At 49.2% G+C, this 234913-nt stretch overlaps 2 protein-coding genes and 1 long non-coding RNA gene across 7 annotated transcripts in view; 1 reads left to right on the forward strand and 2 right to left on the reverse strand.

The window, feature by feature from the left end:
- Col4a1 (Collagen type IV alpha 1) overlaps positions 1-4485 on the reverse strand; it is a 70555-nt gene extending 66070 nt beyond the window's left edge. The window contains exons 1-2 of the mRNA XM_077678284.1: positions 4157-4485; positions 3743-3803 (exon numbers count right to left, since the gene is read on the reverse strand). Of these exons, the coding sequence (XP_077534410.1) occupies positions 3743-3803; positions 4157-4182 (87 nt within the window). The 5' untranslated portion in view covers positions 4183-4485. The remainder of the gene's footprint in view (positions 1-3742; positions 3804-4156) is intronic.
- Positions 4486-74039: 69554 nt separating this feature from the next.
- LOC144146333 (uncharacterized) lies at positions 74040-176466 on the forward strand. Of its 2 annotated transcripts, XM_077678290.1 has the most exons (41): positions 74040-74390; positions 110720-110776; positions 112117-112251; positions 114330-114374; positions 115988-116050; positions 118451-118531; positions 119114-119191; positions 119336-119398; positions 119755-119832; positions 120428-120538; positions 120643-120696; positions 127179-127241; positions 127670-127768; positions 127920-127973; positions 129046-129142; positions 129231-129353; positions 130003-130179; positions 130727-130936; positions 131214-131311; positions 131942-132151; positions 132982-133150; positions 133620-133724; positions 134036-134238; positions 140100-140253; positions 142742-142855; positions 144249-144419; positions 145582-145671; positions 147300-147461; positions 148043-148228; positions 150268-150401; positions 151542-151668; positions 151992-152171; positions 161031-161081; positions 162017-162205; positions 163253-163383; positions 165545-165689; positions 166568-166795; positions 172940-173152; positions 173440-173645; positions 175204-175290; positions 175561-176466. In XM_077678290.1, exons 1-41 carry the CDS (start codon positions 74289-74291, stop codon positions 175822-175824), a joined length of 5307 nt encoding a protein of 1768 aa, XP_077534416.1. In that variant the 5' UTR covers positions 74040-74288; the 3' UTR covers positions 175825-176466. The 2 variants fall into 2 exon arrangements, with proteins under 2 accessions (XP_077534416.1, XP_077534423.1); XM_077678297.1 differs by lacking the exons at positions 142742-142855; positions 144249-144419; positions 145582-145671; ... (2 more) ...; positions 150268-150401; positions 151542-151668 and having other exon boundaries at positions 140100-140199.
- A 31760-nt stretch (positions 176467-208226) lies between these two features.
- On the reverse strand, positions 208227-210574 carry LOC144169715 (uncharacterized). 4 transcript variants are annotated; one of them, XR_013322505.1, is made up of 5 exons: positions 210086-210574; positions 209270-209333; positions 209035-209169; positions 208809-208904; positions 208318-208393 (listed from the first exon to the last, which is right to left on the reverse strand). It is a non-coding gene; the product is annotated as an uncharacterized LOC144169715 (long non-coding RNA). The 4 variants fall into 4 exon arrangements; XR_013322508.1 differs by lacking the exon at positions 209270-209333 and having other exon boundaries at positions 208319-208393; positions 210086-210571; XR_013322503.1 differs by lacking the exon at positions 210086-210574 and having other exon boundaries at positions 208227-208393; positions 209035-209751.
- Positions 210575-234913: the final 24339 nt, after the last annotated feature.

The raw sequence follows: 234913 nt of genomic DNA on the forward strand, positions 1-234913 counted from the left end.
GGTATTTTCAGCGACGAACTTATTGCGTACTCATTTATTCTTACTGATAAAGAAAACCCGCGAAATATGAAAAATACCACGTGACGGCGCTTCCGCGCGGATTGTGAAGCAGCGTCCCCAAATAAGTTGATTGAAAGCAACTGCTTCGCCTGTCACCGCGTGAAGAGACAGCGCATCACCTTGATAATGGCATGCATGGAAGGAGCAACAGCAGCAAGATTCGCGGGGCGCGTGTGCAGATAAGGCACAAACTCCGTCGCGATTTATTCTTTCTTTCTTTTGATTATTTCATTCTGGCTAACTCAGGGGCAGCCTGTTTGAGGGCATTGTTTTACGATGCGCGTTTTTGCGCGCGGAGGCGCCGTCACGTGATATTTTTCGGATTTTCCACGCCGAAGGCGTGGAAAAAACTCCACACGCTTCCTACTAAATGGGTTGCATGTTGGGAAGAGAATTATACAGAATATGGCTAGTTGACTATGGCTCCTGATAGGGGTGGGGGGGAGTAGGGATTCGATTAAATTGACACTCTGCGTTGACAAAACTGACACTCTGTACAGGGTGACGCATATTCCTTAGGTTTTAAAAGCAAGCTGAGATAGTAACACAGCTGCCGTTTTTGCAGATGGTCCGTACCTTGCCTATGGTTGTTTGCCAAAAGTAATAAATTAATTAGGCAACCTTTTTGATCACTGGCTTAGAGTGATGTTTATATCTTGTAAATTGGATGCAGGTAGTAAATAACACTGGCCCATATGAATTAATCCCCAATATGAGTTGCGGTTACAGATTACCGTCTCCAAAGTTGACTTCTAAGCACATTGGTGCTCCCCGTCATACTTCGCAACTGACGGTAGGCGCCAGACGTGACTTGGAACGCTAAGGTATTTCAGGCAGGGCAAATGTTTTGGCACTTATTGTTAACCACAAGTCTGGTTCGAATATTTTTAAGGCGGCAGTTTTGGTTTCTAATTACCTCCATCCATTTTGGTAATATCATGGGCCTGAAAATCAGCAATACAAAAGTTAATGAATGTTACGTTAGTTTTGCAAATAATGTCTACTTTGCCACGTAGCCTCCTGCAAGAACAGCATCTATGTTATTGTCGTCGTTTTCTTTGACAACGAAGTCCCGGTTAAATGAATCCGCCTTATCCTCTCTCTCTCGCTGTATATATATATATATATATATATATATATATATATATATATATATATATATATATATATATATATATATATATATAATGATTATTTATTATTATTATTATTATTACCTCGTCATCCGCACTATCAAGGAATACATCCACAAATGGCAACTTCGACTCCCTGCACAATGATTTTGCATGAATACCAAATATATTTCGGTCGAATAGTTCACTTGGGCTTCGTCAGTACGTAGTTGCAGACTTTACTAAAATGGGATGCGGCTATGATCAGAGGGGTATTATAACCGTCGTCAAGCGAAAATGGAGTTCCCAGCGTCCTCGGGTTGTTCTGGCTTACACACGTGGGTATGAATGCGGAAAGACGGACTGAGCGGGAGGGGCTAATAATGATCTGATTGTAGGGTTTAACGCGCCGACGCAACGCAGGCGATGAGGCGCGCCGTAGTGGAGGGCTCCGGATTAATTTTGACCAACTCGGGATCTTTAACGTGCGCCGAAATCTCGAACACACGGGCTTTTTTGCTTTTCGCCTCCATCAGAAAAGCGGCCGCCGCGGCCGGGAATCGAACCCGCGACCTCGTGCACAGCATCAGAACGCCTTAGCCACTGAGCCACCGCGGCGCGTGGGAGGGGCTAATAAACATCACTGAAAAAGAAATTCTGTAAGCTGTTGAGTACTCGAAACAACTCTCTTTGTGGCCACCAGGGTGCAGGACAACGCAGATAAGAACACTTTATATCGCCTGGATTACTAGTAGAGTGGGCGAAAAGCTATCTCAAAAGCGTCAGCCATCGAATCTAATCTCATTTAAAAGCTCCTATGGTTCTGCTTCGCCAGAAGACACCAGAATAACCTACTTGCGTGGCAATACAGCAAATATGGTGGATGACGGGGTGTAAGATACGATGCGACTTACATACATTAACACTGTCACTACGCATGCAAGAATTGGGGTTTTCCATCGCGGGGCGTCGCAGCGCCTATCATATTATTTAGATTGTGGGATATGCATTGTCGCTTAGTGCCTCTGTTCCACGGGCCGCAGTGATTGTTCGAATTGTGGTGAAGCATACGCTAATGAAGTTTTCGAGAGTAAAGCACTGCCATGTTCGCATTTCAGATCACATAGTTTTATCCTTATGAATGCGGAATTACGGTAATTCTTAGAAGGCAATGCTGAAATAACTTTTCACAAGTTTGTCACTATTAACTTACAACACTTACAGACGTAAACAAAGGATGGTCTCACTACCTGGTGGCATACGACTCTTTCGATACGTATTCCAATAGAATCGCCTGCGGCAACTGCAAAAATATCCAGCTTGACTCACTACGCAAGAGCTACTTGCCACGGTTCTAACTTCCTTTTCGCGCAAATCATATATGATGCAGTTTAAACCCGGCGCAGTGGAAACTCTAAAAAAAATACACAAAATAATAAACACACACCTCAATTCTTAAACAGGCACCTCTTCGTGAAATCATCCAGGGCCTAGTTATCTACCCCCGCCGGAGAAAATAGAGACAGAGAAAGATATCTCGGCGACGTAACATGATTGCGTGCTGTCATAAGCGCCCAAAACTTGCAACGCTGACCGCAAATAGCCACTAATCAACGACGCCGGAAAACAGGTCGGACCACGGCCGGTTAGGGGTGGGGGAGGGCGCAGTTGAAGCCCATTTCACTCCTCAGCTGGAGAAACGGTGCTTTGCTTGTTAGTTGCATGTTATTTACAGGGTAAATGCCCCTTCCCACTTCTTCCCTCGTTGCCCTGAGTTGGAATTCACCACTGTGCCAACCCTTGGCCTCGGAGAGGAACACGGAAGAGGCTAATCTGATGCCGGCTCGAGGGCATGGCTGGTTGGAGAGAGAGAGAGAGAGAGCTCTTTATTAGATGAAAGCAGAGAGGTTTGCCGGCATTTTCCCGCCTACATGCTACTCTGGGGGGATGGGGAGATGGGTGTAAAGGCCTTAAAAGAAGTAGGGCAGAAGAAAGCGGAAAAGGAAGAGATTAAAAGAAAAAGTAAACGCGAAGCTTTGCGTGGTGACGTAAAGGTGCACACGATCTCACAGGTAAAGTTCTGAGTAACCTAAATTGACACCGGTTTCTGCCAAATTAGAGAGTCAATTAACAGCAGCACAACCAAGCGGCGAGAAATGTCAAGTTTAGGAAGTCCGACAGAAGCGAAACGATAGGGAGCAGCGAAAGCCCCTCACCGACGCCCAAGGCGCGATGAGAGAGGGCAAAACTCGGCCGGTTTACCCTCTCCGCGCGCCTGGGCTCGGCGCCTCCCGGCGGGACTGCTCGATCAGCAGCGACCGGAAGTGGCCGGCGAACGCGGCAGGTAGCAGACGGCACACGTGCGCGAAACAGTACATTTGCGTAAACGAGAATGACACCTCCCTTCGCTTTGTCCCGACTCTTCTGGCTTTCATTTCCATAACATACAGCGTTTGCCGCACCTACTGCCTTATTTCCGTTTCACTTTCCTGACGGACGCGAACGGCACGACGAAGGCACAGGCGCGCCAATACAATGCGTAGTACCGGCGCGCGCCAAAGACAACTTACCGGATAATTAGTAGACAGTGCACTATAGAAGCACAGTGCGAACGATGCTAGCAGGAGCCATCTGGCAGAAAGGAAAAGAACAATAAATGATTTGAGTGAAGAAATTCGTACAAAAGAAACTAGAAACTAATTCGGTGTGTACAAACTAGAAAACACCGCAGACTTTTTGCGCAACATTTAGAGCTTGATTAAATACCATAATATTGTTAATCAAGTTGACGGCACTATATTGTAAACAAAATCTGTAAGATACGTGCTCCCCGACAGTAAGACATTCGTATATTCTTCAATAACCACTCAGCGACGCTCCAGGGGCAAAACGAAACTGGTGGCGGCCAAAAAGAAACGGGACAGCGTGAAGAAGCAAGGGAGAAGAAACTGCTCCCTTGCCGTGTGCCACAGGCGAGGACTTACCGTTTGGCCAGGCCCGGGGCCTCCATCTCTGCGGACCCAGGCGACGGTCGAGTTGACTGATGCTGGTCAGCAGCGCGGGGCTGACATGGTCAGCGGGGCGCAGACGAGACGCTCCTCTGGCTCGGGCCGCTCGGAAACGGTGCTTCTGCTCGCGGCTGCTGGTCGTGTCTGGCTTTTGTGTACTTTGGTGCGTGTGGCCGAAGCCGCGCCGTCCGCCCGAGCGCGCCCAAGAGAAGTGTGTGCAGCGGGGGCGAGCCGTGGAGTTTGGCTGCTGTGAGTGGCGCGCCTGGCCCTTCGCTGGCGGTCGGCGAAGCCTCACTAGTCCCGCTGGGGCCCCGAGCCAAGAGCTCGCCTTGGCCTCGGAGGAGGAGGAGCGAGCATCTTCTTCCGGGGCGGGATGGGGGGCGCCCCACGTGACCCGCGCGGGGCGGAGGAATAAAGTAGTCCGGCACAGGGTCCCCTCTCTCTTGCAAGGGGGACGCACTCCCTTGCCCGCGCGCAGGCTCGGACCCGCCATGAACGGATCGCGGGGTTGCGGTGCCAATAAAGCTACTTTTTGCCCTCTCTAACGGAGCCAAGAAGCAGGTGTAAGACATGTTCCGCCTCAGGCACCGTACCAGACATCGTACAAAAATTATTTGAAGGCTTATGGAAGGCGTGTCTGCACGTAGCAAAAAACCGTTGGTTTCATTCAAGAAAAGTATAACGTATGCTGAACTAAGTTTACACAAAACCAGGCTCGGGAGCTCATTTATTGGCTGTAAGAATGCCGAAAGAAGCAGACTGGGCTCACAAAAGTTTGTCAGGGCTGGTGGGCGGAATGAGGGCACGTGCCGGATTGCCCAGAACACCCTGCTTCACAGCCCTTATCCCCCGGGTCGAACAAGGAACGTTGTGTGCTCCTCGTCCAAGAGCGCAAAGCACGCGTGCCTCGACGTATCTAGTACGGTCCTAGTTGGCAGCTCAGGGGATACCCCTTTAGATACCGAATTTACGCATTTCCTTATCCTTGAACGACGAAGGTGTGCTAGTCATCTAAAATTTCAACCCTGGGACCTGTCGCAAAGAATGATGTTACCATAAAGTCATAATACAGGAAAAGAACTCTGTCAACGGCTTTTGTATCTGTCACTCAAACTAAATAATGCAGTACTGAGTTGAAAGCAAGATTTTAATTAAACTGCTTTTAATTTCTTGTGAATGGTAAGAGTGTGTGTTCTCGAATAGAAGTGTACTAAATGTTTACTTGTTTGGAGCCAATGATAAGACAAATAAATTGTCATAAAGGCATGCAAGAATTTAACACTTTGGCAGTATTCACCGTAGCACATTCATTTCTTTCCCCTGATTAGAATTGCTCAACTCCGACCCAGCGGATCAAGACTGGGCCATACAACCGGCCGAAGACGCTGCCAGAGCCCAAAGGCTCTTGGCTGACGTCTAGGATACGTGTCTGTCAAGCAATAAAGTTATTTCTCTCGTTCTCCCAATGAGAAGGGGGCTACTTTTACATTAACGCTTCTTCAAGACTCTAAAGCAGGAGTCTCAAACACGCGGCCCGGCCAGTGGAACAAATCATCATCATCAGCAGCAGCAGCAGCAGCAGCAGCAGCATCCTGTCTATGCCTACTGCAGGGCAAAGCCTCTCCCATAGATCTACAATTAGCCCGGTCCTGTGCTAACTGCGACCAATTTATCCCGCAAACTTCTTTATCTCATTTGCCCACCTAACTTTCTGCCGCCCCCTGACACGCTTGCGTCTCTAGGGGTCTACTCCGTTACCCTTAATGACCAACGGTTAGCATTACATAGGGACATTCTCGAACATTCTCAACACCTGGTGACCTTAGCCCAGTTTGGCGTTGCCAGTGGCCTGGCGAGCGTGATTTAGTGGGCGTCTACCTCCTTCCCTATTCCCCCTCTTCTCCCTCCAGCGACCTTCGGTCCTCCCCTTCCTAATAAAAGAATAAATCATCATCATCTTGCCTTCGCATTACATGCCCTGCACACGCCCATTTCTTTTTCACAATTTCTACTAATATGTCATTAACACGCGTTCATTCCCTGACTCACTCCGCGCTCTTCTTGTCCCACCTATTATCTTCCCTTCCATTGCTCGCTGAGTCGTTCTCAATTTAAGTTGAACCCTTTTAGTGAGCCTCCAAGTCTCTGCCCCGTAGGTGAGTACCGGTAAGATGCAGCTGTCATACACTTTCTTCTTCAGGGACAATGGTGGGCTGCCATTCATTATCTGAGAATGCCTGCCAAATGCACTCCACCCCATTCTTATCCTTCTGATTATCTCTGCCTCATGGTTGGGATCTGGGGTCACAACTTGGCCTAAGTAGATATATTCGCTTACCACTTCCACTGCCTCACCACATATCTCAAACCGATGTGCTCTCCCGAGGCTATTGTGCATTACTTTAATTTTCTGCAAATAAATTTTCAGGCCGCGGATTCTGTTCTGCTTGTCCAGTGCGGTAATCATGTTATGCGATTCGTTCCCCGAGTTACTTAGCAAGGCAACGTCAGCAGCAAATCTGAGGTTACTGAGGTATTCTCCATTAACCCTTACGCCCACCTGTTTCCTATTCAATGTTCTGAATACCTCTTGTAAACGGCTGTGAATAACATTGGAGAGATTGTGTCTCCTTGTCTGACGTCCTCCCTTATAGGTATTTTACTGCTCTCCTTATGGAGGACTATGGTAGCTTTGGACCCACCGTAGATATCCTCTAGTATATTCTTACGTAATGCTCGTTCACAGCCCTATTCCACAATCCTGCATGATTGCTGAGGTTTCGACCGAGTCAAATGCTTTCTCATAATCTATGGAGGCTATATATAGGGGTAACAATTCACTGTGTAACAAATATTGTATATTTCAGAATCAGCGTCCAGATTTTAGTCATCCTGGAGATAGGTATCTATGATCCTCGAATGCTGACGCCAAATTTCATTCAGACACAACCCGGCATATTTAAAAGATCTGGGAAAGGACCTGTTTCTTTCAAATGTTACCCCCCCACCCCCTCCTTCGTTTCGACCTTCTTCCCGGCCCCTGCGGGACCAAATTTCGTGACTGAGGCCCGCTCACTGATGTAAGTTTGAATACCTGCTCTAGAGACTACTTCGGGTGTCTGTGAAGGCCATGCGTGCAATAGCGAAGAAGATAAGTCACGAAGAGGTGGACTGCAATTCGCCGAGAATGGATTTATCCTCGCGCGATAGGCAAGACCAGAAAAGTAACAATCTGTATGGCGCCAGCGCGCAGTTATCTGACAGATGTACTTATTTCGTTTCATTTTATTACCTTAAAGATCGCTTACAAGAGCTATTGCAAAAGGGGTGGAATGCATAAACATAAGGTTAATGTGGACATGGGTGGTTATTTTGATGGGTGCATGTAACGAAAGAAGACCAGCGTCTGGCTTCCGATGTGGTGATCGAGTCGATAAGCGAGGCAGTGCCCCCCCCTGATCCTCCTCTTCCTCTTCTCCGACTACTGTCGCCCCCTGCCTGCGTTTCTTTATTTCTCAACACACTCCCGCCGCCGCCAAGCGCGTTAGGAGCTAGCTGGCAGCGGCACGGGCAACGAGCGCTTGCTGGGTTGTTGGGTCAAAGTGACACATCTAAAAGTGAAGACTACGAATGTTCGTATGTCACCCGGGATAACAAGCTGTGCTCACGGTTTTCGGCCAGAAGGCAGCCGCCAGGATCGAAAGGAAACAGATGATGCGGGCAACCAAGTGCCCAGAGAACATACAGCGAATGCAGTATCACTGTCGCTTTGCTCATATCCTGTCCGGCCTCCACGAATCGATCGATGCGCTGAAGTAACAATGCTGTTTCATCGGCGGACAAGGAGACTTTACTTTGGTCGGGCGCGTAAGCGTAGCAGAAAGGCGCGTCCAGCATGGAATCGTGCTCGCCAAAGAAGGGGTCGCCACCACCGAAGCAACCGTTCTGTGTCGCCGCGTGGATTCGTCACCAACGGGATAGTATGAGAGCGGCCGCTGCTCGCCTCTGGAGTCGAACCTCGCTCACGGAGCGCCGGAGAATCATCCGCTTCGTTATCCCCTGAAGCGGGTCTACCTTCCCCACGAATCGCGTGTTCGTTGCCGGACCCAACGAAACAGTCGGCGAACCGTAGCAGGGCTGCTGAAATGTTGCAGAAACGTGAGCTGCGTCCCCAACGAAACGATCGCAACAGGGTCGCAGGGACGCCTCCAAAGCGGGAGTTGCATCGGCGATTCCAAGGTCATGGCAAGGCCGGTGAGAGGTCTCCGGACCGGAAGTCGAGTCGTCGATGCGAGGGTTGTGGGAGAGCTGTATTGACGTCTCCGAAGTGAGAATTGCGTCTGTGACACCAGCGTCATTCTGGGGCCACTTCGACATCTCCAAAGCAGAAGTCTCGGTGGCTAGGCAAGATGCACGGAAGGGCTGCTGAGCCGTCTCAGAAACGATAGCCGCGTCAGCGACGCCGAGGTCCCGGGAGTGTCCTTGAGACTTCCCCGATACTGCAGTCACGGAAGCAGCGGGACTGCGCAGTTGCTGGAGCCTCTCTCCCTGGCTGAGCACCTCGGTGTCCTGCTTGGCGTTCTGAAAGGCCGAAGCGCCTCCGTCGCCGTTGTCCTGTTCTTCTACCCGCGTGCCAGTCATTTCCCGGACGGGCGGCACGTCACCCGGGACCATTGGCCGCCGGGCCTCCTTGGGGAACGAGCAAATAGTTGAGGCTGCGATGCGGGTGGTGAACAAGGACGCCTGAGGTTGAAGGACGGGGCTTGCGGTAGAGTCTTGGCTTGCACAGAAGCGTACACGCGTTCTCAGGGCGCAAATACGCTCGTCGTAATCGATGGCTTCCAGAACGTCAGCATCAAATTCTTCATCCTTCAGGTTCTCCTGAACTTGCGCGTCGAGTTGGTGAAGGCTCACCTGGTCACGCAAAATAAGGTCGAGGACATTTTGTCTGTCAAGGGCCGTTGCTGCCTGGCTCCGCAGCAAGGCGTCGAGGACGGTCATGGTGCCGGAGATGGTCGCTCGCAGGACATCTCGGCGAATACGAAGAGCGTCCATGGCACCAGTCGATGAAGCAAGACGCTGGGGTTGTGAATACCGAGGGGACAAGGACTGGCTTGGGCACGAGCCGAAAGGGGCGGCGGCCGAGGGCAAGGCTTTCAGGATAAAGCAGTACGAAGGTATCCAAGCCTCGCGTGCCTCGGAGCCGCTGCGCCGTCGAACGTAGATTCGCTCGTGTGCCGGTTCCCGGGTTTCACGGCACCAGAAAATGTGTAACGAAAGAAGACCAGCGTCTGGCTTCCGATGTGGTGATCGAGTCGATAAGCGAGGCAGTGCCCCCCCCCCCCCCTGATCCTCCTCTTCCTCTTCTCCCACTACTGTCGCCCCCTGCCTGCGCTTCTTTATTTCTCAACAGTGCAGTGTTACATTTTCCTCAAAAGGTTGATGGGAACGTGATGCGTGGGATGCGGTCGCATCAATTCTACGCCGTAGGAGAACAAGGCAGTGCACAGAACAATAGACGGACGACGGGAAATAGGTGGCCAGTGCGGAGAGGTATGAGGCTAACACGTGGTGCAATGTGGCGAGCGTTACCAAGGTGGCTCTAAACAACACAAAACAGGTGAAATAATGCAAGGCTATCAATCTGACTAGGGCAAGCAAGAGTGAAAATGCCAGATTCCGCTTTGAGGGACGACACACTGATATTGCACGAGTAGGGAGAATAAATGAATTTTATACCACGAACGAGCGCCAGGGCTATGGCCACTTCCTCCGCTGTCGTGGGCTCCTTAGTCTTTACCGCCGCGCTGTTGATGAGTCGTTCTGCATCGGTGACCACCACCGCTGCGCGAATGCTTCCTTTCACAAGAGAGGCGTCTACGTAGAGCACTCCATTTTCTTGTTGTAGTTGCTGGGACACTGCTTTGGCTCGAGCCTGCCTCCTACCGTCGTCCTTGCCCGGGGCCATGTTCCGGGGTAGGGCTTGGTCTTTAAGGTCCTCGTCCATTCTGTTGGTATGGTGGTCTTGATTGTTGCCTGTTCTTTGCGCCATCCTATCTTGTCCAGCACCGCGCGGCCGGGAATTGTCTGGCTGAGGCGGAGACGCAGGCTGGATAGGTGGGCCTCGATGAGCTCGTCAATCGTGTTATGTACGCCCATGGCTTGTAAGCGCTTGGTTGACGAGTATATCGGTAAGCCGAGGGCCTGCTTAGTGGCCTTTCGGGTGATGGTGTCGAGTGTAGTCTTCTGGGTCTTGTTGAGATTGAGATACGGTGCCGAATATGTAAGTCTTGATATTATGAACGCTTGTACTAGCCTGAGGGCGTCGTCCTCCTTCAGGCCTCTGTTCCGGGTGGTGACTCTTCGCAGCATCGCAAGGATCTTCTCAGCACTGTTCTTAATTTTATCGACGGCGGCGTGTGCCTTTCCGTTATCTTGTAGGGTAAGCCCGAGGATTCGGCATTTGTCCGTCGGCGTGATCTTGATGCCTTCGATTTGGATAGCGATGTCAGGCGGGAGCTGTTGGCGGGGTTTGCCGGGTTGGACCACGAGGAGCTCCGATTTCTGTGGCGCGCAGCTGAGTCCGCAGGTCCTCGCGTACTCGTGCACGGTCAGTGCCGCCGCTTGGAGGGTCTCCTCTATCCAACCATCGGAACCCGCTTGTTTCGTCCATATTGTAATATCGTCAGTGTAGAGCGCGTGACCGATCCCTTCAATTTGATCCAACAGGCGTGGGAGGGGTAGCAGAGCCAGGTTGAAAAGGAGTGGTGACAGGACTGCTCCCTGAGGGGTGCCTCGTTCCCTAAGTTCGATGGGTTCCGAACGCTCGTTGCCCACCGAGATTTGCGCCGTACGGGAGGATAGGAAATTCTTGATATATCCGAAAGTGCGTGTGCCGCATCTCGTACCGTTGAGGTTCGTTAGAATGCTTGCGTGTGTAACGTTGTCGAAAGCCCCCTTTAGGTCTAGGGCCAGAATTGCCCTGGGGCTGTTTCTGGGAGCTTGCTTGATGACTAACTCGTGAAGTTGGAGCATCACATCTTGGGTGGATAGTTGTTTCCTAAATCCAAACATTGTCTTTGGCAGTTGATCGGTGTTGTCAAGGTGCGCTTGGAGTCGACGGAGCACCATCCTCTCCATCACCTTGCCCACGCATGAGGTTAGCGAGATTGGCCTCATGTTCTCTATGGCTGGGGCTTTTCCGGGTTTAGGAATGAATCGCACTTCGGCTTCTGTCCATTCTGGTGGGAGCTGCGAGCTCTCCCAAGCCTTATTTATATGTTCGAGGAGGGACTGCGCTGCCCTGCTGCTCATGTTTGTAAGTAGTCTGTATGTAATAGCATCTTGATCTCCTCAGAGGCAGCCACAATACTATCGAAAAAGAGGGCACCGGGCGAGCCATAGAGCTCACATGGGTGCCTGCCCATACAAAGGTAGCCGGCAACGTCATCGCTGACTACCACGCCCGAGCAAAGACCCTCCGGGCAGAACACGACACGGACACCCCAACTCCGGCACTCACATATAAAGAAATTACGAACGAATACAAAGACGAGCGGCGTACCCTCCCGGAGCCACACCGCACCCTGACCAGGGAGCAACAGACGCATCAGGCGCATGCAGGCGGGGTCACTAGCCCACCCCGTCCTGTTGCATACATTTCACCCTGAACACGAGGGGGACCGCTGCCCATTCTGTAAAACAAACAGCGGCACGCTCGCACACATACTGGCGGAGTGCACTGAACTCAAGGCCCCTATACCCCCCACCCTCCCTCCACCCCCCCTACCCCACTCCACGAGCGATGGGAGACCTTGCGGTCCAGCCCCGCCCTGCCGACCCAGCTCGCGCTGACGGCCAGGGGCCAGGAGCTGCTGGCCCAATACGGTTCCCGCGACCTGGGAACCGCTCCGTCTGGCGTCTGAAAACGCCTCGAGCTCAAATAAAGTTACTACTACTACTACTACTACTACTACTATACCACGATTCTGAACTGTTTCTAGTGCACTGACCAGGAGAGCTTGATGGGGATTTATAGATTGCAGATGCCTATTGAAACTCGGTTCCGATGAGTGAAGTATAAGGACCAAATTTCACTTGACGAAGGGCATTACGCCGACGACGCACACAAAAAAGAACTAAGCAAGGAGTAGAGGTCATCATGAGAGACTGATGGGCCTGCTGCTTCCAAGTGGGGCAAGGGTAGGGGGACGAAGAGAGAAAGGTACGAATATAGAGCGCATGAGAAGTGACAGTGAAATCGACAAATGAACTATGTACGCTAAGGCACATCTAACATGCAACGGGTTGCAGAAACAGGCTATCACAGTCCAATTTACATCACATAATTATCGTCCATATAAAGAAAAACGCAAAATATGAGAAATTATTCCGCAGTCTGCGAAATTTCGCAACCTAGAGCCGAGAATCAGAGCGGATTCGCTAAGGTATACAAACAGCGCTTTGACGGCACGAGTTTGCTTCCTGGTATCAGTCCACGTGCCCAAAATTCTTTGTTCGGACAGTGGTTGAGTGTCCAAGCGTATATACAGGGTGTTTCAGCGAACACTTTCAAAAATTCTTAAAAATAGGCTCTTCGAGAAAAAAAGAAACCCTCTTCAGAAGGAGATTGCTAGCTACGGCGGACGCCAGATAGTATCAAGGGTGTGCACATTAGTTAGGTGGGTAATTAAACTCTACTAATGAACTTCTTAATTAGCGGAGTTTGGTGGTTGTTGTCAATGGTGATTTTGTAGCCCCGGAGAAGACGATCTCATATCAGTTTTTAAAACAACGAAAAAGTCGGTGTTTAAAGCCCTGTAGCACGAGGAAACCTGCCGTTGTTTTCCGCTCAAAAACGAAACTCGGCGCGGAAGGAGCGCTGGAAGTCTTGAGCGAACGCAACGTCGGCTGGTGACATGTTTCAATGAATGTGGTGGCCAATTCGAAATGTAAGTGCAATTTTCCCTAGCTAGGAAGCCACAGCAAGCAGCCACAGCCGCGAAAGCCCTCCTCGCCCAGCAAACAAACCTTTCCTTTGTCTGATGCGCTTTCTAACACGCAGCGATTATAAACTAACAGCAAATAAACCTAAAGAAAAAAAAAAGGAACGGATGGTGACGTTTCACATCTTGCACGTCTGGTAGCCACGTCAGATGTGGTCGAGAGAATATAAAAAAAGAAAAGCAAAACTGTCGCCAACGCCCACTAAGGCTCCCGAAACGGGCGACCGTGTTGTGGGCAATGGCTAGCCTCTTTCTTGCGCCTACCAACGAAACAAAAGATAACGCTAGCCGTGGTATAAGGTGAGCATTGATCATTGAAAAAATACAGGAGGCGATGGAGTTGATATCAGCTGATTCCCTAGCGTGGGGAATCACCAGAGCCTTCTTGAATTGGGCGACACAGTCACTGCAACACGTCATCAGCGGATGTTGCGTTTGCACTAGACTTCTGGCGCACCATGTGCGCTGCGTTTCGGTTTCATGGGGGAAAAATACTTGATTTTTGCGGGCTGCAGGGCTCTACAGAGTGCATTTTTCTTTGCTTTAAAAACTGGTCCGTCATCGTCGTCTCCGTGGCTACAAACTCACCATTGGCAATAACCGCCAAACTTCGCTAATTAAAAAGTTCATTAGAGAGTTTTAGTTAATTAACTATGTAATTCTCGTGTTTCTTATAACTGCTGACATCCGCTGAACCTGATAGCTTGTTCCTTAAGAGAATTCCTATTTTTCTTGAAAAGCCTACCTTCAGGAAGTTTTGAAAATGTTCACTGAAACACCCTGTTTAATGCTGCCTCAAGGTCCTTTCGCTCACAAGTATACCTAGAGCAAACACTAAGCACACGGTAAATAGCCTCTGGACAACTACACAGAAGGCAGTTTGGGCTGTCCTTGCGTCCAATTGTGTGCAGATGCTTTCGGGTCCAAGCCGCAGCCTGTCAACCATATACAGGCACGTACAGCGAGCCACAAAGCCATGTACAGTCTTTGTCAAGAATTTATAGGCCACGCCAAAAAGCATAGCTCACAAAAAATTCACGGTATGAGCTTACCTCTCGAGGAAGGCGGAAACGTTTAATGCCTGAAAGCTGGAGAAAACGCCTTTCTTTCTTACTGTGATTAAAGAATTTGGTCTCATTTAAACGTTTTAAAGCCGGAAAAATAGCAAAGGTCGTTATGATATCCAAACCAGGCAAGAAACTAAAGCTCGAAAATGTCAGACCAATTTTGCACATGTCTTGCGTTAATGGAGCTCTATACTCAACAGGATTAACAGCTCCATGGAGGACAACGGTCTCTTTCCGCACACGATAATCGGCTTTCGACCAAACCTCTCTGCGCAAGATGTGGTGCTTCGACTCAAATACGACGTCATGGATGGGGCGCACTGCTCCTCACTCGACACCAGAGCCATTTTGGGTCTCGACCTCACAAAGGCCTTTGCAACGTCAAACACTCGGGTATCCTCGCGAACCTGAGAGAACTCGGTATCGGGAAAAGAGTGCACGACTACATCAGCAACTTTCTCTCAGACCGCACAGCTACCCTCGCTGTAGGGGGAATCGAATCAGATGCGATAAAGCTAGGGAAAACGGGTACGCCGCAAGGCTCGGTCCTATCCCCTTTTCTCTTCAACACAGCCATGATTGGTCTTCCCAAAATTTTAAACCGAATTGAAGGCCTTTAACACAGTCTTTATGTAGACGATGTTACGCTCTGGGTCCGCAGAGTCAGTGACGGTCACATTCAGGACACGCTACAACCGGCAATCGAAGCACTCAAAGATTACGTAGACCCTCGCGGTCCCAGCTGCTCTCTGCAAAAATCGGAGCTTTTACTATATCGGCCAACTAGTCGATGGCGGCGCACAGATGGGACCCCTCCCGAAGACCAACTCTTCGCTGGTGGTGGAACACAACGCATTCCCTTATTAAACGTTTATTTCTCTCTCTCCCTTAGTGACAAGCATCCAGGTCATTGGCCTTCGCATACAGGCAAACGGACACAATCCCGAAACCGACCTCGCTATCAAAAAAAGGTATATCAAATCACCCGACTCATATCGCGTATAGCAAACCGCCATAACGGCATGAAGGAACATGATCTCGTAAGATCAGTTCAAGTTTTTGTCCTGAACACGATAACGTTTGTCACTCCGTTCTTACTCATTGAAAAGGACGAATAACACAAAATCGACGCCCGTATTAGGCGAGCTCGCAAACAAGCTATCGGGATCCCGCTTACCGCATCGCACCGAACGCTCAGAGGCACTTGAGTTACACAATACCCTACAGCGAACTCATAGAAGCTCAACGCTTAGCGCAACGAAAACGATTAACCTTCAGCTCAACTGACAGGCACATCATCGACCCTCTTGGCATGACCTATCTGAGTACCGCCCCAACCAAAGTCCCACTACCTCCAGACATAAGAGAAAGCATACACATGGCACCTATCCCAAAAAACGTGCATCCCGCCCACAATAGAGCGAAGACAGGCGTGGGCTAGAGCCATACACAAGCAGTACGAAAAATCAGAGGACGTGGCATACGAGGGCCGCGACGCCATGGCGTTCGGGGAAGTCGATCGACAGGGAAATTCCATCGCTTCCGGCTCGATTTGCACGAAGGAACCGCAAGTGGGTGAAGAGGCGGCCGCAGCACTGGCAATGACGGCCTCCGCACAAATCAAATACGTTGTCAGTGATTCCAAATCTGCTATTATTAATATCTCACCCGACGCGTATGCAATCATTAAATCTGGCTTCCGTCACGATGCGCGGACCGGGCAGAATCTACCTGATATTGGCAGCTGCCCACTCCAGCCTGAGCGGGTACGAGTGCGCGCACGATGCTGCTCGAGGATTCACCGTCCGAGCAGACATCGACCCTAACACCACGTACGCTCATTCGCCCCGATGGTCCGGCAGGGGTCTGCTCGTGTCCAACAAAGACGTTACAAATCACTACCGTCTGGAACGGGCCCGCTCGCCCGTCACTCAATTAGAGGCGAACCGTCGTAGGACGTCTTCTTCAGGCGAATTCGTATCCAAACCCCGTTACGTACAGCTACTGCTACCCAGTACAACATTCTGACAAATGCCGCAAATGTAAGGACAGGACAGACCTAGCACATATGATCGTAGGAGATTGTAGCTACAATTAAAATCATCATTTAAGAGGGAAACAGAGATAACAACGAACGTTCACAGCATTGCAATGCAATAAGCCGAGAGCGGACTAAGGTGCGATAGAAGAAGGCTGGGGACACGGGGTATGCTACGGTGAACTTTGCTGTGCAGATGAGCAAAATAGACGAAAAATCTTCGTAATAGGTAGACGACGAGAGGGGGTGTCGATCGCCTGCAGGAGGAAGTCGCACTGAAGGAAAGACGGACAGAAAATGGTTAGATAACGTTCACGGCCGCCATCCCCATCACAAACGAAGAGGGAGGAAGAGAACGCAGTTGTGGCCATGGTGGTGGTGACGGTTTTGTTGCTTTGTGTCGGTGTGCGCGCGATGGGAACATTGCATAATTTCAAACTGTCATGCGACTCTCGGGACTTTGAAGTGCCGTGCTTGCTTTTTTGGTTAACTGGTGTGTTAGGTCTTCTCACGTGTTCGTGGTCTCCTCGTAAGCCCTTTAAGAGATGTTCGGTGTGTGACTTGGGTTCCTGACATGCTTTTGCGTTTCTTGTATTTCGTTAAGCCTGAGTTTTTCCATGCTTTTATGTTTTTGCGGTGAAGCTTGCATTTCTTTCATGAAGGAAGGAGGTATGTAAAGAGTATCGGGGTTTTCTCGATATGACTGTTTTGACTACAGGACACCAGGGGGCGACGGCCCGCTGTGAAATGAACAACCCCGGGCATCGTCAACTCAGCGTGCGCATCCCTCTAATTGTCGCGCCCTTCGGGGCCGTCCAGTCGCGTTATTATACAGACCGCACCGTTGCTCTGTGGAATATTTGCGTGGCATCCACACGACTTCAAATTCGCACTTTACAGGGGATGGTTGGACCACTTCTGGAGGGCATACAGGCATGCCAGGTCGATTTGATTGATTGATTGTAGGGTTTAACGCGCCGACGCAACGCAGGCGATGAGGCGCGCCGTAGTGGAGGGCTCCGGGTTAATTTTGACCACCTGGGGATCTTTAACGTGCGCCGAAATCTCGTACACACGGGCGTTTTTGCTTTTCGCCTCCATCAGAAAAGCGGCCGCCGCGGCCGGGAATCGAACCCGCGACCTCGTGCTCAGCAGCGCAACGCCTTAGCCACTGAGCCACCGCGGCGGGTGTATGCCAGGTCCACCAGTTAAGTCTAGGTGTGGCTTAGCGCTTGCTTCGTGAGCGCTCCGGTGGGAAGAGACACCTCAGAAGCGGGTGGGGTCGGGGTATGGCGGAACGTCCAGTACACCCTGTCATGTGGACAGACGGTGGCTCCGTGAAGTTTAGCGACGGGTGCGAGCAATTGTGTTGTTACCCGTACACGGTGTAAAGTGTGCGGAGGGCCTTAGAGTAGTGCCGTGTGGTGGTGATTTCTTTCGGTTCTATCAGGTCTTCTTTCAAGTGTCAGAGGTGAAGGTGGTTTGGATAGCAGCGCCGAGGACCCGGGGATCGATCGGCTTGTCGAATACAAGGGCAAGCTGGAAGACAAGGTTTAGCTAAGGCGTCAGTGGCCGCAATAGCCCTGGAAATTCTGGCTCGAAGGCAGCTGCGGCGTCGGTGGAGGTGCTTCATGGTGGGTAGCGGCGCAGACAAACGATGAGACAAGTTTTGGGTGCTGGAATCTGTTAATCAAATCAGAAACGAGAGACCCGGGTGTCCTACAGTAGGGTGGCCATGCATAGAACTGTTCGAACAGGAGCGTATACTCGTGGCACCCGAACTTCCACTCTTAACAAAAGCGGAGAGGTCAAATACTTCTGGACGCTTCTTTCCTGCATAGTGCATTACTTGAATGCATAGCCTGCCCTAAGGGAAATGCATTGAATTGTAATTAAAAGGGGTTCGTTGCCTGTCAACGTAAACGTTCATCAAGTAGGGCTTGCAGCCCTACGTTTTGTATCTGTGCCAGTGTAGTGCCTTAGATACCCCAAATAAAAAAAAATATTAATTTATACTTCGAAGGTAGTAGTAAGAACAGTGAGTACGATGACAGAACATGGTGTATTAATTCAGAAGTAAACGCACACACTTCCAGGGGATATGTATATATCGATTGTAATGAACCTTTCAAGCTAAATGAATCATATCGACCAGCCTCTCAGTCTGTACGTGTTAAACACAAGTTTCTGCAGCAGTCCCTGCTTGTCATTGGTAATGTGGCACTCGTACAGACACTTTCGGCAAAACACAGACACCTTTTGCTGCATGCTCAGCTGGTTCCCCATGCAGGGCACTGTCTTTACGTAGCGCTTGATGTCCGTGTACATGTCACCGACACGGAGACGAGCAGAGCCGAGTATCATCTTCTCGTACATATCTGGGTCAGACTTAATCCAGTCGCTACACACGTACTTCAGCACGTCTTGGCAGCACAGGAAGTCGTGGCTGGCGCCGTAACTGATGGCGGGATCGACGGCGCCGCACTTGTGCAGGTTGCACATGTGCAGCTCTCGGATGGAGAGTATGAGCGTTGGGCTCGTCTCGAGTGACGTGGTCGCTGTCGAGGGCCGTTGCGCTACGAAAATGTGCGTGGCGATGTTAGGCCAGACTATAAAGAACACAAAGTCGAATATATGGCCAAGCAGCAGCAGGCACGGGATCGACTTGAAGTCACGGGTGAGCCGCTTGAAGTACTCATCGCTGAAGGATCTCGCCCGGGTTAAGTGTACGTCCAAGTCACCGTAGCGGTCGCTGGACTTGCAGCCGATTGGGCGTATAAGCGGTGGGCTTGCCTTGTACGGTGTGGTCGCTGCCGAGGGCCGCTGCACCACAAAAATGTGCTTGGCGATATTCGACGGCATCACAAGGAGCACAAAGCCGAAGATATTGTACAGCAGCAGTAGCAGCAGACACGGTATCGGATTGAGGTCACGGGCGACCCGTTTGAAGTACTCATCCCTGAAAGACCTCTGTTGTGTTAAGTCGTCGCCCGAGTCACCGTAGGTGTCGATGGACTCGCAGCGGATCGAGCGTCTGAGCTGTTGGCTCGTCTTGTTCGGTGTGGTCGGTGTCGAGGGCCGCTGCGCCACAGAAATGTTCTTGACGATGATAGGCCAGATGATAAGGGACCAGAAGGCGAAGATATTGCCTAGCAGCAGCGGCAGCAGGCACGGGATCGACTTGAGGTCCTGGGCGACTCGCTTGAAGTACTCATCCCCAAAGGATCTCTTCCGGGTTAGGTCTACGTGCAAGTCGCCGTAGTGGTCGATGGACTCGAAGCGGATGAAGCGTGTGAGCGGTGGGCTCGTCTCAGGTCGCGCGGTCGCTGTCGAGGGCCGCTGCGCCAAGAAAATGGGCTTGGTGATATACCAGATTATAAGAAACACAAAGGCGAAGATATCGCCAAGCACTAGCAGCAGCACCCACGAGAAGGACTTGAGGTCACGGACGACCCGCTTGAGATACTCATCGCTGAAAGATCCCTTCCGGGTTATGTCCACGTGCGAGCCACTGCAGCCGTCGTTAGATGTGAGCGGTGGGCTCGTCTCGGGTGGCGTGGTCGCTGTCGAGGGCCGCTGCGCCACGAATATGTGCTCGGCGTTGTTAGGCCAGTTGATAATGGTCACAAAGGCGAAAATATTGCCAAGGAACAGTGACAGCAGGCACGGGATCGACTTGAGGTCACGGATGACCCGCTTGAAGTGCTCATCGCTGAAGGATCTCTTCTGGGTTAAGTCTACGCCAGAGCCGCCGTAGAGGTCGATGGACTTGCCACGGATCAAGCGTCTAAGCGGTGGGCTCATCCCGGCTGGCGTCTTTGCTGTCGAGCGCCGCTGCTCGACGAAAATGTTCTTGGCGATATTACACAAGGTTGTAAGGAATACAAAGGTGAAGACATTGCCAACAAGCAGCAGCAACAGCAGGAACAGCAGCAGCAGCAGGCACGGGATCGACTTGAGGTCACGGGCGACCCGCTTTAAGTGCCCATTGCTGAATGATCTCTTTCGGGTTAGGTCTACGTCCGAGCCGCCGTAGGGGTCGATGGACTTGCAGCGAGAGGTCACATTCTGGCGGGGCACGGCACCAGACATCACGCAGGCGGGTTGATATTCCATCCTGTAGGCTCCGCTAGACCTATGGCCCTCGGCTCCCTCACGCAAAATCAAACGGCGTCGTGCTCAGGCGGTGCTGGTTGGCAGCGGCTTTGTCGTCGGGAGCGACTGTAACAAAGGAGGAGGATTCGAGCTGAAGTGTTCAAGCGGAGCAATGATACCCAACCAGTAACTTATTCTTCCTCTTCTCCTAAGGAGGTCCTCCACCTGGCGGTCAACTAAACAAGTGCGGCTGCTCCTGTAAACGTTTATTCCTCCTCCTTGTTCTCCTCCTCCTTCTTCACCTTCAAGTTGTGGCTCATACCCGCACAAGAGGAACGGTCAGGGCTGGAGATGGAGATGGAGATGGAGGAATGCATGGATAAGCATAGAAGTGGAAAGCATACAAAAATAACCACATTCAGTTCGTATATGGCCGGGGGATTAAATAGTGGAAAGATCCTTAATTAACCCCACAAAGCCCAAACCTATTTCCAGGAAAATAGAAATTCCAGAAACGTGTGTACTTTTATTAAGCGCTAATGTGAATTTGTTCATACAAAAACAAAAATAAAATTTCAAAACAATTGAAAATTAATAAATGTATTATATATGATACGGTGGGCTCTTCTGCTGCCTCCTTGCCAGATGCAGTCTCTTGTTTTGTGGAATTCGAAGAAGCAGTTGCGTTGCTTGCTTAGGAAGAGAGTTACATTGTATTAAGTGCGAATGCACTTCTTAAGCGACCCTGAATCACGCGTCCACCGCCGTCCGTCCATCCGCACCACATACCCACTTAGGGCGATTGGCCAAGAAGAGTTCCTAATTTCTTTAGCACATACCCACTTAGGGCGATTGGCCAAGAAGAATTCTTTCGCATCACTAGTGCATTCCCACTTCCCCATCGACGACTGCTGCTTCGCCAGGAGCGGAAGTCGGGGCGAGTACTGCGGCGTCTACCTCGTCGGTCACGTCTACGCGAACCTCGTGTCGCACGCCGTGTCCACCTCGCCGGTCAGGGACGAGTCGCCGTACAGTGCCGTCTACACCGACGCGTACTCGGGCGACGGAATCGTGGTCGTCACCCTCTACCTCGCGCCAAACATCTCGCGCGACGACGTCGTCGAATACGTGGACGCGGCGATGGAGAGTGTGGCCAGGCGCGTAAAGCCCTCGGACCCGGTCGTGGTTGTTGGGGACTTTAACGTGGACGTGCGAAAGGGCGGCGAGTGGTTGATGGAATACATGCTCGCCAACCACTCCATGACGTGCCTACCGCTAGAGGCTCCCACCACCATCAACGGCAGCTACATCGACCTGGCCTTTGCGAGGAACTGTCTGATACGCGCGGTCTTGCAACAACTCTTCACCGTACATTTCAGTGACCACAAGGCGGTCATAATGACCGTCAACTACAACGACAACACCAACAAGTGCTGAATAAAGAATACTGTCGTTTCACTTTACTTGCGTGTGTGTGTGATCTCCTCGAACATACACTTTAATTCACCAAGATTTCCAGAGAACGACTAACGGGGTGTGTGAATCCCCACTTGATCACGCGGGGGTGTTAAATGCAACTAACGGGCGAATGCCAACACAGTTCAACATAACTCCCCCTCATAGCATCAGCCGTGCATTCGCACTTCCCCATGCTCCCCTTCGGGGAAATGCGGGTGAATTTTTTCGCTCACATAATTGTGCCGCTCATGCTTGCCCTTGGTACACAGCTCCTGCATCGAAGTCGCTTGTCGTCATAAGGGGAAGATGCCGAACCCCGTCTCTCCGAACGTCATCTTGGGGACTGACTCGGCGTGATCTACAGAAGGCGAAGGGGGACTGATCGGCCGTCCTCTTGGGGGTTTTCCTGCAGAGATCAGGCTTTACAAGAGGCTCGCAATGAAGGCCCTAAGCTTGAGTGGTCATTCCTTCAACTGATGTCTCTGGCGCCTGTGCACATCCCACGCATTTGCGACACAGATGAAGGTGATTTATAGCAAATACATGTAACAGAGCCTTGAACGAATGGTGTACTTGCACAGCGACACACAATAGCTATGCTGGTCATTCCCCCCATAAAACTGTTTTACACACCAACAATTGCAGTGCTGGGGACGTCAACGTGGATTTCGGGCTTGCGAACATACCGTTTCACCTCTTAAATGGGCTTTTTGCATGACTGTTTTTTAGCAATTTCTTTCGGCATTTGTTGTCTGCATGGTCATCATCGCTTGACTCGGAGGGATGCGCGACGGCTAGGGGAATGTGCTCTTCATCGTCACTTTCTGACAAGTCATTAAAATCGCGGACATCTTCACCGGCGACGAGGCGGTCCAGCATGTTCCTATAACTTCAGGCCCTAAACAGAAAAACAAAATAATAGCAAGCAAATAAAATGTGTACGGTTGAAAGCTCTAATGGGAAGCGTGCCACAAACGATACGAAAATTGTGCCATCAAAGGAGGCCCACTGTATCAAATGTGATGCACAGAAATCTGAATCATCGTTAAACAGTGGGCGGTCCTCAAGCACGACACCAAAGAGATTATTTTGGTCGCGCAAGATTTCCTGAAGAAGAAAATGGCCAAATGTAGGACGAAAGAAGGAAATACTCTGTTTATTTTTTTTGAGTAAAACGATGGCGATTGGATGCCACCGCGCGAGCTCTCGGGTGTGACCATTGTTCTCGAGCTACCAGCACACCCCTGGCAGCTCCTTTTTTAACTACTCACATGAGGAAAGTCCGTCAGTGCATCAAAAACGATCCTCTAGGCTTTAGTCCTAGATAAATGCGATTTATTGCCACTTTTTGGCTTCCCAAACACGGCGTATAAAATTTGATACGCTGGGCGTTGTGGGGCCTTCCCGGTGGCTGAAATAATAAGGAGAAGCTGGGAATAATTTTTTTGTGTGTGCCCAGGTTGCCAGAGCAGATGGAAAAGTGAAATAGTCTTTAGCTCGAGGCGGCATTCAAATGTCACCGAGATAGATTTTTATGTGTTCAATGACTCTCCCTTGGTTTTTAACATTGCACCCCTTCAACTCCCCGCTTAGTTATCCGTTATACCGAGCATCTAGCACACCATGTACCCCAACGATCTGACTATATAAAACAACACCGGCTCACCAGGTCACTACAGGACGGGCTCCAAACAGCCATTGACCGTGTGCAAGAAAACCTCAAGCAAAGAGGCCTCACCTTCGCCCCCACAAATTAGCCCTTGTACTCCGAGCCCTCGCCCGTGGTCGACCCCCACAACCAAGTAACTATCGACTCCACTCGTATACCTCAAGTGACTACACCCAGGATACTTGGGGCCCCGTTTTAATCCGACGGCGCAGGGACCGCAGTAGTCCCTCGTCTACATCTCACAGTCACCAGCTAACGCATCTCATCCGCCAAATCGGCACTCAGCGCTGCTGAATCAAAGAACCAGACACTTTCCGTCTCGTCCACGCCGTTCTGTTTAGTCGCGTAAGATGTGGTGCCCACTACGTTCAGCTAAAGCCCAAAGAACATTCCAAACTGGATGCTCTCACCCGGAAATCTTTGAAAATCGTCCTTAACCTGGCTGTCTTTACTGCCACGTCCACATTACTTAATCTCGGCCTTCAAAATACGCTCGCAGAACTACTCGAAGCACAGCAAGTCTGTCAGCTATTCCGTCTCTCTCTCACCCCTACGGGTCAGTCAGTCCTTGCACAGTTAGGCCGTCCCGTCCCTACATCCGTAAGCGTCGCACAACGCATCCCCCCACATATTCATCCATACATCTGGGTCTCTCTTGTTCCCCGGCGTATGCACCCGGGGTATAATGGGGACAGAAGACAAGCCAGAGTACGCCCCATGCAAAATAAATACTCCAGCAAAGCAGATTCCGGGTACACGGCTGCCGTCCCCTACCCCAACTTACCAGCTCACTCACTCGCCGTCTTCGACTCCCATGGATCATTCTGAATCTGAACATCCGCCACCATCGCTCATGCCACTAACACCCCTGCTGAAGATGCCGTCATGGCGGGGGCAGTCTCCAAAGCCCAGGCCGGCTACATCACGGTTATAACAGATAGTCAGCAAGCAGCCGCAATTACCTCACCGGTCACATATCGTCCAGCTCAATTCAAGGTCCTTCAAACAGTTTCAGCGCTCCCCTACATCCGAATAATATGGACTCTAAGACACGCCTCCTTCCCAGGGAAGCAGGCGGCTCATGCCGCTGCCGCCACATCCTTTTCTTGGTATTCTCGTCGAGGGTGGACTCGGTCGTATTACCCCTCGCTTGCTACACTCAAAATTCTCTACCTCTACATACGCAGCTGCTTCCACTATCCTCCACCTCACTCACGACGCCCGGCTTGGGCGCAGACTCCACGCCCAAACATACTTTAACACCACCCATTCTATACCGCATGTTGCGGCGCGTGTCCACCGCGCCGAGGCGACGACGACGACGAAGGCGGAACCACGAGGCGCACGCTCACGTGCGCTCGTGCTGGAGGAATAAAAATCAGTTCGAGCCCAAACGCTGTCGTGGCTGGTTGTCTCTGCGCCGGTCGCGACATGATTTGGTGACCCGGACCGAACTCGCCTCTTCTGACCGCGCCATGTCGTACCCTTCGGCTTCGCCGGATTCTGCGGGCCAACTACAACCCGGCGCAGCTACGCCCGCCCACGAAGCAGCTCCGCCTGCTTACGCTACAACCGCGGCTGTGCACAGCGCTACTCTACCCCCGTTTTGGACTCGGAACCCGCGGACATGGTTCACGCAAGTCGAAGCGCGCTTCCGTCTGCATCGCATCACCAGCCAGGAGACGAAATATAACAGCGTCGTGACCTGCTTGCCAGGCAGCATCGCGGACGAGCTAGCCGACATCCTCGACGCCCCACATCCTGAAGCGCCGTACGACCACCTAAAGGCAGCGATCATCCAACGCAAGTCGGAGTCGGAGCGCAGCAGGCAGCAGCAGCTTCTGAACACCGAGGAGCTCGGTGACAGGCGACCCTCGCAGTTGCTACATCGCATGCGGCAGCTATTGGGCGATCATGGCCAGGACCTCAATAATCCACTTCTTCGGGAGCTCTTCCTTCAACGCCTCCCCCAGAACATGGTATTGGTACTTGCGGCAGCCGCTGACATGCCACTCGACCAACTCGCGGAACTGGCTGACCGCATCGCGGACTATTCCCGGTCCCCAAGCATCGCCGCAGTCGTCGATACGCCCTCCACCTCAAGGGACGACTCCAGGCTTGGTCGACTTGAGAGCCGCATTGATGAACTGAGCCATCAGCTGTCATCCCTCGCACCCCTCTTGCACCGACGCCGACGTGCATCCCGCGACCGACGGTACTCCCCATCCCCGTCCCGTTCTCAACATGGCTCCTCCGCAACACGCGGTGAGCCTGGCCCTTCGGGCGTCTGTTGGTATCATCGTACCTTCGGCACTGCCGCCCGCAAGTGCAGCCAGCCTTGCTCATGGACGGGAAACTAGGAGACCGGACACTGGCGGCGGCAAGTGAACCCGGTCATGCAGTCAGCCGCCTCTTCTACGTCACCGACAAGGTTGCCGGCCACCGCTTCTTGGTCGATACGGGAGCAGAGGTCAGCGTCATACCGGCCTCTTCGCTAGACCGACGACACCGAGAAATGACCTCCCCGTTAATCGCCGTCAACAACTCGCCGATCAACACCTACGGCCAGCGGTCGCTCACAGTCAATTTTGGCCTACGTCGCACCTTCCGGTGGCTTTTCACAATTGCTGACATCAAGCAGCCCATTCTCGGTGCTGATTTCCTGGCTTTCTACAACCTGGCCGTGGACGTGCACTCTCGACGCCTCGTGGACATGACGACGAGCCTTTCGGTTCATGGCGTTCTCTCCTCTGCCACGGCGACCGGACTTCGAGCCTTTGTGCCATCTTCCGCGTACGAGAAGATACTTGCCGACTTTCCTGCGATCACAAGACCCCACACGGGAGAGTCCCCGGTGAAGCACACCATCACCCACCACATCGTCACGAAGGGACCCCCTGTCTTCGCTCGAGCACGTCGTCTCGCGGGATCGCGTTATGCCATTGCTCGTCGAGAGTTCGAGCACATGCTGGAACTGGGAATTGTCCGTCCATCCTCGAGCAACTACGCGTCAGCCCTGCATATGGTACCCAAAAAAGACCCCGGTGACTGGAGGCCATGCGGTGATTACCGTGCCCTCAATGCGATCACCGTGCCGGACCGGTACCCGCTCCCGCATTTGCAGGACTTCACCGCGAATCTGGCAGGCTGCAAGATATTCAGCAAGGTGGACTTGGTCAAAGCATATCACCAGATACCTGTGGAGCCAGCAGACATACCGCCGGTCGCGACACGCATATCTCCCACCTAATACCCCTACAACAGCCTTTCTTTCCCTGCACCACGTACAACCTTGTGTTGGAATACCCCTACCAGCCAACGCCCCTTCCTTCTTCGTCCCCGGAGCAGTAGGAGTGCGAACTGACCAGATCGTGGCCGATAGTTGAAGAACATTTTGATCTTACAGGCCCGAGCAGCAGCGAAAGCTCGCGTCGTTCTTGACTGAGAAAATTCCACCCACCTTTCTGGTTTTTTCTTTCATTTATTTTTACTCGGCTCTAACTTTTTACTCTCTCACTCTGCTCATTGCGAGCTCAGCTCCTTCACAGAGAAATTTGTACCGGTCCACGACCGAATTACATGACAGAATCTTCGTAACCTACCACCCCAAGGGCAAGAGGTGTCCTTCATTCGCGTCGACCAATCCTGGGGCACTGGACAACTTACTGATCACATCAAAACGACCATTATCCATCCCATGCCCAAACCGGGCAAAGAATCCCGCCAACCTGGAAATCTAGGACCTATTGCATCGATACTTGTATTATGAAAATAATGCCGCGAGCCGCGACTAATAAATAACAGGCCTCAACACATCCTCCAACATACAGAATGGTTTTACCAGGCCAGGAACTTTGGCTTCTACCGTAATTTAGGAACGTATATATCTCTCGCTTCTTCGAGTACTGAACCGAGCATCTCCCAAGAGTTTTCCCGGCTATCGTCAATCTCGACATTCAAACGGTTTCGATAACGTCAGCTAAGATGGCATATCCCGAGAACTGGTTTCGGCCTTATCCAGTAAGAAGGACCAGAAACGGGTTCTTTCTAGAGCACCGTACCATTCGTTTCAACTCGGGTGACGCAATGCCTACCACCTACTACCTCGAAAGAGGAATTTCTCAAGGCTGGATTCTCGGCCCCATGCTATTCAACCTGGTCATGAACCGTGTTGTTCGCACACTCGAAATGTCATCTGCTGCCCGTTTCACCTTATGTACGGATGACAGTTGTGTGAACCGGGGATGCTGACTGTGACTCCCAAGAATGTATACAAATTGACCTCCAAGCTGCTCTCTACAGCTTCGAGTGGGCACTCTGTACCTTCAGTCTGCAATTATCCTCTAAAAGGCTAAATTCCTCAGTCTGGACGGTAAGCGTGCGACCAACCTGGACCAAACCATCCAAGTTGCCAATATGTTTTTTACCTATAAAATGGTACCATTTAGCTTCTGGGGCTGCAGTCAGCAGCTGTGATAGTCCCAATGCATGTATTCGCCATTTCGAAACTGCGTGGCGCTCCACCTTACACTTGGTAACTATACTCCGTTTCATACATCAGGTGCAACGCTGTCAAAGCTAGCGCTCTTGTTTGCGCTGTGTGCTTCCGCGACCAAAAGTAGTGGGTTGCTTGCGGTGCGCCAGATACAATAAATGCTTCGCCGGCAACCTTAAAGCATAAATATTTATCATTAGCTTGACAAAAAACGCCCGTGTTGCCGGACAAACGATCGAAATATGCGAGTTTGTATTTTATGTTTGTCGCTTTCGTATCAGGTTTTCACTCTCCGCACAACCTTGAACGCCGTTTTTTGTTTACTCTTTGAGGCAGCGTTGAAAAAATGGCGTCCAGCTCTCGGGCTTCGACCACGTCTCCTGTACGTATTTTTTCGAGGGTTTGCGCATCAAAGTTGTCAAATAACGCCAAGCAAGTAATTGCAAATGTGTGCGCCCGTACCAGGGTGCGTTTCCCGGTGAAATCTGTGCAGGAAGTACTGAGTGTTGTGAGCGAGGACACCGGAGTATCTCACCGTACCGTGGCAAAATTGAAGGCGGAGTGTCTGCGTGGGAATTTGGTGTCTCCAAAGAGAAGACCTCGCGACGTGACGATATCAAGCACGCGGACCGTCAAGCATGACAGCTTCACAGTCCATGCCATCCGTCTGAATGTGAAAAGCATGTACGCCAAGAGGGAGATCCCGACACTGGACAGTGTGCGAAAGGCCGTCCACGAAGACGACGACTTGCCGAACTTCACGAAAACCACCTTGTGGAGGTTAATGAAGGACATGGGCTTCACCTATGATAGGAGAATACGGAATCTTGGCATCATTGTCTGGCGCCGCAGGTACCTGCGGGCGATCAAGGAATTCGAAGGCAGGGCAGGGGGGAATCGTTGATGAACTTCCCAGCAATGTGTGTCCTGTCAGTAGTGGCGGCTTTGTTCACGAGGGTCAACTGGTAGAGCTGGAGCGTGGACACCTTTCTATCCAGCCTGCTCGCGCTTCTTCATGCTGCGCCGATTCCCCGAAAAGGCTTTATTACCGCGACAAAGCAAACTGTGTGTCTTCGTCGTGTGGTTTTGTTTGTGGAGTTTAACGTCACCGAGTGACCCGTGCTATGAAAGACACTACATTGTAGTGCTGTCCTGTTCGGTCGTGAAGTGTATACAGCTGGAGCAGTCATATAACCTCTGCAAAAACGGGGTGGGAGAAAGGAAGGAAAGTAAGAAGTCGGAACCCACCAGGAAATCAACCAGAGGCGCTCTTCTATAAATAAAGTTTGTTTTTTAAACCGCGAAAGTCAGCCTCCTCTTGGAATATTTGGGTATGACACACAATCCGCATTGCCCCTGTATGCATTTATGTATGGCAACAAATCTCCAACTCATGAGCTAGTACTGTTGTTTGTCACAGCATTAACCTATACCATAGACATTTCCTTGACACAGAAAAACGGGCCATATCAGTGTTCCGTATGTAAAAACAATTGACCTATCCATGATTGTCTTGCGAATAAGTGCCTATAGCTTAAACAGCTCTTTCTCCAATCACAAAAGAAAATATATAACTCTTGCTTCCGGGGTGAAATATTGCAGTGAAGACATAAATAAATCACGCACAAGAATTCATAAAAATGTTGCATATATTCGGACTGGAAAGGGGCGAATAACAAATTTAAAATATATATTATGCGTTTCTGTGCCAGAAATCAGTATTCTAAGGTACAGAAATCTGCTTTCTGTCCTTTCCCATGAAGAACAAATGATACGTTATTCGCACCAAGAGCTTCGGGCTACTCCAGAGTGCAGTGCCAAAGTCGGTTCCAAATGTTTAGGTAAAAACTGAACCCGTTGCTCTGCTGGCGGCCCGGTATAATCAATAGCATGCTGAGTGTTTTAAGAGAGGCCCATAAAGAGTGGATCGTCAGGGCAACGGCAAAAACGAAAGCTGAAAGTGAACACCTGTTGGTAGAACACCTGTTGGTAATTCACCCTGGTTAGAGCAGCTGTGCTAAATAATTAATGAATTAACGTGTTTTTCTTACACAAAGTTCTCGCTAGGATCAACTGGGTAGCTGACAATGGTATAGAATCGCGACAAAATAGCAATTGCTGGTCAAACATCGGTATGCATCCAGAACCCATACGTGCAGTTCATTTCCGCATGCGCGTAGTGTTTAAGTTACTGGGGACGAAATAAGATTTAGAATTGAACTCGCAGAAGATGTGATAAAAAAAAACGTCGGAACGCGGTTTCGAACCCATGTAGTTCCAAATTCAGCGTCTTTTCTCCAGAGCGACGCGTTAGACCACTCGGCTACAAAACAGCGCGGAGCGATACACCTCCTTTCTTTGCGGACTACTTGTGTAGCCTTCACAGCGTTGCACTTGATGTATGAAACGGAGTATTGGCGGTGAGCGCGAACACAGGCGGCGCTGCGAAGCGCGCCTCCGTGACGTCAGCTTAGGGATTCTCGCATTTGTCGTCTGCTTCACTCAGGATCGCTCTCCCTGCTGTTTCTTTGCGCTCGGTCAACGTCGGATGCTTGTCCGCACCAGAATTGGCGTGTGGGTAACTTTTTATCATAATAATAGGCTTAAAATCGCATACACTAGCTCATGGTGTCAATTAAAGTATAGTTTTGGATACCGCTACGGGAGAAACATTGCCGGCGCCAACCCATTCAGTGCGAAGCCGGTCCTGTGCGGAGCGCGAAGAGTCCGAGCTAGGCGTCAGCTTCTCGTGTAAGCATTCGAACAAAAGGAACAGTCAGCTGCTAATAACCGACAACAGCGAAAATGGAAGACCAAAACAAATTCTAGGCCTTCGGGGCTGTCGGCTTTGGCAGAAGGCATCACGATTCCCGGTAATCATATGTAAGGTAAAACAGTTTTTGCGACCTTGCCGAACGCTCGAACGCGTTTTGTCAAATCACTTTACGTTGTCAAGGCATGAAAGTTTGCCGACATGCACTATACACTGCAAAAACTGTAGGTTGAGTTCCAAATAACCCAGTGTGTATATACGCGCGTGCTGATTCTATACCAGGCATCTAACCAGTATGGAGGTTCATTGTGCAAAACAAGTCACGTCTTCGTTAAATTTATAGTAACACATATATGTTTGTTAAGACCTGGACGGATATTTCAGAACATTTTGCACAGCCGTATCTTCCCGATATTCGGATATTCGTTATAGGAAAATTGCACTCAAGAAGAGGAGGAGGAGCAAGGGGAGGAGGAGAAAACTTTAACAATTAAATCGATCTGGTTAGTCGGCCGGGTCCTCAGTCCAGGACAAGAGAGTAAAAGTAATTTCCTTCAAATCATAGAACGCCATCCCCAGTAGAATAGGATTTGTTCTTCGCGCCTGGAAGGGTTGAAAAGCAATAAAGAGCTACTTGGAATTCTTCTTCGGTTTCGAGTCTTGTAATATATGCAGGTATACTATTTATTACGTTAGTTAGCGAGTATATCATGCCTTCAACACCGTAATCATGTCATCTTTGTACGAGTTGAGAGTCAGTTCGTTATGATAACGATATAATTGCGATAGAAATTCGGAGCACAAAAGCCGCCTTCGAGTACTGTGGACCACGTTGTTTAGGGCGCGATCGCGGTGGAGTAGCACAAACCTTCTCATTGTATGTGCATATGAATAAACAAAGCATGCTGTGGATATGCACCTTCTTGCACGCAGCGGTTTAATGAAAGCCAATTTGTGAAGAAGGGAATGTATGCCATACAAAATGATGGAAATATCCACACGACCTTTGTGAGGCTCCCAAACATCCCAAAACCCCCTAATAAGAAGTTGGTGACGGCGCAGAAAAATTAATGCGTTGGGCAGAAAAAAAAACAAGAAATATTAATCCGACACAAGGCAACAACGAAAGAAGCAGAAGAAAGCCGCTTTATTTCCTGCTGTGCGATGAGCGTGTAGAGGCCGCTGCTTGGTACGTAGTATTAGACTGTTGAGTCTTCATAGGAGCACCTCAAACATACTGCACGGAAGCCTACGTATTTTGAATACTTAACGTGAAGCTCTGATCGCTGATCCTCGCGAATAAGCAAGAAAGGACGAGTTACACACGATCTTCTGACCGATACTCTGAAGAAAGTTGTTCTCTATCTCTTCGTGTGTTGCAAACTTGTGGGGGATACAGCTTCAAATTATTCAGATGCGTCAGAAGCTGGCAAAATAACTGAGTCGCTAGAAATACGCTTTTTAACGCATTGCAGCAACGAAGCGGGCGATTTCTAGCCCAGGCACTGTTGCCCCTCACAAGCGGAGTGTAGCAGACGACAGCGGCGCGAATCCCTAAGCCGACGTCAGAGCCAGGGGGCGCCACTCAAAGATCTCACCGCCAATAGCACCTGTCGTAAATACGGCGAATCACGCCAGAACGCCCCCGCCATGTCGTCTGTGCCATTGCGCACGGACGGCTGGCTTATGGCTTCCCAGTTTGCGAATGGCGTCCCCGTCATCTTAATGGAACCATGTGTTCGCACTCTGCCCGACGACAAGGCTTCTAATTGACATCGTCATCCACGGAGCAATGAACGGCACAACAGCAGCGATTGCCCAATACCACTGCTACACGGGCGTTTTAAAGGACATTAGAATGAAATGGCCTTCGAAATTTAAAATGTAAATTGAACTGGAAGAACATGTCGGTCTACCCTAAAATTCTTGAATGCAGTAGAAAGCTTCCGCGTTGACCCACCACGTTTTGGTTTGGCCACTGCTGCACAGTTTTGTTCTCGTCACTTGACAAAAAGTTAATTTGTAAGTTAAACTGGGCCGAAAATATCATTGTGAGGGATAAAATTCCTAATAACCTGCAAACACACAAAGCATGAACAAAATAGATTGGCCGATATAGCTTCTGTAGGCCGTTTATTTCTCTCCCAGGTAGCCTACCTAATCAAGCGAGTGACGAGAAAAAAACACAGGCTGAAAGGAGAGGACACACTCAGAATGATACAGATTCTGGTGATTAGCAGAGTCCCCTACGGCACCCCTTACGTAGGGCTAAAAACACTGTAATAAATAAACTCTACATTTTATTCGGCAAAGCTGCAAAGGTAGTACTGGGACTACTAGCCAAGACCTCAACAGAACAGCTTCTTCAGTTAGGTGTGCACAACACGTGGCAGGAGCTCACCGAGGCGCGAAAAGTCAGCCAAATCAACTGAATCAAGCTTACCGAGACTGGCCGTGCTACCCGGAACTACCTTGGTTACGAGTCGGGCGTGGGAGCCCAAAACCAAAAACGGCGCACCTGTATGCCTTGAGGGAATACATCATGGTTGCAAACGTCACACGCAACATGCACCCAGTTTACCACAAGGGGCGGAGGGAAGTCAGGGTCAAGCCCTTGAGAAAAGCCTACAGCAATATATGTCAACGGTGGGAATTACAGGGTGTTAAATCGATAAATAGAACTCTAAAATGTTCTCCTGAGCGAACCGGTGCTCCGTTCGCACTCAAACTTCACACGAAGGTCGCATTTTGTGGTCTATTTTGTTGGACATTGGGAACAACTGCGGTACGTAAACCTGTTCATTCTGAAAATAAATAAAAACGATTTTCGCCTATGGGAAAATAGCGGCCAATTTGGACGTGCAAGCTGATCTTTAGGGTGCCTCGATGCGTGCCGGCTTCGCGGAGAGGGCGCGCATCGAGGCGCTCTACTGATCGTGGAATGACGGCGCCACCTGGGATAGGCAAAACGAAACGCGCGAAGGCGATTCACGGTAGGGAGGAGCCAAATGAGGCAGCAGATGATCAGAAAACCTCTTTTGTCGATAGTTTATGATGGCCACAAATAGTTACATAAGAGCTCATACGAATCATATAGCGCCCTCTATAAAGACGCACCGGGATTGCTGGTGCAGCAGATTAAGAGGCAGACGAAAAGGCAGCAGTGAATGATCTCATGACGTCATGTCACAAGCGCAGACACGCACGCACAGAATGATAAAAGTAAAACGTGAACAAAGCAACAAACGGAACGAAGAATCGTAAGCTTTTTTTCGGGAAGCGGGGTAACCAGGCCCAGCAGACGACAGACGATCTGAAACCAGATGACTGGTACTTTTTTTTATTCAAATACCCTAAAGGCCCTTGGAGGCATTACATAGGGGGGGTTACAAAACAGTTCAAACAAAACATTGCAACACAGTTACTCAAAATGAACAGAAAGCGTAATTTTGAACATGGAGTAGGGGTTAGCAAACACTAACAAAAGGAACGCAAGAATGAAAAATCACACGATACAAAACGCATAGTGTATCTTGTCAAAAGCACAACAATCCTACATTCCTAAACAAGCACCTTCAAGCTACCCTTCAGATGGTTCGCAAACGAGTCGTAACATGGGGTGGACTTTTAACGGATGATAGAGTCGGAAATATAGTAATCCCTAGTTATAACGAAGCCAGCGGGGCGGCAAAAAATTTTGTTATAAGGAGTGTTTCGATATAAGCAAAAACTCGAGAAAAGCTAAAGCATTTGAGCTTTAATGGCTCCACAGCTGTGAAGAATGAAAACACAATGTGTCCAATGGACCAAAACTTTATTCAGGTGCAAAAAAGGTAGTGAGCTTTGGCTGTTTCAAGTTCCTGCTGCGCGCGAGCAACCCCCTAGGCCTGCTCCAATTTGGCTAAGCCTTGCATGACGCTGCGGTCGCCGCAGATAAAAGTGGCAGTGGCAGTGGTCACTTTTAGAGGGGGCGTGCGGGCTTCACAAAATGCTACGAGAGTTTCGCATTGGAAACCGCCGCAAACGCAGTGGCTCGAGTGGGAGGTTGTTGTGTATGTTGAGCTAAAAAACGGTTAACCGCTCATTGTGGGTACTCAGCGCAATCATGAATATCGGCGGGTTTTGCACTAGGGGCTTTGTATTATCACTAGGCTATTTTTTCTCGAGCTGTGCAGTCAGTCATTAAGTTTGCGACACCAGAGTTTTTTTTTTTTTTTTTTTTTTTTATTGTGCCCACTCGTGAACGACACTGCTGATTCTATGGAACGGGTGTCGGCGTTCGCGCACCGTCGCGTCCACACCCTTTACGAATGTCTGGGAACAAAATTCAATGACCCTACTACGCATTTGGACCGTTTTTCTAAAGTCGGATGGGGCGAATCGAGCATGGCCGGCTCGAGAAAACCACCGGGGAAAGACCAGCTTGCGTTGACCCGCCATGTTTATAGCCTGTCTCACCGTTGAGTCGCCGTTGAGTCGCCGCCGATTGGCGACGCCTCCGCTCGCCACTTTGCTCTAAGCAGGTCTAGCTCTTCGTGCGCTTCGAGTAATGCAACCTAAAATGCATGTGTTTGGGTTGGGACAAAAATGAATTTCGAATAAAGCGATATTTCGAGTAAAGCGATTTCGTTATAACGAGGGATTACTGTATGTCGTTTACTTGAACCGGCACTTATTTATCCCGGCGGGGGATGTTTCTACGGGCATGATGTAAACGTCAATTCGGGACAGCATTGAGATCACGAACAAAAGCTGAGAGTGACGAAGCCGAAGCCAAAAAGATGTCAAGAACGCGAGGGGTTGCTGCAAGAATATGGCCTGTGCGCCTCAAGTTGTCGATTTTATCATCCTCAGGTACGTTGGCCCTCACAGCTGTTGAAACCTCGTCTAGTGGTAGAGCTTGTGCCTCGAGGTAGAATACCGTGTCAGCAACAAACTTGGGCAACCCAAGGAGTAAGCGCCTCAGTACGACAAGGACCGCAGCTTAGAAGCAGCGGGGTTTGAGAAGAATGCCCGGCCTAATTTTAGTACGGGATGAACGTACGCCTCGTACAAGATCGCCAGTTTCTCTCGGCATACTCCTGATATATGGTATTTCACCGGTATGGATATATGCCTTACGTGGTTGCAATGCGCTGACATGTGAGTATGTCCTGCTTTCTTTAATGTGCTTCTCTGCTTTCTCAGCCTCGTGTTGACACACCGGCTTCCTCAAAACTGTGTTGCATAAACCCGCCCCCCCCCCGCCCCTATTTTCTTTTTGATGCGTCACGTAGACCGGCGCAAGAGTAGGGTCGGTGACGGTGAACTAACACCACATCACAACCGAGCCAAGGGTTCCTTGCTCTGGCTTTTCAGACACCCTAGGCAACATGGCTAGCGTGGCAAGGGATCCGTCTTATAGGTCGATGAGCGAGTGGTGATCCCGTTTCAAACAGCTGAAGGGTATTGACCAGGGACGGAATTATAAGTCTGTCCGTTTCCAAAATGTCCATTTCGCGTTTCAATCGTGACGTAGGTGCCCTTGCGAGGCTTCTGACCAATGGCGTGCGCAGAAGCCGACACCCAGCCTTGCGTGTGCTGCGTGTGAAAGACGATAGAGGGGGGAAGCGTGTCGAGTTCATAATGTTGGGCCTCACCGCTTGGAGCGGAACTTCTAGCCATCTTTCATACATTCGACTGTATCACCACCATAATCATCATCACCACTGCCATCATCGCCACAATAATCATCATCATCATCACCAGCAATCTACGCCCACTGCTGGTTCAAGCTGGTTCAATGCAGAACTGTGTATAGGCTAGATCTAAGAAGAGGAAAAATGAAACTTGTAAAAAGAATTGAAATGAAACCTGCGATCAGTAGATAGGATGCAAACACTAGAGAACAAATTCACAGCCCCACCGAAGAGGAGAAAGGAAGACACCATCATCATCATCATCATCGGCCTATCTAATCCCACTGCAGGGCAAGTGCCTCTCCCATAGATCCCAAATTATCTCGTTCCTGTGCTAACTGCGACCAATTTATCTCCGCAAACTTCTTGATCCGATCTGCCCACCTAACTTTCTACTTTCTGCCAGCCCCTGCCACGCTTGCCTTTTCTTTTCTAAGCCATGCTTGCCTTTTCTGTCACGCTTAAAGACCAATGGTTATCTTGCCTTCGCATTACATGCCCTGCCCACGCCCATTTCTTCTTCTTAATTTCTACTAAGATGTCCTTAACACGCGTTTGTTCCCTGACCCACTCCGCTCTCTTCGCGTCCCTTAATGTTACAGCTATCATCTTCCGTTTCATAGCTCGCTAAGTCGTTCTCAATTTAAGTTGAACCCTCTTAGTGAGCCTCGAAGTTTCTGCCCCGTAGTTGAGTACCGGTAATATGCAGCTGTCATACACTTTCTTCTTAAAGTGCAGTGGTGGCGTAGAGGTAGCGCATCCGCCTCACGTGCAGAAGGACCGTGGCTCAAATCCCGGTGCCGGACAATTCCCACCGGATTAAAAAAAAATCCGCGTGTTGATGGAATTGCAGAATGAGGCTTGGGGTGCGGCCTGACCTCGGCGACCATTGCCGGCAACGCGCTCCTTCACCAGAGCAGGATTGGCCACCTTGGTGTAGTAATGGCCACAACCTCCCATGAATACACCAATTAATCTGATCTGATTGTGGGGTTTAACACGCCGACGCAACGCAGGCGATGAGGCGCGCCGTAGTGGAGTGCTCCGGATTAATTTTGACCACCTGGGGATCTTTATCGTGCGCCGAAATCTCGTACACACGGGCTTTTTTGCTTTTCGCCTCCATCAGAAAAGCGGCCACCGCGGCCGGGAATCGAACCCGCGACCTCGTGCTCAGCAGCGCGACGCCTTAGCGACTGAGCCACCGCGGCGGGTAATACGCCAATTAACGCGACTGTATCACGTATGACCTTTTATCTCGAATCCCAACCAAGGCACAGGTTGTGACAGACTCCTTCTAAACAATCCAAGAAGTGCAAAGAACTACTCATCCATAAATTCATGAAAGCAAACGCTCTACTATACCCAGACAAACGCTCTACTATACCAATGGAAAATAGGCCCCCACAGGCTGCACTCCTGGGCTTGGGTCAGGGAGTCAGGCAACCCACACGGTTGCGTCGGAGGCTAGCGAATGTTCACACTCCGCTGCTTCACGCCCGATGCTTCACCCCGTCTTGGAGCGCTCCTCTTCAAGACCTCACTTCCCCTAGCCACCCACTTTCGCAGATACAAGGAGGCCAAGAAGCCTCGACCTCCACAACACTTACTGACCATATTGCACCCCTTGCACGTCTCAGCCGATGGGAGGAAATCCTTATGAACAAATTATTTGAGCAAAGTTGCATACCTCTACCCCCAAATGGCCTCCTCGCCGTGGGCAAAAACGATCTCCGTTGGAATAAAACGCCAATGTGCGAAGGTCTAAGACGCCGAGCACGAGCGTCAGGCCAATCAGGCATACAGCCTAGAGCTCAGGATTCGTTTAAGGAAACCACAAAACAAGCCTGGAAACCGTATTATGGATGATAAGGCGCCTGTGAAGAATGGGAGCACCCCCTCCCACCACCATGTGTTCCTGGTAAAGATTATGTTTGCAGATTATCCTCGAAGACTAGGCAAAACTAGGATCACCAAATAGAGCAGTTCTTGCCCAATACGCCGAGCACACGCGTCAGGCTAGGCAGGACTCAGCATCTTCCACCAGAGAAGATGAGCGTAGTGTCAGTAGATGAGGCATTAGAGCACCGCCACTGAGGCACAGAAGTCAGCAACAGTGGTCATATTGTCGTTCATCATTGTTGCGAGATTTTCGCATCTACGGCCTCGCCGTTAACTACGACCAGCTCGTTTGTTAACAACACTACCGTAGATGCAGTAAAACGGCATCATCGGACACACCTCTGCTGCTGAAATGCTGTTACACGCGTTATCTTTGATTCGCATTCGGAACGACGTCAGTCACGCCAGCCGCATGCAGAGCAGGGGGTACAAGCTAAGCCTACCAGAGCTGACCGACTAAAACGCATAAACAACAAAATGGCGGTGCCCATGAACCGTCGCAGTATAAACAAATGTCAAGTAATGCGAACTGACCAATATGATCATGGCGGCGGCACGGAACAATAGGAGAAAAGAGTGCCGATACCCTGTACCCTTATCTAGTGACACTTGAGGAGCGCAAGCGAGAAGCCCGCCGAGACGACGAGAAACATTTCATATCCTAGGCGTTGGACTGGGCTAGTTGGTACCAGTTTGAATGAATGAAAAACCTGCGGTAAACACAAAACACAGAAGAAAACGACGGGACAAGCTTCCCCCAGTACCACTGGTAGTGGTTTACAACAGCTTTGCTGGACATCCCCTTTCGCAGGGTGGGATGGCGGCCAATTTTCGGTGATGCCTCATAAACACTTGGCAACTATTCACCTCAGAATCCCGCACCTCACATGGTGTTGCACTAAATTCACGCGATATAGAAACTTCCGGCCCCCCCACCCTAGCCTGGCTTTGCTGACGGCATTGATCTCTTCCATGACGTTCAAGGAACCACCATTTGTGCTACTCGGGTACTCCTCCCTGCCGCTGCCCCCTCTTCCCGTATTTGGGTCGCAAGGCCTGCCCTTTGAAATAAAGGATTACAACAACCTGCCCCACACCTCAAAAATCAACACCCTACCCACACGCTCTCCACAACTGCACTCTACTCGGTATGGCTGAATTTGCATTAAAAAGTGGTCTCACACGTGCAACGTAGCTCTATTATAGCCTACTGAGCTTCCGAACCGTACACTTTATCTATAGATCAGCGAAGGTCTATAATAAACACTCTTCGAGGAGGATGTGCGCGAAAAGGGCGACAATGTATCCAAATGGGTATGTGCTAGGGCCGAGTCTCGGCAGTCTCATCGAGACATCTATGTGTGAGACCCGCCCCGGGACCTCAGCGCTTGCTTCGATCCCAGACCGAGGGCCTCCCTTCGGGACATCCTTTAAGTAGCCCTGCCAATAAACCTCGGTATAGTTGGTGTTCTGCCCGGTCTGGTAAACAAAATATAACATGTCCGGACACCATTGAGGTTGCACTAGATAGGTAAAACCATTCCAGTAAGGCTCCCAGGAACACAGATATCACTCCCTGACCTGAGCAGGAACTGGCCAACTTGGTGTGGTTTTCCTCCGTAACCTTCCTACGAAGAGACAACTGCAGCTGTAGTCCACATCAGCTGTAGTCCACAGCAGCTGTAAATCGCCTGACCAAGGCGGCGGCCAAGAGAGCGATACAGCAGAGGATGCTAACAATCTCAGGGTCCGGACAGGCCGCCTCTGGATATTAAACCTGGCAACGCTTTATGCTGGTACTCTGTCGAACGAGAGTAATTTAACTGGGCTAATGGAAGACTCCATGGCGTTAAGTGAGATATCATGGGACTAAGGAAGGTCAGAAAAACAGGGGAAAGCTTTAAGGTGTGGAATAATGGGCGTATTCTGTGCTACCCAGAGCACTAAGAAAGGAAGGCGATCGGGGCAGGTTCCTTAATTCACTTAAGGATGGCAAGTAATGCCGAAGAATTCTAGAGCATTAACCACGGGGTATCGCCGTTGTGATTAAGCCAAGTGGGAGGTACAAGAGTAGTAGGAGTGCAACCCTGTGCACCGATATCTAGCAAGGAAGATGTGGCGCTTGATTTGCGGAAGGAAGTAATCTGAGGGCAATGAATACATTCCTCTGCAAAAGTATGAGCAGGAAGTGAACGTGGAAAAGCCCGAACGGGGAAACTAAAAATGAAACACTTTATTCTAAGCGATAATTCAAATATTGTGAAAGATGTTGAGGTGCTAGGTAAGGTCAAAAGCTGTGATCACAAACTGGTTGAATGCAGAACTGTATATAGGCTAGATCTAAGAAGAGGAAAAACGAAACTCGTAAAAGAATTGAAATCAAACCTGCGATCAGTAGATAGGATGCAAACACTAGAGAACAAATTCACGGCCCCACCGAAGAGGAGAAAGGAAGACGCCATCACCATCATCATCATCAACCTATCTAAGCCCATCTAAGCCCACTGCAGGGCAAGTGACTCTCCCACTAACCTCCAATTATTCCGATCCTGTGCTAACTGCGACCAACTTATCCCCGCAAACTTCTTGATCTCATCTGCCCATCTAAGTTATCGCCGCTCCCTGCCACACTTGCCTTCTCTACGGATGCACTCTGTTACGCTTAATGACCAACGGTTATCTTGCTTTCGCATTACACGCCCTGCCCACATCCATTCCTTCTTAATAATTTCTCGAAATATGACCTTAACACGCGTTTGTTCCCTGACCCACTCCGCTCTCTTCTTGTCCCTTAATGTTACACCTATCATCTTCCGTTCCATTGTTCGCTGAGTCGTCCTCAATTTAAATTGAACCCTTTTAGTGAGCCTCCAAGTTTCTGCCCCGTAGGGGAGTACTGGTAAGATGCAGCTGTCATACACTGTCTTCTTCAGGGACAATGGTAGGCTGCCATTCATTATCTGAGAATGCCTGCCGAATGCACTCCACCCCATCCTGATCCTTCTAATTATCTCTGCCTAACGGTTGGGATCTGGGATCACTATTTGGTCTAAGTAGATATATTCACGTACCACTTCCAACGCCTCGCCAACTATCTCAAAGGAAGACACGCTTAATGTTGCAAACCTATCCAGGATAATGACAGATTCAGCAGTAGCCCGAGGAGGGCTATGGACCTGGACAACAAGCCGGCAAACTATCTAAAAAAAGGAACGAAGGAGTTGACTGAAAAAAAAAATTGCAACGCTTTCCCACCCTGGAAAGTTGAATGCCCTGCGGAGCTGTAAAGTCATCGTCCCTTGGCAACGACGGTCACATTCTTAGAAAATGTCAAATCAATGCACGTACGCCGCTGGGTGGTCGTTCGGACCAGATCGGTGTGACATCGCGGGTCACGGAAACTCGTAACGCCCTCTCTTTTCGGTCTCGACACATCCATGGTAAAATCGCTGACTGTGATAACAGGGGTATCATCGGAACTAACCCAAGGCCACAGGATCCCCAAACACTTCTCGAGGGTTGTGAACGGGAAAGCATTTATGTCTTATTGAACGCCTGGGGCACTTTGCTCTCTCGATTGGCTTTGTCCCTTCGCCGGTCGAGACGAGTTACTTCGCGAGCCGCTTCCGCTTTGCGCTTTCGAATGGCTTCGATTTTTCTCCTACGCCCTGTGTTGCGCCGCTGCTCGTCCTTGCCGCCATGTATTGGCAGAGTTAAAAACCATGGTAGAGTTCACTGCCTGCCTGTTCGCTCGTTTGGCTGCGTTTTCCCGCTCACTCGTACTGGCGTGGACGGCCACCTGTCACTTCAGCCGAGTCGAAGCGCGTTCTATGGAACGTATCGCGCAATGAAATGCTTCGAGTGTTAAAGACGCGTGGAGCTCCGGTATTTTTTGTGAGCGTAGAAGCCTCGCTTCAAGAGTGCGAGAATAGACAGCAAAAGCGACAGGTTCACTTTACGCACTATAGCTGTTACTCGCCGCTTGCCTGACTTAGCAAAGAACAGCTGGGAAAGGCCGCCTCCCCGCCTAAGCTGTCAGGCCTGCTGTTTTCAGTTGTCCACCGTACCCTGCGATGTTATACTGCTAAAATCATACCTCACACATCAAGGGAACGATATGCAGTAAATCCAAATTGTCGAATTCTCCAAATGGTCGCTGAAGGTGGTTAATATCTTTGATAACCCAGCACTCCTTTCATGATCAGATAAAGGAGTCTCAGCCCCTCGAAAATCCGCGACAGAACGAAATAGTAGCACCGTACCGGCGTGCATATAACAAAATGGCTATTGTGAGTAAGGAGGGTTTAACCTTATACAAGGTGATTCCCTCGCCCTTCCCTCGAACTGTGAGAGCGAGAGTAGTGGGAGGCGGTAAGTAACATGAGCGTATTGTGCCCGTTACTCCTTCATCGTAGGAAAGTTACTATCCTAAAACACAATTTACGCTAGCCATTCATGTCAGGGTGCCAGATACCCTTCGAAGAAGCGTCCGTCAGGCCTGTAACGTGAGTTGCCTAGTCTCCTTCCTCCAAAGAGCAGCGGCACTCTTACTTCGAATTCGACATCAATCGTGGCCGTATACTCAACGTGTGTCGGGCTCGCGATGGACCGCATCGTCACGAGAGTGCTTGGGTTAATTGACAGCTACATTGCTTTATTGTGTGTAGGTCGAGACATTTCTTACGCAAAGTATTACAGAAGGAGGTCTCATAAAAAATCCGACAGGGGGGCCTCCTGTTCAATAGGGCATACGCCTACACACGGCATCCCCGAAATGTCCCACGCGTACCTACTTACGTATAGGGACATAACTCAACATTACCGCCTCTTCCGCAGGGACCTACCTCCCCCGCACCCTTCACTTACTCCGCCGGCAGCGCACATGTGGCGGCTCTTACAAACCCACACTTTCCCACACCGCACTCTCCTTGTGCACACTCACCCACACCAATTCACCTCCCCTCACTGCCCCTCATGTGGCGCGCTGGAAACTCTCTTCCACTCGCTCTGTGAGTGTCCGGGCGACCGCTTCCCCCCTTTCCTCTCCTCTTCTCACTGGGAGCAGGCTCTGGGGAGCTCTGACCTCGCAACGCAAGAAGCCGTCACGGACAGAGCCCTGGACGTCGCGGGGGCCCTTTGGGCCTTCGCCACCCCCCTACCCTGAACCCAGTGTAAAATAAAGTGGCACTACTACTACTACAAGATGTTTCATTTAAAAGTCAGTTAAGCATAGCCAGGGGAAACTAAATACAAAGAAAACAAATAATAAAAACAGTTATACATTGATGGCAAGTGCCGAACAAGTATGGGGAATGTGTGGAGTAAGTGCTTCAAAACATATCGCGGGTTTTGTTTTTCTGAAGCAAGTCTGTTTCATTTCTATGGCTGATAGAACGACCTCCCTCTTGTAAATGGCGGCGATATGTGGCTCTCCAAAGAAGAATGTAATGTCGGGAGTCGCGGGAGTGTAGCACATATTTTTTGTTTGTGGTGCATATCAACTCCAGTGAGAGCCGTAGCTATCACGCTGTTTTTGTACGCCGATTATTTTATTATCAAGACGGTCACTTTCAAACAGATCAACCACCTCCTCGTGCACATGTCCTTTACTTCAGAACCCAACTCTTAAAAAAAAGTGTTTTTTAACTCACAGTTTAAAACACTGCTAAGGACAAGTGGCTAGGGCGCAATACCCCCTAACTTGAACATAGACTGGTAAATTCGATTTCCTGTCGTCTTCATATATTATCGCCTCTCCGTCTGCACAATCTGGCAAGCCCCGAGGAGCGTTGACGGAAGACAGCTTCCCTAATTTATTTTTTTATCTCTCTTTGCTATACTGCAGTGTTCTACAGGTTCGGGGCTCAAAGAGGACGATGTGTACTTCTTGCGCATCTCGGCCTGCCTCCGCAATTTCTTCCGCGCTCGTTATTCACAGAGGACCCGTGCCTTCGGGATGCACTGCCGGCTACTGGGCGTCGACAGCCTGGCGTTGCCGAAATTGGCGCTCCCTCCCCGAGGCAAGCTTGCTTCCCCAACGTTGCGGGGAGCCCGAGTATGTTTAGAGCGCCCAACAGCTCACTATAGTCGGCCCCAGACTAAACAGTTTGGATGGGAACGGAAGTATATATACGACAATGACGTGGGAAAATTTCCGTCTCATTTCTATAAAGGGAAAACGACGCGTATGGCTCTATTGATGCAGTGTGAGGCGCTGTGGTTCGTCTAATTGTTATTCCCCCCCCCCCCCCCCCCCCCCACACACACTGACAGCCTTGTTTTTATTCACCATAATGTAGGACCGTTACCTGGTATGCGTAAGCACAATATTATCGCTTATCTTTTCTTGTATTTTTACAAGAGCGTAGGAATGTTTTTTCACGTCAAGGGCTTTGAAAATAAATATGTGTTAGGCAACTGCGCCAAGAGAGTCCCAAGGTGGTGGACGTAGCACAGGGAAGATTATTTTAGAGTATATTTGAAATAAATTTCAGGATATTTCGCACATATTTTATTTCCCCCAAATGTGAATGGGAATGAAGTCTTTGCGTCGCCTTGTAAAGATGAAAACATTGTTTGAATACCGGTACAGAAAGCCATAAAGTACATGCGAAATGTCATGATCGCGCTCTCGTATTTTATTATAAGCTTGGCTTGAAAGCAATCCGTCTCGAAACCGTGTAATTTCTACCACGCAATTTAAAGAGCACCGGGGGCACGAAAGCCGAGTGAAAATATTTTTTTTCTTTTTTATTTTGCAGCTAGTGCGGAACAAAGTTGCCTTCTAACATCTAACAAAGCCAAAATCCCCCAAAGTTGGTGCACAAAGCTCTCTTCAAACTCTCTGGAATGCGCGAAGAAAATTGCTGTTCGTATTGTCGTAACTGCAGCGTTCGAATTGGAGCTCCTTTCAGGAGCCGCGTCCAGTTGCAACTTTTAACACCGAAGACGAAGAAGAAAATAGCTTTATTTTCACAAGGATCCCCTAGTCCGGAGCTCCCGGGATAGCCGACAGGGCCTTCTCTGCGCTTTCAATGAGTGTCGTTTGCACTGCCGCGAAGCTGTTGAGGAAATCGTTGGTGTATGGTGTCCGGAGTTAAAAATACAAAGAAAAGGTCGAGCGCTCGGGCACGCATGCCTCGAGCGCACCTTCGTCAAGCTAAGCAAACCCATTTAGGGAAATTGAACAACACTGGCCAAAAAAAAAAAAAATGGCTCCAATCCACTTTGTGAAGGTGGTTGGAAAGCAAAGCTTTCAACGACACCCTCAACAATTGCCCATGCGACGTCACTTGAATTCACACACGTGACCCTACAAAAAGCGACACCAGAGATTCGGCCAGAGATTCGGCCAGAGATTCGGAATTCGCGGGGGCGGCATCCAGAACGCAGCAGCGTCGGCCACGGCCGGGCTAGAGCGGCGGACGCCGTCGCTATAGCCCAGCCGTGGGTCGGCAGAAAGAAAACGGAGAGGAGCGTCTTTTGAAGGGTGAGACAGCACCGGGCGACACAAGCGCAGACACCGAAATAATTCGGCATGTGAGCTTAGTGATTCCCATTTATACCGATTTAACAAGTTTAGCAAGTTTGAGAATTGCGAGAAAGCTTAAGGAACTCTTATAATCGCTTTTTATCAGAACCAGTTGCTCCTTTCGCCTTTTGCAATACCTCTTAAAGCCCAAGCGAATTGGTATTCACCAATTTAGAAAACGGAGTCCCATTCTTGGCAAGCGGTGCGCAAAAGCTAGCGTCTCTCTAGCGGCCACATGTCTGTATGTGGTCTCTACATATTGTTTTCCCGCCCTGCAAATCAATCCTTCACGTATCTCTGCCGTACGACCACTTAATTCCGTCGGTTCCGGGTTACCCAGTGGGGGCTGTCGAACAAGTTAATCAAGCCCTGCGAAGGAAGCACGCAATAGACACGAAGCTGCGCCAAAACAGGCCCCAAACAACCGTCGCTTAAGCAGACGACAAAGCTGACGGAATGGTTTCCGCCGTCGCGCCCACCAGCGCGTAGGGAACGCTGGGTAATAGCGCGCGTTCGCTGCGCCATCTACACTGTGCTCCGTGAGTGAAAACCGCCCTCCCCCTCTTCATCCGCGTTAGGAGTTTTTGTCTCGCACGCCGCGAAGGAACCGTTAGTTGGTAGAGGTAGAAAGCTTTGCTTTAAAATTCCAGCGTTAGCCGTATCCTGGAAACACTTGCCCGGAACGAGAGAGACACGTCATAGCGTACGGCCCTCGTTCATTCGTCCTCGTGTCGTGCATGCGCATGTACCGTAAAAAAGCCGCGACTTGAATGTCGAAGCTGGTGTAGGTGTTCATTGACTCCACAACGCCCGGCCGCTGATAGGTCGCACGGCCGAGGAAGAGGCCGCGCTTCGAGAGGGTCGGCGTGCAAAGCATCTGCTAGAGACGGTAAATCGCGCTTGCAGAGTGGCGTACGAAAACGTCGACCAAAACGACGAGCTCACTCTGGCCTTGCTCAACATAAGTTCATTGAAATACCATGCCGCCGACGTCAACCACGACACCACAAACGATACTAAAACTGAACTTTGTGTCCGTCAATGACTACCGGCAACAGCTTCCCTATTCAAGTCTTGCACGTGAGTGCAAGCTTCCCTGAATTTTTTCAGGAATGTTTACTTCCGCTCTTACGAGCGAAATACCAGGGCATAGCTTAAATAGATGGCTGTGGAAGCTAGGGAAACGCATGTTTCCCTTAAGTGCACCAATAAGAAGTGTGGAGCACTTAAGAATCGAAGTATATAGTGGTGCGCATAAGATATGAGGTATACCGTCAATGGAGTTACTTGCAGCCGTCTTTTCGTTCTTATTGATAGCGTTGACAGCAGTAATGGGAACACCTACTTCTCTGGTATCGAAAAATCTTTAGGTGATAAAATTTCCCCTTCTGCACAATGTGTCAGCGCCTGATGTAAGTTGGTTGGCAATGAACGAGAATGAACTTTCTGCCCGCCGTGGCGGCTAAGTGACTAAGGTGTTGTGCTACTGATCTTAAGGACACTGGTTCAATCTTTGGCGTGGTGGACGTTATCTCCGAGCAGGAGGCGATGCTCCGAGCCACCGGCCATTTTTGTACCGTCGCTCGATAACGCCGGCAACGGACGCCGGATTTCAACGTAAATCCCTAACCACAGGACGCGAAATCACGCGTCGCGCGAGCGTCGGCGTCGTAAAGCGGCAACGCGCGCACCCGCAGGCGAGCGCGAGTAACCGCATTAGACCAGCGAAGTCGCGCCAGTCGCTGCGTCGGCGCGCGTTGCTGGACACGTATGCCATCCTGTTGAAGTCGTTTATGAGCAGTTATTGCCGATTCTTGAACTGCAATTATCAAGACCCTAGATTTAGCCAAAAAGAAAAATTCACACGGCGTCTTTATTGATTGCTAAGTATGTTGGCGGTCAAATATTGAAGTGTTGCGAAATGTATCTCGAGTCAGCACGATCAAATCTGAACAAAATAAGATCGGATGATAAACGAAGACGCACTTCGCACAACTGCTTTACTTGCTACTTGATTTAACCTTCATGTTATGTACAGACTGCACGTTCATGAATTCAAAGTGTAAGCAAAACAAATTTCAGCGCTGCCTTGATACTGAAGTTACCGTCGAACGTCATTTGTAGCTTAAAAGGCAAGGTACTCTCGCACCCTGTTTGTACCCCGTAAAAAAACAAACAAACTGATCAAACGCTCACCACAAAAAAAAAAGAAAAAAAAAAGACCCACCGAACTTTGCCAGGATTAGAAGCACGGACTTTCAAAACACAAGTCCGGCACTTAACCGCTCGACCACGCCAGGAGACGAAGCGGCTTCGAAGATTTCGGTATACTAACTGAAGCTGTCCACGAATAGTGTGGGGTGTGCTTTGTTTTGGTCGTATTTGAGAGATTTGAGCAGTGCTAACGTTTGTTTCTTGCGCACCGATCTTGAAGCCGAGGACAATAGTGCTAGTGCTACAAGCGATGTAAACACAGCTCCCTTATTTCAGTCAAGAAAAGCTATCGCACATCCCCGGTCTCCCCTGCGCAAGCCACGGTAGCCACGAATGGAATGGAATGCGCCGCTAGAATTCTGGCGTTGATAACGCTTGCTCGTCACGCGCCGATCTTATAGACAAGCCACATTATGCTAATACTGGAAGCGATGTAGCCAGACCTCCCTTATTTAACTCACACAAAGCTATCGCAGATCCCCGATCTCCCCGATAAAGCCGAACAAGCCACAAACGGATGAGCGCTTGCGAACAGAAATAGCTTGCAATTTGTCTCAAGGCAAAGTTAAAAAACAATTGATTGTTTTCTGCTGAAAGGAATGACCCCGAACCACGAGAAGGACAGGAAACCCGGACGCTGCCGCCCGCTTTCCGATGCTCTCTCGCGCTGCGTCGACGCCGATATCTGGCGAGCGTAGACATCGGCGTCGCTCGGGCGTCAGCTCGCGTCGCCATGCATTTTTGGCGAGGCGCGCTGACGCGCGTCCACGCGAGAAAACGCCGAAAGTACGCTGCATGTGGTTGGGCCTTGAGAGGACATTTCATGGTTTTGCATTAAAATAAAGGCGTTTGACGTTCCGGAGAAAAGGAGTTTACTAAAGGATTTACAGTGTGGAAGAGGATGATTGGTCTTTGTGCAGATGTATTTATTTCCACGAGAAAGGCTGAGCACTTGTTCGTTTAGTAAACGAAGAAAAAGTCGACAAACATTTATACCGAGTCAGGTACAACATTTTTATATACGTCGTTAAATTCCTGGAATGATCACAGGCCGAGGAGGAGCGGTGGCGTTGGTGCAGCGCTTGCCCGCAAGAATAAAACAAATACTTAGCGCTGGAGTGGAAGGGATTCTTGCAATATTAGGATAAAAACGAATTCTTTTATTCTATTGTCCGTGACAGATACAATACGAAGGATAAATGTACAGTAGGGATCAATTTGAAGGTGACCGCGGGAGCATCGATCCGCGGGCTGTTCAAGCTACACAGCGGCCGTTTTCAGATCTTTAAAGATAAAGGTAGCCGTACCTTCTTCCACTCGTTATCTCTTGCATGATACAAACCTTGATGCAACCAGTAAAATGGCGCTGATACTTGTTTCTTTGATACCTGAGCGATCAGCTTCAAATTGATCCCGAACTGTACTGGCTATTACGCTTGTGGCGAGATATTTATGAGCAAAATTATTTTTTACAGATGAAAAGAAGCTTTGCTAACTCAACAATCCCCGCATGCGCTCGTCGATGTAGTGCTTTGGGATTATGTTTTTTTTTACTTTTGAAGAAAACAAAAATGCTGCTTCTACATAGTTGATCTTAAAAGACGCGATACCTCCGTAACAAAATCGAACCAAAGTAAAAGTCGGTTGTCAATAGCCGCAGCTGCCATTGGGCTATCAGGGGCATTTAAGGGGATAGTAAAAGTCTAATTTAGGCCGCTTTGCAAATTCCTCGCGTGCGCTAAAATTATGCGAACACGAATTTAAGCTTCCCGGAGTACGGCAATGAGCCGGGTCCGTTGCCGGAGAAGCGCGAGATCCACAGGACGAATTCGTCTTCTCAGCCACTATATAAGCTTATTTAGTGGTTCCATCTCCGTCACTGGCCCACCCGGAACTTCTTTCACCGACGGTCCGCCATGGGCAACGTTATCGGCTACAGAGATACTTTAAACGATTGCAGTTAGTGTTTTATCTGGGTACTAGGCTTAGAAAGTTTACCGTGGTTTACTAATCATTTCAGTCAGATTTCGGCAAAGAAAAATTTGGTGGAGACGGACTTCTCTGCCACGCGTTAGACGCGGAACCTTTAGTACCGGTTCGTTAAGAAAACCGACACGCTCGTGATAGGCCAGTCGGAAGCGCACTGGCTTTGGAAGCAGGTGGCCTCCGAAATGAAACCTGACAGTGGGTAGAAATTTGTTTCGCAAAGGCAACGGTCTATCCAGGCCGCACCAGACGCCCATGAGCTGACTGCTAAGGCTCGACCCCGTAAAGAATGAGCGTGTAATACTGCCCTGTGTGTAGGCAGGTTCATCTTATATTATTCTATATGTGTTTGTGAAAAATAAAGAACGAAAGTGCACAACTGTAGAAGGCTACCAAAGGACGTGATACTCAGTGAACTCATGCATTGGCGAAATGATGAGGCGTAACATAGGTGCATAATAAGCACACTTCATGACCCACGTGAAGTTGAATGTGCTTGGCTCAACAGGTATGCCATTTGAAACCGCCGAGACTGCTGTTGGTGCTCCCCCCATGCAGCAGCCCCAACCCGAGGTTTTCTCGAAGTATATATATTTTTTTCTCGTATCTCACATCGAGGAGATTCGGCGTGCCAGCTAGCTAGAAGTGTCATCACTCCATGGCCAGATCAGCAAAGATGCAACGAGTCTCAGATGAGGTCGAATGACTGAGCGCGACTCCTCGCCATCAGAAACCAAACCTGCGGCGCTATCACGCTATGCGGGGTAATTTGAGAGCCCCTTCAATGTTAGTGTGTGTCACTTATCGTGGCAGAATTTGATAAATAAGCTAGCGCTACGTGAGGCCCGAATAGTGGCAAGCTCTCGGCCGGCGCACGATAGCGTCCCTGGCATAATCAACGCTGGCTGTGTGGGCGTCGCTCGAGGTCGCTAGCCAAGACGCGCGCGCGGCGTGTCAGAAAGAGCGCCGGATGCGACAGCGCTGCTGCCTCGGCGCTGTCCGCACAGAAACGCGGCGGCTCCGCGCCTTCGAGACGTTCTCTTTCGGGACCTTAATTTCAGCGACGCGAACTTCCGTAGGGACTTTCCGGGAAGCGGCTAGGACGTAAAGTGCCAGATTAACTTTGACTCCGTAACGGGACGTCACCAGGCGTTTAACAAACTCAAACTGCAGTCTCTCTGGGCGCCGCCAGTCATGGTTTGCCCCACATGTGCGCATCAAAACAAAACAAAAAAAAGCTATTCAATGTGACACGTTGTTTCGACACGTGACGCTCTCTGTCTTCGAGACACAAGAAAAGCAGTTTGCAAACGCAGCGTACTAACAATTTTCAGGAACGCCCGGGGTTGCTACAGCCTGGCACAACTGGCGCAGCCTACATACACCGCGCAGGTGACGCAGACGATATAAGCCAATGCGGCTATGGCCGGCTACCATGGCCAGAAGCTGGCCGCGGACATTTCGAACTCAATACGCACTCTCGCGAAAATATCCGTACTGGCACAATGGACGTTATCCAGCCTGCACTCACCGCACCGATTCCCACCTTTGCTGGCATCGCTATGATTGTAACAAGCCTCGTACTCAATCCGGATTTAAGCTGCTGCGATTTGTACAAACCTCCATACCCAGCCCAGCCCAAGAGAGACCCTGAAGCCTCAAGACATACCCTGAAATTCCGTCTCTTTCACTGCCCGCATAAAGCCGTAAAATATTGAAAATAATACTGCGGAAACCGCACCGTACTTACCTAGTCTTATTTTATTTTAAGTAGTTGAAAGCATAACTATTCTTCGTTGATATCCTTGTCAAGGTTGGACGGCATATGCTAAATTCAGGCTGAGAATGATTTCGAACTGCGAGCGCTCTAAGCAATACCGAAAGTTGGGCTAATTGGTATATCGTGGAAGCCTAGAATATTTTTTAGACTCGCTCCTTTTCTGCAAAAAAAAAAAAAAAAAACCGCTGAAAATTAAAATGGCGAAGGGGTAGCGAAATATTAATTACGGACCAGAAGATATAATTGGACACAAATACTTAGTGCATTCAATCTAATCAGTTTTCATTTGCGACATATACACGGCCGCAGTAGTGAGTTATCGGTGCTTTAAATAAAATAGGATTGTTGGCGTCATCTACGCGAGCTAATTCGCGGACGCTGGTTCGATTTCCTCCTTCCTGTGCTTACACAAAAAGGACCGTGCTTTCCTTTTTGCGTAAGTACAATGCTCAGATTTCTCTGGTATAGTATACCGAGAGCATCTAAGTTCTAACATTCGTTTTTACAATACACTCATTAGGTTCACCTTCAGTCATCTGGAAGCATCGTATCGGGATGTGGTGGTCCGGGCAACCAAGAAGAAAAAAAGGATGGGGTGGTAGAGGGGTTCTGGGTTCAACTCGAAATTTCGCCCGGGGGAGAAAATTACCCAGTTGTTTTTGAACTCAATCAGTCACTTTGTAGGAGCTTCTCCGAGAAATGAGGCGCCGTTTGGAACGCGTGTTGGCCTGTGTTTTTTTTTTTTTTTTTTTGTAATCCTTGGAGTAGTCGGCCTTTTTGTGGACCATCCGGCACCCATATTTCGTGTCTCACAGATGCAAGATTTTCGACCAACATTGTTAATTAATTCTTCCGCATTGGAATTGAGTAGAATTGAAAAACCTTTATTTCTCGCCTCAGCGAGAGGAGACTGGGACTAAAGGCACAGATGGCCTGACAGAGGCCCTCAGCTCCCTACACACTGTGTAAGTGTACATTACGTACATACATGTCTGTATATTTAGGCCGCGCATGCGCACGTAAAAAATGCTAACGCAACCACCAGATAGGGGCACTTCGACGTCGCAGCATGTCCATGTATGCCGCTTTAATTTTCGCGCACATCACGCGGTGTAGTTCTAGCATAACCTGTTACGTTCCTACTATCCTTGCCAAATATTGATGAGATAGCAGAATGGTATTCCTACCTGAGCTTACGGCTGCCAATTATGTGAGCTCAGTCGATATACATACCTGCCCGAAAGCAGACATATAAACTGCTTTGTTGCTGTAGGCATTCTACTGCCGATACTAAAAACTGTCAGTAGTTAATAACGCCAATGAAAGCATAAGGGTAGTGGTTCGACATTTTTTCTTGTTGAAACTGAGACATTTTTTTGAAATGTTTTAAAAAAGAAAACGTGGAGAAAAACACGCTTCCCTGGTGGAACCAGAATCCATTACCTTTGAAAAACCGGGTCCGATGCTAAATCAACTAAGCTACCGGGGAGACTTTGCTCCACTCTATGTTCTTGGGTATTTATGTGAATGAATTTGTGTGATACGCTTAAGAAATGGAAACAAAGCTAGGACCCCAAACTCCCAACGCTCGCCAGAAGATGATTGCATGAACTAACAAAATACAATCAATGGAATAACCGCAGAGAAACTTTTTTCACGAAATAACCCAGTGTGTCGAACCCCCCCCCCTCCCCCCCCCCCCCCCCCAAAAAAAAAAAAAAAATGCCGGTTCGGTTTCTCTTCGGGTTCGGAAGAATTTATTTCGTTCTGGCGCAGTTTCGATTCGACTCAATCACAACCCGAACCGGTTCGCGAACCAGTTCGCAAGCTTGAAGCGGTTCGCGAACCGGTTAGGTGAGTTACTTATTATCGAAGTGGGAAAAATGTTTTGTAGCTTAAAGCGACCATAAAAACTAAGTACAATTCTGGTGAATTCAAAATACTGCTTTATCGCAATAAAAGTTGTGCACTTTGAAAGACAACAGTAAGTAATTAGACTATATGGAAAACAGATGAAGCAGTGACAATTTTTTCCTCCCAGCCCTTATGTTGTCCCAGAAACTTCTTGACATATTTTCTCCCGCTTCCTTTTTCTTGTTGAAATAGCAAATCGCAATCATCTCTCTTGAATCGCCTATCACCCTCCACGTTAAACCCCTAAAGTTAGGCGAGTCACCTCCGTACATTATCCGAGGATGTGTTTAAATACCAGCTGTAGTTTTCTTTTTCAGTTGTAGCAGCAGCCACGTGAATACTACTCAGGAATTAGATTGTTGGGCCACCTAAGATAATTTGTTAGCAGCCACCTTCTTGAGGGTGTGAGCCAAAATTTGGTTAGAGGTGAGCTTAACTTGGCGCTAATTAACTCATTGTTGCTCTGATCACTGGAATTCATTTTCAGATAGCTATTACAGTGTGCGTCACCATGAACACGTCTCTGTTCCGCCTGACCCCCGCCCTCGTTCTGTCCGCTGCGTAGCTTGTTCTTATAACAGATTATGCAATTACAAACTTAAAGGGTGATTCGACGTGTGAAGCCCGAGCAGGAACTCTTTCGTAAAGACTCTCTTTAATGTGTAGACATCACAACTCCCTCTCTACAACCAGCAGCAGTAGCAAGTAGCGAGTTAGACTAGCTATTGAGTCAGTGAAGGGAACCCCCGAAAACAAAAAGGAGCCCTGAAAGAGAAAAAAACAGCACAACAAGCGCAAAGTACGAGCGCTGGGCAAATGGGATAGTGCGGGACCGGCCTGCCTTTCTGCATGTGTCATCTGTTTCTTTAGTGCCGCTTTTTATCCACGACGAAATATACGCCTGACCTGCAAGTTCGAGGAACGCATTTTTGAGCAAAATGAGAAAGTGAGTGTCATATGCTAGCACTTGTCTCTGATATTTTTATTATCATTATATGGACTTGTTAAAAAACGCGAAGTTGTCCGTTCTACGCGCCCTGAAATAAATAAAAATCCAGGGCCATCTCCGCTGACGTGAAACCCGGGGAAGGGCGAAGCATGCAGTGTATAAGTGTATTCTTGGCGCCTTGGTGCTTTTGTCCACGTAGTTGAAACCGTCGGGGGATTAAGGTATACAGCTTTGCTGTAAAAGTCACGTGTCCTTGAAGCACGAAGCGTTCTAGTGCGAGGGAGTTGGAAAACGAGTGTCCCGGTGTTTTAGTACCGTGACTACATGAAACAACGACGACGACAGGAGACGCGGACAGCCCGAGCCCCTAAGGGGCTTCACCCCTAAAGCTGACTATTACACCAGGCACCACGGCTCTCGCTGCCTTCGACGTAATGACACGTTGGGGATATGTTAAATAAAGGTTTCACAGAGGGAGGAGTGTCTATATGATCCAGAGTTGCCAGGTCCTCAGGAAAAGTCGCCGGAAAATTGCCTGAAGTAGCTACAAAATTCGCCAGCTTAAAGTGGATGTTTGAAAAGGAGCGAGAAAAGTCGCCATTTTCAGCAAGGCGGTGGTAATAAGTACTGGTTGATTACGGTCGCGGAAAAAATGCGAAAATTCCGAAAAGTAGAAAACAGTATAATAAATTTTATTCGTTTGCTGTAGTGCGCGACAGCGACAGCTGTTGACTACAAAAAAGCTAAAATATGCAGGTTTAGGTAAAGCATTGAAAGAACAGGAATGACTTAAAACGGGCGTTCGCTGCCCGTCATGTTTTACGACTTTTGCAGCCTCTTTACATTCCCGCGCCTATTATCCGTCGTCATACACACCTCCCACCCATCTGCATCAAATCTCAAGCTCCTGTAAACTCCTGAAGCATTACACTTTAAACCGACGGCGTTGCTTGAAGTCTTATCGTCCGATATCAGGTGCCGGATATTAAAAAGAGCAAGGCAAATTTCGATTTGTATCGTTAAGTAGGGTTGTATGGTGATAAGTTTATTTGAGTGACGGGTTTGTTGTATACCTATACTAGACTTTGCCCGATCACCGTCATATGCTTAAAATTTTATTCTGTTCGGTTTGTTCACTTTGTCTCTACGGCCGGAATGCACTAAAAAGGTCATATAAGACCGTTTTTGTGGATGGTTGGGCGTCAGAAGGGCCTGAAAATGTATAAAATCGCTAATGGTCAAAGAAGCCAGAAAGCGGCCAGGTCTCCACACTGAAATTTCCGTCGCCACGAGTCTCAAAAAGTCGCCAGTTTGGTGACAAATCGCCAGACCTGGCAACCCTGTCTATATCTACCTTTTGACGTTTTGCTTCTTCGCTGCTGAAGACCGAAAAAACAAAGGCTAAATCATTTTTGTAGGAACTCGGTGCGGAATAATTTAAAACCACGTGGTAGGACTATTTTTTTCGCCGTGGAAACGCACTTCTGAAAAAATATTGGCGCGTTTGATGCCCCGAAACTACTCCTGTGCTATGAAACACACCTTGTATTGCGGTGAAGACAGAGTAATTATCTGGGAATCTTTAACGAGCGTCGAAATCTCGACTCATAGAAGTTTTGTTTTTTATTTGCATCAGAACAACGGCCCCCATGTGGGGTAATCGAAGCCGCATACTTGTGGTCAGCAGCCAACGGCCCAGCCACGGAGCAGCTTCACACTTGTCAAGTATCTACACTTTCCAGGTGTACGGCTTTTTTAAAGCAAATGATGAAATGCGACAAGTATGCACATTTTGGACGTGGTCCTTCGCCGTTAGGCAATGCCGCAATATTGCGGCCCGATTGTCTTTACACAGTCGCAGCGAAGGAAGGGCAAAGGTAAAGTTTCATATAGCCGGCAGGCTGCTAGAGTGGGTCATTTCGTTTGCTCAGTCCTGCACTCTGCTCGCGCTACCAGCAGCAGCATTGCAACATTGGTGCGCATACCTTACTTCTTGTAACGACCAAGAGAGAGTGACTGATCTGAAGGGGAAAGTGAGTGAGAAGTTATGAAGTTGATGGTACGTGAAAGAGAAAAGCCCTGAATGGCGTTGACCGCGCATTACCAAAAGTGGATGGTCGAACCGTTTCGTCATGAACCGGTAACCGTTATTTTTTTTTTCGCTTCAGTCCCGGTTCGGGTTCAGTGCGCTCAAAAAATAACGGTTTGGGTTCGGGTTCAGTTCCGGCAAAAATACCGGTTTGGTTCCGGTTTTCCGTTCGGTTTGATTCCGGCTCGACACAGTGAAATAAGCAGTGAATAAAAAAAGCAATGTGATGTGATAGGTGAACGGAATATGTCTGCGTCCGACCCATCTACAGTCTAATTGATTTCGATCAGTGTTCTAAATAAGCAGGTAGTTTTGTAGACAGCTGCTGACTGTTTTTTTTTTTTTTTTTACCGCAGCGCGACAGACTGGTCCAAAGCGAAAGCAAAAGAAATGGCAGCCCTTTCCCAGGCCCCCGAGGAAGCCCTTAATACGCCCGCCGTCCCGTCGTCTTCCTTTTCTACATCTTCCCGTAGGCCCAAGATCAGGCGGCTGATTCAAGAGGTACATGTTTTGCGCTGGATGATTTATTACGTGACCTATTGCTAGCCGCCCCGCGCAAGCTCTAGCGACGCCATCAGCGCCATTTTACAATGATGTCACGCGTCCCAGTTTCCACTGCATTTGCGGAGCGTTGTTGGCAATCGCTATCACGATGTTGCCCACCTTCAGCTGCGGTAGAAGAGCCGGGGGATGGCTGTGAGCTGAACGAAGCAACTGCAAGTGCGCTTTTCTCCACATTTGCCGCAACTCTGCCGCCAGCCTTTGATGGTAGCATGCTCGCCGTTGTAGATCGGCTGCGGTTGAAGACGTCTCGGTCAGCGTTAACTCTTGCGGCATGGAAGGCGCATGCTTGCCTGTCAGGAAAAGGGAAGGCGTAAGCGGCCTTCCTTCGTGGGGGTTGACTTCAATGTGTTCGTTATTCTTGCTTCGCTGCTTGAACCAGTCGACTCTGCTTCACTTTGGTTACTCTGGTGACCCGGAGTCCTTGTGTTTCGCTTCCCAGGCGGCCGAACGGTGGTGCTGTTATCTCTGGGATCATTACGGAAGCTTGTTCTCCCTCTTAGTGACATGGAAGCCACGTGGGCAGGATGTCCTGCCATCGGTAGGTCAGCAGAGAGGCACTGGTTTCGAGAAGCTTTCGACGAGGCTTGAGATGCGCTAGCACCGGTATGGTTGTGGTGGTGGTGGTAAACATTAATGCTTTGCGTTCTTTGCCGAGTACCCCCACAGCCAGGACCGTGTAACGCCGTGTATTTCCACAAAAAATGCAGATACCGTGCAAGTTTCACCTGTAATCGTATAACAGCGTAATTTGAGATAACTGATAGCACGAAATTTTGAAAAACTAGAAAATATCAAAAATGTAAAAAAACGGGAAAGGGCGAAACGTGTAACGCCCTTCATTTCCACGATAATGCAGGTTTTGCGAAAGTTCTACTCGTAATTTTTATAATAGCGTAAATGGCGAAAATTGGACTAACAAAATTTTGAAAAAAAAAAACAACTGAAGAATAAGAAAAATATCAAAACATTATGGGAAATGGCAAATGGTATAAAACATGGCATCTCCACAATAATGTAGATTTCACAAGAGTTTCACCTGTAACCGTTATGATAAAGTAAATGGGGATGACTGATCGAACGGAACTTTGAAAAACTAAAAAAAGAATAAGAAAAATACGAATAAATTACAGAAAATGGCGAACCCTGTAACACCCTACATTTCCAAAATAATGCAGATTTCGCGAAAGTTCCACCTGTATTCGTTATAATAGCGTAAATGGAGATAATTGGTCGCACGGGATTTCGAAAAACCAAAAGAAAAAATGGCTGTAAAGAATTCACACTCAAGACAGGCGGCATAAGAAATCTACGAATTAGTAGACAATTCTCTGAATTTCTGCGGAATTTTTCAAAAGACCGGAAAGCTGGTTACGATAAAAGAAGTCCTCTGCCGAGTTCGCTTTGCAGCGTAACTCTTCTTTGGCGAGTGTGACCCGCTCAATGCGACCAACGTTATCTGCGCGCTTTGCACGAACCTATGCACGCGGCGCGAAAGATGCAAGATCTCTGGATTCATCCACGGAATCTGGGTGTTCTTTTTCTTAGTTTTCAGAGGGATCAAACGTCCGATGCAGCTTTCAATTGGCGTTTCAAAATGGCTCACGGCAGTATGAGCATCAGAGACGGCGCTAAGCATTTGGAATTCGTCAAAACGCTTCGCCAGTAAATATGTTATGGAGACGTCATGGCCTGCTGAAAATCGTGGAAAGTAGTAAACACCACATTTGCCTACGCGAATGGGAAAATTCACGCTAGCTAGCACCATCCTGTGGAGCGAAATAGCATCGATTACTCCGCATTGGAATCCAGCATCTGCGATGTGGTAACTAACGAAAGCCAGATCTAAGAGAGCGTTCTTTCTATGGGGGGAATTCACGATTTGAACGAAGTCAAAGGAAAGTGAAAAATTAAGTATCTCTTTGTTAATTAGATTGTCTCTGCCAGATGAGGATAACAACGCCAGTGAATTCCTGGTGTGTTAATATCCCCATACAAACAAGATCGGTAGCATTAAGCTTCTGTTTGCTTACCTACTGGCTATGACGCGATTAGGGATCCCTAATCGCATCCCGTTAGCCAGTAGGCTAATTTTTTTCATCGCGTCGACGTGATGAAAAAAATTAGCAGTGGCTTAGCTCGGCTATGCCAGGATATACGTAGCGTGAGCTAAGATTCAGCTGGTTATTCTTAGCTTTCCTGGTTGTCTAGGATTAGCTTGATTATCATGCTTACTGCTGCTTCAATGACACACACACGGTATACGCATTATGTGACCAATGTATATTTATCAAGCGGCTCCGGCGCAGCGTCACCAATCGCCCTAGAGCTAAGCTGGTTCCACAGGCGCACGCCGGTGTTGCTGCGACGCACGAGCCATCGGTTCCACACCCGGCCACCCTCGCGTGATCATCAAGTGGACCGGGCCGCCACGTGCGGAACGGAGGTCGGCGAAGACGCTGGACGCATGGGGTGGGATTCCACAGGCGCACGCCGGTGTTGCTGCGACGCACGAGCCATCGGTTCCACACCCGGCCACCCCTAAGATGATCAAGTGGACCGGGCCACCACGTGCGGAACGGAGGTCGGTGAAGACGCTGGGCGCGTGGGGTGCGTGAGAGACGCCGGGCAGCGAGCAACGCTCTCTGCGCCGTGTGACATCACTGCTCCTCGCGCATGTGCAGCACGGCTCTCCAGGAGCCTCGCAAAGCTGCTCAACCTCGGCAACTGCTAACCGGAAGCTGCTAACCGCAACCTCGGCAACTGCTAACCGGAAGCTCTTATTTGATTCCAGCCCCTACATTAGTCTCCTGGCAACACGGCGCGGTCGTAATTTACATGCTCTTGCCTTAACTCCATATTTCGCCAAAACTAATCTTTTCAAATTTTCGTTTTTTCCACGCACGATCAGTGAGTGGAACAAGCTACCGCTTGCCGCCCTTCTTTCGACAGATTCTATTGACGCGCATGTCTTCCTGGTGACGTGAAAATGATTTGCTGTTGTCTTATCCACTGTTTCATTGTGTTGTTGCATTGCTTTACTTCAGTGCCATGTTTCTCTTCCCCCCCCCTTTTTTTTTGCAAAATGTAAGTCATGTAATCCCGCTTAATTGGTTGTTGTATGTATGTGATGTTAGGCTTGATGACTTTTCATATTCTTTTTTTCCTGTTTATTGCCTGTACCACTCCTGCTTGGGCTTCATGGCTGCAGTATCTTGTAAATAAATAAATAAAATAAATAAAGTGTAGCTCACACTACAAAACACCAACTGCCTCATTCTTCTGGAGGTGTAGCTTGCACCAGTCAGACCCTGTATTCAATAGGAAAGAAAGAAAATGAAAGTTCAGGTCAGAAAGAAAAAAAATTACACCCTCTTCAGGGGAACCCTGAGTAGTATGCGAAGCAGCCATGGGGTCGACTGAAGTTCCCATTAGTTTTCAGTTCGTCGTTTCCGTTGACGTTCAGCTTCGCGTGCCTTCGTTATATTATTGACGTAGTTTGAATGAGTGAAGGACATAAGGCGCGTTCGTAGCACATGCTCCCGTCTCGGTTTGTAGCGCAGTGGGAAGAGCGCCACGTACCTTCCGTTGCGGCCAGAGAGTCGTGGGATCGAAACCGGGCGCCGCCTAACTATTTATTTTTATAGTGGACTGCGCTGACATCAGCCCAAACGCTGACGGGGCTGAAGAGACGCGCATGCGCAGTAGAGTGCGGACGGCGGACAACGACAACGAGGGAGGGAGGGACACAGCCACGAGCATGAGATGCTTCGCATCTAAAAGAATCGAAACGCCACCACCTTTATCGTGCTGTCTGTCTCCCGAACCACTACATAGCCAGGGGAAGTAAATTCCGAGTCATAAATTCCATCGCGCCACCATGTTTCAGTGACACCGATAACGTGTGATGAATATGAAGAAACTATCGAAAGGAGGCTTGGGAGTTTGTTAGACCTGAAGTTTTTGGTAAGAGCTATCTCGCAGTCAATTGGAAGATCCAGAATGAGTAGCGGTGTCGGCCGCAACGGAATTAGTGGTGTTCACGGTGTTCTTAAAGATCTGATCATGATTTTTCTGTATTGTTAAGGGATCTTAATAATTTATTTTGTCGACCTTCATTTAGATTATTCTTTGCTAGCTCTTCCTGACTTCGATGTGGTTCCACAACTATGCTTCTCCGCATCAAGCATCAGCATATTATTCCGCACTATTTAAGCACTCCTTCGTCGTTTCACTTATAATTATGGAACAACGCCTGAACTTTTCTCAAAGCTGCTCTGAAGATCCCAAACCCATTTTAAAAGCGTTTTACGAGAAAGGAGGAATCGACATGCAACCCAAGTGTGTCCTAAGGTCGGCTGAAGCCCGATTAACCTTTCATTTACACAATGCAGCTACAATTGTATGGCACGTGGTGGCAACGTTACGCGACAGCAAAGAACGAAATCCTTCTCAGTGCGCCATAAAATGTGTAAGGCATATATCAGAAGCTTCCGGAAAGTTTTAGTTTCTTTTTCTCAAAGCATGCGGCCGCGGGGCGGTGAGCTATAGGTGAGGGGGCTGTCCCTTTCGGATGCGCATGCGTTCCGGGGTCGTGCGATGCGCCTGTGTAGTGACGCGGGGCACCTTCAAGTACTCGCACCTGCAGGTACCGCTTCTGATGCATCCGTGCGGCAGACGGGACACCTGCTGTTGCTCTCCAGCCACTTGTCCACACATGCTGCGTGGAATTCGTGGCTGCAGGGGAGAATCCGCACGAGCTCCCGGGCCCTAAAGTGGCACAGGCAAACCACGCACACCATCTCGCCCGAGTCCTTCGCCCGCGGGTTGAAGCGGTGGGCCGGTAGCTCCGCAATCTCGGAGCGCGGCATGCCCAACGATATATCCGTCGCCCGAGCAAAAGCAGCAAAAACGCGGCGAAGCTCGGTCTGTACTAAGCTGAATTTCCGCGAGGGACGCCTTGTTGTGCCTGTTGTGCGACGTGCTCGTGGAGCCTGTGATGTGCCCGAGCTACGCCCTTCAGCTGCGCCCCGGGCCGGACCTTGGTGCGCACTCGATGGTCCCGCTCGCGCTTTCCTGTCGGGCTGGTTGCGCTGAAATGATGCCGGGGAATCCTGGTGGCTGTATACGAGCAGCCCGCAATCGGGGCCATGGGGGAGCTGCTGCTGGCAATGCCGGCGTTGCTGCTGCACGCCCCAAAATGGTCAGACGGGGCACCCACAGACACAGCGCTTGGAGTCGATGGAGGGGCTTCCACGACACTTGCAGAACATAGCATGCCCGTATCCAGGGCCGCATGATCGCCGCTGGCGCCTCGTGTACCGCTAGCTCCACTGCACCCGGGGAAACCACATTCGTTATAGCACTCGTCGAGTTGGGGGTGCACAAGGCATCGGTCGGCGGGGTTCTTTTGCCGCTGCGGGGGCGAAAGATTACTCCCTCAGGGTCAGCCTTCGTCCACAGTGCTCGGTGCAGCAATGTGGGAGTTCGGTGGCTCTGGTTCCGGCTCTGTCGTCCCGGGAGGCGACCTCGGCCTCTTTCTACGGGGCTTCCCGCTGTCCTCCGGATCAGAGTCCTCACTCGAGGAATCCGGCTGTGACCGAGTGACCGACCGAGAATGCTTCGGGTCGGGACCGCCAGCTGCCGGCACCTGATGCATGGTCGGCACGGAGTTGTCTCCAGCGGCCGATGCTGAGGCGGAATTATTCTCCAACTCGCATCCCTCTTGGGGTAGAAGTCCGCAGATCTAACAGTTGAGCGTCGCCCGCCGCTGGTTACCCCTGTGTGGGGGAGGGGGGTGGGTGGGGGGGGGGAGGAGGGTAAGCCGGGTTTCAGGGCGATGCCAACACCATGTGAAACACGTCATAAAACGTGCACGCACAGTGGGGTTACCACCTTTCGTGAAATAACTTGCCACTACCTAACCCTGCATGTACGCTTTGCACCCCACGTTAAAGTTCTTTTCAAGGCGGAGGAGCGCTGGATTTTCCGTCTCTACACTAGCAGAGTGTTAGTAGTGTGCCCGGCAATACTGCAATTCTTCAACCCGGGGCGCTGAGAGAAAAAAAAAATATTTTATGCCTTAGAAAAAGGAAATATAGAGGAAGCGCTAAGTTTAAATTAAGGGTTAAAAAACTCACGGCTTTGAATACCAGTAAGAAACCACCGTAAAATAAAAAAGAAATTTGCGTTTGGCAGGTGTCCAAGTTGCTCCAAGTGGGACAGGTAGAGCTTTTGGAAAATAGTTTTAAAAATCTATTCATGCAAATTTGGGGGGAAAAAGTTGCTATTCACACTCAGCACTTCATCCTTCATCAACAGCAAACACTTCCTTCGCTGCCCAATTTCGAATGCAATGAGTTGTGCAAAAAATGTCGGCTCTTCTCTGCCCTCGACTTTTACTGGAGCTGCAAACCCAGGTTAAGGCCACCATCCAAGACGCTGCGGTGGACCAGCTGCGCTGACAGCGAGGTTTTCTTCGCGGAGCCATTACCAGGCTCCTGAAGTCAGTGACCGAGCTCTTACAAGCCTCCGCACCGCCTCCGTTCGACTTGCAAGAGGCCACTGACGAGCTCGTTCGAAAGGACGCCGTCTAACGATCTAGATGAGAAAAAACGCAAACTACTCGAAGGCGGCGAATTTTAACTTGATTATTTAGACTGCTTGGCAGTACAACTGAACATCGCATCTGCAGGTGCTTGCAATGAAGCCCATCCGGACAACCCCATTCACGTCGGCTCGCGCGTATAGGCCTTGCTTGTCACCCACTTTTTCAGTTTAGTACAGTGAGTGGCCGGGTGTTCAAGAGTATTTCGAGGCTACGATTCACGGCCATGTTTGCAAGGCTCAAAAATACACGGACAAAAATACGGAGAAATACACAAACAGGGCGGCACTCACAACTGAAATTTAATTCAACAAGAAGAAACACATATACAGTCTCAGCGCATGTCACACGTTGATTCTACGCATTGCGTCCCATGTTTTTATCTAAATACGCTACTTCTTTCTCTGATAGTGCGAGGAGCGGTTGTCTAACGCATTTGTCACCTCGTTTTCTGTTTGTGGTGTATATATGTCCCAAGTTGTCGAATTACATTTCAGTTGGGAGTGGCGCCCTGTTTGTGTATTTTCTTCGTACTTTCGCCCGTGTCTTTTTGCGCCTTGTAAACACGAACTTAAACCAACTCGTCCAGCTTCCTGTTTTGATTCACAACCACCCGGACCTGACAAACAACGAGACGTTTTTAAAAATGTGACTTGCCAGTGATACGAAGCAGGACGTCGAGTGTATCTGCCTTACTTACCATAAGGTCACAATCAGAGTGCTCGTCGACCGGTTTTGACGTACTGAGGTGCACATACGATTACGTTGACAGGTCTGCTCACTATCGCTCCAATTGTCTCCAGGACCAGCTGGCTGTCTTGAAAGCCTCGGAGTTCCAGGATCAAAGTACGTGGTGGTTTTGCACCGTGGCCGCATGCCCCCCCCCCTTCCCCCTTTTTCCAGAAGTAATGGGAGTCCCAGGCTTCTAGAAGATCGAAGCAAGACCGTTATGGCAGTCTCGAAGGTTTAGGCAAAAAGCACGGAGGAGAAAAAAAATTCACTGAACTCGAAGACGTCGTCGTCAAGAGTACAACCGCCAATAGTCCCTCACCTCTGCTGCCGTCCTCCTTGGCTTCATCAGCTGGGTATGGGCCCAGTGCCGCGGACGTGTCGTCGCGAGGACAACCGAAGTGCCAGCCGTGCGATGATCAGCTGCGGAAAACGCAGGATTTCCGACGGGTCTTATCAGCAGATAGAAAGTGACGGCACCTTTCAGGGAACCACTGTTATCTCAGATGCTCTGGGTGAGGACCCGCTGCTCACTATTGCCGCATTAGCACTTCGCTCTAGGTGCCGCCTATTCGGGACGGCGCGTCGCCGGCTTTTGCGACATTTGGAAGCAAATAGCGACGAACTGCCCGCCTGCTTCTCGCTTTGACGGAGTGCCGATCGTCAACTTGTGCAACGGGATCGCAACATAATGACGAGTCCTTCCTGTAACCCGCCGCTGTGGCTCAGTGGCTGAGGCATTGTGAGCCCAAACACACGGGTTCGATCCCGGCCGCGGTGGTCGCTTTTCAGATGGAGGCCAAAAGCGAGAAAACCAATGTGTTGGGATTTCGGCACAAATTAAAATCCCCAGGCGTTCAAAATTAATCCGGAGCCCTCCACTACGACGCGCCTCATAGCCCAGGTGTAGCTTCGGCACATTAAATATCATAATCATCATCAGCTATTCGCAGTGGAACTTCCTCCTCGTCGGTGCTGCTCCAAAGGGCTATAATGTGGGCACATGGACAGGGTGATTGTGTGTCGGTTTGCCTACTAATCGGCACTGGCAGCCAATGGACTCTCGTAGGCAGTACCTAGGAAAGTTTACTCATCGTTGGATCACGTTCATGCCATTAAGTCGGTAATAAATAAATTCGCGAAGTGCAATAAACCCCTCTACGTGAAATTTATATTTACGAAAAAAGGCGTTTGATTCAATCGATACTGCCACCGCAACGAAAGCAGTGGGAGACCACACAGTAGAGGTGATTTACATAAAGCTCACAGAAGACAAAAATAAGGAATGTGTGAACACAATAATACTTTATAAAGCTATTCCCTATTAGGACGGACGTAAGCCAAGCAGACGCTGTCTCTCCGAAATTATTTGCAGCCTATCTAGAGGGGCTATTTCGAAGCTTGAGAGGGAAGAGTCAGAGGTACGCTTAAACGGAGAATATTTGAGCCGTTTGAAATTTGCAAACCACCTAGTAGTGTTCAGTGAGCCGGGAGATTACCTGTAAAATGCTGCATGAACTTTGCGCGGGAAGCTCAGCAGTAGGGATAGAAATAAACATGAGGAAATCAAACAAAATGTTAGACATACAAGCAGAAAATCTCTCGCTCCGCTTAGGTAATAAAAAAATAGAAGTGTATTAGTATAATTGTCTTGGACAAACTATCCGTGCTGATCGAAACCACGATAAAAAAATCAGGAGCATAATTTGTATCAGCTGGGGAGGATTTAGCAAGACACGAACAGTTCGCACGAAAGGAACAAATTTAAGGAAATAAACAGTACAGGTAAAGCAGGGAGGTTAGCTAGGAAACTGTCAGGTTGGACCCTAAACAGGGGGATGGGAATAGGGAAGTTGGAATGGAAAGAAATGACCTATAAAACCGTGAAAATTCGGAAGAAATAATAATAAAACAATTACTGAAGCAGTAGCTACTTCTGCAATGAAAAAATGCGTACTCACAGTGCGTCCTCCCGGTGATGACGTACGGGACAGAAACTTTGGGATTTACTATCACCTGGGAATAAAACATGAGTCGGGCTAACGAGCCACGGAATGAAGAGTTACAGGAGTAATGCTTAGAGATAGGAAACGAGTGCCTCGGACAGGGAACAAACTCAGTTGACGATATCATAGCTCAAATTAAGAAACGGGATATTGGACCACACATTTAATGTGGAGAAGTGTCAGCCTATCAGGGTAACAGAACGACTACCGAAAGATGATACTGGAAATGGGGAATACTGATAACTCGAAGGAGGGATGAGATAAGTAAAAAAAATTGGGGAGAGGAATGTGTTCAAACAACCTAAGATATGAGTGGTTGGCTGCCGTGGGAGAGGCCTTTGTCCTGTAGCGGCCATAACTAGGCCTATGATGATGGCGTTGATCCGCAGCAGGACACTTGCCATAGAGCTTGATTGTGTCTACGCCTGTACGTGGCGCCCTTGCGCATGGAGCACAATGAGAAGCGGGACGTTGAACCTGCTCGTCGTAACGCTATACCGTACCCAAGAAAGCCGCTACACGGGTACCATTCACCTGTAGAAGCGGACGCCTTGGCAGCAGCAGCAGCTCTCCAGGAGTAAGAGTGGACGCGCGCGAGCAGAACATGTCTGATTTCATCAGGGCCAACATGGACTGGGCGCTCAGGAAGGCCAGCTCACCCAGTCATGAGCAGCAACTTGAACGCCAATGTCATACACTCTGAAGAGCTGGGGAAGCCACGCTAGCATCGCGAGGTCGGCGAAGTTCCTCGCCCGAGTGTGGCAGCGCTATGCTCTGGTCGGGAGGTTTAGGTCTAGGGAGCGTAGACAATCCAGTGGAGCTGCACGAAGAGTAACCCTGCAGTGGGATACGGCTCACAGATTCAGGCAGCTGTAAATACTGCTCCCTAGTTTCACGGGCGCTTCTGGCATTTATGGTATGGCCCTGGTAGAAGGGCTGCAACATGTAAGGGACATGTAAAGTTCTGGGCAAAGATTTGCAAAGCTTTTTAAATACAAATTATTGTAGGAGCCGTACGTGAGTGCTTGAAGCCAGTGCGTGGCTTATTGTACTATAAAAACGGGAGGATAGCCCAGGCACTGGTCAATTACAAAAACACGCTTACATCATGCGTACGAACATCTTTGTAAATCTTGACCATGGTTTATGCTTGCCGGAACGCATCCCTCAGCTGAAAGAATAGGGATCTAGAAATGGGCGCTGTATACAGAGGTCTTTATGGCGGGGTCGTTACACAGGTGGGTAAACCCAAACCAAACTTTAATTGCGGAAATTAGGATAAAGCCAAAGTGTCCTGCAGAAATGAGAGTACTTTAACTCTTCAAAGAACAGGCCGAATAGCAGCCGCTGTTACCATAATGAGTACTCAGCCCTTGTCGCTACGGAGCAAGCCCCTGAACAATGTGAAATTTCAATCAGCTCAAGACTCGGATATTGCAAAGCCGTGGAACTTTCATGCATGTGCGTCCGCTGGGCAGGAACTGCGGGTACGTTGACTTGCGAACGGAATTTGCTTACATTTAATTACTAAGACGAACCTCCAATGCATATATTTTACTTATCTTGCAAGCTATCGCCCGTTCAGTGCTTTCAAGACCAGCGAGAAAGTATTTTCATTTATTTCTTCATGTGCGCGAATACGCTCACTGTTCCTTTTAATAAAAACAAATTGTCCTCTGTGCGCGGAGTTCTCAGTGTCAGCACCATCATCAAACTCGTCTTGACTGTACCAGAACATTTAGACAACGTGAACTGATCGAATGCGTAGCAACTTTCGGGCATCAACAAAATGTGCCATTGACAGAAGGATGCGTTGGGTCTGTACAGTGTTGGCGCAGTTTCATTGCTTCCCTGTGGTCTTCCCTACATCGCTTTGTACGTGCATCCATCCACGCTTGTCATAAAATGCTGGCAAGCTTGAATGGTAGAAGTGTATAGCAGCCTGCAACTCCGCCACGAACTACGCTGCTCGCAAAAGAATGCTTGGATCTTGTTGGTTTAGTTGGTTCAGTTACATTGCTGTGTGCCGTTGACTTATTTGAATTTGCCGCGTCGAACTGTTTCGACTTTTCCCGGAATCGCGGACACCTCTATACTGGGTAGGAAGTGCAGGAGTCTACAAGTCACCTGTGCAACCCTCTGCAAGTGTAACAACGGCAGTGTCTACGCTCATTTGCTCGATTTCATCGGCGCCATTCGGCCCTCTTTTCTTCACCCTCCCCTTGCAACTGCCCATGATAAATCGCAAGAATGTGGGGGAGCTTGACTGGGCAGAACAGTTAGCAGACTGCAGGTACCTACGCAATTTTCTGTCAGAAGGATGGCGTAGCTCCGGTGTCACTGGTTCAATGGCAGTGCTTGTGGTCCTGTTTTTTCTTCACTTTCTCTGTCCAAACATTCACGATAATTCCAGAAAAGTGGGGCAGCGTGAAATGACGGAAAGTATAGCAGCCTGCACGTCATTTATACAACTGATTGTTTCCAGGTGATTTCTTTGTGCACACGTTCGTTCAGTTATTCTGATGTTCGGACCTCCTTGATTAGCATACTTTACTGATCGATTCCCGATTCTCTTATAATAGCATAACAGCTTGAATGGGTATAAAGGGTAACAACTCGCAGGGTTTTCTGAAATGCAGCGTTGTCAGAAGTGTGGCTTCTGTCAGTACACTTCTTAGTTTGATTGCATTCCTTTCTTTAGTCGTTTTTTTTTTTTTTTTTTGTCAAGGTCTCCAATTAATATTCAGGCTTGCCCCAAAATGTTGGGATGCAGAGTGCAGCATCCTTCAGGCAATGGGCTGTTGACTCTTGAAATGGGTGATGGGCTCTCGAAATGAGTTGTTGACAGATGATGACTCGCATCACGACTCTTTGGTTCATCGCATCTCGGACTTGAGTCACTAAAATAAAATTTATTTTCTCTCTCTCTCTCTCTCTGGTTCCATTGCAATGCTATGAGCGTTCCTTTTCTCTTCGTTGACCGTTTCCAACCGTTCAGTCTGCTGGTGCAGTATGAATGGGTAGAAATGGTATTAGCGTGCACGTCATCTATGAAATGTGCTGCCAGAAGAATGGTTTTGGTCTGTACTCGTGGGTCAGTTGCTAGGTGTGTCTTATTTTATTCGCTTTTCCCATGCAACTATTCACAATTATTCAAGAATATTTGGGCACCTCGAATGAGTAGCAAGTAATAACAGCCCTCGTGTCACGAAATGGACTGTTAAGAGAAAAAATGACTTGGATCTGTACCCGCTGCCTAGGTTGCATTGCTTCGCATCACTACGTGTGGTCCCTTGTTAAAGGGACACTGAAGGGATTTGTAAACATGGCGGAATTACTAGCGCAAATTGTAGTCTGGAGTGTCTAGGCCTTGTTTCGACCTCTTTCGCTGCGTTACGCGACTTTACTCAGTAGAAAAATCAATTCGAAAATGCTGGCCTCCTTTCTGCATCCTCCTTGCCGTTTTTCTATGACGTTTCGTATGACGTCAAAACAAGATGGCTTGGCTTGACTGCGCTACTGCACGGCTCGCCGACCCTCCGACAGAATCAGTCGGCCCAGCGTTTAGTCGGCCGCCCGCCGGCAGGTCGTCGCAGTTCGTTCGCTAAGTTGAAACTAAGCCACGACACGTTTGTGCCTGGAAGAATGTGTGTTTAGTTTGTTAGTTTGTATACTGCATCAAGCTCTAAGTCCAAGTCGCTCCACACAAGCGCACATGCGACGATTCGCTGACTGGTACGCTACTAGAAAAAGCTAAGGCCAATTGCAGGCGGGAGAAGAGTCACCGAATTTAATATAGGTACTAAGAAATTAAAATCAACCGAAACTTTTATCGTACCGCGTAAAACCAAGGTACGGGAAGCACTTTTTGCCCAGGGTGAACTAGCACAGCTGTCAGCAGCCCGACCACACTCCTGCGAACGCTTTTGAGCCTCAGGAATGGAGCCGCTAGAGGTAAGATGTTTGTGGAAATTTGGGGGACGCTTACTGCACGAGCGCTCTTCAAGAAATAGTCATGTAAGCTGCTTGGAATGCTAAAACTAAATAAAAATGTAAACTGGCTATGCATTATATAATTTATATTTCCGGCCCTGTCAGCGCTGGCTTATGGCCGAGTGGTCTGGACCGCTTTGTTTCGAAATTCGCAAGTTCAAATCTTCAATAGCGCCTGTCTTTTTTTTTTTTTTTGACGTTGATTTATTTGTTTTGGGGCAATGCTTTCTATACTGAGTTCACCATTTTTGCGCTGTAACGTTCATTGCTCCACGAGCGAGTTCGCAGGACGCGTGCACACTGACACTGACGCGCTGGTGAGCTCTCGTTGGCGTGGTGTTTCCATAAGCACGGACTGCTTGCGGGCAGTGGGCACAGTCCCGAATCAGCCGACCCTCGGCCTAGTGCGAACACGCCTCTTACTATACAAGCCCGAGCCAGACAAGCTCTAAAGGTGGGGAAATCCGCATCGCATTTGAGCGTCTCCGGTGACTCGGAGGGCGTTTATCCACTCCGTACGCCTCGGCTAGTGATTGTTACTATTCCAAGCCGTGCTGGTATTGGCTTATCTGACGCATTTTACAGCCGATAACATGTCAGAAGCGCGGTATGCCGATTACTGAGATATCGAATGCCCAGCCAGCGATAACATCGGGTGCCAAGCATGTTATTTCACAGAACCGAAACCGAAACTGGTTTGAATTCTAATCTTGGACATCGTCCAGTTACGTAGCACCTTGTATGGACGTCACTGCTTTAGCTGGTGCGGCCGCCGCATACCGTGCATGGTAGTTTTCCTTCTTTCGGGCTTTATAAAAGAAATAACGCCTTATAGACCGGATAAATGATTAAAAGTGGGTTTATTTGAGCCAGTATACGTAGTGCAAGCAAAAACAGGAGCTTGACAAATTCACCTCAGTGTCCCTTTAAGTTTGTGACCGAATCATTGGGCAGCTTGAATAAAAAATCCCGGGCCATCTTCATAACGTGATTCCTGGGGAGGGGCGAAGCGTGCTGTGTGTGAGTATATTCTTGGCTACTTGGCGTTTTTGACAACGTAGATGAAACCGTTGGGGGGTAGAGGTATACAGCTTTGCTGTAAGTCTCGTGTCTTTGAAGCACGAAGCGTTCTAGCGCGAGGCGTAAACGAGTGTACCGGTGTTTTTTTTTTTTTTTTTTTAGTACGCGTTACGAAGTGTTCCAGCCGCGGTGTTTTATCAGTACGTGTTACGTTATAGCGCGAGGCGTAAACGAGGGTACCGGTGTTTTAGTACGGTGACTAGATGAGACGACAGTTACGACGACGACATGAGACGCCGAAAGCCCGAGCACCTAAGGGCCTTCGCCCCTAATAAACGGTGTAGCAGCCTGCGGGTATTCAATCGAAGGAACTGTTGACGATAACATGAATTAGATCTACATTCGTATGTTCATTTGCATTCTATTTGCAGTGCTCTTTTTTTTCTACTCACTCCAACTATCTACGCTTGTCACACAGTATTGGGACAGGTAGAGTGGGTATAAAGTATTGTGCCACACATCATCTGCGCAATGCGCTGTTACCATAACGGTGGCTTTGGTCTTTACTCGTACGTTCAGTACAATTATTATGTGCGGTCCGGTTTCATACGCAAAATTATAGTCGGTAAAGCAGTTCCCGATTGTAGCATTATAGGGGGACCGCTAATGGGTTAAAAGTGTAACAGTTCGTCTACTGAAGGATGGCTTGCGTCTGTGCTGCTTCGTTCATTTGCATGGGTGAACGGTCTCATTTTATTCCCCGTCTTCATGCAACCAAGGGGAATGCATTGCGGCGAAGCTGAATCACGGAATTGCCTTAGAGTGTAAATACATCCCAGGCAAGAACATGGTTCATCTTCACCACACGATACTTAAGCGACCAATGCATGCCGCCAACAAAGCAAGCTCGCCGAATGACAATAAAGTTCATGCCGTTCGACTCCAGAATTTGATTTGCGCTGTGCCGATGCGCAATGCCGGACGCCATGCTTGCATTGCGTGATACCACAGCGCAGACCAAACTTTTGAGTAAAATCGCACGCCAGACATCGCCATTCGCCGAAACAACCTTTTTCGCTGCATGAATTGTCAAACAAGTGCATTGCGGTGAAGTTCAAGCGCAGCATTATCTGACAGTGTGCATGTCGCTGCGCCTCTTCGCGGAAGGCAAGGATCCTCGGTGAGAGCGATTGTTCCACGGAAAGCGTAGTGCCGGATTTACAGGGAAATCTCATGGCGGCGAGAAATCGAAAACAGGCACAGAAAGAGCGGATCTTGAGAACACTGTGGGGAGGAGAAACTACCTTCCATGCAGGCGAAATGGTTATCTTTGACCCATTGGATGGTATAATGAATGGAATCAGTGGCAGGAGAGGGACTAACGCGATTACGCGGGAAGGGATCGTAGCGGCTGGGATCTCTACGGAGCAACGTTGATGGACGTATTTGTATAATTTTCTGCTCGTGCTCCGCCCACGTATCCAGCGCTTAACTTGTGTGACCTTAATGCCAGTTTAAACAAACTTCTTCACAACTTTCGTACGTAATGCGTCAGACATTACAGTCTATCCATCGGAGCAGCTGTTGAATGCCGAATGTTTATTGGCGCATCATGTAGCGAAAGGCGAGGTGTAGACAATGTTAAGACACACCCCGCGTTACTGTCCTTGAACTGGCTTTCGTCGTAATCGGACGAAAAAAGGCAACGTTACTGGAGTTATTTTTCTTCGCCTCCATTAAGCTGTTCAAGCCTTGACTCCAAGGACGAATTACTGCTGGCTAACGGTTTCTAGGTTCAATCTAAACTAGCCGGATCTGCCGCGCCCCGAGACCGCGCGACCGCATCGTGTCACAGGATAGCCGGAGACAAAAAAGTGATGACGCTCTCCTTTAATCTGGTCAGAGCCTTGGACGCGGCGAGTACGCAAGCGGCCTCTTGCTTCCCACACACCGTAATTCAAGGCCAGTGCGGATGCGGATAAGGAACCGTTTCTCAATGGAACTACTCGGCCTGCTAAGCGTTAGCGGCACTCCCGACCGTGGGCCCTTTGAAAGGCTACACTGGCCGCCGCCACACAAGACGGCGAGGGGGAGCCATGAAGCGAAGCCAAGCAAAAGTGGAGCAAACTAAGAAGCCAGGCGAGGGAGAGCGAAAGAAGAAGGGGGCCTCCGAAACCGAAGACGCCACCGGACGTTACGCTCATGCGGGCCAGCTGTTGGGCTTGCCCGCCCCCGAAAAAATAGTCCCCGCGGCCGGAAGGCCTCGTCGCGGCTGCGGCGGAAGGCGCGCGGCAGCCGTCTCGGGGCGGATACCTCGGGCAGCCCACGTGCTTGGGGAACTCTCTCGCCGCCGGAGCATGGTGGCCCTTTGCTGACTGGCAGCAGCGAGAGGTCTGTCCGGGGCTCTCGGCGCGAGCGCTGCTCATGAGGGCTCCGCCGCCAGGCTGTTGCTGCTGAGACACGTTGCTCGCGACGCCGCGCGGTTCTTGCTCCGAGAAAAAAACACAGGGCCAGCGCGCATAGGGAGGCGAGACGCGAGGGAGTCCACCATGCGGAGGCTCCCCGGCTGGGACAAAGGCGCGCCGCCGCTGACCGCTGCTCTCCTGGGGCTCGTCCTCCTGCTCCACCTGTCCGCAGACGCCGACGCAGCGGTGAGTCCCTCCTTGGCAAAACTATCAAAGAAAAAAGCGGTGCAATCACCGCATTTTTCTTTCGGCTTATTGCGGCGACACGGCGCCGCCGTGCCTTCGGCGTTCGTGCTAGTCCAGCGCAGTGGCAAAGTGTGAGTAGCTCGTGTAGGGCTAAATCATCCGGCATTCCATGTTCCGCTGCTCAAGTTCACTAGCGGCGCTAACCTGGCTTCGAGGTGTCGCGACTTCTTCGCCAAGCGTTGCTTCTCGCGTGCCATGCAAATGAAGCGCGTCTTGAAGCCTTGCTCCACTGAGACGCCGCCGAAAGTTGCGCGCGCAGCTGCGCTCCTCGGCGGCGAGCGCCGCGGGGAAGGGCCCGCGGGAGAGGCGTCCAGGCGAACACAGGGGATCAGCGAGAAAAAGTTCCGGGCGCGGCATCGGCCATCTTGGAAGAGGCAGGGGGACCGGATACTTCCGGTTGGAGGCCGCGCTGAAACGAAAAGAGACGAAAGCTGCTCTGCCCTAGAGAGGGCTGCGAGCGCTGGGCACCCACCGAGAAGATTTATGAGGCCTGTTTTGAATCCTTAGGCCGAAACAGCGTAACTTTTATCAAATATTGCTGGGCATCCGCCTGTCTATTTTAACTTTTATTTCTCGCTCCGGCGCAACTAGCATGCTGGTTTCTGATTGAAATTTCTTTTTGCAATTGCCACCAATACGGCTAAGCTGTTTTTCTCTCGCCATATAGAGGTTGCTTGGTGCAGCCTATTGCCGTACGTTTACGAAATGCCCACAGAATGCAGCTCTTTTTATCTATGCGTGTATTGTCAGACGACGGGTACGTTTGCCGCTGTGTACCCGGAATTTCTCCTGCAGGCGTCTGACGAATGTTCCTTACAATTAATTTGATGTTTGGAGCCAGCTTCGAGGTACAAAAAATCTGCGTAGCTTAAAACAGTTCAACACTTTTAGCACTAAGACGCCAGGACCAGTGTGATGGTGCATTCGACCGTACGGCCTTGAGGTCACTCTTTACGCCGCTTAATCTTTAAGGCACGCTGGTATTTGCTCAGGTATTGGGCACTAAAAGAGGGCTTATATTTGTCCTTGATCTTGTGTTAGTGCAGATTCAGTTAGCTTAGTGTGACAAGAGAGTGACAGCACTTTAATGAAAACTGGAGAGGCCAGCCCTCCCAATGGCAAGGCTTGCTACGCCAGATAGGCATGATAAAGTGACATGGGGTGGCGGCTGCGAGATGAAAACTTAGAAGGCAAAAATAAAATAAAAGGAAATGTTTAAATGTACTGATGAAGCAAAGTACTACAATAAAAAAAACGTAAAGAGAACGGTCAATTGAAAGAGGGAAAAGTCACAAGGGTGTCGTAAACTCCGAAAGGATGTTTTCAGTGTGAGCGGACTCCAAAAACAATTACTGCTCTCTATTGTCATGAAAGCTTGACCGCAATCGCATCAAATCATATTGCGTGTCTAACTAGTGGAATGAACACATACAGTAATTTCTTTAGCTCTTATTTTCTTAAGGTTCAATCGGCTCGCAATCATGGCTAATTTGACATCACCATATGTTCGTTTATTTTGTCCCGGAGAAGAGCGAAACACCTGGCAAATAAAGCCAGTATGCACGAGGAGCAGACGAAGTTTCATGACATAGGCCGATGTCCGAGCGAAATATGTTGTTGACAGAGAAAAATATGCGGCGTGCATTTCATCTTTATTTCCCGAAAGCGTCGACAGATGGACGGAACCGGACGCGGGGGCCTGCCTCCGCCTCCCTTCCGTGCGATTGCGTAAAATTGGGAACGCCTAACTACATCTCACAGGAGGCGTTAGCGCGGCGCTACGCTTGCACCCCCGTTGGAAGAGCGGGCAGAAGCGAAAGCGAGACGCGCTGTCTGGCCTCCCACGTGCGACCTTGAGTAGCGCGAGGCGAGGAGTCGCTGCAACGCGCCGCAAAAACAAAACGAATTCAATAGGGCCTACACTGTCCCAAAAGCAAAGACCTTTCCGGCGACCAACCCGGAAGGGAGATTATATATGGTCTGGCCCACGCCTACATTGCGAAGACAGGCCTACGCTCTCCTACTCTCACTTTATATTGCGACGTGCCAGGCGCTCCCGTCGGTTGTTGCTCTTTTCATTTCGAGTTGCTTTTCATCCTTTTCTGAGCTGCATAAGGCACCACTGGCTAGCTTGTAGTGGTGTCCATGCACAAGGCGACGACGCGGGAGGTGCGGCCACGCCCTACAGACAGTTGGTGCTTCTCGCTGGGGCCCTTCGTAAAGGCAGCTGGCTGGATAACGGAAGCCCCAAGCATCGCACTTAACTGTTAGCCAGCATTTGCTCGCGCTTTCCCGCAAGCTTGCTTCCCCGCGAAACAACGACGCACATCCACGCTTCCGGAAGGCGAATTCTGTTAAGTGTGTACAACGGCGGCCGTCGTTTTGCATAAGACGTTTCGAATTTTACGTAAAACCAAGTAATCGGTTTTCCTTGGCTCGGGAGTCCTGTAAGCATGCGAGAACCGAAAGAAATTATGGTAGGCGCACTTTGGCCGTGCGTCGTGGCAGAGTGGTGCGGCGCTAAAAACGGCGCACTTTCGTTTCAAAGCAAAGCCCCCCTTCTCTCTTTTTTCTATAGAGCACTGACAGCCTGATAGCACTTTCAACTGTTGTAAGCAAGTGTTCCAGGCCTGGAGAGATAACGGCCAACGTGGGGTACTGTTACGTCTATTAAAATTGATGAGAGAGCTGCAGCATCGCAAATATTGCGCTCTTTTCCGTTTTGTCCTCGCCGACCGACACGCTAAAGCTTTTTCATCCGTGTTGCCTTTTCCATTCGCTTTTTTTCCATCCGCATAAAGCTTTTCCATCCGTGTTGAAGGCATTATAGAACAAGATCTGTACACCTGCACCGTCACACGCGGTTACTAAGCTCGAGCTGCTACGGTTTCTTGCGTAGGAATTTCATTCTTCTAGTTAGTACTTAGTGGTGCAGAAGACACTAGGAAATATCCCCGTTTCACGACGTTTTATTTCGTACAGTACCCTTCTGACTAGTTTCTCACTAAGTGTCGGTGATTATGTGAACAACCCTGCGAAACTGGCAGAAAAGTTTTTCTTGCTGCACACTTTTGTTCAGCATTTTGTTCAGCATGTAAATACATGCTGCCGTACTCCGTTGGGCTCGGGAACACTGTCAAGCTCGCTGGAGCTTTATTTCCGAGCCCACTGCTCCTTGGAGTGGAAATGAACAAATTGCAATTCAACTCCTAAAATCTAGGTTTACATCCTGGCGCATTTTCTGCCACGAAATCAGCTTTCCATTCCTACAAATTGGTAATAGCAGGGCCTGAATATGGCTTTCAGTACGTCTAATTTGTGTGCTTTCGCATTGAGAGTGCGGGCAAGAAGCTTTTAGAATCACGTAAGAGTCGAACGGTTAATACTGCATTTTGGTTAAGAAACTCTTCACCTGAAAGTGCAACATTGCACCGCACTGGATGGTTTATAACGCGATAGTGTTTAAAAAGAGCTTTCCACAGAGTTGCGCCGCACTTTAATACTGATTGGAAAGATGGCTGCACTATAGGCTGGACGCGAGCCAATGCGTTGCTCTTTGAAGCCCGGGCGAGGTGCCTAGGAACACCACTGAACTACAGGCAACAAGGTCAGACCTGTGTATGCTGTGGCAGTCATAGGGAAACTATAGGGCATATTGTGATGGACTGAAGAGATGGACTGCATCCTTCGGAGGAAGATGAGGGCACTCCGTTAGCTGAGGCTCTGGGGTTTGGGGTGAGGGGGTGCCTGAACTTCAGCGTCATTAAGGTGGCGAAGAGGTGGCCGTTGTGGTGCTGGGAAAAAAAAAAAAAAAAAACAGGGAAGAGATGAGGACGCAGGAGGGATAAGCAAAGGAAATTTAGAACCGCCAGGGCAGGGGGAAGGGAAAATGTCAAGGTCGATGAAATTGGCTAGGGATGGATGAAAATCTGAGCCGCTGAGGGAGGGAGACGAAGGGAAAAAGAATACCCAAGCAAGTAAAATTTGTTAGGAATGGCACAAATAGGTTGAATAAAACAGGCATAGCGGTTGTTCACTACCTACGGCTCGATACGAAGGGGAAGCTGTTAGTCACCATCATCATTATCGGTGTGGCCACACATGCATGCACACGCCTGCGCGCGTTGTTCTCTCCTGAGCTGAAAGAGATTTTCTCCACACGCGCATCAACTTCTCTTTTCTTTTTTACTTGCGAAGATTTTGTTGTTGCGTTATTTTTCCCGTTTAGATTTTTTGCTGAAGAATGTCAGCTGTGCAGAAAAACAGAAACAAAAATTTTACCGGCCTTTTTTTTTCGGGCTAACCTGCACGATTTTGACGATGTTTTTTGTGTTTCAGAACCTCAAGACATCGCAGCCGTTTTTGACATGTCTTAAACTTTTCGTTTGGTTACATGTGCTACCGCAACGAGTTTTGTGCATGGACATGCAAAACCAAACGAAAAAAAAAATCAAAATACCGCATAAGCGCCCATTAAAGGGACGCTAAAGTTTGGAAACAAGTTGTTAAAGAGCACTGACCTACCAGCAACATCAGTGTACCATTCCTGGCAACATCAGTCGCTTATAAACGTAGAAAATGCCAACAGCGTGAAAACAGGTATCGCCGACCCATACTTCTTCGTGCACTACGAATTGTGACGTTGCACATCGTCAATGGTGAAACGGGATTGGTGGGGCATGTCTAAGCAGTTTCCTGAAAGGAACATGAAAGAAGCTACGTCTGAATGTTTAATAAATGTATGTAAAAGGTGCTGGTCTGAGCTCCTAAACATTACAAAGTAGGACAATTTATTACTATTTCTGTCAAGATTTGTTTCAGTTTATATCTCGGTCGACATTTCGCATGGTCGTAAGTACCGTAAGTAGACGTTTGCCAGTGAATGCGAGAGATATTTCCCCTGTTTACTGTCCCTATCTATTTCGATGCGACAGCAAAACTCCAAGATTACTGACGCAATAAATGAAACGGCTTCTCCCGTCGTCAGCCGCCGTGTCGGGAAATCGCGCGGGTAGTTTCTGCCGCCTCTCAGAGGTGGCAGCACCTTTCTTTCGGGAAGTGCCCGTAATGGCTGTAGGCGGTACCGCTTCACGATGTGTGACATGGTATTTTGCGTCACGTAAAAATGGAAGGAAAAAAAAAGGAGGTAAACGGAAGGTTTAATTATTTATTCCTAAGCAAACAAAGCGTCATTTGGCATAGAACAAAAGCCGAAGCATCTTTGAATAGCACGATCTTCCAGTAAAAAGGTCTCAAACAAAAAGTTATCCAACCTTTAGCGTCCCTTCAAAGATGCAGCGGTGCCTCGTCGAAGCAGCGGGCACGCGGAAACAGGGGTGGCTGCATTGGCGGATCCAGAGGGGGGGTCCGGATGTCCTGACCCCTCCCTTAATTTTTGAATTTAAACCTCCAAGAAGATGACCACTCAGGTCGCAGAAAAAGGTGAATTGATGACTTGTTGTATTCCTTGTGTTTTTGCTTTCCCGAAATTTCAGTGAATAAATAAGGCTCCTCCTCCTCCTCCTCCTCCTCCTGCTCATCATCATCATCACTGATAGGAGCTGACCCCCCTCTCAGAAAAAGCCTGGATCCGCCCCTGGGTGGCTGTAGTGGCTACGCCGGGGACTATAAAAAAAGCTTGAACGTATTACATCCCAAAAGTTATGTGACATTAATGTGTCGCCATGTAGGTAGAAAAAAGATTGAAGGAAAAATGCAATTCAGAAACTTGATCCGACCGTACATCTCGTAACTGGCAACAACGTAGCACACGGGCTTTATCGCGTCAAAACAAGGCCGCGTGCTACACCCGATGACTACTCGGATCCTGAAACCGAAACCATGCGAGGAACGAAAGCGACGCCGTGTTGGAGGACTGACGAGGGAGCAGCACTAGTTCTCCCTTTTATTTTTATCCTTTTCTGTTGCGTATGAAAGCAACGGGACCAAGGCGCGTGTGGAGCGGGGAGCAAAAGAAAAATGAAGGCCTATCGCCGCCTTGTCGCCAGCCCTATTGCATCATGAAATGGAGAAACTGCGCAAGAAAATACGAAGAGAGCGAACTGACGACGCCTTGAGAAGGGCAGAAAGATACGCTAGTCGGCTGGAGCCCAAAAGATAGGCGGGGCGTGGAAGTGACGACGTGAGGAATTGGCGCGGGTGTCTTCGCTCCGGAAAGGTCACATTCACCGCTCGCAGGAGGCGGCCCGTGCTTCGTCTGGAACTCGTTGCAGATAACGAGAGCGCTGAGCGTCGGAAAACTTGTGCAACCAGGACTAAGATTGTGCCGGCGCAGGCTAAAGCAATACGCTGAGTTGGCTGTCCCGTTCGCGGCAACTCGAGCCTCGAGTCGGGCACCGCGAAAGGGTTGCCGCGACCATGCCATCAGCTGGCGGCGTCCTGTTTACCCTATGGCTGACCCGCGGATGCTGCGCTTTCGGGCTACGCTTAGAGGACTCTTTCGCCTGCGGTCACAAGGCCGCGGCCAGGAAGAGTTACTTGCTGCTCGGCATGTCGCTCAACCACATCGCAGCCACCCGCACGCTCGTCAATCGCCATGGACGAGAGCCGCGGAGGAGGGATGCTGCTCCGCAGTGCGCGCAGTCGTGCAGAGAAGCAGCATTCTAAGAGAATGAAGGCTGCTGAAAAGCCAATCGAATCGATTGTAGGGTTTAACGCGCCGACGCAACGCAGGCGATGAGGCGCGCCGTAGTGGAGGTCTCCGGATTAATTTTGACCGCCTGGGGATCTTTAACGTGCGCCGAAATCTCGAGCACACGGGCGTTTTTGCTTTTCGCCTCCATCAGAAAAGCGGCCGCTGCAGCCGGGAATCGAACACGTGACCTCGTGCTCAGCAGCGCAACGCCTTAGCCACTGAGCCACCGCGGCGGGTCTGCTGAAAAGCCAGGGATCGCGCAATAGTCCGGAGCGTGACATCAGCTACGTGGCACGCTGAGACCTTATTTACACATTTCTTCGGCTTAAATATTGCCTGTTATGACAAAATTTGATCTAGTGAGACAGCGAGCGAGCGAGCGAGTGAGCGAGAGAGAGAGAGAGAGAGAGAGAGAGAGAGAGAGAGAGAGAGAGAGAGAGAGAGAGAGAGAGAGAGAGAGAGAGAGAGAGAGAGAGAGAGAGGGGGGGGGGGGGTCTTGAATAAAACTGGCGAGGTTAGCCTGGCAAAGGCGCCTAGCTTGCTATACGCCAGACGTTTGAAAAGCAAATAAACAACGATAAATTTGATTAAAATAATGATGATGATGATGATGATGACGATAGTTTCAATGATGCGCAAGCTTGCGTAGACTTAATTACAGGCGCTGATGAAACTCTGTACTTCGCAGTAAAGTCAAAAGAGTGCTTAGAGGGAAGCAAATAAGCAAGCGCCGTACACACAGCAAGTTTTCCTCCTTTATCATATTTGCCTCACTCCCGTTTCTTCTACCATACGTGCTGAATGTCATATTTTCTTTACGGTCCATTCTTCGCTAAAGGCCGACCTAAATTCCCAGTTTCATCTGTGGCACAAGTGTCTCATTGCTTCAAGAAATTCTGTATGCTTTGGGTATGGTTGTCTGGACTGTGTAGAATGGACATGGTTGTCGTTTACATCTCAGGAAATCCTACACACTGTCCCAAACAATCATCAGCATAATTACATTGCAGATATCCATAAAGCAATGTGTTTCCCTAAAATCTGCGCTGATGCCGCGCATCTGATTTAAAACAATTGGGCAGGGCGCGTATTAAGTTGTGTGGTATGAAAATTAGTCTGCGTGTTAGGCTGGGTGGTATGAGACAGCCTCTCTGTAACGGATGAGCACAGCACAATGTATATGCCGTAGAATACCTGGCGCACAAATTAAATGCTGCCAGCTGATATGACCTGAGCTCCGAATTAACTTAGATAAGGCCTGTATGGGAGAAGCCATTGCTCTCTACTAGCAAGCATTAGCCGCAGAATCCGCAAGTGCGAAGGATTGCGTAATTTCTGCCTTATATAACGAATCGTGGTTACGTGGTTACATACATACATACATACTTATATAACGAATCGTGGTTACATGGGGGGTTGAGGTCGGGCTACCTCCGTGCGCCCACTTGCCGAATGGTTCAACGTTTGTATTCTTTCATCGTACGCAGCCCAAGAGACTCTGACAGATACCATTCCCTTTTCCCGGACCTACTTAATAAAAGGAAAGAAACTCGCATGCCTGTCTTTCGATGCAACATGAAGTTGGACTGCGCGCACAATTCGCTCGTAACAGCCGTAGAAGGAAACACGATATTAGCGCAGAAGACCCTGGACGAGGGGGGGTGTGATAACGGCGGCCTTGTTGGTTGTCCGCGCCCCAGTTCACCCAGAGCGCGCTCCCATTTCAAAGTTGGAATAGAATTTCCTGACTTTCCCCTTAGTGTCTTCCGGAAAAAGAAAAAGCAATACCGGGAGAAGCTTTCGCTGCAGCTTTGGCGCGAAGGGTGTTGCATATCCAGTTGACCTCGGGAGGCTGCAAGGAAGATATACGCGATTGAAAAACGCAGACTCGGCAGGCCCGGCGGCACTGGGTGAAAGCTGAAGCGCGTACTAGCCGCTCATAAGTGTGCTCGCTCTGCGGAATGACGTAACGAGCGACTTCATTGAAAAAGATCCCAGAGGAGGAGCATGAAGTACTGGGAAGCACGCACTGAAGCATAAATGAAAATGAGCACCATAAAAAAACGAAACCAAGTTGTGACAACAAAGAGGTTTTTTTTTTAAAAAAGCTTCTCCGAGCTCGGGTTTTTCGCTGAATATTATATGCCGGATTCCGTGCGGGCTGTTGAAAGAGTGAAGCAAAAGAAAAATGTAGGAAGGATGCGCGCACCGGTAGTCAGTACAAACCGCCCAATTAAAAAAAAAAAACAGCTATTACCAGACCTCCTTTTAATGGCAGGACTTCCAGGCATCTAAAACCTGCTATCGTAGACATCGTTAATTGAGTGACCCCCACTAACAGGAGCTCTGCGAGAGTGTTTGATTCTCGGTTACACTTTGTTAGAACCAACGTGTTGGATCAAAGCGCAATATTACGGGGGAGAATGCAGGGAAGTCATCCTTAATTGTGGTAAATGGGGGGCGTAAAGGGACGAATTCGGCAGTTCCAGGTGCCAAAACAGAACCTATATTGGGTACGCCACAGTAAAACGCTCCTAACTAGCCCGGAAATAATTAAATCCTGCATCCATTGATTTTTGACTGTATACGGTTTAACGCGCCGACACAACGCGGGCGATGAGGCGCGCCGTAGTGGAAGGCTCCGGATTAATTTTGACCACCTGGGGATCTTTAACGCGCACCGAAATCTCGAACACACGGGCGTTTTTGCTTTTCGCCTGCATCAGAAAAGCGGCCGCCGTGGCTGGTAATCCAACCAGCGTTCTCGTACTCAGCAGCGCGACGCCTTAGCCACTGAGCCACCGCGGCGGGTAAATCTTGCATGCAAATCTGATCTACAAGGCAGTATTTTAATTCCGCATATGAAATTCGACAGCTACGGCCGGGTTTCGAAATGATGACCGGGTTGGCTGAGTGCCTTGCAATACAATCTGAACAGCGGGTGCAAGATATAGACACGGGCAAGGGGGCTATAGAAGACGGCTTGTTATTACTACGTATCTGCGGTTTCTATTCAGCTCGATAAAAGGAACATAAAGAACTAGCTAGGCCCATAAAATATGGCTCTTTAGAAAAAGTAGTGCCTACTTTTGTCAAAACGAGTTTTATGTACTCAGAAAGCGTCTGGTCTCGCACAGTGCTGGCAAGGTATCTTGCAAAACCTGTCGGCAGCGCAAACGCAAATATGAAGGAAGTGAACACGAACCACGAAGGGCGGGATCACTGAGACGTCCTGTCTGGTCTCTGCCCTCTCCATCCCTCTTTACTTCTGCCAATCACCGAATGTTGCTTGATTGATTGATTGTAGGGTTTAACGCGCCGACGCAACGCAGGCGATGAGACGCGCCGTTGTGGAGGGCTCCGGATTAATTTTGACCACCTGGGGATCTTTAACGTGCGCCGGAATCTCGTACACACGGGCGTTTTTGCTTTTCGCCTCCATCAGAAAAGCGGCCGCCGCGGCCGGGAATCGAACTCGCGACCTCGTGCTCAGCAGCGCAACGCCAATCACCGAATGTACGTGGGTATACATAGTACCGCCTGGGGACGCCCCTTAACCTTGATAACTATCGTGCAGGCTTTGGATGAACATATGTCAGTTCAATGCACAGGGCGCGAGGTTTGCCTCGGTTGGCTGCTCATTTACGCCACTTAGAAGACGACTCAGACACCCCCAACGGTGATGGGGTGTGTTGGCGAGCACATTCTTGCACTAAAAAACCTTTCTTTTCGCGGCAGACCCAACCAAATTGCCACAGTGCTTTTTTTTTTTTTTTTTTTGCAAGCAATTGCTAACGGGATGGTCTTATGCTATTGTCAGGGCATTGAGTTCCCGCTACAGCCCACAAGAGGCATAGTTAATTTTTTTAAAGAGAAATCTTTTCTACGCCGTGTCTCGCAAGGTTGTTTAATCGCGTCGCAATGACCTCAAGCCGCCGCAGCGCAAGTGTGGAAAGTGGGACGTCTCGCCACGTAATCCGCTGTTGAGAAGCGTCGCAGCTACGCTCACTTGGAGCCTCGCCTCTGTGGTACCACGAAGGAACGTAGGTTTAGGGATTCGGACCCCCTCTGAATTTTTTTTTCAGGCAACGCGTGAGCCAGACTTCGTGCTCCTTTCGGCAAATCTCCAAATTTGTGACAACCCATAACCCCCTCCTAAAAATAATTCCGGCTACGGCCCTGGTACCACGTGACCTGGTGAGGGTTTAACGGCTGCTTCGCCGGCGCCTGGTCGCACAGTCTCGCCATGGATGGCTCGCTGCCGCCGGAACGCAAGTGTACCAGGTGCGACCAAACTTTCATGAAACACTATGTGCCTAGTCTTTGCAAAACCAAGCCAAACAGACCTTTCACTGCGATAACTAGGTTGGCAAGTTTTAAACCTGACCCATTTTTTTTTTCACTGTTACCTTTGCGCCTGGATATGACAACATAGTGACGCAGTTATGAGAGGAGGGAGAGAAAAGCCTTTATTACAGACTATTTTTAGCTTTTATGCTATTTTCAGTAGGATTTCTTTGGGTTGAAATCACGAAAATCAAAGCTGTAGGCAGTGTACCGCCATGATATGCAGCTTAACAGTAGTTGTCAACGGCGCTGCACCAATTATATCAATTTTAGGTAACATGCAGAGATACACTATGGTGCGCTGCTATGGTTATTTATAACAAGTGATAGCGTTACTCGGGCTCCGTAATCCCGTGGCAACGTGATTTTTTAAACACTTGCCGCGAACCAAATCTCAGCTGGCGGGAATATAGCCACGTCATCGGCTACACATTCTGCACCTACAAAAGGAAACAAAAACCTGGCCGTCTACCTCCGTATCGAGGTTAGAAAAGCTTGCACTTAGTTGTATAAACTGCTCTTACAATGTCAGATTTTCAAATTGCCAGCACATTGTAAGCACCGCGTTTTGTCCGAATAGTGTGCGAATGTTCATAAGTACCTAACAATTTCTCGCAGCAGCAGTCAAGGTCTACTTTACATCAAGAGAAAATTTTTTGTCACTTAACAATTTTCTATTAAAGGTAGCGATTTTTTAAACAATAAGCATTCAGAAGCAACCAGATTTCGTTCCGTTTTTGTTTTCACAAAATTCATTTCAATACCCTTGAATCAATAGTGCGTGGCCTGTGACGCCGCGAATGTGCGTCTCCGCAAATCGTTTGGGCCACTGTGGTTAGCGGCACTTCCGAAGCTTCTGCCCAAGTCAAGCGGTGACAGTCCGCGGATGCCCTGGAAGCTATTGCCAGTGGCCACTTGCGGTTTTCTCTAGGCGCTGGGGAGCACGATTTCCAGGCGAACAGCACGGCTTCAATAGCGACATGAGAGCGTGGATGGCGCTCACCGTGCGCTTCTGGAACCTTGGACAGCCGTAGCTGGCTCCCAGCCACCCGGCCCTACCTAAACAAATAACTGGCTCTGCGAGATCAGCGCAAATCTGTGTAAGGGACGGCGCCGGCAACCAGGATATGGGGTACGGAAATATACTTGCCAAGCCAATATGGTGGTTGGTGAGTGTTTCGAGTCCAGACGGCTCTCATCTGGGACAAGTCGTTCCACATGTTTCTAAGAGAAAAGAAAACTTTCGGAAGACAACAGACAAACAGCTTGTGTGAACTATTGGCCCAGCAATAGGACGGCGGCGGAAAACGCTGCTTTCGTTAAAAACAAAGTGGCCAAATTCGGGTTAGCTCCCCTTCTGAGTTGTTGCTCTCATTCGTGAAGAAGCACGCTCGTGGAAGAGCTTTTGTTTATGTTTTTCCAAGGTCAAGCTTACTCCGCAAATTAAACTCCCTTTCTGTGTCGGCTTGTCTTCTCTAATGATGAGAATGTTTTCACTTGCGAGCAAAGTCTGTTCTTTCGGCCTGTCCAGGGATGATAAAATTGGAAGACAGAGCGGCAATCCATCGGCCTCATTGCTGTCTGATATTGCGTGTGATGGTTAAACTGCTACATGCGTCCCATTTCAATGCGTCTAGGGTTGTTCGGTTGCTAGCACACGCGAGGCGGAAGCTTTTTGAAGCGTTGTATGCAGAAATAGTAAAATAAAGCATGCAGTGCTCTGTCGTTATGACCAACAGAGGGTATGTCTGTCCTTACACTGCTACTTCAGAACATAAAACACTGTTCATAAAACACTCTTCAGAACATAAAAACCAGGCCGGTTTTTCTTTAGTTTTCGCCCAACAGCACAATGAGACCTTGTAATTTATTTTAACCTTGAAAAACTGCATTTTTTTAATCACTACTACTACGAAGGAAGAAGTACAGTCATGGAAAAAGGGAATCAGAACACTAAAATATGAACAAGAACACGCAAAGTCGAATAATATGGGTAGGGGAGATAAAATAACTGCCCACTACAGGTATATTTGTAAAGACACATTTTCAAACTCTGTTACTGTAATAAAGGCACGCGACAATTCCACTTGCACGGAAAGAAATCGCTCTTTTTCTGTGTTCCGGTTCATATTTTCGTGTTGGCGTTTCATTTGCCCATGACTGTAAATAACAATGTCCGTTACGCAAATATTCGGCAATACTAGAAGAGTCCGTTACGCAAATATTCGGCAATACTAGAAGAGTAGGCGCTTAATTTTTTGTTGTTGCAGGAAATAAGAGAGCAGGACTCTATCAGTGAGGAACAAGGTGCACCCTGCCGATAGAATAGACGATGCAGGACGCGAACAGGCAGCCATAAACAGCGCTGAAGGGTTTAGGGCTGGATGTACTACTCCAGTAGGTGTCGACGATATCTTTTCTGTGGCAGCGCTCCTGTTTTCGAATCCGCTTTTTGCGGGATTTCTCCATGGTCCACCATCGATGCTTTGGCTCTTCAGCCATGCATCTTCAAGAGTTTCAACTTTTCGTCTATTTTGATGCAGGAAGCGACGGGCTGTTGAAAACACTATTCAGCACACTTTCGTTTCAGCGCCCCTGACCCACCATAGCGATCAAAAGGCAATAAATCGCAGTGATGAGGCGCAACATACGCAACATACAACTGGAAAAAATACGGTCTGTGCTTGGGCACTATGTGCGTAGCATGACGTTTTGTGTTGCGTGATTTCACGCTGCAGATCTCACTTTTCAGGCAAATCGTTTCTCAGGCCTCGTTACCCGACAAACTTCCTCCCTTGGATGCAGTGATTGGTCATTAAAGGGCATTGCATTCCGGCAGACGAGCAGAAGTTTGGAGTTTAGTTGGCGGTCGCCAAGCAATCTTTTTTTGTCTGTGTCAGCGCCTGCGTCTTCGTCCCTCAGGCACGAATTTTCGCACAGACATCCAATTTCTTTCCTCTACCTTGATTCCTGCTCCCAACCTGCTTCTGACTCGTTAACCTTACCTCCTTCCATGATCTTTCATTCAAACCAGCAAGGAAAATACGTGGACAGGACAAATGTTATGCCACACGCTGAACAGGACACACTGCTCTTGTCCACGCCTTTTCTTCGTTGATTTTTTTCTCATTAAAAATGTATCGCCAGCTGACTCTGCAGTCCGCACTGCTTCCATGGAACCGTTTTTTTATTATGCTCAAAACTAAAAAAAAAAAGATTCTTCACTGCATTCTCTCCTTTCCTACTTATCCAAAATAAGCTTCCTGCGAAAGCTTGCGCTGCTAACCATCCCTACGTTCCTAGATCCTGCTTTAACCTTCTAAAAATGAGAAGCAGGACAATGCACCAAAACTGTTTCTTCATTGACCTCATTATTGACCTTTTATTGTATTTGTCCTGCTTTAAAGAATTTTCTTTCCCGCTCACTTCCCGCTACGCATGATCCTGCTGCAGATCTTTTTACCGTGAAACGCTTCAGCCTTCCTCCCCGCCGACCAAAGGGGGGAAGAAAGGTTCACTGATCCTCCCGCGCTGAGGTCGTGCTTTCCGTAAATGCGGCATTGTAGTAATTTGGAGGAAGAGCGTTGGACCCCAGATGCGCTCTCTGGGGAGCAAGAACACAAATGAAAACGAAGCTGAATACATCATACTTCCCTACTTATTTTTAGGGATTAATAGGGACGCCCAATTCGTAGGGCGTCCCAAAGTAGGGACGCCCAATTCGCTTTTCAGCACGTTGGTGACAATGTCATGCAGTCACTCTCGACGAGGAGGGTGGTTCAGATGGTTTTCCAAAGACAGGCTGACCACTAAAAGGAACTGCAACCAGAATTTCCGGCGGAGTGGTGTCGAAGACTGAGAGGTGTTTTGGTGCCTTAGAGCCGTATTCTGAGTCCCTCCTCCACTTCATTTGCTCCCTCCATTCCGCAATGCCTATGCATGGGGAAATCGACTACAAGGATCTCCTCCACTGGAGGCTCGAGTGGAGGAAGGGACTCGGAATACCAGGGTAGGAGTCGTCGACGAGGAAACCTGAAGGGTAAGGAAGTTCTCACGAAGAATCCTGCAGTTACTGTTGACGACTAGGAAAAAAAACAGAAAAACCCAGGATAGTGTTCTCTCCAGGACCGGTTCAGCGTGAGGAAATGCCGCCTGACCACAAGAATTTGGGTTCCACACCGGACTATAGCAAGGAGATAATCGGCATGCTGAACGCGTTCATGACCGTGTAGCAAGCTAGAGGCTGACCATGGCGCAAGTGTCGACAAAGAGCGAGTTACCCGAGACATAGACGGCGATGTAGAAGAGGTGACACCCACCTAGTCCTTGACCTCTGTTGCCGTTAGTGGTCTGTCGGCCGGCCTATTTCCCTGCCAGGTGCGCGGAAAGAGGCTGTGACGAGCGTTGCTACCAAAGCGGCGGTGGTATAAGCGGAGAGCTAAACTTGGCGCAGCAGGTAGTCGGTAATCACTGGACGAGTAGCGACGACGCGATGATGGACAGTTGCATGGGTGCTGCAAAGAGCCGTCCGGAATCGAGGTGGCGACGGCGAGCCGGACGATTCTGTCACACAGGCGGTCGACATCTGTCTGGACGATTTACCGCGTCAGCGGAGCCAGGTTACAAAGGGGCAACGTCTAAACTGGATGAGACCTGGACGAGATGATGGCGCAGCTACCTTCATGGCCTTGTCAGTCAATGCGGTAACGACAGTCAGGTCCAAGTTCAAGGCGGTCATCAGGACCTTTTGGACGTTTGTCAGAAGTCACTGTAAGAACAGCTCACGCAGAAAGGCGTCGTCCGGTTAGAGAGCGCACGTGGCCCATGTGCTAATATATCTGATGCAGAAGTTGGATGAGTCGAAGGTCGCGTACGTCTTCAGAAGGCTGGAGCAGCTAGATACGCGAACTTTCAGATGGAGCGGTGCGCTCGAACAGGCTGGTCTTACCGTAAAGATGCACCGGTAAGCTGGCTCTGAGCGCCACAGTGACGTATAAACCTCGTTCGAGGCAGACACCGAGAGAGTTGCAAATGGCGCCAGAGTTTGGGCGTCATTCGCAATGGCTCAGCGACGTGCTCAGCCACTGCAATTACGTCCAGGTTGCCAACAGTAAAGCGTGGGTTAGGCATAAGTCTCTGTCAGGCATCCTTCTAAAGCGGGAGAGCACGGGTTAGGCGTGCGCGCGCTCGAGCTGACCCAGAGGCCACCGGTCTGGTGCTGGCGATAGGGCTTCCAGGGAAGCTATTGCAGGACTGCTAGCGCAAGCACTTCAATATACTCGCACAACGTTTACATTTACATCCAGTGTCCCTTTAGTGCTATGGCATTTGTAAAGTAGGTTGGGAGAACAGAAGAGGGGCAGGAGGCCACCCCAAAAAATGTTGGATATTTTCGCCCGACCCTTTTTTACAGCATTTATATCTTTTTTGACATCGGCAGAGGCAAGTCAATTTTTCTCTCCAGAATCGGGTTGGCAGTCAAGAAAACCTCGGAAAGCAAAGGGGAGGATATGGTAGGTCATTGAAACCGATAAAGAATTTGGAAAGAAAGAAAGTGGAGAAAAAATTCCCGCCAGGTGGGATCCGAACCCACGACCTCCAAAATACCGGTCTGGTGCGATAACCGATAACCGATAACCGGTCTGGTGCGATTTTTTCTCCACTTTCTTTCCAAATTCTTTATCGGTTTCAATGACCTACCATATCCACCCGTTTGCTTTCCGAGGTTTTCTTGACTGCCAACCCTTATTTCTGTCTTATTTCAACGAGCCCCTCATTTCCTATTCTGATTCGCTACATGCATAGCGAGGGACTCTGTTCTGGCAGTCTTGGTGCCATAGGGAGCTTAAGAGGGTTCAACGCTGGTCGACCACTCCCGACATGTCGTAGACGCTCGAGTCACGGCCCGGGGGTTAAAAAGAAGGTCCCCTTCACCCCGAGTAGTCGGAGCGGCGCTGGCAGCCACCGCCAAGCACAGAAAAAAATTACATTTACATAAATACCCCAGAAAGTGGAGGGGAAAAATAGCCCCGCCGGTAGCGTAGTGGTTATCGCACCAGACCGGTATTCTGGAGGTCATGGGTTCGGATCCCACCTGGCGGGCATTTTTTCTCCACTTTCTGTCTTTCCAAATTCTTTATCGGTTTCAATGACCTACCATATCCTCCCCTTTGCTTTCCGAGGTTTTCTTGACTGCCAACCCTTATTTCTGTCTTATTTCAACGAGCCCCTCATTTCCTATTCTGATTCGCTATATATATAGGGCCTGCCTTTTTCAGTCATGCACTCATCTGTCTGTCTGTCTGTGCGTCTTTTCGTTTCGTCTTTTGAAAGTTCCCTTGATTTTTTAAAGTTCTGTTCGAATTGAACTATAACCAAAAAATGTGACACGAAGCTGAATTTGTCTCGAAAGAGGAATAGTGTTTGCTTACGTAAGGTATTTTACAGGATATAGTCCTTTTATTCCCAAGGATGGCTTAGGAAAAATGCAGTCGTCAAGCTCTACGCCCCCAATATAGTATCCAACGTTCAGCGGTTCTACTTGCAAGTGACGCTCCCTGATGACAGCCCCCCTTTGCCGGTAACGCGTGGTAAGAACCTGCCGAAACTTCTTTCCTTCTCTTTAGAGAAGCGCCCTTCGGCTTATTTGTTGATTGCGGAACTAACCGGCTCGGACTCTCCTTCTGGAAGGAACGACGCCGGACTTTGCCGATTTCCAGAGTGTGTTTGTGCCCAGAGACTCGAGATGCAGTCGCGTGCGGGCCCTTTGTCGAGTCGCAGTGCAGCGGCGGGGATCTACAGCCGACCCTTGGGCGGATTCCTCGCGGAGTTGCATGGTATGGCCTGAGCGCAGCATGGCTCCCCGAAGGATGTGCTGGGTAGAGAGGGCGGAAGAGTGCCGAGAAAAGCGCCCATCGCGGCCGAGGGCGAGGAGCCGCTTCCAGACGCTGCTGAACAAACAGACGCGGCGTGCAAGCGCGGGGCTCACCGCATGCGCCGCTCGCTGTTGAAAATATACGCCCAGACTGCGCGTACAATAAACAGTTTGACCAAGGCAAAATTTTTTGCCCGATGCGGAGGAGGAAGCGCGTATTTCGGGAAACTGTTTGGCTTTCGTGGACCGATAGGCTTGCCTTGTTGAGAATGGCCGCGGCAGCCGTGTTGGGTTACGCGGCGGCCGCGCCCCGCCCGCGGACCGTTCGCGATACCCGCCTGCACGCGTTGTGCCGTTGTGTAACTCGGGCTTTGCGCGCCACTCAACCACTCGATGAGTGGATTGCCCAATTATGGTGTGGCCGTAAACAATTCTTAACCTTGCGTGAGAGTGACAGAGAGCAGGCGATCGTCCTTGGAATGCGTAGCACGGGCGGAGAGATACATTCGCATATTCGGCCTTTGTGGGCACGTGGTTTCGGGGGCAGTAGTTGGGCTAACCCTTTAGTCACTTTTAGTGAGGCGATTAGACAGCACTGAGCATTCAAGGGCGTTCGATAAATAGAGGTTACAAGATTGACACCCGTTTTGGACCAAAAAACAAACAAAAAAAACAAACAAAAAACGAGCAAGCAGGCAGACAGAAGTGAATAGACGTGATTACGGTCGCAGACGGTTGATGCGTTACAAGATGTTTCGTTTGCGCGCCGACCTAGTACTGAAACTCGGTATCACTAAGTTTCGCACGTTACAAGTGTCTCGGGACGATACGTTTCTCTTGCCCGTCCTCGCCGAGAAACGTTCAAACGCGGTGCAGTGATGCCGGTGAGCCAGAACTAGAACAGAACCAGAACCAGAATTAGGCTTGTTGCACTCGGACGGCCGCGCCAACAAGCCCTTATCCGCTCGGGACCAATGGCGCACCAAGGCCACCCAGACGCAGTGCGCGCCAGATTGCGCAAGTTGGGAACCGGGCATGGGGAGTATCCAGCCGCCATGGCGCCATTTATTTTCTCTGGCTCGTTCTCCGCCTTGTCGTCTCTTTGTCAGGCGGCCGTGGGTATCGCAATACGGAAGTCTTGGGCGCCAAGGGAGAAACAAAAACAAAGACGCACGCATGCGCAAGCAAAGAGCGATGTGCGAAAAACTCTTCAATGACAGCACAGCTGACTGACATTCGCGGTTATCAAAGGGTTCCGGTGGGGGCCGCGCGCTGGTTTCGGATTGCAGGGCTCGTTAGGGCAGCAACGGGTCGCTGTGCCTGTGCAGATGGCGGCCGCCCCGGCAGGCGCGCTGCTGCCAGGCCCCACGGAGGGCGTTGTCCGCAGGGACCGTTCCTTCGCGCTGGCTTGCGACGGGAGGGCCACGCGTTGCGATAAATGCAAAACCGGGCACTGCAGCGACTGGGGATGCCATCGGCTCCGGTCGCCTCTTTCGACGATCTCAGCGGCAGTTAGGGGAGGCTGGTGGGCAAACACCATGGCGCCGTTTCAGTCGCTAGGGGAAAGGAAGCGCTTGTTTTCCGGTCACTTGACACCAACCACGATAGAGTGTTGCTAGCAGCCACGTGCCGCGCCGGCGGCCTTCGGGCGACTCGACCTACTATTTTGATAAAGGCGATGATTTGGCCGAGATGATGAAAACGGAATTGTGCCTTGGCCCAAAACGCCTAATCACGTACGTCGCGCAACAACCAGGCTACAAATAGAATTTTAAGAACGGCTTCCGCAGATGCTGGCGCTGTGGCAAGTACGGAAAACGCGCAGAAGGTTCACGGACGTGCGTTCGCACAGCGTAAGCGCACAATGAATGCGAAGTATGTGCCTTTTATTAGCTATGACGCACTACGAAAAACATTCTATGGGTGTGCTTCACTACAGTGCTCCTGACTCATAAATCGCTATAGTCCAACAGCGTAAATTTGACGAATAACGACGCCAGAGATATGATTTTAATAAAAATCGGGCCCGTGCTGTGATGCACAAACATATTTATAGCCAAAATCTTAGAGGAGTCGGCATCGCAATTCGAACGCTTTTCTCCCTTTGATCACTAGGATTGGCCAACCAGGTACGTTGTAATGAAACGGACCTACGGGTTTTTGCAAGAACACAATTTTTCCGTGTCCCTGTTGCTGCAGCACTGGCTGAGCTAGTTACTACTAAATCGGCTGGTACTGTAGCCAAGAAGAACGGCTACTCAAGGATACCCGTTATGTAGTCCTTCGTTCCGGTCGAATACCGCCGTGCTTATGCTGTCTATTATGCTATTCATGCGTCGCGTATTGATGCATGCGAACAGCCTCGACTTTGGGCTTTGGCTTTGGTTGAGCGTCTTTCTATTCCTACAGTCCAAGGGCCCTATTCTAGACTGCACAAATTCACGGTGAATTCGCCATGTTTATTGCGTAAGCAAAACGTAAGCAGTCAGTGACGTGATGCACCTATAGATGACGCCATGCAGTGTAATTTGACGCTTAGCTCATAAAGATCACAACCGAACTATCAAATATTGGACCCTGTTTTGTGACTCAAAGCCAGCACTCCAGGTTGTTATGAGGCAAGGACCTTATTATACCCTTGCTGTGGAAGTACTCGAATTATGCTCCTTGGCACTGCAACAAGGACATGTCCTCACCATTCAGTGGGTACCAGGCCATTGCGGGCTAGCTGGTAACGATTGGGCTGATGAGGAGGCAAAGAAGGTTTCTGCAAATGCAGATGTTGTACGTCTGCCCTTCGCAAGGACGGACACGACCGCCCTTCTGTCTACCATTGTCCGCCTCGCCTCGGCGAGTCATTTGTCCCACCCTGACAATCTTCATAGAAGACTACACCGTCTGGACCCCGACTGCAAGTTTAGGTTACCTCCTGGTATTCAGCGAAACCACGCCACGCTGTTTCACCGACTATCGCTTGGCGTAACCTTTACCCGTCGCTGCAAGCACCTCATCGGCGTTACAAGTAACCCCGATTGTGAAACATGCCGTGTACCAGAGACTATTTCGCATGTTCTCTGCCACTGTCCACGCTACGCGCATCCTCTAGAACAATTAGCGAGATCATTGGCCCGTTTGGACTATCGTGTGGTGTCGGAGGAAGTACTGCTGGGACCTTTGCCAGACGCGCAGCGTTCCCACAAGGCATTTAAAGCTGTGCTGACATTTCTGCGCAGCAGCGGCCTTTTAGCGATATTGTAGTTGAGGCCCGTCCGGCTGAACTTTAACACATGCACCGTATAAGTATAGGCATCTTCTGTACATAGCCATTTATTCATTTCTCCGCCATCTTCATCTCTCTCGTTCTCTATCCACGCTCTTTCCTCCCCTTTCCCTTCCCACACATGGAATAGCTGGCCAGATATACTACCATCAGGCCGGCCTTTCTGTGTTTTTTCATTTCAATAAAATTCCTCTCTCTCCTCTTTGCGCATGAAAGATATAAAAACGCTTGGCATGTATTATAAAAAACAAGGACGGCAGCTGAGGTTGCCTTAGATTGTAGGGAAGAAATGACGTCGTTTAGTGACAACGAATTTTCATCCCACTCGTCATGCTATTAAGAGCAGAACAACATTTTACGCGGGGCGCAGCAGCTTAGCAGGCGACGCAATACCGTGACTAAATATGGAACCGGCGACGAGGAGTGACAGGAAGTCCTCTCGTCACACCGCCGCTTCCAGCTGTCCCCCGTGGCAGTCACGGTATCACTGCATGTCGAAATGCATTGATACTGCAAAGTCCTTACTAAGACGGCGACAAAACATACTGATCAGCGCCCGTGTCTTTCCTACTTATACAACCTGTTACTTCGGTGAGCGGCTCAGTCGGCGTAACCTAGTGAATGGGAGGCAGAGGGGAAGATGAAAGCGAGCGAACGCAGAGCGCAGCGGAGAATGAATGGCGGTGATAGCAAAGAAAGCGCGAGTAGGGAAGCGGAGGAAGTTACGGCGGCAGCATGAGGAGGGAAGCAGATGAGGAGGGTGTGGCGAAGTTAGGAGGAAAGCGGAGTGCAGCACAAGATGTGCTCTACAGCGGCGACCTGCTAGAGATGGCGCCAGGTCGGTCCGTGGTGACTGCAGTGAAACGCGCTCACGCATCACCCAGGCGTTCCCTCCCGCGATTTCCTGATTAGCGAGGCAGTAGCGCCGCATTCCGCTTACCCTGAAAATAATCGCCCAGCCCATTGTCCGCTCCAGCCAGGCTGCTCTGTAAACCATTCCCTTGGTTCAGCTTCACAGACATGCACTCGATCGACCCATTCGTGCCGCCAACAGTCAAATTTCGGCGAATGATAAAGTCGAGCGTACGATTTGACACAAAAGGATCTGACTGCGTTGTGGCATCACGCAATGCAAGCATGACGTCCTGCATTGCGCAGTGCCACAGCGCCGGTCAAATTTTACAGAGACTATGGAATCTAGCAGATCGTCTCCGGCGACAGACCGAGCGTAGACCAACAATTTTCAGCGTATGGAAAACAAATTAATGCCCTTCCATTCGGTCAAGAAGGATGACCTGCGAAGCTGCACGCCCTCCACGAACTGCACGAAACAAAACACACTTGTTTGTAATTTACAACTGAGCGTACCTCCTAGCCAATTACCTGAATGAAATTTGGACAAACGTAGAGCTGTCTCTTTCCCTCTCGCGTCATAGGCATCTTACTGTTTGTGTAACACGCCAACCCCCAATCCACTCTACCACTGAGGACACCGGACCAATCGCACTGGGCTGTTTGACGGTCACGTTTAAACCTCACGCCAACACGACGGGACTGAAACCTATAGCTGCGCTTGCCCTCCCTCCCCTCCCTCCACTCCCAACCCGTGCACGCATAAAACTGCAACCGGTCATGTGTGGGTGTTTAAAGTGGAAAACACTGTCGAACATCTCACTCCGAAAGCCCTTGAAGCTGAAAAAGGGATAATGGCCCACGTAGGCGTTCCAAGCGGGCCAGTGGCTGTTCATCCGGGAGGGATTCGCAGCTACTTGACCACCTGGAACTTGAGGCGGCAACAGTGGCGGCAGCGGCTTTCCGTTGTTTTCGCGTCCATTCAGGCTTCGGTTCGGGCTAACGCTTGTTCAGTTTCCGCTCTTCTTCCTCCAAGCGAACGATTTGTGTCCGTCCCACAGCGAGTTAACATCTCGAAGGCCTCGACCTTCATTTTAGCGAACACACACGTGGGTGTCCCTTTCGCTGCCCACTCGTAGGCATGTTATTGTCTGTGCAACACACCAACCCAGACCCAAGCCGATCGATTGCGGAGGACAGCTGACAGGGCGCATTGAGCCACGAGACTCCCACGTTTAAATCTCCGACCACCCCAATGGGTATTTTATCGGTAGCGACATAAGCCTTGCTGTGTACATGCCCCCTCCATCCACCTCCAACCCGTGCACGCCTAAACCGGCAAACGGGGATGGACGCATAAATAGACGCGAAATACAGCAAAGAAGGAAGGAAGGAAGCAAACTTTATTTTCCTAAGCACCCTTAGTCCACGGCGCTGTCTTGGGAAGCTGTGGCAATGGCTTCCTCTGCTCTGGACGTCAGCATGAGCTGGCAAGTCTGACTGACCCCAGCGCTGCGAATATACAGCGGCGAAAGGACAGAGAGAAAGACTTGATATGAGGCCAGACTAATATCTAGTATTACTCTTCCGCCAGAAGAACTATGACCAGCTGGTCAACGAGGGCCGCCGACGCGACAATGCCGCTCGGAATGGCTTTCAAGCTAAAGAAGAATTATGTGCTCACGCCGGCGTTCCAACGGGGCAAGTTGCTTTCAACCGGCAGGAACCCGCAGCTAGTGAGCGACATGGAATTTGAGGCGGCAACGGCCGCGGCTAGATTCTCGGTGGGGACGGTGACGGCGATTTTCGGGCGTTTTTTACACCCATGTGCGCTGCTGTTGATTCTCCGCAATCATCTGATAACGGCGCTACGGCCGCTGTCAGCCGGTTTCACAACTTGTAAAAAAAAGGCAAAAGGCGTCCGTGGTAGCATGAGGAATAACCGTTGTGATAAGCGTTGTGAACGAAGGGTCGGCGGTGGCGAGGAGAAGCCCCGGAGCGGCGCCGAGTAGATCTGTTTCACCGGAATAAAAATGAGGGGGTGGAAGGCGAGGGGGGGGGGGGGGGGTGAGACATACACTACTTCGCAGTAAGAATCACAAAGTGACAAAAAAATTCCTAGGGCCTCCATATTCTGATATAAGACGGCTTATCTTGCCCCTGGCAAAATGTCTACCCAGCGAAGCATTTGTTCTCTGAGGTGTAGCCGACTTCAGGGGATCGGTGTAAGCTTTGCCTGTGTAAGCTGGCTTTCCCGCATTGTGCGCAGAACAGTGAAACATGACCATCTACGGAAGGAGTATCGTTACAGCCCCACTTTACACTCCTCTCCACCACCGCCGCCTCTTGTCCGAGTAGTGCACACTCTGCGCCACCGGCGGCGGCTTTCTCCCCCACCTTGCATTGTACAATGCCGCGCGCTCACGGCGTTCACCTGTGCAACGCGCTAGATCCTGCCCCGTGATTGGTGTAACCACGCTATAATAAAACGCCTCTGTCGCTACTCACCAATCGCGTGTGTCCTTAGTCTGTAACGTAGACATCGCGCCACTATTCTTATAATTAAACATGGCAAATCCCCAGTATAGCTAAACTCCAACATAGTAAATCCCACCACAGAACCTGCTTCGCTGGACTTCCCTCTTCACAGGGTGGAAGGGCTCTGATTTTGAGTGAAATCGTGCGCTCGACATCGTCATTTGCCAAAATTTTATTGCTCGTGGCATGGATTGGTACCCCGAGTGCATTGCGGTGAAATCGAACCACGTGAATGGTTAGAGTGCACTCACACGTTACCATAATCATAATGCAGAAAAGAGTAGTTGTACATAAAGGCATGTCTCTGTGAAATTTTTTTGCATCATTATATCGCAAAATAAAAAAAAGATAATAGCTGCGCACAAGTAGCGAATTAGGAAACATTGTAATCGCCGGTGACCTTTCTTTTTTTTTTTTTTTGTGCCTGTCCTTGCAAGCGCAGATCAGAAGGTATACTGTACGTAATTCGGCCCGTACTCCGGTCTTTAAAGGCCATTTTGCGAGAAAATTTTCAGCTGTATAGAAGCACAATATTTTAAAAAACGTTGATAAAATATATCTCCCATACCCTTAAATTGCCGAATTGTGGCCACGTAAGGTCTGAGAAGCGAATAAGAGCGAGAATAGAGGGGAAAAATATAAACGATCGTGTACATATAATGCGCACTAATCTGGCTTGCAAAACGTTGAGAGCCGTTTGGTTGGATTTTCCCAAAGGCGTTGGTGGTGTTAAGCAGAAGCGAGCTGCCAAACATACGTCGAGGCTGAAAGCAAACGCTGTTGAAACAAAAAGAAAGCCCCCTCTCATTTCCTGAGAACTTTCGCGGCGGGTATCATCACTCCGGGTGTCGTTTTTTTAAAATTATACAATTAAGGCTCAGAAGTTCATAAAGTCAAACCCGTATAGTATCGCAGTACGGAGGCTGTCACCATTCCATAAGAGTGCATGCTCGCCGAGTTGATGTGTCTCTGGTGGCGCTTTGATTCAGCCGCATCAAGACCCATGCAATGCGGAAGCTGTTTTAACGCCCCTTTTCAACGCCCCTGGGCCATGAGGGCAAATGAAATACATAAATAAACTAGGCCTGCACTTTTACCGAGAAGTTTCAGCTAAGTATTCGACCAATAGTTCCACAGTATATGTATACCAGGCTGCGCCAGTTGCCCAGTGGAGTACGTCGGCTCGCAATGCTTATGCATGGAGCGCTGAAACACCACCACTCCATCGCATTCGTCGGCCAGCATTTATTGTCGCGATTATTTAGACATCCAAAAACAAAGAAATGTGCATAAGCGCCAACGCAACGAGTACAACTGCCACCTCCATGTCGTGAAGCTCCTCAGGCCCGCTTCGGCGATCGACAAAATTCAGGGTTAACAGCGCTGCTCTTGGTAAGAAAAGTCGCGCAGTATTCTTGTAGCATGTTCTCTAGTGCGAGTCAATGGCCCAGCATCTGGGTCAAGACCAAACACCTCATGTACAAGCATGGGGATACTAATTAGGCGGCGCCCTTACACATACCGCGTCGGCGTCTGTGTCCTATTATCTCAACACGGCCCGTCTTAGTAGGGCGTCAGCTGAACCAAGTGCCATCTTATGGCGTTTACCTCGATTTATCACTGGCTTTTTGAATATGTTTTCTTGTTTTGCCGATAGTTTTACATATTGGGGTTTGCTTTCAGAGAGAGGGGGGGGGGGGGTTCTGGAGAAGTCAGTTTCATAGCTTGTGTAGGCTTTCTCTGCTGTGTGTTTACGAGCGGAACTCCCTCGGCGCAGACTTTAATGAATGGTGCACAAAATACGGCGCGTGCGCTAGCTGTTGTAAATGCGGAGCCGGCTATGGTTCGCATGCGGCCTTGTTGCTGGTTAAGTACTCTATTGCAAAACAGTAACAATAAAATAAAAGCACCAACGCGCCATCAGACCCCGATAATGGGTGAATGTCGGGTAGCAGGAAGCGATCCATCGTGGCTTTTTGGTCCGCTACATTATACTGGTACGGTGCGTGCGCTAGTTTCGCCGACAAGTTTGTGAACAGGCAGGCATGTATTGCGTAGATTGGGGCCTGGCTTTCAAATAAAAAATACACGCAAAAATACGCACAAGACCAGCGCAACAGCAGCAACTATGCTGAAAGAGTGAACTAGAGAGAGAGAGAGAGAGAGAGAGAGAGAGAGAGAGAGAGAGAGAGAGAGACTCTTTATTACAGAGAAAGCAGAGAAGTTTGCCAGCATGAATTCGCCTACATGCTACTCTGCGGGGAAGTGGGGAAGAGGAAACAAAGGAAGTAGATGGAAGAAGAAGTCGGACGAGACGCTGCGCACCCAAGGGAAGTTCAGGAAGGCCTGCATCTCTAAAGCAACTTCGCGTGCTCCTATTTGGTGTCTCAGCTTTCAAGGCCACTTTTCGCTGCACTGCGCGCACGACGCTCAGTTTCGCCGTTCCATGTCGCAACGGCCGAAAGTGACGAAGAAGACGCAGAGGGGACATGTCATTGCCGAAACAAGGAGCGAACGAGGAACCCCGAAGAAGAGATGAAGGCGGCTCGTGACACAGCGCGTCTCCAGACTCGGCTATGGCAGGGGCGTTCCCACGGCCGCTGCTGCTTGCGACAAGCGCTGCCGCCAGCTCCGTCCACGTGGGCCTGGCTCGTTTGCCAGACGCCCACCCGCGGAACGCAGGCGCTAAAGCGGCACGACGCAGCCTAATGATTAAATGGCTCGAGCTGCGGCCGCGAAGCGCCACACAATGCGTTTCTGGCGGCGCCTTTCGGGGCACCGCGCGGTGAAAATGTGCTCGTGTAAGGTAGTTCATCCGTAGATTATCCGCACAGTTCTCAGGAGGTGAGCTCTAGCTAGCTACAGGGCACTCGACTTTCATCGGTTCCTTTCGCTTGCGGTTGTGCAGACGTCCTTGCACCTACTGTAAAATAGTAGTTGGCGCATTTATTAGCTCTTTGCTCCTTGATGAACCATTTATTTAGCTTGTTATTTATAATTACTCTACCCGGTGCAACACTTTTAATAGAATCTTGTCAATTATTGAGCACTCATTGTAGATATTTAGTTGCTTCACCTCCTGAGTGATCCCGAGCATCGTTAAATCGAAACTTGATGTAAAAGGGAGGTTACGTTTCGCCCGGAGATAGTGGATGTGTGAAAGCTCCAGAGTGGAGGGAAGTACCAATATCCTAACGAAAGGCAGTTAGCGCGCGGCCTTCTGTATACACGGCCGTCGCGTTGTCGCCATCGCCCCTGGCGCGCTTCCCTCGGTGCTCTCATTTAAGAGCATATTCAACAGGCATGCTAAGTATGCCCTGTTACTTGAAATGCCCCGTGCAAACAAATTTTGCTAAGCCACTCTTACAGAGCGCCGCATTTTCTTATCGCTAGCTAACTTCAATCAGATTTTTTAGCAGATTTGTTTAGAGAGAGATAGAGAGTGCGTTCAAAGGTAAAGATGAGGGCAGCCGAGCCGTGCGCCGAGCTTGCTACACTATATGAGAAAAAAATTCCATGTATTACAAATATATAACTAAAAAATGTGGGGTGAGGCGCACGGATCTGCCGTCACACACACGAGCCTCGCAATAAAGTTTTGTCGTAGCACTGCAGTGGCTCAATGGGGAACACTCAGTTTAGGCCCACACGTCAGCAGCCTCAAGACTTACATGTCAGCAGCCTAGACTTCACCCTTGCTTTTGACCAAAAGACCACAAGTGATAGCAGGGGATGATTAGCAGCATGGCACAAGGATTCCCGTGAGCATGCACTTACTTAATGCGAGTAACTTGCCTTCGCAAACTCGACTTCGAGGCGGAACAAACTGGGTAGTTGCGATAGTCACACCTGCACGTTTTTTTTTTGTGTGGTGACCTTGGAAACAGAGAAGTTGAGAAGCCGTCTCTCTTTATGGATATTTTTAATTTACACTGTATATTTTGGCACCTTTCCTCAGGACATCCATATTGAGCGCACAAAATCCTTGCAGTAAAACACGCAAAGCTCCCGTATAGCAGCATTACCGTCCGTGGAACACAATAACAAGGGCTGGGCTACAGGATTCGAGCCTGCAGAATACTTCTATACTCAGCCCCACCATCATTGTAACTCGTCGATTCTACTTTTAACTGTTCTAGGGCTGGTCTGGACAACAGTCTCTCCTGGTATCGTGTCACGCACTCGCTAGAGCAGGATTCTCCGCCGCGGAAAAACCAGTTCGCAGTGTGGGAAAATTCGTAACAAATAATAAAGGTCATAATTAAATATAAGACGGCTTATACTGCCCCAGGAAAAATGTCTTTTCAGCTATGCGTGTCTGTGCAGAGCTGAAGCCGACTATAATAAAATCCATGTAAACTTGGTCATTGTAAGCTGGCTTTCCCACATTGCCTGCTGCGCAGAGTACGGAGGGAGTTTGATTGCAGAAAACGGTCCAAACTCTTTCGTTATCGAAAGTACCCCGAAACAAATTATATAGCAATTAGCCGCTAAGTCGGCTCTAACATTACTCACAATAGCTTCGCTGGCCATCCTTCTTGACAGAGTGGAAGGGCACCGCATATTTAACAGCGGAGTTGTTCTAGCGCTGGCCTTGACGACACACGCTGCTGGTATCGCGTCATGCTCTCTATGTAACAGGTTTCTCCGCCCCGATAAAACCAGTTCCTAATATAGAACAACTGATAAAAACAATCAAATCCACTTTATTCGGAGAAATATGGTTGAAACGCGGAGCTTTCTTCCAAGCAAACCGAAGGAAAGTCAAAAAGGTCGGCAGGGCGAAACCCGGCAGTCACCGGCTTCATAGCGCGAGGGACCCAGGCTCAATTCTGACCACGGGAAGCATTTCTTTTTTTCTTGAGGGGCTCAATGTGTTTTCGCTTATTATCATCATCGTTTTCTGAAACACGTTCTGTAAAGTTCGCCTTCTTGCAGTGCGTTTCAGCTTGTCGACGCCATCTGTGAGGCGTAGAAAGTTTCGCTTCAACTAATGTCCTGGGGCCCTCGTACTTTCATATAAGACGCCCTATACTGCCCTCTCCCGGAAATGCATTGGCGACTAGAGGTGAAGCCGACTTTAAGACGATCGGTGTGAGCTTGGTCTTTGTATTGCAATTAGCCACTAGGACGACTCCAACATTACGCGCAAGAAAGAAGCCAAAGCAAAACGGAAACTTCGTCGAAGACAATCCACAGCTCCGCTGATTCAGCAGATTTCGCGCTGGGTGGAACTAGGTTTACTTTTAAACAGCAGAGCTTTTTAATCCTGAGCATGTTCCGGTGGCGTTAACAAAACCAAATACCTCCCCCCTCCCGTCCCCCCTCCCCCCCCCCCCCCCCCCCAAAAAAAAACAAAAAAAAACTGCGCCGCCTGTAAAGGGTGCACCCCTGCAGATAGAGTATTATAACAGTGAAGCCGGCTTTCGCGGTTGCTCGAGTGTGAGCACAAAGGGCATATGCATTTGCGCACCCCTTACTATGCCATTTCAAAGTGATTGTCTTTCTTGGGCTGCTAAAATTCAAAACGAAATTGGCGCAGCTTGCACCAGTGGTGCACGGCTGGAGAAACAGCGGATCCGGGGGTTGACCTAGCTTCTTCCCCACGTGATCCGCTGTCAGCGTGGTGGGCCGACCGGACCGGCCTTTTAAAATTCGGCTGAGCTTGGCCCCACCCCACAGCACTCAGCCTTTCCTAGCAAGAACATCGCAAAACCAAACAGAGCTTAGCAAAGCCTAGCAAAGCCTAGCAAAAGCTAGCAAAGCTTAGAAAAACCGGAAGAAGCTATTTCGACCCCGGCTTCGCTGTTTCTACAGCCTTGCACCACCAGTGCAAGCTGCGCCATTTTTTTAAGCCTCCCCTTTCGTGAAGCCAAGATACACATGAAAGCTGCGACTGGATTGTCGGGTGTTTCCTACTTTGCGTGGTTTTATTCGCGAGAGAGCCCCGCACCCCGTGGCTGAGGCTCGCGCTTGGATGCGAACAGAGCGCGACGAGCCACTCTGCGCGCAAACGGACAAAGGTCGCGGTAACATATCAGGCGCCGAGCGTCCGAGACCTTGCGACGCGCCGTGCTGGTGACCCTCCCGCAAGTGCGTGTTCCCGCCTCATTCCGCAATGCGCGACAATCGAGGGCAACACGCGTGGTCGCCCTCCCCAGAGGAGACGGCGCCGCCTAGCTGGCCGACCAGGCCCTTGCGCGGTGTCCCTTGTTGTGCCAACAAGGCGACCGGCTCAGTCAGACGCGGGTGTCGCTCGTGACAGCCGCGGCTCCTAGACCGTGGTCGCGGCTATCTGGCCGCCTTCCAACAGTGCGCGCAACCGACGCCCCTTTTCTCGTCTGCTGCTTCCGCCTCGCCGTCTGCTCGCGAAACCCGGAATTTCCTGCCTGCTCTTTCCTCGGGTGGCCAAAATGTTATCCCCGAATCTGCTCTGCCTATTGTGGTTCAAAGCCACTCGGCGCGGGCCGGTCGGGGAACGAGGGAAAACTTGCGCCTTCGCTTAGTTTCGTCTCCCATAAACGTGGCAGACAAAAATAGAAAAAGAATTATAAACCGGGTTGCCGAAAGGCATTAAAGCAAAGCTTTAGTGTTCTCCCTGATGGATTCTGTAACGCGAAAACGCCCTGCGTGAAAGCCAACTTTCTCTGACGATGATAGGGCCGTAAGCCAGAATTTTTTTTTGGAGAGGGTTATGGGTTATCGAAAGGGAGGAGTTTTGCCGAAAGGAACACTGAGGCCGGGTTCAGACTGCTGTCACAACTGTCGTAATATCTTTAAACAATGATGTCATTTCACGTCTCAGCCAGCCGAACTGCGTGAAACGCCGTTTTTTACGTCCGTAGCGCGCGATATGACTGTTACTACGTCGGTAGTCTCAACATAGCATAAGGCTCACTCGCGCGCTGCCTGAAAGAAATGATGAATGAACGTGGGTGAAGTGAAAGAAAAAAGCGCTTTATAGTGGCCGGAATCGAACCTGGGTCGCTCGCTATGAAGTCGGCGTCTATCCGATTGCTCTACTTCGACATGATCGAAACTCAGTTAACTCAGACGACAACCAAAAAAATCCGTCACGAGAAAGCTTCGCGTTCAACCATCGTCGTCGTTAGACGGGGGATGTATGATTTTTTCCCCCGTTTTTATATCATAAAGCACCCCATAAACACGCATATCGTTGCATTGCATCATTACAGGTAGCATATAGACGTACAAGCGTATGTTCTGCGTGCGTAGAAATTTTCACTTCCAAAGGCAGGCATGGCGTAGCCATGAGTCATTTATTTCACTCTTTCTGAATACTCGAAGCAGTTTGGGGAGGCACACATCGACCCACTGGAGCTTGCTGCTCTTCTTGTTGGCTTGGATCTGCTTGGTCGCGTGTTGATCATAACGCCGCACCCACACGATTTACATGTCCGAGGGAGTTGATTCCGCTCTATTGCTTGAACCCAGCGGGGTGCACTAGCAACTACAATACATTTTTAGAGTTATTTCACTTATCTAGCTAAAAGCACAACAAACTTGATAACGTCCGGGTGAGGCAACATAGGGAAAAAAACGTGTTGTCTTGCCTTTCCCCTTAACCTAAAAAAAAATGATGTTTCAACATTTTATGAATTCATCGGCAACTCTACTGCACGTGGAGCTGCCCACCTTCCAAATGTTATGTAATTACGCTTTATGGATGTTTAGTGCGCAATCTCAAGGAATATAAAGCAGGCCGAAATTAACTAGTGGTTTATAGATGCGGCGCTTCGGCATATATTTACTTTCTATCACGTGTGTGATCCTTTGGTCGGGCACAGTTCTTAGAATTTACTGCATCATACGCGTGCGTTGCAAGAGAAGTACGCTTTTTAGTTATACAACATATATTAAATCAATCTCATTGCGGGCGGCATCTTCTCACGGTAAGCGAACGAACACATGTATGGATCAATCTTTGTCCTGTTTGGACCAGCTGGTTGGTGCCATCTCAGTAAAGTAGACAGAAGTAACCACGCACTGCTCTCATAACTTGTTGTACAGGACCGACACACTCGAAATGTGGCGAAGTAGGCGTTGAAAAGCTAAGACATTTAAAAAAAAAATGCTCGCCATCCCGCCTTGCGAAAGTGAATATCCAGCAAAGCTGTTGTAAACCACTAGGAATGGCGATGGAGGAGGGTATGAAATGTTTCTCGTCGTCTCGGCGGGCTTGTCGGCTGCGCTCGGCTATAGTGTCACTAGATAAGGGTACAGAGCACCGGAACTATTTTCTCCTATTGTTCCGTGCCGCCGCCATGATTGGTCAGTTCGCATTACAACATTTGTTTACACTGCAACGTTTCATGGGCGCCGCCATTTTGTTGTTTATGCGTTTTAGTCGGTCAGCTCTGGTAGGCTTAGCTTGTCCTCCCTGCTCTGCGGCTGCGCGCGACTGACATCGTTCCCAATGCGAATCAAAGGTAACGCGCGTAGCAGCATTTTAGCAGCAGAAGTTTCTCCAAAGATCATGTGGAAATTCTAGTTCCTCCCTATAGCCTGACACATGCGCTCGGCGTCTTGGGCAAGAACTGCTCTATTTAGTGACAGTAGTCCTTAGCCTTCAAAGATAATCTGCAAACATAATCTTTGGCACTAACACATGGTGTGGGGGTTCCATTGTTCACAGGCGCCTTATCATCCATAATGCGGTTTCGATGCGTGTTTTGTGGCTTCCTTAAACGAATTCTGAGCTCTATGCTGTATGCCTGATTAGCCTGACGCATGCGCTCCGAGTCTTAGGCGTTCGTGCCTTGGCGTTTCTGCCCACGGTGATGAAACCGTTCGGGAGTAGAGGTACACAGCTTTGCAATAAAAAATGTAGTACAATTGCAATTTCGCCAGCGTAGGCAAACTGGTTGCTCGGACTTTTGGCTGGAGCCTGTAAAAAAACTCCCACATGTGTTTCGCGCAAGTTAACTATTAATAGAGGTCGGTTGAACCACAAGCTGCAAAAGCGAATAAAAGCATGATTCAGTGTAACGCTGCAATGTCACAATATGACACATAACAGTGCTTACTCGTCACGGATCTTAAAAAAAAAAAAAGACGATAAGTGTACAAAACCAGTACAGCCATTGCTGGTTGCAATGGCTTGAAATTAAACAGACGTCCTCGTACAGAATGAATGCAGCTTTCACACTTGGCCCACGCGTTTCACAGCAGCGGGCTGAGAGTTGAGTGAGGCGCTAACGTGTTGCCTAGCAACGGAGACTCCGCCTCCTATTTCTTGCTGGCTCGGCAGACTTCCGCTCAAATTCGCAAGGAGCACAGCCACCGCTCTCGCTCTAAAAAGAACGTGCACTCGCGGCACCGAACGAAACATAACAAAGCATAACAATCCACGCACAGTATGCTCAGCTTTTTCCCAAGAACCCAGAGGTGTTAGCAAAGCCTGCTACGTCGGTACGTCGGTACATAAGTCGGTACGCACTTGGGGGATCAGCCAAAAACGAGCACACGGTACACAACACTGAGTCGGCGCCATCGTGCAGAAGCCGTGCGTTTGGAGCCGCCAATCAAACCTGTTAATAGCAGGGAGTTACAGCATGTAATTAACCCTATGCCGCGTTATGGCGTAGCCAGATACTTTGCTCTTCATGAAGTGACTAGAATTGGATGACTTGAGCTTACTTGAATCCTCACTGCTTTTTGAGAAAATGGCGCCTCGGTTTGCTAGTAATTCTATCGACTTCGAAATCCATAGAGTTACGAATAGCCATCACACTGCTGCGAGGCCCACTCAAAAGATGGCGCAGCTTCCCGTCACTCGTAAATCCGCCCGTAGCGTTCGCCTCCGGTCCATGCTGATTTCCCTTTGTTAATCACGTTACCTCCGTAAGGCGGGTATTTGAAACTCTGCGGGTTCCAGTTGCGATCTCCCTTTGTTAATCACGTTATCTCCACAAGTCGGCTATTTGAAACACTACGGGTTCTAGTTGTAATCTCCCTTTGTTAATCCCGTTGTCTCCATAAGGCGGGTATTTGAAACACTATGGGTTCCAATTGCAATCTCGCCATACCATTTTTATAATCGGGGAATTAGGTGGGCATCAATCGCGTAAAGTAGGCGCTTTCCGTCGCAAGTTAAGTGCGGAAAAGTACAGTTTCGCCAACGTAAAACTTATTTTATTGAAGTTAGCGTTAAAACTGGCATGAGAGTTATTTCGACGGGGCAGTATTTCGATTAAAGCGAAGTTTCCTGTCGTCTTCGCGGTCCCTTTAATGCAGCCAGTGGGAAGAGGGGGCGGGAGTTGGTTCCACTGGCGCCGTCTCCGGGCGACGATGCGCAGGCGCGGCGTGCAAGGAAGGAGGAAGAGGCTCCAGAACGAGGAACCGACGCGCGGAGAAGAAGAAAGTGAGAGACAGCGCGCTTTCATTACTCGCCCCAAAGTCGACGAGAGGAAAGGCGCGCGAGACTCAAGCCGACAAAGGAGGAGGGAGGGGCGCAATGAAAAAGGACGCTTAATTGAGGGAGAGGAGGGGCCGGAAGATGGCTATAGAGACGGGGAAAGATGATCTCCTCCATCCCTCCGCGGCGTCCGATTCAAGATAACTGTCCTTGAAAGAAGTCCTTCTTGGGGCCCGCGGCTGCTCCGCCGGGCGGCGGCTGCGACGCGACGGCCCGCTCTTCTCGATCCGAGGGAGAAGATGGAGCGCGCCCCCCTCCCGCCGCCGCCATCGCGCCGAGCACCGCTCGCGCCCAGGGTGGCCGCGGTTCAAAGGGGGCAGCTCGCCACCAGCGAAGCCGGCGAAAGCTAGCAAAACTACCTCGTGTTGCGTGAGAACGTTCGCCTTCTACCCCAAAAAGGATAGGGAGGCGACAAAAAAAAAAAAGGTCCAAAATAGGGAAAACATTACGACTCTCTACATGGAGCCATAAATGAATACAAGATCAATCCTAATGAATATGTGATGCAACGCGTGACCTCCTATGAACCGTGACGTGTGTATTAACCCTATGCGCCCCCGAAAAGAACACGAGCCTACAGTGCGCGCTCTTTCCATCCCTCTCCTCCTCTGCCTTGTTCCTTGACCAACCTATCACCCTTCACCCCCTCTTCCGGAGGACCGGGGTGATATACACGCGGATGACAAACCGGCTGGTCACCACTCACAAATATGAGGGTGCACGCAGATGGTGCGCAATATTCATCCCCATCATTCGTCGCCTTAATTCAATCGGTGGATGAAAATGATGTGCCGCAATACAAGAAATATAGTTGTCATGACTCCTTACGTAGCCCAGAGGCGGTATCAAGGAGTAATAATGTGCGAAAGTGCACAGCGAAAATGCATCGCTTGAGAGCAATAACAGGCAGCGTATGGCCCGGAAGGCTCCACCGTCCGCAGGAGCTTCAAAATATTATTTAAGTGTGGCACAGTATTCATACGACGATGCCTTTTTTTTTTCGTTTTTCTGAATACAACTGGTATTGGTTAAAGTATGCGTTTAAATGTCTCCATATATTTTGATACACTGCTGCATTTAATTTAGGCTGAGAAAAAGTAAACTTGACAGTAACCGGCGATGTAATGAAGGATAACAGTTCGCTTCTGAAATTTCGGGCACAGTGATTTGACAGTAATCAAGATTAATTTACTAATTTTCGTTACGTGTTCTGCAGTTTTGCAATCAATCGCACAGTCTTTCTCACGGTTCCCCCGTTTTCTTTTTCTTTTTTTTTTCCTTCCAGGCATGCAAAGGATGCGCCGTCCAGCCGTGCTTGTGCAAAGGTGAAAAAGGAGCAGTGGTGAGTAACGGCTGACAGCTCTCCATCTCAACTCAGCCCCAGAGGGCCCTTTCTGCCACTAACAAGTGAATTTCACGACATGCGATTTGCTTCGCTGTCCCTTGAATGCTGCACACACCGTTAACAATTCTTAACTAAGCAAGTTGCACCTTTACCTTCAGAAGAAGAAAAAAATAACAGTTGCAAGCTTATTTTATTCAGATAGGATTCCAAGAGTCACGTCAAAGCAGAAGGAAAGGTCCCTACTGTATCATCACGAAATAGCAAAAATGGGATCATCCTAATGCTCTCTCTCTCTCTCTCTGTCTCTCTCTCACGCACACACGCACACACACACACGCGCGCATGCACGCCTGCACGCACCCGCCGCGGTGGCTCGGTGGCTAAGGCATTGTGCTGCTGAGGCCAAGGACGCGTGTTCGATTCCCGGCCGCGGCGGCCGCTTTTCTGATGGAGGCGAAAAGCGAAAACGCTCGTGTGTTAGGGATTTCGGCGCACCTCATCGCCTATGTGCGTCGGTGCGTTAAACCTCACAGTCAAGTCAATGCATGCACGCACACACACACAAACTATATATATATATATATATATATATATATATATATATATATATATATATATATATATATATATATATATATATATATATATATATATATATAAGAGAAGAAAAACTTCGAACAAGGTAAAAGCATGATTGTGGCCTACGTTTCAGCAAAGAAGTTCTCTTTGCTGAAACGTAGGCCACAATCGTGCTTTTACCTTGTTCGAAGTTTTTCTTGTCTTGTGTTCTCTACCATCTTCAAAGTTCTACTACTCCCTATATATATATATATATATATATATATATATATATATATATATATATATATATATATATATATATATATATATATATATATATATATATATATATATATATATATATATATATATATATATATATATATATATATATATATATATATATGAGAGAGAGAGAGAGAGAGAGAGAGAGAGAGAGAGAGAGAGAGAGAGAGAGAGAGAGAGAGAGAGAGAGAGAAAGAGGAAATGCGGAGAGGGCAGAAAAAGAGGAACAGTGTGCCAATTTATGCAATCTTTCATCCACTCGCGTAAGCGCACATTGATGCTAACGTGAAACCGCGCTTGCACGGTGAAACTGGCGAGAAGCGGTAAAAACGCCGGAAATTGTTGGTAAGGGTTACGCGCGTAATGATCTCCGACTTGTAGCGGGAAGTGCATCCATCGTCACACGCCTTCAGTCACAGCTGAGCGATGATCGGTGATCGGCTTATTTGGTCGGTGCACGCTGAGCGTTGGTTCCGCGTGGTTGTGCCCAGGGCCACCCGGGACTCCCCGGTTCACCGGGCACCGAGGGAGCGCCGGGAGCCACGGGTCCCCTGGGACCGATAGGACGCCGAGGCGAGCGCGGTGCGACCGGAGACACCGGCGGAATCGGCATCAAGGGCATCCGGGTGAGTGGTGTGCCTGCTCCCTGAACTTCCGCCCTGGCATCCATCACACCAAGTTGGACAGCAATCACCCAAAACACGCGCCGGAACGGGTCAGCAATTTCAAGGACAATGGCGGTTGGACATACATGGGAGACTCAAAATAAGTCGCGGAAAAAGGGAAACGGGCTTGCTAAAGCAAACAGCGTGACAGTTCAGTTTTGTGCAAGCTTTCTGTAAACATCTATTTCATAATGGGAAATCCCCTCTAGGGTTTAGTTCGTAAGCTTGCAAAATATTTGAAGAAGCCACAAAGACAATATACATCCGTGTCTTATATGAACGAGCTAGCCTTTGATAAATGGCTTAACTTTAATGCTGGCCCAGAGGACATTTAGCTTTGCGTCGAAATTAGCTTTGTAATTTTAGGTGCGCCTGGTTCCTGCGCCGCTTTGATGAAATTGCCACGCCTCCTATAAAGCGGTTAGCCCGATTCTTCGCACAAGCACCGTTCTGGCGGGCAGCTGCTTGGACGAAATAGCCGTTGGCATGCGGTCACGGGATAGACCGATGTATCAGGAAAGCTGTCAAGCTGCTGCCCCCTCTACTTTTCCCGCGCCAAGCGCCAACGCCTTCGGCTCCGCCTCATAATCACTGTGCGTGCAGTGAAGCAAGCTTCCACCGGCGAATCTTTTTAAAGGCGATAGTCTTTCTTGGGCTACATAAACCCGAAAAGTTTGGTCTGTCTATATGTTGCTATGTTTGTAAGTCTGTCGGTCTGTCTGTTTGTCTGTCTCTATATTCAGCCATCCGACCAAAAGTTAAAAGAAGTCTTAAATGAGGAGTTTATACAGCCAAAACTTTTCCGAACCAATAAATCTGGAAACATACTTCCCACTTGTCAACATTGTTGAGCAAAAAGAAAATTTAAGGCATATTTGAGGCAGAACATCAATGCACAGCTGGTATTTGCAGTGTTATTTTAATTTAAAATAAATGTGTGCTTCATGTTTACGGTAAAAAAAAAACGATATTTTGACCAAAAAAATGCAGAAAGAGCTCGCGTGAGCCTGGACCTCGTGGCAGTGTTTCAAGTTCAACAATAACAAAAGGTTTCAGTAGATGGCGCGTGCATTGGACCGCTGGAAAATTGAATTGACTTTAGAAAACCTCCCCCGTGTTTTTTTCGAGGGAGGATCGAAAGTGAGAGGAAGAGTGGGATAGGTGGGAGGGGGAGAGAAGAGAGGCGCCTTTTGACGCAGCAGAGGCGGCAGAAGAGTGTCGTCTTTCGACGAAGTTTGCAGCAAAGTGAGCAGATACGCGGCCAATTTTTCCCTTTTGCTTCGCCTACTCACAATCTCTAAAAAAAGGTAGCTTTTTATGGGAAAAAAGGCAAGAGAAATTTCCACGATGCACGTGTTTCTTAATTGTTACGTAATACAGCAATCTGATGTGACACTTTGTGTGCTCAGGTTTATAAATAAACGCGAAAATTTTAGTCCCACATTTTTAGTCACTCGCTTATCCCAGGGCATTTTCTCATTGCAGTAATTGGTTTGCCTGAGAACAGATGATATAATTGTATTACGCGCCCGTAAGTACACAATTTTAAGGAGTTCAGGCAAAAAAAAAGTGTTAGGACGACTGCATCGCTAGCCATGTTCGGTGGTAAAGGAACAAAAAAAAAACGTAAGACAAAGTATATAAATGAGAATCAGCAGCGAAGTGTTAGAAAAAACAAGAAACAAAGAACAGGCAAGTTCGTTGAGTGATCGGAAACGTCCAGCAGGTAGCAATAGCTGATTATCACCAGTTTCTAGTAACACAAATCCCGCTTTATGATTTTTTTTTGTTTCGTTTTCTTATTTGTGGCTTAAGTGCCCATTTCTGGATCGGAAAGCTACGACAGAGAGCGCGGATGTTAGTCAAACAACTTCGTGCGTTTTTCCCCCTATGGCGCATCCAGCAGCCTTTTTTATAGCCAATAGTTTAGCTTCTCTTTCCGAAGCTGAATCTCAGTAGCAAATATTTTGCCCTTCAGTTCGGCGACGAAGTGCTCTCAGCGAGCGATATATATGTTGACCCGCCTCGTTCATTCGCAGGGCGATGAAGGAGCGACGGGATTTCCAGGCAGGCCTGGCGCTCCGGTGAGTACCCTTCGCGAGAAAGTTCACTTCTTTACCGACACCTGGATGTTGCTGTTAACTGTAGGTCACTCATTTAGATAACTCCCCGCCTCGTGCGCTGGTTGATGCACATGAAACCAAACAATTTCAGATGGAACATTTCTGTATGCGCAACTTCATGTGCGCGTGTAACCGTACTCTGGTAACCAAACGGGCGCAGGATTATTTCGAACTTAGTCGCCGTTTAAAATAGACATTTCTTTAGAATATATATTTATTATGCACACTAAAGTAGGATAGCGATCAGGGATATTCCTGGGTCCCGTTATGGTCGGTCCTCCGGTAACTTTGTAGCTTGCGTTTGGTGGCGCAGTAACAGCTATAGTGATGGTGCACCACAAGGGGTCCCGCTGTTGCTATACGCTGTTCACAAGGCAGGGTGATGAAAACCTCGGCAAAGCATTTTTTTATGGGCGAAGCACATCTCGCTGAACCCCACAAAGTTTCCGTGAAGCCAATCTTTGGCCACATTGTTGAATCCAAAATCGTGCGACGACTTACATCTCGCAGGGCTAATGAAGGTGCTCTTGTGGGGATATGTTTAAAAAAATGTAATTTATGAGTGCCAGGAATGCGACACCTTGTGCCATACCACGTTTCATAGAATTCGGTTTGATACTAAATTTACCTCGCAGCTAAAAAAAAAGTCCACTAATACATACAGCTCCAAGTATACCGAGCTCCATGGGGAGCATGCAGCCGTGCAAAGCGGCTGAAAAATTATTACACGGTCTTTTTTCCTCTACGTCAAATAAATAACAGTGTCAAGTTTTATATTATTTATGTCGGCGCTAAAATTAAAGCGACAGATACGATTTTAATGCACTGGGCTAAAAAAAAAAAAGGCATAATCGCTGAAGAGTGTTTTTTTTTTGTTTTTTTCGTTTCTTAATACACCTACTCTACAACGAATCGAAGAAAGTTTATCTGCTGAAATGCAAATACACATGCAAATTTGCACTGTTCCGGTACCGGAGAAACCCGAAACTGCAGTTTGAAGACTACGTTCATTTCGTGTTTTTCGACGCTTGTCGACATCGCGCAAATGTGCGGTGTCATTTACATGGCGATGATCGTAGACGTTCGCATACCGGTGACCAAACACGCCACCTTTCTGGACTCAGTTCTTGTGTGTACCTTGGGACACGCAATCCACCGTAAATAGTCTGTTTTGGGTGTACATAGACCGACAATTTGTGCAACGCATAAGTACAGTTGCTGGTGAACGCTGAACATGCAGTGCCTAGGAGCAGCGGATGCTCGCGGCAATAAATAAGTCCTATAATGAGCGCCATTTCATTTAAAAGATAACTTAAGATCAGCTGAAATTTTATAAACAAAGAAAACGAAGTACTCACGAACCGCGAGTATTGTTTATCCGATTGTGCCGGTACCGATATATGCTTCATATGCATGTAGCAATACCGCAATGGATCGACCTTCTAAATGTATTCATACTGCACTTTCTGCACGGACAGTTCGGGTTCGAAACAATCCCATAATTCATGGAAATGTGGAAAAAGAACGCAGCGCTCTTCTATTTATTTCCTTTTTTTTTTCCTTTTTGTCCACAGGGAAAGCCGGGTCTCGATGGTTTGACTGGAGAGCCTGGAATACCAGGATGCAACGGAAGCAAGGTACTTAGTCACTCTGGTTGCGTAGGTTGTAGGCAAAGAATAAAAAGCACACAAAAATGTATGACGCAGTGCTGAGACATAAAGAAATTGTCTGCGCTGTTTAGCGATGCTGTTAGAGTGGCTCAAAGTGCGCTAGCTTGCACAGGGGTGCACGGCGATGTGCTCGCAGTTGCTGCAGCGAGGAGGGTGGAGACGGAGGGAGGCTTTAATTAAGGACGTAACTACGCAGGTCGACTAAGGGTGCTGGCAGTCCTGGTCTCCACTTTCGTCGTCCTCCACGTCTTTTCGCTGCGCGCACTGTGGGACGATCGTGTTCCAAGTTCAGTGCTCATCCCCAAATCTGGATGTGGTCGGCAAAAATACTGTCGCATTTAAGAAAAGTACAGCTCCCAAATCTAGTATCAGCTCATCTCAAAATTGTCTAGCCGAGCGCGTATACACACCTTAAGCCGTTACTTCAAGGACAAGGAAAAGGAAACAAGCAACGGTGAGTAGTAACTTGAGCGCTAGTGACCTCAACTATCCAGCGGGAAAAGCCACTACTACACACGTAATTAGGCTACTAACAGCCAGCAACAACGAATGCTTTTCGTATGTTAATGACGCAACATTTAGCCACTAAAAAGCACGCAGGCATCTGGCAGCGGAACTAATCTGTCGTGGCGCTGCCTAGTTAAGCCAAATAAAAGGCACTTATGTCTCCGCACCACAATGAGTTAACGTTGCAGTTACGTAGCCGTTAAGAAGAGAGCCACTGTACGATGAACGCATGAAAGTGTGTCGGTGTGTTTTTAAGCGACGAAGTACTGCAGATAAATTACTCTAGCGAGCCGCCTGCCGTTCCCGCCGCAATGCCAGCGCGTTGTTCTAGTCGCTTCTTCGTAGACAAGTGCAACCAGTCACACCACCCTTCTCTTTAGCAACTGTACTTTTAATGCGAGAGCATTAACTGGCTTATTGAGCGAAAAGGCCGCCTGTAACTGAAACGCGCCACATGAAAGGTATTGGCTGCGACGCGTTCCATACCGCGTGCCTGAGATATAGAAAAAGGACAGGGGCGCGCCTCAGCTGCGAAACAACGCCTGGGCATGCGCACATTTCAACAAGTGTGTCCCCGAACCTCGCAGCACTGCGGCCACTTGTGCTCCTTTCACCCAGCGACGCACCAGTCGCGAGCGAGCCGGGGGCAACGATTGAATCATCACTCAACATGTGCCCATGGTCATCACCGAGCTCACAGATTGAAATAGTGGCAAACTCAGCAATGGGGTTCGAATGTCTCGGGTTTATGGCCCCTGCGTACGCGTAAGAGCAAACTTCAGACTTTTAGAGAACGCGCAGGAGCACTCAATAGCACATGCTGTCGCATTCACTACGTCATAAGGGCAATCGGGGCAATTGCAGACTCCTTCCTTTTTTCCGCCCCTGGCATTTCCGTTTTATTTGGCCTCCTTGTCCTAATTTATCGCTGTCACCGAAACACCGGAGAATCAGAGATAAAAGCGGCAATCCGCAATATGTGATAAAGGTGCGCCACTATCAAATTTTATATGCGAAGCATATCGTGGGGAGCCCCGCCAGGATTTTGGACGCCGATTTTTTTGTGGCGTCGTCGCTACCGGCGCCGCTTTTTTGAAGCCGTTTTCAGCTGCCAAGGGGTACGTGTACCGTTGCAAAAAGCATTTCCGCCGTAACAGAAAGCATGAGCATGAGGTCTAAGCAAGAGCCTCCCCAACTACCAGCCCCGGTGGCTCAGCTGGCGCAGGCGAAGCAGCTGAAGGCAGTCTTCCCTTCAGTGTTAAGGCCGCCTCGCCTCCCTGGTCCACATAGAGTCTAATGCTTGCTACGGAACTGCAGCCGTTATATTTTTAACGCTAGTTTCGCCAAAATGAGCCAGAGGGGAAGAATAGACAACAGCCCACCTTCCCCAATGCCGCATGGCGAAGTGGGGTAATACAAGAACGAAACAAAAAGGGAACTGTTGTCATCGAATTAAATTTGAACACGCAAAAAGTTGCACGATAGGAATTCCTGGAACAAGCAAAAGGTATCAGACAAGCCATGCCGCCAGAAAAATACGTTTAAAACCCAGAACTGCTGACGCAGTACGGTGACGCCTGCTGAGCGAAGTGTCTATGCTGGCACACAGGGTCGGCTGTCAACGTTACGATAGCCGCGCATTAGAGCCGAACTCAAAGCGGGAGCCTGTCAATGGACAGCCTAAACTCGGCAACAAAGTCGTCTTCACGAAGAGCATACAAGGTTTCCACTCCGTGCTGCCGTCGCCAGCTCCATTGGCACCGAGCGCCGGCGGGACTTTCGCTCGCCATTCACCTTTACGGCCTTCATTCGACAAGCGTGGAAGAAAAACCAGCTCACGACTCCTGTCTCGCGCCGCAGGGTGCCCTAGGTCCAGAAGGGCCTGCCGGACGTTACGGTGCACCTGGACCACGTGGACCCCGTGGGGACTACGGACCTAAGGTAGGTCAGGGCATGGTGCTGGAAACACGCCTCTTTACCATCCCGTCGTCATTCAACAGAGCGCTCGGTTTCTACACGTTCGCAAGCGAATTCCGAGCTGGAAAAGTGACTATCTAAGGAGTTACATTCTTTCCCTCGAACAGAGCGTCAATTGGCCGCCTTTTTTTTACTTCTGTACTTGTACTAATCTTCCAACATAACAAAAAGGAATGAAAAAAAAAAAAAAAAAAAAACTTCCCGCATGAAATTCAGACTCAGGCTAATGAAGCGTTAAACAGATTTTGCGAATTTATTATGCGCTCATAATAAATCACCGGTCCTTTTGCGCCCAGTAGACTGCCTGTTCACATCACATTATCCTTATGGGGGTATCAAGTGATCGCAAGACTTCGCTTCCGATTTGGAAGTTAGGTGCGAAAGCAGGATATAAATGCGGAGAGCCCATACATACCACCATGCCTCCTACGAAAGTGGCTCCTTGCCAGATCCACGCATGTGTGTGTGTGTGTGTGTGCGCGCGCGCGCGTGTGTGTGTGTGTCCTGTTTGTGGCTTTTCAAAGGACGCTGCACACAACATTGCAGGGCTTGCCCGGAGACGGCGGCATAAACTCCCTAGGAATTCGCGGAGAGCCTGGAGATGACGGTATCCCTGGCGCTCGGGTGAGTTGGAACTGACCGAACGTGCACTGCTGCACAAATGCACAAGCTGGCAGAAGTTTTTGGACAACGTAATTTATGGAAGAGAAACGAAAGCCACCAACAGCGACACGTGTCTTTTTTTTGTCTCTCCCCTGTTCATCGCAGGGCGCGCCCGGGTTCCCCGGCTTTCACGGCGAAAAGGGCGTTCGAGGAGACACCGGTCCGTCCGTGAGTGATTTCAATGTTGTGTAGGTTCGAGCGGCGCATAACATACGCAGCATAAAAAGTATAGAGAAAAGTTCACCAACCACGTTCGGCACTATTCTGCCGATAGCACGACTTACACAGTAGTTTTCTTCCCACCGAGCATCTTCGACGTGCGTACGTCTTTTGATTCATAACTAAAGAAGCTTGCACTGTGCGCTGAATAATTGCGCACGCCATGCATCGCCGCGGACACTTTCAGAGGCAAGCAGGTGGTGTATTTCTCTTGGCCTGCCCACGGCTGGACTCGAGGGGCCCGCGGAACGCTCCTCTGCAGCACTAGGGCAGTGAACTGAGTCGATTGCGCTGTGGCGTTGCAGGGTAGGCCCGGCCCACCAGGAGCTCCGGGACCCAAGGGCGTGCAAGGAGACGACGCGCCGGGACAGAAAGGACCCAAGGTAAGCCAACACCGCTTCAGCACCATTTCGCCAACACTGAGCACGATAACCGGAAACCTCGGGATCATAGTACCCTGAAACGTATTCCAAGCACTTAGTTAAGTAACTAGCAGATTTAGGCTAAAGGAGGCTTTTAATTGCGACATGTGGCGCAATTTTTCAACTTGGTAATGCGTAAAAATTCAACGAAAGGAAATAAGATGCCATGAAAATGGACCGGCCACAGCCTAGATCATTTTGTCCGGTTCCAGTGCGTATTATAAAAATGCCACTGTTTGCATATAGTTGCGCAAAGCAGCAACAAAAAAGAAGGAGAGAATACGTTCATTTTCTCTTGCTGCAGCTACATTGTCCCGCATATTTCCCCCAAAAAGCATGAAAATCAAACATCTGCGCAGGAAGTGCTAAATGGTTCTCTAAAAAACAAGTCGGGGACTGCACCCAAAAGCGGTCTGATTTGACCAGAAATCTCAATCTTACATGCCTACTTGAAACGTTCAGGAAGCTGTAGCCTGCCAGAGAACGTCCGTCTTCCCAGTTTCCAATTGTGCGCCAGTGCGTGTGGGTGATGCTTATGTCAGCCTTCTCACTCCAGGGAGAACCAGGACCTCCTGGTGACACCGGTCCGAGCGGGGTGTCGTACTTCGTTGAGGGACTGCACCCGACCGATCAATTTCCCGGTGAAAGGGGGCCCAAGGGTGACAAGGTAAATCCCTCCGCTACAGTGTTGCGCGTACTTATTTCGACGCTCGAGGTGCGACGAAGAGCGGAGGTCTAGCAATGCAAAGGTGTTCTCTCTCTTTGTGACAGGGCGACATTGGAAGCATCGGTGAACGCGGAAGCCGCGGAGCGGACGGATTGCCCGTAAGTAAAATGCTCTGCCCATCTTTACTTTTAGCCGCCTCAACCACTCTCATTTACCTGGCTGTCCACGCGAGAAATAGCAGGATACTGCTCTGAGGAGCGTCTCAAGAAGGCAACATTCCTTTCGGACGAGCCGTGTATAGGCTCACGAATTTCTCAACCACTAGCATCGCTGAAAAATGTCATGTCAGGATCTTTTAAAGCGAAGCTTTTAATGTCTCACTGATGGCGTATGTCGCGTCGGAAACGTACTGCACGAAAGCCAACTTCCTCTAACGGTGATGATGATCGTCGGTGAAGCGAAAGAAAAAAGCTCTTTCCGTGGTCGGAATCGAGCCTGGCTCCCTCGCGTTACGAAGCCGACGTCTATCCGATTGCGCCACTCCGACACAGTCGAAGCAGTTTGGATTTGTGGAGGGGTGCATGGACGTGAAAAATTAGACAGAAAATGCACCCCTCCGTCTAACGACGACGATAGTTGAACTCGAAGCTTTCTTCATGCTAAACCAAACGCCGAAGGGTCTCGGTGAAAGCTGCTGCGATCAAAAAACCTAACTGCGTGCGAGTCAAAGTAAAAGCTCAACGAGTCAAATTCAAAACTGCCTGCGAGTCTCAACTCAGACGACAACCAAGGAGTCCCTCAGGGGAAAGCTTCGCGTTCAACCATCGTCGGCGTTAGACGGAGGGGTGCATGGTTTTTTTAACGCAACGGATCCCTTGAGCACAGTTTGTCCAGCAGGTTAGCTGCGCGCTGTGAGATAAAAATAGGCGTTGCATTTAAATGACGCCGTTCAGTCGAAAGCTGGAAAAAAAAAAAAAAAAAAAAGAACCAGCCACCTTCGCTATTGAGATGCGAAGACTGAGAAAACAGCGGAGCTGGTGGTCTTCACTAGCTTTAACCTGGCTTTTCTTAGGTCTGCCCCTTTCTTAACAGAAAGATGGTTAAAAAGCGGAGCTTTCTTCATGCAACCTGAGTTAGATCAAAGTCCACAATCTACCCTCCTAAAGTCCAAAATCCAAACTGCCAAAGTCAGAAGCCAAAGTCCACTACAACTCAGCCAAAGTCCAAAGCCAAAACCCGCGCTACGAACCCAAAGGAAATGCTGTGCGCCCCAAATGCGATGATACCGCAATCCGATATACGCCGGTTAAATAACGCGAGGGACTAATTTTGATCCCCATCACGGGAACGTTTTTTTTTTTTTTTTTTTTTTTGTGGGCTTCTTGCCTCCTCGCCACTTATTCTCACACTTCTTGACCTAGCAGTTCTCCCCTCTTCACTTCGCCGGGCGGAATTTCCTGTTAATGATCCGCACGGACACAAGAATGCAGGTCCACTGTTAAAAAAACAACCAATGGCGCAGCAACTATCGGCGGCGTTGCTAACTTAAAATGGCGTAAGTGGGCACGGTTGCACGGTGCACCCCCATTCGTTCGCGGGCCCTGGAGACTCAGCAAGGGCAGCTGAACTTTCCCTACCATATTTGTTGACGTTTGTACGAAGGGAGCCATAAATTTGGCGGTTGTGAAGACCACTTCACGCTGCAATCATGATATGTATTTCAGCTAAGTAGCACCTCTGTTCAAAGGATTTGGTATTAATTCAAACTGACAAAAAAGTGGCGCTAAGTGACATGAAAACTAAGACAGAGTGGTTTTTAAATCTCGCACAATACTACGCCATACACCCGTTATTTTACTTCAAAATTTTGTTTTGAGTACGGGTGTTCGAATAAGAAAATTAATGAATCTACTTCGAGAACCTTCCATTCATGGCGGACGCGTTTGGAGAGAGCTGCGCGAATTTTCACATTTTCGTGAGAAAATCTGCCATGTAAGTTCTAATTATTTCGCACTCCTCTTTCATAAAGTTGTTGAACACCTTTTTACACAATTTTAACCTCGTATCAGGAATAGTTTTACAGTTATAAACGTTTTCTTTTCCTGCGGCGCCGGGGCGGCCGCGCGCGCTGAGTCACCTGCAAGCAAAACAAACCTAGCTAAGTTGCGCGACAAGGTGACCATTGAAGGCCATACTCGTGTTATCGCGTTGCCGTTGCGATAGTTTGACAAGTTAAAGCCAAAAGTCAAAATGTACCGGTTCGAGAAGATTCCATTCATGGCGGACGCGCTTAGACGGAGCTGCGCGAGCTCGGCTTCAAACTAACCAGCTGAGCGTCAGCTGAGAAGCTCAGCTTCTCTTGACCAGCTTCTCTTTTGCCAGCTGAGCTTCCAACTAGCCATTTTTTCGTAGCTATACACTTGGGTGTGGCAGTATAGCTTACCTTTCGAACGACCAGACGTCAGTGATCTCATCAGTAAGCCAGCGTGTCAGCTCCTTCAGAACCGCGCGTGTAAAAAGCGAAACCGACAAACGCTGGCTCAGTATCACTACAGCCGTGCGCAACAACGTCGTCAGCGGGAAACTTCTCTCGCTCTCTCGCTATTTCTCGTCTGGCTATATATGCCCAACCCATGCAGTCATATAGTGCTGCCTGCTCCGTAAGTAACCACCGTTCCGGATACCTAAGGGGCTACACATGGAAGGTTCAACCATGCTAGGAAGACTCTTTGGGACACAAACAGCACTCCCTCAGCAAAGAGGGATCTGGCCACCCTGGTGTAGTAGTTGGCCGCCACCACCCATGACTAACCAACTCAACACCCGGCCCTCAGTCCCCAGCAGCTGTAGAGCACCTGTCCACGGCGGCGATCAGAACAGTGATACAGCAGAGGGTGCTAAGAATCTCTGGGTCCGGACAGGCCGCCATTGGAACTTGACCTTTGCAACGTTCAACGCACGCACTCTGTCTAGTGAGGGAAGCTTAGCTGTACTTCTAGAAGAGCTCTCTGGCATTCAGTTGGATATTGCAGGGTTAAGCGAAGTTAGAAGGACAGGAGAAGGCTTCATGGAGCTTACTAATGAGATATTCTGGGCTACAGTAGACCCCAAGAGAAGAAATCCACAGAGAAATAGCAGGAAACGTTGAGGAGTTCTTCAGCATTAGCGAGAGAGTCGCGGCTGTTGTGATCAAGCTAAACAAGCGATACAGGTTAAAGATAGTGCAGGACTATGTGCCAACAATCAGCTATGATGATGACGCCGTAGATAGCTTCTACGAGAACATCGAAGCAACAATGAAGAAGGCAACAACGCAGTTCACGATTGTGATGGGAGACTTAACGTAAAGGTCGGTAAAAAGAAAGTCAGTGGGAAACTTCGGAATAGACAATCGCAACAGTAGAGGAGATACAGTGGTGGTATTTGCAGAGAGAAATAACCTGAGTTTAATGAACACATTCTCCTACAAACGAAAGAGTAGGAAATGGACATGGAAAAGCCCCGATGGCACAACCAAAAACGAAATTGACTTCATTCTAAGTGGGAACCAGGGTATCGTGCAAGACGTAGAGGTGCTAAGTAACATTCGGAGCAGCGATCACAGGATGGTTAGATGCAAGCCAAGGCTGAATCTCGGAAGAGAAAGAACGAAACTCGTGAAAACTAAGAAACACTGCATGGGATCAGTAAGAGCCAGATCACAGGTGTTTAAAATAACTCTTCAAAACAAATTCTCGCTTTTGACCGAGCAGAACAAGGTCAGTGTAGACAGGCTAAATGACAACCTAACATCAGCACTCAGTGAATCAGCAGCAGCTGTGGGAGAAGCAGCATGTAGAGAACAAACTGGAAAACTAAAAAACGAGGGAACAAATTGCCAAACGTAAGAACATGAAAGTGTCAAGTACGGTGGATCTAGTTGAATCGGCCGAACTGTCAAAACTCGGATTGGCAGCTGTCAAAACCGAGTTGCCAAAACTGATTAACAGAAATTAAACAATAGACGTTCGTGCAAATAACATGGTAGTGATCGAGGAAGCGCTGCAAATAAAGGGAAGCTTGAAAGCAACTAAGAGAAAGCTAGCCATCGGCAAAGACAGGATGTACGCACTCAGAGATGAACAGGAAAACATTACGCGCAACTTGGACGAGATAATTAAGGTAGCAAAACGATTCTACACCAGGCTGTATGCCAGCGACGTTACACCAGGGGAAACTACTGAGAATACAAGTTGTGATGTCCCACAAATAACTAAAGAGGAAGTTGGAAAGGCTCTCAAATGCATGAAAATAGGAACATCTGCAGGTGGCGACGGCATAACCGTAGATCTTTTGAAGAAGGGAGGAGATGTCGTACTGGAAAAGCTTTCTGTACTATTTTCGGAATGCTTGAACCCTCAAAAAATGTCCATAGCCTGGAAAAACGCCAAAATTATTCTGATCCTAAAGAAGGGAGATCCCAAGGACCTCAAGAATTACAGACCCATCAGCCTACTCTCAGTTGTTTACAAGCTGTTTACTAAAGTTATAGTTAGCATCATAGGTGACAGCCTGGATTCCCATCAACCAGGCTAGGTTTAGGAAAGGGTACTCAACCATTGATCCCATCCATGTCGTCAACCAATTGATAGAAAAATCCGCAGAGTACAATAAATCTCTTTACATGGCATTTACAGATTACGAGACAGCGTTTGATTCCGTACCCACAGCAGCCGTTTTAGAAGCACTAAAAGACCAGGGAATACAGGAAACCTACATAAGACTTCTAGAAGACGTATATAAGGGGTGTTCGGGCAGGATAACTCTCCACAAGCGAAGCGATAAACTTCCTATTCGAAATGGAGTAAGACAGGGAGATACCATCTCTCCAAAACTATTCACAGCATGTCTGGAGGGCGTATTTAGAAAGCTTGACTGGGAAAACATAGCATGAAGGATAAACGGGGAATACTTGAGCCATTTGAGGTTTTCGGACAACATAGTCTTGCTGAGTGAGAATGCAGAACACAGACAAATAATGCCTGATGAACTACAATCAGAAAGCACGGCTGTGGGGCTAAAAGTAAATATGAATAAATCTAAAATAATGAGGACTAAGCATGCCAAGAACGTATTCTTCAGCGTAGGAAACCAAACGCTAGAAGAAGTAACAGAATATAGCTACTTCGGACAGATGGTTAGTGCTGACCCTAACCACGTGAAAGAAATTTGGCGCAGAATAGGTATGGGCTAGGGAGTACTCGGCAAGCTCTCCCAAATAATGAAAAGTAAGTGACCTCTGTCACTAAAAAGAAAAATCTACAACCAGTGCATACTGCCGGTGATGACATACGGAGCTGAAACTTGGCGCCTTACTAAACCACTAAAAAGCAAACTTGGTCGGCTCCACGGGTGATGCAACGAATGTTAGGAATAACACTCAGGGACAAGAAACGAGCTACCTGGATCGGAGAACAAACTAAAGTCGACGATATCATAGTTCAAATAAACAAAAAGAAATGGACTTGGGCTGGCCATGTAACGAGATGAAACGACAACCGGTGGTCAATTATGGTAACAGAGTGGATACCAAGAGATGTGGAAAAGAAGGGGAAGGCCAATAACACGATGGAGGGATGAAAAACGCAATTCGTGGGTAAACTGGAGCGGTTGGAGGTCAATGGGAGATGCCTTCGTCCTGCTATAGTGAACTAGAATACTAGTTCACTATAGTCCTGCAGTGGACATGAACAGGCTGATGATGATGATTATTATGATGATGATGATTATGATGACAAAGACGACGACGACGATGGTGATGATGAATCTAACTGAATACGGGTATCAAGAAGAAACAAACAAAAAACTTGCTTTGAATACCATATTGAACAGTGGATATTTTTTTCTTCTATAATTTTATGCTCTTCGAAGCAAGTGACGCCGTTATAAGTGTTACTTTTGTGTGGAAATAAATTCGAAGGGGAAATATGGAATGGGCATATGTGCTTCCACGCTGGCCAGTGTGCGAAATTCATTCTAAGACACCGAGTTTTGAGACTACGGCATGTTTAGCAACCGGTACAAGCCCGAATATTTGGCCAAAAATGGATGTTCGGGGTGTTTAACTGCACAACATCGAATCGAATGCGAATCGAATAACAAGAACTATTCGCACACCCTTACTTTCCAGCTAAGAAATCTACCTAAAATGATGTTTAGCTCCATCTTGTGACACGAGCATTTAATTAATGCGACTGGCTTGCTTGGTTTCAAGTCAAAACCGCTCACGTAGACCTCCTGAGGATACTAGCGGGCGCCTTCGGAGTATATTCAGCAATTGAGCCCGGCTACGTTCTTAGAGATGGCAAATTTATAAAAAAAAAACTGCGACCGTTCTACAAGATTTATTTCATAAGCTCCGTAAATAATTATTATCAAACTGCGAATTGCACATGCGGATTAAAGTACCGCCGTGCACCATGTGGGTTATTTAATGATGGGGTTCTCTTTAAGTGGTGCATGTACGTACGTAGTCTGAAAGTACCGCTATACTTGTGGATGTGGCGCTTCTTCCTGGCTCTTCATTTCCCGTCCACGGCTGAGCAGTTGGCGCCCTCTACCACGTGCAGGAAGATGACGCACTTGTGTGCACATGTTTCAGGGTATCCCTGGCAGCGACGGCTTCAAGGGAGAGAAAGGAGACATTGGTGAAGAAGGACCCAGGGTGAGCGCTTATAGCATCTCCGCCTTTTGAATGCCGTGGCGCCAATAGAGCGACCACCTTTCCTGCGGCTTTGATCTTTGAATTTGCAAAAATGGTAAGACGCAAACCAATTAACGCTAATCTTATTTTGTTTAGTGAATAAAACGTTTGATGAAGGGAAATGAATGGCGTTGTCCAGATTCCAGAGTTTTATTCTTCACGCCGCATCCGCATGCGAAAAAAATAATAATAATACCCACGTACTATTTACCGCCAAATTCTTTCTGCGAAATAAATACAAATATAGAATTCGCTCCCGGCCATCTGCTGCTAAATTGTTTGATGCGCCTCAGAGGCGGAAAAGCTGAGCGCTCCTCTCAGCCAAGCAGAGGGCACCGGTTGACTGGACGACGTTTCTTCCCGCACGCGCTGTCTATTCTCGTTCTCAGGGCAAAAGGGGCAAAGACGGCTCCGAAGGTCCCGCCGGAGAGAAAGGCCAGAAGGGAGAGCCAGGTTTCACCGGGCAAGATGGCTACCCCGGTGACCCGGTAAGCTGAACACTTTTTCTCAATGCATCTTTGAAATGCAACTTTCTTGAGAAGTTTACAATGGCAGTTCAGTACCTAATTTTCTTCGAAATGCTGTTGGAAACCGAGAAATACCTCGAGTAATAGAAGGGTGTCACGCGGTTTTCAACAGGGAGCGCATGGTGAGAAAGGAAGGCCTGGAACGTATGGCCAACAAGGACCACCGGTGAGTGATTTGTCCGACTCCCCTAGTTTGGGGGCAACTTCTTCGTCTACGCGTTCGGTTACCTGCGGAACTGAAGTCGCATAGTTCAGTACACTGAGCGGTTAACATACAGGTACCAGGCTCATCTTAACGTGACAGCAATATCACGCATTGGATGTGGTACTCGTTGTCAAAAGACTTCACTTGGCTGTGGGCGAAGTTGCCCTGCTTGCATTTCTGTTGGTTGCTGAGGAGCCTCCTTGCACACGCTGCTGCCAGTGGAGCGGTTTTCTGCCTGTCCACATTCGCAAAGAGGACGCTTCGTAGGATGGTTGCAGAACTGGCAGGAAGAAAGCGCCGGGGGAGAGGGAGGACAAAGATGCACGAAAGGGAGATTAAATCTCGCGGCATTCGCGTACGCCGAAGCTATGTTGAGGCTTCCTACATTCGTTTCATTTCTCTCCACATTAATACTGTAGGTTCGTTTAGCTTGAGAAAGGAAGAATGTGGCGATTTTGACAACTTGGTACCCTATTAAGGCACGACCGAATTAGGTACACTTAACGGCGTCTTGTCTGTCTCTGGTCTCGCCCGTGCGCATTTCGCGTGGTCGTTCAAGTAGGTGCAGTTTAGAGTTCCGGCGACACGTTGAAGTACCCGCGAGCGAGAAGTATCCGCTCTATAGAAGAGGGTGGGACCACTAGAAAGGATTTTGTTGCTGCGCTGACAAACACAGCCTTCCGCTCTATTCATGTGGAACGCCGCCGCTACAAGAACATCGCGAAGCCCATGTTCAGTCACTGAAGTCACTCGGAAACGAACAGGTGAACTGCGAGCATTTTAGCATTTTGAGAAGTCGTGGTGAGCTGGAATAAGCACTAAATAAGTTGGTGTAACCCTCAGAGAATATTTCACAACTAGGGTACGTCATAGGGACAAGTATTTATGTTCCATTCAAAAGCATACCAATCCGCTTATTTATGGCTGCAGAAAATGCCGCAGTTGACTCAAAATTTACGACAGGTATTAGAATAATGATAAACCGGTTTGGTGCACCCAAGTTCAATGCTGAAACGCCACACGCTTCGTGTAGGGCCCACCGGGACCAACAATAGAGACGGGATCACCCATCCCCGGCCCTAGAGGTCCCCAGGGGGTGGTCGGCGACACGGGACCACCTGGACGTGACGGTAAGCGGCTCACTGAAGGCGCCTGTGGGTGCACCTTGACGCGGCTGCGCCGGGGCTAACGCCAAGTCCGAAAACTGTCTCGTTGCAGGTGAGAAAGGAGCCACCGGTAGTATGGGCTACCGAGGATTGGTAGGACAGCCGGGCCCGCCAGGCGAGCCGGGAGCAGTTGGACCTCGAGGAATTGCTATAAAGGGCGAGCCAGGAGAGGATGGTCAGTTCACAACCGCTCTTTTCGCCTGCTAGATTCCAGCGCTTATCATCAAGATCGCTTTGCTTGTTTTTATTCTTACGAACTAGAAACCATGAACATGGGCAGTGTTAACTTGCTATATACAGAGATCGCACCCTTCTGTCCAGGTACCACGCGCGCACACACGTACACACGCCACACGCACATTATATATATATATATATATACATATATACATACTCGGACTACCCAGAGTGGTCCGAGTGGCGCTGGCTACCACCCTCAAGTGCAGGCAACAAAGATACCTTAACATAAATACCCAAGAAAGTGGTGGGGAAACAGCCCCGTCAGTAGCATAGTGGTCATCGCACCAAACCGGTATTCTGGAGGTCGTGGGTTCGGAACCCACCCGGCGGGCATTTTTTCACCACTTTCTTTCTGACTCAAAAAATTCTTCAGCTGTTTCTATCTATGATCTATATCCACGTACAGATAACAGATGTGGATGCCGGATAACAGATGCCGGTTCCCCACCCTAGACTTGAAATTGCTTTTTGCAATAGTAAACTTGCAGCAGCTACGACAGTCGTCGATTCGTGCCGCGGCCCGTTCGGGGAAGCGCTTCTGCCCATTCGGTGCACGGCATAACGGGGTTTTTGACTTTCTGCAGGTTTTCCCGGGCTGCCAGGCTTGCGGGGGCCAACGGGCCAACCGGGCCCTCAGGGCCCACCCGGCGAGCCCGGCCAGCCGGGCATCACGGTAGTCGGGCCCCCAGGGGAAGACGGTCGGCCTGGAAGAGACGGACGGCCAGGAATTCCCGGAGTGCGTGGCGACCCCGGACCACCAGGCAAGGACAACGGTTCTTCTAAAAACTCAACCTGAGCGGTCATTTGAATGCGCGCATACACTCTTAAAAAAAAGGTCGGAGCGTTCACTAATGGAATACTAACAAGTTACTTGTCCCAGTATACACTAGGTACATAGTAACTGGAGGTAGTAAATGTAGCACTTGTCATAATTACTAACCGAAGCAGGCAGTAAGCACCACTACCCCAACTAGTAAAGTCCCAGCGATAGCACTTTTGTGAGCTACATGCGTTTACTAACTGGCCATGCACAACCTAGTCATAAGCACGACCTAAATCTAGTGCTACCACTTCCTACACTCAGTTAATTTACTAACCATGCAGTTAGTGCCAGAGCCTACGTACAAAACCGCGGGGTAGTAAGGTTCGTAAGGAGTTAGTAAATACGGCCGTTACTACCTTTTTACGACCTTTTTCAAGGCGACCCAAATTCAAGAGAATTGTCCCTCTACTGGCCGCAGAGGAGAGCAACGCCGAGCTGTGTGATCGTACTACGTGTGGTCCGACCGGAGTGCACTATCCTTCCAGGTGACCCGGGCATACCTGGGCGCGGCGTGCCACAGCAGGGTCCCGACGGCCCAGTAGGCCTGCAGGGACCTCAGGGCGACCCGGGCCTTCCTGGCAGGCCAGGCAGGCCGGGTGTAGACGGGTCTCCCGGATACAAGGGCGAGGACTGTGGCTACTGCCCCCCGGGAGTGCCTGGGGAGCGAGGTTCTCCCGGTGACGACGGCCGTCAAGGTACTTGTGCGCGACCCTTAGGCTACCGGTGCCCAAACGTGGTTCGGAGCTAAAAAAACTCTGCAATATGTCATCCTCTTTACTGACGTTTTTCTTTGCATTCAAATTTTCTGCTCTTCTTCAACTTCATCTATACTCCAATGTGTACGTTATCCGTAAAATTTTCCGTTTTTTTCTCCCCGTGACTGTCCTGTAAGAGTTGCCTGCGAGAACGCCACATTGCTTCACCGAGTCTGGCCGATGCTATAATCGAGCATGACTGACTTTCTGCACACAGGACCTGATGGCTCCATGGGATTCCCCGGGAGCGTCGGAAAACAGGGAGTCAAGGGAGACAGGGGCTATCCCGGTGGTCGCGGCATTCAAGGCTTACCGGTAAGGACGCCAAGTTTCGACCGTGATATGTGCAGGAACACCAGGTTAAGATATTCGCTTTTGCTGCAGATGTTTGCCGCATTTTTGGTGCCCTGATTACTTTTACTTTCTCCTCCAAATGCATGTTCCAGTCCCCATGGACTTCATAATAAAGTTCAATAGTACAGACAGTCTAAAATGCGAACCACTCGCTTACATTGCTGAATAGAAGAGCAATTTTCCACAGAGAAAGCGCCCAATTTGCAGCTCTCCGGGTATGACAAGCTTTGCGCAACCGTGATAGCAAGTCCTTGCCAAGATATGTGTATTCGTGCCTTCGTGCGTGCGTATGTTTTTTTTTTCTTTTTTAACCGCTCATTATACGAGTTCGCCCTCATTTCTCCGTTGTATTTTCAAGACCGTTCAAAATGACTACAAACTGCATCATTAGGGATCCATAAAAACTTTTTTTTGTCAAGCAAGCCCAAATGCCAAAAGGTATCGCATTCTATGTTAGTACATTTGCCTACAGTTATGACGTCACCACTACCTTCTCCTTTTTCTGGCACACATGAATAGACACGCACGCAAGCGGTCAGCCGCCGATTTCACGGGGAGCTGTGACGAGAGCCAAGCGGCTGTTGATCGCAGGGTCGTGACGGCGAGCCGGGTCTGGACGGCCAGAGGGGCGAGAAGGGCTTCCCTGGCGACTACATCTTCCCTCCGGGCCCCCTCCCGCCGGGCTCCATCAAGGGGGAAAAGGGTCAGCCCGGAGACCGCGGACCCAGGGGCCAACCTGGCCGCGAGGGTATGCCCGGACCGGAAGGACTCCCCGGCATCGTGGGCACCAAGGGAGACACGGTAGGTGCATCGGTTCGGCCACCACACACTAGCGGTTGCTTCTCGCCAGAAGGATGCACGACAATTATTGATTGATAATCAACGAGTAAATAGAGTATTATTATTATTATTATTATTATTATTATTATTATTATTATTATTATTATTATTATTATTATTATTATTAAATGAAATATCCCTGCCGTTCGCGAACGCGGCTAGTTTCATGTGGGTACAAAAGCAGGGTCAAGATTCTCAAAGCTGTTTGCACTTACGACATCGTTAGAGCAGTTTATGATTAGTTAGACGATGACAATGATTGTAGGCTTACGTCGCAAAGCAGCGAGGGGCATTATGATTTGTTAGCCTAACCTTGACTACCATCTCGCTTTTCGTGGGAAACCAACCGCGCACGGGCACCGGGCGATCACAAGATGCTACAAGCTGCTTTTGCGATATATTGCGAATCACAAGCTGCTTCAAGCCGCTCTCACGACATCCTCCACTCTAAGAAGTTGCCGCAGGTGCGCTTTACCACAATGCACCAAAACGACCAACCGCGTGACCAAATTTGCGAATTTGTCGAATGACGGGGCCAAGCACGCGATTAGAGTAACTCTACTAGGACGCTGCTGGCTGCTCGCACTGTAGCCGTTCCTGCACGCGTACAGCGACAGCTCAAGCGTTCAGATGCGCACGAAAGAAGGCGTTGTTACAACTATATAGAAGCTTTGCACCAAGCTCGCCGGAACTTGCAAGCTTCCGTGTTCACGCAAGCCACCTGGTGTGCTCCATCTCACAGCGAAGTGCACTGGATAACAAGCTGGTTATACTTGTCGATTATCGTGCAGGGCGATTACGGAGACCCCGGTGCCCCGGGATTCGACGGGGCGGAAGGCTTCCCTGGCGTGGCTGGCCGCAAGGGAGAAGCGGGTGACACCTACATTGGAGAGAAGGGAGACGACGGCGAGCCTGGCGAACTCGGAGACACGGGCTTGCCCGGAGCGCCGGGAGACAGAGGTGAGCACGTTTCGCACGCGTTGCGTAGCCAGTCACTTAAGAATGCAATGTTCCCTTAGGAAGAAAAGAAAGGCCACATTACCTAACCTACTCCCTAACTGCGACATTACTCGCATCCCTTGTGAGTTTTTAGCTGAAGGCCTACAGACCGGCCTTACGCCCGGCCCGTTAATACCATACCCTCAAGTCGTAACACAGCCGTTCGCGTTAAAAGTTCGAATCTTAAACGAGGTCTGAAGGATAGCCAGCGACATGACACAAATGCAACCGCCTTATTTTTTGTTAGAGCACAATGTGCGTAGAAGGGCTGAGGGCAGCCATGTAACACATCTGATGGAGAGGGATTCGTAGTGGCGAATGAATGCGTTTCGTCCTTAAAACACAAACGACAGCTTATTCGTATTTCAGTCAGTCTGACGGGAAGCGAAAAAACTCACGTAGTGGTAATGGAGCATGTGCATTCTCTCAGGTGACCCTGGTCTACCGATCAACGTCCCTTACGACCTGACGCAGTTGATTGGAGTGCAAGGCCGACCCGGCTCGCGCGGCTTGCCTGGCCGTGAAGGAGAGAAAGGCAAGCATTTAAACTCTTCCCGTCCACCTTTACTCTGCATTTGTCGTTTCAGTGTGATGGTTTTGTTGAACTTCATCTAAGTATGTTGCCAGCCCATGTGACTGCGGGAATTCCTCACGAAGTGCTATAGTACCTCGCAATGGTCGTGCGAGAAATTTTCCTAAACCTTCCGAGAATCATTTAGCCGAACGTATGCCCTTTATTTAGATACTTTGCGTGTAAAAATAGCTTCCGGGCAGCGTAAGGAGCTTGATTTGCTGATTGCCCGTGTGCCAGGAGGCAGTGGCTAACACGAGTGTGGTGGAACGTAGGAGAGAGAGGCACTCCTGGCCACGATGGCCTGCCGGGTCGCCAGGGAGACAAGGGCGACCACGGCACCCCGGGCTACTCCCAGCAGGGCCCCGTGGGCCTTAAGGGATATCCAGGCCTCGCCGGAGATCAGGGACCCTCAGGTCGCAGGGGGGCTCCTGGAACGACTGGAGAGCGCGGCTACGAAGGTCGTCCGGGCCCCAAGGTACGTCCAACATCGCGTCTAGTCGACCTAACTCGCACACGTACAGGCGCACCACACGCTTGCTCCTGTCGTTTGTTCGACATATTTTTGCGTTGTTAGTGACCATCGGTTCGGCTGCATTTTTTCTACTGCTGCATGGCACTTGATTATGGAGCCCTGCCAGCCTAGCTGTGAAATGAATTGATGCAATATCCATTACGGTTGTATACATTAGCAATTATCCAACTGCTGTCACCGGCCTGAACACTATGAAAGGTACCAAGCCTGCCTCAATTAAAGAAATAATGTGGAAGTATGTCGTCATTCGCAGTTGATTTTCCGCAAATGCTTCTGTGAACTACCGCAAAAATTGGCTCATACTGTTGTGACCAGGACGTTAATAGCCAGCGATGACAAGCGGTGGCGTAATGAGAATGTCTTGAGTGAGGACTTCTCTGCCCGTTCCAGTCCCTCTTTCGTCGCGTGATCTGGTAGTTTTGCATGCACTGCTGCTTTAATGCTATGCATTTCTTCATAACGTGAAGTGACATTACTTCCGCTCAAGAATTATTTGATGGCGCCGTTTCTACTTTGACATCACGTCCGCTGTTAAAAGCCTGCATCAGCCCTTTCGAGCACGATGGGCATTTCCTGGTCCACTGGCCTTACAGCGTCTTTGCGGTGACGTGCCGAACGACATGATACCACGTAGAAACGATCCGGCCATGTCTGTCCGGCCAGAGACACACATACAGGGACTTGTAGCTTGTATTATAGTTTATTTTATCGGACATTGGTGATATTCTAGCCAACGCTACAAACTCACGATATCACCGATGACATCATTTACGCTGACGGAACTTTTTAGTTAAAAAGTTGCGTCACCTCCCTCACCCATAGGCCTCCTTCGCTGCCCAGGGGGCGCTGCGAAACCGACTTCTGGGCAGTACTTCCGGTTGTAGTACAAAGCTGCGGGGACCCCGTGTTGACAGAAGCAAAATGAGCTCGATGCTCCCGATTGTTTTGCGACGTGGTCTCCAACCCATCCTCGACGCATCCTATCTCGTCCGGCGATCAACTTGGCATTAGGGAAAATAGCTTTGCAGCGCTAAATACGTTTACAGCGTCAGCGAAAGTGCATGGACGGTGACGGCGCTCTGCCACTCACTGATTCACCGATTAATGGTCGTATGAAGCGAAAGCTTCTTGTTTATACTAATACACTTAGTGACAAGAACTTTTCAACTACAGCCGATCAAACAAGGAGAGTAACGAAATCGGCGATGATCGCGCGTAAAAGCAAGCGAGTCTCGCGGACCGCAGGCTGGTCCGCTCCGGTGAGCCGTGCTTTTGCGCACCTGCGCACTTATGCCTTCGTGTTTAATAAACAGCACTGGTTTGCGTCATCGTTACGAATACATATTGCAGCGCTAGCTTGGCGTTTTTTCCGTGGCTCAGTCACAAAATGCAGCGAGCGTCAGAAGCGTGAAATATGTTTGTGATTCCGAAAGTAGTGGCCGAAAACAAAGTGGTCGGGCGAACTGAGTGGCCGTTCCGTTTCCTTGTTTGCTCTCACTTTATTTACGCTCTTGCATCATTATATCCTTAGTGTAAAGTGGCCGTTCTGTTTCCTTGTTTGCTCTCACTTTATTTACGCTCTTGCATCATATATCCCCAGTGTAAGGTCCACTTATGAGATTAGCGGCCAGGCGCCCGGGCTGCGCGTGAGAACCCGCCACTCTGTCTAGCGACGTAGCACTGCCAACACTGCGCTGCTGCCGTCGCTAATTCGTCACGGCGCGCACGGGAGACGGATCGTCTGGCCCACCGCATACCTCAAGGATAATCCCCCATTGAGAAAGCAGACAGCGCCGCCGGATTCCGGGAACGTCTGCCTGACGCGCGGAGGTGGTGGTATTACCGGCGTCGGGACGAGTTCCGCACGAGTCTCGATTGTTGTCGCGCCCTGGTCAGCATGACGCACTGTCGCCGTCTTTCGCTTTCACCCCGCGGGGTCGCACGAACCTGCTCGTCTGCGGGCGTGCCGTTGACCCGAAGGTGGCGGCGCCTCAATGAATATTCCGTGGCGTGCTGAGTGACAGCTGTCTACGTGAATTTGGGCACTCCCTTGCGCGTGTACGAACGCTACAGGGGCGTTCCCGAGAGAGGGTGATCTCGAGGTTTTATAAGGCCGAACTTGGCCGTTGGAAATCGTTCTTGTCTGAGCGCTGAGCTGGCAGTTCCCGGCGGGACAAGGAGTCTCGACCGTTAAAGCTAAGTTGGGATTTGTGAGCCCCCTAGTCGAGGCTAAGATCGCGTCGGAGGTTTAGGGTGCAGCGCCGTACCGGGCAACTAGACGGATCTTGCGGCGAGACAGAGTCTCGGCCGTCGTTTCTCGAGCGGTTTGTTTACGCTCCGAGGATAGGAGAGTTAGACGAAGCTGAGGAGCTCGAGTGATTTGTGCGCACTCGGAGCTAGCGTCTAGCTGAAGTTTGAAGTTTTTCTTTTCATTACTCATGTACCCAGTCATCCTACTGTAAATAGCTGTACATAAACTTCCGTTTCACTTAATCAACTTCAACGCCTCGAGTTCGTCAATTCGACCGCCACCTCCAAGAACTTCAACACCATCGCCCTGCCAGCCTCCTGCCAAATCAACCGGAGCCCGGGCGATTGGGTTCCTGATCGACACCGGACTTCGGGGAAACCATCTTTACTCCCAGTTTACACTTAACAGACTAGAATAGGGACGGCAACGTATTCAGGTGTAGTACCGAGTTACATGAAGTTGACACGGCATGGCAAATCAGGTGGGAGGGGGAGGGGGCTTTAAAGGAAGAGAGAAAAAATTCAGCGGATTGCCTATAATATGTGACAATAGTCTGGCAAAGTGTGAATATGGGGAACAATGCAGCTGGAAGCGATCAATTTTCTGTCCTTGTCTCCCGCCAAACACTAAAGGTCAAAACTGGCGTGTCGTCGTCCAGGTTGTTAGTGACAGGGGGAGGGGTGGCGGTTCTGACGACGTGGTGGGGGCCGTATAATAGAGGCCTGGGGGCCACGTTCGGCCCGCGGGCTGTAGGTTGCCGACCCCTGCAGTAGATATAACCAACACAGTAAGTGACGATCGCATATGTAAATATTTGGGCCGCGCGCCGTGTATGTGGCTGTGTTATGTTATGTAAATTACACATCTCTGCAATAGCGGACATACGATTTGGTGCTTGTTTTGCGTTTTTTAGTTGAGCTACGCTATTGCCTCACCTACACGCCAGTATGCATGTACCCTGCCGTTCGTAAATCGTATGGCGTGAAATGTTAAGCAACAATCACTTACTTTGCGAACATACAAAATAAAATTTCCACTCCTTTTCCGGTGCCAGGCCAGCAGTGTCAGCTGAGTCGGCTGCGCTTGTCGCGTCGTCTTGCATATGGTCCCGCTGGAGCAACCATTTCCAGTAGCAGCATTCTCTGTTTGTGGCATACTTTCGAACTGTTTCCTTGTCAACGGTACGCAAGAATTAAAAACGATAAGGATCGTCAGGAACTTAGACCACCCGACTTGGGGCTACTGTCGCACGTCGCTATAAGATCGCGACAGCTCGCTCAAAATAAAGCCAATAAATCGGCATTTTGTAGCAGATATTATTTTGTTTAGCCTGTGCAACAACTTTAATGACATTTTATTCAGTATGCAGTCACTTAAACGCACCACAATGTGATTTAATTAAGTGCAACCAACTTCCGCTTTGGCTTGTAATTGAGAACACATGGAGGGCGGTGAGGGTCGTCTGCTTTTGTACTACCCAGAGGCGTCGGCCACTAGGGTCGCTGCATATCGCCAGAACTCCAGCGCAGGAACCCTATAATGGGAACTTTTTCAGCCAGATCTTGTAGTTCTTCGCGCTGGCTTAGGTGGCCTCCATCTGCTCTACTCTGTGGGTTTGCATGCGCGACAGGGTCGTGATGTTCGCATCGTATGACAGCGCTTACTTAGATTTGAAGTAGCTTACGCTGAAGAGTTACGCCTGTGCAGTTCCGCTGAAACTAATTCGAGAGTGCGTGAGGCGCCCGGCGGGTGGACATTCTCTCAGTCGCACAAGGCTGGTGCCACGCCTCGCGCTTTGCGCACTCTCGAATTGGCGCAGCCCTGTCCTCGCGACGGCCACGCCGGTAATAAAACATCACAAATCAGAAAAGGATCTCTGCTAGAGGCTTCGCTGTACAAAAACGTGAAAGGAGTTAAAAAGTACACCGGTTTTAGGAGCCTTCGGGCAATATGGTAAGGACTCCTGAACGTTTTAGTGCAGAAGAGAAGTTTGTGACCCCTGTTAGCCGGGGTGCGGCTGGGTATATAATAATAATAATCATCTTCACCATCATAATTGTAGTCGTAATCGACCTATTTATGTCCATTAGAGAATGAAGCCCCCTCCCCAAATTCTCTTCCAGCTACTCCTACCTGATCTGTCCAAATACAATTTTTGCCACCAAATTTTCTTACCTGTTACTACCATACAGTTGATGGCCTTCCTCTACTTCTAGTACCGTCTCTGGGTAGCCCTTCATTAAACTGCTGGTCCGTCATTTGTAAGTCCTCCTCAGTACAAGAACAGCCCGACTCCACTTCTTCCGGCCGAGTTTGCTGCGTAATCGAACAAGTTTGTTCCTCATCTCTGAGAGTTACTCCTATCATTATTCTTTGCACGGCTCGTTGAGTCGACGGAAGTTTCCCTTTAAGATGCTTAGCAAGAGTCCATGTTTCTGCCCCATAATTCGTCAGCGGGAGTGCGCACTGGTTGCATACCATCCTTTGAAGTGACAGGGGTAGTTTACTGTTCCTTCCTTCAGAAAGTTTGCCTAATGCTCACCAGCCCATAGTAATTCTATGTCTAATTTTTTTCTCGTGTTTGGATCGACACCCCCAACTTGCCTAAGATAGTCAATACTAGTATTTCATTTCATAGGCTGAATCGGCGTCTTTATTTATGTCCATTTAACGTTACTTTCGACTTATTCACATATACATCTTTAACCCAACGACTTTTAAACGTCTTTATTACTGCATCATTTTGCTTAATTTGTGCGGCAGAAGGGCCAAGGTGTGAATATTTATTTCCATCACATTGTCACGGTACATCACCAAGGCTATCATCCTGATCCGTGGCGGTGAACGATTCTTCACTGCATACTTCCACCGCACTGCTCATCCGCATCGCAATCCTCACCTTGCCTTGGCCTCAACCGGGACGGTCGCCTTTGGCCGGGGGTGATGTCACGGGACATAGGTGGACAATGCCCCATGGGGTCGTGGCCCACCATCGACGACGACAACGAGGTATTGGCTGATGGACGTACACGCCAGAAACATTGGGGGCATCGTCGTCGTCGTCGTCATCACCACCACCACCACAACCACCACCACCACGACCCTGCGTAGGCGCTCTCATGGCCGCCATGTACATATTGTAAATAGATAGCCCACCATTCTTCACCATGCGGCGAAGAATGATGGGCGGTCAGTTCTGCCGCCACGTAGCAAAATATTCATTACAGCCTCCTTCCGATTCTACACCAGCCTGCTGATATGGCGGCTTAGAGATGCGCTCAGCTGCGAGCTCTTCCCCAAAGAGGGCTGACAGAGCTCATATCCTCGGATAGAAGTGTTAGGTCCTCAAAGGAGTCAAAGGTTTCTGTGGAATTAGCAACCTTCTGCAAGGTCTGGCGACCTACCTGCCTGGTGCCGCTATCATCGGTAACACCTGACGCGCCCACCCTCACCCTCGTTATGGTTGACGTTGGCAGCCTTTGGAACCGCAAATAGGGATCATGTCGATCCCGCTGGGACCTCATGGAGCCGCAAAACGCGCGTGTGTACGCAGGGAGCTCGAGGTCGTCCCGGCACGGGCAAGGGCACGGGCCCACAGGGATTGCCGGGTATCCTGGGTCCCAAGGGCGAGCTAGGCGCGCCCGGATACCCCGGCGGACCAGGCCCCGCAGGCCAGCCGGGATACGTAGGACAACAAGGACAGAAAGGTAAGTCCGACTTATGAATCACTCATAAACAATCGAGCTGCCTTCGCGTGGCAGTTAATGCGGCGACACTTTCGATTTGTTACCTTCCATGTAGCGCTGCACCTAACGTCCCGCAGCTCCTTCAGGTTGTTGATACGCGCCTGCTCTTCGCCTTTTGTGCATTGCACACAGCGAAGTATGTCGACATCTGTCAGGCAAATCGCAGAGGGACGAGAGCAGAAATAAAAAAGCACGCATAACAGCTAGGGTGGCTTCCCGTTCGGTCCATTTCGCCCCCTTGCTCTGCCATATCGCTGATTAGTATCAACCGGCCAGCCCGTACCAGCAGACAGACTCATTGGGTGCTGCCCACGCAAGATTGATAATTCGTTTACTTTTTGTCAAGCGCGAAGAGGAGCAGGCGCGCTCCGCCAGTGTGACATAAAGAATGCGCTCTGTGCAAAACGAATCGCTATTTCGAGCGAACAATTTTGCGAGTCGGGCCATTGTGTATTGCGGTGTATCACATACTAGACATTGGTCTTCTTTCTGTGCACACCTAGACGGGTTCATGCAAAAACACATCGCTTTCTCGAAGTATGACAGAGCGCAAAAAAATGATGTGACCGAACTGCGGCGTGAACTTGCAAAAACTCTTATTCTGAAGGATATCTTGCAGTTTACGCAGATGTGTGGATAGTAATAACAAGACAAGTTATTATAATCGACTACCTGAGAGCGCAGGTATCGTGGCTACTGAAAAATTGATACGGCCTTCCTGAGTATTTGCTGAATAAATAGGCGAAGATCAATTTGGCTGCGGTGCACTTGCGTCACCACAGCTTTTTGTCTGCGCCCGTCCTTTTTTATTGATAGTACACCCAACCTGTTCTCAAGCAACGTCGCCCATGCTTCATACGCCTTGAAAACGAACTAGCAAACTTTTTGCGGTCTTTGTGTAACCAAACTGCGGCACCGCACCAAATGTCGCTGCACGCCGTAGCAGGAACGAAGAAAAAAATTCCCCCGCATTTCCCCGAGGGGGAGAATGTGAAAGTGCGAATGCACGGTTGTCGGCCCGCTTGCGGCGCTTGCGCTCGGCCCCCGCAGCCCACCGCCTCGCCGCCTTCTCTTCCATCTCTTCCATCGGGTTTGTAGTATCACGTGTACACCACGCAGTTATCAAGCCGCTATAACGCCGCTGAGTCGCCAACGCACGCCGCTGACGACGTAGTTTGAATGCGTTAAAGATATAAGGCGCGTCACTAACGCTGATATCACCGTCGCGTCCGTGGCTTGGTCGGTAGAGCGTCGCGCTGCGGCCGCAAAGTCCTCGGATCGAAACCTGGCGCCGGATGCTGTTTCTTTTTTAAATATAGAGGAGCACTGCGGACTCCGCCGCCGCCGACGCCGCCGCCGCCGCCGCCGGCGGTGGATGGTTAGGGGTCGCTTATAAAGTGAAAATTCGGCTACCAGTGTTCATCAGCGAGTGCATGAAATAGGGGCGAGGAACCCTCGTCTCGTGGCGAGAACGAACGGGCAGCGCCGAAGCAGGAACGAAGCGAGTTGGTTGCCGATCACGGTGCCACGTGACCTGCGCGCGGCGTCATAGCTTGCGAGGTGCAGTTCACGTGGAACCTTCGAGCACCACCCATTTGACAAATAGTCGTGATTCTAGGAAAAGACTTAAGTCAGCTTACCTGCCCGAAATGCGAAAGCATTATGGCTTCACCGAGCGATGCGTGAACAGGCTTAAATTCCCCGAATAATTTTCTGAAGTCGAGGGTATGAGGGACGCCCGTCTGGTCGGGAGGGTGCATTTGAGCGAGAAAGAAGGCAGCTCTGCAATAAATTCATTGTGAAAAAGGCTCCCGTGCGGGAGCCGAAACATCTTTTAAATTTTTCAGTTTTTATTCTTTGGTCGGTGCCTTCTCTCTCATTTTTTTTTTTTAGTATTATCAGCTGGTATTATCAGAGTTATTCAATGCTTTCGAAAGACTAGTATTATGTAAGCGCCGTCACGTAAACTTCACGCCACAACTCCAACAGAGGCAGCGTTCTCTGTGCCCGTTCTCCTCACGTGCCGTCACGTGTTCTCGTCGCGCGCTGCGCTCCGCGAGGTGTTTGGTAGCATAAAGGAGTGGATGGTCAACAACACGGGATTCGACTCATGACACATAAAAGGGTTTCGCATTAAAGGCCTGATAACAACTTGGTATGCTTCCGGTCGCACAGCCGCCGTAACCCTTGTTCATATCCAAACAAAGATATCTGCGCATTTTTTGCCATCTTTTCACATCCTTTGCCGAAATGTACAAGCCTGCGCTCCTGCGAAGAACATTGATACGCTGCACTGAAAGCATTTTGTGCTTTAAAAATGCGACAGAAATTCCTTTCGAACATATCTGTCATTTCTTTCAGTGACTAACGGCTCTTTTCAGCAATTTGCCGATGAAGTCTTGTGCACGAGACGTTAATCACGAGTGCTTCGTATGTTGCGGCCGCGCAGGTGAACCAGGCTACACCGGATACGATGGGCCCAAGGGCGTGAAAGGAGACGCTGGTGACGCTGGCGTTGGAACAAAGGGAGCTCCTGGACTCCCCGGTTACGACGGAGCAAAGGGTAAGTCGGCACACTGGCGTGAAAGCGATCAAGGACGCTTGACGTGCAGCGTATATACGGGGCCAATTACGGCACACACTGGAAGGACTCATTTCGGGGATCGTATTATGATGGGGCCGTTTGCCCATTCGGGCAAAAAAGTGTGCGGGGCATGTGCAGCCTCCTGCTGAGACTGCGAGTCCCTCGACGACTGCAGCGCACGTGGTTTGCGTCCTGGAAATCTCGGGAGGAAGGTATTCCGCTGATTTAAACGTATTCTGCATCCCCGTTGCCCTCACCCTCCCTGTACTGGAGCGGAGCCCTCCGAAGTCGGAACCGAAATAACTTCAAAGTAATGCCTGTACGCCCGCGCGAACAGGGCTGGGTGGGGTACTGGATTGGATAGCCCCGGCAACGATATGTAATGGCAGCATTATATTAGAGTCAGCGTACGTATTTCGCGCCTTCATCCATTTGAAGCGACTCTTAGTGGTCAATGGGTAGTTCTCAAAACTGACGCGACTTGCACGAACTGTCTAGTAATGATGAAGCAAACGCCCCAAGGTGGCCTTGTTCCGAACCCCACGATTATGGTTACCTTATTCAGTAAGACATGTTGTCGGGCGAATTAGTTCATTAATACGAGGACGAGATTTAGCGCATCAAATAAAAGGACAGCGAACGCACAGGACGGGCACTTTAAATATTGCTTTAAGTAGTGGTTTAAATTATCCCATATATAGTTCGTGCTTCAGCGTGAAGCATTGTCAAATGAAACACACTACAGGATGGGTTCGGCTTTGAAATGTCACTTCAGTAAGGTATCTCCGGATAGTTCAAGTTTTGAGTTTTACTCACCGAAGCTGCACCCGGGCTATGAGGTGCGCCGTAGTGAAGGGCTAAGGATTAATTTCAACCACCTGGGGAGCTTTACCACGAGGCAAAGTATCGGCACACGGGCGTTTTCGTTTTTGACCCCACCAGAAAAACAGCCGCTTCGGCCGGGGTCGAACCCGCTTCCTCTTGCTCAGAAGCAACAACGCCTCGGCCGCTGCGGCGGGTATATCTGGAGCGAAATTCTCAGTTTTGTCTCTTTCATGTTCGTTTCAAAGTCTCCATTTCTTGCGAGCCCTGATTGGCTGAAAGCGGACGACCCGGATGTAACGCAGCACAAACAAGGTGGGGCGTCGGTTTCTGTACTCGTCATTGGTCAGAGGCAGGCCTCGCAAGAGCTACTACGTCACAACTGAAATGGGCGCGAAATGGGCATTTTTGAAACGGACACAACTTGCAATTCCGCCTCTGGATGATTAGGCCTGTATATAACGCCACCGGCCGCTGAGAGGACGGCTGCTTGGCTCGCCTTCCGGGAAGTCGCGTGACGGGCATCTGCAAGGAATGCCGACACGCGCAGGGGAAAGGGGCGTTCCCGGCGTCCCCGGCAGCGACGGTTTTCCGGGCCTGCCCGGAGCCAACGGCGAGAAAGGAGAACCGGGAGCCCCGGGAGCACGGGGCCGTGACGGCCAGCCCGGCGCCAGGGGCCAGCCCGGAAGGCCTGGTCTAGAAGGCTACCCAGGCAGTCCAGGTACGTCCGAGTGAACCACCCTTTGCACCGACACTATTTCGTTGTTCGCACCTGGGATTTTCAAATGTGCCGTCGCCCTGAACGAAGCCAGATTTACAATTACGGTCTTACCGCAAGGGGATTTTGTTTCGTTAAGGTAAGTATAGCAGAACATCGGGGCAATGTTTTCAGTGGCCCATAATGGCAGAGTGACAAAATAAAACTTGAAAGGCTATGACAAAGGTAACATTCACTTTTTGTTATTTTCCCCCCGTTGCGAAATGATCAATTTAAGCGCACATTTCGGCATCGGAGCGCCTTTGGCTACAAGCAAATTTCGGCAAACACCATGTCACACAGCTGTGCGGACGTAGCGTTTTGGGATTTCACTAGGAAGGACGGTGTTTAATCTTGTACCGAAATTAAAGCGTAAGACCGTAGTATATGTTTCTCACACTTAGTGACTTGACAACATGCTATTACGTAGACGTGTTGACATGCCGATTGGAGATATCTACAGATAGTTCTCAGCGTACGCTAGATATGATCAAGCTGTGCATTTAATTGTCACATGTTCGGCGGTTTAGTGTTTTTGTTTGTTTGTTTGTTTGTTTGTTTGTTTGTTTGTTTGTTTGTTTGCTTGTTTGCGTTTTAGATGTAGTGTGAAGGACACGATTTGAACGCCAAAACGGCCTCATGATTAAATTTTTAAGACGATGAATTCACGCAGAAGTATTTTTTCCCTGAGCCACTTATTTCTATTCTATTGCGTTATGGGGATGGTTCCAGAATGTCATTATATTCGACACTGATTTTTAACACTTTCCATATAGCGTTAAATTATTGTTATTGCAAGTTCAAAAATGTTGATGTCTTTCTTCCGAGCTGATTTGTATATTGCATCACCGTGGCCGAAATTGCTGTTTTATACAACTGCGTATGTATCCTGAACTGCAATCGACCCAGCTCTGGAGTAATTGCACTGCTTGGCCCTGAAATGCCCTAAGCTGCGGTATTCATTGGTGACAGCTAAGCCATTCATATGTAATCCATACTTTCAGAGAGTTTGAATTTCTTTCAAGTGACGCGTCTTTTTTTTTTTTTTTTTTCGGTTACGCATTCCGAGCCCCAAATACCGCTGAATGGAAGCTTGAAGTCGTACAACGAATGACGCTACTCGCAGGCAGGAAAGGCGAAGCGGGAGAATTCGGCCCACCTGGTTGGGATGGAGTTCCGGGCGAACCTGGAAACCCTGGACTCAACGGACTGAAAGGTTGTCCACGGACGAGCAGATTGCGCTCGCAAAATATTCTCTCTCTCTCTCTCTCTCTCTCTCTCTCTCTCTCTCTCTCTCTCTCTCTCTCTCTCTCTCTCTCTCTCTCTCTCTCTCTCTCTCTCTCTCTCTCTCTCTCTCTCTCTCTCTCTCTATATATATATATATATATTTCCCTTGTCCTAATCACGTCAAGGCGGCAGTCACGAAATCCATGTAAAGCTGCAACTTTTGAAGTATTCTTTTGAGGCTGTCTGCCGTTGTGCGTAAACTTGCGCGAGAAAAGAGTTAAAGAGGCTAAGCAACTTTAATAAGAATACGTGGGCTCTTTGTTGCAGTTTTTAGACTGACAATATAAGTATGCAGTGAAAATTTTAGAGATCTCGTGAGGTGCGCTCACTGGATCTATGAGCGGTTTTTATACATTGATTTACCGAGCCTTGCCTAGTGGAATGCGCTGTGCAGGGTAATGGAAGGATCTGACTCTGAGTGGCGATTCAAGAGGGCGGACGGTGCAGACGGGGGCGTGCGGCTTCGGCTGCTTGGGTCTTTTTGCAGACGGTACACCAAGGTGACCGGGTCGCCGTCAGTTGTGATAGAGACGAAATTGAAATCGTATCGATTTAAGCTAGATTTAGCGTCTATTTCTTAATAAATTGCTTGGTGTAATTACACCACATGGTTGTAGTTTTGTCATAGCGGACAAATAATTTGCTCAATTTTCTTGAGGAGGTTAGCATACAAGAAAACGTTTTATATAGCTGTTTTTCTGGATCCCGCAGGTATCATAGTATAAATAATATATTTCGCTTTAAAACTGCTACTGTTTTATTTATTGTGCTGAATGAGATAAAACTCATCACCCTTGTATAGACACCTTTTAGAAGATAAACGTGGCATAAATTGCACTAAACTACACTGATTAAAGTGCGGCTTACAGCTCTTTTACGTAGCCGTACTCGTGCTATAAATTCCGGGGCAGTTGGAAGTGAAGCGGGGGGGGAGGGGGGGGGGGGAGGGTCACCGAAATTCCCAAATGGTCTCGCAACTCCGCTTGACCTGCTATTAAGAAAAAAGTGAAACTGGTGACGGATTATAGAAGCTTTTACCGGTCAGAAGGGTGTGATTTCGCTTGAGGTACGTGCATGACAATGCGCGTTAAAGCCGTCTTTTGGTAGCACATACTTCTCCCGAACAAGCCCATGAATTTAAAGTTCTGTATAGATCAAGCATTTTCAGGCTTTTTACAGCCTAAGCATGAAATATAGGTTGTGTAATGCGGAGCTCGGACATTTGATTGAGACGTATAAGCCGGAAATGCGCAATATAAGTACCGTATGTTAAATTGGCCATACAAGCACGCAGGAAGAAAGTGACCTCACGATACCAGTTTTACAAAACACGCCTCAACAAAAGAAAAAAAAAATGGGGGGGGGGGGGGGGGCGTCACCAATATCTGCATCGCATATAAAACATGGAGAGTACGTGAACGACGGTTGGGGAGTTGGGGAGTATTTACTGCAGATATTTTGTGCGCCTTTAGTGGTACCGTGGTGGCAAAATCGCGTTCCGAGTTTTCTTACATTTTCGGTGCGCATAGAGCGTCTAAAATGCGCGCACGAATGCAGGAGAGCGAGGCACTAACGGGCAGCCCGGATATCCGGGGCTGCCTGGAAGGCCAGGTCTTCCCGGCGAGCGCGGAGACATCGGCTACCCGGGTCTTGTGGGTTTGAAGGGAGACAGGGCTGTGCGAGGCATTCGTGGCGACGACGGCACTCCAGGAGCCGAAGGTAAGGAGTCGCACACTGTTTTCGCATGAACACCCACTGTTGTTAGCGCCAATACATAAGCGTAATGGGCTTCATCGTTAGCCCTAAACATCGTTCACATTGTTTGACCTTTGCCCTAACGACAGGAGTACAAGCATCCTATACTGACGCACTAACGGCTAGTTCTAACGCTTACATCCTACGGCATGCATAATTGGGTTGATTAAATGGTTGCGCATATTTCTGTTCCTTCATAGCGCCGCGGCCAATCATTTGAGCTCCTTCAATACGAAGTTATGCATTATTGCAGGAGTCGGTCGACTGTCCTCAGACGCGTGGAGAGATAGAGAAATATCAATTTATTGGCGACATTAGCCCCAACCAAAGGAGGTTATTTCTGGCTGCTCCATGCTTTCTAGCATCGGAAGGGTACAGTTGTAGTGCTCAGTATAGTCATTGTATAGTCATTTTAATCACACTTAGCGGTTTCCTGGCGGAATCGTCTGGAGACGGAAGCGTTAAGCTGGCTCACACACCCCAGGCTATCACGTGTTCCTCCCGACCCTGATGCGCGCGCTTCGATCTGTCGTCGTCCCCCCCAGGTCCGGCTGGGCCAAAGGGTCCCGCCGGCTTCCCGGGCCTTCCCGGCAGGAAGGGCGAGCGAGGAGAACCGGGCCGGGCCCTCGGCGCGCCCGACGGGCCACCGGGAGAGCCGGGAGCCAGGGGATTCGACGGATTCCCGGGACTGCCGGGCCTCAAGGGCGAAGCTGGGAGGCCGGGAGCTCCTGGTATGCGATCACCTGGCGTGTGTTCGGGGCCGACTGACCACCTTCCCGTATAACTGCTTCGCACGATCAAGCTCTGGAGCACTGATGTTACAACGCATTTAGTTATTTGGTTTATTCGTACAAGCGCCTCCGCAGGCACATTTTGTAATGACATTTTCTTTGCAAGCACCTTTCGTCGTTAGTTCATTTGAAGTCCTGGAGCACACTTATGCCCAGTGTTTTAGTAAATGCATACACAGACATCCAGCTGTGGAAACCATTTTCGCACCAAAGTAGACATTCATACGCGTGGCTAAAAATATTGTGTATTATTTTATATAACTGGAAACCGATTCCTTTTTTATTGTTTACTTTGCCACCTTTAAGTAATTTACTAGTTAGCTGGTAGGTTCAGTCTAGAACACGCTTTATTCGCGAATACAAGGGGGGGGGGGAGGGAATACTGCGTTAGTTACTCTCTGTAGGATAAAACTGCTAAAAATCGTTCAGCGAGGTGTTTAGTGATGCTTAGTGAAGTAGATTTGCCAAGTCTCGTCTGCGAATTGTCTTACCTGCATTTATTTGAGCACGATGCACTCTGATGGAAACAGCAGTAGTCAGACTGACTGTGTACGCATTTTATTACTGTCAATAAGTTTGGCTGTAAAAGGTGGTAATGTGTGCCGAGGCAATCAGGACGATGTCTCAATGAAAGGCTGAAGAAGCACCGTGCGCTGTGTCAGCAGACAGCTATTTCTGGCAATCTGGCCCAGCACTGCGCCAAGTGCAAATGCATTCCAGATTCCCCCCCCCCCCCCAAAAAAAAAAAAAAAAAAAAAAAGGTGCTCTTCAAATCACGGGACAGTGACAAGGGGAATCTGCGCGAAGCATTTTGTATGGTTTCGGCCTCGAGGGTGAGTGCGTCAGTGCTCCGTCAGTCTCGTTGCTGGAAAGAGATACTGAGTATCTAAAAAACAGTTGTATGAATTGATAAGACACGCACGCGCACTGGGAAGTGGTACGAGGTGGCAGGGGTATTTATATGTTGTCTTGTTCATTAAACCTGTCACAGTTGCTCGCAGCGCATTTTCCGTTTCGTGTGTCCTTTTTTTCTTTTATGCTGTGGTCGTCGTGTAAAGTTCAGCGCTCTATGTTCCATAATGTGTGTCGCATTTGTTTTTGTGAAAATACAGGTTCTTTCGGGCAAATACAAATGAACCGTATCTGTCGGTCTTTAGATTACATTTCTTTATAACAGCTGTCTGGGGATTTTAAAAAATCTCACATAGGCGGCATTTTTATGAGATTATTTCTGATCTGAAATTTTTTGGTTTGATTTACGTTATCAGCTAGGTAAATGTTTCGAAAAGCGTTATTAGACATCTGACCTGAATCAAAATTATGAAAACATCGGATCCAACACAAAGGTAATTTGTGCATAAAATAAAAGGCAACAGACCGAATGCAGCTGCCTATAACATGTATAATATATATTTTTTAAAAACAACAAGCTGTGAACAGCACGAAAAATCCCGAGGAAAGCAACACTAATGGCTTCGCTGTTAAATGTAGTAATACTGGACACAGAGTCCTTGAAGCAGATTTCCTTCGAATCAGACGTATATGAATTGGCGCCTCCAAAAGCAAATGTGAAAAACATTTTGATGGGGTGTATGCGTGTTTACAATCGGCGTGCAACAGCTCACAAATTGTGGTTACCCAGTAGTGTGTCCAGTGCCATTTTAAAAAGACGCCACCAACAAAATACTTTCTGCCTTCATGTGAAGACGGCACATTTTGACTTTTTTATTCTTTGCCAGCAACCTTGATGCGACGCGGTCGTTACTACGAGCGCAGCTGGCTGCCCCAATATGCTACCGTGCTCTGACGGTTGAGTCCCCTTAACAAGTCTTATACAAATCACCACTTTGGGCTGGTTATCCTGAAACAGCCAAGTTCTTCCCCTGTACAGCATCGCCATAATCTCCTTTTGTTCCTACGTAGCCCGTTTTTGCCGTTATCGTGGTCAGCTTGTTTGATAAGTATACCATTATCTGCAGGTCCCCAGGGGTCGCCAGGCGAAGAAGGCTTCCCCGGTGTGCCGGGCTTTGACGGAACGAACGGCCTCCCTGGTCTGCCCGGGGGCCCCGGCCCCGACGGATTCCCGGGCCTGCCAGGTTTCCGCGGACTAAAGGTGAGTACACTGGGTCACCTAACTTGCTACGGCAGTGAAGCGCTTTAGTGGTCTGCTTGACCGACCCGACAATCCATCGATACAGTCGAAGCCGGTTCTACCGTAATCGCGCGGGGAGGAAGAATTCATTTGTTATAAAAGTAGGCACCTGAACTGCTGAATATAGAACAGAAGATGAGCCAAGCACGCGACAGGCACTTACCGTGAATTGCACTAAAGTAAACTACCTCAAGTGTGCACAACGCTATAAATATAGGTCATATTTTTGTGCGTATAACCAGCTCCCTCAACCCCATGTTGCACACACAGAGAAAAGCAAAGCATATATTCCTTGTTTAATTGACCGTGTCGTGCCTGGACTTTCCGTCAAGGGACGAGTCTTTGGAGAAGCCTTGATGCTGCGCTCTAGCTTGGATACTATTTCTGGTCGTGTCGTCATAAACAGCTCAAGTGTCATTAAAATTCAGCATGGCCAACTAAATTTCGAATTTGGTTCGTTATACCTCATAATTACCTCTATGACTGTCAGTTATAACGACGCTCGACTCTATGTACCCAGCAAGTGGTGCACAACGCCGCTGTGATCAATGAAGATTATTCCTTTTTGCCCCTCTTGTCTCTGCACCATAGGGAATAATGGCTATTGAACATCGACTACAGTACATTGCATATGGAACAATAGTTTGCGTCCAAGATGAGTTCCCAAGCAGGTTCACGTCCATCCAATGAGTGCTGTGAGTCTATATTAGATTAGCTGAGCTGTAATAAATAGTTTGTGTGCTTTCGTTCTTTAAAAGTTAGAATTAAAGTAGAATAGCCAGCGGAATGAACTGTTAATTTCTTTATTTCAAGTTTAAAAAAAGAGGAGCAAACACAAAAAAATGGGCGGAAGAAGGCAGAGGGTGTTCGAATACACCGTCTTAGATTTTCCCGACTGTTCTAGAAGAAACAAAAAAGATAGCGATAGAGATCGAAACAGAAGGAATGAAAAATTTGGCGTCAAAACGCTATACGAACAAGACTAAACCTTTAACTCGTGGAATTTTCGTTACAGCTATTACGCGCAGCATACGAATACGCATTGCTTGCGTGCATGTTTTGTGGCCAGAGAGAGGGTGAGGAGACCTGTCGATCCTGCAGGGTGACTCGGGCTTCGACGGCCGACCTGGGCCTCCTGGTCCGCCAGGACCTGCAGGGCTCCCGGGGCTTCCTGGCATCGACGGCAAGCCGGGCCTCAAGGGTCCAACAGGAGAACCCGGGTACCCCGGTACGCGAGAAAAGACAGATTTTGCAGTGATATTGTGCACGGTCAATTTAAGCATCACTTCATGCAAAATGCGCTTTGCTGAGCGGAAAATGTGCCCTCCACAGAGCGATGAATAACCGACTCTATCTGGCGTCATCCATTATAGCAGCCGGAGCTATGAGCATATCGGTGGCCGTTTGATCTGCTCGTGCAAATTATTTGTGAGTGTCTGATCAGCGCCAATATGTGATCAAAAATGAGTCATGTCCTGGATCTGAACCGCCAATGCACGCGGCGCATCGTGCTCATCGGTGCATAATCAATCGCGACCGCCTTCTCCGCAGGCCTTTCGACTTTCGAAATCAGCAAAGGCGACAAGGGCGAGCCAGGTCAGCCAGGCCAACCCGGTTCGCGCGGCTACCCAGGCGACGACGGCTACCCAGGCTTTAAGGGCCTGAAAGGTGAAGTGGGAGACGCCGGCTACGACGGAGCACCCGGAAATGTGGGAAGGCCCGGCCCGAAAGGTCAGTCCCGCAGCTCGCCGAGGAAAGCAAGAAGTTATTAATCAATAATTTGAGCTCTCTACTCGCGGTGTCTGTCCAATGGGATCCGAACTTGACGTTCAAAAGAAGAAAAGGGCAGACCTAATACAGCAGCAAAATAAAAAAAAGCATGGACAGTTTGGCAGCGCCAACCCTCTAAATGCCGTGCGAAAGTAACATGTGTTGGCTTACAAATTGTTGTCTAATACCCCACTGCGGATATGTGGGCAACATGTACTCCGTGCCTACCACGTACGTATGGTACAATTTTTTATAAAGCGTCGATACATCATTGTCTGTATATGCTGTGGGTGGGCAGCACTTTACTAAAGGGCAGCAGCGACTGTCGGGTATGCGCGGGAGTTTAGGAGTGTAGGTCTATACGCTACGTCTTGTTTTCCGACGTCGACCTGCACTCGTAGCTTTAAGTACACTCGTAGCTTTAAGTAGGAGGAGCCTTTATCCCATGGGTATCGGTTGAGAACGTTACAGCCCAGAAAAGTCACGCTAGGCCTAACGTCCAATGCTTAGGCCTAACATTACGTAACCTTAATGTTTAATTTAACGAGATGCCAACATAACGGCACTCATTGTACGTAAACCTGCAGGTACCGGATGACGACGTCAGACCTCAATGCGTAAAGGTAGGCTTAACGTCAGGCCGGCACATACCCACATCGCCCCACTTCTCTTCTTCGCATCAACTTTCACGCAAACGAGTATACGGGAAAATGGGGAGGTTTCATGAATCAGACTTCATAATCCAGGCTTTACAAAGCAGGCTTAACAAAACTGCATGGCTTCACGAAACAAGGTTCGCAAATTTCCAACGAAACCGGCAGAGGTAGGCTAGATAGTGATTTCGCAATAAAAAAACGGACCACATGTAGACATCCTTGATTAACTGCTTACCTCGGTATGAACCAACTTGGCCGGGCAAAGCATCGGTTTTGCACTTCATTATTCGCGTAGACATCAATCACTGACACTAATTTGGGTAACTCCGTAACAAGCCACCGTAGGTACAGACTATTCCTCTTTTATATTCGCAGGACATTAGAAATACACTACGATAAGAACAGAGATGCCACTTTTGCAAGTGGGTAGTACGGTCAGGCGAGCAGTATATTATTCAACCAGTTTCCAAATTACTAGTTAATATGAATTTGTTAATTAACCTTTTAACTGGTGGTGGTTTTGTAGACGCATATGCTGGTACGTTGGAGGCAGGTAAAAAATAAAGCTGGCCCACTTTTAGAAATCCTCAATGCGGCTTGTCTTTGGAGTTATACAACGCCAGTATACGCGGCCATTCATACTTTCACGCTCTCTTGAAAATCGAAAAGGCGGGTTCATAACGCAAGCTGAGCAGAAACTTATCGGTCAGTAAATTTTGTCCTGACGTAAGTATCCAACTAAAAGCCCGGATCAAAATTTCAAAAAGGGGAAGTGGAAGGCAGGGGCCCTAGGTTGAATTATGTTCTGCCTAAAGTTTTATTCAACCTAAATGTCTATCCCGTCACCATAACTTAAAGCTTAACGCTAGTACCTCGCAATAATGGTAACTCTGCTATCTATTGAACAAATCACCCGCACTGCCATGTCGCGAACTGCATGGCGCGTTTTAGCATGCGATTCGTGCGCGTCGGCGTTGCGCGTGGGATTTTTTCATGCCTGCGCCGACGATTCCGCGCGCGCGGCAGCTTCTGCATCGCTAAGAAAATGACGGGCGTCGCGCGCGGCAGTGGGAGGAGCCTGAGTACTTGCGCCAATAGAGAGGCGCGCACCCCATTGCGGCAGTTTCTAAGCGCTCGAGACAGCCAGCTGGCTCCGCCAGAGATTTTTAGGCTTACGCCCCCGGCAGATATTGCATGGGCGCTTTCACTAGCGGCGCGGACGATGTTTTATAGTATCGTTTTCACCCACATTATAAGCTCCTTTAGCGCACGAGTAACTTCGTGTGTGCCTCGAGCGGCATTTTAGAGAGCGCTTAAAGGCGGTCGCTCGAGCTCCCCGCACCACTTCGCGGCCGAAGCCGCCGCCATATTGCCGCCGACTGCCGTGTCGCGCGCAGCGTGTGGGTGGTTCCGCGGCAGCGTCAGCGCACCTGTGGCGCGCGCGGCGCGTTTTCGCGAGCAGAAAACGCTCCATGTGGTTCACGCTTAACTCACCAATACACAACGTCTTATATGCTTGTCCAGAAAATTGCAAGCAAAACAACCTCGTAAAAACCGTAAAGCCCCAACCACATGGGGCGATTTTGCGAGCGACTTGGGGCGCGACGCGACTAGCGACGAACTACTTTTCGCCGCGCACCAAGTCGCTCATCGAATCGCTCGGTTCTGGGCAGCCAGAAACAGTCGCTCGCCTCCCGGAAGTGGCCTCAGCGACTAGCCAATAGGAGAGCCCCTACGTAAGCACGCAACCTCCGGTTTTGAAAGAGAACGGGGGGGGGGGGGGGGGGGGGGAAGATTTTGCAAATCCACGCAGACGACGTTTGCGGTGCAGCGGCAAAGAAAGCTTTGCGTGGCGAAGCTTGTGTACACGCTGAAGCAGAAGCAAGAAGGCTCCCGCTCACACTGGGTGAGACCCGTGTGGGAAATACGACGTCAAGAAAGCGAATTCTTCACGGCGTTCATGTTGGAGCCGAGAAACGAGGCGCAAAAGGAAAAGCGTGCGCTATCGCTAACCCAAACCAGTTTTAGAGATGCAATGAAGTGCAAAAAGCAAGGTAGAAAGGCGTAATACTTTTCAGTCATGCTTTTTATGACAAATGAACAAAAAAAAAATGTTTGCAAACATCCAGCGTACCAAGCGCGTTACTATGCGCAGTGCGGAAACATTGAAATCGCCATCCTCAGTCGCATGCTCAGTCGCTCGAGCCGTCGCTGTCATGTGGTTGCCTCGGCGAGCGACTTCGGTTCGGCGACTGCGGCTCCTAGTCGCGTCGCTCGTCGCGTCGCTGGAAAAATCGCTCCATGTGGTTAGCGCTTAAGCGTTGTGCAGTCGGAAGTGAGAAGCCAGTGAATTCAGCCGTGAGTGAAGCATGCATGTGCGCACAGCACGAAGAACTGAGTCGTAGGGAGGCCACGCGACAACAGTCCCGCTTAGAAAAGATAACCATGCACACTTTCTTTATATATTTATAGCGGTTTCCATTGGGCGAACAGGGTCAAGGGGAACCAGCAGCGAGGGCAGCACAGAAGAGCAGCAGTGACGTGGGCTCTTATATTGCGAATCTGTCAGTCACGCTGCACCGAGAGCTGAGCAGCGAGGGGGAGAGCGTGATGTCAGGTGTCACGTGACCGAACGTACGAAGTCGTTCCGGATAATGTGACCTAATTTAACTTCATGGCGTCATAGAGGTCATGTGACTTCCTTCGTGCTCCATGTTGCTCCGCCGCTGGCTACGGAGTACCGAAAACTGCTCTCGGCGGCTCTCGACGCCCCAAAGAAGTCCCTCCTCACCAATGAATTACAACTCTCCCGCTCCTGCCCGATCACTGGTAGGCGCTGGAACTCGCGAGGGCCCTTTGAGCTCAGTGCTCCTGTGCGCCCAATGGGAACCGGTATTGGTGGAAAGGGGGAAATGGGAAGAACCAAGACCGAAGCAGCACTGCGGCGGGAAGGGAGAGGGATAACAGAGGCCGTATGTGACAGGTGGGAAGAGGCGAGCCATGCACCCGAAGTGCCTCTCTCAGCTGACAGGAAAACCGTGGGTCGGCTCTGCCGCACGTTAACTCTGTCTGCGGTGCTGCACGCTTTACAGTCATCTCAACTGCGTCGGCACGCGCGGGGCGTGCGCGCTGTGAGCGGATCACAGCACTCGTTCTTGCGGAATGCCTTCACGAATAGGTCAGCTAATATATCGAAGTACCTGCGCCTAAGTGTCTGGGTGGACGGCATAGACCCTCCAGGGTTGCGTTGCACCATGGACCAGTCATGGCCACGTTACCGCTAAAAAGTAACAGTGTTACAGCTACAGTAACCAAATTTAAGCCAAAAAAGCAACTCTGTTACAGTTAGTTACAAAAATTTTAAAAGTAACTCGTTGCAGTTACAGATACTGTGAGAAAGTAACGTTGCTGCTTGTCCGTTACTGTATAATAAAACTAAGTAATGTATCACAAACCAAGCGATAGAGTTTACTTAGTACTACAGGCAGTACCCGACGATGCCCGGGTGGGCCACTATACTAATGACACTGATGGGTATAACACTTATTCAGTTCTTTCTTACTTTTCATATATAGGTAGTTTACCGTGAAGTTGTGCGCAGTTAGGATGTCCCGCCTGCTGTCAATACCTGGGCTCCTACAGGAGGCGTGCGGTAATGGGAAACGCCTGGAACTGGTGTGCTATTGTAACCCTCCCGAAACAAATTGTACCAAGCTGGTGCGCTCAGACGACTACTAACGATACTCATCGGTCATAATTTTATGAAAATAACACGGGCTCCTACGGGAGGCGCGTGGTTGCAGAAAGTCCCAACATATGACGAGCGCTACGCGAACGCGGAGAAATTGAACTGAATTCCACGTCCAGAGGGGTGTAACTTGAAAAACCCCGCTGGCCTCTTTATACGCACGTTAGGGCGATACCATGACATTGTTTTTTTTGTACAACTGTATGCGCAGGAGTTGCAAGCAAAAATAAATCGGATATATCAACGGGCTGTATAGTTATTGAGGAATGTGTAAAAACACGCACTTTTCCTGGAATCTTGATTGTCCCTATTAGGTGGGTGTTATGGAAAAATGTTGCAGAACAGTGTTTAGATACCGGAGTAAGCTACCTGAGTAAGCTACAAAATCGTAGCTTACCGGAGTAAGCTACAAGTAGATACTTGATAAATAGATGATAGGTAAGCTACAAGTAGATACTTGATAAGCTACAAGTAGATACTTGATACTCTGGTAAGCTACAAGTAGATACAAGATACTTGTAGCTTAGCGGAGTAAGCTACAAGTACAAGACTTGTAGCTTACCGGAGTAAGCTACAAGTAGATACCGGAGTAAGCTACAAAATCTAGCTGAATATCTCAAATGGTCTGCAATGAAAAATAAATATCTGAAAAATTATTTCACCACTTTCGCTCTCTTCGAGGTGTATTTTTTTTAAATTTCGGCAATGCTGAGTTCCTACACTATCATCACAATGTTCTAATGAATTTTAAAGCCATTTGAACCAGCAGGTGATGCCAGCAGGCGTTGGCATCACCTGTTAGGCCTTTTCAGCTCGTGTCATTTAAAAAAAAAATTCTCCTTTTTACCGGTGCCGCAGGGCGAAATACTTCAGATTTGTGCATTTGTATGAGTAACATTTATTAGCAAAAACCAAACTGATAAATGAAACAGTGAAACATTCATTGGAGGATCTTTCTGAGCGCCCATTTTGTTCCGAAATGCAGAGTCGCCCAAATAGTGTTGGTTAGGGCAAAACCGTAATATGGTTTTTAGATATTCTTAAAGGGTACATTTATCAGCAAAAAGCGCTTCCACATATGAACACGTGAGCAAGAAAATCACGAATTTAGGAAAACACAATTTCCCACTTTCCCTCGGTTAGGAGCACAATTTCGAAAAATCCCGCTTTAGTGAGCCCCTACGCCATATGACACAAATGTAGTCCTGAAATTTCAAGTGTCTATAGTTCATTCCACAAGCTGCATGCAGCACTGCGGAGGTTACATTGTTGCCAATAGAGCGCCCACTGAGGTCGCCTAACTCACCGTAAAAGAGGTTTTGAAAGGACCTTTTTGTGTACCCTCTCGGAAGGGGGAACCGCAAGGCTCCGCCGTCTATTCTCGCTTTATTTCACGGTGAGTTAGGCACCCTCAGTGGGCGCTCTATTGACAACGTTGTAGCCTCCGCAGTGCTGCATGCAGCTTGTGGAATCAACTATAGGTCTAGCAGTTTTGGCTGGGCATCGATGGAGCACTGAGTCAGTATGTACAGATAAACGTACGAAGGCGTGCGGGTAGTCAAAATTACACGGGGCAAAACCCTAGACGAAGGGAACCTAAAAGGGGGCGCTCTCAAGCCCAACACCAACAATCGTTGTATACGCCTCATCTTGTTGCATCGACATTTTCTTGATGCACCGTTGGTGTTGGGGAATTTATTTGCAAAACTCATTGTAACTTAGGATTAGTTCTTTCTCAAATTGGCATCCGACAGCTTCCCGCTTTTCGTAGGTCTAATTTCCAGTCTTTTTTTTTCCCCCGTCTTGTTTCTGCTCGCTCAGGACAAATGAATCGTTTTAGTCATCGCTTCTGAAGCCATCTTCCAACCTCAGTCTTCTGCAGGAACGATAATCCATCCTTTTAGCTACATCCTCTCCTAAACTGCGAGGGGAGCCGTGTTGTGGAAAGGAAAAAGGTGGGGAGAAAATAAGCTCGAAAAAGTAGAAAGTGCGAACTGCGCTTCGGACTTTAACGAGTGTTGCTATTGAATAGTTTTCTACAAAAAAAGAAAGTAACTGTAACGGTATTTTCTGTAAAAAAAGTAGCAGTGTTACAGCTACAAGTTACTCCAACGTAACAGTAACCGGTTACAGCTACAAGTTACTGAAAAAAGTAACTAGTGATCTGTAACGAGTTAGTATTAACTGGTTGATTAATTGTGGGGTTTAACGCGCCGACGCTACACGAGGCGCGCCGTTGTGGAGGGCTCCGGATTAATTTTGACCATATGGGGATCTTTAACGGGCACCGAGATCTCGAACACACGGCGTTTTCGCTTCTCGCCTCCATCAGAAAAACGGCCGCCGCGTCCGGGAAACGAACTCGCGTCATTGGGCTCAGCAGCACAACGCCATAGCCACTGAGCTACCGTGGCGGATTACTAGTAACTAGCTACTACCAAAGTCTGCCATGGATACGCTAGGATGAGAGATTGATTTTCTGAAGTTTTCCTAATTGTGAGCAGCCGGGAACGGTCTTGGGAGTGAATTAGCTCGATTCACGTGTGTTATCGGTGGTTGCACCTGTACACAAGGTTCATGGATCGCCATTTTTTATCGCGGACATGAGGAAACGTGCAAATGTCTTCGATGCTGACTAGCTCAAGCAAAATTAATCGCGCTGTCTAGCAGAAAAAAGCTGGGGTTTATTCCTCGTCATAGGAATCGGTAAAAGACGAAAATGAAATGTGCAGCAAAATCTGCTGCTGAGCATGATTTGCGGGTCGGCTGCTGTCTTGTGGGTGTGCTTGGTGAGCGATTTTCTGCTGGCGGGTCGCTTCTGCAAAGGTGTACTGGCGTCATTTCCGTGACGATTATGACGTCAGTGAAATTTCGGTGTATCCCGGTATACAACTTTCGTGTTGACATATAAAACCCGAAAACGAAGAACCCTAATAATTGACGGACTATGGTATAACGTACTTTTTAGTACTAAAGGTTGCTTCCCCGCAAGAAGACTCTGTGTGCAGGAGTGCACCCTTTACAGGTCGCTTGTTTCGTTGTACTGGCGTTATTTCCGCGACAGATATGATGTCAGCGAAATCTTTGTGTACCCGGAATAAAACACTTTTGGGTTAAAGAAACGACGTGTGGAAATTTGCAGATTACGACAATTATTAGCACCAGACGCCGCGGAAAAGCAGCAACGAGAATCATTGTACAACTTGTGAATAAAAAAATTCTTGTCGGCATTAGCCACACTTAAAGGAGCGCAGACGGCAAAGTTACTGCGTGCAATCTCTTTGATTGTCTTTCCAAGCACCACTACTTAGCGCTTCATGGTGTCTGCGCATCGGGTTCCCAAGGGGAGCAGAGAGTGGGGAGAGGATTGGGGGGGGGGGGGGTATTTTTGCGAACGCTGAATGCTGAGTACCGCTGTGAAACCCTTGAATCCCTCATTGTTATGCTTCGAAAAGAAAGCCAGATAAAGGGAGCACTAAACACACGACTGAAATTCGAAAAAAATAATACGCGAAGAGTTCTGCAAGCGCGAAAACACTGCGTTGGTGTTTGCATAAACATTCGGGTCTAAGTTCACCCAGTACTTCTGAATAACCGAGGTGCAGTAATAAGCCTATGGGGAAGATCCTGTGGTCTTTCTTCGAACATGTGGCAACGACAGGGCGCTGTTAGTTTTTGGGTTATCTTGCATAATCACAACAATCCGTTGGGAAACCTCAAGTAGCTCAACACAAGCGGGAAAAAAAGTGTCGTTCAACACAAAGTGTCAACACACGCGGGAAAAAAAAGAGACAGACTCGTTGTGCGAGTTGTGCAACGCCGCAAGTAACGCGTTTTTATTTTCCAGGTGAAGACTATGCGCAGAATCCTCGAGAAAAACAAATTAAACTGTTCATAGTAGGGTGAACTAAACGGGGGCAGATCATTAAGAGGGAAAAAAGCACGCGAGATGTCAAAACGTATAATTCCACTACCAGTCAACCTTTAGGCGTTCAGTCCAGCCGAATAATCCGAAGCATAAGCGACTTCGAAATAAAAAGGAGCAGGAAGAAGTAGAAACACATTTCAGCACATAAACAAAAAGTTGTGTAATAGACTAGTTTGTTGCACTGCGGGATATTAGCGGCGTATTATGATTAGCGCTGATCGAGTTGAACGCTCTTGCGGAAAGCACTTTTACCGCACGCGCAACTTGCCCGTTAGCATGACCCGCTAGAAAAGTGCGCGGCTTTATTTCTTGTTTCTCTTTTTTTTTTTGCCAGAGCACGACGCATATTTCCTAATGCGCAAGGAAACATTGTAAATATTTTCCTAGAACTTTCGCATTTCGTTTCTTTTTTTATTATTATTACTGCTTTGCCAATGTATTGTCGCCGGCGTAACGGCAAATCGTTGACGAGTTCAACTTTGTTTCAGGCTACCCCGGCAATGCTGGACCCCCTGGACCGGAAGGAGCACCCGCATTCGGTATCGTTCCGTGTTTTATATACATTTAACCGTAGTGCGCGTGCAGGTTCAAGCCCGGCCAAAAGTTCCTAGCTGTTTAGCATTGTTGACCTCCTGCCGACCACCGCAAATGTTGGACACCGAGGCTACTACGTGCAAATGCGGTGCGACCTCTAAAACCGCCTCAAAAGCTACAGTTTTGAGGCGCAGTGGGTACCATGAATTCGCGCTCTTTTGCACGCTGGAAAATAGCTAGGTGTGCTATTTTTTTTTAAAGTTCACCAAGCATCACGTACCCTGACGTTCAGTATCGGGGTGATTAAAGAACACGTTTTTTTATACTTACACTACACGAAGTCGCGGCAAATGGGTGCCCTAGAACACTTCCCGCATCTCTGGCGGGCTTAGCTACATGCAGAGCTGCGCCCAGCGCCAGCGCGCCTTGGGCGTTGTTTGAAGCCTAGACTGTGCTTGTGTTTTTCCGTTGTGAAGTCGGGGACGATGGAGGATACAGTTTATACGAAGAAGAAAAACACTGGCGGATCCCGGGCGGCAACGAAGGAGACAGAGCTCCCGTCTGGCTCCCTTTTTGTCTTCACGCTGAGCTTATGCACGTGCCTTGTCGAAGTGTGTGCCTGCCACTGTGGTGTAACAGCGCAGCTTAAAAAAGACGCAAGAATAAGGAATCAAACTGGACAAGCTCTGCCTGGTTGCGCTCGTCAGCCTGTTTGCTTCCGTCTTGTGTCTTTGTTAAGCTTCCGCCACAACGCTACATCCGCAACTTGCCCGACCGTCCATCCTTTCGTATGCGCCTGCGCAGCATGTCTGCGCTGGCGCCCCTGAGCGAAGAGCCACGGCCGCTGGATGAAAGGCGCACTGACCTTGCGTGCGCTCTCATCCAGCGGCCGTGGAAGAGCGCAGAATGCGTGATTAGCAGCGCCTCACACATCTCGCAGACATCTACCCTGGCCAAAAGGGAGACGAAGGCGTGCCCGGACCGCCGGGCTTCCCCGGAATCCCTGGGCTGAAGGGTGAAGCGGGAGATCCCGGCTTCCCGGGCCCAGACGGACTGCCCGGCTACCCCGGTGTTCCTCCTATCGGCAGCAAGGGCGAGCAGGGAGACCCAGGACCGGGTGGCCTTCCAGGTGACCGCTCTTCCCCACCTTCAGGCTGCTGCATAAACGCGACGCTTGAAGAGGGCCAGTGTCGTCGCGCCTGAGGAGCGAAAGTTGCGTGTTTTAGTGTGATTGAGTGAAAGAAAAAATTACGCGAACAATGCACGTTAATTGTAGTTACGGTTTGGCGTTCTCTCGAAAAACAAAAACAAATACCACCGCATTGTAACCTTTTCATCACTCGTGTCAATCCCAAATGGAAAGAAAAAAACGGAAACAGAATTAGCAATAGTTGTGATCCTATTCTCTGGGTGGGGGTCACTTGCGAGGCCCCATCTCCTCTGAACTGATGAGTGGCTCATGAACGACTTTAAAGCAGTTTACCACATAATCATTCACTTCATCGCAACTGCAGCGCGCAACCTTCGTCAAGCACGCGTGGCGCGGGATTAGCTCCTTTTGTTGTGAGGCTAGATACACAAGAAGGCCCGCCACGATGCAGGTAGCTAAAAATGCTTTGCAATTAAAACACCCAGCTAACGCTTAAGTTGTGCTTGAGCATTTATATGAACTTGATATTGGCGTTGTCGCTTCTAAGGCTATTTTCCATAAGGCTTCTAAGGCTATTTACCCGCGCGCTATTTTCCACAACATTAGCGAGCACCAATATATCGTTCCTGTCCTTCTGCAGCCAGCCACCTATTTGTCAGCGTCTCATCAATGGGCTTGTGTGGTAATCATGACATAAATCCGTATGACGGACGCTGCAGAACGAACACTGGCCCTATCCTCAGAATTAATCTTAAGTCTTCTACCCTCTTATCGTAACTCTTGTTCATGCAGGAAGCGTCTGTTCACTCTTGTTCACGCAGGAATAAAGATGCGCTGGTAACCATGCATAGGATCTTTATTTGCATAGAGACATTACAGTGTAAAAGCAAGTTGACCAATATTGGCCTACTGGAAGGGCGCACCGTGGTGTCCTTCCAGTAGGGGGCGCCACGGTGCGATGTGGCGCCTGAAGCTCCGCTAGAGTGAAAGGAATGCACTATAATGTTTTTTCGCCTTGTGTGGCAGGCACTCCTGGAAAGGACGGGGCCCCTGGACAGCCAGGCTTCCCCGGCCTTCAAGGACGTAAAGGAGTCCGAGGAAATCCCGGTGCCCCCGGACTTACCATCCCCGGACCACCGGGAATTCCGGGAGCCAGGGTACGTCATCACTCGCTCATATCGCGAAAGCCGGTCAAGTTGTAGAAATATTAGTGATGCTGGCATGCTCTTCGCACAAAACGCTTGGGCCGTTCCAGCTTTTGCCAGGCATCAGTTTAGTCGTGGAGGTAATTTAATTTTCCTTTTGTCCTCTGGTGGATTCTTCCTTCAGTAGGAGCTACGGGGAAGCGAAAAACTAGCCACTCTGTCCTCGCCTGTCAGTGGGTACTAGTGAAGGCTAAAGTCATTATTAACCGTGTTAGAAGCATGCGATAAAGACTGTAATAGCCATAATGTGCAAGCCGTTGGTATCCCCACACGGGCCGGAGAAATGAGCACTAGGTGCTAATTAACGAGAATTGCTCGCTAAGCTTTGCAATAATTTTTGTTGCGAGGCTGCGACGAAATGCCGGGCGAAATACATGCTGCAACGAAAACAAAACATTTTTGCTTCCATGCATTTCTATGAGTTTGACCACTGCTGCGCTGCAAGCTATTGGCCGGCCTGACACGACGAACGAATCCGGGGCGCAGCCTTCGCGGCGCAGCCCGTCACGGTGCTGCGCAGTGACGAATGCGACACAAAGCGGCCAGAATTCGCTGAAATGCTGCTCCATTTGTGAACCCGCCGCGGTGGCTCAGTTGCGCTGCTGAGCACGAGGTCGCGGGTTCGATTCCCGACCTTTTCTGATGGAGGCGAAAAGCAAAAACGCCCGTGTGTACAAGATTTCGGCGCACGTTAAAGATCCCCAGGTGGTCAACATTAATCCGGAGCCCTCCACTACGGAGTGCCTCATCGCCTGCGTTGAGTCGGCGCGTTAAACCCTACAATCAATCAATCAGCTCCATCTTTGAGGGGTTTTAGTGCTGGTCCCAGGCATGCTCCGAATGTGAGGCCCGATACCGAAGTTTCGTAACGTCGTATAGGGGATCCCTCCTTGGCAGGCCTTAAAAAGTAGTTTTATGAATTTCGCCCCTGTACTTTTCACTAGGCAAGTTTCGTTTCAGAGGCTATACTATCCGCAGTGGAAAATTAATATTCCAGAAATACGAATATAGCAGATGGTAGACGTTTCCAAAACTAATTTTTGACGTGCGTTACGTTCACATGTGGACGCAAATTCGTAAAATGCCATTTGCCTTGATGATATAAGCACGAATATATGCTATGCATTGTACCTATGCTATGCATTGTACCTATGCTATGCTATGCAAGAGAAAGACACGAGACGTTGTTTTTCTATGGTATGCAAGAGAAAAACGGTTTCTAGCGCGCTTCTCCTCTTACCCTTTTTTTAATTATTTCAGTGCAGTGATACAATGCAAAGCCTTTTTATTTTTCTTGTAAGGGGGCAGGGGGGGGGGTGTAGAAAAGAGGCTGCCACAATGGTGTACACCTTGTGTAGTCTAATCTAATTTAAAGTAATTGCTCTCCTCCTTAATACATCCTTAAGAGCAGCTACGAATGTTTTCCGCGACGCAATTTTGAGACGTTAGTTATCGGGCACGGCAGGTGCATTTCTGATGAGGCCAAAATATCTAGGTGTATGAGACCTAAGCACACGTTAAAGAATAACCAGGCGGTCTAAATAAATACATAGCCCTCGACTACGACGTGCCTCAAAGACCCGCGATAGCTTTGGCGCGTAAAACCTCAATTTGGAATTATAACCAATGTGAACTGGGTCATCCAGTTGATCAAGCAGCAGAGGGTCGCTTAATTAGGTTTCTGCGTCACCAATTCAGGCACTAAGAAACATTTAAGGGTAGAATATGCGAATAACGCGACCACTAATGCAACGCGAGAGAGTGCGGAGGCTTTAAAGCTTCTGGACCACCGCCATTGTTCGGCTGTTTACTTGCGCTCAGCTTTGTGGACTCGTGTCCACTGCAATGCTCTGCGCCTTGATTCATTGTGCAGCTGTTCGCACACTATTCACATGGTGTTCGCGCATGTGATGCGCGTGCTGAAGGAGCCTCAGATGTGTGCTTTCGAGCACACTTCAGCCGACCAATTAACGACCGAGCTCGCTGTGTGACCAGGCGACGCTGCTTGTATACAGCGCGCACTTTATGCGCCAAAATGTGAGGTAAACTAAATGTGGCCGCACTGGGACTCACGTGTACCCTATCCGCCCCCCCCCCCCCCCTTATCCCCAAGGGCAATGACGGTCTAAGTGGCTACAGGGGAGAGAAAGGAGCGCCTGGTGAATCGGGACTCTACGGTTTTCCCGGCGTGAAAGGCGAGAGAGGCGAAGCCGGCCTGCCCGGACCTCCGGGACGCCCCGGCGTCGACGGCGCCAAAGGCAAGTCTCGCTTCATGCACGCTGCTTGTGAATGTCGTGCGACAGAGCTCACGCGCGTTGTACCGCGTATAAGATTATATGCTTTCGCCACGTCAAAAAACGGCAGGTTGGAGAGCCTGTTTAGATGCCAAGCTATCGCAAGCTCTCGGAGAACAGTAAACTACGGGTCAGTATCCCACCAGAAAATTGGCTTTAGCTTTCACGAAAAAATAAAAAAAAAAGATTTAGGGTAGCGTGCGCTTTTCTTGCGTGTTCAGGTTGGTAAGCAATAAAGTACGACTACGGAAACTGCACGAGACAAATGCGACCGGTGAGAACGTCTAAGAAGTCAACAAATTTTTGTTCAGGTCATGGCAAAAAAAATGCAAAAGTGAGTTCGGCTGATCTGCATTTTTCATCAGAAATGACAGCGAGAGGGCGTCAGAAATAGGAAAGAAAACGAAGGTACGCGCGTATGCGGTTCCGACTACTTCCATATTCGAGCATCGATTATCTGGCGGAAATCTAAGAAATGTCTGGTTGGCCGTGGTAATTTACGCTCTCCTATTTTTGCAGCCAAGTGCGTAACATGCTATGGGCATGGCACCGAGCTGTCCCCTCGGGGTTGTAAAATATAGTGCCGCATTTTCTACCAGAAAATTTCGAGTGAAAGCATAGCAGTAGGAGAGCGCATCCATGCTGCGGTCTCATGATAAAGTTTTAATATTGAGCCCGTAACTATTTTAATACTTGCGAGGAAACAAACCTTCCTTTTTTTTTCTTTCGTGTAAAACAAATCTATAGGAGCATAATTTGTGCAAAAGTTGAGCCCACGGTTGTGTCTGCCCAAATTGTGTTCAGCGGTTATCGTGAGGTGAGCCGAAGGTTTTCACCCGCAGGTGTCAAGGGACCAAGGGGCACCGCAGCCCCAGTCGATCTGACGTTCATGCCTCCTGGCAGCAAAGGCGACGCCGGTTACCCGGGAGCAAACGGTTCCCCGGGCCTACCCGGTGAACCAGGCTTCCCCGGCAAGGAGGGAGAACCCGGAGACTACGGTCTTCCCGGCTTCCCTGGGCCGCCGGGCTACGCCGGCCCCAGAGGCCTCCCGGGTGACGATGGATTTGAAGGTGCGTTTGCCTTGCAGTTGGCCGAGCTAACCGCGCCTTTTTTCTAGCTCATTGCCGCATCAGCGTCGCACAACGCCGTGCCGAGTTGGATCTAGCGCGGCGCACTATACTGCCGTAAGGTGAAGCTGCTAAGCCGTTAATTTTTCCTGTAAAATCCAAAGATTGTTTGTGCAAGGGGACTTCGTTGTTGCGCCATGGAAGCGCAGTCCAGGTAATTACGCATTGCCGTTTCCACGTCGCGATCATAGGAAGCAACCTCGGTAAACTGGGCGTACGTCATAACGGTGAGTATACCGGTATGGATATACCGGCACAATAAGCTGAGTAACGCATTGAAATGCATGTACCAAAGGTTCAATACGATAATCATACGGCGTCGGCTATGAGGTTGGGGACTGCTGCACCACAGCTGAGTAAGCCCGAGGGTAAGTAAATACGTGTGTACATAGAGAGAGTACGAATACACCTACAGAGTGAGATTATCGGGGCTTGACAAAATGGCTGATCAAATAAATAACATCAATCAAACAGTTAAAACAAATCAACAATTTTAATCAATCAGCCTCAATGAATAAATAATTTTAGTCAGTAAGGACATCAGCTAACGCTGAAATTTTCAGCACCCCTGTGTGGTGCATGGTCTCTCAAGATTTATTAAAATCACAGTCTATGGCTGAAGGAATTCACAAGTTCAGGCGGCCGTCATACTTTTTCCGTTGCTTCAGAAATATTTCAGCTTTAAGTTGGAACCAAGAGAAAGGTTCAGTTCTAACACCGCGCGAAATCAGTCATAACAACGAAAGTAACCGCTCAACACATGGCAGATCCAAGCAGAAACGCTCGAGCTCGTGCGTCGTGCCAAGGGCGTGCCGCTTGGTACGACGGTAAATTGGTATGACGGTCGAACAGTAACGTTCCCCTTGGTAAATTAAGTCGTTAGTAACGACCTAATTTACTTCGCTGGTTTTTCACTTCCAAAAGGCGAAACTGACATTGACAAACCAGCATAGCTGTCCGCTACTCACACAAGTATTCCACCGTTAAATCGAGGTCACCGATCGCATGGGACGTTACCTTTCCCGGGTCAATATAGCCTGTTGGAGGTTGTAATTGCGTTCACAGAGCTCATTGGCAATGCGTCTTCGTACTTGTTCGCGGCGGGAAAGCCAGCTAAACATTGCAGGACTATTAGCGGCACTCGCCAACTCCGTGCTCGGTCGTATACACTGGTGGAGACACATAACGCAACAGAGCTGAAAACTGCGTCAGGGATTTCAAGAAAGGATGGTGGGCGAGAAAAGAAGCCTGGATTCTGACTTGGGGACCACTGTCTCTCAAGGCGAGGACGTTAGGCACTCATAAATGCGGATCGGATATAAATCGGTAGTTCCGAGCAGTAAACGGAATTTATAAGCTCAATATATAACGCAGGCGCATAAAGAGTGACTGTGAAGCGCCCATGTTTAACGTAAAAAATCTAATTTTGGGTCTGATGTGCCTAAGCTACACTTGCGCTATACGCCTCGAGCGCTGCCTGTAGGGGCTAAGGTCCCTCAAATTTTAGGGGCGCCACTGAAATCCCCCTAGCGGCCCGTTTCGAAAGCAGCCGCGGGAGTTTCCGACCCGCTCACCACTGTCGCCGTTGCTTTTGCGGCACGTTCGCGACCGATATTTTACGTTTGTATGCATTGGAAAAACGTATCTATATGCAGCAGTCACTTTTTTTTTGCAAATTTTCTGTATTTACGAGAGTGTAAATGCTTCTGACGTGATGTTAGTGTAGTACATTCGGTCCGCATAAGCGCCAGGTGTGTGTCACAGGCCGGCCTCACGAAACCGGCGTATGCATGGTGCCGACTGTAATTCCATGGCCCTGAAATCTACTAAAAGTACCTCCCTAAGTAGCATTCGTTCAGATATTCATGCTACGGCTATACATTACGATCTTAATCGGTTTCGTGTGATTACATAATCTAGCGGAGCACAGCTCGCCAGTTACGCTTCATATTTCAGATATTGATCACTACCCTGAACAAGCCAATATGGCATAACTTTCACGGACATTCTGCGAAATAAGTAAATGCAAAATTACATGCTGTAATCAGCACACGACAAATAATTTACTGTTGGGTCGTCTTGTCGCGAGGTGAGCACTCGCAAACGTTCATCATCTGCTACATGTATCCTCCGCTTATATATCCGCGTCCGCGACTAAACCTTTCCTCGAAACATCGTCATATGACATAGGCAGCCTGCAGAATCTAGCAAAAAAGTGAAATTAGAGGGGCTTGTCAGATACCCCACTCTTCCAGCGACACCTTTTATACTTCGAAAAATGCGCCCGCCGAGTGATCAGTTCTTCGTTAAAGTCGAAAAACTAAACAAAAGTGAACGCACAGCTTGTGTGTGGGTGATTATTAAAACGTCCATTCTTTGATTTCGCTCCCCTTTGAACACAACGATCATCAAGCGTCCCACTCCCGTAAACACCCCACCCCGTCTTGCGAAATAGCAGTGCATTTCGCATCTGTGGTCCGGTGCTTAAGTTTAGACGAACGTTTTTAGCATTTCCGAAGCTACACTGTTTTTTTTTTTTTAATTCCCGTACGAGCTATTCCATTTCTCCTGGACTTGCAGACCATTTACTTTTCTGTGGTTTAATTAACCCACCTTGGTTCTTGCTACAAGGCACTAATGCGCACATATTTCACGACGCAGAGCCTTGTAATATACTTAACATTTTCGCGTAGCCTGTATTCCCATAAAAGGCACAAGTTATCGTTAGGTATTAGGTAATGACATCCCCGAATCATATTTTTCTACGACGTATATATTTGAAACAAAGCCGCATTCGTTGTCCGCACTGCAAAACGAAACCACCCTCTCACTGTGCCAGTACCAGGTCTAAACAAGGTGACAAAAGAATTAACTTCCGCCTGACGTATTCCGAGGTGACAGTGGTGATAGCTGTTGCCGTCGCAGACGGCCGTAAAAGCGGCAAAGCGCGCACTACCGCGTCCCTGGATAGCTCTTCCTGGCGTTCGAGCGCTCTATAAGGAAGCATCTGTTTTTTTAAGTGCCCTAAACGTACTATTTGCTTAGAGACACCACCATAACATGTTGTTCAGGGCGCCGAAAGGCAAAATGAAGCGAAAGAGAACTAAAATACTGCATAGCAGCTACCAGCTGCGCAGCGGCCATCCCGTAAGCGCCGCGGCAGGCGGCGCAGCGATCGCGAAGCTCGTGGTATATAATACGAGTAGTATAGTAAAGAGCCGCTACAGTTAACCTTAAACCGCTACGACCTGCGGCCACTGCGCTTTGGGATTAACGAGATCGTACACACAGCAGTGGGAGTGTGGGAATTCGAACCCCGTCCGAAATTTTTTCCAGGCAGCGCGTAAGCGAGGCTTTGTATTCCTTTCGCCAAACTTGTCCCTTTGGATAGCCCATAACCACCCTACCCAAAAACATTTCTGGCTACGGCCCTGGTAGAGGGGTTCCGATACAACGATTTATTCGCTTGTGAGGTAGGGGAATAGGAACAACTTTATTTCGTCAACGATCACTGAGTTGTTAGATTATGGATGGGCTCCTTCTTGACTCCGGGGCCAGAAGACCTTGCTTCATGGCGACTTCCAAAGCCCAGTCCACGGCCTGAATTTGGGTCTCAGGCTTGGAGCTGGTCACCGCAGTCTCCTATTCTATTTGGTTAGGGAGATGCCGTTCGGCTTCAGGTTGGAGCTCAGGGCATTCGTATAGTACGTGAGCTAGGTCGGCCTTTTCGGCCTCACACATTCTACATTTTGGGGTGTACAGACCTGGGTACATCAGGGCCAGTTTATAAGGGTTCAGGAACGTATGGGATTAGAGTTGCCTCCATGTCGTTTGCTGGACTTTCGTTCGGGAATAATAGTAAGATGTAATCTCTTGATAAGTAACCATGCGCTTTTTAGACCCTCGCAGGCATGATTGGTCCACCGCCCGGTTGACGAGTTCGCGGGCCAAACTGTGGGCCGCTTCGTTCCCTGGATGGGATATATATGAGTGCGCAGGAATCCAGATAAGCTGGATCTGGCGGTGTTCGAACCCGTTTCTTAGTAGAATTTGAGATGCCGCTTCGGGAATTTTGTTCTTAGAAAAATTACGCACAACCGTTTTGGAGCCGCTGAAGATAAATTTTGCTTTGGTACTAGTGATTGCAATAGAGATTTCCGCCTCTTCCGCTTCTTCCGGCCGGCAGCCACGGCGGTGATAACCTTGAGTTTGTTATGAACGGCTGCAACTGCAAAGGCACCCTGCAATTTGTATTCGGCTGCATCCACGTAGACTACCTCCTCGCGGTGCTTAAACAGTTTTTCAAGTGCTTCGGCCCAACGTTTCTCCTTTCCTTGTGATGAATAGGGTGCATATTTTTAGGAATAGAGTTAATAGTCAGGTGCTTAAATGTATCTCGAGGGGCAGAGTTCTCCCTTGTTTGTGTTCCTTGATAAGGTATACAGTCGAACCTCGTTATAACGAAGTAGCATCGGGACAGCAAATTAGTTCGTTATAACCGATATTCGTTATAACAGTAGAAATAAAAATCGGCTATAGCAAATCGACAGTCTGGCTCGCGCTAAAATACTGGATCCAAAAACGCATTTCTTGAGGCTTCGAACCCACTATACACAAGGTAACCCTTACCTTCCTCCTTGCTGCATTTCGAGCTCAATGAACCGGAACATGAGTGCGTGAAATTACAACAGAACAGAGTTCACTTGACAAAAAAGGACTTTTCTTCGTTATATCCGATATCGCGCGGCTCTCACGGTTTAATTTTTGTTATAAACGAATGTCATTGAAATAAAGCGTGACCAACCAGTCTGTATTTAGTACGCTATAGGCTATAATTCGCTATATCCGTGTTCGTTATAACGAGGTTCAACTGTATTTAGATACTTTAAGGTGTACTGTCCTGTCGGGGTCTTAGATAATCTTTCATATTGAGCGATTCTATGTGCCTCTATTAATTCTTCGAGGGTATGGTGGATGCCCATTTTTAGGAGTTTATCTGTCGGAGTACGCCTCGGTAAGTGCAACGCTGCTTTGTAAGATTGTCTAATTAAACAGTTTACTTTCTCCTTCTCCACCTTGTGTAAACTGAGGTATGGAAGGGAGTAGACAAAGCGACTCAGAACAAATTCCTGAACTAGCTTCGTTAGATCTATTTCTTTCAGCCCCCTGTGTTTGTTCGCTATGCGGCGTATTAGGCGGTTCGTCTGATACACGCAAGCCGTCAGTTTACTGAGCGTGGTGGGTACTATGTTGTACCTTTAAAACTTCCTGTAATGCCGTAGGGCAATCTCTCGCTATAAAAAAAGCGTCGAGGCGTTCTTGCCATTGCTCTGTAAGTACATTTCTAGTGCCTTGATTGTTTGGACTTCGGGTACTATTATAGTGTGTTATTCATGCGGATTTCTATTGGAACTTGTGTATCTTTGGTTTGTTTACCAGGCGCGTAACGCATTACCAGGAGCTCTGACTTTTTAGGAAAGCAGGACAAACCCATAGTCCCAGCCTGTTCCGAGTCTGTCAGCTCCGGTTTGCAATGTGTCCTCTATTTCCCCGTCGCTGCCCTTCGTTGTCCACAGCGTAATATCGCCAGCATACAGGGAGTGGAACAGATCAGGTACTTTCGCTAGCAGCTTGGTCATGGGTATAAGTGTGATGTTAAATAATAAGGGGGAGAGCACTGAACCCTGCGGTGTCTCCTTGCTTGAGCGGCCCGCAGTGAATCACAGCTGTCCTGTTGGACAGGAAAGCCTTGATATAGTTATGGGTTCGCTCACTGACCTGAAGGGTTGACAGTGCTGCTGTAATGGCCTCATGTTCGATATTACCAAATGCTTTGGTTAAATCCAAAGCGAGGATCAATTGCACGGGTGTGTTTATCATGTAACGGATTTACCACCTCTTCTGATATTCTGCGCCTGATATCTTCTGTAGGTAGGTGTGTTCTGAAACCTATCATTGTGTCTGGGAAGGGATGGTGCTTCTCCATGTGTGTTTAAATGTGTTTTACTTGAACGTCATTTATTACAGTAGCGTGATCCACGCAGTGCACCGAACAAGAAGTAACAGCCTCTTTATTTTTCATTAAAGGGCTACCAGGATACCCCGGTCAGCCTGGCACTCCCGGACGTCCAGGAAACCGCGGTCCACCAGGTGGTCCGGCCCGATCTCGAGGCTACTTCTTCACTCGCCACAGCCAGACGTCACGAATTCCGGAATGCCCCAGGGGCACCCATAATCTCTGGTCCGGTTACTCCCTCTTGTACATACTTGGCGACGAGAAGGCTCACGGACAGGACTTGGGTAAGCCCCGCTTGCAGCCTCTACCACCAGTAGCAGGATTTTAACTGACAACAGTTGAAACGAGATACAAAACTAAATAGTATTCACTATAGTTCTTTAGAGCGCATAGGCGTTTTATGTGTACACAACGTGACCGAAATTTCGGTGCAACCATGGCAAACTCTTTGGTATGCAAGCGCGGTCGCTCGACTGAAACGCTTCCCGTGACAGTGAGGTAACATGTAAATTATTCCACAAAGTAGGTTGACGATCATGTTGTTCTAACTCTGGCTATTACCAACTTTCAGGAAGCGCCGGCAGCTGCCTGCGGAGATTTAGCACCATGCCGTTCCTGTTCTGCAGCCTGAACAATGTGTGCAACTTCGCTTCAAGAAATGATTACAGCTACTGGCTCAGCACGCCGGAACCGATGCCGATGGCGATGACGCCAATTGTTGGAAGAGACATCCAGAAGTACATCAGCCGATGCAGTGTCTGCGAGTCGACCACGCAGGTACGTGACCCTCACTTCTCGGGCTTTCGATTGTACCCACACACAATGCGCCCCGGGCGAGCGACGGAAACGAAGCAAATGGGAAGACGGCAGAATTCTTCAAGTCGTATTATAAGAGGTCGTATTACTCCTCTCGGGAACAGCAGCTGGCGCCATAACACGCCGGTCGCCGCTGCCCCTTTAGCAACAGCTAGGTCTTATTAACTGACGGCGTCGTCTTCGTGTGCTTTCACACACCTGCTATCGCCGCTTTACTCAGCAACCGGCGCTCCCCAATAAATTAGGGCCGTGTTCACACGCTTCAGTGGAAAGGAAGCAGCAGTGATGACGGGTACTGTTTGTGCGGCAGTAACATACTCCCTTCGCCTCGCTTTTAAAGGAGATTTAGGGCAAGAGAGGACAAGAAACGGGGAGGACGGGAGAGATGTTTCGTGTGCGTGACCACGGTGCTGAGGGTGCGCAGCTGGTACTTTGCAGGGATGCCTTAGTAAGCCGAAACGCCTGGGAGGTATGCGACTCAGGAGGTCGTTCAGAATCCAATGCGGTGGACCAGGTCATATGTAACCACATGTAAGCGCGAATGTTCTGTAGAGCTCTGGGCACACTCGCACAGTACAGGACGAACGGTGCATCGGCGTCGTGCAGCGACCACGCTGGGGAAGCGACAAGCCACGTCGGTAACTTCACCTAGCTGACTACATGAAGCACGACAAGAAAGAGCGGGGGAGTTGCAACGTATACGGTATACCTGCCACAAAATGCTTCGCACCGAAACTGGGCATTGTCCTTTTATGGAGGCATAACGGCCTGAATCAAGTGTCTTTGCGAGAAGTCGTGGTTGGCCTCGCGGAGTCAATTATTGCCGACCTACCTTTACTCTAAATTCGAAGAGAGCAATTCAGATGAGATTTTCTCACCCTGATAGTAGGTAACAAAGTGCCCCTCGACCCTCACAACTTGTATCGCCCTTAACAACAAGAGTTACCCGCACCGCCAACCTCATGCGCTTACTCCTTACCTCGCACGAACTAACCTTTTCAAAGTTTCTTTTTTTTCCACGCACCATAAGTGAGTGCAAAGACCGAGCCACCACGAACGTGCTGTTGTGAAGTGGAGTAGTACTGTTGAATTGTGTACACTTGGATCGCCCACCGTGCTTGGACCGCAATAAAAATTAAAAAAACTGCGTGAAGAATAGGACTAGTGAGGAAACGACGCTCTGCGTGTTAGGTAGGGAAAAAAAACTAATTTGAGGAGACGACAAGTCAGGAAACAGCAAATGCAAACGCAAGTTCTGATATGCTTAACGAATAAATAAACATACATCATGATTTAGTGATTCGTTGTCGGTGTTCGCAGTGATTGCAGCGCTTAAAAGCCAGAGACATATTAGAAGGAAAGTCATGAGCAATTTATTTTCAACCATTAAGCTAGTTTTGTTGGGTACGATAGCGTCTAAGGGTAACCAAAACAACTTGCAAACAGCAGCAGCATATTCATACTGCTCGATGGTTCAAACATTACAACGTCCTCATTTTTACAATTTGCTTATGTGCAGGTGATAGCCATACATAGCCAGACTCTGGAGGTACCAGAGTGCCCTGAAGGCTGGGACGGCATCTGGTCAGGGTACAGCTTCTTCATGGTAAGTAACTGGCCATCTTCTAACACCTGCGGCGCAGGCATTCTTTCAAACTTGCACAAACTAGAGCGAAGAGAACAGACACTGAAAATGTAATTGTAGCGACGGAGTGAAAGACAAAACGCTGAGCAAAATAACGCGTGCCGCAAGGAGGGAAGTTGAGTGCGCCATTGATTATAGCGAACTTCGCACGCCGATTAGGTTCGGGCAGGGTGATATAGAGTGCTTAGCTGCTGTGAAATGCCGTAAAAAAAATTTCTTCACATCTTCCAGAACACCGACTCAGGAGCAGAAGGCAGCGGTCAGCCCTTAGTGTCACCAGGTTCCTGCCTTGAAGATTTCCGGCCTAACCCATTCATCGAGTGCCACGGCCACGGCCGCTGCAACTACTACACTACGGCATACAGCTACTGGCTGGCAACCATTGAACGCCAAGACATGTTCAGGCCGCCCGACCCGCAAACGCTCAAGGCAGGAGATTTGAGAACACGAGTTTCTCGCTGCAAAGTCTGCAGGCGGCAGGTGTTCGTCCCTTAGGCCACTTAGCTTACTGCCGTCCTACGTTCACTGCCTTGTTCGCCAGCCTTTTTACCGTGCCATTACGTGAAACAGCAGGCTGAGGACCACTGCTTTGAAGGAAACACAAGCGTTTTGTTGACTTTGTTAGTGTTTCTCCAGGACTTACACCGAAGGGCTGTGTGTTGCTTGTGTTCCTTTATTTTCGCATTTGTAGTAGCATAAAATCTGCCACTGGGTGTACACGCATTAAAGCAATAGCGAGGTGTATTATTGTGTACTGTTGTAGCAAAAGCTTGTTCATGAGGGGAAGTTGAAGCTAGTCACATCGTAACTTTGCTGCATCACTGGCCGCGTGGAGGAGTGACAAAAAGAATTTGAGAGCCAAAGTGTATATAAGTGTCAAGCGTTTATTTGGAATCGAGGATATTGCACATTAAAATGCCTTAAGCACATCATAGAGCAATGGTTACAATATCCTCTAGTTGGCATCTTCTTTCTTCTCTTGAGTGCATCCTTTACCATGTCAACACTGCCAGATTTCCTTTTACAGTAGAAGACATCATTCACCACTCTTTTGCAAAAAAAAACAATTTTTTGTTGTTGACTCTCGTGCTATATTCTGCATATTTGTTAATAAAACATTTCAAGATGCCTGTGCAATGAAGTATTTGTATCAGTTGCACTCATCGTGTTCTTTTATTAACGAAACAAACTCAGTCTGACTCTCACTACTGTTTCAACGACCATGCAGCACACACTAGCAGATGCTACTCAACACGAACTACATACTACTTTGAACTCATCAAAGATAGGTAAGTAACTAGGCGGTAATTCCAAGCAGCGCGAGGAACAGTGCGCATCAGGCTTGTCTAGGAAAACCTGGCGCTCGGCTCCGGAGCATGCTGGCGACACCTGCTGGTGGCTGCCTGGTTGGATATAGTTTGCAACTGCGCGTGCGCGGATCTCGGTCAGCGTTGGGCATAGAGATTCTCAAGGTAAGCTATCGGGAAATTTTGTGGGGGCGGGCCAGCCGCCGTTTGGCATGGGCTCGTCTAGTTTGCAGGGGTGAGACAGCTGCGCATGTTGCGCGCAGTTTTGATGCAAATTTGTTTTCCTGCGCCAGGCTGCTCCAAAAGCTTCAAAATTGCTGAAATTGCGCCAAAACATCAGAGCCAAGGATTTCAACGCTCCTGTCAGTTTCAGTAGGGAATAATGCTTACTGACGGCATAATTTCCAGCACCTCCAAGGTGATGCTGTTTGTAAAGGTTTAATTGATCATTCAATAAAAAACCTGCATAAAATTGTCCCCGAGATAGTTTTCGAAAGTCACGAGGTCGGGTTGCACATGTTACATTCTGTGCGTTTTTAAAGTTTTCCTATCGAAAACCACTGCAAAGACCTGTAGAAAAAATACTTATGTGTACTGAAGCGACAAACTACTTGTGCAAGTTTATGAAAAAACGGCAATTTTTGGAGTGCCGTATCTCCGGAACGACATTACTGGACGCCGCCATCTTGGAGTGGTGAAGATTGGAAAACATGGCCGCTGGGCGAAGAAGTTGCTCGTAGTTTAGGTTAAAGGCCAACTGCATTCAAATTTTCGATAACGCAAAAATAATGTCACCTAATAGTACACATAATAAGAGTGCGAAATGCAAAATACTTTTGACATGAACGCGAGCGACGCAAACCGCTCATGACTTCGGCGTTTACGGAACCGAAACTGAATAGAAAAGGCGGCCATTACCAGCGACCGGACGTGATGTACATGATGGAACGGAAGCGACCGCGCTAGAACCGGCGGCCGCTCAGAGCCGCCTTCAAATGCGCGTGTCGCATTTCGTGTTGTTATTTCCACAGAACTCCCACTAACGTTTGGTCAGGATAATGGGGTTAGGCGCAATTCCGATATCGCGTTGCTATCAATCGAAATGAAGTAGACCGTACGACAGTTCTTTTTCCATCAGAATAACGGCCGTTGCAGCAATCCTAAAAAAGCGCGCCCTTATTTACAAAGCTAGTTGCGCGCAAGATATCAAAAAGCAGCTTTGGTTAGCCAGCGCCTCGGTGAAGTGAGACACGGTCAGTACTTCGTGCCCTACAGAGTGAACCTCGTTCGAACTGTGCCGTTTGCATAAGCCTAACGCCGAGAGCTCTTCGGAGCGCCGGCATGGTGGAGCACGGTGCACGTGCATCACCGCCAGCTCAACCTGCGGCTGCCGGCGTCATCGACCCCGGCGCTCGTGCTTCCCCGCCAGCTCATCGGTGACGGTCGGCGCTCCAGCGTCTGATGCAACGACCAGCGCTCCGGAATCGCTTATCGCGCCCGTTTCTTGCTACGCGATAGAACCAGGCGAGAAGACCCGCAGGACACTGGATGACTACTCAGGCCGAGATGCTTTGCGCGGCCCTCGCGCGCGCTCTCGAGAGCGCCGCAGAAAAGGAAGCCCCAACGACCGAGACACCCTGCTTGATCACCAACGGGAAGAACGCCGCAAAAGCCGAGCAACGCACCATCGCGCACGCAGAAGTGCAGGACACTTCATGGAAATAGAAGACACCGACACCGACTCCTCTTTCGCTTCGAGATCACCGCATCACTCCAGGAGCTCCATTGACCGCACCCGGGTCTCGGACTACCAGGCTGAATGGTCGGCAAGAGACCCGTCAGCGCAGGATAATGACGAACGGTTCGGCCTGTGGACTATCCAGGGACCAAAGCGTCGCCCACGATTCGCGAGGAAGGCGGAGCCTGGAGCGCCGACGGAAGAAATTCCTCGCTCTAAGCTTCCAAGCTACCTAATCACCCTTCGACCAACAACGCGTGTTGCGCTGGCGAGCGTTTCACAGCGTTTGCTTCACACTACGGTTATGGCAGCTGCTCCACCGTCAGAGCTTCAGCATCACGTAGCCATCCGCACGAACAGCGCATCGAATACAGTGACAATCGAGACTTACGACGCCCAGCACGCCAAAGGCCTCTTGCGACTCACGTCCATCCGAATATCGCCGAACCAAACGATTCCGATTACTGCACACCAAACCCCTGGAAAGGGCATGTGTCGTGGTGTCATCTACCGAGTTGACCCGTCGGAGACGGCGGAGTCCCTAAGAAGAGCCCTGTACTCGGAGAGCCACCACATCATTGCCGCACGGCTGATGGGGAAGCGAGGAGCCTGCCTCGTGACGTTCGAGGGAACCAGACCGCCACGGACGATCAGGTACTGGAGTGTACTCACGAAGGTTTCCACGTACGAGGCGCGCAGTCTGGTTTGCCACAATTGTCAAGGCCTTGGGCACAAGAAAGACATTTGCCCGCACCCTAGCACCTGTGCCAAATGCGGAAGGCAGCACTCTGCTGATGTCCAGTGCATGGATCAGACACCATACTGCCGAAACTGCAAGCAGTCTGGACACCTAGGTACTGACGCCGAGTGCCCCTCGCGTCGCCGATTTGAAGAACGAAGCAAGGAGCGGGCAAAAGATCGCCGCTCGCGTAGTCGCAATCGACGTAGAAGCAGGCGTCGCTCGTCCAGTTGGAACCACGGCAATCGCTTCATGCCACTCTCCAAAACCAGTCCCAGCCGCAGCAGGAGCCGTATAGTGTTGGTGCCTCCGCTGCTTCACAATTGGACAGGGCCGCCGCTTCTCCCGGATCGCAAATCGCTAAAGAGTCAACCAATAAAAAGGTCACGTATGCTACTGCCACCGCGTCAATCATGCCTCCTATCCAACGATCGGCACAACCGTCCTCCACTCAAGATTCACCCGCTTTGACTCCTGCAACAGACGACGATCTAGGAGCTATGATCGCGGCTCTCCGAGAAGAGGAGCGAGACTTGCATAACCAGGTACAAGAAATTCGGCGTGAGATGGAACGGGCACTGGCAGAAGTCAACGCCCGCATTGCTGAGAAAGCTGCGCGGCGCAAGGAGCTCCAGGCACGCCTACGGAGCAGTCGCGCGGAGCGCGCCGCGACACCCATGGTGATCTCGCCACCCAGCGTGGTGCAAGCTTCGCTGCAAGGCCAGGTCACAACAGATCATATCGTCGAGACGTGTGTGCGAACAATCCTGGACAAACTGGTAATTGCGGGAATCCTCCCCTTGCAAGCCTGCTCCCTTGCTACACCTTCGGCAGCCGCAGTGCGTCCTAAAGCCACCCATCATGACACACAATAATGGCTTCAACTTCACGGGTTACCATCCGTGGGCGACCGTATTACAGTGGAACTGCCGGTCTTTTAGGAGGAGGAAAGCGGACTTCATCGACAGATTTCAGTTAATTCAGGGAAGAAACACTCCAGCTATTATTGCACTTCAGGAGGTTAACGGACCACTCGTGAGGATCCCGTCATACGAAGGATATGCACCCCGCGACGATGCCACACAACCTGTCAAAGCGGCACTGTTCATCCACAGGGGGTTTACGCACGTAGAACTCGACACTCAACCGTGGTGCAACGCTTTCACCGAAGTAGCGGGGTGTCGAGTCGAAATATCACCACACCGAACAATTTTGGTGTTTTCTGTGTATACATGTCCAGAAGGCGCGCGTAAGAAATCGCAATTATCGCACATAGACCTCAGCTTCGTCCAGCACTTCCAGAAGCTGTACCCGAAGGACGTTACAGTTATGTGCGGCGATTTTAACGCTCAGCATGTTGCTTGGGGTTACGAGAAGACCAGCGCCCGGGGCAAGCACATCATGGCAGACGCGACGGCATACGGCCTGACGTTGCTAAACGCACCACTGACGCACACTCGATTAGGCCAAGCACAAAAGCAAGCTGACACAACGCCGGATCTCTCGTGGGTGTCGCATCCGAAGATGGCCCGGTGGGAAACCTACGAGGATACGTTAGGGAGTGACCACCTACCCATTCTAATCCATCTCCGCACTGGCGGACAACGCCCACAACGAACTAGCGCTGGGTCTTACGCGAAGACGGCGTACATTACGCACTGGGACAAGTATCGGTGCATTTTAATGGAAGAGCCACCAGCCGCCGGAATTCAAAATCTCACAGACCAGCTGTGCATAGCGAAAGAACAATCTACCAAGAAATTGCGCGTCCCTCCAGATCACCCGGAGCCAGACAGACACTTGGTGACGCCGTGGAACCGCCGGTTGCGAATTTTCCGTCAATACAAAAAGTCTGGTCGTGCGCCACATCTCAAGCGACGCCTTCTCGAGGTTCAGAAGAAAATCGAGAGTCACACTAACGCATTAGCCACCGAGCGTTGGATGGATGTGTGCGAGACCATAAATGGGCACACGCACACTTCGAAAGTCTGGGCTTTTCTCCGATCTCTTCTTGGACAGCGCAAAACGAACAACAGTGCCGCACGAGTCGCACTTCGCGGAGGTGTGAGCGTAAACGAGCTGGCCGAAGAAGCTGCCGCCGCCTTTTTTCCTCAGACGTCTCACCCTTCTGCAACTACCTACAATCGGGACGATACATCTGCCGACGAGGAAGCTTACAACGTCCCCTTCACAATGACAGAATTACACCATGCCCTCGAACGAGCGAACACTCGCAGCATGCCAGGGGCTGACAAAGTATGCGTTGCTCACCTGCGAAACCTGCCGGATAGCCACAAGCAAGCCCTTCTTGATGAACTAAACCACATCTGGGACAGTGGCGAGATACCAGAGACCTGGAAGTTCTCAATCGTAAAACCCATCCCGAAGCCAGGCAAGCCACCTCTTTCTCTGTCCAACCTTCGACCAATCTCATGAACATCGTGCGTGTGCAAAATTATGGAGAGCATGGTAAATACACGATTAATCTGGTATCTGGAGGAGCGCCAGCTGTTGCCACCAACGCAGTATGGATTTCGATCTGGACTGTCTACTCAAGACGTGCTACTTCGCCTTCGAGAAGACGTGCTTGACAAGTACTCTAACCAACCTCGTGCCGTGGTCGCCGTTGACATCAGGAAGGCTTTCGATTCGGTTCCGCATCACACCGTGCTGACCAAGACCCGAGAGCTCCGCATACGCGGGAGGCTTTATAACTTCATCGCAGCCTTCTTGCAAGACCGCACCTATCAGGTCCCATAGGCCAGGCGACTAGTGCTATTTATTACAACAACGTCGGAGTGCCTCAAGGCTCAGTTATTGCGCCTACCCTGTTCAACATTGCCATGCACGGCCTCCCGTGCAAGCTGGAAGCGGTAGCTGGGTTTAAATACGCCATTTATGCCGACGACGTCACCGTGTGGACGCACCAGGGTTCCGTCGGTGAACAAGAGGCCACGCTCCAACAGGCTCTGGACATCATACATGATCACATGTGCGATGTCGGCCTCACTATTGCACCAGATAAGACCGAATTCGTGGTCATTCACGGGGGCAGGCGTACAGCGGTGAAACAGGCGGAGAAGGAGGCATACAGATTGCGCATTGGAAGCCAAGAGATTTCAAGAAAACAGTCGATCAGAATTCTGGGCATGCACCTGGACGATAACTGTACCGCCTCTACCTGGTTCCAAAGGACATTAAAGACGTGCAAGCAAATTTTTCACGTTCTCAGACGTATTTCAAACCGTACGAGAGGTGTCAAGGAAAGGGAGATGCGGCAGATTGTGCAAGCATTGCTAGTCTCGCGTATTGTCTACGGACTTCCTTACCACCCGGTCAATCGCACCCAGAAGCTTGCACTCGAAAGGCTGCTCAACGAAGCACGACGAATTGTCACGGGGCTTCCCCGCTACACCCGCCTCGAAGCGCTGAAGAGCTGCAGCCTTATTAATGACTTGTCCGAGATTACAGACACGCACCGGCACACGCAAGAAGTCCGGCTTCGTTCGACAGAGGCTGGCCGTGACACCCTTCGCCGTTTGGGCTATAACACTAGTGGTCTACCATTACTCCCACGACGCACACCTCCGTGGGAGTACATTACCATTACAGATGGCAAGCCACTACCCGTCCACATGGGACCTCATCACGGCGGTCGAAGAGCAGCCCATGCGAAACGTCACGCCCGCTCCACACAGGCGGCATTTAGGCACGAGCGTGTCATCTACACGGACGTGGCCATGCCCACTACGGTAGACTCGCACATTGTGTACGCCACAGCCTGGTTCAACGAAACTACTGGACTTCAAGGTCGCCGTCACCACGTCGGTGTCACTCCGGCCCACAGCACATAAGCTGAACTGCAAGCTATCTGTGACTATCTCGACGCAGCTCTCCAGGAAGACCTAACAAGCTCACCTGTACATCACCATGTGTACACAGACTCACAGGCAGCGTATCGATCGAGCCTGTGCCAATGTGCAGTTCACCAGCCCCGTCACCGAAGTCATTCGCCGCAACGTTATGAAACTCCGGGCATCGGGTAACGGCTTCACACTTCACTGGGTTCCAGCACACTGCGGCATCCCTGGAAATGAGAAAGTGCACCGACTAGTACGCGCACATTTACTCTCCGTGCTAGCTCGGAGCCCCTCCCCACTCGTGGCTACGAGGTCCTTGCCCGTCCCTCAAGAAGAAGCCGATCCCACGGCTGAACGGCAGCTTAGTCAAACGCGCCGGACAGCTTACCTCGTAGCCATGGCCAACCCCCTCCCGATCCCCGCAGTTCCTTCCCGTGAGTTCTCCCGGCGGGAAACTGTGATCATCCGACGGATTCAGACGGGAACACTGCTCACACCGTTTTTGCTCCACCGTTTTCATCACCGTGGCGCCGCTCCCAGTGTCCCGAGCACCTGCAGCACTTGCCATACCAGGGCAGACCTACAACATCTAGTGTGGGATTGCCCCCGCTACAGTATTCCTCGGTACCGTGCCCTCACCAACGTGCGACTTGGACCCTGGCCCACGTCTCTCCAGTCCTGGTCCTGTCCGCCACCAAAAGCTCCTGCTGGGTACGCTACTAGCTTGTGGCGCGCCCTGCTGCTTTTTCTGTTGGACCCCGCAGCACCAGTCGTTGGCGACCGGCTTTGTGGCGACGCGCAGGACAGTACGGTGGCTATGACTCCGACCATAGTGTTGCGTCCAGGCCGCTGACGCAGTGAATGGCGGCATTATCCTTTCCCACTTCCCCTTCCCTACCAATCCCCTACCGACCCATCTATCCATAGCAGCGCGCAAGCCCAAGAAAATGGAATAAACGTGTCTTCAATCAATCCTCGGCTGTCACATCGCACTCTTTGAAGGGAATAAACCGCACGTGGCCGGAGATGTTCTTCTTTAGATCTATTATATAATTCGCTAACCGTTTCCCCAATTCCTACAGGCTGATTATATAGGGCCATGAGGTGGGTGTTTTAGCCCCAAAAAGCCACCCCGTTTCTGGGCCAATCCCCCACGTGGGTATGTGCCAATAGAAGAGGAACAACAACAACAACAATCACCATTTTTGCTATACATTACACGCAAACAGCTTCGTGAATAGCAGCCCAGTATTTTTCGCCTTCTTGCACATCGAGAATTGAATTATAAAAGGAATCTAAAACAATAGGCCAGCTTCCACAGCTAAATGATACACTAAAACACGAAAGAAGTGACCTATCTACCGCTGCTTTCTACTTTAACCACAGTGTGCTGTTGAATACATTTTACTTTCAAGTAAACTAAATCTAGCGCTCTACAAAAGTAAATACTTCATTTGGGAATTGAAAATAGTCAAGTTTATTGTTTATGAGAGGAGCAGTTTTGCTAGCTTTCGCACTTCGCGAAGTCGACGGCCGATATATGTGCGGATGTATTTGTTACCACGAGCAAGGCTGATTTTGGTTCACTTAGCGAGTGAGGCAAGAGTCGCACAAATGTTTATACCCTCGTGTACAACAGCATCAGTTAGCTCGTCAAGTTTTTAGAAAGGTCTAAGGGATCGAGGTGGCGTTTGGCCAGCCCAAATATGGCCAATATTGGACGCAGAAGTGGACTAGTGGTCAAGAGTTTATAAAACATCCTTTTTTTCTGTGATAATGCAATAGGTATGACAAATGTGAGACAAGTGTGCGTGTCGCGCTATTTTTTTTAGTAGAAATATTATCTTCAAATAAAAAAAGTTTTGCTAGCTCCAGAACGTTCGTAAGCGTGTGAATAGTTTGTAGGGTTCTAATCTATTTTATTGCACTGAAAAAAAAGCAGATATTGCTACCTATGCGGTTAGTTTTAAACCCGTGATGGCGACGGCGGTACAGCGCGGTGGTGTAGCAGAGAAACCCCGCGCGAACGCGTTCCTACGCCAGGCGGAGCGCCGTGCAAGTCGCCGGAGAAGCGCGAACTCCACGGGACAGCTTCCCCAACCTCCGTCACAGGCCGCTCAAACTTGTTTCGGCGACTCTCCACCAGGTGCAAACGTCGTCTGCTCGGAGGTACTCTGAACGACGGTACCTAGTGTGCTGTGTGCATAGGGAGCTTAGAATTTCGCCATGGTGATTGTAGGAGCTTAGACTACTTATTTTTATCGAATTTGGACAAAGAAAAATTTGAGTGCAGTTGGCCTTAGGGGGTGGTTGGATTTAAGAAGTTAAAAATAGTTTATAAAAAGGTAGCGCAGTTTGTACGTTAAAAAACTTTATTGAAACGTTCTTTCAGTGTTATGTACGTTCAAAAGCGATTAAAAAGTGCCTTTTTCACCCCCGAGTTGCCAAAAATTTGATTTTTTAGGCTCCTGAGGTGACATAATAAATGTCGTTTTTCTGATCCAAATCAAGGTTCTGCTCCAAAATCGAGATTTCACTGCTACAAAAACTGCTCCCAAATATGATTCAGCTGTCTCACCCCTGAGTTTGCAGACACCGCCACCCACGAGGGGCGCTTCTCTTCAGCAGAACCAGCCGTAGGCGGGAGATAAGCTGGCCGTTTTACGCGGCGCAAAAATTCGGCGGAAAGCGGTGCATCCCACTCTTGATACGCACTTTTGATTTGCTACACGTGAGATTTAAAGAACAGCGCAAGTCGTTTTGCGCGGTTACGTAACCGTACGCGGTGATATAGCACCACGTCAAACAACGTGCATATCTCCGGCCGCGTGTGGCATGCACTGTGGAAGACGAGCGCCTCGAGTGGGTGGCGGCACCTGCAATGTAGACGGGCCCATGCGAGATTACGACCATCCCGACTCTGTCCGTGATCCGCGCACGAGCAGTTGCGAGATATCTCTAACACAGCAGCCACCAGCAGACGTCACAACATGCTCCGGATCCGCGAGCGCGCTTGCCCTACACGAGCCTGCCGCGCACTGTTACTACTATGTATATTTTATTGGCGCAAGGGCGTCTGAGGCCAAAGAGCGCCAAGACAATGTTTGTTTTGTCACATTTGTTAAAATGCCATGGCGATGATTGTGATGTACTTGATAAAAATAGTGTATATATGGGTGTAAAGGGCCCTTACTCTAAGAAGCGAAGATTAATAAGATGAGAGGTAACAGTGACGATGTTTATGTGTGTGCTGGGAGCGCCATAACATAACAGGGATGGCGGTGACGTCCCTGGAACGTTATGAAAACGCTCAGAACCGCCCTCACTATTTGCATTGGGTGGCCCTGATGTCACACATGGTATGAGATGAGTGCTAAAAATCCAATGTCAGCGAGATAGGCTAAAAGGCGTCCACTTCTAATCGGGGGTTGATCAGATAAAAACAAGGATGGGTGTAAGGGTATCGTGTAGGTGTATAGTTCTGGGAAGTGTCGTTTCCTTGCGTCATGGTATGCCAAGCATTCAATCAATACATGGAGGACTGTAAGTCTTCGTCCGCATTTCTCACAAGATGGTGGTGGGGTTCCGTTTAAAAGGTATGAGTGTGTAGCGTGTGTGTGACCTATTCTTAATCTGCATATTGATATTTCTGTGAACCTGTTCCGTTTCTCTGTGTTGTATTTCCCTATGTGTGGTTTTATAATGTGCAGTTTGTTTTCGATTTGTGTGTCCCACTGTACCTGCCAGCGCCTCTGAAGCATACTCCGAACTAGTGGTATCATGTCTAGGTAGGGCACATGTGGGATATCTACAACACTGCGGAGAGCCGCCACAGCAGCATCCTGGTCAGCAATTTCATTGCCCGAAATTCCACTGTGCCCAGGTACCCAGCACACTACTACAGTCAATTTTAGAGCGTAAGCAGACATTATGGATTTGATAAGACGGTTTAAAATAATGTTTCGCGTTGGTTTTCCGGAATGGAGAGCTAATACTACACTCAGGGAGTCTGTAAAAATAATGGAACTGTGTATTCTGGTTTCTGTAATGTGTTCCACAGTGGTTAAAATGCCGTGTGCCTCAGCTGTAAAAATACTGGCATTTTTGTTCATTGTCTTTGTGATAGCAAAGTTTGGGCCATGTGCAGCGCATGACACAGAATGGGCGGACTTGGAGGTATCTGTGTAAAACGTTGTGTAGGGGTATTTGTGTCGTAGATGTAGGAAGTGCTGCAAGATGAGTTCTCTTGGTGAAGTTCTTTTGTTAATGGCTCTGAAAGATAAATCACAAGAAATCGGGGACATTTCCCAGGGAGCAACAAGGTCTGTGATCGAAGTTTTGTAAGTCTCGCTAAAAGAAACCCCAAGCTCTTCAGCGTGCACTTTCACTCTCAACGAAAAAGGTATAGATATAGAGGGCCGACTGAGAAACGAGTGCATGGCAGAGGTGTCATTGACAATAAACGAAGAAGGGTGATTTTTTTATGGATGTTGCCTTCATGGCATACAATAGATCTGTGTATAAGCGCTGGTCTTCCAGGCACCACTGGTCACATTCCACATAAGGCTTTGTGCAGGACTCGTTCGGAAAGCTCCTGACGAAAGGCGAAGCCCAAGGTGCAGAACAGGGTCAAGCATTTTTAAAGCGGTTTTCGAAGCTGACCCGTATACTACGCTCCCATAGTCTAGCCGCGGCTTCACTAAACTGTTGTAGAGACGCAGCAGGCACATCTTACCTGCGCCGTAGGAGTGGTGGGATAGGACTTTTAGTGTATTCATTGCCTTTATACATTTTATTTTGAGTAGCTTTATATGTGGAATAAATGACAGCTTTTCATCTAGCACAATCCCTAAAAACTTGTGTTCCTTCTTCACAGGCACAGCCACTCCACTGAGCTGGACGGTGGGCTCAGGGTGAATACCACGCCTCTTGGAAAATAAGACACATGTGCTCTTTTGAGGATTTAGCTTAAAGCCATTTTCATCGGCCCATTTTACAAGCCTGTTTTTGTGGAAAGTTGTAACTGCCGTTCACAGATAGACAGGTTACAGGACCGGAAACTGATATGAACATCATCCACGTAAATGGAGTAAAAAATGGTACGGGGCAGAGCTTTTCCAAGTGTGTTCATCTTAGCTAACAAGTGTGCAACTAAGTACTCCACCCTGAGGAACGCCATTTTCTTGCATATACAGCGCGGATACTGCAGCCCCGACCCTCACTCTGAATGTTCGTTCAGACAAATAGCTTTCAAGGGCATTAAGCATATTCCCACAAATTCCAAAAGATTTCAGGTCTCGCAGGATGCCGTAGCGCCAGGCAGTGTCATATGCTTTTTCTAGATCAAAAAATATGGACATACAAAACTGTTTGTTAACAAAGGCATTTTTCACATAGGATTCAAAAGCGACAAGTTGGTCTGTTATTGATCTGCCCGACCCAAAACCTGCCTGGCAGCTGTCCAGAATACCATTGTATTCCAGGAAGTATAGTAACCTTCTGCTGATCATTTTTTTGAACAGCTTGCACAAGCAGCTGGTCAGGGCAATTGGACGATAACTTGAAACACAGGATGCATCCTTTCCCTCTTTCAGCAGTGGCACAACAATAGCCTGTTTCCATGCCTTAGGAAAGTGCCCAGCACGCTATATTCTGTTAAATAAAAACAGGAGAGTATTGATTGTGTCTGTATGAAGGTGTTTGATCATGCCGTACGTAATGTTATCTGCACCTGGTGCCGAAGGCTTGCAACCAACCAACGCAGTCATGAGCTCGTGAAGGGAGAATGGAGAGTTATAGGAGTCGTTTGATTGCTTGTGGTCACGTATGGACTTCCGCTCAGCTGACTTTTTGTAGTGTATAAATGTGCTTGTGTAATGCGAAGAGCTTGAGACGTGTTCGAAGTGTTGTGCCAACGCGTTTGCCTGGTCCTCCAGGGTGCCACCAGTGGTGTCAACAAGGGGTAAGCCATGTGTGCTTTGTCCATTTAGTTTTCTTATCCTGTTCCAAACCTTTCTTGTATCGGTGAAAGAATTTATTGAAGTTAAGAAGGACCTCCAGCTATTGTTTTTGACCTGACGGCGAATGCGCCTTCCCATGGCTTTGGTGCGCTTGAACGCTACAAGGTTGTCCGCAGTGGGGTACCTGCGAAGAATGCCCCACGCCTTGTTCTGTGCCTGGCGTGCTTGTCGACACTCTTCATTCCACCAGGGCCGCCTTAGGTTACTTGTGTTACCAGAAGTCTAGGGAATGAAGTTCTCTGCAGCGTCAAGGATATGTGCCGTGACAAGGCTACAAGCTTCATCAATACCCAAGTGTTCTATGGAACTGTATGTGAGTTGAGATTTATGCTTAAATTTATCCCAGTCTGCAGCGGTTTCTTTAAACCTTTTAGTTGAGGTGGGAGTGTAAGGGTCTCTGTCTAGGCATCTCAGGAATACTGGGAAATGGTCACTTCCAAGCGGGTTTTTCTCCACCTGCCACTCAACGAGTGGAAAAAGAACAGCAGAACCGATTGCCAAGTCTATGTGTGAGTACGTGTTGTGTGTAATGTTATAATATGTGGGCTGTTTTTTGTTGAACAAACACGCACCAGATGATACTAGGAAATGTTCAATCAAGCGGCCGAGAGCGTCAGTTCGCCCAGAACCCCAGAGTTTGTTGTGTGCATTTAGGTCTCCAACTAAGATAAATGGTTCAGGAAGCTCATTTACCAACGACTCAAATTCTGAGGTAGACAATTGATGATCCGGGGGAATGTATAAGGAACATATTGTAATCAGCCGACCAAAAATGATCACGCGGACAGCAACTGCCTCAAGGCTGGTGAGTAGTCTAATGGACTGGGATGGAATGGATTTTCGCGTCACAATGGCAACCCCACCAGATGAATGAGCAAAGGCATCTCTATCTTTCCTGAAGACAGTGTATTGTTTAAGAAAGTTACTTTGCTTGGGATTCAGGTGTGTCTCTTGGAGGCAAACAATACTGGATTGATGTTTATAAAGGAGTTCATATACATCATCCAAGTTTTTTATGAGACCCCTACAGTTCCATTGAACTATGTTTTCAACAGCTATTATGGATTAAAGATAATAAAGATGTAGTTGAGAAGTTGCCTATTTTGGTTCATGTCAGTGAGTCTTGTTTAGGGCCTGTTGTACGATGAGGTGGTTTTTTTCCACGGCCAAAAGTGCTGCGGCGCTCATTTTGCGCTGGCTGGGCAGGTTGAGATGCCGAGATGTCCATGTCCTCGTCTGACAAATCAGGCGGCACCGACATGGTGTCCATCCGACATCCACCTCGCGGATTGGTTCCTGAGGTGGCCGCAGGCTTCTTGGTTGGAACCTGCGGTGCGGTGCGGGAAGGAATACGTGTGGGGCCACCTGAGTTCATGCTCTCAATGCCCTAGGGTGTCGTGCGGGCCAATGGAGCTGGACCGGAAGAGGCCGGACCAGTCCCAACAGCGCCCGTCACCACATTCTCCAGGGGCTCCGCAGACGTAGTGGCGGGGTGCTCGGCTGTGGACGGCAGCCCAGCAGGAGGAGGAACCACCAGGGCCTCTGCTGTAGGGGCAGGAGCTGGTGGTTGCTCGGAGGGGGTTAACGACAGCGACACATCAGCTAAGCTGCATTGTGTCGCAGTACTAACCAAACGTCGCCCCAACCCCCGGCGGGAGGCGTCTGCATAGGATGCAGCCGAAAACATCTTGTGCTTTTGGCGTGCTTCGGGGAAACTGATATTTTCGGTTACTTTGATCTGAATGATCTCTTTTTCTTTCTTGAAAGATGGGCAAGATCGTGAGTATGCAGCGTGTGAACCACTGCAGTTCGGACATTTCATGATTGTGTTTTTGCAGTCATCAGAAGAGTGATCATTCTCGCCACATTTCGCACAGGTGAGCTTGCCACGGCAAGCTAGAGAGAGAGAGAGAAAGGACTTTATGGGATCTCCTGCAGTCGGGGACGGGTCAGGCCTCGCAGGCATAGAGTTAATACTACTGCTCGCAGGGCTTCACCGTCCCGTAGTCTTCGCCGCTCACTGCGGCGTCGGGCCGACCCCGAGGCCTGCGTCTGGTCGGCGCGGGCTACTTGGAGTGCCGCCGCTGTCTCCCCTAGCCCTCGCTCCCGCAGGAGGAGGCCGAGAGGAGTGCGGGTTCTCCTTTCGCCGTTGCTTGCCCAGTGCAGCCTCGAGCCGCTGGATAGCCCTTAGCTGGTGTTCGCGCTCCGAAGAGCCGATCGAGTCCGTAACGTCCGGAGGGAGGGTCGGCCTCCCGTCACTCGCGTCGTGTCTTTCACAACCCCACATCAGGTGGGTCAGGTCCGTGGTCACTCGCGCACAAACACTGCAAGCTAGAGTTCCATGACCGTAGTGTTGACATTTAAAGCATCGCCTCGGGTTTGGAATGTAGGCGCGTACACGACAGCTAAGGAAAGCTGCCTTCACTGTCTCTGGCAGGGTAGAGCTAGCAAATGTTAGGATGATGTGTCGGGTCATGATCTCTGCTCCATCTCTTCTCATAATAATTCTACGGACGCCAACAACACCTTGGCCATGCAGTCCCTCAAGGAGATCATCATCTGTCTCATGGAGGAGTTCTTTGTCAGAGATAACACCTTGGACAGTGTTTAGCGTGCGGTGTGGCGTAACTGTGACAGTCAAGTTGGCAATTTTTTCTTGCTTCAGGAGGTTCTCACTTTGGTTTTTTCGCATAACTTCAATAAGAAGGTCTCCAGAGGGCATCTTTTTGGCATTGTAGTCTTTTCCAACAATGTTTTCAATGCACTTGGCAATCAAGAAAACTGACAGATTGGTGATAGGTTTTTCGTCGGTCGAGTGTACAACAAGGTATTTGCTGAAAGCTGCCTGAGGTGGTTGGGTGCGGAGTGCTTCGGTGCGACCCCTTTTGGAGGTCGATCAGGGTGTTTTGCGGGAGCTGAGAAGATAGCCATAGAAAATGGAATCAATTAGGTGGCAAGGCCAGTCGCCCACCACCGAGCCCAACAAGGGAACGTGGCTTTGAAGCGCACATTAACTGTACCTCGCCACTATAACCCTATGCTCGGGATCTAGGGTGAAGCCTTCGCACAGGGTTAACCCTCACCGCCTGGAGAAAAAACGGAGAAATAAGGAAGAGAGAACATGACAGGACAGGGTTAGGAAAGACGATAAGAAAGCAAAAGAATGAAGAAGAGGACAGGAAAAGGCGACTGGCTGATTCCCCCCAGGTAGGGTCAGACTGGGGGCACCGTCTACGGGAAGCGGGTGCCGAAGTGGTGTGTTGCCTCTGCCAGGGGGCCATGAAGCTCCAAAACAACCCTGGCTTTGGCTCAACCACCAGGATGCCCTTTTCCCCGGACACGGCAAAGCCACGCACAGCCGGGACGTGGGTGGGTCCAACCCACACGTGCTCGGATCCGTGGTGTTGCAAGACACCAAGTGCCTACGACAGTAGGCACCCCTGCGGAGCTCAGGACACTGGTGGCGCTACTCACCAAAACACCTTGAGTACACAAGGTGCCCTCTGCGGGGGCCGTGCACTGTTCGTAATAACGCAGCCCATTCGATTGTTTGAGTGCCGCATGAAAAGAGGCGTTGAAAAGGAGAGTATGCCCTTATTGCGCGCATTACCGGTAAACGAAACATTAATGTCAATGGAGCAGGCAAGAGGGCGCTCAGGAGCTCCAACTCCCTGTATTTTTTTTTGTTTTTAGTGATGGCGCCTCCCTGACCACTTGCACAAAGTCCGCACAGATGTTGGCGAGGTGCTAGTTTGCTACAGACAAACGCTTTAAAAGCTGCGAAAAGGGTATTCTTGAAAATGCCTTGTATATGTTTCCAGCCTCGTGGAAGAGGAAAGATAAAAACAAAGAAAAGGTTCACCAAGGTTGAGGGATAATATTACCACTGAGCAAATAGCAGTCCCCAAGAATAAATCTTACACCCCTGACAAACGCGATAAATTTAAGCGCCCTTACGCTGAGTGTACTCGCTATAAAAATGTCGATCGGGCGCCGTAAGACGGCAGTCGCGACTCGCGAGTGACGAAACACCTTGCACCCAGTACACACTCGGCTCGCCGAGTGAGTAGCCTCTGCAGCAGAGTGAATAGAGAGGTAATAAGCGTTTCTTCGAGCAAACGGAGGGGGTCCAGCCGTCATTCGGTGGGGCGGGGTGGCCTCAAACCAGGTACCCTTGGGCCTTGGCTGCAGTCGTGGCAGAACTCGCCAGTTTTGTTGCTTGAGTGCATTGAAAAGCGTTTTTGCCTTAGTTCAGTACACGCACGCAGGCACACACGCACGCACACACACACATGAGATCCTAGCTGATGCCTGTATATACCCTCAAGCTATACCCCGCAAGTGATTATTAGCAGCACGTCAGGTTAACTAGTCTTTGCTAGCTCATTCGCGAGGTGCAATGTTCATAGCTCAATAAGTATTTTAATTGCGTAGGCCTCACTTTTTGGATTTTTGGAATGCTTTGAAGCAGTCTCAGCACTGCAGCCCCTACTGTGGTGGACCAAGCAGTGGGTGTCAACAGGCGTACCGCGCACTGGGAAATAAAATGGCTCTTTAGAGCGAAGCTTTCTTTTTCTCACTGATGGCGTATGTCGCGTCTAAAACGCACTGCAGGCAAGCCAACCTTCTCTGATGATGATGACAGTTGTGGAAGCGCCTCAAGAAAAAAGAAACGCTTCCCGTGGACGGACGGAACTGAACTTTCGCGGCCGATGTCTATCCCACTGCGCCATTAAACAGTTTGGATTTGGAGAGGGGTGCATGGACGTGCAAAATTAGACCGAAAAATCTTGCCCACCTACGTTTAAAGTCACAACCACATGGATGCGTAAAATCGATGTGCCCTGACACATCTACGTGGCCTGATATTCGGCGCGGACACGCAACTCACGTCCGACGAGACATTGGCAATCGGATGTGCCTAGAAGTGAAGTGACCCGGCAGCGCGGTGGTGCAGTGAAGGTGCACTTTGCTGGACCTGTCCCACCCCCTTTCGTGGATGTCTACAAGCTGCTGCTCCCCATTGAGAGCCTGCCGCCCCAGGCCTACCTAGTGCGCCCGGTGTGGGAGACATGACCTAGTGGCGGCCGGCTGCAAGGGCACTGCGAGGTGTGCGCGTTGTGGGGGAGGACACAACTCACAACAGTGCACCGCAGCTGCTGTCCGCTGCTCCAACTGCAGAGGCCGCCACAGTGTGACGGAGCCCCGTAGCCCACGCTCGCAGCACGAGCGCCGTGTGGCCACAGCCATGGCCCAGGCGCTGCAGCAGTGTCACGTGCTGAGGTCGAGGCGTCGGTTCGACCGGCGCAGCACCCAGCAGCAGTCACGGCTGGGCCCACAGACGCAGCAGCCCCGGTCTGCAGACCAGCGGAAAGCAGCCAGGCGCCCCACTGCCCAGCAGCCCGCCCCAGCCGCAGCTGATGCCCGTCCTCCTGGCCCTGGCGCACAGCTTGGTGGGCCGACTGCCCGCCTATGACCATGCACGGATGGAGGCCACGGACGCCCTGGCCCTCCTGAGCCTCCAACTGCAACGGCCTGGGCCGCCACATCGCAGAGCTGATTGAGCACCTGCTGCGGAGCCCTTCGACATGCTGGCGCTGCAGTTCATGTACGTACGGCAACAACCCGCGCCTCCGTGGCTACGTGTGTCATCTCAACGCCACCAGCTGCCGACTGACGTCCTGCAGTAGCACACCATGGTGCGGCACCCGCCACCCACCAGGAAAGTCGCGGGCAGCCGTCTATGTGCGGGCCACCCTCAACAGCGCTCCTGTTGGCCTGGCCCCAGTTGCTGAGGGCCCGTAGAGTGCGCTGCCGTGACGGTGACCATGGGGACAACGGACACCACTGTGGCCAGCGTCTACATCCGGCCTCAGAAACCCTGGGACGCCGTGGCCCTGGGTCGGCTATTCGCAAACCTAGGCTCGGACGCCGCAGTGTGCGGCGACTAAAACGCACATTATCCGGCCTTGGGGAGTCAGGGGACGAGAGCTGTTGGACGCTGCCACCTCCTGTGGACTGCACGTGGCCTACACCGGCAGCCCCACTTTCGTCCGCGCTTGTCGTCGTCGTGGTACGGTCCAGCAGTCATGCATCGACATAACCCTGGTGAAGCAGCGGTGCGCCCATTCCTGGGAGACCACCGCCAGCACTTGGGGGTCTGACCACTACTCCATCTTTGTCACCCCCGGAAACCACCGCAAGCGAGCCGACGCCAGGGTTCATGCACTCGCTAGCTGGGTCGACTTCCACAAGGAAATGAACAAGTGCACTGAGGACCCGGAAGAAGAAGAAACACATTTATTTGGGAGCAGAGTTAGTTGACGATGGTGGCCGCCGTTTTGGCGGCGACCGCAGCCGCCCGGGCGACCAGTGAAGCTTGAGCCTCCTGGTCTGGGCAGCGCAACGCCTCCTCCCACTGCTCACATGAGGTTATTTTTGGATAGGGATCTCTCGGGCATCCCCACATAAGGTGCTGAAGTGTGCCGAGGGACTGGCAGGCAGTACGGTCAGGTGAAAGGTATAGCGCTGGCTAAATTAGGTTAATTTAGCGGGATTGGGAAATGTGTTTGTCTGTAAAAGACGCCATGTATGTTCTTGCTGGATGGTGAGTTGTGTGTGTGCCGGGGGGTATACACGGCGAGAGAGGCGGTAGTGGGTGGTAATTTCATTGTAGGTGATCATCCGGTCTCTAGCGGATCTGGCGCCATGGTAGGGGAACGAGCTGGGCCCGGCTAGGATGGTGAGTTCTCGAGCCATACTGTGGGCAACTTCATTCCCCTCCAGGCCAGCATGCGCCGGAGCCCAGACGATTTCTACGGGGGACGTTGGGGGTGCGTGTTGGAGAATTTTGAGTGCCTGGGGGCGAAATAAAGCTTGAGGCGAAATGTTAAACTGCCGTTTTAGAATCGGTGATGATTGTGGAAGGGGTCGGCTTTTCCGTTAGCGCTAATGCTACCACCGCCTCTTCCGCTGTGGCTGGGTTGTGGTGCGGATGGTCAGGAAGTTCCGCTGTACCTGATTGGAAGGGCAATGGGAGACAATTGAGAAGGCACCATGCCACCAATATATGGCTGCGTCGACGTAATGAATGTCATGTTTGTCGCGGTATTTTTTATGTAATGCTTGTGCGCGTTGCGAACACCTTTTGGTGTTGAATTGTGGGTGCATGTTTCTGGGTATAGGCCTGATAATTAAATTAGAATGGATGTCGTGAGGGAGTGTGGTTTTGTCTTCTGGGGGGTCTAAAGGGGATATTCGTAACCTCTGGAGAATATGAGCGGCAGTGGTAGTTTTTTGAGAGTCTGGTGATTTGATTGACGAGGTGAGCCTCAATGAGTTCTTCCGCGGTGTTATGCACACCTAGAGCTTCGAATTTGGCAGTGGAAGTGCTGAGGGGCAGTTGCAGCGCTGCTTTATAAGCTTTTCTGAGTATGATGTTCACTCTATTAAGCTCTGTTTTAGATGGGTTTAGATAGGGAAGGGAGTAGGTCAGCCTGCTAAGGACAAAGGCTTGAAGGAGACGGAGGCGTTCAGCTTCCCTGAGGCCTCTGTGTCTATTGGTAACTCGTCGAATTAAACCTATCGTTTGCGTGGCGTGTTGTTCGAGCTGGCGTATGAAGTGAGTATTTGATCTGTTATGTCGGATGGTTAAGTCCAAGATTTTGATTATTTCAACCTTCCGGATGGGGTAGCCTCGCATGTTTATGTGGATATTCGGGGGGGGGGGTGAGTTTTGCGTTTTTGGTGGGAGTATGAGCAGCTGCGATTTGGTTTGCGAACAGGTGAGACCTGCTCTACCAGCCTCCTCTATCACTATTTCTACTCCTCTTTGTAGAGTGCTCTCTATTTCAGCGTCGCTGCCTTTGTTGATCCAAAGTGTAATGTCGTCGGCGTACAAAACAAAATTAAGTTTAGGGATTTGTTGGAGTTGTTGGGGGACGGTTTAGATGGCGAGATTAAATAATAAAGGGGAATGGACGGCGCCTTGTGGCGTGCCTTCTGAAGAGAGAGTCAGTGTGGTGGAAGTGATATCGGCGATTTGTACAATAGCTGTCCTGTTCGTGAGAAAACTTCGGATATAATTGTATGTGCGTGATCCTGGGCCTATGGAGTGCACGCCTTTAAATCTAATGCTAGTATAGCGGCGTTGTCATGTTTATGCTGTGGCGTGATTATGTCGTGGGACAGTTGAAGAAGAATGTCCTGTGTGGATAGTTTAGGTCGGAAACCAATCATTGTGTGAGGAATGAGTTGTTTGTGCTGTAAATGCTTGACGAGTCTGTTGTGTATAATGTGCTCCATGAGCTTTCCGAGGCAGGAGGTGAGAGAGATCGGTCGGAGATGTTTAAGTGTGAGTGGTTTCCCTGGTTTGGGGATAAACGTGATTTTAAAGCAAAGCTTTTTACCTCTACCCCCCAAGGGTTCTTTCGCGACCGTTGGTGTCACCAGAAAACTCCAGCGAACAAATAAAAGAATTTACTGGCACCGCCGGGAATCGAACCTGGAACTAATAGACTAACAAAGCGAGAGCCCGTAACCTTACCGATTTAGCTACGAGCCTACGCGAAGTTGGGGAAGACAGGTGGTGTACTCACCAAGCACATCTACGGGTTTACCCCCTGCGTTCTCGCTGAATGCCATGTGAAAGCGTCACGCGACTACTCACGCCCGTCTAGCGGACCTGTGCGCACCTTGCTCATGTGCTAAGAGTTACAAAAATTAAATGAAGCCTCACACCAATGCATGGCATCTCACTTCTAGTACGCCAATGTGCTAAAGCATGTGGCCTCCAGTGTCACACGTAAAATATCACGGCTCCTTGTCGGCCTCCCTCACGCCAAATCAAGGAATACATTCAAATACTCAAGATGGCCAGGCCATCACTCCAAGCCCCAGCATCAAGATCCTGGGCCTACATCTCGAGGCTAACACCAAGAGTGACGTCTCCTTGCAGCGCCTCAAAAACAGCATTGATCAAATCATACACATGATCAGGCGAGTTGCCACCAAGAAGCGAGGCCTCACGGAATCCGGTACCTTTCTGTTAATTGAAGCTTTTGTCCTCTCGAGAGTCACTTACGTAAACCCCCTGTATTCTTCTCGACAAGCAAGACGTATAGATGCTTTATATAATGATTAGAAAGGCGGTCGAGCAGGCCATTGGTCTTCTCATGAGTGCGTCCACACAGAGGCTTCTTAGCACGGGGCTCCACAACACGGTGCAAGAGCTGATAGAGGGTCATCTTTCTAACCAGAAAGTCCGACTCAGAACTGCGGTGGGTAACCGCATGCTTCACCAGATTGGCTGGGCCGCCCAGAATGTCACTCCGCTTGACGTACTTTCAGACTCTTGGCGACTAAAACTAAACATGCTCCCTTTGCTTAGAAATATGAACCCCTCACATGACGAGGGTCACCGAAAAGCACGGGCTCAAGCGCTAAACACCAACCTCGGTGGGGATCATGCAGTTATCTACACAGACGCCTCCAAACATCGAGGGCAGCAATACGCCATCATCGTGGCTACCCCCAGAACCAACCTCTTTGCGTGTACCTCGCTTAGGACCCAAGAAATGACGGCAATAGAAGAGGCAGCCATCACCTTGGCTCTCACTCAACCAGGGGTTCGGAGGGTAGTAACCGATTCCCAGCAAGCCTACTGGAATTACCAGTCGGGTTGGGTGTCTTGACCTGCACTGCGCGTGCTAAAAAACCACTCCCCTAACGGTTCCATTCAGCTCATCTGGACACCCCCTCACGCTTCAATGGAGGGCAACAAATACGCCCACCAAACAAGCCTGCGCTTTTACCTCCCGTGCTATGGAGCTGCACAAGGACAGTCACCCGCTTGTCACGTTCAGGGAGATAACCCAGCATTATCGCCTTCTGAGACAGACCGTACCTTCGCCTTACCCCGACCTTTCCAGAGAACAAGAAACTACCCTACGGCTCATACAATCCGGGCTCCTTCTCACAGCCTGCGCGTCTTCACTTAATGCGTCCGAATTGCTACGACGCTCAATGTAAATTTTGCTCAGAAGTAGGAACACTTAGCCCCATAATCGGGGTGTGCGACTTTAGTCCTGAGCACCCTCCTCTCTTTCCGTCAACTACCCAAACAAAGCAATAAAAGATGCTGCTGTCCAGGCCCTCTCTACATACCCAGCTTCAGCGGGTGGACAGAACACAGGCCGCACGGACTGGATATGGGCCCCACAGAAGAAGGAATCACTCCTCGGGGCTGCACTCTTTGCCGTTCAGAAATCTGAACAGAAGTATTTCTTCCTCCTCCTCCTCCTTCTCTGCCGCAAATCTCGTTGCCTCCGTCCGCGGCGCAGAGACGGAGAAGTCAGATCGTCTAACACCGGGTTGGAGCTTACTTTAATTTTATAGAAAAAGTTTAAACTCTTATGCTACACCAATACAACTCAACCAAACACCGTTCATGAATCATGCATTGATTTAACTTTACCAAGAATGTCTCTTTGAAGTAATAAATGGTGTGGTTAAGTGCATATCACTTCTCTCTGGTTTTACTATTTGTAGAGCGATGTGAGTGAATTTCAGTGACGTCGCATGGGTAATCGTTATGGATACAGTTTACAGCTTTACTTTCCAACCACATTCACGGGGTGGATTGGCGCGATTTTTTTGCGTGTTTCCAGGATTGAGGTAAAGTGCCTTGAGTCCAATGGTGATTAAAGAAGTCCGTGATGGCTGTAATACAGTTATCATCTAGATTCCTTAGCATCCTGTTGGTAATCTGGTCTATACCTGGTGCAGAGCTAGGTCTAAGGTTAAGGATAGCTCCCCTAACCTCTGCCTCGGAAATCTCTTTATCTAGTTCAGGGTTATCTGGGCCGGCGTAGGTTGGAAGTGTATCATGGGTGCCTTTGGGAAGGTATGTGTCTATGATATCGTTGAGGAGTGTTGCATCAGAGCCTTGATAATTTTGAATTGTGTGAGCAAGCCTGTAATCCTGCTCCGCTTTGGAGTGGTTGGGATTTATTAGATGCTTCAGTAAATGCCAGGTGCGCTTCATACACAGGTTTCCCTGCATCTGGTTGCAAATTTCGTCCCATTGAGCTTGTGCAAGGCATGTTGCATGGTCTTGTATTTGTTTTTCCAATTCAGAGAGTCTGCGCTTAAGTTCACGATTGTGTTTGTTGCCTCTCCATCGCTTACGAATGCTTTTCTGTGCCTCCCATAAGTGTAGTAGATGTGAATCTGTATTGTCAGCGGGGATTTCCGGGTCTAATGTTTTTGTGACCAATTCTGTGTCTTGTATAAGTTGAGTGGTCCAGCTTTGTAGATCTATAAGGTCTGCACTGTTTTGGGAGTCCTGCTTGGCGAGAAGTTGTTTCCTGAATTCATCCCAGTCTATGAGCCGTGTTTGCCTAGGTAGCCTTTTAATTGGGTGCTTGAGTTCAAGATCGGTTTGAACAATAAAGTGGTCACTGCCGAGATTGACGTCTGTTACAGTCCATTGTGATTTCTTTATGTGTATAGTGAATGTAAGGTCTGGTGTAGAGTCGCGTTGTATGCTGTTTCCTATCCTGGTGGGGGTGTTCGGTTCGTTTTCGAGTGTAAGGTGATGTATTTGTGCTTGATCCCAAAGGTCCTGCCTTTTCCTCGTATTATGAAGGTATCCCCAAGCCATGTGTGGCGCATCAAAATCTCCACCTATGACTAGGCTATGGAGTCCAGCTTCCTTACGGGCAAGTGAGAAAAGTAAGTTAAATCTATGATATTTGGCCTTAGGTTTGCTGTAAATGTTAAGCAGGAAAAGTTTGGTTTGATTTCGTTTAGTGGGTAAAATAGTGATGAAATCGTGAGGGATATCGATGGTTTCAAATTGAGTCCTACTGGCAGGAATGTTTCGCTGTATCAGTATCGCTGTGCTTGTGTTCTGTTCTGCTTGGTATGCTCTATACCCCGAAAGTTTTACAGATTTTCCAACTTCTTGTAGAGCGATAATATCAGGGGGGGGGGGGGGGTATCGACATTTTGAATATACTGTTGTAAGACAGCTTTCTTCTGTGAGAAGCCCCGGCAGTTCCACTGCCAAATTCGGGTGATTTTATTCTTGGAATTCTTGATAGGTTGCTGGGCCAAATCGGGATGTCGACATCTGTAATATCTACCACTGGCGCGTTTGTCGCTTCTATGCTGGTAACTATCCGTTGGATATTGTTGTGCATTTCTGCTCTAATTGCGTCTATGGTGGACTGCATGGTGGTTAGGTTTCCTAGGAGGATTTGATGTAACTGAGTATATTCAGCTTTTTGTTCCACAAGAATCTGCTCGATTTTTTCGACACGTTGTTCCAGGATAGGGGGAGTGGATCCTTTTTCCTCGAGATTCAGCGTGGATGGTGCCTTGCGATTTGGGGGATTAGGGGATGCTGCTTGGTCAGAATCAAGTGCGGCCGTTTGCATGCGAGCTTTGAGCAACATGTTTTCCTGCTTAAGAGCCGCGTTTTCTGCTTTGAGTGAGGAGATTTCAAGTCTAATAGTGCGCAGTTCTGGAATTATGTCTGCCATTGGATTAGGGGGAGTTGCGTTAAACTGATCATTTTGCATGTGAGCAGAGGGAGGCAAGCGGGGACTGCCCACCTGTTGGTTGCGTTGTTTGGTCCCGGGGACGTTGCTCGATGTTGTCAGGACGGCTTCTTGTTGCTTCTTGCCGCAATCTTGCTTGGATGGTTTCAGCTTCTCCTCTCGTTGAGGTAGCGGCGGAAATTGATCCTTGTCGGGCACGGTGGAGGCTGCCATGGCGAAGGTCTTGCGGGGAGGAAACCGCTGCTGACACTCGCTGGAACCGATCACATGGCCCCCTTCACAGACGATGCACCTGGGCGTGCATGGGTGCTGTTCCGGTGCGTCGATGGCACCACATCGGGCGCATCTTGTTGCTGTTTGCGGCCCAGGGCAAACGTCTTGCCTGTGGCCGGTGTTCCAGCATCGGGTGCAGGCCTCAGTCTTCCGGCGGAAAGGTTTACAGCGGTATGTAGCGGCGCGGTACCTGACCTAGTATGGAACATGGGATCCATCGAAAAGTATCTGCACCATGCTGGATGTATTCAGTCTGCGAACGTCGAGAATTTTCATTTGGGGGTTGAAGTTGAAGATGCTTTGCGAGATCTACTCTGCTGTGTCTGATTCGGGGACGTTGAAGATAATTCCTGTTGACGTGTTCGCTGGTGCCGATACATGCGCCGCCACGTTATATCCTTTGCCGTTGATTATGAGCGTCGAGATGTATGCGTACTTTGCTGCTCGTGCTTCATCCGGGGTGCTTACGACCACAAAGTTAGACTTGGCTTGAACGCGCACTTGGTCCTCGCCGTTCGGTGGAACACCCGCTTGGTGTTGAATGTGGTCGGCGAGTAGAACCAGAGGCAGCGAGGCAAGCGCGAGACCGCGCCCCGCGGTCGGAGAACAATTTTTATGTCACCGGGGGGCCAAGGTTCAGGCAGTTACCGGTGCGAGGGGCGCTGACCTTTCTTCCGTTGCTTAAAGGTGTTATGTCCAGTTGGCGTCGTGCTGGGCGGGACGCCGGGGGTAGCTTTCAGAGAGGCTTGTCGTCGCCGAATGGTGGCCCATCCGGGTTCTTCCATTTCTTTTGGAGATATATCTTCTCCCACCACGACAGACTCCATGGCGAGGTATTAGTCGGAGCCGCGATCCAAAGCTGGCGCGGTCGCGTTCAGCTCCGCCAGCGTCGCACGGGGCACGTGCGTTACTAGCACCGGCGAGGGAAGCCGGCAAGGGAAGCCGGCGTGGCAAGCCTATGTAGGTTTAGCCAGGTGTGCGGCGTGGCAAAATGTTCAACGCGTCGTAGCTGACCTTGTGCTGCACCAAAAACGAAGAACGTGGTATCGCGAGGTTCCTTGGGGCCTCGCGGATCCCGCGGCGCTTCTCTCGTCAGCGTAGATGGGTACAGCCGGTAAACAGAAGGAACAAACACGGAGCCGATTGCAGACGTGTGTGCATCGCTTGGCCCCCTCTAGTCGACTTCCTCGTAGAAGTCGTGCGGAGCACCGACAAAGCAACGGTACGAAGAGAGGTACCTCTCTGTATGCCACTCCCGGACATGAAGCTGCTTCGGCTTCGGGCCCGCCGCAACCAGATACAGAGGAAGGCCATGCAAAGCAAGCGCCCAGAGGACTGGACGGAGTACCGGCGGGCAGACGCCCAATGCTGGAGGCAGGCACGGCAGCGTCGCAGGAAGGACCGGGAGTCGCTGTGCTCGTCGATGGACTTACGCACGGACCCGGGTAGAGCCTGGCGTATCTCTAAGGCCCGGCTGGGGCCTATTACCACCAGCCAGCGTCCCCTGCTTGCGGTCGCCATATCCCTGGGAATCACCGAGGGAGCCCTGGCGGAGCTCTTTGCTGACCAGTTTGCTCGGGCCGCTCAAACCCCGCTTCCAGTTCCTGCGGTCGCACCGGCGGTAGCGCTGCAGCCGCCCCACACGACCAGAGAATGGTGTCCCTCTGCTCCGCCGACATAACTCTCCGCGAGCTGCAAGCCGCCCTGAATTGCTGCCCCAAGCGGCGAAGCGCTTCTGGCATCGACGGAGTGACGTACCAGATGTTGCGAAACCTGGACGTCACCCAGCTAGAGCCGCTTCTTCGACTGTTCATTCAAGGCTGGCACACGGGTGTCCTCCCGCAACCCTGGCTCGTGGGGCTCATCTCGCCAATCCTCAACGTCGGCAGGCCCCCAACCGAGCCAGAGTCCTACCGGCCGGTGTCCCTCACGTCAGCTGCTGGGAAGGTCATGGAGAGTGCAGTCCTGGCCCCTCTTAAATGGATCGCTGACAAGCGCGGCGTCTTCCGGGAGCAGCAAAGCGGCTTCAGGCGGCACCACTGCTTTTCTGACTGACCCCCTGGGGGACGTCATCTCCATGATGAAACAGACCCGCCACGACAAGGAGGTGGCCTTCCTGTTCCTGCTGGAAATGCGGTCGGCCTTCGACACAGTCGCCCACGGGGCCATCCTGGAGGCCCTGGACGGCATGGGCATTGTGGGGCACCTTAAAGGCTAGATCTGGGCGTTCCTGCGTGACCGGACCTTGCGGGTGAAGGCCGGCCGGGCGACCAGCAGTCCTCGACACGTCCGCTCTGGGGTGCCCCAGGGGAGCGTGCTGAGCCCACTCTAATTCAACTTGGTGATGGCTCCTCTCTCCGACTGCATCCCTCCATGCTTGCGACACTCAGTGGAAGCGGTGGTGTACGCTGAAGACGTGGCGCTATGGCCCTACGGCTCCACCGCATACTGTCACACAGTTAAATGCATCCAGGAGGCTCTGGGAGCAGTTACAGCCTTCCTCGAGAGCCGTGGCCTACAGCTCTCGGAGGCCAAAACGCAGGCCCTTATGCTCACCCAGGAGGCTATACAGGGCTCGACGGGCAATACCACCCATCACACTTCACACTCCGCGGAAAGGCCTCTTCCCTGGCGGCTGACTGGGAAATGCCTGGGGCTGCTCATTGACTGCCGGCTTACATGGCTGCCGGCCGTCAAGGCCCTCCCGCAACACAGTGAACGGGTGCTACAAGGGGTGCGGCTCACTATCTTCGAGGAGGGCATCGAGATGCCGAACCAACCCAGCCTGGAACAGCCACCACCAGACACAGGGGAGGCCCTGCGGATCGCCACGACCCCTCCGCAGGGGTCCTCAACAAGCGGAAAACACCGCCCAGGCCATCCGCCACGAGGCAGCCGCCCTGCTGCAGGACGAGCTGAACGGCTACCTGCATCTCTTCCCAGACGGCTCCGTCAAGAACAGCACGGGCGAGGCGGCGGCTGCGTGCGTGGTGCCTGAGCTAGGAGCCAGCCGGAGATGCCACCTGCCCTTCCCCGCCGCCTCCACTCGGGTGGAGCTGACCGGGCTGCATCTGGCGGCCGACCTCCTCGAGAGAAGCCCCATCACCACCCCGGGGCGGTCATCCTCACGGACTCAAGGCCTGCCCTGCTATAGCTGCTTGCGGCCGACCAGCCTACCAACAGCAGCGGCTACCCGGAGCGCTCCCTTGCAGCCAAGCTGCACACGGTGGCCTCCCGAGGCTGCGACCTGCGGCTCCACTGGCTGCCGAGCCACAATGGCATCCGGGGCAACGAGGACACCGACGCCCAAGCCAGGGAGGCCCACCAGGAGGGCAACCAAGTTTCTTGGGACGTCACCGCCTTCGACGAGGCCTGGACCATCCGGGCCTGCATGGTGCAGACGATGCCCCCCCACCATATAAATACAGGGTTGTGAGCGGCCTGGCGCCGCGGCCGCTACCTGCACGCATCAGCAGGGACGCCTGCAGCCTGATGCTTCGCATTGTTCTCGACTGCTGCAATGTGGGACGTCACCGCCTTCGCCGAGGCCCGGACCATCCGGGCCTGCATGGTGCAGACGATGCCCCCCGACCATATATATACAGGGTTGTGAGCGGCCTGGCGCCGCGGCCGCTACCTGCACGCATCAGCAGGGACGCCTGCAGCCTGATGCTTCGCATGGTTCTCGACTGCTGCAATGTGGCGGAGCGTCTGCACCGACACGGGCGCAAGGACTTCCCGACATGTGCAGACTGTTCGGGATCGGAGACTTAGGAGCACCTACTCTGCTTCTTCCCCCATAACGCGGCGCCGAGAGTAAAGCTCCACCGAGCGATGCGCCAGCGTCAAGGCCTTCCCAGCGCCGGCATGGAGGACCTCCTGTTCCCGAAGGGGCCTGCGGCAACCCAACGAGAGGTCTTCGCACATCTGTTCCGTTACCCGGCCTCACGCAGCGGGTGTAGCCCGCACTGCAGTGACTGACTGATGTGCCCGGACTGACTACCCTCTCTCTTATTCTTTATCCTCTCTTTAAGCCCTAACAACATAGACGCAAAATCAAGCGTCGGCGTCGTTCGGCGGCAACGCGCGGTCACGCAGGAGAGGGCGAGTAACCGCATGAGACCGGCGAAGTCGCGCGCCAGCCGCTGCGTTGGCGTGCATTGTCGAAATTCCGGACTGCGCTGTTGACGCCTCCTACAACCACAGACCCAAAGCAGGCAGCACGACGAAAGCAAGCGCACCGGGTATTTTTTAAAGCAAAGCTTTACTGCTTTCGTCCAGCGATTTCGCGGAGGATGTGCAAGGTTACCTTTTGACCGGAGACACCCCCTGCTACGCACCCCCCAAGTAGCACCAAAACATTAGAAGAACGTATTTTTTTTGTTTGGTGCTAACGTTAGAGCAATGTTCTTAATGTCATTTTTTTTAAATGTTTAACTAATGTTATCAAAAACGTTACAGTAATGTTTTGTCAAACATTATTTAAACGTCCACAAAACATTTTTACAACATATTATTAATGTTACACTCTTAGGCAAAAAGGACTAAAATAGGGACTAAAATACAGCCGTTAGTCTTCGCGGGCGACCGTTCATCTTCAAGGGGAGTATCTGCGGCAGAGTACGTGCCGTGCGCATAAATGCGGACTAACTGTTCGTCCCCGCCGATCTATAAGGATTATCGGGAAGACGAAACGCATGCAGTTAGTCTCTTTTCTGCGTCGTTAATCCCCTCATGGCGTCCTCATTGCCCTTTCACCCCTATGTCGGCGAACAGTTTTATATTTCCAAAACACAAGCCATTCCAGTCACTGGGTGCTTTAGATGGTGCCACGGCAGAAACTATTGACGTTAGTTCTAAGAAAATCGCCTATAGGGTTAATAGAGCGGCGGGTAATGGCAAGGAGCGGCGAAGCGCGATTGCCATACGCTTCTCGGCGAGGTTATGTTGATACGCTGTGTTGCATACGATTCGTGCGAGGAAATAACGGCCAATGAAAGCTTTCAAGCGCCTTAACAGTAACGCAAAAATTCGTGACAATAACAAAAGTAGATTCCTGAGCGTGATGAATATGTATATGTTTACAGACGAGAAAAAACGCATGTTGCTGATGACAACTGCAAAACAAAAATGCTCGCTACAGGTAAGCGTCTCGAAGTTATCTTTTACACTCGGTACATAATTGCCTTGGGAACCAAAGCTATGACAATGCTGCAACTATTGTAAAACGCGCTTGCATTTCCCAGTCGCAATCGTCTAGCGACGCGAATTTGAAGAATTCAGGCTAAGCAACACCGAATTCGCTTTCGCCGATGCAGAAAAATATGGCATGTTTCCTTATTCTGACACTCACACAGACGACACCTTTCACATACGTTACATAGAGCACTTAACATATGTATCGAACACTAAGAAAGCACTTAGCTCGCGCTAATTTGTGCGGAAACAAATGAGTCGTCCGATCGCCCAGCTACCTATCTCAACTAGGCGACGACGAGTTGATTGTTATTTACGACAAAAACTATGGTTGTGAGGCTCTACTTCGATTCGAACTGAGCAATAGTCCCTAAGCCTAGCAAAGCGCTAAGTGCAAGGCGCAAAACGCGGTCACGTTCGCTTGCACAGATAGAAATTCGGGCACCAGTTGCAATGGATCGGTTGCGTTATGCACAGAACTAAACGCTGTACACATGAATATTATCTACGGCCCTACCCGGCGGCGTGGTCCAGCGGATAGCGCGTCGGGTTCCTTGTGTATAATTCCGGGCGTCAGGGGTTCGATCCCTGCCGGTGCCGGAGTTTTTTTTCTGCACTCTACGCACTTCGTCCTTGGGGAGTATCGGAACTGACCATCCGGGTGGGGGACTAACCGTTCGTCCCCTCGCAGTTAGTCCCCAAAGGGACTAATGATTGTGGCACAGGCCGTTAGTCCCCGAAAGGACGAACTTTTAGTCCTTTTTGCCTAAGAGTGTACATTTCCCTAACGTTGCAGCGATACAAGCTAATAACGTTCAAAAAACGTTTAAAAACAATGTAAAACGTTACATCACATTTTGCCAAACGTTATGCGAACAGTAAGAAAGCATTTCTACAACATATAAATACTTTTGGAGTTACGTTTACCTAACGTTGCAGAAGCACCCTACAAAAACATTTTAAGAACAACTAAAAAACGTTACAGTAACGTTTCGTCAAACATTATTGGAACTGTGAGGAAGCATTTCGACAACATAGTAATTATGTTGGATTTATATTTACTTAACGTTGCCGAAAACACGCTTGAAACAATCTTTTAAGGTTGCAAAACCTTTTCAGAATGTGGACCAGGAACGTTACAGTGACGTTTTGCCAAACGTGTGGAATGTGTATCGTGGAGCATTGTTTCTGTTATCCACGTTTGCCGGTTACGATATATTTTAAAGCATTTTCAAAATAACAAGGAAAAGTGAAATTTCAAATAAAATTTCATTTTATTTTTGCATGGTTACAACATTTTTTTTTTTATTTACATTCCATTGCTGCTGCTGTGCAGGAGAGGAGGCTCCATCCAGGGGCTGGCTGCGTCTGTGTGGAAAAAGCAAACAATTCCTACTTCAGTACGCTGCGGCAGTAGGCGGTTTTTGCGCGAAAAAGTAGTCGCCGCCTAAGGATTTGTTTAGTTAACGAGCGCACACACGCACACACACGCACATGCACACACGCACGCACTAAAAGGAGAGCAACTGAACAAGCAGCTACGCAGCAACTCGTGCTAACCATATGACCAGAAGAAAGCAAGCGCACAAAATTTTGGGTCACCTGACTCCCAACTTGAATCTCCCGAGTCAGTAACCTATACAGGTTAGTGTCAAAGTCGCTCGCTAGCGGAGTGTTGTGTCTTCTGCATGGTTCATGTATTTTTATTAGGCAGAGATTAGGATGAAAATCATTTAAATATAAATGCACTATTAAATTTTGAGAATATTAGTTTATTGCTCACCTTGTGGGTTCCTGTAAGCCCAATATTCGCAAAGTGGATCCAGTCACCAATGATGTGGCCCGCTATCGACTGTGACCTGCGTCACACCAGCAGCAGCTGGAAAGCATAGGGCGCGACTAGTTATGGGCTGCATAGCAGTTCATAAATTGAAATACTAAAACAAATCAAAATACGCTCTCAGAAATTTTCTACACTCACCAAATACTATTCGGGAACGGATACTAACCTCTCGGACCTTTTTCTTCTTTTCTTCCTGTCCAACTGTATATAGATGACCGCTACCTCAATCGAAACAACCCATCTGAAAATTCGCTTGGTTGTAGAAGCGACGTTTGCTCCTCCAGTCCGGCAGATCTTTCACCTAAAAAAGAAGACAAAGTGCTACAGAGGTATTACAGATGGTTCACACAAAAGAAACACCCATTAAACACGAATGTGTATAATGGTCCAAGTTTACTTACGTAATAAAGGGAACCAAAGTGGGAACTGATAAACGAACAACTTCGATCCTAGTCTTTCTCAGCACTGAAAAGAGTTGTGTGACATGTTTAATACATGCTTGGAACAGGCTAGGGGAAGGAAGGAGGAAGAATTTGAGCATTTTACAACAACCCGGGCATTCTTCTTTTTTTTTTATTTGCACGAATGCAGGAAGGTTCTGTTTTTCAGTCAAAGCCATGCGTATCATTGCAGCCACTAAATTTGTTAGCGTTCACTTTAACCATGGTTTTTGTTTTTTCACGCTCGGCGTTGTTACCTCGTCATATGAAACGCACCCTGTTATTCATCACTGCTGAGCATTTACAGGATTTTTCAAAAGTTGGGAAGAGCGCCTGGAACCACGGCTGTAAAAGCATTTGATTCAAGCTGTTCGAAACCGCACCACCGATGAACAGTACTAGAACTAGCCTTTTTGCTCGAAGCATGTCGGTTTTATTTCGGCAAACGACGGCTGTGCATGATCAATGCGGCCCCAATGAAAGCGTGTTGGTTCCAAACTTCTCATAAAGTACGCGCAGTAGGCAAAATTCTGTATCCAGAGTGACCTTTTTTGGGCGGAACGGTTCCCTTTAGAGGGAGTGGGTGATCGCTAGCATGACCAAGTACCTCCCACACCTCTTAACCCCAATTCCCCCCTTCGGATCTTTATCGGCTTAGTTGAAAGTGGCACCTGCCCTGGTCATTCCAGCTCCTGTTGTGCTGTGCGTTATCGATTGAATTCGCTTTTCCATTTTGATTCGCTAAACCCGCTAGCCATTTACACAATATTTACTTACCAGTTTCTATGGTCTCGGGATTGGCACTCATCGTCGATGAACTCCGCGGCTTTCCCGGTTTGAGGGTATCTTGAAAACAATAGCATGCAATGAAAGTGACTTCGACTCTTTACCAGCTGCTATTTACCAGCCTTTTGGGGTGCATTTCTCACAACTCAAGAACGCGCTATGCTGTTTTAATGCATTTCAAAAATGTAAGTCGCAAACGAACGCATGTACTCGAACAGCGCACTTTTTCCCACCCTCTGTGACACCTTCAGCCCTCAAAGTGCCCCTTTCTAACAAAGTTGGCTATATAGTCACGCAGGTTGTCTGGTTGCTTACTCGCCAGCGAAGAAAGCTACGACAAAAGGCTCAGGTTTGCAGCTTTTAACAATATATCCCAGAAGTCTGACGAACTTTTTGCGATAGGTACACCGTCATACCGTCTAAGTTAACCAGCGGCAAAATAGGCTACCAAGGGTTGCATTCTGACCTGTTCGTTTGCATTTGTATCGACTACATTCCGAAGTAGCTGCACTGGCTGCACCCCCCCCCCCCTTTTTTTTTTTTCACGTTAAGGAACCCCGGCGTTCTTAACATAATTATCGCATCGCCAGGCAATTAGGGGCAAATGTAATGCTTTGTTTTTTTTTTTTTAAATTTCGCACAGCGGACTAACGTGACACGCACATTATTTTGTTTCGCGTGCCCAAGCCGCTACCTCACTTGCCCGGCTGAAGTGAAGATCATTCGAGTGTGGGCGAGGTTAGTTATCCGAATTCACTTTGCTTTGCACAAAACGCGCAAAAATCGTTTCCATGCAACGAAGAAAAATCGTTTCCATGCAACGTACCCGTAACATCGATTCTTCCATCAATACTGCCTACTATATAGTTCAAAGGCCCGTTCACACTTGCGACGATGAGACGCGATTTCGGAAACTTTTGCCGCCCGGCGATCCGTTTTGTCGTTCGGTCTCGGCCAATTTGTCGCCGCGACAGAAATCGCGTTGTTCGCCGCAAGTGTGCACGGCCCTATAAGCAAGAAATTACTCACAAGTTTGTATGTCGCTTACATTGCCCAAACGCCGCCTCTGGCGCTTCGTTTTGAATATCCAGCGATAAACGGGTCTCGATTGGACAGACCACGGAGAAAGATATAACACCATCGAACAGGCTACGACTGAACAAGCATGAGCTTGCGCATATACTTACGTCTATAACTGCAGTGTTCCAGGTAAACGATCCGGTGTAACGACTAGAGCTGGGTGCGCACAGGGTCGGCAGTGGCGAGAAAAGACCCCTTGAGCCCTTGCCCTTTTTTCTTTCCCTCTCATATGGGGCGAGAAGGCAGTGGATCTCCAAGCAACTTTCCGCAGCCGCTGTCTGCGGCTGAAACCTGTCTGAATGAACAAAAAGCCGTGGGGGGATGCTACACAAAGGAACGTCGCACAATGCGACGGGAAACTTCTCCACCTGCCCTTGGGGACAGCGCCGCGAAGTTCGCGTTTTACATCGCAAAGTGAAGACAACCTTACCTGCTCGTCTCAACGAACAGAATGAAGAGGACTCGCGAACAAGATTGACTTTGAACGAGACTGATCGTGATGCCCGGATCAAGGAACGCTTCATAACCAAACATGAAATACGAGTGGTGTAGGGAGAAAATTTGTAAAAAACACCAGTGGCATTTTTTTTTTTTTGTAAACTAGAACTTAAACGTTTTGATTCACTAGTCAGAAATATCATGCTTCGATGAAAAAAGAATTGTGGGCAACATAACCAGTCCGGCTGGTGCGTACGGAATAACTGTGTGGTCACATAACTACAAAAAAGGGTTGTTTTTTTTTTCGTACATGTATGCTTTAAACAAGCGAGTTACCCCTGCAGCCTTGAGCACTATTAGCGAACACGATTACGTAATTTCTCGCCTGATCGCCGATAAAGCATGCCTTCGCCAGGAATGCCTTCGCACATGAGTCCATCTCCCCCCCCCTCCCCCCCCCCCCCTTCTTCCTCCCCCGTTAAACGGCTCCGAAAATTACATAGTCTCACGACTAGAAATAATAGGATATCATTTCACAGTAAATCACGGAATATTACGCACATTACGGGATATTACGGCTAGAAACTGCTCTTTCTAATGTTTTCTAAAATGTTTTCTGAGTGAATCTAGAGCAATCTCTCCCCTGCCCAAAGAACCACAACTTAATAGGAAATAAGCCGCAACGAGTAAAATAAATCTGCTTTATAATAGGTGTTGCTTGAAGTGTGTTAAAGAAAAACCTAACAATGGACACAAATCGTAAGATAAACTTTTGAAACGCGGCATTAATATAATAAAAAAATTCAGTAAGTGCAGTAAATAGTCATTCACGACATATGATTTACGAAAATCAAAATACAACAATACGTTCAAAGCAAATAAGGCATACAAGAACCAGACCGAAGTAGGTGGCTAGTACCAACAAATATATTTTACATGACCTGCTCGAGAGAGAGAGAGAGAGAGAGAGAGAAGAACTTTATTTATAGATCCGGCAAGATGTAGTCAGCGGCCACGCAGGGCTCGCACTACGACTCTAGTGTGATTCGAATAAAGTCTCTTGTCACACCTGGACTCGACAGCTAGCGCACCGCTGGCGTTGTCTTATTACCGCTAGCTGTTTCCAGAAAACTGCACGTGCACTGCTTGCGTACTCAAACGCTTCGTCGTCGTTTTCTACCGTCGTTGTCTTCTTCCATCGTGGCACGTTAGGAGCACACTACGAGTAACCATATATGTTCTTCAAAATGTTTTCGCATCGAAATGCCTTTGAACCGAGAAGTCCGTGCATCGGAAAGCCCGTGCGCCGAAACGTGCTTCACCGAAATGTCCCAGACCCCGTCATAACAGTAACAGGGAGACACTGAGATCGGATGATTCGTTTCAAATTAGCTCGATGGCATAGGCGCCAACAAAGTGGGCGCTGAAAGGCTCGATCCCCCCCCCCCCCCTCTTCCCTCACCCTCCCCATTTTTCGAGGGCTTCGTGTCCTTACGCCGCACACGATGATGGGAAAAATATGGGTACGCAGCTTTTCAACAACAAACGCAACTCAAGGTTTTAAACGAAGTTCGAGTAATTGGAGGCTAAACATTGCGCTTCGGCTGATAAGGACTCGAATACTTCCTAATCGTCTTGTCCTTGCCTGTGAGAAGAATTCGGGCTTTGAGTTAGCACAATGTCTGCAAGGCACAAAATGGGAAAAAAGGAGTCATTTCAATTACATTTGAACCAGGATGTAACTAACTTCCATGTGACGAATTCCTGGATTTAACAGTTTTTCAAATCCCCATTGCCAGCCTCATTGAAAACGATGCGTTTTCGACCTGACCTCTATATAACGAAGGCATGGCAACAGTTACACCTTCATGTAACGAATTCGCTACGCTGATGAGCCATCGTTTTTTGCACTTTTTCTGAAAAATTGGCTGGAGATATGCACTAATTTAGCGAACATTGCCCGCGCTGCAAACTACCGTGTGTTTCCAATGTGAGTGTGGTGTCGCTTAGGTGCTAGGCCCAACTGTCGGTGAGTATATTCGCGCGTCTCCACTGATTTCTGAGGTGTAGGTTCGTTGGTGATGAGTTCTGCTACTAGAAAACAAAAAGATTTGTCTTTTCAAGACAAGCTCGCAATTTCAGGTGCCGTCTCCGCAGGCAAGTAGGATCAACGTTGTCGTTCGGTACAGCATCCCAGCTAGCACCTTCTCAAAAAGTTTGAGTGCACAATTAAATAGCATCAAGTTCGCGAAAAGGCGCCCTTTCAGCACACGTTTGCTCCTTGAAACTGGTTAAAGCAGCGAAGAGTGTCAAAAGGCAAAATTGATAGTTACGTTACGCTTGCGAATACAGGGGTATAAGTGACCTTGATTCTTTGGACTGCCGTGTACTGAAGAACTTCGTGGAAAAGCAGAAGCCGCAAATAGAGCATTTTTTTCACTCTGAAATAAATTCTTGAAGGGAGAGTTCACTGTCCCTGATGTCAAGTATTCTGATTTAGTTTCGGCTTCATTTACGGGTGCCTTAAATCGAAACTTGCATATAATGAAAACCTGCATGTAACGAAAATTTTGAATTTTTATCAACTTCTTTACATACAGGTTTAACTGTACGCGTAACTCTATATTTCGACGTGGTGCGTGCTTTTACACGGCGGATAAACCTAGGCTTGCATCAAAATTGACGAATTGATTACGTCTGCCGCAAAGGGAAGTTTTCAAAGTTTCAATTTCGTCGCCTAAATATTTTTATGAAGTTTCATCAAAGGTAATACAGTTGTCAAACATTATAGCTTTTGCAGTGAATTAACAACACCGCAGCAGCAGACATCAAAATATTTAGGCAGCAATCGTGCCGCCAGCGCAGCGCTATGGGGAGGAATTGGAGCGACAGCAGAGTGCAGTTTATATACGTAGATGTTAAAAGTTGAAATCCACTATAGAAATACAGTTATGCGGCTACAAAGGAAGGCTGTACAGCTTGGTTAGATACTTCGCAAGGGTCCCGGTGCTTGATTTCACCTAGGGTCCACCGCCCATCGACATCATGAAGTCGATTTCCCGACTAAACTTATAACCAGGAGGCTAGCCGTTTGTACACACAGAACACAAATAAGCCGGAATGGGAGTAAATGGCTTGTGTCATAACTCAGTACCAATTCGGAGTTTTCAAAACTCCTTCCAATGGGAGTTTCGCCTTACTCCCATTATTTCGGCAGTTTTTTTAGTAGCATATGGGAGTTTCATTTTACTGCCACTACAATGGGAGTTTCCAGGGGTACCATTGGGAGTGTATTGTTTCCTCCAACTGGGAGTTTTCAGGGGGCGCATTGGGAGCAGTGTTGACCTGCATTCGAGGTTTTTTTTGTGTGTGTTTTTGTGCGCTTCATATATATGCGCTGCAGTGGAATTTATTACTGCATTTGGGAGTTCTTAATAAGGGCACAGGCCGCATTTTTATTTTTCGTTGGGGATCACGTAATTTCTAGTCTTTTTCCGCTGCAAACGTTGAATGGAGAAACGTGAAAAGTTTGTTTTCTGCACAGTCAATTTATTGCATAAAAAATACATGGATACGATACACGTGTGAACACGTTAATAAGACAATAAAAACACTGAATCAACAAAACACCTACATCGAGAACACAAGGTATCTTGGTAAGAACTTTATCTACTACAACACTCAACGAAAAAAATTTAAGCCATTTGCAAACAATGAGGTCAGCATGGTGTCGGTGCGCTGTTTGCTTGCACCTGCCTCCCAAACGCTGACGTTGCCGCACCCCCTGGCACGTTCTTCTGGAAGCCACAGCAGCACATTCATTAGAGGGATAGCAAAACGCTTTAAATCTGCGGTAACAAATACATAAGCATATTGGGCATCTGACCTGAAAAAAAAAAAAAAAAAGAAACGGCACTGTAAAGACGCTGAACTTGTCACTCTTGTGTCCAACTTTCCGTAATGTCTGAATGTTTGTTTAAAGCTAGGCAAAATTGCACTTCTGTCCGAGACACCTGCGCTCACTAGTTCGTCAAAACGAAGTGTTCTGCTGTTCAAAAAAGTGCGCGACCCTTCCTTGTGGCGACCAACTTCTCAAAATGCTTCATTTCCCTCTTTTCCTTGCGTGTAGTGTTCTGGGAACGAGCTTCAGGTTTTACCCCCCGCACTGCCCCTCTCTCCCCTCACCGAAAGTTAAGGAAAAATTTCGGTCGGTGTGACGCCTGCGCGTGCCCCCCTTCAAAAAAAAAAATTAATAAAATAAGCAGTCGTCTGTCGACTCTACAGAATGCTCCCTCGAATGGCGTTTGCTGGTTATAGTTACACGCGCCTAGCGTACGGAGAGCTCCCACGGGGCCCCGACCTTCTCCCTTTCCAGTGAAAGCAATTAATCGCCGGCGGCACGCGGCAGTCACCCTCCTCGTAGCAGGCGCGGCTGGCACCACACCTACTTCTCAAGAAAAGCGGCTGTCCTGCGACGTTTGACCGGCCAACTTCACCCTCGCTTGCCAGTAAGCCACAGACACAGCCTAACAAAAACACCTAACAGCTGTCCAGAGTTCGGACAGTTTTCATTCTGCTTGCGAGTGTGAACCAGTGAGTGTTCTGCTCGAGACCCGCGCAAATACGCATTGCTTTCACACCGTTCGGCCTCCCCAATGACGTTCCGGGCATGGTGCCGTCTTTCACGCACAACGCTCACCTCCAGTGGCGGAGAATCGCCCGTGCAGTGGCGCGGGAAACACGTTGAGTTTATTTGACGCTAGAAGGGGCACAAGTCTGTCAAAATGTTGCGTACAATAAAAAACGTGAAAATCTTACCTTCAACCACCTCTCAGAGGCACAACTGCGTTGTTTTTAACGAGCCACTCTCAGCGATCACTGCATTTAGGCCTCGCGTCGGGTCGCTGGCGTATTCCGTCGGGTCGAAGGTCGGTGACACGGAGGCGACGTTGCAGTCCGTCGCACGTAAGCCCAGGCTGGTTCCACAATGTTCGCAACGAGCTTCGGTTGTTGGGAAGCACTTCACATCCGTTCGTCCGGCCGCAAGTTCACACTGGCAATAAATTTTCGGGGGCGCTGGAGCTCACACGACACACGACACCAACTGGCAGCCATTTTGTAAGGACGCGTAAAGGAGGAAGGGGTGAAGGAGGAGGAGAAGGAAATGAAGGTGGCGTGGGAGTTTTTAATACTCCCATTAGGACAAACGCAGTAATCACAGCCAGATACTGCAGTTTGTGAAGAGGTACAACCGTGGTAAATGCGCTTATTTACGACGGCTTGTGGCCCCCGGTGTAAACTGGCAGTTTTTCTACCATCATACTACCACACGTGGGAGCAGGCCGCCTGTCGTGAGGAGTTTAAAAGACGTATTCCAGCCAAGAAACTCCCATTCAGGCTAACTTGTGTTTTGTGTGTAGCGCGAGCGTGAGCGTAGGGTATCATCGATAGTGAGCACTTACGCGCTCGTATAGGCTCAAGGCAGGAGCATGGATATATGGTTAGCAACCGCCACCAAAATGTTACAGAGAGGAAGACGTGAAACGAGGATGTATTTACAAGGCGTATTTACACCCGCCTTGGTGGCTCAGTGGCTAAGGCGTTGTGCTGCTGGGCACGAGGACGCTGGTTCGATTCCCGGCCGCTGCGGCCGCTTTTCCGATGGAGGCGCGCAAAAACGCCCGTGCGTACGAGATTTAGGCGCACGTTACAGAACCCCAGGTGGTGATAATTAATCCGGAGCCCTTCACTACGGCGCGCCTCATCGCCTGCGTTGCATCGGCGCGTTAAACCCTACAATCCATCAACCAACAAGGCGTATTTACAGAACAGAAGGCCCCGCGCAGACCAAGAACGCCAGAGCTTCGGCTTCTTCCTTTTCAATACATGTACACCTCAGAGTCGATCTGAGCGCGCCCAGCGTGTTGTTTTGGCTACAATTTAGCACACGTGCGAGCAGGCTAGGCACTGGCGTTCGTGTCTTCTTCCTCTGTGGCTGATGCACCATAACAATGCTGTTGTACTTTATATGGCTAATGCGAAACAAAATAACGCGAAACTGCGGTGTCGCAGTCTCGCGTTGCATGCGCAGGGCAACTCTGGCTTTCACTGTAGGTGTGAGTTCGTTACAGATCTACCAAATCATCCAATGGGTGTTCATTCGATCGCCGCATTGATAAGAAGCAGCTCTCGCATTTTTGTTTTCTACTTCAATGGCGCAGAATTTGCGGTGCAAACGTGACAGGAATGTAAAAATTACACATAACACTGTCAATTCCTATTCATTTTTTTCTATTCCTATTCATTCCTAGTCATTCATTCATTATTTCATTCATTCATTCATTCATCCTAGTCATTCATTCCTAATCATTCCTAGTCAATTCCTAAAATAAATTTATCTTCATATGATGCTTACTGAAAATAGTTAAAAGCGTGCTTTCGTGTATATTTTAAGTAACCTGCATTTGACTTGCAAATCGTTGTTTCCCGGCAACAAGTGTATTTCTCGATGACGCAAAACACCTTCTGCTGCTCTGTGCTGTCGCTCTTTCTTGCGCTCGGTGCAGATGACAGAAAAGAAAAATACCAGGCAGCCTCACGCCGGAATACAAGACACAAGAACAGGCTTTTGACGCACTTCCCCTGCAGGTCTTGAGAGGGGGAGCAAGCCCCCACCCGCCGCGCGCACCCGCATGATACACGCCTTGCAAAACGAGGGGAGCGGCGGTGGGCAACAATAGGACTGGTCATAAATGGGACCGGTTGTTGACGGAGCTATTCCTCTGAGGGAACAAAAGGCAACTGAGGGGAAAGCCGCCTTGCCTGAGAAATGTTTCGCGCGGACTCGCAGCGGCCAAAACCACAACTGATGACACGATTGGCGCTGTAATTTATCCTCCTCAGCACGTTGGCTTGCCCATGTCCTGGGCTGGGCTGGGCTCATAACACAAAATAAACACGCACGCATACACACTTACAACATTTGTCTCAGCACATCTCCGGCGGCGTCAAAATGCAGTCAAGCACTGAAATAATGTGGCTGCGATTTTTAAAAGCATTGGCGTAGCCAGGATTTTATATCGGATGGGGAAGGGGGGGGGGGGGGGGGTTGAGCCACCAGAGCTGCTCAAACGAGCTGGAAGTTGGCCGCGGAAGACACGCCAAAGATAGCAGAATCGGTGGCGACACGCCGACGGCACGAGATGCAAAGTTCTATACATGTGAAATAAGGAAATAACCCGAAATATCCTCCCCCCCCCCCCTTTAATATGTCAAAATGGTGAAGAGGGAGCCAGAAGAACCGACCGGTACGTGCTGGAGCCTGGAAGCGTTATTTGGCGCGTTCGATTCACGTTCGCGCGAATCACCCGTCCTGGATGAGCCCCCCCCCCTTTCCACTCCCTCACGAGAAATTTCGGGGGGAGGACTTGTTTTGACCCCCTGTACCCCTGAAGACTTTGGTAAAAGCCAGTTGTATTGTGCAATTAGTTTGAACATTTCGCTAACGCTTCAAGCATAACATCACCCTGCTGTTGTAACATAAATGTTATGCTTATGTTCAGATTTATTGTGTTACCTGACAGTATTACCTCGAGCATTTTAATAACGTTAAATTTCTAAAATTACTTCAACGTTATGCCTTGAACATTGTAATAATGTTGCAATAAAGATGTTACCTATAACGTTGCTTTGCGGGTACTTCTTAACATTATAATAATGTTTACATTTTTACATCCCATTAATGTTTTGCCGTGAACATGCCCTGAACGTTATTATAATGTTTCAATTTGTACATTACTTTAATGTTGAGTCCTAAGCATTTTAATAACGTTACCATTTCTAACATTGGTGATAAGTTGTTTCCTGAACATGTCCTGAACGTTATTATAATGTTTGTATATTTTCATTACTTTAATGTTGAGTATGAGCATTGTAATAACATTAGTATTTCTAACATTGGTTTTAAGTTGTTTCCTAAACGTTAAATAAATGTTGGGAACAAAACGTTAACATACATGTTTGTTTTCAACGTAAAAATAACGTTTCTAACATAACATAAACATTGAATGTTTTTTTTAAACGTTACATAAACATTGCCTCGTAACATTTAACGTTATTTAAACTTTCGCAACTTCCAGATAACGTTATTCTAATGTTCTGTGCTACTTGGGGCGCGCGGCCCTCGAAGCGCATCGCGTGATTCGCCGGGCCCGCTGTCGGCGCTGCGCACTGTACAGGGGTAAGGTCCCTAGGGACCTTATACAGGGGTGGAACAGCTGCGCCATTTGCGCCATTGAGCGCCAAACGTGTTTGCCTGCGCCATCCTGCGCCGAACCGCCCTGTTGCGCCCAACCCGCCTGAATTAGGGGGGGGGGGGTCGTGTCTTTGAATGGTCGAAAATCGCGAAAAAAAAAATGCATTTTGGGAAAGCACATTTTTGAAGTCTTCATTCCTTCGCGCACCTACTCTAAGAGTTTCACCGCTGAATTTGGTCGGGAAAAATCTCAAAATCGACTTTGTAAACGCAGCGGGAGCCGCAAAACGCCGAGAATCGGGCTAAAAAAGCTTGAACTTCGCGCGCGCGCCACACTCGAAGCAGACGGCCGGTGGCGGTCATCTTGGGCTAGCCTTGTAACTGCTTTCTTTGTGGGCAGGAGCACGCGCGCTGGAGGCAAGCCCCCCGTTCCGCGTCTCTGATTGGCCAGCGCAATTGAGCCGCCATTTTTTTTTTTTTTTTTTTTTTGCAGGCGCGCGTTCGAAGCCGCAGTATTTTCAATTCGGGTGCGTTTTTTCTGCCATTAGTGACAACGATTCTGTCACAACGTCTTTTTGCCTCGTGCCGCAATGCTTGGAGACCTTTACTTCAACGAATTACGCGCTGCAAGAGTACTAAAAACCGACAGAACACGCCGTAAACGGCGGTGCCGGGATCGCCTGTTGCGTACGAATCCGCCTCTTTCACAACCCCACTGCGCATGCGCAATCACCTAGCGGCCAAGTCCCTAAGCAGTCCAGTAGGGGCAGCAGACGACATTCCCCACAGCTCCCGCACAAGCGGGAAGGAGTCGTGGTTGTATTTACATCGTTTGATTTTTTGTGTGTGCTCGTTGTGCGCGGAACAATGCCCACAACTTGTGCTGCGTTCCGCTGTAACTCGGAGTGCCGAAAAGGGAACCGTGTCGGCTTCTATCGCTTCCCGTCGGCCGCACGCGATCGGCTACGGCGGCTTGCGTCGCTCGCGTCGGCTCGGGTGATGGGAACTCTAGGCTTAGTATCCTGGCGGATATTTGATCGCTGCTATCTGTGCAACTGCGAATGACAATCCGCAACACAACTTTTCACTACACTATCATCCCCTTTCTCGCATGTGGAACTCTAAGTTATAACTGCCGTTTGAGCGATCGGTGACCAAGACATCTGCGTAGCCTGTTTCGATGCTTCCGCGCAGGTATCGCCATCTCTCGGCCGCTCGGCGCACCGCGCGCCGCGGCGACCGGTCAGCGTAGGCTTGCATCGCGGCAGATATATCTGATCGCCGCTTTTAAAATAAGCCCTGACAACAATCCCTAGCACAATGTTTCACCACACTAACACCTACTTTCTTGCATGTGGAACTTTTTAGCGATCAGATTGATTCAGAAGAGCAGCGACAAGCGCGGTTGCTACCGTGGTCTGCGCCGGTTCGAGCCGCTGAGTGTGCCGAGCTGGTAGGCGCGGCTGGCGTGTGCGTGGACTGTTTCCGAAGGCAGAAAACGCTTCACGATTGCTTGCTTTATCCATTTCTTGCGAACAAACGCGCAGAATCTACAAATTCATCTCAGCGATCATCGTAGTTGACCATGGAGCAAAAACAGTGGGCGGAGCGACGCCGACGACGCATCTCATGCGCGCATCGGGCCGTCTCAAATTCACGCGTACGACTAGTCGTGGCGACAGTCGTAACGATCAGTCGCATGCGAATCGCGTGTACCAATCGTACATGTGTCCAGCGCTTAAAGGCATTTTGCGAACTGCCGGCCTTTGTTGAGCTGGCGATCGCACTTCATGCCAGACGACTCCAAGTACTGCTCGCTCTGCTACTCGGACGGCACACGGATCTGTCCGAGATTTCTCTGCCAGCCTTCATTCAGTGATAAGAAGCCGCCTGGTATTATGTGATGACCAGGGGCTGTCATCTTAAGGCGTTATAACACCAACACAGAAGAAAAACTTCGGCTGCTCCTCGCCGTAATGTGGGATTGCCGTGCATACGAGAACGCAGCCGAAAGGAAACGCCGGCAAACCCTACAGCTTCAACTTCCGCTCGGCACGCTAGGTGGCAGCACACCGCAATGAAAAAGGCGGATTAATCTGGTCCGAGAAGCGCCGCGTGGAAACGTCCAGATTTAGCTAGCTGTTGTGCTTTGGTCTTATTTGTGAAAAAAGTTGGCAGCACAATATGTTTGTGCTTTTGTTTAGTTTGCATAGTTGTTGAAAGAAGTGCCAAGTAGCAAGTACCGTTTGTGAAGTTTGGCAAAAAGTAGTTTTCCAGCGCTGTTTACAAAGGTTTTCATTACTTGCATAGAGCTTTTCCGGTTATTTTTGTGGTACGGTCGCATTCTTGTTTTTTTTTTTCCTTGAGGAACAGAGTGACACGGGCCTTTTTATATAGTTGGAAACTAGAGATGTATTTTTCTCTATTTTATTTTGCGACATCATGCGCTGCCTTACGGAGTATTTCATTACTGGCTTTTGGCCTGGGATGATAAGACTAGTATCATTTCATTTGCAATAAATAGATCTAGCAGGTGATGCTGTTTGTATCACTGGCATTAATCGCCGAATTAAAGTCCACCTGCAGGTCTGCAGTTTCTGATTTTGTGAGATCGCGCTCTTCCTTGCGGGATGTTTCTTATTTTACTGTTGAGCTAGGATAACTATACGGGTATAATTTCATTTGTATTGAATTGATCTAGCAGGTGATGCTATTTGTATCACTGAAGCGTTGATCACCAAAGTGCATATCACCTACGGACTTGCTGTATGTTTGAGGTGCACAGCAGGACAATCTCTAGTTCTGGGTGGCTGCTGTGCTTTAGTCTCATTGGTAGCACAAAAATAACACATATTATTTGAGCCTTTCTGTATACTGAAAAGACACAGAGAAAAAGTGAAAGAGGATGTACAGTTTCTGAAGTTTAACAGTAGAAAACTTAATTTACCTTCCCAATTTGTACGGTATTCGTGTAAATTTACGTCAGTCTTTCCAGAGTTATACTTGGGTTAGTCGCATACTCGGTGTGCTCTTTTCGTGAAGAACAGAGCTACAAAATTATGCTAATTATATTGTTGGAGCTATGCCGTATCAAAAGTTACCATGATCTGAAACTTCAACTGCATTTTTCTCAGTTTCTTTTTTTGCAAGAACATGTTCTGCCTTGCGGGGGGTTTTGTAATGTTCCTCTTGAGCTAGGATGACAAGACTGGTACCATTGCATTCGTACTGAATAGATCTAGCAGGTGATGCTGTTGTTATTACTCTGTCTATGCTCACCTATTTGCAAAAATGAGCAAGACTAGCTTTATACGAATTGTTGATATTAAATGTTCACCTCCTTCATGCATTGCAAAAGTCTTCAATACGAGTAAAAATAGCATAGCCTGGCAGAGCAGACCTTTGGCATTATATCCATACAAATCATTATTGAGTTTGATCAAGCGAAATTGCTCTAAACCCAAGTAAGAAATGCCTCAATAAAGAAATTTTAAAGCATTTTATTTCATTAACAAATAAAGCTATGTTAAAACCAATTACAAATTCGAAATCAGCATAAAAGCTCATCAAGGCTGCATATTTTCATCTATTTGACACTAAAAACAAAAAAAAAATGCCTAAAGACCCACCTCCGCGTGATACGACTGCCCTGAAGCCCAGCACCCGGAAACTTGGCTGAAACATCGCGTTTTCGGTTTCATCAGTGCGTTTATGGTTTCGATTTCATGAAGACTATAAGTATAGTGCCTAGAATATACTATACTATGAGCAGCTATCGAACCTGGCTTTGGCTTAGCCATAATATAGTGCCTAGAGTATATTCTAGGCACTATAGCCATAAGGCAGCAGGCACTACGCGCCATTTCTGCACAAATTGCCGGCATTTCGCCCATGTTTTTTTGCGTAAGCGCGACGTAAGCAATCAGTGACGTGCTGCACCTATAGGTATGACGACATGCAGTGTAATTTGACGAGTCACTCATAAAAATCGCTACCAAGGTATCAAATATTGTGCAATAAAGATATAAAAACACTTGGCATGTACTATAAAAATTAAGACAGTAGCTGAGGCTGACAAGAAAAACACATTTCTGGAGGTCAAATTTGGCGCCAACACCACAAGGCGATCGAGTAACGTTGATCCAAAAGCGAGCGAAAGGCGGATGTCGAGCTAAAGAACATCACACAATTTTTTTACCGTATCTATTTATTTCTTTCAATCGCTTTTATTAACATAGCTGGGCGCTCTGCTTCAATGCAAGCTTTGTTGCGTTATCACCTTCCCTGCCGCCACCGCCGCCACGCCATCGTCTGCTGCTATGTTACAAGTTTATGGCGTGATCACAGAAAAAGACGGCCGCGACCATCGCTTCTATGACACATAAGAGCAGCGAAGCGCTACGCCTGATAACCGCGGAGCGCACCGATGTCGGCGATTCACTCATTCGTCAAGCTCGGCTGCAATCAGCGCAGTAATGAACTAAATCAACGCCGCCTGTATAAACAGTGCCTAACGCGTGAGCGAAAAATGGCCAAACAGCCACTCTCCTGTTGCTCTCTCCTACCCTTCCCCGCTCCGTAGCCTTCCAGCGTGCTTTCGTGTCCGCCAGCCAGCGCCGCTTCTCGGAAACTATGCAAAATAGTGGAAAGTTTGTTTAGCGTTCCCGAGGCGGCGCTCCTACGCCTTCTTGTTTTTCACCATGCCTGTCTGTCTTGGTCTGTCACTGATAAAACTTCCTTTGTCCCGAAGCAAAATCCCTTGCGCTGCCGCAGGCTGATGCCGGCTTTGCGCGCTTATCTACTCGGATCACAGGCCCTGAAATTTTCTGAGTGGGCATCCCCCATCTATCCCCTCCGCATTTAGGTATTGTTTTGAACCCCCTGTTCGCACTCCGCATCGGTACGCACTTTTAAAATTGAGGACTGTACTGTAGAAGCGCCCGGACAGCGTGTCGGGATCGCAGCTGCTTATCCTTTTGTTTCCTATAATTTTCTGACGTTTACAAGCACGTGATATTATTGGAAAGTAATCGTAGAAGTGAGCGCCTGAACAAAAAACGTGTACGCAATTTTTTCTTCTCTAAATACTCCAGAAAGAAAAATATCAGTAAAATAATGGCTGTCCCATCCGAAAATATCGTTTTCTGTTAGCTATATGTCTACCCGACAATCAGTATGTTCTTACACTATTTCAGTCCGCCTCCGTCTTTATCTTTGGAAAAATGCAGCAAGTATGAAGCGAGCGACACGTTGAACGAGATCCCCAGTGCGCCACAGAACTAGCGCCCCGTCACGGCTAAGATGTAAGCGAAACGGCCCTTGAAGCCCAACAGGCAAGCTGACAGACACATGTCGTAGAAGTGGGTGCAGCGTTCGCGGCTCGCGAGCAGTGACGTAAGGCCAGATGTCCGCCGGCACGCGCCACATAGCGGATCCATGCCTTAACTAAGCGTCTCTACCCTTCCCATTGAAAAGCGCGCGACGCGTCAGGCAATGTTAATACAGGCGGCGTTGACTAAATAGTCACTTTTCATTGTTATTTTTCTCTTGAGTTTGATCATGTGATCCCACAGCTTACTAGGACAAGTATGGACAAATGTCATGCATTGGGTTCTCTTTGTCATAGAGAGGCTTGTACTGCCCTCTTATGTTGTGGTTACGCCAAACAAAATATTTTTATTTCATTGCCAAACATAAAAGCAAAATACTGAATGTTATTTGCATGTTCCATGATCGCTGACTTGGAAGCAATTGAAACTATAATTTGTTTCGGTAGGAAACATGCTTTAAACAGCGCGCATGCGAAACTGCGCCTGCTGCAAATTGCCGCACATTTCGCGGCGCCGTAAGCCGGGGAAATATTGTGCCCTATTTTGCTTGTATTTTGCGACAAAAACATGCAGACGCCATTTCGAAGCTGTTACGTAGCATTACGTCACTTTTACGCAGGCTGAAGTTGCCAATGCATGACGTAATCGTTCCCGCCAACTGTTTAAATTACGTCACGCCTTCTCAGCCAATCACAGAGGGGGTGTGTATTACAAGCAGTATTGTTGTTGAATAGCACAGACAGGCTTACATTGTCATGTCCGCTGCATTTAGTGTGGTTTTTCATTGCCGGCCAAGAATTATGCGCCTTTAGTAACGAGAAATGAGGCAAACTTTAGAACTGGTGTCCGTAGACGACATGAAACGTCAAAATGACGACAGCACACACACCGCTTTGTCAACCGGAAGCACGTGACAAAAATTGAAAGCCAATCAGAAAAGACTTCCGGAAAATTGCCTGAATTGCCGGCAATTTGTGCAGTCGAGAATAGGGCCCCAGGGCCCTTGTTTTGAAATTCTGTGTGTTGCATTTGCATGGTTATGTTTGCCGGTGTCGGCTGCTGCGCCACAATGAAAAATGACCAAAAGTAAAATGTTTTTGTGTCTCATCACAAATAGAATAATATCCGCATGAAAGGTTATAGTTTATTTTGGCGATCCTAGCTTTGCTGCCTGCAACTTTACGATGCTGCATGTATTGAACAAACAGGGTCTTGGACGCTTTGCCCTCGCTTGTTAATTAGGTGCACTTTTGCTTTGAGGTATTTACTCATTTTCGCCCGTGAACTTGAAACGAAATGAATTTGAAACTTGAAATTAACTCCCTGCTACACAGAGGGATGCTGGTTGCCTTTTGCCTCCACCCCCCCTCCCGCCGTTTTTCTGTATTTTGGTGTTAGCTTTGCCTAGTAAAGGTTGGTCTAATATTAATAGGGCCTTCTGACACGCTCTAATTAGGTACGTTGTCTGCTGCGAAAGTTCGTAGCCTCTTGCATCCCTGTGACGGGTGAAGAAAAAGCTGCACGCACTGAAACTGCTGTTCGATAGAAAAAATGCAAGCAAACACATTGTTTTACGAAATGCCGCCATGGGGTCACATAAACACTGCCGTTTGCTGGACACGAAGCAAGGCCCGTTGTCTGATCTCTTTCGACTCTCCGCGTGAGGTTTGGCCTTCAAACGGTAGTCATGCAACGCACTCGCTGGGGCCGAAGGTAGACGACTCCGCATTTTGTAAAGCTCCAGGTATAGTACAAGAACTGTGTTCCTGGTTTAGAGTAGGTTATAGTTCATGGCAGAATGCCTGAGAATCGTAGGGAGATTAGGTAATTGGCAGGGGACTTGCACAGCGGCCTGTACGGAGATTAGGGAGGCACCATAATGCTGTGAAATGGTGTTACACCTCCTACAAATGGAAATTCTGGCTGCTACAAACCTGCTCCAAAAATGCCTTTCTGGACGCTCCAAGCCTGCTACAAAAGGCACTTTTGCCTGCTCCCAGGACTTATCCCAAACCCATGGACCTTGTTCCACCCATGCGCACAAGGCCACGTTTTCAGTCGTTCTGCGCAGAACGAGCAGCGGTCGCCGCCGCCGCTGCGGCCGAGGCAGCCGACCACCCCCACAGCCTCCCATGCATGCGGCGCTGGGTCATCTCGGGTAAAGTGAACTAGAAGTCTCGGGCAACGGGACTCGTCTCGCCCCCAACGAAGATGAACAGTGCGTTCACAGCGTTCGCCCCGGCCTCCTTCTGTGAGCGTTGTACGGAACCGAACGGCTTTGAGACGTGGTCGGTAATACAGCTAAAGCATAGGTTAACCAAGGGAAACCAAGACTCAACCAGACTAAGCCAAGCTTTTGCTTTGCATGCATATCCATGGTTAGCTGAGCTAAGCCGCAGCCATTTTTGCTTCTTTTTCTGTTTCGAAGCAAAAGCTATGGCAATGCTTGAAGACGATCTTACTTCATTCGACGAATTTATAAATGATATGGCTAATCAGTACTGAATCTGTTGCGCCCAGCTGTTTTATTTCAGGTGTGCTCCCGGACGATGGGCGTTGAAGCTTTCACCTCGCACCTCGTCACAAGCTTGAAACCTTACGCAGTGCTTTAAATGTTCCCAAATTAAGGTATACGGTGTACTTTTTTTACGAGACGAACCAGAGTGGGCACCCAGCCTCAACATGGGCTATCGAGTGCTTTGAGGTGCACGCGCGTACATACAGTGCCGCTACTCAGGTAATTGTGGGCATCTAAACTTCCCTTCTTTTTCTAGTTCGTTGTCTTTGCGCTGTTTTTCCATCATGAACAAGTACCAACTAGCCCAACTGACAGTTCTTCTGCAAAGTGAGCTCGATACAGTGCTAGCGCACGCACGAAAACAGCGCATGCACATGGGGAGCTGTAAATGTGCATACCAGAAACGAAATGATCGCTGTAAACTTTGGTGTGTAGCTTGTCTGTTGATGCACCACCGTTGACAGGACAAAATTACCCCGAGTGCACTTGGCGCGACGTTTCCTTGACATCTCTTTCGTCTTGCTGCATTGCTGATGCACAGCGTCAAGAGCCGAAAGTAGGCTCGCCAGCTGATCGTTTTCACATCCACCTCTGTTTGCATCGACGTGTTGCAACAATGTACGTAGTACTACAGTACGATTAACCGCCACCCACGGGCTGCTAACCAACAAGGACACCCAGAACTGCTGCCAACGTTATGGCAGATCTCCGAGTCGCCCTTCCCATAAGGCCTTGCGGCAGCGCGGATGAGCCGCCGGTGAATAATCTCTATAACCACTCTTGTTCATCACTTGTCTCTGTGCTGTTTTTGTAGTCAAAGCATGTTTGTGATCTTGTTCTGCTTATAATTTCCGCTTCGTCTACACCGATAAGAAAACACTTGAAAATCATCGGTGGAATCTGTCGTCGCTATTGCACCTAATTTTATCTCATACTTACCCCACAATCGTTTCCACCCAGACACTGCATAGTCGCTCTGCTTTATTGGGAGTTCAGGTGGAGGACGTGATCACCGAAGCGCCTCACCGTCTCTCATACTCCTCAAGAAGCGCGAATCATGCCTGGGCGGCACGGTAAAACCAGCACCTCGTTTCACACGCCATCATCACATAAAATACAGTCGCAGCCTAGTGGAGAAATTTTCTTAACTGGAGCTGCGGCCGTTTGAAGCCATGCAGGAAATAGGGAAATCCGCGCACGGGGATGACATTGAGATAGTGTGAAACGGACCGCGTTATCTGGGCCACTGTCCGCGCCTGTCCAACCGTGCACAGTTGCATTCGTAGCGTGAAGTCAGACCGTCTTCAAGCACTGCCCTAGCTCTCGCTTCAAAACAGCAAAAAAAGAAAAGAAAAAGCGGCACGCTTGCTTGCGTCGTGCGGACTGCTTCAGGTCCTCGGTTGTTGTTCCATTGTTGCTTGCCCTACCATTCTTTACGCTATAAAATGAAAATGCATCACTTTTAAGTGAAACAGCTCGTTCTGCAAGCTTATAAGCTCTGCCTAACTTGCGTTTGCTTTTGCGGGCTTCAGCTAATCACACAGCTGCTTATAATACGTCATGGGTTCTAGTGCAGGAAATGAGCTTAGTGGGTCGCATGTCCTTCCTCTTTTTCCTAATTATATAACTTATTTTAGGGAAGTTAGCATTAAAAGTGGCGTCAGTGTTCCAGTGGCGCATCCACGGGGGGGGGGGGAGGTTTGGGGGTTGTAACTCCCCCCAGATGTCCGTCGACCCAAACCCCCTCCGCACGCCTTTCCCACCGAACTGAAACCGAAGTTCACCGAGCGAAGTGTGTAGTCTCGGAAGCTTTTATTATTGGACATTCGCAGTTAATAAATATCGAAGAAGAATATTGTATGACCGGCATTAAAAAATAAAACTAGAGCACGAGCTTTTAGGTTTGTGCTTTTAAGACTGTGCGGACCAACTTGCGTATAACTTGAAGTAGTTTAAGAAAAAGCATGAGAAAAAATTTTAGTGACACAAAAAGTGTCTGCGGGCAGAAAATTTGTGAATGCTTAAGAATCCCTGGGGGTTTTAAATGATTCCGTGGCCCCCCTCCCTCCTATGGCATGCCTCATAGCCCACGCTAAACCGCAAATAGTAGCACAATTTTTGTAGGGCCAGATTATACCACTTTCTGAACTTCTGCGGAACTTCCATCACGAGATTTGTATCATTCATCGTTTTCTAGAAAAAATAAGACGCTGAAATTTCTCATAGGTTGGAATCGAAGTTATTTTATTTCATTTGAAAGCTTAAACAACTATTTTCCTTCAATACTAAGCACTGTACGAGCCCTCCCTCTCCCGTTGAATAAAGAAAGGTTCGGTTTTCCTTTATATATATCGCCTGAGTTGGTAACATTATAGCGAGGAAGGCAGCAACGCTTCGTGCGCAGTTACAAAAGCCATTCATCACAGATAACAATGATGAATAGGCTTTCAGAAATATGTGTTAATTTGACTGTTCAGTGCAAATTGTGCCAACCTGTACGAACAGATTTCGTTCACTTGCAGATAGACCAAATTTGAGTAAACTTTCACATTCATACGTATTTTACGTCTGGGCCCTGTCTTTGTTCGTCGAAACGCTTCGCCATGTAAACCGTATGTTGTAGTTGGTAGACAGGTGAACAGCCTTTTTTTTAGTAGCTGGTATAGCAGTAAATATGTGTTGCGAAGCCCTCGTTGCGTTTGCTGTCTTTCCGTGTTGTTTAGAACTACTTCGGGCATCAAGGCCCCCGTTTTACTAAGAATTTAGAAACACATGCAGCCTGTGTTTGCGCGCCGACCGAATGGAAGGCGCGGCTAATACGGGGTGAGGAGACCGTCCTGGCCGAGTGTCACAGGGGATCGGGTATCCGCGTTGTAGAAGTTTCCGCACCCCCTGTGGTGTTCGCTCCCGGCTCCGAGCCCTCTCTCTACTTCCAACGGCCATTCCTGTTCTTTCCACTCCTTGCTTCCCTGCTTTGTCTCAACTATTTCGTCTATGTCAATAATTCTTTTGCCAGAGCGCGCGTTTTCGGGTTCAAACTTGGTCTGTTAGTGTTGGGTTTCTTTGTTGTTGGCGGGACCATGGTTGATTGACTGCGGAAAATGTGCCCAGAATGCGCTTTTCTTTTCAATGACCCGGTCGAAACAAATCAAAGCCCTGTCCGCCGGGTTCATGGGGAGCAGCTGCCGGCGCCGGGGTCTCACTTAAGAAACACTGCCGCCCGTCGTTGGTCCACACCCTCACCATCAGCTATGTTCCGTTTGGTACTCTTGCTCTTGTCGTGAAGCCCCCATTCAATTTGCCTTTTTCTTCTTTCAACTACTTCTTCGGCCACCAAGGCCCAGGTTTTCTAAGAAATGCATGCAGAGTGTCTTTGCGTGCCAACCTACCAGAGGAAGCGGCTGTTACGGGGAGCCATCGGCCCAGCTTGGCTTACAGCGCGGCAGCGGCATTCCACACCCCCCGTGGCATTGGCACTGACTGGTTTCGGGCTCCGGGCACTCGGTCTAGTTCAAACGACCTTGCTGTCTTTTCCACTGTTTACTTTGGTGTGTTTTGTCTGAACTACATTCTTTGCATCAATAATTGTGCAAGTGCGTGTTTTCCAGTGCAAACTTTGTGTCTGCGTGTCATTGGTCCTTTTCTCTTTGGCGGGAACATGGCTGATTGGTGTTCATAAGCATCTCCCGGATTGGCTGCAGAAAGTGGGGCCAGAATTTGCTTTTCTTCCACGGGTCCACTTGAAGTAACTATAAACCCGCTCCGCCGGCTGCAAGGGGGCCCTGCACCAGGAAATCATTCAAGACCACTATAGACCACTATAAACCACTGCCACTTGCCGTCTGGCCCTTTCGTCAGGAGACCGTGATCCAGTCAGCCATGCCCCGTTAAGTACTCTTGCTCTCTTTACTGGTTTTCTCATTTAATGTAATAATTGTATTGTTTCAAATTTGTATGTGTTCAAGATCAGACAAGGTCATCAGTAAATTAGATCAGTAAATTAACGTCTCGACTGCTTCACCGCTCGACCAACATGCTGCCGTAGCGGCAGTTATTGGCCAAACTTTGTTGCAACGTACACTCTCGACTCTTTTCTCGTTTCATGTAATGAGTATATCGTTTGAAATTTGTATGTGTTAATGATCTGTCAATGTTATTAGTATATTGAAACCAGTTAACTTAAAAATACCGAAACTTCTCGACTGCTTTCCTGACGATCACCATGCTACGGTAGCGGCGGAGAAGGGAGAATATTCGTCGTTACATGATAGTCAATTGTACTGTGAAGTTTTTTCTCTTTGCATTTTTGTAAAAATAACAACACGAGGAGACTGCACGTGCTTTACTCTTGGCTTTACTTCATCAGTGAAGAAGGCATTCAGGAATGCTTTAATTCTATTTCCTCCCCAACCTGATCTCCAGTCATCCCTTCCTTCCAATTCTACTTCCAAACCTGGGTCCGGGGCTTCAGACAATGAAAAAAGGCTTCGCATATCTTCTTTTTTTATGTGAAGGTGCACCCATTATTATATTCCTTCTGCAGGCGAATTGTATAGGTTATGGCGGCTGATTTAATGCTTAATTTTTTCGCGTAAAAATAATAAAAACTCGCCTACTCATTATAGTTTTATATATTTTATGCTTTATGGTTATTTATTTTTATTTATTTGTATTACTTACATTTGTCTTTATAATTGTTCTTTTATATTTTTACATTTACATATTTTTATATTTTATATTTGTTGTCAAAATTTCAACCCCCCCCCCAGACAAAAATCCTGGGTGCGCTAATGCAGTGTTCCGACAAGGCAATCTTTTGCGTGAACCAAACTTGCATTTTGTCTTCATGGCCCCTTTAAGGTGTGTGCCTGGCAAATCATTCTGTTGCATCTCATCATTCCTTTCACAGCTTACTTAAGTACAGTCAGTGGGAACAGAGCTGTTCAGGCCTTTCCGTTCATTGAAACATTTCTGCTCATGCGCACTGCTATCGCCTTCAACTCATAGGTCGGCGTACTCACTCGTGAGTACACTCATTTGTACTCATTTGTACTCAAACTCACGAGTGAGTACGATGATGAGTGAGTACACACCCAGAAAAAAAAAGTGAGTATGATGACGAGTGAGTACAGGGGTAAGTCAACTACTCGTGAGTACAGTACTCATGAGTACACTACTCATGAGTATGAGTACTCATGAGTACAGCATTCATGAGTATGAGTACTCACGAGTTTGAGTACTAATGAGTATGAGTACTCATGAGTACACAGGTACTCATGAGTACATAGTACTCATGAGTACATAGTACTCATGAGTACTCATGAGTACACAGTACTCATGAGTACACAGTATTCGTGAATACACAGTACTCATGAGTACATAGTACTCATGAGTACACAGTACTCATGAGTACAATACTCATGAATACTGGTTTTGCGACCGCTTGCACTCTTGATTATGTGCACTCGTGAGTACAGTACTGCAAGCAAGTTTTATCACGAGCTCGAGTTTGGACGCGCGTGTACGAGTCGCAAACATTAGCAGTGCCGCTGTGCAGCTTAACTGTCAAGGATGTCAAAATTAGACAACGAAAACTGCACCTCCCCCCTTTCCCGGTCCATGTTAGGTGCTGTAAGCGTTTCGCGGCGGTCGCTTGCAAAGGGGTCACGGTGAAGAGGGAAAAACGAGGGGGTGAGGGCCCGGCGGGAAACGCGGCCGCAGTTGCTCTTCTACGGCACTTGTTGACTGCCGCAGTTATTTTTGTTGACGCGGCCTGTGAACGCATGGCGGCTTCATTGCGCGTGCTCCCTTCCAGTTGTTTTAGGGGAGAGGTGGTGGAGGCTGCTAACAATGGACGCATTAGGCGTACTGAAATCCCTCTTTTTCGGTTTTCAGAAGTTTCCGTAGACGCATGTCGCGCTGTGTAGTCGTTTTGTGAACCGAACCGCTCATTTCAACAGTCGCAGTTAGTTTACGTAACTCGCGTCAAACCGACTACGTGGTTTGTAACGTTTGTCTCACCGAAATTGTCCGCACCATTTCGCTGTGTGTATTGAAGCGACAATTTGGCTGATGTACGTGCGCTCATATGGTTTTATTAGGTTCCCGTTTTGAAACATTTTGCTCAGGTTCGCTAGTAATATGGTCTCGTGTAGTGCCATTTACAAGTGAGCATACAGCCCCACCGTGCAACCGCGGCGCTGGAATTTGCCCCAGCAATGGAAATAAAATATCCGGGTACACCTAAGTACGTTTGTGAGTTGTGAATCGGACATCATAATATCCAGTTGAACGCGTGAGACGCCTTGTTTAGCCTCACATATTTTGTCGCAGAGCTCTGGCATCTTGCCGCTGGAGGAGCGTTTTGCTTTCGAATGGCTTTACTTTCGAGTGGCAACCCCATTCGCCGCTTCTCGTTTATGCCACCGTGTAATGACGACGCTGACGATGATGATGAATTTCGGTGGTTGTTATTCCCCTACCCTTCACTACTGTTTACAGGCGGGCGCACACCCCTCGCTAGCAGCTACTGTCGAGTTTAAGCTCGCACTGTGGGAGGCCTCGTGAAGGAATCGTTTTGAAGTGATGAACGCCAACGCCAGACGCTGGGACATCTCGTAAAACATGTGGATTGCACATAACGACGCCACCGCTTTTTTTGATCGATCGCTGCCAGCTTCATCCGCACTGCTCGAGATAAGAGCTGCAGATTTCCACGGTGCAACCAACCAACCAACACGGCAATACAGTGACGTCAGTGCAAGCTATCACGCCTCCAAAAAACGCGTCTGCAAACTTTGTTCTCGAGTGCACGAAGCACGGCAGCGCAGTTCGACACTGCTGGAACGGCTGCCAAGCACCGGCAGCAACTGGGTGCCCTGCGGCCCTCGACTGCGAGCGATACCCCCTCCACGCCCCCCCTCCCCCCCCCCCCCCGAACACACACGCACACTGTTTGGACTGGGCCATTCCTGCTCAGTCACCACTGTTGCGACGTTGCCCTGCTCAGTCCGTCATCGACGCGGCGCAGAGCAGAGCGATGAAGTGGTCGAGCCGACAGCGATTTTAAGCTGCATTTATATACACTATATACAAAGGTAGCAAGAGTGTTACATGGCTCGCACAAAGGCGATAGCACTTCTCAACTCAGTGCCTCCAATGAAATGCCCCTGCACAGCCGCTGCTTCAGGGCTGGTTTT

The sequence above is a fragment of the Haemaphysalis longicornis genome, unplaced genomic scaffold (assembly GCF_048455015.1).
Source record: "Haemaphysalis longicornis isolate Haplotype H1 unplaced genomic scaffold, Haemaphysalis longicornis Haplotype H1 scaffold_1, whole genome shotgun sequence".
NCBI lineage: Eukaryota > Metazoa > Arthropoda > Arachnida > Ixodida > Ixodidae > Haemaphysalis > Haemaphysalis longicornis.

Excerpts from the sequence above, each read along its gene's own strand:
- LOC144146333 (XM_077678290.1), top strand. The coding sequence starts at position 74,289 with ATGCGGAGGCTCCCCGGCTGGGACAAAGGCGCGCCGCCGCTGACCGCT. Across the intron at positions 118,532-119,113 it reads GTGGGGACTACGGACCTAAG|GGCTTGCCCGGAGACGGCGG; the intron begins GTAGGTCAGGGC and ends ACAACATTGCAG. Across the intron at positions 129,143-129,230 it reads GGGACCACCTGGACGTGACG|GTGAGAAAGGAGCCACCGGT; the intron begins GTAAGCGGCTCA and ends GTCTCGTTGCAG.